The 240,720-nt window shown below is 43.2% G+C and overlaps 1 protein-coding gene across 3 annotated transcripts; it reads right to left on the minus strand.

Annotated features, from left to right (window-relative positions):
* Window positions 1–39,487: 39,487 nt before the first annotated feature.
* Window positions 39,488–214,224, minus strand: ITGA8 (integrin subunit alpha 8). 3 transcript variants are annotated; one of them, XM_006271243.4, is made up of 30 exons: window positions 213,962–214,222; window positions 213,652–213,776; window positions 196,495–196,595; window positions 193,446–193,569; window positions 191,145–191,206; window positions 189,972–190,017; window positions 188,759–188,884; window positions 185,886–185,930; window positions 182,991–183,034; window positions 182,200–182,256; window positions 181,561–181,613; window positions 173,122–173,327; window positions 170,355–170,546; window positions 152,316–152,361; window positions 148,971–149,078; window positions 129,282–129,337; window positions 128,802–128,956; window positions 126,754–126,891; window positions 125,767–125,834; window positions 125,031–125,178; window positions 116,430–116,522; window positions 109,544–109,623; window positions 104,729–104,809; window positions 97,289–97,394; window positions 91,151–91,309; window positions 72,721–72,846; window positions 69,211–69,324; window positions 52,522–52,623; window positions 44,407–44,529; window positions 39,488–42,149 (listed from the first exon to the last, which is right to left on the minus strand). In XM_006271243.4, exons 1-30 carry the CDS (start codon window positions 214,192–214,194, stop codon window positions 42,063–42,065), a joined length of 3,204 nt encoding a protein of 1,067 aa, XP_006271305.3. In that variant the 5' UTR covers window positions 214,195–214,222; the 3' UTR covers window positions 39,488–42,062. The 3 variants fall into 3 exon arrangements, with proteins under 3 accessions (XP_006271305.3, XP_019353407.2, XP_059585028.1); XM_019497862.2 differs by lacking the exon at window positions 104,729–104,809; XM_059729045.1 differs by lacking the exons at window positions 39,488–42,149; window positions 44,407–44,529; window positions 52,522–52,623 and adding an exon at window positions 67,938–68,620 and having other exon boundaries at window positions 213,962–214,224.
* Between the last annotated feature and the right edge of the window lie 26,496 nt (window positions 214,225–240,720).

The raw sequence follows: 240,720 nt of genomic DNA on the forward strand, positions 1-240,720 counted from the left end.
GCTGACTGATAACTTCATCAAATGCCCCATAATTCTTGTATCCTGACACTCAATGAATAATAGTTTCCTATTCATTTTTTCCACATCATTTATGATTTTATAGACTTTAGTCATGATCAGCCCTAGTTAGACATACTTTAGAGAGCTCCTCCTACTGGGAGCAGCAGTTCACCCCAAGAACTCCCAACCACAGCTGCTTTCTGTATAGCATTAAAAAAAAAAAAAAAACAAAACAAAAAAACAAAACAGCAATTTCTGGGAACTAAAAACCTTTGATCCCACCATTCATGGCTGGTGCCCTGCTGTTCCTGGCCCTGGGATTTCTTGAGGGATCCCAAGAAGAAAAAATCAAGGCAAAAAGCCACCATGAGCTTATTTGAATTGGACCAAAAGCAAAAAACTTTTGAAATGCCCCTTGCCATTGTATTTAAACTCACTGTTTGCATAGTATTTTAGCACTTTTAGGAACATAAGGATTGTTTTTGTTCTGATTTTTTGGCTTTCTACTTTTGCCACGAAGCCAAAATGTGCCTAGAGTGACAGCTTATCCTCCAGCTTTTAAATTTATACTGATCTTAAAGTGTGTGAGCACACCCTACATACTAAAAATAACCCCTTAGGACAATAGATTTCAGTACTCCAATAGCCCATAGCATGAAAGCACATCCAGTACTGCTTTAGAATAAAATAAAGGTGCATAAAACCCTGGAAAGCAAACCATGTATGGCAAACAAGCCCCAACAATGGCCCACAAGCTAGCATGGACCTATCCCTTATGATGCAATGAGGGGGGGAAGGGCACAATACACAAATAACACATGACAAGAGCCAACCTCCATACCTCAGCAGGCTGTGGCACTGTGCTAATGCTACTGTACCCCATGACAAGCAACACAGTGTGTTTGGTAAAGCATCCAAAACATTGTGCTCTTTCCTTAAAGTAGGAGGGCTCTCACATTAGTGTAATGCAGTTGCAACTGCGGGGTGTCAGAGATATCCAAAGAAATGTCCTTGGTTAACTTGGACTTCTGCAGCCATTACTGGCCACCTCAGGTCTGCAATACATCAGTCTATGTTTGTTTCATGAGCCCAGCAGCAGCAGTATTAAAGTGCATTTGTTCCAAGACAAGTCCCTCCTGAAGTAGCTGCTCAATCTCATTGTTCTCATCCTCATTCTTATCCTCGCTCCCATTCTCCTTGTTCAGGCAGGAAAAGAGAAGTTGTAGCTCTAGCTGCTACTGCTCCACAAAAAAGTGCCCAAACTGTTCGAGAGTATGACAGTTGGCTTGCAAAACTGCATCTGGCCTGCAGTGACTTGTCAAATATATCTCTACACAAGCCAGAAAACTGCTCCTGACTCAAGAGCACTGCAGTGGTGAGCACGGTTTCATTTGTAATGGCCTATTAATGGTTTGAAAATGGTACTGCCTAGCCAAAAAGAGGCAGATCATTACATGAATTGTGGAATCTGTAGTGTGAACCCCTCCCAGCGGAAAGCAAAATATTCACCCAGAACACCATGCACATACATTGGAGAAAGTTTCCCGCAACCTCTGCAGAAGCAACGAATCAGAGTGAAATAAAAATCATCTGGTCATTTGGACATGACTACTGCATGCCAGTTAGTATGAAGCAGTCACAATGAAGTAACCCTTTTGAAGTAACCCTGACACATACTCAAGCCCTCAGATTCAATCAGTTTAGCATAGAATCATAGAAAATTAGGGTTGGAGGTTAGAGTCCAACCCCCTGCTCAAAACCAGGACCATCCCCGACTAGATGATCCCAGCCATGGCTTTGTCTTAAAATTCTAAGGATGGAGATTCCACAACTTCTCTGGGCAGCCTGTTGGGCTGTGCGAAACAGCACCATTTCGTTTTGGCTTCCGTTTCACCATTTTGAAGGGACAGTGTTTCATTTCGACATTTCATTTAGTTTCGAAGCACTGTTCCATTTTGTTTTGTCACAACTGTTTTGACATTTTGCCCATAGGCTATAATGGGGAATTATGAAAATGCCTATAAATTTGACATTTCTTGCCCGATTCAAATGAAAACAGCAGGCATGGTAGCCCCTGCTGAGGCCATGAAGCCTGCCAAGTTTCAAGGAGGTAGGTGCAGGGGCTTCTGGGAACTGTACCTCAAACTGTTCAGAGCAAAACATGTCATTTGTAAGTGAAGGCACAGAGAAAGCTCAGTTCAAACAATGCTTTTTATGCTGTTTTTCCATCCCTCCCCCAGAGCACTAGGATTGGAAGGGACCTCAGGGAAGGATGACAGCCACTGGCCAGCTACACAGTCAGTGTCAGAGCAGTCCTTCCCTTTAGGAACTTCAGGAGATTTCTTTTAGTCCAATCCTCCGGTTTGTCTACATCTCACTGAATCCTAGCTCTAGCTTCTAGCATACTTACTACTCCCCTCCATTTGGTGTCATTGGCAAACTTGCTTAGGGTGTACTCCCTCCCATCTTCCAGGTTGTTGATGACTATAACTGGTCCCAGGACTGACCCCTTGGGCCACTCCACTTGATACCAGCTGCCAACTAGGCATTGAGCCTTTGAGTCCGATGATTCAGCCAGTTTTATGTCTACTTTACAGTCCATTTATCCAACCCAGACTTGCTTAGCATGCTTGTGAGAATATTGTGGGAAACGGGATCAAAACCTTGCTAAAGTCAAGGTATATCATATCGACTGCTCTCCCCACATCTACAGAGTTAGTCATCCCATCATAGAAGGCAATCAGGTTGGTCAGGCATGACTTACCGTTGGTGAATCCAGTAACTCTGCAATCACATAGGCCAACTTCCTCAGCACCCTCGAGTGCATCACATCTAGCTCCATGGACTTGTACATGTTCAGCTTTTCTAAATAGTTCCTAACCTGTTCTTTTATGACGGTCAGCTGTTTACCTCCTCTTCAAACTGTGCTGCCAGGTGCAGTCTGGTAGCTGACCTTGCCTGTGAAGACTGTTGAAAAAGGCATCAAGTACTTCAGCCTTTTCTGCATCTTCTGTCAGTAGGTTGCCTCCCACATTCAGTAAGGGACGTGCACTTCCTCTGATCTTCCTTCTTGTTACTCTTCACATCCTTTATTAGCTGCAACTCCAGTTGTGCTTTGGCCTTCCTGATTTCATCCCTGCATGCCTGAGCAATACTCTTATACTCCTCCCTAGTCATTTGTCCAAGCTACCACTTGTTGTAAAGCTTCCTTTTGATTCATCTTATTGAAGAGTCCCCTGCTAAGCCAAGCTGGCCTTCTGCAATACTTGCTAGTCTTCCTGCACCATTGGGATGGTTCATTCCTATGCTGTCAGTAAGGTTTCTTTAAAATACAAGCAGCTCTCCTGGATTCCTTTCTTCCTCAGACTGGCCCTGAGGGGATCCTGCCCATCAGTTGCCCGAGTGAGTTGAAGTCTGCTTTTCTGAGGTCCAGGATCTATACTTGCTGCTCTCCTTCCTTCCTTCCCTCAGGATTATGAATTCAATCATCTTGTGGATGCTGATGCCCAAGTTGCCACCCACTTCTACATTCATCACCAATACTTCCCTGTTTGTGACCAGTAGGTCAAGAAGAGCACGGCTCCTAGTTGGCCTCTTCAACACTGGCACCAGGAAGTTGTCCCTAATGCTCTCCAAAAAACTTCTGGCATTGCTCTGTGCACTTCAGTCACCCTGACATCTGTTGGGAGGGCAATACAGAAGTCCCCCATGAGGAGCAGGGCCTGTGATCTCGAAACTTCTGCTAGCTGTTTGAAGAAAGCCTCATCCACCTTGTCATCCTGGTCTGGTGGACTATAACAGACACCCACCATGACCATCACCCTTGTTGCTCTCCTCTCTGACTCTAACCCAGAGACTTTCAACAGGCTTATCTCCCGTTTCATACTGGAGCTCTGAGCAATCATACAGCTCTCTTACATAAAAGACCATGTATGCATTGATCTGCAGGATGCATCCACTCCTGCCTATGCCCTTCCCCTTGACTGGAAGGATTGAGACAAATACCACCGGAGCCCACATCCCCTTTACCCTTGCACCCAGAGCCCTGTAGTCACTTTTGATCTGCTCAGGATCACTCCTGGCAGTATCACTGGTGCCCCCATGGGGTAGTAGTCAGAGGGCCATCTGAATCTCAGTAACCCTTCGGTGACATCTTGGCTCTGGGCAAGCAGCAGGCCTCCTGAGACAACAGGTCAAGTTGGCAGATACTGCTGTCCCCCACAGAAGGGAGTCTTCAACCACCACCACCTGTCACCTCCTCTTGGTGGCAGTGATTTCGATCCTCCCAACCTTGGGGAGGCCTGGCCTGGCCTCTTCCATTGACAGAACATGCACCTTCCTCTCTGTATCTAGGGGTCCATATCTGTTTTCCAGGCAAGCCTCTGCAGATGCGGATGAAGACTTCTACTTGCTGCCAGAAGTCACAAACTTCCATCTTCCACCTTCCTGGCACTCCATGTCTGCCTCCTTCTCTAGCACTGCTTCTGGCAGTCCTTGAGGTCTCCTCCACCATCAGATTGACAAACTCCTCATGACAGAGGATGCTTTGGAGCCTCCACCTCCTTCTGCAGCTCTTTTGCCTGTTCCCTGAGGGACCCCACCAGGAGACACTGCTCACACCACAGGCACTCCCCCACCTGGCTGTCACTAGAAGGAACCTGCAAGCCACAGTCTCCACAGTGCCAAACCAGGACCTGGGTGAAAGCTTTGACAGTGAGCGGTTCTGCCTGGATGGACACCTGACAGGTGCAAGCAGAGGAAGAGCTGGCAGTGGCAGTCTCTCTGGAATCGCAAAATCCTCCAGGCATCTCTTTTGGGCTGTCTGCAGATGTTAACACCACCCCCAAAAAAATGTTTTACTGAAAAAAGCAGCACATTACTTTGACCTGGCTTTGCAGCATCTATATAGATCAGGCACTTCAGTTGGGCTTTTCATTTCTTTTAGCTAAAACTGATTCAATCAGCTATTTAATAAAAGTGTCAAAAAAGCCACACTGAAGTGCTGGATCTATACAGATGTTGGGTAAGCCGGGTCTAACTAAAGCGCTGCCTCTTCTAGGCATATGCTGGGCTCGGTGTAGGAATGCACCGAGTTTGAAGTAAAGCACTGTTTTGTGGGTTGGCATTTATTTATTTATTTATTTATTTTTAACATCTGGAAGCAGCCTGGATCTCTTAAACCCACTGCCTATCTCTTCTTGCCCCTCTCTCCAAGCAGATCTCTATCTATGCTGCCACTGAACATCTCACCAACCCACATGCCAAGCCAGGAGTTGCACTGGTGAAACTAGCAGAGACAGAGCAGCTGCCTTGAGCAACTTCTCCACCTCATTTCTGCCTCTAGCATTCCTGAGTGGTGTGGGTGGCTGTGGTATGCCCAGGAGGCACTCCTCCCCAGGAGCATTGGGGAGGCAGAGTGGGCACTTCTGGAAGAGCTGTGGCTCAGATTTCAGTGTCTTCTGCTATCACAGCCCTTGTCTCACAAAGCTTTTGCCAGCCTTCCATTGAAAAAGGGAAAGTTGGGACTATGTACTTCTAATATGAAGAAAAAAAGAATTACCTCCACCCCCAATACTTCAACCCCTCCTTCCGCACCTCCCTTTGTGAGCATCTCAATGAAGAGGGCAACAGTAGAGAGCTCGTTTTGCATGGTGCTCTGCTGCAAATGTGTTCTGGTTAACATGCAAGTAGACAGATCTTCAGCTGGTATGAAGCAGAATAGTTCTACTTTTACCTGCTAAAAATCTGGACAATTAGCACCCAGAGTCACAGTGCTGAATTTCCTAGGACTCTATTTGTTACCATTGGTACAGCTAAGTCAGAGCATTTGTTTGTAAGGAGGGAAAACTGCTCCAATCTTTCTTCTGCCTGCTTCTGTCACTATTTTATGAGAATTTGACTTGCAGCTTTTTAGAGCTTCATTTTATCATTTTTTCCCTATGGAGTTGCTACTGTGTACAACTGTTGATAATATAGCAGCATAAACACTGAAACCATCCACAGCATTATTTCACTCATGGAATTCCACTGCTTTCAAGGTCAGTTTCAGCTGAGCTGACATCTGGTATTACACAATTCTTCCATGAAATAGAGGAGCAGGTAGCTTACTAAAGGGCAGAGTTTGTCTAGCCCATGCAATGGGAATGGGTGGGCAGGAGTGGTTAAAAGGTTTTACCTGACTCAAGACCTGAATGGCTGGTATAAGGCCTGGGTAAAGTGACAGTTCTTGGCATCAGGCCCATAGATATCATGAGTGTGTGTTCACCTGATTCAATACTTTTTAAAGAGGAATAGCAGTCTGCACACTACAAGAGTCCTGGATATTTTTTCCCCACCTTGGCTATGAACAGCAGCGATGGGGAGGACTCTACACCAGCCAGTCTCATTGTAGATCTGATTCTAAAAACAACAAGCCCTGAAACAAATATGATTTAAACCAGGGGTGTCAAACTCATCCAGCCCTGTGGACCGGAGGAGCAGTGTGGGAACTGCCCATGGGTTGGATAAATAGCATAGGGTGGTCTCATGGGCCCAACTGAGCCCATGAAACTCCCACCGCATGCCAGACCCAGGACAAATCACAACCACTCCAGCTGGTCCAGGTGCTAGCAGAAAGAGGCCTGGCATCATGGGTAATTTGCTTTCACTGCGGGAGAAAACCATAGTGCTGAGCCTCTTCCTGTGGTATTGCTGGGGCTCCAGGCACTTTGTTGTTGCCATGCTAAGGTCCCACATCGTAGCCAGAGTTAGTGCAAAAGTCTATGGTCCAGATAACCCAGCTCTGTGGGCCAGATCTGGCCCTTGGGTCATATGTTTGACACCCATGATTTAAATAAAAACCTTAGTGACGCATCAGACCTGCAATTCAAGTTCACTGTATCAATGAATCGGTCAACCAGTTCTCTTTGGGAGGCCTGGGTACTGCACGGCTCCTCCAGAGCTCCAAGATGTGAACAAGAAAGAATTTAGTCTGCAATGTTCGCTTAATCCTGAGGCTGTTATTCGTTTGCACAAATGATATAAACACAGCTAGGAAATGAACAAACAGGGAAATCAGGATCAGCTGGCAGGCCATTTGTGTACAGTATGGAGGGCCTTACTAGTCAGAGCATTTATTATGAACAATTCATCCAGCTTTAGCTTTATAAACAATACACAATGCATCTTACCTGTATTTTGGTTTCACTGTGTGTTACCACAAACACAACTGAAACAGGCCTTTGATATACACGGCCTTTCATTTGGCTATGTTCCAGTAAGGGAAAGAATAAACATTAGCAAACACTTACAACTTTTTCTGAATTGTTGCCATAAAATCATCCCAAAATTTATGGTTTAATTTTTTTTAAGAGACTTTTCATTAGATGAATAAGCTCATATGTGCATGAAAGAGATCCTCAGTCAAGAATATATGTTTAAATAAGAATTCCACCCCCCTCTAATTATACCTAGACAGAGAGAGAAAGAGAGGAGACTCGTTATTTCATGAAAAAATCATGAAAAATGGTTTGAGTATGAACTGGAATTCAGACAAAAGCATAAAAGCCTGCCCTCTTCGTGTTTTATGGTATTCTGGTATCTTTTCAAAGTTCTGTTTTTGTGTCAGCACTCAGCAGATTTAAGGTGAGATGAAGCATCCATTCTTTTTTATTTTTTTTGCAGAGCATCTGGGACCTTTACAACCAAAAAAGACTTACGATTTATCAACTTTAATTGTCTCACACTGAGTTTAGGCAGCAGAGATCATTAGGACACACAGACATGATGCAGATGTTCCACCGATGATGGGTCAGCAGCAGGAGTATATTTCTCTTTTCCCTCCTCCCTATTTCTCATTTAATCCTATTCCCCTCACACATTCCGCATTTTATCAATGTCTGCAGTGACATTTGCTAGTAAGAGAGAGGTTGCAACAGTAACTGTTGGACAGCATAACAGAACCCTGCCACTGTGACCATGAGCACAGCAGAAAACATGAGTGCAATGTTATTCCTTTCCTTATCAGAAAGAAGGTCTCTGCAACGGGATTTCTGTGCAGTGTATTCTAATCATGCTCATTTACTGCCATAAGTTTAGTGCACTCCACTGGACTATTGGTACTAGGGTGTGCATAGTATATCAGATTATCCACATTCAGTTACAGCTGTGTCACAGATCACAGGAAAACAGATTTAAATGGGGTGAGGAGTTTTCCTGGTTTGACAGGGTCAAAGTGGACTGTTTTCCATGAGGCTGGAAATTTACAAGGCATCTTGATGAAAAGGACTCCTGGCATTTCAACCTCTGTAGCCTCCAATATATCACAAGTTTTTCAAAACATTATTGTAAAAGCATTCATTTCAGAAGAAGTGTCACAGTTCCCACTTTAAGAATAACAAAAAAATGCTCTGAGTTATTTTGATACGATTTCAAAATTCATTTGGGCAAGGGAATGAAGAAGAGCTTTTAGTTACCATTTTAAAAAAGCTAAAGAAAGAAAAAGAAAAAGGAGAAAGAGCCTTCAAACAGCTACGTTGATCAGAAAAAAAAAAATTACCCAAGGGAAAAATGAGTGGTTTCCACTCAAAAGAAAAATAATTTTTGCATGGTTGCATCACAAGTCATCCTCTCCTCCCCTAAAAAATTATATTGCATGTATCTTGTGTTTGACAAGGCAAATGATTCCAACCTCATATTCATCTTTAGAAGAAAAGACTTGCCTGTTTCAAGTGGAATCCATCTGCATATGTAGTTATAACACATTCAGTATGTTTACACATCAACATGATGGACAGACACTGCATTCCTGGCTGTATTTTTAACATGAGGAAGCCAGGAGTGAAGCCAGTCATACCACTCATCAATTTCCAACTTTCAATTCCCCCTTCATTAAAGAAACTGTGAAAAGCCTAAGAGCCAACAAGGACTAAAGAACTTGCAGATGGTGCTTTCCTCTTCTGGCCAAAAAAATCATGAAGAAGCAATTTTCCCTTCACCCCACAGATCCTATGGTTGCTGAAGAAAACACAGACTGATGGTAGCCCTAAGTTAGAGGTAGTAAAGGTTGTGAACTGGATTTCAGTACTGTCAGAACTTCATAGATGAGAATTACCATTTCAGTTAGTACTTACACACAAGAACTCTCCCTGTATAACTGAATACAAAGATTAAGATTAAGCTTCTGTGGAAGAGATGTTTATATGCCTTTCCTGACCCATCTGTAAAATATCACACACATATCCTTTCTTGTTAATTTCTCCAAATTATTTTTCACCCACAATTTCTTAGTAATTAAATTGTAGAGAATAAGGAGACTTATAACACCAACAGCCAGAAAGGATGGTCACAGGAGACACAGAATCCTGCCCATTCTGTATGAGATTATATAAAAAGGAGGAATGAAGCTACTTTTTCATTAAGCAAGAGTGATATGAACCACCAGAAAAAAAGCTGTTAGCAGAGGACATTATAATAATTCTTCTAGTCCTTTAACAAGGGGCTGGGTGAGATAACCCCAGCAGCACCTTTAACCCTTTGATTGCTATGATTCTGTGAATCAACCTGTGGTAACTGCTTGTTATGATAAAAATCTGAGCTGCAGAACTGAAGGTTGGGAGTTCAAAAAGCTGCTCCTGATGTATAAAAAAGGAGAGAGAATTCTTACAGCCAAGTATAGCTAGGGACCTACCAAATTCATGATTATGAGATTTTCATGGAAACTGCGAATTTGATAGGTACCCCCATGAAAAAGCCAGGCTCCCACAAAAAAGTGCAGGGACTGTGAAACAGCTGGCAAATGGCCAGCAAGTTGCGGGAGAAAGGAGAAGGCAAGGGAAGGGGAGCTGAAAACAGAGGTAGGAAAGCAGGAAGCCCTGGTATCCTGAAACACTAGGGAGGAGTGAAGGAGGGAGGGAGAAGATCTTTGCAGTGAAGTGTGGCAGCTTCCTCTCCCGCCTCTTATGGGCCGAGTGACCCTGGAAGTCCTGCCCCTCCCTGGGGATTGACAGATAGCCAGCTGTCAATTTCTGGGGAGAGGCAGGAGGGCCTCTGTGACAGGTTGTCACTCTGGGCCGCCCTCAATGTGGCCCACCCACCTGTCTCTGGGGCAACCACCCGCCTACTCTCCTGCTATGCCTTGATCTTAATTGAATTAATTAGTATTAATTAGCAGGAGGCTGCCCTTATACTGCCCCCTCCGCTAGGGGGCGCTATCTGCGGCTCCGCTTCCTCCCCTACACCGCAGTCCATACCTCACAGATGTAATCACCATTGTCTCAATTCTCTCACTGTTCAGCCCCTTACTGTTCTCCCTGGGCCTTCCTTCCTTTGATGCACGCTCCTTCTGGTGCTAGGGCTCCCTCCGGCCCCCTCTCAACCCCAGAGAAGAGGGCACAGAGTTTCTCTACAATGCTGCCCCCTATCAGGGGCTCGCTGTGCCCCGCTTGGGCTTCTCAGTCGTGCGACCCCCCCTCCTGGGGCTCACTGTGCCCTGCTTGGGCTTCTCAATAATGCGCTCCCCTCTCTGGGGCTCTCAGTGCCCCCACTTGGGCTTTCCAATGATGTGCCCCCCTTTTCTGGGGCTCTCAGTGCCCCCACTTGGGCTTCTCAAACGCCCCTCTCTGGGGCTGGGGTCTATGCATCCCGTGTGCTGCACCCACTGGCGCTGGGGTCCTCACACTCCACTGTGAGTCCCCTATGAGGCCTCCTCCTCACCCAAACCACCGGTGTAACAAACAGCAAAGCAACACAAACTTGAGCCTCCCGGCTATAACTCAAACATAAGCCGCCTGGCTACAACAACATTGCTTAACTCCAGTCAAGTTGTACCTGCAGTTAGGCATCTCCTCACATCATGGCTTAAAGAGCCCGAGCCCGAGCCCGAGCCCGAGCCTCTCTGGCTGCTGGCAGGGAACTACCTCAGGCCTCAGCTCCGGGGCTTTATAGGGCCAGGCCCTGCCCCCTCTGGTCAGCTGACCTTCCCTGGTTGCCCCGGCAACCCCCAGCTGTGCTCCTTAGTCACTGCTAGGGCTCCTTCCCTAGCAGTTTTCCCCTCTTCAGGCACAGGGCACCTCAGTGCTCTGTGACAGCCTCCCATGCCTCTTATTGACTGAGGGGCACCAGAGGTCCCGCCCCTCCCTGGTGATTGACAGATGGCCACCTGGACACATTGCACCATGCCTGCAGGACACACACAGTGAAGTTTCCTTAGCCTGATCCTGAGCCAGTTGCAGTTTACTTTAATTTAACTCTAAATGTAGATTGGATCTTTTAATATGTGCATAGAGTGCTTCACAGAACCCCCTACTGAATCTGGAGCACATTGGGGAAAAAACCTATTACATTTGCTGTTGTACATTAAAAATACACTTGCTATTATATTCAAGTGCATCTACATGTGCCGTTAAGGCAACATGATAAATGCTGGTGCAGTTCACACTGGAGTTAACTGCTCCCGGACACAATATTTACATGTGTACCTGGGACAGCAGACATTTAAACGAGGGTGGAGTAGCTCTGGGCTGGCAGCAGGCTTGGGGGGTCAGCTCCAGGCTCTGGGGGATTGTGTTGGATGGCGCAGGGGCTGGCTGGGGCACAAGAATGCACAAAAAACAGAGCCATATGGTTAGGCAGCAGGCAGGAATCTCACTCCCTACTGTCTGGACTGACTGGGCACAGTTTATGCCTGGGTCAGCATTTGCATGTGCATTTAGGTGCAGTTATTTTCACCACTGTAAGATAGTTGGGGGCAGTACTATCTTATGGCAGTGAAAATTAATTTGCTGTGGTTTAATAGCATCACACATGTAGACTGTGACACTTTACACCACTTCAAATAAATCTATTGCACAGTTAAGCACACATGTAAATGCACCCTTTGGAAAATAATTTATCATAATAGATTTTATTTCCTTATCCGTTATCTTTATTGCCTTATCCATTCCCCATTATTTCCAGAAAGGAAGGGACTGTTGATGTATTTAGGGAAAATCTATTAATGGTTCACTCCAAACATTTATAAACAGAAGAGGAGAATGTTTATTTTAAAAAAAGGGATCTTCCCAGTTCCTTGCATCTCTGCCCCCCCCCCCTCCCCCCCGCCCTTGTACTTAATTCTGCATATCACAAATGGGCTGGGACCAAGCTTGGAAAATTTTACTCCAATAGTTATAGAAAAATAAAACTCAAGATCTAAATAAGTTCATATTTTTCAAAGTCAGTTATCAACCTTTTGTTTGGGGTGTGTTTTACCACAGTCTATGAAGCCTATGTTCTGATTTTTCCTTGAAGTTGCCTTTGGAAAGCTATGCTAGTTAGCTGGACAGATTATAGACATAGATACAAGATTCCATCTCAGGACTTTTTGTCCCTGTTTGTAGAAACAGTCCTTAATTTGGCAATTAAGCCTAAAAATCTCCTGGTACCAGACCAGGTTAAAAATGACAGTGAAAAATACTGTTGCAGACCAAATTTTCAGGTGCATCATGAAATTAATTTGGGATGAAAGAGGCTGACAATGTTCAAGGCCTGCCTAATGTTAAATCCCTAATATTTCAAGTTATAACACAATATTGAACATATATTAGAAAAAGTATTTCCCACCAGCACCCTGTGCTCCCCAAAGAGATTCTTCCCCAAGAGAGACGATCTGTGTTACTGAAAGGGGTTATTTCCCCATCTGTTTTCTAGGTATGGTGAGCAAAAAACCACAGGACGTGATATTCCAATACATGGAGTATCATCTATTTATTTATTCATCTAGGCAGACAAGGTTTTTTGGGTAAATGTGATATTTTTTATTAGACCAACTTAATAGTTGGAAAAAAACCTGTTCTTTGCAAACTTTTGGGCACAAACACCCTTCTTCAGGCATATGGAGGGTCTGCTGTTGTTTTGTGTTCTCCTGGGTGGAATAGAAATCAATAGTGCCTTTGTATACATTTTATAATGTTTGGGAAGATATCTGGATGTATCTCTTTTAAGTTGTTGCAGCATGTGTTGATTTTCTTCTTGAGTAGATCTTTTTGGAGTAGATTATGTGAAGAGGATGAATTTTAAGTTTTTTTCTGAAATTCTCCTGCATACTTGTGAAGCATATTTGGAGTTGTGTGCAGTAGTCAGAGGATTGTAGATGTTCAGTCCTCTGGAAAAGATGATGTGTTTCTTGCATAGGCTTAGAAAATAGATGTTGAGTTTGGCTTCTCTCTTCTTCATGTTGTGAAGTTTCCACAGGAAGAAACTATGAGTAGGAAACACAAGGGTGTTATCAATGTTTTGGCCATTGCAAAGGCAGGAACTTTGTTAGGCAAAATCTTTTCAGGTGATCTAGGGGAACATGCCTCACCAAGTAACTTCAACTGTAGCGTTTAGTTCAGTTGTCACTGCTACTTTTAATTTGCTGTGAGCCAGGCAATCTTCCAGATTATGCAATCATCAAAACTGGGGATCTGGGTTTTCCATTTGCCATGGAAAAAACATGGTAAAATGAAGACTTTCTCATTTTAAGAAGAAAAACTCTGATTTCTCCTTTAAAGGAGGAAAACACAGGAAACTGCATTTCCCCTTGCAGGATGGCAAAGTTCTAGCCTGCAAGGGGCTGCGGGGGAGTGGGAGGAGGGCAGTCAGGCAGGGGGTGCCATGTGCAAGTGTGCATGTACACATGCACATGGCCACCAGCCAGTCTGGAGAGCGGCTCCTGCAGGTAAGTCAGCAGGGGATTGAGGCCCCCATAGTGAGGGATGGAGAGAGGGAGGGAGGGAGTTGGGAAGGGCTGGGGCTACTGCCCAGCTTGGGCGATGCTTGGGGCCTGGGGTTGGAATGTGCAGCTGCAGGGCCTGGGTGAGGAGTGGGACAGAGCCACAGCGACTCATCAGGTGTGGACCTGGCTCCCTGCCGCTGCACCCACTCCTGGGCAAGGGTATGGGGGGCATGTGTTCCCTAAACCTGTGCACAGAGTGGGTGAGGGTTGTGGGTGAGGGCTCCCCACCCTGCTGCCCTCTGCGGCCCCATGGATGGGACCTAGTGCAGCAGGGTAGAGTGGGGCTGAGTGAGGAAGCTTGGTGCTGCCACCGTGAGCCAAGCACCACCGTGGCGAGGTGTCCCTTGCCTGCTTGGGATCAGCAGGAGGCACAACTCCATGCCACCATTCCTGCTGCTGCCAGGTGGGCAGGTGGCGCTTTACCAGGGCAGCGCTTGGTTCATGGCGGTGGCACCAAGCTTCTTCACGTGACCCCACTCTGCTCTGATGTGCTGGGTGTCTCCCGCTGGGATGTGGAGGCTCCAGGGGGAGGGCAGCAGGGCAGGGAGCCCCAAGCCTGCAGCAAGGAGCATGTACCCACCTTGCCCACAGGCTCTGCTTTGGCCATGCTGCCTGGTGGGGAGGGGAAGCTGGGCTCCATGCTCTACTCTGCTGCAGCAGCTGCCATCTCCCATGAGTGCAGCCAGGGCTTGGGCACTGCTGCAGGGGAAAGGGGCTAGGGATCTGGGGTCCTGAGCCTGTAGCCCTGGCAGCTGGGGGCCCCCTCTGGTAGGATGGAGGGCAGGGAGGGGAAGACAGGGCTGTGGTTGGGGAGTGAGGGGCACTAGCAGGGGTGAGGGGGCTGTGAGTAGGGAGTGACCAATTTGGGGGTTTTTAATCAGAGAATTCATGATTTGTTTTAAATCAGAGAATTTGTGGGTTTTTTTAACAGAGAAAACCAGGATCCCTGCTTATAAACACAAGAATTAAGCTTAGCAGTGATGAAAAGGTATGCACATGAACAAACAAAGCCCAGTTTTGTGTTCTGATATCCTGTTGCAACTTCACCACTGGAATTTGCAAGGGGTGGGGGGGGGTGAAGAGAGGCTATGTACCCTGCAAATAAGATTCCTCTTACTGCCTTCTCCAAGAGAAGAACAAAATGGCTGCATAAAAGAAACTTCCGCATTACACACATTCCAGCCGTTACTTAGAGCCACAGCACTTAACTCTGTCCAGATGTAACCCTTCACATCTTTCGTTCACAAGTTTGCTTTCCTTGTAAGGAATAAAAACATGGAAAAGATATTCAGTGAAAAGTACTGAATGAAAGGAATGAAGAAGGCATTGCATGAGATCTAATGGCAGTGGTCAGTTTAATAGACTGTACTTCATAAAGATGCAAAGCACATGCAGATTCCTTCCTCTGAGCGAAATGCAAATCCTTGCACAGTATGAAAGGGAAATGAAATCTATCCTACAACTTCTTGTCAGGGCACAAGTCAGCTCTGTAGGCCCTTTACAGCCACTGCCTCAGCATCTGGGCTAGAATAGCAGTTGCAGGCTCAGCCACACCCTACTCCCACTCCAGTCACCGTGAGTATTCAGTGGAAGTGCTTTCATTTTAGGAAAGGAGCTCTCTGTCTCTGTCTCTTGGTGAACTGGAAGAAGATCAACTAGGGTACAGGGTCCCACAGTATTAGCTAGGAGGTCCCACAGTATTAGCTAGCCCCAGCGTCTAGCTCTCCCTGGTTGAAGAGCTGGGAGGAGCTAGGCAAGTATAGTTTGCCTGTTGTGGGATAGTTTAATAGATTTCATAGATTTAATAGATTTCTAGGGTTGAAAGAGACCTTGTAGATCACTGAGTCCCACCCCCTGTTCTAGGCAAGAAAGAGCACTGGGGTCAAATAACCCCAGCTAGGTACCTGTCTAATCTTTTCTTGAACCACCTCCAAGATAGGAAAAGCACCACCTCCCTTGGAAGCCTTTTCCATATTTTGGCAACCCTCACCGTAAAGAATTTCTTCCCAATATTCAGTCTAAATCTACTCTCTTCTAGTTTGTGGCCATTATTTCTAGTAACCCCGAGGGGTGCCCTGGTAAACAGAGTGTCCCCTATTCCCTGCTGACCCCCCATGATGAGTTTGTAGACTTCCACAGGATCACCTCTCAGCCTTCTCTTGCAGAGGCTGAAGAGATTCAGGTCCCTCAGTCTGTCTTCATAGGATCTTACCCACAGGCCCTCAACCATATAAGTAGCCCTTCTCTAAACGCTCTCAAGGTTATCCACATCCCACTTGAAGTGCAGTGCCCAAAACTGGACATAGTACTCCAACTGTGGCCTGACCAATGCCGCATAGACAGGAAGTATCACCTCTCTGGACCTGCTCATGATGCACCTACTAATGCAAGACTAATTTGTCTTGCAACGACGCACATGTGCAGGGGCATATGCTGTGGCAATTTGTGCTACTACCAGCACACGCCCCTGCATATCTGAATGTGGCCAGAGATTTCAAATAGGAATTAATAGCATTAAAAACACGCTGACCTGTCATGGTCTTTCTGAGTTCTTTGCAACAGAAGGATTATTTAATTATTTTTCTATAGTAAAAAACTAGTGAAAACTAAGAGCTGGCATTTTCCGAGGGGTGCCTTGAGTCTAACAAGGGGTTTAAAATAATGAGAACCACTGATCAAAAGTCATTTAAGGCACATTTTCTCATCTTTGCTGTGCATCAGGCAGGCAACAGGACTGTATGGGCACTTTTACATGTGCTCTAATGTGTTCTGATTAGAACGTGTTGGAGCAGACTCAGTTACTCAATTAATCAAGTCTGATGGAGCATTTTAATCAGAACACTCCAGTGTGCTACAGCAGCTCATGTATTCAGCAGCCCTGCATTTCAAATTCAAACGAGCTTTAGTTAAAGCACCCCACCACCATTTTGAAATGTGGGACACTGAATACAGGACATGCTGTGGGCGTTTTAATTAGAGTGGCTTCCTAGAGCCATTCTAATTAAAATGCCACTCCCTACACCATACATTTAGCTGCTCTATGTGCTCCAAATAAGAAGTTGCCAAAACCATAAGCCATGTCTTTCTGAAACTTTGTTTTGCTGGTTGCTAAGATTTTGCTGAAGGATCCCACATGCTATTGATTCTTCTTCCTGTTCAGTGTACTGACAGAAGTTAATTAATTTTGGTAAGGCTCAGAATGCAACACCTCTTGAGCACCCCAGAGCCACATTCACTATGCCTAAGTTAGGAACCTGAAGATCTGGGTCTGACTTCATGGCAAGAAACAATTCTGAAGTGCCTTTACGCAGCACCAGAAGAGCTCTCATCACTGTACCTGGATCAGGCATTCTGGCTCCCACTATAGATGTGGCATAGGCATACTATAAGAATGTCCAGTCTGCAGATGCCATCCATCATTGGGCCTGCACATTTACTATGGTTCTGCTGTGCCATGGCTCCTTTTGTAAGTAGTGAATTTATTCACTGGGTAAACTAGGGTATATATGGAGGTTCTCATGCACACATACACACACACACACACACACACATGCATAGTTACAGCTAAGAAGTAGCAAAGGAATAGACATTATGACAATCTTCACTTATCAGCTCAATGGAATTTCCCTGATGGAAAGCCTCAGGCATAAAGCTGGAGGAATACAGGTAATATCAGACAGCCCAACACTATCTGGGATTGTAATTTGAGGAAGTCTCTATATATGCCTGTATTACCAAAGCAAATATTCAGTGCATGTAGTGTTAGGTGCAGAAGCTCAGTTTCAAGGGACATTCTAAGCTATTGTGCATCAATAAGCCATATATAAAATAAAAAAACACATATACATATATGGTAATCAGTAATTGTTCTATATCTAATGTCAACATACAGTCCACATTGAGCATTGCTTTCTGTTTCACCTTGGCCTGTTTTATGCCTAGAGTCTCAACCCCCAATCCCAAAATAAGGTCTCCTACTGTGCGCATGTGACATGGCAGGAGGCATGATTGTTAGTCAGGGATCAGATTCCATGTTGCCTTTTCAATATGCCAACGTAGGGGGGATCCCAGTTCCCAGGCCCTCCCTGCACTGACAAGTTGAAAGCCAGGTGCTCACAGGTTTGGGGCCAGGGCCAACAATTGTGCGCTCTGGCCCCAGGACCACACTGAGTCTCAAACTGGCCCTGGTGTGGTCCTGGGGCCAGTTCAAGACCCCTACACAGTCCCCTGGCCAGAGACAACAATCAACTGATACTTGGCTCCAGCCCTGAACCTACCACACATTCAAGTTAAGGCACCATACACAAGTTTTACATGATATGTAGAACATTTTTATGGCTGGTTTGCCATTTTATGGCCCATTAAATTGGGTGCAGGTGTAACAGTCTTGCCATTTATGCCATGATTACCACATCAACTGTTGGATAAATGTTAGATCTGGAGGGGGGGAACACAAGTCAAATAATTACACTTGCCAAGACATAAGTTCAGAATTTCCCCAGCAGATGCTGAGAAGATAAACACTTCAACCAGAACAGGAAACTAAGGAACATGCCATTGCTCTAACTTAAGTGTTAATATTTTGTGGTGGTTTGATTGATTCTGCCTGAAAAGGAACTATAGGAGCATGAATTCAGTGCTTGGCATATAATTTGAGGAACTGCATAAGCATTTTTTGTATTGTAAACATCATTGTAAATGTTCTGAGAGGGAAAACAGTGTTTTGTAAAAGCCTCACGGTTAATGAACAATCCACATTTCACATTACAACTGTGAAACAAGCCAACAAAAACACAGACATGTAGTGTTAGCATGCACTCTTCATTCCATACTCCTCCCACTGAGTATTACTGTGATTTCTGTTGGTGATGTAAAATCTCTCTGCGCTAATTCAGAGGTTTACCTAAATGCTATATGTCCTAGCCAAGATTTTAAATATAGTTAGTAATTTTGGGTGCACAGCTTGAGACACTGTAAAGTGATCTGATTGCAATGGGTACTGATCATCACTTACTTTCTTAGAAGTAAAACTGCTGAAAAATATCCTTAACCAGTTTTATTGAATACTGTTTTGCAGAAAGAACATGGAACAGTCAGATTACTTGGCGAAACAGGTTACACAAATTATGCATTGATGGTCCTCCAAAGGAAAATGTTATTTAATATTGATATAGTGTTATACATTTGCCTAAATTTTACAGAAATAAAAGAGAAATGGTTTCTGCTTGGAAGAATTTATAATGTGTAATATAGCTATCCACCCAATGGATCCAGAACATGCCAGGGCAAGAAATGCAAAACCTGCCAACACATCTCCACCACCCCCACAATTATTACACCCCACAACAGAACCATCACCATTTCTGGATCTTACACCTGTACCTCCAGAAATGTAATATATCTCATCCAGTGCACCAAATGCCCTGATGGAAAATGTGTAGGAGAAACCAAACAACAACTGTGCACCAAAATGAACACACACTGAAAATCTATCAAAGACAAGAATGTCCTACTACCTGTACAGGCACACTTCTCACAAGACAAACACTCCCTCTCCAATCTCTCAGTTCTAATCCTTAAGGGGGACTTACAACACACCTTTTATAGACGAGCCTACAAACTTCACTTCATCAACCCACTGGATACTAAAAATCATGGACTCAATATAGACATTGGATTTATGACACATTACAGCTTGCCTCATATCTGATTCACCTGGTACCTGTCTGACCTGACCTCTCACATCTCTTTTTTTCTCCCCACCTTTTCTCTCCTTCCCTCCCCTCTTCTCTGCCCTTTTTCTTTCTGATTCCCTACCAATTCCTTTTTATTTATAGCCTCCTTTTACCCTTACTATTACCACTGTAGTGTTTTCTCTTTGGCTTTTTTTGTCCCCTGTTTTTCTTTGCCCTCCCTTCCCTGCTTTACCTTTTAGTTTCCTAATTTCTACCCTTTTATATTTTCACTGACATCCTGTCATATTTTTAGCTGCTCTCATTCCTACTTTCTTGATCTCCAACTAGTCCCCTTTTCACAGACAGCCGCTTTTCCACCTTGTATTTCATCATTGTTTTCTCCCTCTGACCTTTTTTTCTCTTTTCCCCTGCTCTCTTCCCCCTCCTCTCACCTGCTTTACTTTTTGTCTTGCTTATTTCTACCTATTTACATTTTCACTGTGACATCCTACCACACTTGTAGCTTCTGTCATTCCTTGGAGTCTCAGACCAGCAGAGACTCCCTATGCCTGACAAAAGGTGACTGTGCCTGACAGCTTGCTAAGAGTTTTTTCCAGCTACTCAGTTGGTCTAATAAAAAATAACACATCTAACCAAAGAACCTTGCCTGCCTATGTCCTTAGACCAACACGGATACAACCAAAAACTCAGTAATATAGCTACCTAAATATTCGTGTGGCCCCCATTTTAGATGAGGAACTAGGGAATTAAGTATTTGCCTGAGTTCACACAGGGAATTTGTGACCAAGCCAAGACATGAACAGCGTTCCTGAATCTCAATATAATGCCTCAAGCACAAAGCCACTCCTTCTCTCCTGGTCTGTTGCGTTAATGCAGGAAACAATGACAGCTAACAAAGGATGGTATAGGAAATAGGAATGCAGAGCAAAGGTTGTAGGAACAGAAATTACCCATACACCAGTGTAAGTGATTGGAAACCCATTCAAATCTGTAATAAAACAGAAATTCAGTGCACATAAACTGCTTTCAAAATGGCCAAAACCAGTTTAAGATAATCCTGTATGGATGTAGTATCAGATTTACTTGATTTACATTAAATTGTTTTATTAAACTTCTGTCCCAGATCCCAGTCAGATTCAAGTTACCTCACAGCCCCCCGACATTTCAGGATGCTTTGCACCTCCCCACCACCCCTTTGCACCTCCCCCACAAACCTCCTTGGGCAGGGTAGTTTTGGTCCAAGCTGTCTTTTCCAGTTGAGTAGGGAGGCTTGTTCTAGCACCCCCACCATCTGGCTTGGGCCACTGCAGGCATGCGGCTGCATTTCTGGAGTCAAAGGTGAATGTCTGTTCACTTGCTCATCAGGTCAATATATGCAGTTTTGACTAAGAGTGAATCGATTCAGCCTCAGGCTTTTTGACTGTCTGTACTTAGCCAAAGAGATTGTATTACATACTTTTCTTATAACAGTGAGGGTAGGGCTAAACATTAGCTAAATATTCTAAACATTAGGATGAGGCTCATATGAGAAGCAAGGTCTGGAGACATAGCCACTGTTTCAGGTTGTTAAGGCTGAGTACCAGACCAAAGTCAAGATCCAAAGTCATAGTCTGACTCACAGCTAGGCAACATGGAACAGACTTCTGCTGCTTTCCTGCAAGCCCCTTCAATAGCTGAGTGGCTTCATGCTTCCTGCATGATGTAAACCACTGGACACCAAGGACTGGACAGCCAATCACTCCCTTTGGCATGTGGGACAAAGAGGTAGTTAGCTGGGTTAGTCTGAAGTCAGGCAGAAGGCAGGGCAGATATTCACCTTACAGACTAAAAACGTAGAGGCCAGATCCAGACATGAAGGCACGTGTAGTTCTTAGTCACTGCAAACCTCTTTGCAGGGTCAAAATCTGCACATGTTGCATGTAAAACTGTGCATTAGGGCTGTGCTAAACGCCTGCGTTTCATTTTGGTGTCGGAGGGGCAATGTTTAATTTCAGCATTTTGAAGGGCTGTCCGAAACGGCTGTGTTTCATTTCGATTTGGATTTGGCATTTCGGAGGGACAGTGATTCATTTCAGTGTTTCAAATCACTGTCCTGTTTCACTTCGTCCAAAACTGTTTTGGAGCTGTTTTGGAATTTCGACAGTGTTTCGGCCATAGGCTATAATGGGGAATCACAAAACTGCCTATAACTTTGCCGTTTTTTGCTTGATTCAGATGAAACTTGGAGGGATGCTATCCCCTTCTGAGTCCATGAAGCCTGCCAAGATTCAAGGAGATAGGTGCAGGGGTTTCTAGGAAACTGCATCTCAGGCTGCTGACAAACAAAACTTGTGACGTGACTGTGTGTGTGTGTGTTAAGGTGTGGGGCCTCTACATGACATAGCAGTATGCCCCAATGAGGCCTCCTCCTCCCCTAGAGCCTCAGCCTGATCTACTACTTTAAATAACAACAGGTAAGTAATCAGCACAGTAGCACTAACATCTCAGGCAGCCTAATTGTGACAGAGCCTTTTTTCCTGCAGGAGCTTCTTCTCCAGCAGCTGCCAGAGAACTTTCCCTGCCAGCCCCAGCCCTGGGGCTTGGATGTACCCATGGCCCTGCCTCCTTCTGGTCAGCTGACCGGGGACAGATGCTAGGGGTGCTGGTCTAAGGACATGGCACTGGCAGACAAGGGTCTTTGGGTCAATCTGTTATCTTTTAGTAGACCAACGGACTAGTTAGAGAAATTCTTCTTTGCAATCTTTTGGGTTTAAAAACCCTTCGTCAGGCTGAGGAAGCATCTAGTTGGTGTGTGTGCTCTCTTCCTGGATGGAAGGAATAGTAAAGAAGCCAGAAGCTGGCATGCAATGCAGGCAAGCAAGCCAGTCAGTGAAAATGTAAATTGAGGCATCAGGGGTTGAAAGTCAGGTTTGGGGTAATGGGGAAGGGATGTTCTCCTCCTCCCCCATTGCCCCAGCTCATACCTCCAAGTTTGTTCTGGCAGGGGAGCGAGCTCAGCAGAGACATATTCTTCCCCTGCTGGCTGGTGATGCAGTGAGTGCCACCTCCAGCTCTGAGAGTGGGGCATTAAATGGTTTTAAGAAAAATGAAAAAAGGAAATAGGTGCCAACAGAGTGAGGAGGGTGGCACTCCATCTGTCTGCAGGTGGATCTTGGGGAACCCCAGCAGCAGGAGGTTCACCAGCTGCTCCACCAAACCAGGATCCAAGGAGGTACGGTGGGGTGTCACAACATCCCCAGCAATGCTGAACACCCTCTCACTTGGAACACTGGACGGTGGACAGCACAGGTGTTCCTGGGCAACTGTGGCCAGATTGTGCCACATCTGGCTATGGGTTGTGCAATAGGTCAAGGGGTTGCAGTCCAGTGGCTCCATGTCCTTGGTGAGATAGGTAGCCACTGAAGCCTCGGCACTACCTGCCCGACGCTGGGGTCTCGTGTCTGGACCCCACCATGGAAGCCATGCCCTTGGTCCACATTGGCAGTGGCTGGCATGGAGGAGACTGGCTGGTGATGGGAGTGCTGGCATGGGAAAGTGGATTCCCTCTTCCACATCCCCTTACCTCTGCCTCCCTGACTCTGTTCACCAGCACCTCTGTCCACTGATTAAAGTTTTGGTGTTGCCAGTGCACATGCTCCCCTTCACCCTTGGGTCACACATGTACACCAGCACGTGGACTATACTGGATTGCAACAGATCCAGCCATTTCCTGATGCCCTCCTTCAGCCGCTTCACCAGTGCCTGCACCTCTGGTAAAAGTGGCTTGCCCCAGCCAGGAACATTGATCCTTGGAACTTCTCCATTTGGCTATCAAGTTCCCTCACTATGAGGATCACCTGGCTAAGGAGGGCATCACCATTGTTGAGGGTCTCGGTGTCCTTGAGGACCAGCAAGATCTGGGGTTGAGGACGGCTTGAGGACCAGCAAGATCTGGGAGATGGCATCTGTTCTGTTAAGGGGGCCGCTGATCCCAACCTCCCTGAGCAAGGCCATCTCAAAGATAGCCTTCTGTTGCTCCACCAGCCTCTCAAGCATCAGGTATGTGGAGGTCCACTGAGTCTCCACATCCTGGATGATTTTGTGCTGCGGGACACTTAGCTCTGCTTGTTTGTCCTGCAGCATCTTGCCCCCTTGATGCTCCAGTGGAAGTAGCCCGCCACCTTCCTGCATTTTGAAATGAGCTGACTGGTGGTGCTGGTGCCATCACCAGCAGCCCTGTCCCCCTCCAACACATCCCTGACTATGAGGTGGAATTTGTGTGCCACACAACAGATGCCAACAAAATTGGCATCACGGACCGCCTTGACCACGTTGGTCCTGTTGTCAATGACCACGAACCCGCGGGAGAGCTCATCCTGCCCAACACGCCACCCCTGCACCATGCAGTTCATGGCCCCCATGATCTCCATTGCCATGTGGGACTCATCTATCACATTGGCTTGCAGTAGAGCTCACTGACGGCCTGACTGCTGGCACCAGGGCCCTGTGAGGGAGAGGTAGGCATGATCTCCACCCCGGCTGCTTCAGATGTCCAGAGGTGAAGTGCACGGTCACCTGTCTTGTGCAGCTTCTCTCTCAAATACTCCCTGCATGCCACAGGGAGGGCACCACTGTCCTGCTGAAGGTGGTGTGTGTGGGCACTTGGTAAGGTGGGGCCATGAGTGCCATGAGCCACCTGAATCCTGGCTGCTCAACTAGGGAGAAGGGCTGGCCATCCAGAGCAAGCATCTCCCCAGTGCTCTGGGTGATCTTGCTCGCCATTGCAATGCACCCCCATTTCTGTCTGCCTTTGCCCCACTGTTCCAGGGTGGCCTGCCTCCACTTCGGGGGAACAGGGACTTTGGAGCAAGAGAGGAACTTATTTTTGGGTATGCTCCCACTGGTGCAAGGGTAAAGAGGAGCAAGGGCATGGGGGTGGTGCCTGTGGAGATGCATCAGCATCTCCATGGTACTGTACTGTTTGCCCTTCTTCCCCAGCTGGTCTTACATCAGCAGTGCAGGCAGATAGCATGCTTGGGATCATCTACCACCTCAAAATGATCCCACACCACACTACCCCCTCGCTTCTGGGGTGCGGGTGCGGATCCTGCCTGTCCCCAATCCCCCTTCTCAGCAGGCAGAGGCACAACAACAGGAGGAATGGACTCAGCTAAACCACTTGCCTCCACAAGCTCTACCTCTACCTCCTCCAAACTGCCTTCCAGAGAAGGAGACCTGGCTCTAGGGAAACTTTGAGGGGTGTGGAGCACAAACTCAGATTTCCCCTCAGCCCCTAGAATTTTTTTTTGCTAGGGCGTGCAGGTCCCCTGCTTCCAGATCCAGCTCCTCCTCTGGCACTGGAAGGCTCAGGCTGGGAACTGAAACTGGGGTAGAGGAGACTGTCAATGACATGCTGGCGCTGCTTGTCATGCTGGCGGTGCTGGGGGTTATTATTATGGCTGGTGTTATTGGAGAGGGTGCAGATGCAGGCACTGGTTCCACCTCCTTGCTGCCACTAGCACCAGAAGAACCCTCATGCCTATTAGTGCTAGGGAAGAGGCTTCATCTAAGTTTGGGGGGTATGGGGAAGGAACTTACAGCTCTCCCTCTGCCCCCTCTCCCACCCTAGCCAGAAGACCTGGCACCTGCCTTTCCAGTACACTTCATATTTTATGTGCTGAAAACAAATGCATGTGTGTGTGTGAATGTGTAAAAAAATTAAATCTATGCATATTGAATGCTTTCCAGGCAAAGCACTGCTTTCTTTTTGTTTGGGGGGGGGAGGGGGGGAAAAGAACAAATAACAGGATTTTGGGGGAAGGGTAGGGAAGGGTAAATAAATCGGAAAGGATTGGCAAATGAAATGGCTACAACTTGGTAGCAAGGCACTACCAAGCTGCAAGCTTACAGAATGATGCTGCAGTGCTCTCAGTCTCTGCTGTTTCCACTGAGACAGACGCAGCTGCAAAATGGCAGGCTAAGTTTACAAATACAGCCTTTTATGCTGCTTCTCTGTCCCTCCCCCAGAGCACTGGGATTGGAAGGGACCTCAGGGACAGGTCATTGTCACTAGCCAGCTACAGATGTCAATATTAGAGCAGTCCTTCCCCCCTATCCCTCTTTCTCTGCAAGCCTGCCTCCAAAACAGCTCGAAACAGCTCCAAAACATCCAAAACATCTGAATCATTTCAGAAAATTTCTGAAATGTTTTGGATGGCCTGTTTCATTTCGGAGCTGTTTTGAAGCCCTGCGTTTCATTTCAGATTTGAAGTTTTGATCACGGAAATGTCTGAATCTGAAATGAAATGAAACAAAATGGCTGCCGAAATTTTGCACAGCCCTACTGCAGCAAATTTTGCTACAGAGATTTCCCGATAGCAAAAGAAATTCTGGAAAAAAAAGTGGCACAAAGCATGCCAAAGTGCTGTGCACCAGGACAAATGCAGAGACAGGGGATTAGGTAACCCAGGGCTACCTGCCCTCCATCTCCACGGGCAACTGGTGTCGCCTTAGCCACGGAAGGCACATGGCCCCCCTGCGACCAGTCCCACAGATGGGGCAGGGGAGGAAGCCCCCTGTGGCTGATCCTGCTGACCAGCCACTTTTGGGAGCAAGCACTGGCCGATTGCTGCAGCTGCTCCCAGAAGCAGCCACAGCCACTCCTGGAAGTGGTTGCAGTGATCACAGCAATCAGCTGGTGCTTGCAGGGTGGGCACCAGTGCTCCCGCCTGTCCTCCCTGCCCATCGCCTAAATAGTGAATGCAGCCAGTCAGGGGGTGCAGTGGCACTCTCAGCGGGTGCACGTGCACACCCTACGTGTCACCACTGCCCATCTCCATGCGCTGCAGAGCCCCCACGCTGAGGCATGTGGAACCCCTGTGCTGAGGCACCTGCACCCCAGCCAGGCACTCCCTGGCTGCCTTGCTCTCCTGTCTCAAGGCACATTGCACTCCAGCCAGCCGGGGAGTAGGTGGCTGGGGTGCAGGGTGCCTCATTGTGGGGACTATGCAGTGCATGGAGATGGGGGAGCAGGAAGCCCTGGGCTGGCTGCTCCCTTGTCTCTGTGTGCTGCTCCCTGGAGGCTGGGGCACAGGGTGCCTCAGTGTGATGGCTGCCTGTGCCCCAGTGCCTCAGTGTGATGGCTAGCTCTGCCCTGAGGCATGCTGTGCTCCAGCCAGCGCCCCCTGCAGCACATGGAGCAGTGGGACAATGCGTCTGATTGCGAACTGCATGAGCAGTGACATGCACTGCAGCACAAAGTAGCAGCACAAATTTGCGCCGCTACTATTTGTGCTACTGCAAACATGCAGTCCTGCTCATGTGGACATGGCTAGAGAGAGCCCACATATATGGATCTGCGTCATCCTGTTCCGGCTGAAGGAAGTCCTGAGAATTGAGCCCTCAGATGGAAGCTGAACACTAGTTAAGCACACCCAACAAAACGTTCAGGGGTGGAGGTCAGCAGTGAAATGCTAACTGAAAGAAGAATGTTTTAAGGAGGGATCTGCAGAACTAGCAGTTGTGCAAGGTGCTGACTCTAGATATATGGCCAGGCTGTAAAAGGAAAAATGTGAGATTGGCAAAGGAAACTGCAAACTGAGGAATTGGGAATAGCATAGATAGGGTGAGTTTTAGGAGTGGGAAAGGCTTGTTGGAACTAGAAAACAGCTTGTTGGAACCCTAGCTACTATGAAACTATATGAAAAGTAGTAGGATTTGGCAGCAGCCTTTTGAGACATTGTGGTGGGTGGATTTTTAGTTAGCACCATTCCTATTTAAGAAATATTTGGGCATCAAAGTAAACTGAAGACAATAATCATTCAAGGTTCAATGAGTTACTGGGTCAACAGTGACATATAGGATCAAAATCTGCTCTGGAATAATTTTTGTCAATACCACTTTCTACATCAGGAGTGAATTTGGCTTGTCCTTTGTGTAAGCAATTATATCTAGATCAATTCATTATACTCAGATCCAATTGACAAGGCAGTACATTTACATGACAGACACGCTTACATGCATGATAGGACAGGTGGAAATAATAGGACATAGAGAGAAGATAATTACATTTCATAATTTAAGAGAGTATTTTTTCTGATATGATGTTGAGATTCTGGCCCTAGAAATATTAACATCCTTCATAAGGCTTCTTTTGCTGTAGAAGCCAGTAATTTCAGAGAAAGGGAGAGAAGAATCTTATGGTACCCATATTTGTCTCCTGCTTCTCATAATTTTTATAAAAATTGAGGTCTGAGCCAGAGAAGGGGAAACCCCCAGGAGTATTTTAAATCTTTCTCACTCTAGGACAGTGGCCACAATCTTCAGTGGCCCACAGGCAACAATACTAAGCAAGTAATGCATGGGTGGCAGTCTCAGATTTTCCTCTTCCCATCAGCTAAGGGAAACTGGTGCCTCTAGTAAACAAAATTTCCTGTGGTCATAAACATTAGAGGGTCTTTGGGTCAACATGTTGCCTGTTGACCATGACTTAGGGACCACTACTCTGGATTTAGGAAGCTGCTGTGCATGTTGTGACATGGGCCTCTGGTACACATTCATTTAAAGGTGCACTGGGGTCTGATCCCTGATCTAAAAAAAATTGTATCTCCTGCCACACCATATGAGCCTGGCAGAAGATCTCAATCACACCCTTTCAACTTGCCTGGGATCATGATCCTGGGCTCCCTTTGCAATGGCAAGCTGAAAGATAAGTGCCCTGTGGAGTCCAACAATCAGCTGAGGCCTGACTTGAATCTAGAACTGGCCCCTGTACAATCTGGGGCACACAATCAGCTGATTGTCAGCTCTGCCTGGACAGGTCCAGGTCCAGTTTACCAGGGCTGTCTGTGCCAACAAGGTGATTGTTGCCCACAGTCTGAACAGTCCCAGGTTTGAGACCCAGGTCTTTCCAGGCAGGGTCAACAGTCTTCTGATTGTGAAAATCCTGCACTGGGCAGCTCTTGCAGGCTGCTGGGTACAGGAGATCAGAGGCTCTCAAGTAGGGCTTCCCTACGGTGGGTTAAAAGTCTCTGGCAGGAAAGGCGTTTGGTTCCCCACTCCACATGCTCTGGCTGGGGCCACTAATCAGCTGATTGTCTGTTAAGGGACCCATTTCAGATGCCCATGTGGTCCCAGCCCCAGGACCAACAATCAGCTGACTGTCAGTCCTGGCCACACATTAAATTTAAGGCACTGTAAAAAAAAGTCATAAAAATGTACTATGATCTAATTTCCCATTTTATGAAGTGCACATCTAGCAACCTTGCCATTTCTGCTATGGTTAATGCATTAATTGCAGCATAACTATAACTTGTAGAGGACAGCATAGTTTCAGAGGAATTTACCAGGATACAGCTAAGTCATGTAAGCCAGTCAGAAAGTAGAAGCCCCATGTCTTAGGAAATCTTGACATTGTCAAGTTGGTATTTGCTCTGAAGCAGAGCAAAATATTGCAATTTTGTGCAGAATGTAAATTCTGAAAAAAATATGTTTAGAAACAGGGCTTATGTCAAATGATTTTGTTTCAGTAACATCAAATCAACATACAATAATAAATCAATTTAATAACCGTAAAGGTTAAAATGTTTAAAAATGTTAGAAACATTTTGATACCAACAGACCAAAAAAAGAGATTAAAAATTGGATGTTAAAGAAGTAACTATTGTCCCCCATTACTTTTGCTGCATCTATAGAACTTTCTGATTCCACTTGTAAGGAACAAGCCAGTTGCATTTTGATTATTTAAAAATTGCGCTTGCTGCATCTTGATTATTTAGGATCTAACCCTATGGCAGTTATAAACAATAAAACTAAAGAGATAAGGGACTTGGGACACCAAGGAGGGTTTAGGCAAGAAAAGAATGGTTATCACAAAATAAGTCTCTCTACTCATTTGAAAAAATAATCCATTGGAACTAATGGGTCTAAATCTCGATTATACTCAGGCAGTCTTACAGCACCCTGGCAGCATAAAGGAACAAACCATGGATATACATGTGTAAAGAGTCTTTGATGTGATTGTGCTACTTCAACGCCTTATGACACTGTCAGAGTGATGTAAAAGCCCCTTAGGATAAAATGATTATCTGTCCCAAGAAATGAACTAGTTTAATTTTCTCCCTACAGCCAATGCAGCTTGTTGGCAAAAACATCAATGTGGGGCAATTCTGTCAGCAGAAGGCTGTTTCTAATGGCAGAACTTGTCTTTCAGGGATGCTGGTGTAACTGCAGCAGCAGAAAAAACTCCTGTTTGCAGAGAAGTGAACCTGCAGGGAAGCTGTAGTCCAGGGATTGGCAACCCCCCAGCACGCTTGCCGAGCATGGCACGTGAGGACATTTTCCAGGTCGCGCACACTGCACTCCGGAGGGCCCAGGGGAGGGCAGCTGAGTAGGGAGCACAGCATGTGTGACCCAGAGCAGCAGCAGCACAGGGGCCATACAGGGAAGCTGCCTGCTGCTACAAGCTCTGTGCTGCCTGGGTCGCACTTCCCTTGTGTGCATGGGAACAGTGTGGGCAGCACACAGGGTTGTGCCCCTCACTGCTGCCCCCGCCTACAGGGGAAGTGTGGCCGGGGCAACAGGGAGCTTGGAGTGGCAGGCAGCTTTCTGCACCCCACACTGTGCCCTGCCTTGCTGGGTTCCAACACTGCTCTGCAGAAGCAGCAGCGAGGGCAGCGCAGTGGGGAGCATTGCCGGTATCTGCTGCCTCCCCAGAGCCCAGGGCCGGGGTCGGGGCGGAAAGGCAGCAGATGTTTGCAGCTGGCCCAGGTTCTGGGTAGCTGCTCACAGCCACAGAGCCCAGGCTGGGGGGGGCAAGGGCTTTGGGTAGGGGCAGCAGGGCTGGGGGCAGGGGGTTTGGGTGGGGGCAAGGGGCAGTAGGGCTGGGGGGCAGGGGCTTTGGGTGTGGGCAAGGGGCAGCAGGGCTGGGGGGCAGGGGCTTTGGCTGGGGGGCAAGGGGCACAAGCAGGGCATCCTGCCATGTACCTCCTGCCCTCATTTTGTTTTTCTGGCATGCTGGCATTCCAGCACCTTCCAAGGTAAGTATTGTGGGGTTTTTTGGCACTCCAGCCAAAAAACGTTGTCTATCCCACTGTAGTCAAAGTGGCAGTAGTTCATATGGCAGAACTTGTCTCTCAGGGTAGCTGGTGTAAGTGCAGCAACAGACAAACTCCTGTTTGCAGAGAAGTGAACCAGCTCTGCTGCTGTAGTCAAAGTGGCAGCAGCCCCTATGATACAGATAGTTTAAGAGGGACTCACAGCTGAACACTGCGGGCACTGACAGAAGTGACATTTTGACATGCAATTGACCACTGAAAGCCCTCTCTACAGCTGTGCACTGACAGAAATGCACTGCTGCTGAGCACTTTAAAAAGTGCCTGATTGCGTGACAAATGAAGAAGGTGTTCCAAAGTGGAGCACCTTCATTAACTTGTGTTAGTGTGTGCCAGGAGCAGGGCTGGGCTGAAGCAGTCCAACCCCATCCTTGGTGCTGTCTTCAGGAGGGGAGTGGGGAAAGAGAGGGGAGGGAGTTGCATCTGGAGTTTTTCCAGCCTGCGCTGGAGGGTAGTGCAGATGGATTGGAGCCTTCCCCCCCCCCCACAACCGAGGTGAGGAACTCCAGTCTACCCCCACCCCCATTCCAGTACAGGCTGGGTAAACCCCAGAATGGACCTCCCTCCCTTCCCTTCTTCCATCCTGAGACATCACTGGAGCTGGGAGGGGCAGGAGGGGGGCAAGACTAGGTGAAGAGGCTGCGGAGATGTAGCCTCTCTTCCTGGATCAGCTCCAAAGTGAATGCTTGTTGGGTTGGGAGGGTTAGTCTAACTTATGGCACTTTCTGTGAAGCACCATGAGTTAAACTGAGAAGCTGCATATCTGTCAGTGACCTAAGTGGTACTGTTATAGCTGCAGAGATTTTATCATTCCTTTTTGGGGACCAGAGACAAGCCCTCCATCAAACCTTGTGAGCACCATCAGTTTGGGTCAAAAACCCTGTAGTAGGTAATTTCTTCTCAGGCTTCTTTCTGTTCTCAGATGCCATATCTAGGCCTTATTTCTAATACATTCATCTTGCTTGTCAGTCTTTTGTTATTCCCAATCAGCCCTCTGATAATCTCTGGATGCTTGCAGGCTGTGGGTTCTGCTTTGGCGTTTCAATTTCTGCTCAGCAATACACTCTCTATTCTCTTTGCAGAAACCTCAGTTGTCATTTCCATAATGTCCTTTATTTCCATTTTGCTCTAGTATAATGTACTGCAATCTGCTTGCATAAGAGACTCAAGTGGTCTGGCCTAAAGTTAGGGGCAATGCCTGGAACCAGAGAGAAGCCAAAGGGTGGGAGTTGAAGTTACAAACCAGGAGCCAAACTGAGGTTCCTGAGCCAAGGGAAGAGACTAGAATCCTAGCATAGGTAGCCCTTGGGTACATAGCTGCATTCTTCCCAGAGAAGAGCCACACCCTGACACTGGCAGCTAGTGTTGGGGTGAGAAGTGGCCTCTTAAAGGTCTTGTCAAATCTGTTCAATGAATGGGCCTTTGGGGAAATGAAGACAGGATCGGATCCATTACAATTGTTTTTCTCTTACCAGTGTGGTACTTGAGGGACAACAGAACTGTGAATTCAGTTGTTGGGTCATATTCTAGATATTCGTTTGCAAAAGAGGATATCTGCTTTATGATACCAAGTGCCAGGGCAGTAGGCCATGATAAAACATAAAAAGGTAATGAAAATACCACAAAACATGTCTAGGCTTCAGACCTCCATCAGTCTGGAGATCTACCAAGTTCTCGTGATCCAAGAAAATCCACACTGGAAGCTGGGTTCCCCCCCAAATAATACTGCTACCCCTCCAATACTGAATTTTACTGCCAATTATTCTGTGTCCATGATGTTATAGTTGTGCTTGGCGAGGGTCATCATTCATTAATAGTAGACTCATGGGTAAACCTGCAGCCTAGTTCAGGGGCAGGCAATTATTTTGGCTGGAGGGCTGTTTAATGAGTTTTTGCAAGCTGTCAAGGGCTGCTTGGGTAGCTCTGCCCCTTGATCGGTACCCTGCCCCTTGACAGTGGGACCAGAAGTCCTGCCCACTAACCTTTGACCTTTGCCACCTGAAGTCCCTCTCTTTGCCCCAGAAGTACTCCTTTTGGCAAGGAGGTTGCCATCTTGGAGCCAGAAAAAAAACAAATTATATTCTAAAAAATCAAACATCTACTGCAACATAAATTTAATTTCAAAAGATATTTTTGTCCTGATTTACATGTGTTTGCATAGTGTACGTAGAGGTGATTACATAATAGCTTAAAATGAAGTATTACTTTTGTATATTATGGGGGGGCATAGGGGTATGGGTACGTGTGAGTATGTGTGTATGTGGGGTGTGGGGTTTGTGCAGAGATGGATAGGTGTGGGGAGTGTGGGTAGGTATGAAGTTTAGGGGGGTGTGCATATGTGGGGTGAGGGAACATGTGGGTGTGCGTATGGCTACGTGGTATGTGGGTGGGTATGGGATTTGTGGGGACTGGGTGTCAGGAGAGGGTGGCTGAGGTGTGTGAGGGGCATCTATTGGGGTTGTGGGTATGTGACGTGCAGGGCAATTGGGTGGGGTGTACAGGGTGGGAGGATGGTGGTTGTAGTGCAGTGCTGAGTATATTGGGCACCACAAGCACTGTTCTGGCTTTCTTGAAGCCACCCTAAACTTCCCATCTGTCTCTCCCCCCCGCACCTGCCCACCTGCTGCCACTTCCCCACCACCTGCCCACCTGCTACTGCTTTTCCTCCACCCCTGCCTGCCTATCTGCTGCTCTGGCACCACCTGGTTCCTAACTGGCTCCTGCTGTGCCATGCAGTCCTGGCCATTCAGCCAGAAATTGTGTGGTGCAGAGCCAGCCTGACCTGGCTGGCACTGCATGGAGCCAGCTGGGAATTGTGGGGACCAGGCTGGCTCTTGCTGTGCCAGCAGGGAAAGGGGAAGATCTGGCTTGGGTCTATAGAATAGAGAGGGAGGAACAAGCCATCAGCCAGCCTAGGCTCCATGCTCCTGTCACCCTGCCCTGGGTCCCCACTGGAGTGGGCCCTACGCTCCAGCCCAGCTGTTGCTGCACTCCTGCCTGCCTGCTTGCTGCTACTCCCCCACACCTGCTGCCACTGACACCACCGCTGCCACTTCTCCCCTCCTCCCTGCCTCCCCACTGGCTGCTCTGGTAGGTTGCAGTAACTGGCTGTATGGCTGGGACTGCAGAACGTATCAGGAGCTAGCCCAGCCCTTGTGAACTGAGGCAATTACTGGTGGTGCTTCCCTCCCCCCTGTTCTTATTTGACTGCGTTCTCAGGCTGAAGGAAGTGGGGAACAGCCCCAGGGTCACCAGGCCAGAAGCTTCTGCTAGGCAGAGACTGCTAGGGCTGAGGGTGGGGCAAAACTGGTCAGGCCTTGCTGCTGCTGATCCTGGATCCTGCCACCACTGATGCCTTGTCAGCCTAGACTAGCAGCCATGGACAAATAATAATTTTATACATTTTTTAGGGGCCCCTAGGCCAGATAGAGTGGCCTGGTGGGCCAGATCTGGTCCATAGGCCTTATTTTGCCCACCCCAGCCTAGTTGGTTGTGCAAGAACAATCCTGAAGCATTGGTTTGCAGGGCTGGGTGTATCAGGAGTGGGGAAACAAAGTTATGGTTATTACACCTTTTAACAATTGCTCATCAACCCTTAGAATGCCTGAACTATGGTGACAAACCCATGTAATAGCTCTATTAAAGCCAGGGAAGGATGCCTCTGGCCTACAGGCCAGTATCACTCCTGTGCCATCTTTTTAAGCATTATGAATGCCTTAGTCTCAATAACCTCTCACTTCATATTGAACAACATATAATACCAGAACAAGACAGATTCAGACTAGGCAAATCCTACACTGGATAAATACTAAACATCACCCAGCATATAGAAGATGGATTTCAGGAAGGGATGACAATAGGTGGTGTGTTTGTAGATCTACCAGTGGCATATGACACAGTCAGCCACTAAAACTTGCTTGCCAAAGTATATGATATGATGCACAACTACTACCTAATGTAACTTATCCAATCTCTTTTGGAGAATAAATGTTTTTATGTAGAACCATGTGAGAAACAGACCCACTGGAAATGACAATGAAATGGCCTCTCACAGGGTAGCGTGCTATCACTGATCCTCTTTAACATATATACCATTGGTCAATCCATATAGAGCAATACGAGGAGCTTCATTTATGGCGATGATCTTTGCATCATGTCACAAGACGACTTTGCCATTGTTGAGAATAGACTGGCATCTTCACTGAGCAACATCTCAGGTTATTACAGGATGAACCAGCTTTGTGCCAAACTAACCAAGATGCAAGTTACAGCCTTTCACCTACGCCATAGAGAAGCCAAGCAGAAATTAAACATCACCTGGGATGGAATCCCACTGACTAATCACCCAAACCCTGTGTACTTGGGGGTTTCAATGGACTTACCTTCAAAGCACATGTAGAGAAGATGAAAGGGAAAGTCAGTGCCCACAACAGCACACTTCAAAAGTTGGCCACCTCAAAGTGGGGGAGCGAACCCAGCTATATTGTATACCACTGCTATTGTCTTGTGTTTCTCCATTAAAAAGTATGCATGTCCAGTATGGGAATGATCAGTTCACACCAAGAAACCAGACCCATTTCTAAATGACAGCTGTCGTGAAATAACAGGATGTCTAAAGCCAACACTAAAGGATAGCCTGTATTTACTGGCTAGCATTCATAGATTCATAGATGTTAGGGCTGGAAGGGACCTCAATAGATTATTGAGTCTGACCCCCAGCACAGGTAGGAAAGTTTGCTGGGGTCAGATGACCCCAGCCAGATGCCTATCTAAGCTCCTTTTGAAGAACCCCAGGGTAGGGGAGAGCACCACCTCCCTTGGGAGCCCATTCCAGATTTTGGCCACTAACTGTGAAGAAGTTCTTCCTAATGTCCAGTCTACATCTGTTCTCTGCTAGCTTATGGCCATTATTTCTTGTAACCCCCAGGGGCGCCTTGGTGAGTAGAGCCTCACCAATTCCCTTCTGCACTCCCATGATGAATTTATAGGCCACCACAAGGTCGCCTCTCAACCTTCTCTTGCGGAGGCTGAAGAGGTCCAGGTGCCCCAGTCTCTCCTCATAGGGCTTGGCCTGCAAGCCCTTAACCATACGAGTGGCCCTTCTCTGGACCCTCTCCAGGTTATCCACATCCCTCTTGAAGTGCAGCGCCCAAAACTGCACGCAGTATTCCATCTGTGGTCTGACCAGCGCCCAGTAGAGGGGAAGTATCACCTCCTTGGTTCTGTTTGTCATGCATCTGCTGATGCACGATAAAGTGCAGTTCGCTTTTCTGATGACTTCGTCACATTGATGACTCAAGTTCATCTTGGAGTCCACTAGGACTCCGAGATCCCTTTCCACTTTCGTGTTACCAAGCAGGTCATTTCCTAGGCAGTAGGTATGCTGAACATTTTTCCTCCCTAGGTGCAGCACTTTGCATTTCTCCTTGTTAAATTGCCTTCTATTGTTTTCTGCACATTTGTTCAACCTGTCCAGGTCTGCCTGTAGCTGTTCCCTGCCCTCCGGCATGTCCACTTCTCCCCACAGTTTTGTATTATCCGCAAACTTGGACAGAGTACACTTCACTCCCTCGTCCAAGTCACTGATGAAGACATTGAAGAGTATCGGTCCAAGGACTGAGCCCTGTGGGACCCCACTGCCCACGCCCTTCCAGATCGATACCAACCCATCCACCACCACTCTCTGAGTACGACCCTCTAGTCAATTTGCCACCCACCGGACTGTGTAATCATCCAAATCACAGACTCTTAATTTGGGGCTGTCATCAGGGAGGGTGGGGGGAGGAGGAAGGGGCAAGCCATCAGCAGTAAGCTGCTTCTTTCACAAGCTGTCAGCTTGCCCAGGCTGAACTGGGGGAAAGAGGATGGGTGGATTGGAGCCCCCTGCCTCCTAGCCCCTCACTCTCAGCCTATCTGACTGGGGCACTAGGGGGAGCCAGACCAGGCCTACCAAGTGTGTGTGTGGGGGGGGGGGAGGGGGGAGGGCTCCAATCAAGCCCCTTCTCCCCTCCAGCTCAGGCCAAGCAAGCCAGCAGCTCATGAAAGGAGCAACTTACTGCTGATGGCTTTCCCCTCCCTCCCTCACTGATAACAGCCCTGGAGCTGGGAGGGACATGTGGGTCTGGGGAGAGGGGTGGCTTCTTGGCTTGCTAGGCAGGCTCTATTCCCTGTTGGGTTGGGTGGGGGGGGTGCTCTAACTCATAGCACTTTATGTAAAGTGCTGAGTTAGACCAGGGTCCTGAATGTCTGTCAGCACCTGTGATGTTTCCTTTAACTCACCTGTAGCAGACTCCAGTCCAGGCTGCCTACTACCCCTGAGAGCTCCTGACAGTTTGAACATTTAAGGATCAAGAACAAGCGCAGTGATCAAGCGCTTTTAGTGTGCAACTGTCACGTCTCTAGACTTGTACCACTTATTGAAAATGGTATGGTTTAACAGTGGCTTTGGTTGCCTTCTTTTCCTCTGGGGAACAAACATTTATATGTGGGAGTGTTTCTACTTTAAGGCATTCTGAAGTAATAGAGCTTATCCTCGCCCCAGGGTGGATTTCCTTCCTTAGGGTATTCAACCAAAGTAGGATCTTCCTGTCATGCTATATTGGAAGGACGGTATTCTGACTTGGGCTCCTTGCACTGGCAGCATATAGGAGCAGACTGCAAAGAAGAATAGATAATGGCTTCCTTGAAAAGCATCCCTTTGCATCATATTTGTCATAACTTTCTGCAATTTTACCTGGCTCTGCTCATCAGCTATGACTAATGGAAACAACAGTTTTCTTAGGGGAAGTTTGGTCTAATACTTAATGAGTAGAACAGTGTATGAAGAGAGAGGAATGGTATTTGTATCTCTGTCATGCTCTTGCTTAAGGCAAAAGTCCTTGCTTCCTTTTCATATTTGTAAAATATCAACTGTTATTATGCCTCTACCTCACAACCACAATCCCATCATCCCAAGATGTGAGATGGGCTAAAAGAGACCTCCCATGTTTTTCTTGAAGCGAAGTTTGGAGAGTGAAAGCCAATGAACCATTAATTTTATTCTTATTTAATTATTGACAAGTATCAAGAAACAAATTAGTCCCACACTACTATAACTATTTCGCATCACCCTGAATTCTGCTGTACTCATCATCTTGAGACTGCTTCTGGAAAAGATATACTAACTAGTAAAATAAAGGTTAGTGTAATGCAGTTTAGGAAGACAGAGTTGAAATGTACCTTATTAGCTGCTGCTAAGGAGACCAAACTCGGTACATCAGCAAGGTACATGTAAAATGTTGAATGCAAGTACCTGAAAATTAGATTGAAAAGTTATTTTCTGTCTTTTCTTAGAAATCACATGTCTATCTGTACAACAAGGCAGCCTGCTAAAGAGTTAATGCCCGTCCAATACAATGCAGAGTCAAAACAAGCAACAGTCCTTAGATATTAAATACATTCCTGCTGTGTCACATCATGGTGCCAGCATAAGCTAAATTCAAGACTTTTTATTGTCAAGAGGCACTAGCATTACACTACATTTCAGCATGGATGTTTGCCAACAATCATAAATAAAGAGCTCACTCATAAACAATCCCTAAAGGCTGCATGTCAGGCAGATGGTATTTCATTAAAAGTAAAGTTGGTCACAAAGTATAGGAGTACCTTGCTGGACAGCCAGTTGGGAGTCACCTCTCTTGTGTATGTTTGACAGTTTATAAGTTGTTTGTCAGTTTCCAAATGACTTTTCAGATAACGCATGCCTTGTTGCTCGAAAATCCTTCAGGTTTCCACAAACAAGCCTAAGATGTAGGGAAAAATGTGCTATTTTCAGGAGATGTTTAAAAATGGAAACCTGGAAAGTTTCTTAACGCAGCACTTGGGGAGAACAGGAAATGTTTGTAAAATAATCCTCATAAATGTGACAACAGCCTTTTTTCATTAACAACTAGACAGTTGCTTGAAAATCATATTAGCTGTACAGCCAAGGCTTCAAATAAAAAGATGAAATCTATAAGGTGATATGATGGCAACATATCTACTTGTACCATTCACTGTTAGGTAAATTATTACATTTTCTGATTATTACAAAATGTAGGTCACTTGATACTCTTAAAAAGTTAACCATATATATATAAACACATTAGACAATCAGCTTTTCTTAAAAAGGCATCAGAAGTTTATGTCTCCTAAGTTTATCCTATCGTGGCAGAGGTCATACCAATAAGTAGTTTATAGAAACTCTTTGTTTTAATAGCTCTGGTTTTCATTCCTATGTTCTCAGTCCCTACCAGCTCTATATATGCATGTTAGAATGTTACTTACGCAGAGAATAGGCCACATTCACCAATTAATCCCTGGTCTGGCTCCATTAAAATGAATGGAGCCAAACCGTTTAGGGATATAACAAAACATAATTATACAGTATATATACTTGCATGTTGTCATTGCTTTGTCCATATACTGGATGCTGTTTCCCAAAAGGCTAACACTCTGAAGAGAAAGCTCAACACCAGCACTGACACCCAGAAGTCTCCTTCTCAAAGCTGTTTGCAATTTTCAGCTGAATTTATCCACAGATATTGGGACCCAGAATTAAAGTCTTCAACCATCCAATGTTCCAGACATTACCATAGGGGAAGTTTAATCTATAAGGATGCAGAAATATAAAACAAAGCTTTTGCTCAAAGCAACTGTTTGTCAGCTCATGTGCCTCTAATTTGGTTTTCAGTGACATTATGCAGCTGCAGCCAATGGATTCCAGCCAGGCCCAGCAGTGACTGAGGTTCTTTTAGGTTTAAATTTAGTATCTGAACATGCTATAGCCCATCATTAAAATAAAATAAAATAAAATAAAATAAAATAAAGCATAATTGCTCAAAACTGAAGCATAGAGATTATAACTGGAAAAGACTTATTAGGTCATCTAGTTCCATCCTCCAGCCAATACAGGATTGAAAACATATTGGATACATACTAACACAGCCTTGTTTTTTCCTCTTCTTTTTATTGTACTCATTAAACAGCATATTCAAAGTTTTAAAAAACAACAACAAATGCCAGTGTAAACATGCTTCAGGTACATAGGTAATATAAAGTATTGCACATACAAAAATCATATAGTCAGTATTTCCTAATGGTAATAAGTTCATCAGAGTAAGAACTGTGCAGATGATGTGAATTTACTCAGCTAGTCAATCTTAATTCTGGAACTCCTACGCACACCAATTCAATATTTACAAAAGATAAACTCTCTTCCTTTTCCTCTGTGGAGTAATTGGATCTTAAATGTCTGGGTGCATTGGTGTGGACCTTGCCAGGGCTGATTTTGCATTGGTTTTGTGAACTGAGCTCTGAGTTTTGGTTTGTAAAGGATCAGTGTAAACCGATACAGGCAGTCCTCCTGTCACCAGTTTTTGTGGTGAGAGCAGGAAATAGCCAGGTAGCCTCATCTTGAGAAAACACAATAGAAATATTTTCCTTTTCCCACCAAGTCTCATGGGCAGATAGAGCGATGCTCTAGTGATGCTAGAGAACTTGCCAGGTTTTCCATAAAAATGGTGTTAGTCCTTAAAATGGAACTTTAGCGCACAGATTTTCTGGCTATTGAGCCAGGGTTTATGAGCCTGCCCATGAGCTGGCTGTGGTAAATGAGCGGGATGTCTTGCTGTGTTATTTTCCGGTCCTTCAGCAAGTCATTAGATTGACAGCAGTGGTCTTGCTTAGTGGTTACTTCTGCTTTAACAATAATAGATGTCAAGAAAGCAGCAAGACAGAAATTTAACAAAGCTTAGGAGGCAGCAGGATGGGTTAAAAATAATCACTGGTCCCAGGTGGATGGCAAATTGGAAGCCCAGTTAGATTGGTGGGAAGGAAAGAAGGCCAGAGAACAAAATGAGTTAATTTTCTCTTCTTAAGCCCACAAAACACAGGGAATTTCAAAGTTGCTGCCATCACAAGAGGTCCTTAGTAGATAATTCACACAGATCTACAGCTGTGTGACTCAAAATTAAACTAGGGCCATTCACTGATATCCAAGTAGGAGCTACTGGAGAACTAAACTGGATTCATCCATTCTTTTGTATCTTAAAATCAGAAAATAAACAAATCAATACTGTTACTGCATTTATCACAAAATATCTTTCCTTTTGTGCATCATCTCAGATTTGGATTATCTGCTCCTACTTTTATAAATCCAAATGATTCCTTGTTATAAAAAAGAATTGTAAGTTACTTTATCCAAAAACTTGATTTTGCCAAAAATCTCTTAAACATGTTAACAATGTTTTTGAGGCTGTATTTTATAAAAATAAAATAAAAAATGAGGCATTTCTTTGAGTAAATGAAGGGTTACCATTTGTGGTACAACGGTCACAAATCCAACATGATATGCAGTAGAATTTTTAAGAGGATGTTTTAACAAAATAAGTACTCTGAAACAGAAGGGAAAATTCAGTTTTGACAGAAAAGTAGACTAAATTCCTACAAACATCAACTGCTTTTGCATCAGTTTATGCCAAAAATGGATTTGGTTAACTGAATTTAGTGCTGCCACCTAACAGTTTAAGAAGGTACAAGTGAGCTTTAAAATATTCTTTTGTCATACACCCTGAACATGTCTACACAAGATGCTACCATGCAGTGGTTATTGAACGTTTATTTAGGACTTGTATAACCAAGTCCTAAATAAATGTGCAGTAACTGGAGTTATTGTTCACTAGTGCGGGAGCATTCCTTTAGTGACGCTACTGCACAGTAGCCTAATAATACTGTGCAGCAGTGTATTAGCACTGTATTATTCAGCTACTGTTCAGTTAGTGTCTTGTGTAGACACCCCCTTCTCATAAAATTATGTATAAATTCCTCTGTTCTCCAAAATACCTTGCAACCAAGGGAAGTGTACTGAATTTATAGAAAGGGTTCTTTTTTATATTTACATGGCAAGATGATTGCCATGTTATGTTTTACTTCTTTAAAAAAATCTGAATCTATGATTAGATCAGATACTTATCCTAGAAAGGTGGAAAAATAAATAATTGTGCCTCATTTATAAAGTCCTTTAAAGACTATCTTCATTTTTCAGAAGTACTTTCACAGTACCAATATATTGCTTGTCTCCCTGAGCCGTAATTTCATAGGAGTTCTTATCCTTAGGGAGGTCAAAAATATTCTGCATGATACAGCAGTGTTTGAAAGTTTTGTCCCAGTCCATCTTTTAGAAGATACAACAATGCAAACATTTCAGCTTTGCAGATTTGGAGTTATTCTGAAAGTGTTTTAACATACCACATGTGCTCAAAAGTATCTTCTGAAATCTAGAATGAAGTATGGTATGAAAACTCTGCAGAGTGGTTGATTATGTTTTCAAGGCAGCGATAAAGCTGCTTTTTGCCATGGATGGTCGTCATGCGGTGAATGTTCATAACTTTGCATAGCTCAGATTACCAGTTCATGTCACTTGCAAGTTCAAAGGAAGACTGTGGTAGAAGAAATCCTTTGTTTAATCTTTAGCACATTTCTACTCGTGAGCAGGGCTCCAAACTGAACCTTCACTTTCTTTTCTCATGCATCAGTATTCTTGTCATTTGTCAGTTGTTCCCTGTCAGCCATGTCATCTTGAGGAGGTCTAGCTCTGTCAAAGAAACCACACTAACGAAAACAAAAACACAAATCAACAGAAGGTTACCACATGAATCTCTCTCCATTTCCAATATTCACCTTGGTAAATCTTAATTTAGGGCCTAGATTACAATCCTAGCTCTTGCAAGATGCGATGCACTTGAGTAAGGGTAGCAGAGCAAGTTTACAAGTTCTTTGGGGAAGGAACGCTGCCTCTTATCTGTTTGTAATTATAGACTTAAAACCACTGTATGTTAGGAATTTGAGGAGACTTCAAGAGTGCTCTGTCTTGTACTGACTCTTATTAAGGGATTGGTCTTACAAGTTACAAGGCTTTGAGGACCCTCAGCACTCTAAGTCAAAGGGAGATCAGGGAGATCAGCACCATGCAGGATTGCCTTAAATGCTTCAACATTTCTTTCTCTCTCTCTCTATAATTAGATATAAAAATTCCAAGTTTGATTGTATACAAAAGGCATCAACAGAACTAAAATAGCTAAGACAATGTTCTAAGCATTTTTAAAATAATAATTAGCAACATTAGGTCACAAAAAACTTCTGATTAAAATAACTACAACCCCCCCCCCCCATAAATACAAACAAATTGACAACCCTATAAGTTTTTTTCCATCATATATATGGAGTTTTCTTCCTTTCCCTTCCCATTAAATGTACTTTGTAAACACATAGTAATGAGAAAGGAAACACAAAAAGTGAATTAAAAAAACAATCAAATATGCAGATCTATTCTTTCAGAAAACACAGCACTATATTCCCACTTACGATGCTGCTGTTATTGGCATAAGAAACAAAGTGTTTTCATTCCTTGGATAGGGACCTCTTTGCCCTACTTTTCTGAAAAGCACCTTCTATACTTTCAATGGAGTTGTGAGCTCAATTTCATTGGGGAGGGTCAAGGTTTCAACTGTTTGGGTGCTAGATAGATAATACAGCATCCTCTATGGACAATAGTAGCTTGCAAACTTTAACTGTTACATTGCAATGACACCATCTTCAGAGGGGGCTGGTATACTATGTTAGACTGACTGGATTATGGATTTTTTAATGTCATTCTTTATGAAAACTAAATATAGGTGGACAAACACCATGGACCAAATCCCCAAGTTTAATGCAAACCTACATGGACAGAAGTTTCTGAGACAGACAGCATTTTGGTTGACTTGAATTTTGACATCAGCTGTGATTGTTGTGTGCTTCTGTTTACCCAGTAATGGTTACAGCCAAACATGGGTGTTGTTCAGGGGCTATTCAAATCAGTGATATTACGAGACAAAGAAATGAGTAGTTGTACTGAGCTAGGTAGCACTTTATAACCCAGTTTAAAGAACATTTGGGACATGTCTATTCTGCTTCTCTGTAAGTCTGGAACTCACCACTGAGAAAAAAACCCTGTCTACTTGTTCTACTGTGGGCATTCCAAAGCCCAGCAATTAGGCAGCATAGGTGGTTTAAAGCCCCTGAACATGCACCCAGTGCTGCTCTCAGACTATTCTGGGAAAACCTGGGAGCAGCACCAGGTGTGTGCTCAGGATCACCAGGTGTGCTTAATTGTTAGGTTTTAGTGTGTACAGAGAAGGAAAAATGGGTAGAACTTATTTTTTAGTAGTGGGCCCAGGCTCAATAGGAAGACATGACAGATGTAGCCTAAGGGACAATCCTTTTTCTGAACACTAAATGTTGATGAAGTGATGTCAGGTTCTAAGGCTGTTTCCAGAAATTTCAAGTGGGAAAGACTGTCTTTAAAAATTGTGAAAGAAAAAAGAAATCTTTACCTGTGGCTGCAAATTTTGTAAGGAAAGAAAAACCCCAGGACACAACCTCCTGATACTAAAGGAAATCAGATTTCTTTTAAAAGAAAATATCTCCCTAAAATTAGGGGGGGGGGGGAGGGGGGTTAACAATTCCTTAAGGGTTAAAGGAAAACATACTGGAGGCATTTCTTTCTACTATGCATTATGAATCTAAACATCCTGAAAAGAAGATCATAGGCCTTGGAAACAGATCAAACCATGTATGCCCATTTATAACCAGAATTTAATAATAAAAAAAGACTTTGAAAACAAGTTCCTTTCATAAAGGTCAGTGACATAAGCATGTCAGATATGCCAAAACAAAGAAGACACATGTCTACCCTGGCCTCTGCTCCAAAATGTTAAAACTACACATTCCATTTTCTTTTTCTTTATTTTTGTTAGTTTAAATCTTGCTAGCATCCCTTCCAATTTCATTAAGCTAATAATAGAAATGACAACAACTACATATTTACCTTCCACAACGCTAAGGTCAAAATAGCCAGAACCAGCAATCCAAGGAGTATTGCTAATATTATAACCCACAAAGGGATTATAAAGGAGACATTTGGAGTGGCCCAAATGACTGAAGTTTTAATCTGAAATGAAAAGATATGACATGTAAGATTTTGTAATAAATGGATCCTGAAATAGAGATACAGGGGTTATAAATATTTACGTATAAAAGTTACATTAATTTCCTGACTAGAAACATAGATTTCCCACAGTTCCTGTACGTTGACTGACTTGCTGCAATTTCTTTTCAATTTGTTGAAAATATCCCTAAAAATGAGATTTTTACATATACGGTAATACTTCTTCTACCAGGCCTAATATACAACATTTGTACTTTATGGATATTGAATGGCTTTTGTGAACTCTTCTATTGTTAATATGTTAAAACCATACAAGAAGTCAAATTTGCCCCTCATGTACATGGTGTATGTACATGTAGAATTGAACAACTGTGCAAGCATGGATTTTAGGCCAAATTCTCAATTGGAACTAAAATATGTACTATGCAAATTACATGTTTTAATACAAAAATGTGCTGACTGATCAATACAATTTTTATTATATCATTTGTTTTTCAGCTAAGCAGCCCAAGAACTAGTATCTATATATCCTTGGGATATAAATTACAGTGCCCTAAAACAACATTCTTTTTGAACTCTCACGTTACAATCTTATGGTTAAAAGCAGCTTTGTATACTTGGAGAATGACAGTAAATTACTACTCTGTGAGCACGTCTGCACAAAATGCTTTACTGTGCAGTAGCCTAGTTTACTGCACGGTATTAAGTAGGGGTGTGCAAAGCGGGCAGTATTTGATTCGGATTCAGGTTTGGCCCAATTTGGGGGACAGTGACTTGATTAGTTGATTTGGATCACTGTCCCAATTCGATTCGGCTGAATCCAATTGTGAAGATTCAATGCTGATTCAGAGAATCAGCAATTCAGTTATAGACACAGCTTTAAATGTTTTTTCTACACACCTCTAGGTACCAGGCATGGCTCGTGAATGTTGAGATGGTGGAGCATCCCCCTGGAGCATGGAGGGGCCCTGCGTGCTTGGCAGCGGACCCAGAAGTGGATTGGAAGTACTTCTAGTCCACTTTTGGGCCCCCCCCCATGCTCCCCTGGCTTGGCGATCGGCCATGGGGGGACCCTGGGTGCTCCCTCAGACCCAGGAGGCACCAGTTGCTGAGCCGGGGGATTTGTTTCTGGTCCACTTCCAGGTCCATCGCTGAGCATGCTGGGGATCTCCCCATGCTCCTGTGGGATGCTCCATCCACCCCAGCATCTTAGCATTCATGAGACACCTGGTACCTTGAGGTTTGTAGAAAAAACATTTAAAGCTATGTCTATTTCCGAATCATCGAATCTCTCTGAATCTCTCCAAATTGATTCAGAGGGTTCTGATTTGATTTGGAGAGATTAAAGGGTTCCCTGATTTGATTTGGATTTGGAGATTTGTCTGCTGAATCAGGCCAAATCTCCGCCGAATCAAATCAGTGACCAAAGCATCGCACAGCCCAGGTAGTAAGCATACATGTTTACGCATGCACGTTTACTGTGCAGTAAATTATGCTACTCGCAAGTAAATTTACTACCTGCAAATGCAAGTAGCAAATTTACTTGCAAGTAGTAACTGTGCAGTAATGCACATGTAGATGCCAACCAGGACCAAATTTGCTCCCAGTTAGGTCTGCCACTGGGGGGTCAGCCTGAAGCTAGCCCCAGGGCTCCAGGGCTGGGAGCCTCTCCTGCCCCAGGGTTGAGCTGGCTCTATGGCAGCCCGAGCCTCAGGCACTTAAAAGCCTGCAGGCAGTTTGACTCCTGGGACACATGCAGGTAGCCTGAGGCCACTTCAGGCCCCTGTATTCACCCCTGTGCAGGCCGCAGGCCAGCTGCACCAGCCTTAATTCTTAGAATTAGTCAGTTTAGTCACCAGTCTAGTCACTCAGCTTCTATGATGGGGGGAAGTGAAAAATTCATTTCATTCTTGTCTCTCTATTACTTAACCTTTTCAGTAATTCCAGCATCTTCACTAAACCTTACCGCATCCTGACCCAAGTCTCACTAATGGTTTCCCAGGAATTTGCGGACTCCCAGCTATCATTGTGTCTTTCTGTATGAGCCACTGTGGGCTAACTTCATTATGTCACTGTTTTCTGGTCTGAGGCAGTACTTTCAATAGGTCCTACCTTTTGTGAGGCTCACATCTATATTTCTAAAATACCCCTCACTGTGGTATTTGGGCTCTGGTACATGGTTCAGACCCAAAGTAAATATGTTTCTATGTTGAAAAGAGGAACAAAGTGTATGTTTAGGATAAGAATCCTGCCCCTCTCAAGGCTAAAACACCAGTCTTTCTGAAAAACTCTCTAATTCTTATGCTATTTAATACTTTAAGATTGGCCAGTGGGTTAAATACCAACATTATTGATTTGGTAAGACACATTCAGCTAACATGTTTTCCCACTGCAGCTGGGCATACTTAAAGAAGTGCGCATACTCAAACAGAAGAGGTGCAAATTTGAGCAGGGGCTTTTTGCCTCAGTGCATGTGCCCGGACATGCACTTTGGTGTGGTGCAAGTTGTTCCACTTGGGGCAAAATAACCCTGCCTGGCTCCTCCCAGATTTGTAGCCAGGGGGAGCTAGAGCCAGGGGCCAGCACTTGTGCCAGCCCCAGCAGTATAAAAAGCTGCCCTGTCCTGGTTTCATTAGTACAATAAGCTGCCCTGGCAAGTAGCTCAGGGCTACTTGCTCTCAGGAGCTTCTGAGCCCTGGCCAATTGGTATCTGAGGACACTACCCCTTGTGCCAGCTGGACTGTTGAAGCAGCCCTGAGAATTTCTGCACCCTCTACCCGCTGCAGCAGTCTGGCAGTGGGAGCTGCTGCCTGGCTGTGACCTGCTGCCACCTGTGACAACATGTGGCCCCAAGGCTGTGTGCCTGTGAGACCCGGATGGGGAATGCATAGCCAGTAGAGGCATCTGCCCCTCTGGGCAAGCTGCCAGTGGGCTGTGGCTGCAGAGGTGGCCTTTGTGCAGCACTACTGCCATGTGTACCTCTGCCCGGTCATCTGGGCAGCTATTGCCTGGAAGATGTTCCCAGTGTGGTGGCCTGCTTTGAACTGTCAATGCATGCCCTCCTGGTCCCAACTGGTCAGGAGGTCAGCCACCTCCAGGTGGGTCCCAGGTGCCAGCTCTGAGCAGGCTCCTCTGCCTGGGTACTGCCACTTGCCTCACTAGCAGGAATTCTGGTGTTCTCTATTTGAAAACTGAAAAATCCCAGATAAAAAAAATCCCAAGTCACTCTGTAAAATACCCTGAAATCCACAGCCAGTGTGTGGTCTGCTAGTTAATGCTGAGAGGTGTCCATGTAAGGCGGGGGCGGATAATCCCTGCTTAATAGGGAGAAGCCAGGCAGACGCTCTGTTCCTGCAAGTCTGTGCTGAGCAGAGGGGAGGGGCCAGCTCTGCTGTGGAGCAGAGAGCCCCGCCCAGCCCAGAGAGCATGCCGGGATGCTGGGGGTGTCTGGTTTATCTTAAACTACCAAGGGGTCTGGGACAGACATTGCACAAACCAGTTTGAGCCAGATCAGTTAAGCATGATTCAAACAGGTTAATCTCAAACCAGTTTCAGCCATTTTCAAACTGGTTTATGTGCACTGAACATCTGTTCTGTTACAGGTTTAAACCAGTTTCTGATCACTTAAACTGATTTATGTGTAATGTTTGTCCCTAGCCATGGAGGGACTCACTTGGGGTCAACAACAGTAGGGACCTTGTGATTTTCTAATATTCATATTGGTGGTGGGGGCTGCCAAAGCTAAGGATGGATCTGAGGAGTGCTGAGCGAGGGTGAAGATTTCTTGTGAGTATGGTTACTGAGGGACTAACAGTGACGGAGGCCAGGAGCAAGAACTAAAGTTGCAGGGCAGTCAGTGAGAGGGCAGCTGACAAGACAGCATGGGTGAAGCCTTTGTGTTTTCTTTAAAGAATATTAGAGATACGATCAAAGCTGAGTTTATAACGGAAACTGCTTTTCAAGTGTAACTTTGAACTTGTTACTGTGACCCCATGAGAGAGTTATGCAACATCAAAATCTGGTTAGGAAATCATCTATCCCAAGGGCTTTTCACCTTAAAAATTGCTTGCTTACAATTAAGCAAGCTAACTAAACATAAAGAAATATTAACAATCTGGGCTAAGGTCCTGAGATGCATTTTAAAAATACAAATTTATCCACAGCTTTCTAATTTGTCTGATGCTTTAAGTAGTAGCAGCTTCATATTCCCAGTAAATCAGTTACCCTAGTAATACTATTGCTACTACCATATATTATGGATGTTTAATCTGCCCTTCATCTAATCTTTAATCATCCTGTTTAAAGAGGCTGAAAGATCATAAATAACTCTCTAATACTCCTACATGTTGCTATCAAACATTTACAGCATAATGTTCTTGTATGTTTTGAAAAAATGCCCAAAGCAATATGTAAAATCTCCCTTGAGCTTTGTACCCATAATTAATATTGACATTTGTGTTTACATATTACAAATGCCTTGTATAAACTTTTTTTTATAAGGAGAACAAGCATGTTTAAAATGAATATATCCAATCATTCATACTATAATAACAGCATTTAAAGTAAAAGAGTAACATGCATATGCAAAAGAGTATATGCATATGTATTAAAACCAACCTTTTTCCCCTCTAGTAAACTAAAATAAACTATGCCAAAGACATGTATACTGGGATCCTATTACATATTTAAGATAAGATAATTTAAGCCAGCCAAAATTAGTAAAAAGATTCCTAATTGACTTAAAAAAAATGGATCAAGTGCACTTACAGGATGCTGTTACTGTGTGGGAGAAAATTGATTAACCTGCTCATCAGTGTTTTTTTTATTTAGTTAGTTATATTGTGATAGCTTTACATTTATTTGCTTGTCATATCCTTTCCAACATCTGTCCTCTTTTTCATTTATGCTTAAGATAAACAACTTATCCTATGACAACATATATCAAGGCCCCAGGCCAGTAAAGAAGGAAGTGAAGGAAAGGCAAGGATTTATGTGAGTGATATCTTTTATTGGACTAATTGCATGGTTAGGATGGACTTCAACAAGCTTTTGAATTAAATGAATTTTTCTTTAGGTCTTCAAAATACCTGAAGACCCACTCTATATTGGACATCTTCAGAAGATCTAAAAAAGAATGACTCTCATGTGAAAGCTTGTCAAAGTCTATCTCAGCCATGCTGTTGGGTGAATAAAAGATACCACCCACAGAAATCCTTATCTCTCACATATTTCCTGGACCACTGCACCTACATCACTTCAACACTACCAAAAAATGTAAGTACAATTTTCAACTACAGACGTATGAATAGTCCCACTGAATTTACAGGATTATTCACGTTTTTTAAAAACTAAGCATCTACATGAACCTAAAAGATAGTGACTTGATGCTATACAAGATATAGCAAAGTTGTGTTATGTATCTTAATGGTATGTCTATATATATGTGTGTGTGTGTGTGTGTGTGTGTGTGTGTGTGTGTGTGTGTGTGTGTGTGTGTGTGTGTCTATATATATCTATATATATAGCTATATGTAGAGAGAGAGAGAGAGAGATCAATATATATAGATCTATATATACATCTTCCACTAAACTGCCAGGTGCTGGGCATTTGTGAATTAAAATTAGTTTTCAACATGATGATAAAATATTTAAAATATTCAACCCTTCATACCATTTCATAAAGAATCATAAGCTTTCAGATAAATCTTTGGATTGATACATTCAAACCACTACTGATTTCTTTCAGAGGAGCAGAAATATAAAGCATCAAGCAACTTCAAGGAAATTCTTTCTTTTTGCAGATGAAACATCAAAAGATCTTGTGCCTATAACACATCAAGCTGTAGAATTGGCAAATATCCACTGCCATGAGTAGATATGAAAAAACATAAAAGAACTATCTTTTTCAAAAATATTTTACAGTTGTCATGACAGGAATTGTGCAGTAAATCATCTGCACAAGTATTTTAATGGAGCAACAGAATAAAAACACTTATCAGATTCTTTGAGAGATCATCTGAGAGTTGCTGAGAACAGCAGGCTATCACCTGTAGCAAAGTTCTTCTGTCCAGATGAAGGCAGCACTATCAACATTGTTCAATGGAACATGTGTTTCTGTTAGGGAACACATGCTTCAAGAAAACCAAAAGAGCCTGTATCCATCTTTCAGTTGGGAGCCTTTGATCCTTTATGGATGAACACTCTATATCAAGCATCAAAACTCGCTGGGTGAAATTCTGGCCCTATTGATGTTGATGGTGGCAGATTTGCCATTGACTTCAATGAGACCAGGATTACACCCTCTACATTTCCCAGCTAAATGCAGGTACTTGTGTAAAAAAAGAGTGGTCTACATGAAGAAAAGCTTTAGAAGCTTGAATCTGCTAAAACAGAGGTGCCAAAATCCCTTGGTCTCCTAGCCTGGATCCAGACAGCATGGTTCCTCATGGGCCAGACCTAGACCCATTTCCTGCAGTGGGATGAGTAATGGTGGCAGCATGCATTGTCACTGGTTCATGAGCCACTGTGTTGGGTCAGGAAACAACAGGAATGAATGCATATGTTGCTCATTCTTCCACCACTGACATCCCCACCAGGACTGTCTGAATGCCATATCTTTGACACCCTTTTCTAAGATATTTTATACTTGTCTAACTCCAAAAAAATTACATTAATGTCATGGTATTATAGGTGAGAAAATAACTCCTCCTTTAATAATACTTTTTTTTATAGATTAGATATAGTTGGGATTAGATATATTTGCCACAAGATTTAATTTCAAAAGATCTGTGCTGACTGTAACTTTTTTTTTCAAGGAAGGACTGACCATGATAACCCTCCATTTATGTGTAGAACTGAGGTTCAAGTTTTAGGTGAGATGAGTTTATTCTGGCCTCCCTGTTTACATCCACATGCTATTTGCCTCAGCTAAAACTGACAAAACGGAGCATTTAAAAGTGAATGCAATGTAAAATTAAATTACTATGAACAGATTCCTCTAGATTACTCTCCCATCACAGTAGTGATAAAAATTTAGATTAAACTCAAATCCCCAAAACTCCATCCCCTAGTAGTCCAGGGCCCACACAAATTTTCCTCTCTACAGGTAGGGGCATTCTTTAATATCTACCTACCCACTACGTAGGGTAATTAGATAACATGTACCTGGAAACCTGAGGATGTGTAAAGGTTTTTTCTGAAAGCCCAGATGTAAGGGTAATCTCATAGCAGGCAAGGACTGAGCTGCTACAGTTCAGGGGTTGGCAATCTTTTTCAAATGCTGGCCACAGCTTGCAACCCAGCCAGTCCAGTGGGCCACCAATTCCTTCTGCTTCAGTGACAGCAAACTGCAGTGAGGAAGAGCAGCCCCTGAATGGCCGGTAGCAGCTGGCTGGACAGGCCAGAGATGACTGGCATAACATTTGCAAAAGGCAAAACAGATTTAAAAGATGGGGAATTGGTTTGTTTTTAGTAAAATTAGTATCAGGGCAGACCTTCTTGGGTTGGATCTGGCCCGAGGGGCCACAGGTTGCCAATCTGTGCTATAGGTGGTGTCTAAAACTTTCTTCCTGTGAGGTGAACTGCGTGTGTCCTGCTAACTGAGAAGAACCACTGCATTTAAAAACAATGCATGTAACAGTATATGTAACACTAATGTTTCCTTTCAGATTATCTACTTTCAAGTAATGGCTTATCACAACAGACCTGCCAAATGTTACCATTTTTTCCTGGATGAAAAAAATCTATTAATTAAAAGAAAAGCAACCTGAAGTGCAGTAACTTCAGAACTGAGAAATTATTTTAAAGTAGAATTGACTAGTATATATCAATATTATGTAGAAGAGTAATAAAGAATTTATCTTTAAATAGTGCCCACAGAACTCTTATCAGATGAGGAGATATTGATCCTGATTGTGCATCTATAACAAAATCTTCTGAGATCAGAGTAATAAAAGTAATGGACAGATTTAAAATACCGTTTTCTGTGACACTTACTGCTATGCTTCCCTCAGGAAATTTTGCTGGCTGGACTTTATACGGCATCTTCTTAACTCCAAAGGACACGTTAGAAGAAAGGGTATAGTGGTCATTTTTTCTCTGAAAATACATTAAAAAAATGTCAAGTTAAACGGTGACATTTAAAGGGTTTATAAAAAGTACAGCCCTAGTCACCCCCACTTTACTGTACTATTGTGCCAAATGCAAGATTTTGGGGGGAAAGTGCAAGAAGGCCTGTAGTAGTCAGCCAAAGGGTAATATGTCCCCCAGAAAAAAATGCCTTCCTTATCTCATTAGAGGTTGCCTTGAGCCCTGAAGCTCAATAGCTTGTCCCTTACAAACATGGACAACTGGTGCCTTCCGAGTCTGAGGGGGGCACCAGATCATCAATGGGGAGTGGGGAGATCCCGCAGCGGCTCATTGCCAAACCTGGAAACACCAGCGGCGAAGCTGGCAAAACAGGAAGTTAATTTCTGCCCGCACTTCCAGTTTCATGGGTGGTGCTTCCAGGGGATGCATGGCCAATTTCATGGGGTACATGTGCACCCGCGTGCACATCCAATGCGTTGCCAATGCTTATAAATATATATACACATCTCACTTCCTGTGATAAAAGAAAGAAAATTAAGGAATAGTATAGAGAGAGCTTACTGGGGTCTTCTATTCTCATAACAGAAGAAAATTCAATGGAGGTGGAAGAAACCAAATTCACAATGATGTTATGAATGTTGAGCTCATTGTTGAACAAGAGCTTAGTAATATTAGAAATATATATATGTACACACACACACACAAAGTCATGGACATGTGTGTGTGTGTGTGTGTTTCTAATATTACTAAGCTCTTGATGAACAATAAGTTCAATATTCATAACAGAATTTTGAATTTAGTTTCTTCCCACTTCATTCCCACTGGCATCATGACTGAAAGAGACTTAGGGGTCATGATTGACCACAGGATGAATATGAGCCACCAGTGGGATGCTGCAGCCAGCAAAGCAAATAAAATCCTGGCTTACATCTACCTATGTATCTCAAGCAAGACCCAAGATGTCATCCTCCGGCTTTACTTAGGCCTTGGTGAGGCTGCAGCTGCAATACTGCATTCAATTCTGGGCTCCACACTTTAAAAAGGATGTGAAGAAGCTTGAAATAGTCCAGAGAAGAGCCACACGCATGATCAGAGGTCAAGAGAGCAGGCCTTATGAGGAGAGGCTGAGAGACATGGGACTCTTCAGCCCGGAGGAGTGTAGGCTCAGGGCGGAATTGGTGGCAGCCTATAAGTACATAAGGGGGGTACACCAGGAACTGGGAGAATGTCTGTTCACCAGGGCACCTCAAGGGAAGATAAGGTCAAACAGTCACAAACAGCTGGAAGACCATTTTAGACTGGACATAAGAAAAACGTCTTTACTGTCCGAAGCTCTGCTCTGGTCTGGAATAGAATCCCCCCAGAAGTGGTGCAAACACCTACTCTGGACACGTTCAAGAAGTGTTTGGATGATTATCTTTCTGGGGTCATCTGACTTCAGCTGACTTCCTGCCCTTTGGGCAGTGGGCTGGGTGGACCCAATGATCTCGTGAGGTCCCTTCCAGCCCTAATGTCTATGAAATGTCTAAAATCTATTGAATTTTCTTTTGTTATGAGAATAGAAGACCCCAGTAAGCTCTCTCTATACTATTCCTTAATTTGTTTTCTTTTACCACAGGAAGTATGGCCAAATGAGCAGAGCACTCTCCTGGGATCCAGGGGAACTAGGTTCTGTTTTCCATTCTGCAACTGATTAATTAGCTGAAATAGGGCAGGCCATGTCACTCCTTTCTCAGCCTTAGTTTTCCTCTCTATAATATGGGGAAATGCTACTGATTTTCTTTGTACATATTTTGTGCTCTACCGATGAAAAGTGTGAGACAAGAGCTAGGCATTACGATTATCATTATACCTCATTAGCCTCTACTCCCAAGAAGATAATCTCTCTTCATAAGAGAAGTTTTTCATATCCCCAAGTTACCTGACACCCAACTCCTTTTAATTCTGTCATAGAAGAAATGACCAGAATTAATAGAGGTTTACTGCTGAGCATGTAACAAGAGGGGGGCCTCATAACAAAAGCAACCCAACAATTGGGCACCAGTTCCTTGCAAACTGCACTGAGTGGCCAAGGAATGATCTGGCATGGAGTCTGAATTACCATAGTGACACGAGCCAAATATAATCGTTCCCTTACCCATATGCAAAGCTCACGTTCTTTCAAAAAATTCCCAAAACACTATGAACTCCCTAATCTCCGGGACTACTATTGCAAAATGAGAGAAAGCCATTTCTATTCTTCTCGATTCATATTTTCATTTACAAAACATTTGAAATAGTGTCTGAAGATAGGGAATATTGTGTTTCTAAGTGATCTCACTCTATATCTTATGTTTTATAATGATTCATTATCATGACATTCTGTCCATTCCATGCATACTGGAGCATTATTATTTCATTTTCTTCATCAATTAAAATCATGTTCAGTATTTCTGAAACCTCACTGTTCCCTCTGTATCTACCCAGGATATTCCTTTCTGTTTCTATCCTTCCCTACCAAAAACTGGGTCTGCTTCAATCACAAGACTCAGTTTTTATTGGCTAGCTCTTGTCCTTTCTTTTATATACGTTGATCATTACACCTTATACAGAAAACTCTAGCATCAACTTTCTTGGTCCTTTTATTTCATATATGTTTCCCTTTTCAGCTTCTTCCTAGGGCCTGGCTTGAGGTGCCAAGGACCTCAATGACCTTTTACATTTATTTTAACCTCACTAAGTAGGATTTATGCATACATCTGTTCAGTCACTAAACCTGAATCTTTGCTTCAGAATGGACACACTCAAAACTTTGTACATTTGCCAGCATATTTACCACTGAAAGTCTTCCCATCTCCTTTTTAAACAAAGACTTTTCTCTTTGAATATGTTAGAGAACTTTTTGGTGACATGAAGCCAATACACTTATTGCCTTATGGAATTCATTTGGCTGTGCCATAACTTAGCTCTTTTAAAATATTGCTAGCAATGGAATGCTTAATATTGCAACACATTCAATCTCTCTAGGCCCTTTTTAGAAATAAGCAACAGAGAGAAAACTGCTTCAAGTGACCACCAAGGGAGAGACAAATCAGCTCCTGAACATAGGTGATCTTTTATTAGATGGACACCTGATTTCAACTCACTTGTTTTTTAGATAAATAATACTTTGGGACAGGAAGCTGCTTGATAGGGATGGTTACTTACATATGCTTTATAGTATTTACATTCTGTAAAATGGAGTGGTCAGAGCAGGCATTGTATCCTTAATCTCAGTCACAGGATTCCCCCCCTCCCCCTTTAGGACTTTTTGCATTCTTATTTCACTGTATGATAATTCTCACAGGAAGTCCTATAAATACTCTGGTATTTCTTATACATTTTGCTATGATTTTAGCTATTTTCTCTCTCAAATAAACAAAGCGAATTTGTGTTAGGTTAAGTCATGGCACATCCCAATGAATTCCAAATTCATGCTAAGAAATGCAGAACTCCTTATGCCTGAAAAAATGCCTTATGAATGTCAGAGTTTTCAATGACATAGGCTATGGTCTATGATTTACAAAAAAGTGCTGTAGTGAAGAGGACAAAATGAATTGCTTTATCAAATTAAGAGACGTAAGAAGAGAAGACCCACAATTTGATTGGCTAGCGTACAGTGCAGGACATTAGTTCTCTTGAAATGCCTTATACAGAAAATGCATCATCTATAAAAAATAAATTATTTGCCTACAGTGTATGGTTTATTTCATGTTCAACTTATATTTGCAAAAGCAACCACAGAGTTGGACACTTCCTGGGGATTAAAGTCTGCCTGGGGTTAATAACCTGAGGATGTGCCTAGGATCATCAAATCCTCCCAACCAGTCATTAAGCTCCAGGAAACACTCTGCACCTCAAGTAAGAATGTAAAAGACTACAAGAGTCTTCTATATCGTTGTGGAAAATTTGTTTGTGATAAAAGGTACCAATAGAACATATGTGGTCATCCTCCACTGGAGACTGGAACCTTCTCATTGCTCAAACACCTCACAGGTTTTGGCTGCTATCTTGCACTTAACCTTGTATACAATTCCTGTGTAGATACTTATTTTTCCCCACCACACAATCATTTTATGTTACTCCTGCTTAAATATTCTATGTTTACTGAAAGCAGCAAAGCCTGAGGTTTGAAACTCATGCTAAGGGGGTTTGATTATGATTCTAAGAACACGGGGAGGCGGAGGACATACCCTGCTTGAGCAGAGGTGTCTAACAGTAGGCCTGTGCAAATAGGAAAGTATTCAATTTGGATTCATATTTGGCCGATTCAGAGGAAAATGATTCAATTTGAAGATTCGGATCACTTTCCTGAATCCAGCTGGCCAAATCAGCTTCAGAAGATTCAGTGCTGATTTGGAGAGATTCGTAGATTCAGATTGGCTGGGGAGAGGCAGGCACAGCCAGGCAGCTGCCAATTCTCTCATGGCTCCTCCAGCTGTGCCTGCCTCTCCCCAGGTTGGGGAGAAGCCCCCATAACTGCCCTCCCCGGCCCCATCCCCCTCCTGACCCCAACCTAATCCTGGCACATTTTTTTTTTTTAATATAAAATCAGCAGCGGCAATTGGGGCCTCTGAGTGCTCATGGCAGAGCCTCCCCACCATGCAGCATGGGGCAGTGGGGGGCAGAGGGCATTGCCCCCCCCCCCGCTTGGCACCCATGTGGCAGTTGCCCCATGGCATGGGTGCAGTGTGGCTCGGCAGGGCACCGTGAGCTGCCTGGAGGCTGGGGCTGAGCACTGCCAGGCTCTAGGTGACTGCTGGAGCAGCCCCAGCTCCCAGACAGCATGCGGTGCCATGCCGAGCTGTGCCGCACCCGTGCAATGTGACAGCTGCTGCACGGGTGCCAGGTGGGTGGGGGTGTGATCTGCTACAAGCACCCAGAGGCCCCAGTCACCGCTCCTGCAGCTGGTGACTGTGGAGCTTTTAAAAAAGCCCTACAGTTATCAGCTGCAGCAGTGGTGGCTGGGGCCTCTGGGTGGTTGTGGCAGAGCAGGGCTTTTTTTTTTTTTTTTTAAGTGCTGGGAGGCTGGGCTGGGTGGGGGATGGGACCAGGCAGGGCAGCCATGGGGGCTTCTCCCGTGGCTCCTTTGGCTGTACCTGCCTCTGCCCTGGCAGGGGGAGCCGTGGGGGCTATGCCCTGCCGCCACTTGCCCAGCTGGCACAATGGGGGGGGGGGGAAGGGAGGGAGTGTGATGCAAGCATGGCTCTCTCCAGGTGGCAGCAGGGAATAGCTTCCACTCCCAGTGCTGCCGTGCCTGCATCAGCACTGGGAGCGGGGGCTGTGCCCTGTTGACACTTGCCAGCCGGTGAGGAAGGATGCGGGATGCAGGCGCGGCAGTGCTGGGAGCGGGGGCTATGCCCTGATGCCATTTTCCCCCTTCTGCCTGAAGCAAGCCATGCCCACATCCCGCCCCCCCCCCCCACCCCAGCTGGGCAAGTGGCAGCAGGGCAGAACTTCCGCTTCCAGCGCTGCTGCGCCCACATCCTGTGCCTCCCCGCCCCCTCTCTGAGTAACGCATCCCCTGCCCCAGCTGGGCATCTTGTCCCAGCCCCAATCCCTCCCCCCACACAACCCTTACCCTCCCCCAACCCCAAAAGATTTACCAGCTGGGCTGCCTGTTTAGTCTATGGCCGAATCTCCAAATTGGCCAAATCTTTTCTGAATCTTTTTCCGAATTGATTTGGATGCTTTGAATCAATGTGGAGCTTTTACTTGGCCTCCCAAGTCCATTTGGATTTGTAGATTTGGTCCCCAAATGGGCCGAATATCCTCCAGATCAAATCAGTAACCGAAGCTTTGCACAGCCCTATCTAACAGCCATCAGCAGGCAGAATGGCTTCAGGGAAACTTGCCACTGGAAGTTACACTACCTGTGAAACACATACAGCATGCTCTCTCACAGCTCAGCGCTGCAGCCGCTGGTTAGTGTTTGTTGGCTGGGGAGATTTGGCAGATGGAGAGTGCAGGCAGCTCTGGGGACCAATTTAAAGGTCTGAATCGATTCAAAGATCTCCGAATCTTCGGAAAAGATTTGGAGAGCTTTGATGATTCGGGAAGTCCCTGATGGCTGCAGCAGGGAGCTGCAGCTGACTCTGAGCTGGTAAGTACTAGGGGTGGAGAAGTGGGGGGCTGGGGCAGGGGACCACTGGGGGGACCCCTGCCAGCTGCCCTGGCCCCCCCCCTCCCCCCGCTCCCGTGTGGCTGCCCTGCCCACCCCAGCTCCCGGCCCTTTAAAGAAAAGCCCTAGTGCTCACCAGGTGCTGCTGGGTGAGAAGGCAATCCCTATTGCCCCCCCACTGCATGGGGGGCTCTGCCACAAGCCCCTCAACCCCCCCCCCCTCACTCCCCTGACTCCCCCCACCAGTGCGCTGCCCAGGACAGTTCTGGCCCTCTAAGAAAAAAAAAAAAAAAGCAAGAAAAGCCCTGGGACTCACTGCTCCTGCAGTGGGCTTGGGGCTTTGGGGCTAATGCAGAGCCTGCCATTTGGTGTGGGGCAGCAGGGGGGCAGTGGGAATCACCCCCCGCCAGCAGGAGTGGTGAGTCTGGATTTTTTTGGTGGGTTTTCTTTTCTTAAAGAGCCAGAGCTGGCCTGGGCAGGGCACTCTTGGGGGGGGGGGTGGGGCTGGGGGAGCAGGGGAGGGGTCAGAGGGCTTGTGCAGACCCCCCCATGCAGCATGGGGCAGTGGGGATTGCCCCCTGCCTGGCAGCACCTGGTGATCCGGGTTTTTTTTTTAACAAGTACCAGGAGCTGGGGTGAGCGGGGGCAGCCATTAACAGGCTGGGAGAGCAGGCGGGAGATGGGCCCAGCCTGGCTGCAGATGAATCTCTGAATCAGATTTGGCTGAATTGGATCGGGACAGTGATTCGAATCACTGAATTGATCACTGACCCCCAAATTGGCTGAATCCGAGTCCAAACTGAATACTAGTTGCTTCGCACAGGCCTAATGTCTGCCACAATACAGCGGCACAAATTATTTCTAGCTTTTGTCAGGACCACTGTTGTGGCATGACAAAGGGTCTGGACATTTATTTACTTTCACTTTTTGCCTCTGTAGGATTTGGTTATGGTAGCACAAGGACAGGCAAGGCAATGTCTGTCTCTGACCTTGGAGATCACGGTCATGCCCTGCCCTACTCAAGCATTCCCTTGCTGGTGTATTTATAGCTGCTGTACCCTCCTCTGTTGCATACAGTTACATCTAGTAATTAGAACAATGAAGTACATTTTTTGCTTTGTTTAACAATTGTGAAACACATCCCAATAAACATTTAGTGTGCTATTTTTCTACCTGCTCTTGAGGCACACAGTGGTAACCTGTAAAGTGCAGGAGGCCCTTGAAGGATTTGAAATGTGTACTCTGCAGGTAAGCCAGAGATTGTAGGTGGCTAATTAGGTCCCAAAGGTGGGCAGGAGCACAGATTTGAAGTCTTACAGGAGCATTCTAAAGGAATAATCCATTCCAGGGCACTTCAGTCTGACAGCAGAGAGTAGTGTGGAAGTACAAACAGTAAATCTGACCTGCAAGGGGCACTGCTGGAGGTAGAAAGAAACGAAAGCCTTTTATGTTAATTGTACAGCCCAGTTGAATCTTGTATATCAGTGTTTCTCTTTGGCCTAAATAAATGCTCCCCTTTTTGCTCCAGCAACGTTGGAGCTCCACTTCAAAATGCCACAGCTCACTGGCTACCTTGAATGAACATTTGCTATTTGTGAGATTATTTTTCCCTTTCAGATAGCAAATAGAGAAACCTTTCTATGTGGAAGGTATAAAGTTCCCTTGTGCTGAAACAGAACTCTCCCCACTGCTGTTTTTTCTGACTGTGCTCTTGTTATATTATTCTCGCTTCATTAAAACTTATTCCATATAATTTCTACTGGAGTCTGGTACAGAGAGATGAGTATAAGCAATGGACTGTTACCATTTAAATATGTGGTTTAGGAATTCATTAACTTGTTCTGCTTGACCCACCCCACCTAGGAAATGAATAACAGCTAAGAAAGAGTGACCCTAAATAATAATAGACACTAAGGATTATATAACAATTTACTCTGATATTACATTTTTAAAATGGTATATTTATGGTGGCCAGAAGATCAATAAGTACATAGTTTATTTATTACAGGCAGGTTGTCCTGCAGACATAGCTAGGACAATCACCTAATTGGGATGCAATTCCACTGACAAACAACACACCCATTCACTTCCACTCAATTGATCTCCTGTGTTTGACATTGTGTGGATTTTGTGTTCATTTAAAGGGAATTTATTAAATTGCAATAAAAAGACTGCAGTGTTGCCAGTGGGTTCATATAATTTAAAAAACACATGGTAAGGGTTATTGAGTTATTTTATGTAGTTATGTCTTAGGATTTAATACACATAACAACACTCCCATGCTGTATTCCTGGTGTCACTTTCACAGTATATAAAATAAAACAAAATGAAAGCGAACAACAAACTGTGACAAGAGTCAGGCCCCAGGTGTAGTCATGACGTCCTCTGGTGGCCATGCAGCTCCTGCCCCACCCCGGCTGTCTGGGAACCCTCCACTTCTTTCCTGCCACGCTTTGATATACATATTTAACTTGGCAAAGGGAGGCTGACCAGCGGTCCCAAAGCAAGTCCTCACACCCTCAGAGTGTGCTCGAACATGCTAATTGCCTTAAGGGCTCATTTTGTGGCCTCTAACCTCCCCTATAGCCACGCCCCTCTCTCACAGGTGTTGCCATTCAATCAAGCTCCTTTGCTGGGGTATCAGCCTTCTCGAGCTCTGCCCCTTTTCTCTCACTGGGCCATCTAGCCCAGGTCCACTGTGCTGGACCTCACTTCTGGGCTCCAGCCCTCATCTCACCTACTCTGGCACTGGGCTCCTGGCCCTATCTCTGCCCTGCTCAGGCACTGGACCTCCTGGCCTCATCTCTGCCTGGCTGTGGGCACTGCTGGGACCTTCTTCACCCCTGATAGTCCCAACTCAAACCACCAATATAAAACTTAGATGAAAACATAAGCATACTGGCTATAACTCAAACTCTTGGCCCACTGGCTATGGAATCAAACTTCCCCCTAGCCTGGGCATATGCTTCTACAAGTCTTCAGCACCTTACTTGCACTCCACAGGCAGCTCAGAGCACTCTCCTGCAGCCTTCCAGGGCTAGGCTGCAGGCCCTGAGTTTATATGCTCCCTAAGCCCTGCTTTCTTCTACTCAGGTGACTCCATCTCCACACACAGCTGTATGTATTCTGAGCTTAAAGGCCTGCCTGCCTTCCCTTGTTTCTGCTTAGATACTGTTTGCAGCCCTTTGCCCCTGAGCAGCCTGGCTGTCTGCCCCCCTGTGCCTCTTACTACTAGTATCTAGCTACAAGTCTGCTAGCAGTTAGCTTGTTCTTTAGCTGCTAGCCCTTCCCAAGCCAGCTCACCCTGTTATAGTTTCCTCTAAGGTACCAGCAAGCCTTCTGGCTCCCTGTTACACAACCCAACTGCAAGCCTCCACCCCTAACACATCTGAGGAGCTGAGACTTTCACTACCAAACCTCCATTCCCAGTGGACAGTCAAACTTGAGTCCAATGTTTTCAGCGATAACATTTATTATTTTGCTTATTTTGTTTCCAAAATAACAACTACTTCTTATGGTTAAAGAAAGGAAAGCAAATTAACTTTACAAGTCACTTTTGTGTTATTATGGTATTGCTGCTGGGGGCAACCCAACAAATTTATGGGTTTTAGTAATTAATCTAAACAAAATCAGCTATTTAAATGCCATATGTTGTTTATGGAATCAGCAGTCTCTCTGAAATCAGACTTTTCATGTCTTCCTTGCATGAAAAGATGTTGTATAATCCAGTCTACTCTGCCAATTCATTCTTAAGGAACCTGGCTGGGTTGTGGGGTTATGTGTGGGATACACCAGACAGCCCATGGCAATACACAGGCAGGTCCATAGTCAGGCATCTAAGCTAAATGCAGACATTTGGGTTGGTTAGGTAGAAGTTATATTGTGTGAAAAATGGCTACCCAATCTAAAGTGACTTGGGCTGGGGGGAAAGGGTGGCAAGCAGTATTCACAGGAATGATTGGCAGACGCTGTGGGGGAGATAGCTGGCATCCACAGGAGGATCAAGGGTCAGGCAGGATCCATGGAGGGACTGGGGGGACAGGTGGCATCCATGGTAGTGATCAGCAGGGATCCTGGCTTTCATTGTTTAAAAATTGCAAATTCTCTGATTTAAAATATATATTCAAATTATCTGATTAAAAACCACAAATCTGCATTTTTCTGCAATACAAATGAAATGCCACTATATATATAGGTATCAGTTGAACACAATGTTTTATTGATATATTTACAATTTAAAGCAAATTGGAAGCCTACCAGTGCCTCAATCACTATAACAAAATACATTTTAAATACCTATACATTTTGGCATCTGATTTGGTTTTTTTTTTATCATGGAAAATCAGAGCTCCCCCTGTGCCCTACATTCACCAGGACACAGGTCCAGCTGCAGCTGTCACCCCCCAAGTGCTTTGTGGCACTGAGCAGTCCTGATATGCCATTGCCCCTCACTCCCAAACCACAGTCCCTCAGCCCTGCCGGTGCCCCTCACTCCCCACCCACAGCCCCCTGCCCCTCACAGCCATGCTGGAGGGGGCCCCCAACTGCCAGGGCTATGAGAGCAAGGACCCAGGTCCACAGCCCCCTGCCCTCCCAGCAGCACCCATACCCCAGCTGCTGCTCGTGGGAGATGGTGGCTGCTGTGGCCCAAGCAGAGTGTGGAGCCTGGCTCCCCCTCAGCCTGCAAGCAGCACCAGCTGGAGTGGAGCCCGGGGGGGGGGGGGGGGGGGGGGGGGGGGGGAGATGCAGGCTGCATACTGCAGGCTCAGGGCTCCCTGCTCTTCTGCCCTCCCTCCTGGGGGCCTCCGCAGCCCAGCAGGTGGGATCTGGAGCAGCAGGGCAGAGCAAGGCCAGGAGGCTCAATACCCCATCCCCTCCACACCCCCAATGCTCCTTCCCACTCCCTGCAGCTCAGCTGGGCCTCAAGCCACAGCTGAGTAGTACAGCAAGACTGGCATCTTTTGTAGCTACTGAAATCCATTGCTGCCAAATCCAGGTATGGGAAGGCTAGGGGGGACAGCAAACAGACAATAAAACATTAATTTCTATGGGGCCCTATACCCCCTCAGGTGTTTTACTTTCCTCACCAGGCACTTCCAAACTTATGTGCTTGTGGGTAAATTTAACCATTCTCGGGCACTTTCCAAATAGAGTTATACAACAGGTAAGAATGAGCTACAGTCTACTCCCCACAGCACCGGTGAACAACAAGAGAAAGAACTTGGAGTCTAGACAGATGTCACAAATCAGGCACATGGTACCAATTCACCCCTTAGGAATGCATTTTTAAAGCAGATGTTTTCACTGCCCAACTCCCAGGTACTATATTAACATTTACCAATCAAAGTTCAAAGAACATTGGGAAAGATCCCTATAGATTTCTTTCTGAAAGTTTGGAAATGCCTTGATTAGACAAATTGTATAATCCATGTGGAACACAATGTAATATAACCATGCAAAGTTATTCTGTTTTAGCGTGAATCAGACATCCAATGACTTGCCAGTTCAGCAAGTCGAAATGCAAAATTTAACTTATGTAGCGGTTCATATTTATATCCATGCTTTGAAGTAAAGCCAAAAAAATGGCTCTGCTGCTTCTTGGCCTTTGTTCAACATCTTTCACTATCTTTTCACTAGTTAGGAGACTGGAGGCTGCTTTGTTTACTAAAGTATGTCTAATCATGACACTTCTTAGAAGTGCAATTTGTGATAGAAGTTTAGATTTTAAGGTGACAGATAACAACTGTCATGAGGCAAAAGGGTCAGTTATTATCAGTTATACTAAACAGAAGAAGAAAGGGAGATAAACCATATCACTGAACTTCAATATACAATCTGACCCATACCTTCTTTTAAAAGGAAATGTGCATTCTTTAGCCCTAACATTAATCATTTTATATCAAATTTTCATCATGGTTGCAGTGAGAAGAGAAAAATAATAGAGCACATTCAGCTGTCATAGTGAATAAATAGAAGCTTTATGCATTAGAGACAACAAGCAATCCTTTCTGCTGATCTATGTACCTTCATTTTCATTACAGCACTGTGCAGGATTGTTGTGTGTTAACACCATTGGTTCTATTGACTGTGCTACTTGTACACAATATTAAATAGAATGAGTTACATGTACAAAAAATATGAGATAATGTTAACACATAAAAGTCCTTCATTTACACTACACTACACTACACATGTGGTGTAAATGAAGGCAATCAGGATGAAGAATGGTGCTTGCTTACCAATACAGAAATCTAACTGCAGACTTCAGCCTTTGTGCTGCTCCCTCCCCTCCCCCCAAGAAAGAGCCCAGATACTGACCGGTTTCCTCTGCTACAATTTAATCCTAAACATTCACTGGAGGCTAGTCCTTAGATTTCAACCTAGCTCATTTGTTCCAAGCTATAATTTGGGATGTATTTTTTCTTTACTTCTAGGAGAATCTTGGGAATTGGAAGTTTACAAGCTTTTTGGGAGCACACAATGTCCTTTTTAGGAAATTAACAATGGTCTGTAGGCTTTTATGGCTATGCCTGTATAGCTGTTAATTTTAAAAGGGGCTCTGGAAAAGGGAACTGTTTTGAGGTGGGTGGGAAGAAGGCAGCCAGACTCCTTTACACTATTTCCTTTCTACTTCCCTTATAGATAAGGGTGGCTGTAAAGAGAGGGTTATCTTCTTACGGCTTCTGGGACATGAAGTTCAGAACTGGATGTAACAACTTTCTCATATCTTTGTTTATTTTTATTAGAAAAGACTCCTGATCTCTTAAGAGAACTTTTGAGCATTTAAGTTTATATATTTAGTTACCTTTTAGAAGATGGGATGGAGGTGTAAGTAGTTCATAAATCATCACAGATCATACAAAGGTAGTGAAGGAATGAAGGAGTTAGTTTGCCGGCCTGGCAGAGCCATTCACAACAGCAGTCCCTGCATTCAGGGAAACCTGGGGAAGGTTTGCTCTGTTCCCCTTCCAAAAGGCAACCCAGGTCTGTGAGATACTTGAACCTGCCATGAACATCCGAGCTTAAAATTGCATTTGTTGAATATGCTGATGACAATTAATTCATAGTTTTATGTTCAAAATATGTTCTGTGCTTGCCAACATGGCAGCAGTCTTATCTTCACCAATTGCTCAAGCCCTTTTATTTTTGGCCAGATTCAGGTAAGTACAAGGTCTATGGCTCCACTTCTTCCCCAGTAGCTGTCAGTAGATCTCAAGCAATGCATGGTAGTACAAAGGAGGAAGAAATAATCTGCCCTCTCCTAATGCCTGGCAGATGCATTTTGACCTACAGGGGAAAGATCACTTGGACTAGACTCTACTTAGAATGTGTGTCTGGGTAGGGCAACGTGGTTTTATATTGTACTTTATAGTGAGGGTAACACACTTTCTTTTCCATTAATACTGGAGGGTATTCTATCTAAAAGATATCTGTTCCTTTTCCAGAGGTAACTTGTATCAGCAAATTATGTACTTTCTTTTCATTTTTCATAGATTCTAAGGCCAGTAGGAACCATTAGATTGCCTCACGTAAACATCTGTATAAAACATGCCACAGAATTTCATTTTGAGCCCAGTAATTTGTGTCCAACTGAAGCCTATCTTTCAGGGAGGCATTCAGCCTTGGCTTGAAGGCATGAAGGTGCTATCACTTTTCTTGGTAGTTTGTTCCAATGGTTATTCACCTGTTCTGGTAACATATTATACCTTATTTCTATTTGAATTAATTTAGCTTTAACTTCCAATGATTGGCCCTTACTACCCCCAGGGCTAGCTTCACAAAGGTATTTAGATACTTAACTTCTACCGAAAAAGGAGTTAACTACTTAGTATTTTCAGACAGGGGTCAAAGTAATTTGTTTTGGTTTTGTTTACAAGACCAAGATTTCACCCTTAAGGAAATGGATGAATTTCATTCACAGAGTTAAAAATCCAAAACCTTGGTTGGTCAGAGATGAGGTTCTCTGGCTAATTTTTTGTTTGCTCATAGATAAAGGAGAGGAAAATTCTATTGCAGTTTGGCACTGAGTGCTCAGATGTCACAGCAATAGATTCAAAATAAAAACAGTATATAGGACCTACTTACCTGTCTTTCAATCTAAAAGTTACATATGGGTAAGCTGGGTTAGCCATGATGAGGCTAAACTGCAACCACTGCCCAAAATCAAATAAAATCCTTTTTGAGTAGCATTTCCATTATATCTATCTTGTTATAGCTCTGCAATTCCAGGGACTGAACAGAAATAGAAATGTTAGTATGTAAGAAAAACTGCCTTTGTGGTATTTCCTGTGTAACATGAGCTGGAAACACCATAAATCTTACGATTTATGGTAACTTTTGATAACTACATCTCCAGTGCAGATTTCCAGATTCAGGGAGTTAAGAGAAGCATCCAGACTTTGGGGTTTATATCTGAACCAAAGCTTTCACGTTTTCTTTTTGTTTACTAGTAAATTCATCAAACGGATATACATTTATGGTCTTTGGTTCTTCCATAGTAACAAAGTTGTTCATTTCTGCAAAATATGAAGTTATTTCCAGGTACTCTATCTGAATTAAGGGAAGTGGAGGTAAGAAACTGATTAGGATCCCAAATCACTCAGAGAAGGAGAGTACACTCACAGGTCACAGACTTCACTTAAAACCAGGATATAAAATAAGATCCTTTGGGTGCTTGTACATGTGATGAGGGTTTAGTCCTCAGGGTTTTATTCTATGCCTCCTAAACTGAAACAGGGGGGTTTTAATTGAAACCTACCATTTCAATTTTTCTGTCACATTATGGTGAAGGGCCCGTTCCTTTTTTTTTTTTTTGTCAGAGCTGGAGCCCACCCACAGCCGGGGGGTGAACTGCTGGCAGGCCAAGCAGCCCCTGAGCTGCGGGGGGCCATGGTCCTTCCTTGTGATACCTGGGGCCACCCGGGTGGGCTGCTAGTGGGCCAGGCCCCAGCTTGGAGGCAGCACCTGGCCTGATCCAACTGTTCCCCAAGCCCACCCAGGGAGCAGCGCCCAGCAGCTTCCAGCAGGTGGGCTTGGGGAAGAGTTGGATCGGGCTGAGTGCTGCCTCTAAGTTGGGGCAGCACCCGGCCCACTAGCAGCCTGCCCGGGTGGCCCCAGGGGGTGCCACCACCACAGAGGGAAGGACTGGGGCCCCCTGCAGCTCAGGAGCCATGTGGTCTGCCAGCAGCTCCCCCCACCAGCTGCGGGAGAGGCAGGCAGGCTGAGCTGGAAAAAAAAAGGATCAGGCCCCTCACTGCTTCTGCCTTCAGCAGGCACTTGCTTTAGCTCCAAGAAAAACAAATCACTGTAAGTAGTGCTGTAAGGACAAGTGTCTACATTCTTACGTTTCTCTTTCATCTCAGATTTTAAATATAGGGTTTTTTTTTTCAGTTTTGAGATTCTTGTTGTCCAAAGATAAAGTTAATTTTTTTGTTTGAATGTTTACATGGAATTCTAAAACACAGCAGGAGAGGAAAACATCTGAAGAACATGCTGAAAAATGACTGCAACTCTACACACAAACTAACTGGCAGTTAGTAATGGGAAAAATGTATTGTTTGTACTGCTGTTGAGAAAATGCTGCTCTTCCTTCCTGGCCGATGCACAAGATCAGTTTGCATGGACTGTTCTGACACTTTGCTTTCCCACCACATCTGCATCCCATGCACAAGCAAGGATTCTGCTTGGGGGACAGCTCCCTCTGAACACCAACCATGCTAAAAAGAATTGGGAGAGGCAGGGAGGGGACAAGACTTCCCTTGACCTTTGACTCCTTGCTTGTGATAGTTGCAGAGAAGGAAACATTTCACCATCCCAGTGGTTGATGCAGTGTGTGTACACTTCCTTTGACTAGGGAGTGGGGGGGACCTAAAGGAGAGGAATTACAAGTTATATAACAGCTCTGCACTGATCTCTACAGTCAAAGTTATGGCTAAATGTAACAATTCAGGCCTATATAAACATGTATCGGGTTGGTCTGATGTCTTTGCCATAAGTGTGTAAACAGGAGGAAAAATCAAATCATTATAAATTGTGTACAGAAGGTAGGACATTGGCTATATGTTGTGAGTTACAACCCATGCCAGAAAAATGGAGAAACATACCCTCACAGAGCATATTAGTGAGATCTTCACACTAGTTTTAAAATAAAACCACAAGTAGCGCAAGTTGATAGACAGAGTATTCATTTGGGAAGACCAAGTCAGATTGTGAAAATTATACTAGGAAAAGGCAAATAAGGTGGGATTAAAGACCCTCTTTGAACACTCAGTGAAGACTGAGAAAGTGAAACTGAAATGGACGCTCAAGTGGAGGTAAAAATGAGCAGGATGCGTATAACTTCAGCCTGAAGTAAAGAAGATTATATACAAAAATAAATTATGTCATTTGGTACAGGTGAAATCATAATACATATATTTAACTGGATAGACAAGGAAAGAGTTTAACATTTATATTACCTGTAGGAAAGTTTGGGCCCACAACCGAGACCTGATTTTTAGTGCTGCACTTGTTCCTCTGTCTAACTGTCCCACTATACAGGAGATTATTAAACACTTCACATTTGTACAGTTCTGTACACAAAACAAAACAAGACAAAAAGTAAGATTTTTTGTAAAAGGGCTAATATCAGAATTCATGCATTAAACATTCCAAATTAGTAAAATGATCGACTGTTGAGTAAAGTTTTAAATATCACACACTTTAAATAAAGACCAATAATTTAATCTAATACAAATATATGAAATACCTGAAGTGTCTTTGTAAGAACTGAAAAACCATACAAGGGAAACCTGTAAGCTGCCTGTGATAGTTATCTACATATATTAATGAGGGCAAAGACATTCAGCCATCTGGTCTGAAGAAATCTTAGAAGCCCAGATGCTTATTATTGTTTACAGGGTTGTTCACATATCCATCTGCCATCCTGCCAATGTTTCCCTTCTCTGAGGCCAAGCTCCATTTTTGCAGATTCCTCTCTACCAATCCTAATTTTCCTATCAACATATTGTAGCAGCCAGAACATTTGGTGAACTCAGGTACCAGTACTTGCCTGCACTGAATCTTATTTTTTATGCAGTGCTTCTGCTAAGCATTAATCCTGACTAGAGAATAAGCCCATGGGAAGACAGTAGATCACAAAGACAGGAAACTGAAGACTGGTGGTCTTTTGGAGATGGGGCAGAGAATGTAACTGAGTTATTTAACTGAATGGATATAAACCCAAAAAGCAGGGTCTTAGTTAAAAGAAAAGGCTGAGATTTCAACTGGTCTATTTTCTCCACAATCTGTTACTCAAAGTGATAATGCAAAACTGTTCTGATTGTCTTAAGCAAAGATATGACCGTTTTAGACAGCACTTCATTGGTATGATACTTAGTATGGTTTCTGTAAGAACATTCTCTTTCAATAATCATGCTGAAGGAAATTATTGATGAATAAAAGTGGGTGGCTACCTTTATTAACTGGATGATAATATATTATATTACATCAGAATATATTCCACAGAGTCCTGTATAGTTATTGTGTTGCAATAATATCTGCCACAAATCTCTAACTTATTAAATAAAAAATAGAGGGTGTAGGTTTCCGCACTACTTTTCATGTCCTCAAAGGCCTTGATACTATAAACTTTGTTTAAAGTGAATATTTCAGACAAACTGTTTATTTAACTTTTTGTACTCCAAAATTCTCCAACCAGATTAGAATTCTTGTAGGAAGCAAGAGGTCTGTTTTCTCTTCTCATAATCATACCGGAGAAAACAAATATTAACAAAATAAATTATTAGGATGCTTTTGGCTGCTTTTGGCTGACATATGAAGGCATGAGTAGACACTTCAATTTTTCTTAATAATTCATATAGTCCTTCAGTTTTCACTACACTGAAACACTTGACCTAAAAAAGAATAAATCAGATGTGTAACAAACAACACAAATGGGACAGAAAAATGATCTGTCAGAAAATGGATTTTAAGTTTTTTAGACAAAAATTAAAATCCCTTTTCTAATCAAGATTTTGGGGTTTTTTAACTAAAAAAATGAAAAAGTTAAGTTTTGTTCAACAAATTTTCACTTTTGTGATGAAAAGCTTAAATTCTATGTGGAATGGACAATATTTGTATCATGGGCTACTGGTGCCTCTTGAGTGCCTGACACCAGTCAGCCACCCAGGGGGCACGATTGTGCTGACCGGGGAAGGGGTGTTCCCCGACGGGGAAGGTTGCTGGCAGGTGATCTCAGTCACCAAAAAGCGGCTGCGCCCCTTACAGAAGTCTAGCAGCCACTTCCAGAAACAGAGTGGCTGCTGTTGCTGGCAGCCCCGCTCCCCAGCTGGCGCTCGCACTGGCACTCCCACCTGCCCCATTGCCCATCGCCTAAACAGGGAGCACGCCCTGACAGGGGGTGCACAAGTGCTCTCAGGGGATGCACGTGAACACCATGCACCCCCTACATGTCACCACTGATTTGTATCGTGTCAAAGCCCAGTTTGTTGTCACAAGCTATTCTGATGGAAAAAAAATTTGACCAATAGTAGACATAGAGGTGACATGGAATTACAAAAGAAAATCAGCATCGATGAACAAAACAATGTATTGACTGACTTTTCTACACCCATTTTACCTAAATAGTGTACCATCCCTCTTCATACCTCATGTGTGATTGTTGCAAGGTTTTTAAAACCACCCTTTGACGGAGGTTGTTTAGGCCACTGTCAGATGGACTAGGTTGTCTGATCCAGTATAGCAATGTTATGTTCGTATGTACTCAGCCAAATACTGTCTGGCTGGATCCAGCTGCTCGAAACCCTTTGGTTCTTATTAAGTAACAACAGGCAGATCCTGTACATACTTATGAATTTGGTTACTCATTCACAGTTTTTGCAGTTATTTCTACCTTGGCAACATAAGACACTAATTAGTAAGAAAGATAGTTGGTGATTAAGGTATTATTGAAAATCAGAGCAACAGTTTTATGTTGCTAAACTACATGTCTTCCAAAACCTAGGGTCTTTCCCCTGTCTTGCTGGAATAAAATTCTTTCTAATGTATGAGGTCAATGAAATAATTAGGTAGGACTCAAGAACCACAACTGTTTGAAAAGTGTTAATCTGTGAGGCTATTTTTAATTAAATTATGTTATTCATTACTTTCAAATACTGGATTTTTTTCATTTTGAAAACAGTAACACATTATTTTCAGAAATACTGTAAATATATTTATTCTATTACTATACAAAACATTTATTTGAGTTAGTTCTTTCCTGATAAGTTCTGGCAATACTAAACCTTAACTCAAGCACATGCTGACAGTGAACAACTTAAGATGCTGGACAGCATGAAAGAAACTTTGTCTTAGGTCCATAAAAATAAATGGAAATGATGGTCATCACAAGAATCCCAGCTGTTGACCTCAGGGTCACTGATTTAGAAAATACAACCTCCAGGCAAGAGGAACTGGTAATTATGATGCTTGAGGACTCTGAGATGAGGCAAATGTAGGAAAAAACAGACCAAAGACACATTATAGTTCAAATGTTCATGTTCCAGAAGGCATTGAGACTGAAAATGCTCAGAAATTTTCGACTAGACTAGCTGAGACATCTTTGCTGTTGCCAATGTTTTAGACCCCTGGATTTTTTTTATCCAATAGCCCATGAAGGCTCAAAAAACCTGATTAATTATACCAGCAACATTTTTCCTTGCTTGTTATACTTCAAGGAAAATATACTCAGCATTCCTAGAAACCTGGACATGTATCAAGTATTTAGTGAAATGAACAAACATACTTGGCAGTACTTGTGGGTACAGCAGTTATTTTTACACATACTAGTTAAGAGTGGGCTACTTTAGAGTTAAAGTCTCCTGTCACTTGAAACAATACAAGGTTAAACGCCTGTGAAAATCATATAACCAAGCCAATGGTCACACTTGTGTATAGAGTCCCAGCATTAGACATTTAAATTATCTCACCAGTATTTTTGAAGAGCTCCTCCTTTGAGGTTCTGCTACTTTAATATCTCTCCTCCTGATATAATGAGGAATAGTGGAGTTGCGCAGAAAAGCAGTGAGTTCAGGGGTGTCTTCTTGAATAGCAAACTGCAAAGAGAAAAAAGGTGAATTGTAATGATGTACCATACAATGACTCTAGCAGATATGTTTTCTTCTCAAGGGTTCTGAACTTTAGAATGACTTTGTTTTTCCAATTTAACAGCACAGCCATGAAAACAGATACTGTTTTCTTCAACCAGCAGAATGATTAGTAACAGCACAGCAGGATGCTTTCCAGTGATAGAAATTGCACTACATAACATTTTTTTCACTTTTCATTCTTTACTGGAGTCAATGTCATTACTGAACTACTTTTCCCCTTTTGTGAGACTCCTGGGGCCAGATTCTGATCTGTGTTATAACGCAAATTAAAGTAATTCCATTGAAATCTGGTCATCAGATGAGATCAGAATCTTGCCCTTGGGTTTAATGATTTTACCAGTAACAAATATGCATTCTGCTATCATCACTTCTGTTGATTTCTAAATAATTAATTTCTGCAACAAAAGTCCTCCAACACACTCAAGTTCTAACTTCTAAAAACTGTATAGGAATATTTGTAAATACAGAATTAGAGATAGAAAAATCTCCGAACCAAAGCCTGTTTTTATTGCTGGTGGGCTTGTGTTTAGATTATACAGAAGACATTCATAGCTTCTTCCTTTTCCTTTCCTTAGGGAATTGAAATGTATAGGATCCTAATTTCTAAGGAAGGAAAGAGAAATTATTCTCTAAATTAGCATAGTCTTCTCACATCAACCTACAATGAAATACATGAGGAACTTGTGATATGATCTCAACAGGAATTCACCTAAATAAGCCCAATACAATTTATCAAAGTTCTCAGATTAAAAAACAAACCACACAACTTTATCCTATTATTTCCTTTAAACTAAAGGCATAGCACTAGAATTTATATTTAAATAAATTCCCTAATATAAATGTTTGTGACTGTCAGAAAATTTTTGTGTCCGTCTTGGGTGTGCTTCCAGATCTGTGCAGGGCGGGGTGGGCTCTTCCCAGCCAGGCAGATCCAGGGGCACACCTTGCATGCCCTCCTGGATGACTGTAAGCAGCAGCAGGAGCCGCCCCACCTCCCTGCCCACACGCTGCTGACAAGCTGTATCTCCGTCCCATGCCTGCCCCAGCTCCAGCCCACAGCTGCGGCCCACCTCGCACCATGCAGATCTGGGGGACACATGCCCCCCTCCCCACCGTCCAGACAAGTTGCTTGCAGCTCTGTTCCATGATCCTCCCCCCCACCCCCTTCCCCGGCTGGTTAGCCCTTGCCCCTGCCCCAGCCCCAGTCCCTCCCTCAGCACAGGGGCCTTGATTTGCTCCCCCATACCACTTCCCTCCCCTTCCACCACACCAGACTTACCAGCTGGACACAGCGCTTCAAGCTGATGAGCTGCATATCTGAATTCGGATTGGTATCAGCTGATATGCCTCCTTAAAAATCGGCTATTGGTATCAATCCCAAAAATCTCTTGGTGTACCCCTACCACATATCTGGCATTAAATGCATCTATTCTGACCCCTAGAATGCTTGAGTGACCAGCTTAGTAGCTGGTATTCTAACTTAAAAAAGATGAGATTATGGGATAAATCATGAAAAATCCGCAAGCTGCCCTTTGTTCACATGCAATAATCTTCATATATTTTTAAACACCAAATAGATTGATAAACAACAGGATGAAGCTTTGAACCCTTCACAGAGACCAAGAGAAAATGCTTCTGAAAGGCAAAATAACATTCACTATGTTATAACACCAATGTAAAATGAGAAGTTGTGAAGTGTACACCATATTTACTCAAATACAAGATGACCACCCCCCCACAATAATTAGATTCTATACCTGGAAAATTTATAAATTTGTTACCATTTTCCAGGTACAGAATCTAATTATTAGAGGTTTGCCTTGAATTTGTCCCCTTCCAACTGCTACAGCAGGGAAAATAAATCTGGGGGGGATCAGGTGGCCCCCTTCCTTCTGCCTCGCAAAATTCTTTCCTGTCAGACCCTGCTCTCCCTGGGCATGTGGAAGTGAGGGACAAATTGAAAACACTGGGCACATTTACATGTGCCGTTCATGCACATGAATAAGCTCCAGGGGTTATTGCTCCAGAGTTTTTTTGCTCCTAGGTGTGCTGTTTGAATGTGTGCCCAGAAGCAATTAACTCCACAGCAGGCAGCTCCATCATTTATTCATGATCAGCACATGGAGCCTGGTTGGAGCAGCCCTGGCTGACAGGGATAGGGTCAGCCTGCCAGCCTGCGGCTGCTCCATCCCGGCTCAACGTGCTGTGGAGGGACTGGCTGGGGCATGAGGATGTTTCAGCCCATGCACTGAAGCACCCTTGTGCCCCAGCCAGCCTGTTCAGCATCTACACATGTATTGCTATGCACAAAAAAACTCCGCAGAAGGGTAGTATGTGTAAATACAATGGGCTGTGGAGTTTATTAGTTTCCTGTGCCCTAATAGGGGCACACATATAGATGCTGAGATGTTTACTGCAGAGCTAATTTAGTCAGCTCCACAGAAAACATTGTGTGTAGATTTCATAGACATTAGGGCTGGAAGGGACCTTGGAAGATTGAGTCCAGCCCCCTGCCCGAAGGGCAGGAAGTCAGCTGGGGTCATAGGATCTTGAGTACCCTGAGGTGCAGATTGTTAGGGCTGGCTGACTGGAAGGTGTCCAGCCTCTCAAGGTGTTCCTTCACAAGGTCAGCATTGACAGAGGGCAAGGAGTCTCCCTCACTCGGGCCTCCATGTCCCATGATGGGCAGAGGTGTCTCATGGGACTGGTGAAAGGCCGACACACAGTAACCATTTAGTAGGTTGGCTTTTTCCTGGGCGTTGGGCATCAGTTGTCTCATCTGGTTTAGCAGGGGTCCAGTGTTGCCCTTGCTTTTCCTCCAGCTCCCCACATATCTAAAAAAGGACTTTTTATTTTCCCTGATCTTAGTAGCCAGTTGGAGTTCCGTCACAGCCTTGGCTTTCCTGGTTCGCTCCCTGCAGGTCCAGACCAGTGTGGAATATTCCTCCTTGGAGGTGGATCCTGTCCTCCATCCACTGTAGGTCTTTCTTTTTAGACGCAGAAGGTCTGGTAGTTCCTTGCTTAGCCAAGGGGGCTGCTGTGCCCTTTTGCTCCCTTTCCTCCGAGACAGAATAGCCTTAGCTTGTGCATCTATGATCGCTCCTTTGAGGAGCAACCACTCTTCCTGAACTCCCCTCCCCTTGGGGTCATGGTCCCTTAGGGCCTCACCAACAAGCCTCCTAAGCTTATGAAAGTCAGCTTTCCTGAAGTTGAGGACTTCTGTATGGCTGACTGACTTGCCAGTTTTATGGTGGATGGTGAAGGTGATCAGTTCATGGTTGCTGTCACCCAGCTTCCCTTCGATCATTAGGTTGCTGATTAGGTCATCCTCAGTTGCCAGTACCAGGTCGAGCAGCGCTTTACCTCTCGTTGGCCCATAGATTTTTTGTGTTAGATAGAGGTCATCCACGCATGAGAGGAAGCTTTGTGACTGCTCGGATTTGGCTGAGTGCTCTTCCCACGAGATGTCTGGGTAGTTGAAGTCTCCCATGACAACCATGGGCTGGGAGCATGCAGCCTCAGCCAATTCCCTGGCAAGCTCCTGGTCAAGCTCTTGACTTTGGGTGGAAGGTCTGTAGTAGACTCCCACCATTGTGTCCCCTGTGCCATGTTTCCCATGGATTTTAACCTAGAGAGTCTCCAGTCGTCCACCCTAGTTGCCAAAATCAGCTTGCAGGGACATGTAGCTCTCCTTAACATAGGCAGCTACATCCCCGCCCCTTTTATCCCCTCGATCTCTCCTGTACAGGGTATAGCCATCTATACCCGTGGTCCAGTCATGGGCGGAGTCCCACCAGGTCTCCATTATCCCTATGACATCATATTTCTTTGTGTTAAGCAGGAGGACAAGTTCCTCCTGTTTATTCCCCAAGCTCCTGGCATTTGTGTACAGGCAGGCAAGTGTCCCCTTGGGGGCCCTTGCCTTGCCTACAGATTGTTCCAGGGCTGGGAAAGGGGTGGGCTCCCTTAAGTGCCTTGGCCTGCTGGCTTTGCAGGGGGTGCTCAGTGGGCCAGCAGTAGCAGTAGTCCCCCTGTCCCCTGGCAGGCTTAGTTTAAAGCCCGCTGGAGCAGATCAGCCAGTCTGGCTGAGAAGAGCCTCCTCCTGAGTGGAGAGAGGTGGAGGCCGTCCCTTCCCAGCAGCTCACTGCCTCTCTCACCAAAGAGCGGACTGTGGTCATGGAAGCCAAAGCCTTCCCAATGACACCAGCACCGCAGTCTTTGGTTAACTACCTGGATCCTCCTCTCCCTCCTCGGCCCAAAACCCGAGACTGGGAGGATTGAAGAAAACACCACCTGAGCCCCCAGACCCTTAAGACCTGCTCCCAAATCCCTGTAGCGCTTCATGACCTGGCTGGGAGCACTCCGAGCTGTGTCATTGGTGCCCACATCGATAAGGAGCATAGGGTAGTGGTCAGTAGGCTACAGGATTTTAGGGATCTTCTCTGCAACATCTTGGATTTGGGCTCCCAGGAAGCAACAGACTTCTCGGGTTAAGGGGTCAGGGCAACAGATTGTCCCCTCAGTCCCCCTCAGGATGGAGTCTCCCACAACAAACACTTTGCGTTTTGTCTTTAGGAGAGCAGGGGCAGTAGTTACAGTAGAGCATGTGGTGCCTGCAGGAGCTGGCAACTTAGACAGAATAGGAGGTCCCTGAGTCCTCCCTTGTCCTGGAGGGAGACCGTGGTCTGCCTCCGCCTCCTGGGGGAGAAGGGCCTGGAAGTAGGAGTTGATCTCCTGCTCACAGTCCCTGATGGTGCGCAGTCTCTGGACTGTGGCTTGGAGCTCCTCCAGCTGGCGTGCCAGAGACCTCAAAAGGGAGCAAACCTCACAAGGGGAGTAGATGCACTCATTGACTTTGAAATAAACATGACTGTAATAATTTCAATATAGGCAAATTACTATGGTACCAATAGACTTTAGTTCATCCAGAATTGATGCAATTTACCTGTTTTGAAAATACTGCTAGCTTTGGCAAGGTGCTTCATAACCTTTTATGCAGCAGGTGGAGCAGCATTTTGTGCATACTTACAAATACTATAAATTATATTAGTCCAAAACTAAAAGGACCATGATTTACCATACAGTTCATTGGGCTGGGCCCCAGCAGAGTCAACAGCATTTCAAGCTATAGTGACTCCACAGCTCAGCACTGCTCAATATATGTGTGTGTTCCAGACATCATCTCACAAAGGACCCATGTGCTAATTAGCCCCCTCATAAGTGGAACTTTATGTTCTTGTCATGAGTCCTGTGATCCTCCAAAAATTTATATGCTGATGAGGCACAAGGCAACCTGCTTTAGCCCCACCTCAGAATGGGCGGTGCCATTCTGATGAAACAAGACAGGCTTAGTGACACAGGGATTCTGGATGAACTGTTGGGGGCCCTGGTTGGTGATGTTTTCCAGATATTTAAGGCTGGTGAAGAAACAAGAATCGTTGGAAATGGGAAAGGTACAGCTCAGCTGTGGAAGTGAAGAGGAAAGTGAAATTATGCAATGTAGTGGCTCACCATGACTTGAAAAAGAGTCAGTGCTGAGGAGGACTGTGCGCAGTAAGCTGCACTAACCTAGATTTGTGGTAGGTTCCCATCAGCATCTTAGCTTTTTAGCCAAGATCAAGTGATTATCAGAGAGCCTGATCAATACCTTAAGAGCAAAGAAAGAGATCTATAAAGCATCAGGATGGCAGGAGGAAACCCAAACCCCAAAACAATGGCAGTGTTGGCTGAAAACCAGGAAGTAGAAAGAGAAATGAAGAGTGGAAACAAAGGCCTGGAGACAGAGGAAGAGTGGATAAAGGTGGAAAAGTGGAGAGAAAAGAAAACAGAAAAAGGCGAAGGCAGTAAAAATAGCAAAGACAGCAACAGAATGTCTAAAGCTGGGGCTGCTTGAACTGAAATACTATATTACTGAGCACATGCTGCTTTTGGCAGCAGTTTAGTGATAGACAATGTGTTTAATGAGGTTTCCTTAGATGCAAATGTCAGATGAGGAGCTTTTTTCTCAATGCTGATTAGGGAAGAAAAACCCTCATCTTATATTTGAGTAAATGTGGTACTTATGCATAGGTTACAAACTTTAACATTAAAGTCTGCTTAGCCTCCAGGTCTTCATATGTCATATTGTTAATCATCTTTTTACATGTACCACAAAATGGAACCACAACCATACTTTTTTCAGGCACTGCCAGTAATATTATGGTAAATCTTGCTTCCCAGTCTCCTTTCTGTACCCATAATTTGTGTATCTTCCACTAGAAATTAAGGGTATAGACTCTGTCTGAACAGACAGAACTTCATCAGGACAGGAGAAGTAGAGACATTTTCTTGGAGGCTGTATCTCCCCACTGGCTCATGAGGTTAGTTTAGAGATACAGTTTTTCCTTCCTGTGCCAGTGAGACTGGATGTGATCCAATGTTTCTACAACACTTCATACACTTAACTCCTCATCTATGCCTCATCTAAGTTGCAACATTTATCTATCCCAAACTTTCTGCTTCCCTTAACACAGTCACCCTTGCTGGTGTGTAAATGCTTCCTCCTCTGAAGCACTGTCATCCTACACCTACACCCTTGTCATCTGAAACAGAATTTCTGAACTACAAAGCTCCCCTGCCCCTCCAGTATCCTCCTTCCCTATTTAAAACCTCATTTGAAAAGTAGACTGACTCTTTTTCTTTCCAGGCAATACTCTATGTTCTAATCTATTTTAAAATATTTCTATTCAAAACTACTGTATATTTCTTTCCCAGTTGGTTGCTTGCCCCTTTGGCGTATTTGCATGTACAGGCCCCTCAGAATCATTTTTAATCATCTGCCTTCCAGAATTGTTTTCCATGCAGAATATTCACCATAAAAAGAGAACCTGAAATGAAAAATACTAACAGCTGAACTTCTGTGCTTGTTGGAAAAAAATAAAGGTTTCTGAGAAGAGATCCACAGAATGGAAGAAATTAAATGTTACATTATGAATTAAGAATAAGATTGCTGCTTCAAGATCACACTTGAAAAGGCATTTGGATGGTAAGAGGAAATGGAGATTAAATGCTTACAATGGAATACTTTTCAGAGAGGAAGGAGGGGAAAGAAAAAGACAAAAGGGATCTCATAGATTCAAGGTCATTTAAAGCACCTTCTCTTTACAACAAAACCCACCAGAAGTAGTAAAGAAAAATGGCTGAAACTATGTGGTTTTCCAACCAATTAGAAAAAATAAAGAAAAACTTAAGAAAACCTTTGTAAAGACAAAGCAGATTCAGTGAAGCAGAAGGATACAGTGCTAGCCATAAATATTTGAAACTATCCAAGTCATATTAGGCTGGGTATTTCAAAGTAGCCTAACAGGGTTACATGCCCAAACTCATCAAAGTCAATGAAAATTTGGCATGCAAGTCAGGCACATAATGACTTTAGATTCATTTGGAAATCTTTACCTTAATTATCAGATTGCATGTATAAAGAAACTACATTATTTTCCTTTTAATACGTTCCTTCCTGTGTGCTGTAGTCAAAACCATGCAAGAATGATGTTTACTTTAACACTACTCATCATTAAATTCAAGACTCAGATATGACATCATATTCCTGGCTAGTCTCATTGATGCAACAGATATAAATATCACAGTACAAAGGGGCATGGGGAAAAGGAAATGGAAAAAAAATAAGAGTAAAAAATACACACACACATGCACACATGTATCCTCTGCAAATGCCACTAAGAGCTGTAACACTCTTCTTTCTGAGTATAGTGCTCCCAGCTTAATTTGCAAGTGAAAATTACAGTTAAGAATTCCTGTTGAACCCAGTGGCTAGGAGGGAAGAGGGATACTTCATTTCTCTTTGTATATCACATGCCAGTAGTTCTTGGGTTGGTTAGCTTAAAAAAGCAAAAGGAAGCACTTCTGCCCGATCAGCCCTTCACTCCGAATCACCTTGAAAAGTTACTTAAGAGAAGCTCTACTGCTTTTGGGGCATGCAGCATTACTGTGATGGCCTGACTGAAGCTGAAGCATAAATAGTTCTTATCCACACTGGGCATATCAGCCATTGCAGGCCAGATATCAGTTTAACTGCAGTTGGTTAAAGCACTAGTTCATACAGACAAGGTTGCTGAAAACCAGGATTTGCTCGTGGTTTGAACCAAGATTAACTGCCCACGAGTAAACCGCTAGACCAGTGGCTCTCAAACTTTTTTTTTCATGGACCACTTGAAAATTGCTGAGGGTCTCAGCAGACCACATAATAAACTTTTTGATCTACAAATCAAAGCATACAACTCATATTTTAATATCAGCAGTCTTAACTTACAAGTACAGATATTCTCGATTGTGCTGCAACCTTCCTACGGACCACCCTAATGGAGATCGTGGAGCAGTGGTGGTCCACAAACCACAGTTTGAGAACCTCTGCTCCAGACTGTGAGAGCATTTCCTCATCAACATGTGTCTCATTATGGCTTTCCTACCTACATGAACATTTTTATAGTTAAAAAAAATCGTGGCAAAATTTACTAGGCTTTGATGAAAAGCAGGAATTTCTGCAGTTATTTCTGTTTCCCCTCTACTTCCTTTCCCTTCCCCTCACTCCCTTTCTGTAAGAGGAAACAAAGAGAAAGAATACAAACCTGTAACCCAAACAATGCAATGCCAAAATTTAGTGAAAAGATGCAGCCTGTGTTGCTCAGTTCTTTAATCAGTAAAAATCTGGGTTTATAACACTTTCATCTCTCTAAACTGGAAGCTTGATGTAGCTACACTGTTGCATCTACACATTCATTAATATACCATAATTACCACACATTAACTTTAGTATCTGTAATGACACGTACTAACTTGATGCACCGTAATTGGTGCTACTGTGCATTAACACAGATAAATGTTTTTTTGGTGATGTTACTGTGCATTAAACTAAATCTATTGTGCATCAGTGCATTAGCTTGGGCTTTGTCTGCCATGCTAATGCGCAGTGGAATTAGTCTTTTATTCATTAAGCATTTCATGTAGATGCGCCCATTGATTACTAGCCCCCAGTGTAGGCTAGACCCATATATATCCATTCATTACATTATAGAGTCTCAAATCCCTATTGATCTGCAGAGGATGTACGATGCATTTAGAACTCCATTTTTTCCACAAGATGTTTAACAGACTACTGGCTAAATTCAAGAAGCGCTGTTTATTTTAAGAAGTCTCTGGAATCAGTTATGCTTAATTAATTGGATACCTTATTTCTGATGATATAAAACATAGAAATGTGGTTTGCTAAATCTTTTGACACTGAGCCAAACCCAGCTACTTTTGGGGTATCTGCCATCACAAACAAGGATATCTAAATATACGCTTCCAGAAAATGGTATAACAATGCTTTAGTGGAAAGGATGCTACTAGACCCTCATCTGTGTGAATGTTCCCTAAATTCTATTGCTGCTGTCCTATGAGGAAAGAACCAGGTCAGTAGAAAGGAAAACAGTTTAGACACAAATTAGCAACAATGAAGAATGGAAAAACAGTTAGCCTTTTCTTGTTAGTGTCACTGAGGGTAAAAATGACTGTGCCAAATGAAGCAGATCAACTGCTGGGATGTGTCCTGGGACAGCTGATTCAGTTCACTGGGTGAAACACATCACCTGATGTGAGGAAAAAGAGGGAAAGGGGCCAGGAGGATTCCTTGGCTGACCAGAGAAATCCAGGGCAGCCTGCAGACTAAAAGGGGAGCATATGAAAAGTGGAAATGGGAAAAGATTACCAAAGAGGAGTATACCTCCTATGCTCACACTTGTAGGGAGGCAGTTAGATTGGCCAAAGCTACCGTGGAGCTGAGGATGGCATCCCAAGGAAAGGATAACAAAAAATTGTTCTTTAGATATATAGGGAGTAAAAGGAAGGCCCAGGGTGGAATGACCTCTATTAAATGGGCAGAAGCAATTGGTGATGGACAGGGGGGACAAAGCTGAACTCCTCAACGAGTTCTTTGCCTCAGTGTTCCTAAGTGAGGGGCAAGACAAGGCTCTCACTGGGGTTGTAGAGAGGCAGCAGCAGGGCACCAGACTACCATGCGTAGACCCTTAGATGGTGTAGTGTCACTTGGAGGAACTGGATGCCTTTAAGTTGGCAGGATGAGCTCCATCCGAGGGTGCTGAAGGCACTGGCTGACGTCATTGCACAGCCACTGGCGGGAATATTTGAACACTCATAGCACACAGGCCAGGTCCCAGAGGACTGGAAAAGGGCCAATTTGGTCCCCATTTTCAAGAAGGGGAGGAAGGAGGACCCAGGCAACTATAGGCCAGTCAGTCTCACCTCCATCCTAGGCAAAGTCTTTGAAAAAATTATCAAGGTTCACATTTGCGAGAGCCCAGCAGGAAAAATTATGCTGAGGGGAAACCAGCACGGCTTTGTAGCAGGTAGATCATGCCTGACTAATCTAGTCTCTTTTTATGACCAGGTTACAAAACGCCTGGACGCAGGAGTAGGGGTTGATGCCATATACTTAAACTTCAGGAAGGCCTTCAATACGGTATCCCACACCATACTGGTATACAAGTTAAGAGGCTGTGACTTGGATGACTACACAGTCCGGTGGGTGGCGAATTGGCTAGAGGGTCATACCCAGAGAGTCGTAGTGGATGGGTCAGTATCGACCTGGAAGGGTGTGGGCAGTGGGGTCCCGCAGGGCTTGGTCCTTGGACTGATACTCTTCAATATCTTCATCAGCAACTTGGACGAGGGAGTGAAGTGTACTCTGTCCAAGTTTCCGGATGACACAAAAATGTGGGGAGAAGTGGACAAGCCGGAGGGCAGGGAACAGCTGCAAGCAGACCTGGACAGGTTGGACAAGTGGGCAGAAAACAACAGAATGCAGTTCAACAAGGAGAAATGCAAAGTGCTGCACCTAGGGAGGAAAAATGTGCAGCATACCTACTGCCTAGGAAATGACCTGCTTGGTGGCACAGAAGCGGAAAGGGATCTTGGAGTCCTAGTGGACTCCCAGATGAACATGAGTTGGCAGTGTGACGAAGCCATCAGAAAAGCTAATGGCACTTTATCATGCATCAGCAGATGCATGATGAACAGATCCAAGGAGGTGATACTTCCCCTCTATCGGGCGCTGGTCAGACTGCAGTTGGAGTACTGTGTGCAGTTTTGGGCACCACACTTCAAGAGGGATGTGGATAACCTGGAGAGGGTCCAGAGAAGGGCCACTCATCTGGTTAAGGGCTTGCAGGCCAAGTCCTATGAGGAGAGACTGGGGCACCTGGACCTCTTCAGCCTCCGCAAGAGAAGGTTGAGAGGCGACCTTGTGGCTGCCTATAAGTTCATCACGGAGGCACAGAAGGGAATTGGTGAGGTTTTATTCACCAAGGCGCCCCCGGGGGTTACAAGAAATAATGGCCACAAGCTAGCAGAGAGCAGATTTAGACTAGACATTAGGAAGAACTTCTTCACAGTTAAAGTGGCCAAGGTCTGGAATGGGCTCCCAAGGGAGGTGGTGCTCTCCCCTACCCTGGGGGTCTTCAAGAGGAGGTTAGATAAGCATCTAGCTGGGGTCATCTGACCCCAGCACTCTTTCCTGCCTATGCAGGGGATTGGACTCAATGATCTATTGAGGACCCTTCAGACCCTAGCATCTATGAATCTATGAATCTATGTCGTCCTGCCGGACAACAGGCAATGTGTTTTCCTGGGGCTTGAGGGACCCAGTCCTGCATACCCATGGAATTCCCCCAAGCTTTCCCAACAAGCCCTGACCGTCCCTGGTTACCTAGGCTCACCCTGGAGATCTTGAGGATGTGTCTCAGTAAGTGGGGAAATTCTGTCTTTCCCTCCTTACCAAGGTAAGCACCAGTAAGCAAGGAAAACCCAACTTTCCTTGTCTACTGAGGCACACCCAGAGATCCCAGGGTTGCATCTCTGTAAGTGGGGAAAGCTAGGTAGGTGCTCCCAGGGCTGGATGGGACTAAATTCTGCCTAGGAATTCCCAGGGTACACAATATTGGGCTCCTAAGGAGTACCTGCCTGAGGCAACTCGAGAGTGTCGGCAGCTCCAGACTGCCCACGCGCTCACATCATAAAGTAAACAGATGTCTGCTGCTAAATAGAGGCACACATTAATACCACTTCCATCACAGACACTATTTGTGGTGTGACAAGGAGTGTGGACATCTGTTTGTTTGGCCGTTGTGCCACCATAACACTTTTATGGTGGCACAAAGGTGCTTTCTGTTTCCACCCTGAGTTAATTAAAGACGCATTTCAATGTAATATGAAACCAGTGATACCAATAGGCCCATTCCTACTTCTGGTAAAGGGAAAGCTTTTATGACTTAACAACACATTGTATGAATCCTTTCATCAGGCATAATACATGAGAACTCTCATTAGTTTGTCACATTCCATCTAACACTATGCTTAGAAATTCAGTCTTGTAGGATACTCAGAAACAATGTATATTTGTTGAAATATTTAAAAAAAAAATTCTGAATCTTTCCGAAAGCTTTGTAACATAAGTAACACAGAATTGACCACTCATCTTCTACGGGCTGCAAGAATTACATTTGCAAAAAGCTGGAAGAGAAGCGGCAATCTTAAAATCACTGGCTGTTTTTTAAAAGTTTGGGAAGTTTTAGTAATGGAAAACTTGTCCTATCAAATCAGTGTTCCGTGGCAAAGAAAGGGGGAAAACTAAAAATAAAGATGCTTACTTAGAAATCTAGTAGAAGTTCTTGGAATTTAATGACAAAGAATCTTTTCCTGCCTCTAAACCAAAATGTTTGAAAAACTTCTTTGAATACTGAAGGAAAGTGCAAATTCTATGAGAAGGAACTGTAAGAGACTGCAAGGAAGAAAAGAAAAGAACACAAGACGGTTCTCTGTGGACATTGACTTGAACTAAGGGAGCACTCAAGGAATACAAAAATATGGCTTAATGGACACCCTAGGGGATTAGATGCATGTTTAAATGCTAATCTGTTACTTGATAAACTGGATTTATTAATAAAGTTTAAATGTAATTCTAAGTGCTTAAAGGCCGCTACAAAATATGGACTTCTAAAACAACTCCTATGACGTTAAAGTTTATCTTCTTAGATAATGTTGGGCTTAACATGTAATATACAATGTTAAAAAAACAACCCATTACACATGCCAGCTAAGAACAGACCATCAAAGCTGACATATAGATATTAGAACTCTGCTTTTAATGTGCATCTTTGCCTGTCCACCAGGCAGTTTTCAGTTGTTGGCACCTTGCACCTTAAATATACTAGACAATGACAATCCTAAGATTTACCCTATGTTCATTTCCTGTATTAATATAAATAATTGAAGGTGAGCATGATTCCTCCAACTCTCCCTATTCAAGAGGCCCCCCAATTCTCCTTGTTCTGCACTGGAACAAAACTGAGATCTGTAATTCCTTTTTTTTTTAAATGAGCTTAAAAAACAAATCTTCACCACACACTAACCAATAACCCACTGGTTACAACATTCACATGGGATGCGATTCAGAACAAGGATTTGAACCTGGGTATCTACATCCCTGGAGAATCCTATAATTACTAGACTATTACAGTTGTTCTGGGCGGGACTCTCTCCATCTCTCTTAAATACCCTTAAATAAAGTAAATACTCACAGGACAAGAAGCAGAAGAAGAGAGAGATAGACAGACATGCTATCTAAGGTACTTGTATGACCCCACCATCAATATGATTTGAATGCTTCACAATGCCTAAGAGTGTACTTGGTAGTCGTGTTTGGAAACAAGAGTTCTAGATTTTTGCATGTCACAATGTCTAAAGCATTTATGCTCAGAACCACCCTGCAAATTATGGAATTACTACTACCATCACCATCTTGCAGATGGAGATCAGAAGGACAAAGAGACAAAAGGGTTCATTCAAGATCACATGAAAAGTCTGTGGTGAAGCAGGGAAATAAACTCAAGTCTTTCATGCCTTAGAACCCAAAAGCCTCCACAGAATCATCATGCCTTTGTTGCATGTTATCATGATGAGGGCACTGGCCTGGTATCTGGAAGATACTACCTGTAATCCCTGCTTTGTGCGAGAGAAAAGTCTTGAACCTGGGTCTCCAACACACCAGCTGACTGTCTGAACTAACGGGTTTCAGCTACTCTAAAGGATCTGTCTCTTCTTCCCTTCCTCTAATTCATTCTGGAGTTTTTAAATCTTCCTAACGAAAGCTCTCCGCTGGACTATACCGTTTTTGACAAATTGCCATTTTGTGATAAAAAAACAAACTGTTTCACCAGAAAATCTACTAATTATGCTAAATGAAACTGATGAATGTTATAAAATGTGAAGCAATTTAATTATTTATAATGCCCCAATAATTGCTAATAACTCCAATAAAATCATATCCAATGTGTTGTGTATTATCTAGGCAGGGCATGTCCATAAACAATGTAATCCAAAAACTAAATAAATACTATGTCTATGACAGCAAACTTCTTCAAATTAAAGACTGAGAAATTTAACAAGAAAAAGAAATGATGTAACCGTTACTACATATAGTCAACAGAATAAAGCACAGAACACACCTTCTGTAATGTTTTGTGTCAGGAGACCATTATTTTTCCTTTATAGTTGCATGATGTAGAAGTTTGATTCTGTCCTGCTAAACAGTTCCAGACTTTGGGTGTGAGAAGGGAAAAATAAAGGATAATAATAAAAGACTGCAGTCTTAGAGTTTTTTCATTCCCAAGAAAGAAACTTTTGATCAAAATGTACAATGTGGGAGTAGACTGGATTTGGGCTGGTAGATGTATCTACCGCGTTTTATTTAATATAGCTGTGAAAAACAGTTAAGCACCCCAAACAAAAACAAATGCAAGGATGCTCAGGAATCTAATTGCATTAGATGGAGGGGCTTTGCAGATCATTGTTTTGGGGAGAGGCACATGAGGATGAGAGACTTCTCAACTTGAAATACACAGAAAAGCAAAACAGAGAGGAAAGGAAGTACCAGCACTACCTGAACAAGCGTAGCAAGAAAACCCAAGAGCTTTTGGGCCAGAGGGTTCAGAGAGTGATGTTAGTAAGGATAGAATATCTGATTTGTTCTTTTGAGTTCACAAAAACAAAAACAAAAAAGAATTTTGTACATTCTTTTCAAATAAACAAGAAATGACTGAATCAATTGTTAATTTGTCTTTCTAACTGGAACAACTTATAAGACTGTAAGGTTTGGATATGTATCTTCATCAAAACAGATAACACCACCAACAACCTCATTTATATGAAGTTAATACTCCACACTATCTTTCACTGGAAGATATCAAAATGTTTTAATAAACATCAAGAGTAATCAATTCAGCCTCCTAGGGTGCTGACAGAAGTGATATTTGTTATGCAACTGGCCTCCTGATACCAGATAAAGTAGCCTAAAATGCAGATTCCTCTATTACCTGCATATCCTTGTTGTTAATACCAAGAAGAGTACAGACAAGAGCTTTCAACTGGCAGCTGAATAGCATCCTGGTAACCATGTTCCCAAAGACATAGCATAGATTTTGATTACAGAAAATGTGTTGTTCAACAATTTTAGGAAGCATCCAGAGAATGAAGAAGCCATGATAGCCAGTCTGATCAATCTGATGAAAATATCAAACTACTAGTATTCATTCTAGGTATCTAAGAATGTACCCAAATGTACAGGTAATCTCACCAACATTAGGAGACAACAGGTAGCACATTTAGACAACTCGTAATGATGGCATGAAATTCTACCCATAAATTATTTCAGCGAGGGGGGGCGGGGGGTGTAGCATCACAGAAAGTTAGGGTTGGAAGAGACCTTAGGAGGTCATTTAGTGTAACTCCCTGCTCAAAGCAGAACAATCTCCAACTAGATCATTCCAGCCAGGGCATTGTCAAGCCAGACCTTAAAAACCTCAAAGGATGGAGATTCCACCACCTCTCTAGGTAACTTGTTCCAGTGCTTCACCACCTTCCTAGTGGCAATTTTTTTTTCCTAATATCCAACCTAACCTCTCTTGCTGCAGCTTGAGATCATTGCTCCTTGTTATCATCTGCCACCACTCAGAACAGTTTAGCTCCATCCTCTTTCAAACCCCCCCTTCAGGTAGTTCAAGGTTGCTATTAAGTCCCCTCTCAGTTTCCTCTTCTCTAGACTAAATAAGCCCAGTTCCCTCGGTCTTTCCTCAGAAGTCATGTCCCCCAACCCCCTCACCATTTCTGTTGCCCTCCACTGGACTCTCTCCAATTTGTCCACATCTTTTCTGTAGTGGGATGCCCCAAACTAAACACAATACTCCAAATGTAGCCTCACCAGTATTGAATAGAGGGGAATAATCACTTCCCTTGACCTGCTGGCAACACTCTTACTGATGCAGCCCAGTATACTGTTAGCCTTCTTTGCAACAAGGGCACACTGTTGGCTCATATTCAGCTTCTTGTCCTCCATAATCCCCAGGTCCTTTTCTGCAGAGCTGCTGCCCAGCTGATTAGCCCCCAGCCTGTACTGCTGCATGGGATTGTTCCGTCCTAGGTGCTGGATTTTGCACTTGTCCTTGTTGAACCTTGTGAGATTTCTTTTGGCCCAATCCTCCAATTTGTCTAGGTCACGCTGAATCCTAGCCCTGCCCTCCAGCGTATCTACTACTCTCCCCAGCTTGGTGTCATCTGCAGACTTGCCAAGGGTGAACTCTATGCCATCTTCCAGGTTGTTGATGAATACATTGAACAAAAGTGGCCCCAGGACCAACCCCTGGGGCACTCCACTTGGTATCAGCTTCCATCTAGACATCGAGCCATTGATTACTACTCTCTGAGCCCAATGCTCCAGTCAATATTTTATCCGCTGTACAGTCCATTCATCCAGCCCATACTTCCTTAGGTTGCCTGCCAGAATGTTGCGGGAGATCGTATCAAAAGCCTTGCTAAAATCAAGGTACACCACACCCTCTGATCTCCCCAGTAGTGGCGGGGGAAGAAGAGGGAGAGAAGGAACAAAAAATGGTAGTTTAGAAATATTTTTAAGAAACTAGATATAGATGTGGGAATTTTTTTCGGTGAATAATAAATTCACTGTCCCGAGCAATTTACCTTAGATGTTTTTTCCACTTTACTTAATTTTCTCTCTTTCTGCAATAAACTCTTTGAAGTAAAGATCTGATCATCCTACTTGCATATTTCTCTATGGCTAGCAAGGTTTGGTTGGGTTGCACTTATAATATACTTAGCTATGTAAGTATCAGTTACATGATGTTACATGGTCTGAAATGAGTGCAAATGAAATTAAGCTCTAGTCTCTACAATGCATTTATTCTGTATCTGCATTCAACAGCAATTTAAATTAGTTTATAGAAAAGGGGCATACAGTGGTAATTAACTGATTAACTAGACATTTTCTGATGGATCATTTTACTTGATTCTCAAATATATGCTGTTAAAAGCAAGCAAATACTTTTAGAACTAGATAAGAAAGAAGCAAGAATGAAAATGGCTTCTGAAACCAGAGAAAAGTTTCATAGAATCAAAAAAACAACACTTAGCAAATAATATAAAAATGGGGCAGAGTTATTATTCTTCTGTAGTTAACTTTGTGATAAAGTTGTAAGACCATGGACTTCAGCCACAAAAATTAGTCCAAGTGCATGTAATAAGATTTACCCAGAGTTTTATCAGAAAGTGAAATGTGCATTAGATAAACAACTACTTTGATTTTGTATTAACAATCTGTGTGAAAGAGCTGAAGTAAAGAGCTCTGGTACACGCGGACATGTGTAAGTCTTTCCCTTAGAAGTTATATTTTTAATTCTATTTATGTCACTTATGGGTGTATGGCTTACTGGTATACAGAAGGCATTTGCAAATTAAGGTATTCTTTAGGGTATATGGATTTTCAGAGTACTATGAGTGCTACAAAATCTTGCATTATCTACTTAGAGCTATAACAAAATGGCCTCTTTAAAAGAAAACAAAACTCCATTTCAGAAAGGGAATCTCATCTCCAATGCTCTGCTCTGCAACGCTACAGTAGAAACCAGATTCTTTTCATAGAAGTTTCACACACACCATAGTATGCAGCTGGTCGGATTTCACACATTGTAAACTAACTATAACATGTTTTCCCATGTTTCCCAGGAAAATTACCTGGGTATTGTTCTGAACAGTTCTGTGAAAACTGCTGATAAGTGGAAGGTGGCAGTCAAAAGAAATCTGACAACCAATATGTAGACCAACCTAGAAACAGTAGCAAGCATACTACCTTTATTTGCAATTCATTGATAGCAGAACTTGTTTGACACTGCAATGGTCCATGTGTCTGAATATGGAGAATGTAAAGAAGAAATTCCACCTGATTGGACACAGGCCAACCAACATGGAGTAGGGTGTCATTGATGGCACCAGGTCCTATATTGTGCAGCTGTCAAACAAATAAAAAACAAAATCAGTACACTATTTGTCAAGGTTGAGAAAAAAACCCACAGCTACCCAGACCTTATACATTACTTGATGTTACTTTGAGGTCTTTCCCAAAGCATCAAACCATAAAGGTAAATATTGTTCTAATTTTACAGAATGAGACTGGAGAAGTAAAATGACTTGCTTAAAGTGACAAAGTAGGCCAGCGGATATGCTAGGGCCCAGTCAATAAGTAAAACTATTTCATGGGTTTCCCACTTGTATTTTCTAATCTGAACCAAAGGTCTGAAATTACCTAGAAAATGAGCAGGTAGCAATACAGCAGTATAGTCGTTTCTCATTTAAAAGTATATAAAATGGACTTCAGTTGAGTTACTGGAAATTCAGAGTTGTTGCATCAATGCCAGAATTTAATCACATTTCAGATTTAGGTTTAGGCTAGTTTCTTGTTAATAAAATGTTAGTTTTCCTCATATCAGCTATCCCTAAAAACCAAACCCTTGTATTCCTGAAATCTCCAATCACAGCTCATTGTAGGACAGAGATTTTTTGGGGAAGTTTGGTAAAATTCAGGTAAGGAGTTTAAAAAGTATAGGCCCAGTCTCTACTACCTTGTTATTTTAACATTAGCATACGCTAAGACAAATGTTTGAGAATGATATTCTGTTTGGTCATGTGAGAGGTATGAAGAGCAGGGCAGGCCGCCAGGTGAGTTACTGCCAGTATCCATATATAGATATATATATATATTTATTTATTTTAATAAAATCATAGGGTTTTTATGAGGAAAACATAATGTTGGTTTCTGAAATATAACTGGAACCAAATGAAACAGTCTTTCAACATTAGCTCTTTCCAGTAAATTCTTTGATTATGAATAAACAGTCTATGAAGATTCTTTATTCAGTGGAACAACTCAGGTGCCCTTAAATTTGCATGTATGTAAAAATGCACTATTGGAGCAGAGCCCAAAAAGGCTGTGATGGGAATATGTTTATTATAGTTGTAGAAATCTATCAAGCTGGGTAATTGGACTGTAATGTTTTATTTTTCATAGTCTGATCACTTTTAATTCAGTTTAAGTATAATTTTGTTTAAATTTAATTGTCTAGCTTTTCCTGACTACTGGCTTGTGAATTGTAAACACATGTGAAGTACTCTGTTTCACCCCCAAGAACAACGGCCATCCATCAAATTCCAAAGATAGGCTGTATTCTCTATAATTCATTCAAAGTACTTGAGTCTAAGCTGAACTCCCTTGCTTTTAATCAGTGAATCTTCACAAGTAAAAACACATGCAGGAAAGGTGTATGCTTCAGAATATTAAACAAAATGAAATCTACTTATGAAGTTTTTATTTTTAGAAGCTACAAATCATTTAATGGGGGAGCGGACAATAGGTTGTTTCATTTCAAGTTGCTGTGATTTCTATAGTTCGATTTTAAAGGCAACTTATTTTACCATTGTTTATAGAAACGGTGTCCATTGTCCTGGGACAGTCCTGGATTTCAGAGGCTGGTCCCAGCCAGCTGTTCAGAATTATAATAGACATCCTAGAAACACAGGAGCATAAGATGCAGCCTGGCTGAGAGTTGGAATGGCGCGAAGCACCTTACAGGTGTGCAGGCAGGTTCCGCTGCCTGCCTGGCACACCACCGTGCTGCCACCAACTTGTGAGAGCATGTGCGGGGTGGGCAATGTCTTGGGCAGAGTCTACCTTTGCCCCTCAGCTTATTCTCAAATACAAGAGGGGCAATTTTCCCCATGTTGAATGGAGTGGGGATCTTGTCTTGGATATGAGTAAATATGTCAATTCCTTTCTCTCCTGTGAAAACTAAAAGGAACTGTGCCTGCTTATTCCAGGACTGATTTAGGATATTTTCATTAAGGCTAGGGATAGATATTAAAAAAGCCACATCCTGATTCAGTCTTTCCAGGTTAGGCTAACCTGCCTAGGCTGGACCAATTTGCAAGTGCATGGACATTCCCTCTGGACTGAGGAAATGCAGGCACATGCCTACAGCTGCTCAGACCAGGAGCTGGGGGGTGGGGAGGGTGGTGCTAGAGTGTGCCCTTTGCTGCAGGGAAGCTGTGCTGGGGGTACATGGACAGCCCAGGCAGTAGTTTGGACTGAACTGGCCAGGGAGCTGTTTAATTGTCCACTCCCTGTCCCACTGGCATGGACCCGGGCAAGGGTCCACCAGCCGCTCCCCCCTCGCTGATGCATAGGAATGTGCAAGGCTTTGGACAGAGCTTCAGATCTGGAGAAGCTTTGGACGCTTTGGGGTCTGAAGAAGCATGTCCGGGTCGAAGCGCTGGCCTCGATCGGCTTCCCAAAGCAGTTCGGAGCTTCTGAAGAGCATCTGAGCAGCCTCAGAGCCACCTTGGAGACCTGGGCATAGGGTATAATGGGGAAACAATAAAATAGCTATAAAACTTTGTTGTTTTTTGTCCAATATGGATGAAATTTTTAGGGGTGGTAGACTCTGAAGTGTGGATGAAGCTTGCCAAGTTTTAAGAAGATCAGTGTAGGGGTTTGGGAGGAACTGTACTCCAAGTTCTTGAAAGCAAAATTCATGTCGTCACATCAAGGTGTTACAACATAGTGGGGTGAAAACTTCAGGGGTGGTAGCTCCTACTGAGGCCACAAAGCCTACCAAATTTCAGAAAGATCAGTGCAGGGGTTTTGGGGCAACTGTACCCCAAATTGTTGAAAGCAAAACTCCTGTCACATCTAGGTGTTACAACACAGAGGGGGTCAGAACTGCAGGGCTGGTAGCTCTTATTGAGGTCACAAAGCCTGCCAAGTTTCAAGAAGATTGGTTCAGGGGTTTGGGGGGAACTGCCCCTCAAGCTGCGGACAAGCAAAATTCATGACATGGGTGCTGTGGGACTGACTATGTCTGGCTTGGGGCGGGGAGGGGAGACACTACTGTAGGCCTGGCTGCTAAGCTGCTGTGTTACCAGTTACCAATCAATCAGTCATGATTCACTCAGGGACCAGCTCAATACACAGGACCTAGCTACTACATAACAACTTAACGAGCATCAATTAGCACCTACAAAAGGAGAGGAAAGAATCAATACAGACAATAAACTGCTCCAAGACAGACACAGTCTTGGCACGAGTTTTGTCTTTCAGCAGCTAGGGGTGTAGGGCCTCAGAACCCCCCTGCACTGATCTCAACAGCTGGCAGCCGTCACAGCAGGGCCACCATCCCTGCAGCTGTCACCCTGCTGTGCCTTAAGACACGCAGGGTCACCCATGGCATGAGTTTTGCTTGTCCGCAGCTTGGGGTGCAGTTTCCTCCCAAACCCCTGCACCTAGGGATCTAGCAGACCTCCTGAGGCTAAAAAGAAAGGCCTACAAAGCATGGAGGATGGGATTCACTTTCAAGGAAGAATATTCTGCACTGGTCCGGTCCTGCAGGGAGCAAACCAGGAAAGCCAAGGCTGCAACTGAATTTCAACTAGGTTCAAGTATCAAAGACAATAAAAAGTCCTTTTTCAGATATGTGGGGAGCTGGAGGAAAAGCAAGGGCAACATTGGACCCCTGCTAAACCAGATAGGACATCTGACAACTGACACCCAGAAAAAGCCAACCTATTAAATGGGTACTTTGTGCCAGTCTTTCATCAGTCCCATGGAAGCCCATGCCCACTATGGGACAGGGAGGCCTGGGTGAGGGAGATTCCCTGCCCTCCATCAATGCTGACCTCATGAAGGAACACCTTGAGAGGGTGGACATCTTCCAGTCAGCCAGCCCTAATAATCTGCACCTCAGGGTATTCAAGGAGCTGGCGAGCATCATAGCCCAGCCCCTGGCATGGATCTTTGAGAACTCCTGGTGCTCTGGTGAAGTGCCCGATGATTGGAAGAAAGCCAATGTTGTGCCTATCTTCAAGAAAGGGAGGAAAGTGGATCCGGGAAACTACAGGCCCATCAGCCTGATTCCTATCCCAGGGAAGGTCTTAGAAAAGTTTATTAAAGAGGCCATCCTTAATGGACTGCCCAATGCCAACATCCTGAGGGATAGCTAGCATGGGTTGGTTGAGGGTAGGTCTTGCTTGACCAATCTCATTTCCTTTTATGACCAGGTGACCTATCACCTGGACAAGGGAGAGGAGATTGATGTCATATATCTTGACTTCAAAAAAGCCTTTGATCTGGTATCCCATGATCACTTCTTGGCGAAACTGGCCAACTGAGGCCTTGGGTCCACCACAATCTGCTGGCTGGGAAATTGGCTCCGTTGTCAGACCCAGAGTGTGGTAATTGACGAAAGTCAATCGTCATGGTGCCCTGTGACCAATGGGGTCCCCCAAGGCTCTGTCCTTGGACCCATATTGTTCAACATCTTCATTAATAATTGTGGACGTTAGAGTCAGAAGCGGACTGGCCAAGTTTGCCGATGACACCAAACTCTGGGGCAAAGATTCCACACCAGAATACAGGAGGGCGATCCAAGCTGACCTGGACAAGCTCAGCAAATGGGAGGATGAGAACCTGATGGTTTTTAACACTGAACAATGCAAGGTTCTCCACCTTGGGAGGAAAAACCTGCAGCATCCTTATAGGCTCGGCAGTGCTACGCTGGCTAGCACTACGGAAGAAAGAGACTTGGGGATCCTGATTGACCACAAGATGAACATGAGCCTTCAATGCGATGTTGCGGCTAGTAAAGTGAGAAAAACGCTGGCTTGCATCCATAGATGCTTCTCAAGCAAATCCCAAGACATTATTCTCCGCTTGTACTCAGCCTTGGTGAGGCTGCAGCTGGAGTACTGCGTCCAGTTTTGGGCCCCACAATTCAAAAAAGACGTGGAGAAGCTTGAGAGGGTGCAGAGAAGAGCCACACGCATGATCAGAGGTCAGGAAAACAGACCTTACGATGACAGGCTGAGAGCTATGGGACTCTTCAGCCTGGAAAAGCGCAGGCTCAGGGGTGATCTAATGGCCACCTATAAGTTTATCAGGGGTGACCACCAGTATCTGGGGGAACATTTGTTCACCAGAGCGGCCCAAGGGACGACGAGGTCGAACAGTTATAAACTCCTGCAAGACCGTTTCAGGCTTTATATAAGGAAGAATTTCTTTACTGTCCGAGCCCCCAAGGTCTGGGATAGCCTGCCATCGGACGTGGTACTTCGAACACCTTCAAGAGAAATTTTGATGCTTATCTTGCTGGGATCCTATGCCCCAGCTGACTTCCTGTCCCTTGGGTGGGGGGCTGGACTTGATGATCTTCTGAGGTCCCTTCCAGCCCTAATGTCTATAAAATCTATGAAACCTATCCCTTGAAACTTGGCAGGATTTATGGCCTCAGTAAGAGCTACCACCCCTGCAGTTTTCACCCCCCTGTGGTGTAACACATAGCCGTGACATGAGTTTGGCTTTCAAGAATTTGTGGTACAGTTTCCCCTAAACCCCTGCACCAATATTCTTGTAACTTGGCAGGTTTCATGCTCCCAGCACAGGCTACCACTCCTGCAAGTTTCATCCAAATTGGACTAGAAACAACAAAGTTCTAGGTATTTCATTGATTCCCCACTATACCCTATGGCCGGATCTCCGAGGCAGCTCTGAAGCTTCGTAGCCGCTTTGGCCAGATTGAGGCGGAAACCCGGTCCAGAGCTCCAGATTGGATCGCGGTCATCCGAAGCGGCCGGATCAGAAGCTGGATTGGATCGTTTCCAACTCGCACAGGCCTACTGTCGCAGTGGTGGGGGCACAGCCAGACACCAGCCAGCAGGGCCCCTGAGGCAGAGGGGGCAGGGATGGAGGGGTTATTCCCCCCTCCCTGCCCCCTCTGCCCCCAGGGGACCGCAGCTGGGGTCTGTCTGCCCCAACCACTGGTACTTCTCAGACTGAGGACCTGTATCTCCTCTCTGATTGAGCACCTAATTCCCAGGGATTTCAGTGGTAACAGAATCAGGTCTTGTGAAGTCTTGTGAGAATCTACATCCTTGCAATTTATACCTCATATATGTGCTCTACCAAAGGGCCAAGGTCATCTTCTTTGGTAGGTTCATCTTTAGGTTTCCAGTTGTGAAGTGGCAAAACAATTTGTGGAGGATTAGACACACTGTAATATATAGAGAGAAAGGTTAAAAGAGCCACAGTTTCACATGTATTATCTTTAGACAAAATTAAGACTAATTTATCCAATGGAAACTACAAAGAAGGTTGATTTAGACAGACTGTTTCCTGAACTGGACTCGGTAAATAGGGCAATTTTTTCAAGAAGTGCCCCAGAATTTTCAGTGGATTCAAACAGTCGCAACTTCTTTTTCAGCTTTCACTTGAAAGATAGACTGTTCTTGAGAAGGGGTTGATCACTTTTTGATTTTGATGGAAAAATATTATATGCCTAAGCATTTAAATCATATGCATCAGGGTGGTATAAGTTTTGGTTAGTGGTTTACATAAAACTTGAGGGGTTTTTGCTCAACCCAGAGCATGTAGAAATTATCTAACACTTGAATTTCCTCCTTTTGAAGCATTTAAAAAAAATCTATCCTAGGCACTTCTTTGTCTGCCTCTTGTTGTATGTATGAATGCCTTACAATCTCCTAGGTATTAAACCTTAGGGGAAGCAGCAGAGTGTTCAGTTCTTATACAAGAAGAACTGAGGCATAGGGAGACCATGGGCAAGATAGGAATCCAGGCAGATAAAATGAGATTTAGGAAGAATTTAAAATAATAGAATCATAGAAAATTAGGGTTGGAAGGGACCTCAGGAGGTCATATAGTCCAACCCCCTGCTCAAAGCAGGACTGTCCCCAAATATATCCAAGGCTTTGTCTAGCTGGGTCTTAAAAACATCCAAGGATGGAGATTCTACAACCTCTCTGGGTAACCTGTTCCAATGTTTGAGAAAGTTTTTCCTAATATCTAACCTAAACTTCACTTGCTGCAACTTGAGACCATTGCTCCTTGTTCTGTTATCTGCCACCACTGAGAACATCTAGCTCCATCCTCTTTGGAACCACCCTTCAGGTAGTTGAAGGCTGCTATTAAATCCCCCCTCAGTCTTCTCTCTAGACCAGGGGTTTTCAACCTTTTTTAATAAGTGTACCCCTGGTGGCCCCCTTTTTAATAAGTGTACGCCCCCGGAGGAGGGAGGAATGGTGAGTGGCCAGCCGTGGAGGGGGGTGGGGAAGCGGGGGGAAGAGGTGGTGAGCAGCCGGACCCAGAGCAGGGGGGTGGCACGTGGTGGCAGCACAGCCTCTGTGCGGCCCTGCTCTTGCCTTCGCTCCGCTTCTGTGAGGCAGCAGTATGGGGTGGCGGTGTCCAACCCTGCCTGCCCCTGCATACCCCCTGGGACCTTTCAAAGACAACCCCTGCTCTAAACTAAATAAGCCCAGTTCCCTCAGCCTCTCCTCGGAAGTCAAGTGCCCCAGGCCCCTAACCATTTTCGCAACCCTCCACTGGACTCTCTCCAATTTATCCACACCTTTCTGTAGTGGGTGTAGTGGGGTGTAGTGTACAGTGTAGTTCTGTAGTGGGGGCCCCAAAACTGAACACAGTACTGCAGATGTGTCCTCACCAATAGCAAATAGAGGGGAATAATCACTTTCCTTGATCTGCTGGCAATTCTTCTACTAATATAGCCCAGTATGCTGTTACCTTTCTTTGCAACAAGGGCTTGCTGTTGGCTCATATTCAGCTAATTTGGGCACCTATATATAAAGGGAGTGATTCACAGAAACACTGTTCATGCATCGGATCAAAAATTTTAAAGGAAAATGCATAAAGAGCATTGGGAACAGGGACAGGAACCCAGGACTCTCTCTTCTCAGGAAAGAGCACTCTTTATTAGTGGTCTAAGGAGTTATGTCCTTGTTTGTCTGTACTCTTTGTTTAGCCCAATAAACTTTGCATTCCTTTCTGCACCTTCATCCAGCTGTTAAAACAAAGAAGTGACCCAGTTGCCTGAACATGAAGGAATTATTTAGTTGTTTAAGGACTTTATGTTGTGAGCTGCACAAATATTAACGGCTTAGTGATTTGAAGCACTCACACCTTCAATTTGAGGGACACATCTGTGGGGAGTGGCCACACCTTAATGGAACAGGAGCTGGGTAGTCCGAATCAAGAGATAATCCTGCCCTGGAGTGGAATAACTGTGTTGCGTAATGAGTGCTTTAAGCCATATTAAGGTGTTCATGTGCGAACAATCCAAGGGTTAAGAGCTCCAGAAGTTGCCCAAAATTACCATATAACAAGGCCCTAAATCCAGGCAGGGAGTTCAGGTTTTAAAATTTCAGTCTCACCTGGTGCCTAAAACAAAAAAAGTTTTTGATCTCCTTTTGGTGTTTCCTATCAACTGGCTTAGGTGTCCCCCTGCTCAACTTACTGGACATTGTGTACCCCATTCATTCAAGTGCCTAACTCCCCAATTAAAGTATAGTGAATTGAGGCAGCTCACTTGAATTTGTGAATTTCACTCCCCGAGTGAGTCGCCTAAGTTTTAGCTGCAGAAATAGTCGACACTGACGTACCTAACTTTCTTGTGAACGTCATCCACACTGAGTTTCCTAAATTGACTAAGTTCCTAAGTTCACTGGAGCAAGGAACTGAATCTAGGGCTCCCAAAGCCCCTGGGTAGTCTCCTAAGCACTTGACAATCTTTCTTGTTTTGATTCACAAACACAGTGAAAATTTTAGAAAAATATCCAGAATATTATAGTACCCAAACAATAAAAAGACATAAAAATGATAAGGGCAAAGAACAAGAATACTGTACTGAAACTATCTTCTTGTCCCTCCAGCTCCAAAATAAATTAGAATTTCTCTTAAAAATAAATAAATAAATAAATATATATATATAAATAAATATTTCTGTTTTCTTGTTCTCTCTCTCCATCCCTTCCTCCAAAGAAAAACCATTGAGTAGTAGTCTTAAAATTCCTATCTATATTACAAACACTATTTCCTGCAGCACCTGTAAGTTCCTTCAAGGTTTCCCATTCAAATCATGAAGTTTAATCCTGTTTAGCTGTTGAGATCTTGAACAATCACAGAATAATATTTTTTTCTAGCCTGGCAGATGACTTCTGGCCAGAACATCTGGAAATAATGCTGTGTTGGAAGTAAGCCGCTTTGTTAAAATAATAATCAGATAAAGTATTATCCCTTTGTTATTGGTCAACTCTTTTTGCAATATTGCTTTAAAAAACACTCTGTACTGATTTCAAAATTATGTAGCTCTGACAAAAGGCATGGAGTTTCAATATGTTCCTGGCCAGAACTGGAAGTTAGTGTTTCAAGCCAAAAGTTAATTATTAAAAAACCTAAAATTACAAATGACTATTTCACTCAGGATAATGTTTATTTAAAAACATAACATAATGATCATGGCCTTCCAACCTTTGATGTTAAAATTAGCTTTCCCTTTAGTCTAAACATTATTGAAATTGCAGTTTTTTCCTCAAGGAATACAACTAAGACTGAATGCTGTTGGTACAAATGCTGATTTTTCAAATGTCTCTGGAAGAAAAAAAGGGTTCAGGGTCCAATTCTAATGTCATATAAAACCAAATGTTTAAGATAACTTTTCCTGCAGAATATTGGTTCCCAGATTCAGAAGATATAAAGAGATCTTGGATAAGAGCAACTGGAGGGAATCTGGAGCTGCTGGGAAAGTCTATGTTAAGCGAAGTCTTAACTATACTGCTAAAATACTTTCTTGAATTATAAAAAGGTACCAGATAGAATGAATTAAAGCCAACAAATAAGGATTATAAATAAGTATATAAAAAAAGAAAAGTAACAGCATTTTAAATTAAGTGTACGGCCTAATCTGTTAAATTTCACTGTAACTTTTCTTCCAATAAAGATCTCCATTTTAACGCTACTTTAGTGACTGGGGAACTTGTTTCGTTTTATGGGTAGGGACCTACTGAATTTGGAGTGGCTTTCCCCCGCCCCTCTCCCCCCTGCCCATTTAATAAGCAGAATGCGGAGCCAGGCAGCCATTTCATGGGCAGAGTGTGGTGGCCCTCCCCATGCCTCTGACTGGCCAAGTGGCCCTCGTGGGCTCCACACCACTGCGTGGCTGTGAAGGTTGCCTGCCTCTAATTTGTGGAGAGAGGAAGGTCCAAATGACAGGCAGGCCTTGTCACCAATCAGTGGTGAGGGGTAGGGTGCCAGCCATCTTGCCCACAGTCCCTTAAGCAGAAAGACCCTTCCCCCCACCCCCACCCCTGCTTCCCTGCCCTGGCGGGCTACCATAGCACCCTGAGGACTTCTTTTCAGTAAGTTTTCTGCTCCCCGCCCACCCCCACCTGCAGATTTCACAGGCACTGCCCAATTTTGCGGGCAATGCTGATTTCACGAAATCCACAACATCACATTTTCAGTAGGTCCCTATTTATGGAATGTTAGGAAAATCCAGACAACAGAATTTTAAGAAACTACAAAAATATTGCAAGAAACAAGGTATACATAAATTAAAAGGAATAACAATATGCTTTAAAATATGCATTTTCAATCATCTTAAAGCAGTATTTTTCTCAACAGAACTACGACATGGAAAATATAATTTTAGCATCCAGCTAATCAAGTTTACAATATATACTTAGGATTTCTGACATTTTTATAATAAATGAAGCAAATCAGGTTCACTTCAACAGTAACTCTCTACATGAATTTTAATATAATTTAGAAATCACAAATGTTTGAATGAAGAGCTACACTCCCCTCCAGGTTTACTCTTTCCTGTAAATTGGTTGAAGCCTTATTCATACAAGAACAATTCAACTTTAGGAAAGGGCAAAGAATCACTGATACCATGCTCATAAATTGGTCTGGAGAAAAGGTGGCTGAGGAGGAATTTGATAATAATCTTCAAATACCTAAAGGGTGGTTATAAAAAGGGTGGAGGCAAACTGTTCTCTGTGGCTGTAGGGCACAGGACTAGAAACAATGGTCTCAGACTTCAGGAGAGGACATTTAGGTTAGATATTAGGAAGAGTTTTCTCACTGTAAGAGAGATTAAGCACTAGAGCAGGCTATCCAGAGAGGTTGTGGAATGGACAAGCAACTATCCAGAAAATCACTGAGAAACACAAGGCACACTAATAGTCCAATAATTCCTGACCTCAAAACAGCAGTGTCTTCAGCCAGTTGTGATGTCAGAATATATCCACAATTGTTTCCGTCTCAGCAATAATTTAAAAAAAATGCCTCAGTCTCACTGACTTCCCTGGCTGACACTATTACTGGCTTTAGACTGAAGCGTTACGTCCAACCCCCATGGCACCTCTCTGCCAGGTTTCACTTGTTTGGGGGATTATAATTAGTAAGCAGTTCATAGAACTGGTTTCATTCATTATCTCTAAACTCTTGCCATTCCATGATCTGATCATCACCCAGTTCTGACAGCCCCCAACACTCATTTACTCTCTCTCTCTCTCTTTCCCCTTTCTTTTGTCTCCTTTGCTCCCTTCTTCCTCAGCCTCTAATTTCTCCTCCTGTACCTTCTTTTTCCATAATCTTTTGTTTTAGTCCTTGCCCCCACCAAAATTCTTCACAAATACTAGTTTTCTTCCCAATAATCCTTGTTCCTAACTCTCATAATGTCATGAAATTATGTAAAATTAATTATAATTCTTTACATTAAGAATACACTTTTCTTTTTATAAATTAAGCACATTTAACAGTAACTACTGTTTTGTTGTTTCTCCTTCATTTTTCCTTCAAATGTACCTGGTCTCCCTTTAATCTTCTTCATTTGGGAAACACTTAGACATAGGATCATAGGAAAGTAAAGCAAGAAGGGATCTCAAGAGTTCACTTAGTCTGGCCCCATGCTTAAGGCAGGATCATCCATGGCTAAACCAGCCCAGTCAAGTGTCTGTCTGACCTACTCTTGAAAATGTCCAGGGATGGAGATGCCACAACTTCTAGGTAGCCTGTTCCAATTCTTAACAACCCTCATAGGCAGAAAGTTCTTTCTAATTTCCAACATAAATTCTCTCTGCTGCAATTATGAGATATTACTCCTATTGCTGTCCCCTACAGCCACAGAGAAAAATCTCTCTCTATCCTCTTCATAATAATCTTTTGAGATATTTGAGGACTGTTATCAGACAGACTTCTCTTCAGACTAAACAGTCCTAGTTCTTTTAGCCTTTCCTCATCAGTCATATTCCCCAGGCCTCTAATTACTTTTGTTGCTCTCTACTGGACTCCTTCCAATCTGTCCACATTTTTCTTGAAGTGCAGAGGCCAAAATTGGACACAGTACTCCAGGTGAGGTAAAAGATGCTATAGAAACTTCTGAGATAGATATTCTTAGGTTTTATGCTTTTTAAGCAGGGTCTTTAAATCCCCTCTATGACCTATATAGCGTACTTGGAATGATTTTTGGTGCTAGGTTCATAAATGGTAATAACAGCACAACATTTATTAAATCAGGGATGCTTAACCCCCAGCCCAAGGTCCAGATCCAGTCTGGGTGTCAGGTCATCCGGCCCATTGGACTCTCCAAAGGTCTGAAAATTTGACAGCGGGGGAGCAGTGGCACATCTTGCTCCCAAACTTCCAGACCCACGGGGAGCCCTGTGGGCTGGATAGTATGCCCCTGTGCAGAGGATTGGATGTGCAGGGTGATACAGGGCCCTCTCCTTGCATGTGGGGGTGTGTGGGGCATGGTGCAAGGCTTCTGAGCCTGGTCCCAGTACGTGGGGGTGGTGAGGGGACTTCAAGCCCAATTCAGGTGCTTGGGAGTGATGTGCGGCCCAACCTCAGTGCCTGAGGGCAGTGTGGAGCCCTAGGTCCCAATCTCAATGTGCGAGGGAAGCATGGGGCCATGATCCTGGAATATGGGACTGGGCAAGAGCAGCACAGTGCCCAAGGGCCCAATCCTAATATGCAGGGCCAGCAGGCAGGAGCAATGCAGAGGCCTAGGGCCTGATCTCTGTGCATCTCTGCTTTCCTGCCTTTCTCTTTTCCCTTTATTTGAGAGAAGATAAAACACAGGAATTGTCAAACTAGGTCAGAATCAAGACCTGTTTAGTTCAAGGGTGTCAAACATACGATCCATGGATTGGATCCAGCCCATGGAGCCCTATAATCTGGCCTGTGGGTCACAGATTGACCTCTCTTGCCATGTGTGGCAGACAGAGCTGGTCTGTGTGGAATCCTATGACATTGTGCATATACATAGAGTGCCAAAAAATTCAGTGAGGCTCTACTTGAACAAAGATGTCTATCAATTTATTTTACCTGCCTGGATCCAGTTTTATAATTTCCATCCTATAAAGCTACTTGTGGTAACCACTCTGAAATCAGTTAATGTTCTGTACTTGAAAGACCTTGGTGGACTGGGCCCTAAATAACACAACATAAATAAAATAACGAACACATGTCTATACTGATTATGAATTGGAATTGAAAAGTTAAAAAGCTTACCCTCTGATCTGTACTTGAGCCACAGCACTGATGTTAATTTGAAGGTTAACCAAATTGCTGCTGGAATTAACCTTGTTAGAACTAGAACAAATTTGCACACAGGTTAAAAACAGGCATTTAACTAAACTCTGAAGTCATGGTTATTATATTAATCCCAGTGTCTACCATAAACTAATCAGGTAGGGATAGTACTAGAAATATGATATCTTTGATTTTAGAACCAAGAAAAAAACCCGATTGTAGCTAGATTGCATAGATGTGTTGATATACACAGAGCTATAATAAAATAATAAGGTATATGTACTATGTAGATATATAGATATAATCTCAAAAACCTGCTGTAACCTAAAAAAAGTATAACCTTTATTTTTATATCCTGATTTTCTATTTAGTCTAAGTTATTTTGTATTTCTTCTCGCACTGTATATTAATGGACTTCATTGAATGTGTTAATATTACAACCAAACCAGGTTTCACTTTGAAAAACTTCTTATCTTTATTTAGCTAAATTGTGAGACTATAGAAACTATTTGGCTTGACCCAGCTATCTGCCTGTGTGTGGGAATCCTAATGAAATAAGGGACAGTTTCATGCATGCAAGCATGACAAGGCTAAAAACTGTCTCTTCTTCCAGTATATTTTGTTTTAAATTTGTGACTGAAGAATAAAACAATTGCTTAGGAAGAAAGTCAGTAAATGAACTGGTTTTTGTTCCTCCATCTTTTCCTTCCTTAGTTCTTGCTCAGCATTAAAAATGGATCCCCCAATTTAAGATCAGATGGTCTTCAGCTTTTCTATCACTAAATAAGAGTCCTGTTAAAGCCACAAACCTCTAATTAGTCTAAATAGCCCTTTTCACTTTGGCAGAACTATTCATGAAGTCAAGAATCTTTCAAGTGAGAAGCATCTGTGGGCTCAAGCACATAAGCATATTCAATATAAATATTTAGAAACTTCGGATTTATTTCATCTGGGACTGATGGTGCTGAGTTTATGAGTGTTCCTAAGCAGGCCTTTCCCAGTAGAGTTGAGATCCTATTACTGTCTTAGTTTATTGTTATCACATCTGGGTAGCATCAGTTAAATAAAAACATTTTGAACAGGCCGGCATTCTCAGTGGCTAACTATTGAGGAGTAATAGGGTAATTCTGCTTCGATCCAGACTTTACTCATTCCAAATGCCTAAATTAGGGCAGCTTGAATTTATTTGTATTTCACGAAATCCACAAAATCACATTTTCAGTAGGTCCCTATTTATGGGATGTTAGGAAAATTCAGACAACACAGAATTTTAAGAAACTACAAAAATATTGCAAGAAACAAGGTGTACATAAATAAAAAGGAATAACAATATGCTTTAAAATGTGCATTTTCAATCATCTTAAAGCAGTGTTTTTCTCAACAGAACTACAACATGTAAAATATAATTTTAGCATCCACTAATCAATTTTACAATATATACTTAGGATTTCTGACATTTTTATAATAAATGAAGCAAATCAGGTTCACTTCAACAGTAAATCTCTACATGAATTTTTATATAATTTAGAAATCACAAGTGTTTGGATGAAGAGCTACACTGCCCTCCAGGTTTACTCTCGCCTGTAAATTGGTTGAAGCCTTATTCATACAAGAACAATTCAACTTTAGGAAAGGGCAAAGAATCACTGATATCATGCTCATAAATTGGTCTGGAGAAAAGATGGCTGAGGAGGAATTTGATAATCTTCAAATACTTAAAGGGTGGTTATAAAAAGGGTGGAGGTGAACTGTTCTCTGTTCAGCTTATATTTATTTGTAAATATAGGCATTTTCCCTTCCAAATATCAGCTTAAGTTTGGATTTAGTCCTCCACTGTCATTCCTTTGCAGCTGTGGAAAGCTGGTAGGAAACTAGAGTTAAAGCTTGAAATTTGTTTTTCAATAAAAAGCTGATTATAACAATAATTTGTTAGGATAAGACGTATTCCAATTCTTTGTAAGGCAGTACCTTCACAGAGTTCAGTCAGACCAATCATACAGTATCAGTACTGGTTATAAATATTTGGGGCACTCACATTTTTCTAGAGTCATGTTTCATCTCATGATATTGCATCTATTCACTAATGTTTTAAGTAAAGGGGTCTATATACTTAAATACACCACACACCTCTGTACAGAAAATGTTCCTAATAAAATTCCTCATGGCAGCTATGTGGGTGAAACCAAACAGTAACTATGCACCAGAATGGAGTCTCACAGAAAAAATACAAAGGACAGACACACATGCACCATTAGGAGCATATTCCTCACAGGACAACCAACCACTCCCTCTCTGACCTCACTATGCTCATGCTCAAAGGGAATCTACCCAAAGCCTGTAAAAGGTAAACTTGGGAACAAAGAATTATAAACTGGCTGAATAGTAAGAACCAAGGACTGAACATTGATATTGGTGTTATGGCATATTATATTTTACTCAACTTCTAAACTTCTTCCAAACATGAAAAGTGAGAATGAAACTCCGCCCTTTTGACAGACTTTGTTCTCCCAGGAATCAAGTTCTTTTCTTCTGCTAATTGCATATCAGCTACCCCTGGGGATTTCTCTAACCCCCACCCACTACTGGTTTTTACGATGCTGTGCCAGCCTCATTCTGGTCAGACCTGATAAAGAATGTCTTGCATTTGAAAACTCGCCTAAGTCTACTCAACCTACATATTTCGTCCAATAAAAGGTATCACCTGAGAAATCCTTCTCTCTCTCAAAAAAAGAACCAGACGTGACAGGCATCACTGGTTATCTCCTGCAAGAGAAACTTCCCTGTTTGCTCTGGGTGAGCTATGATTCTGAATACTGGTATGTAGAAATATTTATTGTTTACATATGGTTTTGGAGGAAATTAATGGAAGCTTCCTCTGTATAACATGCTGACATTCACAAAGTCAAACATGCTTTCTGTTTACACTTCTTTCCATACTTGATTATTTCCTCTAGGTTCAGTATGGTTTCCTGTTTCCTTATTTTTCATGAAGTAGACTTAAATTTAGAACATACATAAACTTTCCTACTTCTGTTACAGAAACACAAAAAACAATCTCCAAATACAGTGCTGGACATTTTAAATTTCAAGCCATAATCTCTACGTTTTCTTCTCCTGTACGTGCACACATCACATTCATTATTTGGAATATAATCTGTCAATTCCCTGAGAATTCATGTCTGTTTTGAAGTAGCAGCTTTCCACCAAATTCTTCCTATAACCCTACCTTGCTACATATAAAGAATTTAGAAACCTTCCCTGCCCATAAAGACTTAGAAACTCTATCCAGTATAATCATATGAAAAGAGAATCCCCACATATGTACAATGAGGATTTATGTTATATGCCTGGAATCTTATTTATTGTTATTAATTAAGTTAGAGTGCTTACAGCTTTGGATCATGTGTGTCTTATGAATTTCTGTTAGTCTTCTGTAGCAAACGACTCTCTAAATTCCTGAATATCTTTAATTACATGTGCTGTACAAGAAACATCTCGTTCTTATTACATTTTTAGTGTAATAATAGCTTGAGTCACTCCTTTGTCTTATGCTGACCACATATGTAACATATGGTTGAGTACTCTCATTGAAGCTAACCCTGCTGGGAAAGGGGTGTAGGTTAAGATGCTGCTGAATATCTCTCCTTATAGGGATCGTACAACAGTATGAGGTGCTGGGTAAGTGGGAGGGGAACGTGATCAAGACTGCAAGAAAACACATTTGTTCATCACATTCTCTGCATACTTTCTACAAGTTGGGCACTAGGATCATCATCATCAAATTAAAATTGTTCCTACACTCCATGCCAGAACCCTGGGGGAGGACTGAAACCTGCTGAGGAAGATAAAGCCCTGCATGTGGCTTTCCACCCTTTCCCAGTATTCATGACTGGTTTTGGACCTTTTCTTTGAAAAATGACATTTAAAAATAATATCTCACACATTTTAAGTGTCTGTGTTATTTATGTGATAGTTAATGTGATCAAGGTGTTTGTTAAAGGCCATGTGTTGGCCATCAAGCCACTGAGAGTGGAGCAGGGAGAGACCCCATTGAGAATTCTGAGCAGTGACTTGATAAGCATGATGAAGTAAGAGCACTGTCAGCCACTACAAAAACATGGCATGTGCTGCCACCATTGCACCAATAAGTCTAGTAGCACTACCTAGTAAACAGTAACAGATGGACCTCCATCATATACACATGATCACAACCCTTGTGGGTATGGCTAGTAGAGAAACAGAAAACATTCTTTCATTCCCAGGGATCACACTGGAAGCAGATTTTTACTTTTCTAATCAAAAAGTTTTAGAAAACTCTTCTGAAAAAAAAATGGTTTTAAAAAGTCCATTTACAGGACAAATATTTTCTTCGTTTTGTTTTAATCTGCTCTGTTGACTTCCTATTTACTTAGATTGGTGTGTTAGAAAGAAGCATGCATTTTTTTGTCTCCTACTTCTGGGTGTTTCCACAACCTGGACTACAGCCTTCAATTAAACAAATCTGATATGAAGAATCAAATCTGAATTCTGTAAAATATGAGGAGACCAATAAAAATTACTAACCAGAACTAGTTAAATTAAATTCTGATGGGACACAAACTATTCTTGGAGTTGATTTAACTAAAAAGAAATGAGGCTGTCTCGTCTGATTTTAGAAATCCAGAAGACAGCCGCAAAGTAAGTGCTATAGAATAACCAGTCCTTGTCAACTTACAATAAACCTTATAAGCACTAGTTTACATACACCTATACTTAGAGAGTTTTAATCGGTATGCTTCTGGTAAAATGTCTAACCTTTTTACTTGTAGTTCAAACTTGATGCTGAAATCTGCGTTTTCAAAATGTTGAACAGAAAATCGGATGCCTGTAGAGAACTAGGAAAAAGAACAAATGAAATAACCAGTTATTAAAAGGTGGTAGGACTTGAAGACATGACTCATAATGTGAAAACTGTGCTGTCTATAGTGCAATTTTCTGATTTGTACAGTGTTTAATTAAAGTTTAAATTATGATATGAGACATGATAAGCCTGAAATTTAGGTAATTTAAAATAAATGCCAGCCATTTTTCTCATCAGATGGGAATCTTGATTGGATAGTGAAAGACCTAGAGAAAGAAGGGAGGCTTTTTCTGGAAATGAAGGAGCAGGGCCCTTCTCATCCAGAAGCTCACAGTCTTCTACTGGCCAACTGAAAGGAAATGGTCCCTCACTTCTGTTTCCCTCCCCAAAATAATTTAAAGCTTTCTCCCTTTAGCTGCCTCAACCAACCTCCCTGAGTTTAGTTGTAGTGTAGGACCCATTTGTTTTTGGATGTTGTAGATAGGACTAATTGCTTGTTTAGAGGTCAGGAAAGTACAGCTCCATTTGAAGTCAAATTGGCAGATGCTTCATAGGGTTTGCTCACCTTCCTTACAGCACCTGGTAGACATAATTCAGTTACTAGGACTGGGACTTTGAACTCAACATAGGAATTTGTACAAGTGTTTTGTTTGTCATAAGAATATAAGAATTGCCATTTTCTGAGTCAGACCATAGGTCCATCTTGCCCAGTATCCTGGGTCACACAGTGGCAGAGAGTGGATGCTGAAACTGCCAGTTTGTTCCTTGCAGTTAAAGGCCAAGAAGCTGGAATTTCACTGCTGGCCCTTGTGCCTGTAGCAGAGAGGAAATTAAGAAGTCTTTTCAGACTGACGTCCCCTTTTGGTACACTCTCTTCCCCTCAGAAGGAAAAGACAAGAGGATTCTGAAGAGCGAGCTGTACCTTGGGCATTATCTGGAGAAGATTTATGGTGAGGTATGGTGGGAGTCTCCTAACCCCATGCTGGACCCACTTAAATGTCTGGGATACCACAATCAGGACAAAGTCAGAGCATGAGAGAGGGCTGTTAACAAAGCTGTACGTAGCATGCTAGTTACAGCCATCTCAGTTTAAATGTTGTGGTCAAAGAATATAGGCTAATGGAAATAGAATTGAGACTGGTAGATGCTTGTTCAGCTGGTAATCTTTCAAGTCCCCTGAATCCTTCTTAGACCACTTTCATACATTCACTGCCTTGCTATACATTCCCTGATTATGTACTAGGCATGCTCTGCTCTTTTCAGAATGCTTTTTGTGTTTCATTCAACGTGTAGTTTGTAAATCCTCCCAAGAATTTCAAGTGTCATTGGGAAGTCGGGCTATCAATCTTCCATTTTCAAGCAGAATTTGGGATGATTAAACTTCTTTTTCACTTTTTTTTTTTTTTTTTTTTTTTAAGATAAGCAAATTAAAGAGCAGGAGACGCTTTCTTATCCTACTTGCTTCTCCATTCTTGGGTGATCTCTTTAGTAAAGGGTAGATGATAGTCTACAAGGGTTTTTTTTTCATGAATTAGAGGAGCACATTTTCCCTTTAAGTCTTACAGTTACTCACTATTTGTCATGTTTGAGCAACTATCTTGTATTAATATCATCAGGGATACTTTCCTTTTGCTTCTATTTCTTCACTAGCAGTAATGGATCAGTGAGTTCTAATGAGTCTGGAGTTCCGTATTTCAGGTAGAGTTTCAACCATTCCCTTCATAGCCAAAGCCATATTATTAGCATAAAAAAGGCTAAAACTTCAAGTCTTTATCTTTCAGACATTTTAGCAGCCCAATTACTGGTGATTATAATCATTTGAGGAGTTTCTAAGATGGACAAATACCATTCCTGAAATAATCAGATGCTGAATAGCTACTTGAGTCCAAGAGCCACTTTTACACGTAAAGGCACTTTTACACGTGCTCCGGTGGTGAGGTGTGGCACTTTAATTACAGCAGCTCTGAAAGCCACTCTAATTTAAGCACTGCCACACCTTGCGTATCAGCATCCCCACGCTTAAAAATAGTGGCAGGGGTATTGAAGTAAAGCTTGTTCAATGAGTTTTAGATCAACGCCACCATTTTTAAGTGTGAGGAGGCTGATATGTAAGATGAAGGAGCCTGCTGGAACATGGTAATTGTCACACTCCAGCAGACTCAATTAATCATAATTATAGCACATTAGAGCAGCCTCCATGCTCGTGTACAGGCACCCTAAATTATCGTTAGCAGCAAAATGCAACTATAATAACATAACATATCATGCCTCTTCACAAACATTTAAAAACAATCCTGAAATGCTTAAATGTATGGAGCAAAATTCCTACAGAATAAAATCATGTGAAGAAATCAGAATCTGTCCTATTGTGTTCAATTAAATGCATGGTGAATTTGTTACACGAATTCTGAATTTTAATGGAACAGAGATGTAGTGAAGCAGAGATACAGTTCTTTTCTCACCTAATGAAGCAGACATGCACTGCAGTTCTGATGATCTATTGGGACCCTGTCAGCCTGTCTTAATCCGTTATTTAGGGGATTTAATCCTTGAAACAGCACTGTTCAACTCTAATGAGCTACAGATGTTGAATCTGTGTGGTCATATATCTTCCCTGTGGCTAGTAGTCCTTGACACTATTAACAATAATTGGCCAAAGATGCTCACATATGCAACTAGTGCCACAAGTTCCATTGGGGCCCAAGGATTTGTACCTGTTTACATCAGTGATGAATTTGTTGTAATAATTATTTGACCTTTTGGAGAGTTTACAGGAGATTAATCTTTACTTGCATAAGTTTAAAACAGTTTTCATTTAATTTCCAAGTGGTTTATTTTGTAATGTATTTTATTATTGTACCATGTCATATCCCCTACAGTTCTAAAACTACATTTCCTGCATTCAACCCACAAAAACTTTTATTGTTTAAAAGTGTATTATAGTACATATGGAAGGCAGCCATTCTTTAACAATGAATTCTGTATGCACAAACAGAATAGGGCAAAATCCCTATGCTCTTGGAGGAAGCTAGCTTTCTCCCCATTCATTTCTAATCTTTGTTCAATTCTGAGCCTCTCTTTCCAGTAAGTGGTAGAATTAAAAAACTGGGCATTTATAGATGTGCTCTGGGAGGTGGGGTTGGCAGGGAGAGGGCACTTTAATTAGTGTGCTGTGCAAATTAAAAGCACCCAAGCACCATGTGCATCAGTGTCCCCATGCTGAAAACAGGCGGTGAGGTGCTTTGAATTAAAGCTCATTCGACAAGCTTTAGTTCAAAGTGCACTGCCACCATTTTTCAGTGCTGGGACACTGATACACATGATGCTAGATGCTGCAGGAGTATGTTAATTTCCACACTCCAGCAGACTCAATCAAGTCTACTCCAACATGCTGGATTTACAGCACACTGGAGCAGCCTCCCTGCTTGTGTGTAAATGCCCTGTGCTCTTTAGTTAATGCGCATTAAAGTAGACTAATGTACATTAAACCTCACTTAAAAACTGTGGGCACTTTTACATGTGTTCCAGGGGTGGGGTAGGGGAGCACTTTAGAGTGGCTCTGAGAGCTGCTCTAATTAAAGCGCCGTTAGTCTTGTGTATTAGTGTTGCCGCACTTAAAAAAGATGGTGAGGGCGCTTGAACTAAAGCTCATTCAATGAGCTTTAGTTCAAGTGCCCCCGCTGCCATTTTTAAGCATGGGGCTCTGATACACAAGATGTATAAGACTGTTGGAGTGAGTCTGCTCCAATGCGCTGGAGTTCCATTATGTCGAAGCAGCCTCTGCACTCTTGTATAGATGCCCTGTGCTCTTTAGGTAATGTACATTAAGACAGGTTAATGTGCATTTTCCTAGTACGTCACAATGGAGGGCATTTACAGACGTGCCCCGGGAGTGGAGGAGGCACTTTAATTTGTGTGGCTGTTGGAGCCACACCAATTAAAGTGCCCCAAGTGTCACATGTATCAGTGTCCCCACATTGAAAAATGGCAGTGGGGGCACTTTAATTAAAGCTCATCGAATGGGCTTTAGTTAAAGTGCCTTTGCCACCAGTTTTTCAGCGCAGGGACACTGATACACGTGGCATTGGAGCCTGCTGGAGCACAGTAATTACCATGCTCCAGCAGACTCAATGCTCTGTAATTACAGTGTGTTGAAGCAGCCTTCCTGTATGTGTATAGGAGCTTGGATGTACTAGATTTAATGCACATTAACTAAAGCACATTAATGCACATGTAGATGCACCTCTGTGTACTATACAAACTGTTCAGTTAAATAATTGATCTGAACCTATCCCTGTTGCCTTATGCAATAGTGCAAATATATTTATTATGTAATAGTAATCTAATGCTATATCTACGCTCTGGGCCACACGTTTTATGGTTTTTCTTTTTTTCCCTAATGTAGTTCAGCTATCTGTATGAATAAGGCCAAGGGTATTTCATGGATAGCAAATGGCCATGGATTCACAGAGCCAGGCATCCTGCAATTCTGTTAATAAAACATTGTGAAGATATGAAACTGTAGACTGTTTTGAGTTTCACCGCAGCAATATTATGCTCTTGGGTACTTCACTGACATCTCTTGCCTAGTCCTCAGAAGTTGGTCTTGGTCTTAAAGCCAAGGAGGTTCAGGGCACTGAATAGTCTCTGTAGTGACCTAATAGTTAAGGGCTTAAGGAATGTCTGATTATGACCTGCTCCTGTTCCCTCTTCGCTGCCTTATATAACAAGTTCCACAAAAATGTCTCTTTATGAGTGAATATTTTAAGAATAACTGAACTCTTGCCAGAACAGAATTGTTTTATAAAGTTGGAGTTAGATTAGAGCAGCCATTCATGATTTATGGGATTTGTAGAAATGGCTGGTATTTCTCTGTTGGAAGTGTGTTAATATGCTAAACAAATGGTTTGGTCTAGGAATTCTAGTCCTTCCACCTTTCCTGGGCCTCCATAAGAAATAGTTCCAGAGATGAACTTACAGTCTGAAGTTCACTTGGTATTTCTAGATGTTTTGATGTCTGTCTTTTAAAGGCTTCATATCATTTAATTTTCCAAAGCTGTCTTCACTAGCTATAAGAAAATTTATACACTACACTAAAGTGTTCTTAAAGTAGTTTTATGAACTTCAATGTTCAGTTTTCTATTTCAATCCGCAGTCTATCTTAATGAGGCATTTTGCTTAGGAATGTTTGATAACAATACATATATCTCCGACTGGGACGTGATCTTGAAAGAAAACAGGGATGGGACTCAGTGTGAGAATGACTCAATTTGACATTACAGTTTAGAGTACCAGCTGCTTTAGGCGAAGTAAAGTTTATAGAAAAGCTTACATTCAGTGGAACTGGTGGGATAGATGGGGAAGAGGTACAAATGCCAAGATCTTCCCCAACCTTGGTTTGGTTAGCATTTTGAGTTCAGGAGTATATGGGAGACAAGAGCTAGAAGGAGACCTTTGAATAAACAGTAAAGGAGTAAGAGGGCAGCAGTAGCCAAAGAATCGCTCTGCTAACATTCCATAGTGTGAACGGGCAATTCCAGAGGGATGCAGGGGACCAGGCTCTTAGGGAAAGAAATGACTGCCAGGTTCACTCAAGTTTCCTCCAAACTGTTCTGCTGAAGTATTGAGAGAGTGGAATAGGCAACACTTCTGATTTCCAAACCCAAACTTAACCAAGAGCCACACATGATCTCCTCAGCACATCTTCAGTGATTGCAGCTGGAGTACTTTTCAAAATAACTGCATTACTAATTACAGTGACACTAAGTGCATGTCTTCACATGCTAATGGTGTTACGGAGCATTATGAAGGCAATGCAGTCCACTCATTTGCTCCCAGTTTATGCATGCCTAATGGCCAAAATCTAAAGCAGCAGCCTAGGCATGTGTCCAGGGTACACTTAACATCACTTGATCTCAGACACAATTATTAGAGTGGTTACATTTATTTTTTAAAGGCTGGCCAGAGTTGGTGAGCAAGGTGACTTTTTGCAACAGCATTTCCTAATACCATCCAGGGAAGCCTAGACATGCTCTCTAATATGCTAAAAATACCACGCTGGCTACTGGATAAAAATCCTCATTCCAATCAGGGAAATACAAGACAGGGAGGTTAGGGGAACAGATGAATATACAATGTCTCTGGTACCTGAAGGTATACATATCTTGTAGAACAGTATGAACAGATCAGAGTCTGTCAAGAACTTTAGATTAATGTATTTGCCAAACTATTCAGTAGAGAAAAAGTTAAAATAGTGCATCACACCATGATACTCATCTCAGTTCTTGTTTGTAGGCACTGCTATTGGTATCTCATCTATGTAAACAGAAATAAATATTTCTTCACCTTGGAAAAGTTTTAGGGCAATAATAAGGTAAATCTATAGGATAATGGGTTTGATCCATCCTAATTGCACTAGTATAAATTAGCAAGAATAATATTATGCTGCTGTAGTTCAATCAGAATCAGACCCAAGAGGCTTTCATTTACTATATAGGAATATTAAAAGGAATATGTGAACACATCTAACATATTACAGATCAGGATTTTCCTTTCCAAGCATTGCTCCAAATCCAGTCATTTTAATGGTGTTAGTCCAATTTATCCCAAAGATCAATCAGAAACAGGTTCTAAAGTCATTAGCTTTTTGAAACACCAGATTATTAGTCTTTTAGAAGCATAAAGCTATATCTTATTACATCAACAATTTCCTGTCAAGATAAAGTATTTGTTTTAGTTCCTGCTTATCAGGACATATTCCACTAATGGAATAGTTTTCCATTTGCTCCCCTTAAAATTCAATTAGATAAACATCAGCAAAAGCATCTGGTTTTCTCTTACATTTGTTCCAGCCACCATGGGGTTTCCAAGATCACAAACCACCATTCTAGTTTCATTTTCCATCTTGTAATCACAGCTTAATACATGTAGTGCCTGTAACAAAAGAACACCAGCCCAGTGGTCAAAGGTCAGAGCAAAATGTATCCTGTTGGGAAAATGATGCCTTTTTTACTGTGAAATTTCTTTTGACTTCAAACACCTGTACAGAGCTCTACATGAATATGTAACTGGTTACTGTCAGTCATGGAGGTAGTTTAACTGTGAAGAAAGGGAAAAAAGAAAGAAAAAAAAGAAAGGAAATGAACCAATATTTTAAGACACACAGAGATATCATTTTATTTCTTCTAACACATTACATAATTGCTGCAGTGAATTATGCCTATAAAGACAATAACTGAAATATTAACTGGATTGAAGAAAGCTATGCAGGTTGATGCATACTTCACACAAATGGTATTTTTCTGGCACAGGTGACTGAGAAAGTTACCATGGGACAGCTCTGGAGTTATATTTCCTAATATATGGCAAGGGTGCTTAGAGTATTAGCTATTTCTGAATATATTCACTGTGTCTAACATTTAACAGCAAAGGAACTAGATTTTTACTTACATAAAGGGTGGACCTTTCCTGTAGTCATCACAAGAGAGCACATGGAACCGTTTCTGAAATTGTACATCTCCCTGCCAAACAAACCCTCAAGTTGGATTTTTGACCACAGATTCTGTTTTGCAGTGAGCCTTAGGGTCCCCTTTCCCAGCCAGTTCATTTTAGAGAGCAATTTTGCAGAGCTATAGCACTTGTCATGCTGACATTTCAAGCAGATGTAAATATGTGAGTATCATGCTCTATGTTTTAATGCTGGAGAAAACTGAGGCAGAAAATGATTTTTGCCTAAGGTCAGACAGCAAGCTGGTGGCTAAACTAGAGAAGTAATCCAGATTGCCTGCCTCTCACGTGTGTGCCCCTTCCACTAGCTCATACTGTTCAGAACTCCCTTTACAATATTTAAGAACTATTTAAGATACTTTCTCATCTTGTTTTCTGGAGGGGAGTAAACACAAAATGTTCCTGCTGCTTTCCTGCCGAATTTTCTTTCTCAACATTTCAAGCCTTTATCTCTTGCCTCTAACTGGGTTTTCTGTATAAAGTAGAGTGCATGGAGGAAGGAACAGATCCATGATGGTAGAAGTAAAGAGGTACAGACTAAAACAAGGCAACCCCCCCCCCTCCTCCCCCCCGTCTTTTTTCGCTTTCATTTTTGGCATCTTTAATAAAAGAAACAAATTGGATAAACGAACAGAGATAACATATCTTCAGGAAAAAAAATCAGGATGCATCTGGAATTGCTGTGAGCCTCTCTAATTTTTTTCATTGCATAGTTCCCATGAATTAAGTAACACATGACAGGTCAGATTCTTTATAAGAAAAAGCTGGGAGATCTCCAGGCCACAGTCTATCAATTCAACCCATGTCCTTCCTGGCTGGTGAAGGCCAGGGTGAACAGACTAAGTCTATTGTTAGCTGAAATTAGCAGAAAAGGTGGCAGATGTTCTAAAAAGCATTAATTGTGGTGTCTGCTCACTTAACAATCTCTTCCTATTAGCAATGTTGCAACCCCCGCCTGCAGCTCTTTTCCTTCCCTTCCTGCTGAAATCCCTGGGACTGGGCTGCATCAGCCCATCCCCAATCATACCCCAAACTGACCGTTGGGAACACAAGTTCCCTAAGGCACTCTGAAGTGGAGCACCTTCATTTGATCCCTCATTTGATGAAGGTTAATTTGTGGTGTGATCAGCAACTTTAAAAGCGCTCTTCAGTCATGCACATGTGTCACGGCAAAGCTGTAGAGCATTATCAGGGGACCAATCACATGACAAACATAACTGCTGCCTGTGTCCCTAGCTGCAAGTCCCATCTATTTGCTCAGTATTTTTGACAGCAGGAAGTAAAGGAAAATTAAAGCTGGTATTCTTTGAGAGAGGGTTGGAATTATAGAGTTTACAATTACTTTCTTTTCATTTGGTTCACTTTGCTGTGAAAGTAGGTTAATCTACTCTTTTCATGCTTTTTAAAGGATTTCTCAAAAGGTGGTTGAAACTGAGAATAGACACTCTTGTATTATAGATACATTGAAGTAAATATTAATTTACTCTTAACATTGTACTAAAATTTGCTTGGAAATCTGTAGTCATAAAATATTAAGCTTAGTCTTTCTTTTGGAAAAATTAGCCACAGATGTTATATGAAAGTCTAATCTTCACTATTTTATAGGTTAAGACTGCTATATAGAGGATGTACTATCCTCCAACATAAAATATACTATCCCTTATCTCACTTCCTCCCAAAAAGTCTGAGCAAAAAGTTGTGTTTTGCAAATGAGTTCTAGTGATCCATGAAAAATTAGGGGCATCCTCCTCAGATTTAAGATGGCTGATGATACAGACAATGCCAAAACTGATTTGTGCAATGCAAGGATGGAAGGTCAGCCATGTTTTAGAGGTGGTTAAATATAGAATAAGAAAATAAAAAGCGGCAGCAGGAGGGAAACAAGGGAAATGAGAGAGATTCATACATCCAGCACTGCCAGTTCCACTAGTTTGACATGTAACTAAGAAGGTTTAATCAAAGAACCCTTTTCCTCTCCATGAGAAGCAATTCATATTTTGATAGAAATGCATGGCCTTTTGGCAACCTCAAACAGCAGCAAAACGCCACTGATTAATACATTTGCTCCTAGGGCATATTGTAACTGGAAGACACGGGCAGTCTACAAATATGAATTGCCATTACTTATCTCAGCAATGGACTACTAAATCGGTACAGGAGTAATAAAAGATTCTGGACTGCTGTACAAAAATGCGTCTTTCCTTCACCCCAGTTCCCACCTTTAAAATTTATTTAATTACCTTCCACAATAATGTGCCCTTTTACTCAGATGATGAGGCTGGATAAAGCTTTTAATTTACTGAGTGCCAGCAGCTGCTTCTCAATGTACCCATACATAAGAAAGACCTGGTCTGTGTTCTAAGAGCTTTTAATTTAATTCCAATTAAATCATATCTCATCTAGTTATCAACCTTGTATTGATTTCACCAAGAAAATTTTACAAGCAGGCCAGTGTGCGGGCCGGGAGCAATCCGGGCCCTTTTTTGCGCCGCGCGGGCTGTGGCCAGCAGCCCGGGCACGCTGGGTCAGAGAAAACAGGCGGCACGCTAGAATTAGTCATGGACTCGTAATGGTTGATTCAAGATTGTTTACTTACACCGAAGATGGTTGCGGTGTAGGCTGGACAGTTTCCCAGGCACAGCTCCGCTTAAATCCTCGTTTGAGGACTCAGACAATACTCGGCACTCCCACGGAGTTGTCGAGGCTCCGTGGATCCTTTTGCGCGCAGGGAGAGGGATACATCGAGGATTGCGAACGGCGACGGGGAGAGGCTAGAGGCTGATCAGACCTCTGTTGCCTGCTTGAAATGCGCTGGGTCCGATAGGCTCTGCAGCGCTTAGAGATCTTCACACAGCGTGAAGTCTCCTTCTCCTGGTGTTCGTGGAGTCCTCCAACTTGGGCGGAAACCACTCAAGCTTTTTATACGGCTAGCAAGCCAATCACTAGCTGCCACGTGTGAATAATTTAACACAAGCCAATAATAGGGCTCAAATTATAATACAAATGGCGGGAACTCTTTGCACCGTGCATCTCTGTGCTGCAAAGAAGAAATGCACACTGCAAAGAAAGCTACAAATTGGCGGGAAAATAATTCAGTGGTGCCAAAGCACACACAAAACAAAAATCACACCCTTGGGTTGTGACAGCCAGGAAAGCTCAGGGTTTTTCCCCACTTTTAAAGCAGGTGTATCAGTATGCTGCCCATGGAAGTGGGGGACTAATAGTTTTCTCTATTGTTTCAGGAGATTCCATAAAAGAAAACACTCTTATACATGTTGCAGTCAATACCTTCACTCTAACCTGTAGCACCACCACTATTCCCTACCTGAAGAGCCATGCCAGAATCTGCAGTGAATTTGTTATGCCTATGCCTAAGCAGGAGCTAGAAAGAAATCACATCACTTATTTCCCTCTGTCATTTCATGAGACATTGGATTCCATTCTTCTCCAGGGTGGTAGGGCTGGAGTCTTTGCTCTTTGTGCCATTCAGTATCAGTTCTCCCTTAGGGGCAGGAACTGTCTTTGTTCTGTGTATGTCCAGTATCTAGTAATGTAGTCCTGATTCATGACTGGGGTCCAGATGCTACCACAATTCAAGTTGAAAACAGCAACATTTGATTGCACTGTATTTCATTAAGTAGCTGTGAAGTCAAGAAAGAACTTTAATATCTAAGATAAATACAGGCATTAGTCTTTGCTGAAGGTCTGAATCAGCACTTTGCACCTTGTATAGCCAGCTATGCCAGTACAAAACAACATCATATGATTTGGCTACACAAACTGCAATATAAAAGCAATTGAGGCTCTGAAACAAGATGGTTACAATGCATACATATCACCTTTTCTAATCCATTTTATGCAGAGTCAGTAAGAACTACATTGAGGATTGGACCAATATTCTCTCTTTTGTCATTTTTCCTCTATAACTCAAATTTTAAACAATATCTTACAGAATCTTTCCATAGATATCAGTTTAACCCTAACGCTTCTTAGCCTCTTTAAAAGTGTACACTACATCAGGGATAAATCTAGCTTGTTATTTTTTATCTACTCTGACCTCAATCTAGCTGATATTGGATCTGATTGAGGAGAATATTATCTCTGTCTTATTATAGGAAGGCCAGTTATAAGGACAATACCGATCATAACCCAGAAACAGCTACAATCTTTACTATAGTGAGGTGCTACTGGGGACCTTGAGTGCTGAGGTCTGATGGTAACTGGCATCATCACAAACCCATTTAACTATTGGCTTAAGTGATTGTGCAACAGATCATTTCTATTACTGTGCTGCCCAGATGTCTCAAACAGGATTAGAGCTCAATTACACCACACTCATGAAGACATCATATGACATCCTGAACCTTTTGAAACCCAAGGTAAAACCCCCATTAAAATTAATTGGACCAGAATTTCACCCATGCCCCCCAACCTCAAAGAGATTACAAATCAAGAGATTTAGATTTTCTTTACATCACAAGTACACACATTGAAAGTTCTTTTGAAGCCAGACATGTTAAGAAGTAGTTCTGTGCAAACAGTCATCAGAGGGACTGTATACTACTTTAAATTATACTGAAACTCTATTTATAAATAAAAAACATAATTCCCCCTTTAATGTATGCATTGAGTACATTAATTATATCAGCATATTAACAAGGAGCAAGCAACAGAAGGACCTACATCAAACTACTGTAAGATGAATAATAACTGGTTGGATCATCATACAGAAGGTAGGGGAGATTTGCACATTATAAACTAAATATACCCTGCCTTCTGCTTGACTTTAGGCTAACATGGCTAACTACATCTCAGAACATCATGCTTAAAGAGTAGTCAAAGGCACAATGTCTAATTGGGTGGAAGTATCAAGTGAGGTTCCCCAGGGGTCTGTCCAAGTTTTGGTATGAATATCTTCATTCAAGTCCTGCACTTAAGACAGAACAATCAAATGCATGCATAAAAACTTGGGGAAAGACTGAGTATGCTGCAGTACTACAGAAAAAGACATGGGGGTTAGAGTGGATTGCAAATTGAAAGAGTTAACAGTGCTGTTGCTACAAAAAAGAAGAAGAAAAGCCAGTAGGATACCGGACTACAGTAACAGGAATATTGCCTACAAGTTAAGGGAAGTGACCTGTCAGTATAGGTGAGGCCTCACCTAGAGTACTGGTCTGTTTGGACACCACACTTCAAGAAACAGGTAGACAAATTGGAAAGAGTCCAGCAGAGAACAACACAAATGATTAGAAGTCTAGGAAGCATGATTTACAAGGAAAGGTTGGAAGAACTGGGATCATTTAATCTAGAGAATGGAAGACAGAGTAACAGTCTTGATAAGAGTCTTCAAGTACATGAAGGGCAGGCAGTTTTAAGGAGGATGTGGATAGACCATTCTCTGAAGCCCCAGGGAACAGGGCAATGCTTAGTAGACACAAGTTGCAACAATGGAAATTTAGATTGGATATAAGGAATAATGTCCTAAAAACAGCTCTTTGGAATAGATTAGTTAGATATTGTGGAATCTCCATCCTTGGAAATTTTTAAGAGCAGTTCAAACAAATGGTTAGATAAGGGTGATACTGCTTTGAATGGGGAGGCAGGCTTGGATGACCTTCTCAAATTCCTTCCAGCACCCCTTTCCTATAGTTCTACCATATGAATCTGATGTACTTGTAAGTAAGATCATTTGGGGAATATGATTAAAGTGTCTGTAAAACACTTCTTTTTAGTAAATTTCTTTCTATATTAAATCAAAGGTTGAGTTCAATGTGAAAACATAGACGAAAATGGATAAAAAAGGGTTAGGGATTTCCAGAATGTAGAAGCTATTTCTTTTCCATTCCAATTTGGCTTTTAAATATTTCAGTTTGGCAAAGATTATGTATTCATTTTTGCCATGACTTCAACAGCTTTTGATGATTGTGCTAGCACAGAAAGGCAGTTGAAGACAGGGAACAATGGGCCATTTTTTTAATTAAATGCAAGCATGCGTTTTTAGAACATGACTGAAGAATTCAATATAAATTTTTCCTGTTGCAAAGATTTTTCACTTGTATTTGAGGATTTTTTTCTTTTATTGACTTGTACTAAACTCAGTAATAAATTCTTGAACTGCATACCTTTATCAGTTCTAAAAGTGAGAGAACTAATAGCTTTTAGTACTATAGGAAATGCTTTTGGAAATTAAATGTGCAAGAATTACGTACAGTACAATAGGACTAATGTTCTGCTGTTTTAAATAAAAGACATAAATGGCGACTCCTGCATCTGACTAAGGAACATTGTTCAGGAGTTACATAAAGCAAGAACTTCTCAGTTTGCTTTTGCATGGAGAGCCTAGGACTGCAAATGCAGACAAAAATCAATGCAATCTCAAATGGCTGTTTCTGGAAGATTCTGAAGCAGAGCCAGTCAGAAAACATGTTCTACTTCGCAAAAAAATTCAAAGAAAAATTAATATTTTAAATTATTTCTGAGGGGTGTCAAATAATGGAAACCCAAAATATAATTTGCTGGTATTATCTGTAAAAAAAAAAAAGAGTCAGTTAAGAGCTAATTTAAAAAAAAATAAAACCTGTAAGATTTCCATGCCTTTTTGATAAAGAGAATTCTCCAGCTGAAAAGCTTTTTACTAGCTCTTTTCAGAAACTGTGCTCATGAGAAATCATGATGAAACCATTTGAAAGATTCTGATTAACTTCAGTGGGCTTTGTACACCTCTCCCCCTACACTTGCTACATGAAGAAAAGAACATGTGTTTTCTTAAGGGCAACAAAGTAAAAAACCCAAGTAGACACTAATAAAGACAACTTCTTTTTGACATACCAGTTGAAAAAGCCCCAGAGATTGTATAGAGAGAACAAGAAAAAAACACCCCACTTGGAATCAAGGGGTCAGGGATGATTTTCTTAAATGCTTGCGAGTGGTGGAGAGTTTTGGTTAAATTCTAAAAATATAATCTTCAATAACATTTTCATTTCCTTTCTCCTTAGTTCTTGCTAACTGAGTTTGGTCCCATTGCAGCTTTCAACCCATCAATAAACTAGATTGACAGAAGACGAATAAAGAAACACATTGTAGAATACTTTCAACTCAATTAAAAACATTTGCCACTAGAAAGGAAATTAACTTGCCCTCTTTTCCCCCACTCCCTCACCTTGGGGCCTTTCTGTGCGTCACATTCCAAACATTGCAAACAAAAAAAAAAGGAAGTTAATGTTGCAACAGCTTGTGAGATCTGCGCATAGACGAGGTGACAGACTCTTACTGTCCAGCGGGTGGTACATGAACATTCTTTCTGTTTGGGCGATACAATTTCATCTTTGCTCTTAAATTAATCTAAAATGGGACAAAGTCTAAATATGTACAGTATAATTTGATTGGATACACTTCTGCAAATAGTCTTTTTTATACATATGAATATCATATATCCTATGATTTCCTGCTTTATGTTTCTAAATATAAAATAAAGCAATTGATCTGAAATTTTAGATTTGTATTATTTCGGCCTCTGACTAAAGCCACCAACCTTTTCCATATCCTCAGCTAGAATATAACTAGGGCCTGGCTTAAATGGTGGGCCCACCTCACCGCACAGTGGCTCCTTTAATCTTGGAGTTCCCTCCACGCCCCCCACCCCCCACTGTTGCTGATTGGCAGAGGGGTCCATTAGCCCTGCCACTTGTTCCTGATGGCCAAGAGGCAAAAACTGCAATTTTCACCTCCTGGCCATCAGGAGCAAGCAGGAGCAGCAGGGCCGCCAGGTCCCTCAGCCAATCATCAACAGGGGTTGGGGGAAGCACACAGGGGGAACTCCAAGATTAAAGGAGCTGCCATGCCACAAGCTGGGACTGCAATTTAAACCAGGCCCTAGATACAACATAAGGTTAATTTTTGTTCCAATCTCTTGTGATGTAAACTTGATTTTTTTACCTTGTTGTTGCGTTCAACTCCTGTGTAATCTGCTTCAGGTGGGATCTTTATATGGAGCTCAGCTTCATAAGCTCCTTCTCCATCATTTCTTGGGTTTATTAGAAGCACAACACAGTTTTCTTCTCCAATTATTAGCTGATCTTTATCTCTATACAGAACACACCTTTTATTAGAAATTTTATAAACAGATGATTCAACTATCGATGCATATAATTCAACTATTCTCTTTGTTTGTTTCCATGGAGCCTGATTCCAAAGCACATGCATGGCCTACTACCTACCTGGCATGGGTATCACAACACACAAAGGCGGCCCCGTATCAAAGCACTACAGAAAATCCAAACTTAAATAAAAGGGAATGCACTCAAGAAAAACAGGATGGATCAGAGCAAATGCACCATGGACTATCCATGTAAGTTATAGCAGAATATGGAAAACAAGTTAACTAAGGGGTTGGCAATGTAGGTCCTGTGGGCTGGATCCAGCCTATGGAACTATTGGATCTAGTCCGTGGATGTGGAGCTGTGGGCATTCTCCCAATGGGAAGACAAGGATCAGCAATGGTAGACCCTAGCATCCACCCCTGACCAGGGGTGGGTCTTTCTGGCCCACAGCCAGAAAAAGTTGCCTACCCTTGAGTTAGTTGCATTAAACTCCAGAGGTCTGATTTTGAACTCATATTCAGATACCTATATTGTATTAGCTATAACATACATTACTATTTATTTGAACTTACGGGGTGGCTGAAAGTTTCAAGTCAGGAATGCATAGGTTGTCCTCTCCACAGTCTACCAGAATATAAGCCTGTGTTGTCAAAATTTGTACCAATGATATTAGAGTTTTTCTTTAAAAATCCATGTCATAGAATCATAGGATTGAAAATGAACTCGAGTTGTCTAGCCCAACCATGTGCACAAATGCAGATTGTGCTGTTCCTAAATCATCCCAGATAAATCCTTTTACAGTTATTCTGTCTCTTCTTTATGGCAGTCTTTCAAGTATCAAAAATTGCTCTTGTTTTCACCCCTGATTTCCTTTCTCCAAACTAAACATACTGAGCTCTAAACCTTTCCCCATATGGGTTTGCATTCCAGACCCTTTATCATCTTTGTTGCTTGTCTCTAGATTTGTTTCAGTTTCTCTACACCTTTCTTAAAAGACTAGAGCAGACAATCCTTCAGCTGAGGCCAAGCTAGCACCATGTACAGTTCTACTATCACCTCGCATGTCTTACATACAATAGTACTGATAATGCAACCCAAAATTGCATTTGCTTTTTGGGGGGGATTGTATCATATATTGCTTACTCACTTCAAGTCTGAGAACCCCCATAACATTTACAGCCTTTCCTTTCTTTTTCAATTTTCACTAGAAATGCTCTATAAGAAGGGGTAATTTCTGCAAGTCCTTTCCTACATGAGTAGTGTCAATGACTGTTTATGTAACAGTTTTTAAGATATACCCATAAGTGAACATATGCATCTTCCATATTTTTCACAGTAATTTGGCTTATAAATTCTACACTGTTATAAAAACGTTAGATAAAACATAGCTCTGGAAATGTTTTAAAAGTCACATGGTGCTTTGTTTATATGAAATATGCATTCTGAACTAATTAAACCCTAGGTACATAATTTCTGGGGACTTGATAATATATTGTTTTAGGAAAGATATTCTAGATTGCTCACATTACATTGCAAGAACATGGATGCATGGGCCTTACCTGCTCTGTAACAGTGCTCTCTTGGTAATAGTTCAGTATTGGTTTCACGGCCAGGCTATCTACAGACGTTGATTCATCCAAGCTGTAATTCAAACTAACACTGATAGGAGATAATTTATCTCGAAATTCTGTTTCGTTCTGTGGAAAGTAATTACTTAATTACAAAAACATGCTCTAAAAGCATTAATGGCAAATTATTAATTAGGTATGAAGTCTGGGATTTGTTTTTAACAAGGGAATAAAACAGTGGTTCCTGGCTTTTCTTTGATACATGTGATGTAGTTAGGACAGCGTGGTCACTCACCAATAACTGGAATTTTCAGAATACATTGCCTCCACAGATACACATTCTGGAAGTAGCTTGCTGAGCTTCATAAACTCAGAAATGTTTCAAAGCAGTAGCCATATCTAAAAAGAGACATGTAGAACCAACTCCTATCAGTTCTTGGCTCCTGGAAGGAATGGAGGGAGGGCACGTGTGGATCTGTGGAGGCAATATTGTTGGTTTGTTCCATAACCAAGTATGTGTACATAAAAATCAATCTTGGTAACACTCCATCTTTATTGCCTGTACATTTTTTATATACTGCCCAAGTGTTTCTTAACATGAGTGTTATCTATCTAGACCAGGAGCGGGCAAAGTCCAGCCCACAGGCCACATTGGGCCTGTGGCAGACTTCATTTCCCAGCAACCTCTATCCACATCACTGTGGCCAGTTTCCATGGAGGCCCCAACAGCAGTGGCACCATGACAGTGCAGGGCCAGGGTTTCCATGGAGACCAGCCCCAGCAGTGCTAGCAAAGTGCACAGCAAGGCAGGAAGCTGCTCTGGGGCCAGGATCTTGCGGTGGTGACAGCATGGTTCAGAGCCGGAGCAGAGCCATGACCCACTGCCTGCGTGGCCTGGACAGGGGCATGCAGGCAGTGGATCATGGTTCCGGACCACGCTGTCACCACTGCAAGATCCTAGCCCCAGCTCCAGAGCAACTCCCCACTCTGCTGTGTGCCCTGCCAGGGCTGCTGGGGCCAGTCTCCATGGAAACCCTGGCCCTGCACTGTCACAGCGCTGCTGCTCTTGGGGTCTCCATGAAAACCAGCCGCAGTGATGTGGGTAGGGGCTTGTGGGAAATGGAGTCTGGCCACTGGCCAGATGCACCATTTTGCCCACCCCTGATTTAGTCAGTATTAAGCAACACCAACTACAGGTGAGTAACCAGCAACCATTTTCGTTTCATAAATTTACTTCCAAAAAGAACTCCACTCTTTGAAACTGGGGAGCAGCAATCATCCCAGAGATTGTTTGACACACAGACAAAAGATAAAACATGTGCTTTACCTAATCAACAATCCCAATAAGGCAGCCACTTTGAATAAAGGTTGAAAGCAATGTTCAAAAGGCCTCCAAAATAGATCTTTAGCTAAAGAGTCTCAGTTTAAAAATGTGCATGAGTTTTCTATGAATGTTCGGAGAGTTCTCATAAATCAGAAGACAGAACCTCTCCCAACTGATTAGCTTTAATTCCACTTTCCCTTCACAGGGAATAAGCAGGCAGATCTTTACTCTTAGTTAAAGCCTGATCCGTCATATAAGAAGGGTTCACTGAAGGAAAGAGTGATGACAGTCACCATTATAACTATTATTACTTTGAATTTACATAGCATTTTTCCTTCATAGGTCTCAACATGCTTTCTTAAACGTAGCAGTTAATGTTTACATCCAATTAAAATCTTTTTTGTGTGTTCTTTGCTGACAATGCTTCTACTACTAATTTCAAAATTGAATTCTACTAATTTTATAGAAACTAATTTTTAGACTTAATCTGCTTCAAAGCTTTTCTTAAAAATAGGGATTGAAAAAACTAAATTGTCATGATATTTAATATTTCAACCTGGTGTCCTGAAGGTACAATAAGTAATTTAAATGGTAGATGCATGCATTGGGAGAGAATACTTGAGCAGAATTTCAGGAGGAATTTTTTGATGGTAAAGCTTATATGTAGAATACTCAAACTCTGAGATGGCAGCCAAGAATATTTTAAACAACTTACTCTGAGATAAACAACAAAGTCCTGGCAATGCAGCCGTTTCTGTCTTTCAATCACAATGGGGAAGAGATGATGTGATTGATGGTAATCAAAGAAAAGGGTCCTTTTAACAGCTCCTTTCTGTTTCAATGAATCTAATTGCAATTCAGCTTTTAGTGCTGGAGAACATAAGTAAATCAAACATTTATCATGAAATGAAAAATGAGTGAACAAAATCATTATGTATTATAGCTAATCACAAAAACAAACACTTCAAAGGAAAAAGAACCAGAGCTTTCATTTGAAAATGGGCTGCTTTGTGGCAGCACATTAGGCTTTGATCCAGCTTGAATTCATATTTGTAACACAACCAGCATCTAACTGTACGTAAATACTATTTCTTCCAAACCTATCTTTCCATTCCAAAATAGTCACAGGCTTGTTTTTGTTTTGCAACTGGCTACAACTTATTAAAAATATGTAAGAACATGAATAATTTCTTACCAATCTTATCTGAAATACTCTGGCCTTCAAAAGCTGCACAGACTCTTACAGTAAAACTAAAAGAAGTAACAAAGAAAAAAAATCACTATCGACAGAGTTACATACCAAGAATCACCAATTTCACAGTATCTCAGATTTCCCTTTCCCCATTCTAAAAATAGTAAAGAGTATATACATCTTTAAACCAACTTAGCGATGTGTTTAAAGAGCTTTGTTTCAGGCATCCTAGACACAATTCCTTTTCCATTCTCTCTGATGAGGTAGAAAGGTATTTGTGCTCTGGCTCCTGTATTCCCTGCACATCCAAACCTAAAAGGATTATACCCATTGACTTAAGTGGGCACCAGGACTTCACCCAAATACATGAATAGCAGTGGTTTGATGTGCAAGGTTTGGGCCAGAGTGTTTTCTACTTCATTTTTTAAATGATGTCATCTCTCCCCCAACAAGGCCTAAAGTAAAAGGGCAGAGAAATCAGACTGCTTTCTGTTGTTACTTACTACAGAAATGTACTGAAGCTGTATGCTAATAACTTTATTACTTAATTTTTTTTTCACATTCCACAGCAAATGCTTTTCTGAACTTAAGGGCTATCAGCTCCCTGTCGCTAGAAATAAACTGTCCTGCATAAAATTGTTATATATTTAAAGCTGCCCACGCAGTCTCTTCTCTCTGTATGATAGGTTACTGATCCTTAGTGATAAGGCCTTACTAGAAAAGGTCTTCTATAGCCATGTTGACTGACAGCATTTTATTTTAGCAGATGCTAAAAATTTTAATAACTGATTGCTTTATTTAATCAACATCTGTAAAAGATGAAACCATAATCATTATTAATGCATGTAGAAAGGTTTCATTTTGTAAACAGATGCTTTATGATGTCAGACAAAAGTAATATATATATTTAATGCAATTACATTCAAAAGCTTTCACAAATAACTACCGATGGTCTATTAAACCATTTCAGGAATGTTGATGCTATTACCAAGGCAGTTTTCTGCTACTAGATACCACTTGAAATCCATCTTCAGTTACACGCTCTTGGCATCAAATATTTGATGCTGCTTTCAAAAGATCCAATTCTATAAATTCTTATTCTCATAGATAGTAATGGGATTGCTCAGTAAAGGCTGCAGAATTCAGTACAAAAATTTGAAAATCTCTCTATTTACTAGTCTGCAGATTGCTTAAAAAGCAAAGCTCCTGCCTAAATGTGTAATGTCACCATGTTTCACATAAGAAAAATGACAAGTTGAAAAAAACCCAAAATGTTGTGATTTGGTCACAGTTTTTAAGTGGTAATTAAACTAATACTACAGTATATAGCAGCATACTTATGCAGTCAAATCAAAACCAGTAACATCACCTCTAAAATAACCTCTAATCAGATTATAATTATGTATCAGTTTCCTCTGACAAGCGTAATGGAAACGTGCCACATCTGTGATTTATATATCTTGCATGACCTTATTTAACATCTTATTTCAGGGTAAACAATCTGGCTCATACCTTTAAGTCTTTACCACAGACTCCAAAGGATATTAGATATGTTGATTCAACTTTTACCAAGAAATTGCAAATTCAGACGCATTACCATGGCTCTTAGAAGTCCATTACCAGTAAAAGATGAATAACTGACCATTTCTTAATGTAAAGGACAGAACTGAGTAAGCATTAAATACAGAATGTACACTTTGCTGAACTGGTATGCAGTGACTTTAGTCATCAGTCTTTATAGATCGAACTGTGGTGTGATTAACACCATGCTGTGGATACAAAGTGCTTTTGTTCTGCTACCCCAGCTACCTACATAACAGATACCTGTGTGAGAAGGGAAGTTTGTTTTCTCCCAACAGGGATGAGTTTGTGTAGGCTTGTCTTTGTTCCCACACCCCACCATGCCCTCATGGCGTAGCTGTGCTGCTGTGTCTGGTAGCAGGCTGGAGATATATCCATCAGTGTACTACTTCCCTGGACCAGCAAATGAATTCAAGAACTGATACCATACAGTTCACCTATGGAATCTGTAGGCTGCCTATATATAAGAAGGAATTTAAATAAAACATATTTGAAATATACCATGTTCTTCGTACTCTGAATAAAAATAATAAAAAAAATTATCATTTACATGGATTTCAAACAGCTTAGAGAAGTTTTCCTGTTAAATTATTTAATTGGAAAAAATCTGGAAATGTCAGATTTTGGGGGGAGGGGTTTGGGGTTTTTTGAGAAATGTCATTCCCCCCCCGCTTCTCCCCCCAAAAAACCAAAAAACCCCAAACCCCCCAAAAACCCCAACAACAAAACAAAACACATGCTCATCATAAAACCTTTGAGGGAAACATTTTGATCAGCTCTAGCATCTGCACAGTGAGGGGCAGTACTCCATACCTACCTCACCCCTATGATCAGTTTCTTCCTCCTTCCCCAAATACTGAGAGAGTCCTTTCATAATCCCTTCCACATCATGTAAGGAGAGGTATGGCTATGGCATTAAGACTAGGGACAGAAGTTACACATAAACCAGTTTAAGTGATCAGAAACTGATTTAAACCTGTAACAGAACATAAGTTCAGTGTACATAAACCAGTTGCAAAATGGCCAAAACTGATTTAAGATAAACCTGGTTGAATGTAGTATCAAACTGAACTCATTTGGGTCAAACCAGTTTATGGAACTTCTGTCTCAGACCCCTTCCTCATTTATGTTAAATCAGAGTCCCCCAACATCCTAACATGTTTTTCAGCCCCTGGGCTGGTTTGGGCTGGGCTGTCTGCTCCAGGGAGCAGGGCTGGCCCTGCCCCTCACCTTCCTAGCCGGAGCTCCGGCTGGTTGAGAAGGGGGTAGGGGACTACAGCCAGGAGACAGCAGCATCTGCCTGGCTTCCCCCTGCCCCACCCTCCCTTTGCTTGCTGCTCAAGAAGGGATCCCCCCTCTCCCATACCAGGGACCGCAGAAGCACAGACCCCACCTGGCATCTGGCCACACCACCCCCATGCTAGCTGATGCTGAGAGATGTCTGTGTGTGTGTCTCCATGTTCACTGGGACAAAGGCAGACAGATCAGTGTCCGCTTAGGGCTTTTTGCAACTAATCAGCAGGTCAGTTAGTAATGTCCCTCCATTCACTCCTTCCTGTGAAAAAGCTGTTTAAGAAGAGCTTGAACTAATGAGAAAGGCTTTGTTTTCTTGATGGGCTGATAAGTTTTGTGTTATCAGCTCCCTGCTGGCTTGCTTGCTTCAAATGCCACAATCTGTCAGTTCAACAGACAGAAACGGAGAGATGTTCTCTGTTCAACAGGGGACAGAGAGAGATGTGAGAAATGACCTGGTTTGCAATGAATAACGTACCTGTCAGTTTGCTGTAGACAGTATGAAGAAGCAAGGAGAGGGAGATTGGAAAGCTCAGTATTATCAACAGATGCATGCACTCCACACAAGCAGTCCTCCCACCCACTCCCCACTCCCACTTTGCCTCAGAGTGCTAGCTGGGGGCTGGGGCCTAGCAATACACACTGCCCATTGAGCAACGAGTGCGGAGGGGAAAAGCCTGGTGAGAGCTGCTTCCCCCTCCCACTCGAGGTACACTCTGGCTGGGGACTGTGCAGTCCAGGGTAGGGGTTTAAACCCTCCCTAATCATAGCATCCTGCCAGGGCCTGGCCATACCTATACCAGCTCAGCACTATGGAAGGGAAGGGACAGCTTGCTCTAGCACCCTCCAGCTTCTAGCCTGAGCCACTGCAGGCATGTGCCTGCATTTCCTGAATCAAAAGTGAATGTCTATCCACTTGCAAATCAGTCTAAGCTATTCAGGTTAGACTAACCTGCAAAGATTGAATCAATTCAGGTGCAGGCTTTTTGAATATCTGTACCTAAAAAACCTGGCCTTCTACGCTTTTGAAAAGTGCACTCATCTTAGGATCCTAGCAGCTTGTAGACACAGCATGGGTAGGATGAGCAAACTCCTCAATGCAAGCATTTCCTAATAATTCAATATCTTATGCACTTTAAAAGTAAAGAGAATGAAGAACTAATCTTTCAGGTCCAAATCCTTAACTGATGCAACTGATTCCAACAACAGCATGATCTTTTAAACCAGCTGAGGATCTTGGCCCATACCATACTTAGACTCAAAGCGTAGTAATCAATGGCTCGATGTCTAGTTGGCAGCCAGTATCAAGTGGAGTGCCCCAAGTGTTGGTCCTGGGTCCAGTTTTGTTCAATATATTCATCAATGATCCGGAAGATAGTTTCATAGTTGGTAGGGTCAGAAGGGACCTGAGCAGATCATTAAGTCCGACCCCCTGCCATGGCAGGAAAGAGCACTGGGGTCAAACGACCCCGGCAAGGTGTTTGTCTAGCCTCCTCTTAAAGACCCCCAGGGTAGGAGCCAGCACCACTTCGCTTGGAAGTTGGTTCCAATCCTAGCTGCCCTGACAGTGAAGTAGCATCTCCTGATGTCTAGTCTAAATCTACCCTCTGCCAGCTTGTGACCGTTATTTCTAGTCACTCCTGGCAGTGCTCGGGGAAACAGGAACTCCCCCAGTGCCTGCTGGTCCCCTCTGACTAGTTTGTAAATGGCCACTAGATCCACCCTCAGCCTGCTCTTGTGGAGGCTGAACAGGTTCAGATCCCTCAGCCTCTCCTCGTAGGGCCTGCCCTGCTGCCCCCTGATCATGCAAATGGCCCTCCTCTGGACCCTCTCCAAGCTGTCCACATCCCTCCTGAAGCGCGACGCCCAGAACTGGACACTGTACTCCAACTACGGCCTGACCAGTGTCACATAGAGGGGGAGGATCACCTCCTTGGACCTGCTTGAGATGCATCTGTGGATGCATGACAAGGTACAGTTGGCCTTCCTGACCGCGTCCCCACACTGTAGGCCCATGTTCATTTTGGCATCAATAATGACTCCAAGATCCTTCTCTGCCTCTGCACTGATGAGAACGGAGTTCCCCAGCCTGTAGGTATGCTGCTGGTTTTTCCCCCCCAGGTGCAGTGCCTTGCACTTGTCAGTGTTGAAACCCATCCTGTTCTCATCCACCCACCCCTGTAACATGTCTAGGTCTGATTGTAGCCTATTCCTCCCTTCTAGCAGCCCACTTCCCCCCACATCTTCGTGTCATCTGCAAATTTGAACAGGGTGCTTTTTACCCCCTTGTCCAAGTTGCTGATGAAGATGTTGAACAGTGCAGGCCCGAGGACCGAGCCCTGTGGAACCCCTGATGGAGTGTACTCTCAACAAGTTTGTAGATGACACCAAGATAGAGAGAGTATTAGATACATGCGAGTATTCAGAGAAACTGAGATAAATTGGAAGATTGGACTAAAAGAAATCTCGTGAAGTTCAATAAGTACAAGTGCAAAGTCTTGCACTTAGGACAGAACAATCCCATGCATAACCGTGTACAGGCTGGGGACTGACTGGCTAAGCAGCATCTCTGCAGAAAAGGACCCAAGGATAACAGTGGACAATAAACTGAATATTAAGGCTGTGGATAATTTCACCGAGTGTCTCATTTTGAAGCTGTTTCGATGCATTTTGAGCTCGAAACAGCAACATCAAAATGAAACAAAAGCCTTTGAAACAGCTTCGAAATTAAACAAGGGCACTTGAAATGTTTCAAAAGTTTCAAAACATTTCCAGTTTCGAAGCTGGGCTTACTTGGCTTTACCACCAGTCCCCACTGGCAGCAGCAGCCTCCTGTCATCTGGTGCAGATCTGGGGGGCGCCCCCCCCAGAGGATTCTGTCACTGCCCCAAGCCCTCCCAGGGGTGCGGGCCCTCAGATCTGCGCACTGGATGACAGCATGCTGTCGCTGCTGGCTGGGGCCAGTGGCAGCACCCATCTTCCCGGTACTTGGCAAGGGCTGCACCCAGTGCCAGTCCCGGCCAGAAGCAGCAGCCTCCTGTGATCCAGCAGGCAGATCAGGGGCCTGCACCCCTGGGAGGGCTGTGGGGGCTATACTGGACTCCTTCTTGGGGGTGCAGGTCCCCAATCCATCTGCTGGATCACAGGAGACTGCTTCTGCCACCTGGGATCAGCACTGGGTGCAGCCCGCACCCAGCACTGGGAAGATTGGTGCTGCCGCTGGCTCCAAGTGGCAGATCTAGCCTCCTGTCATCCGGCAGGCAGATCAGGGGCCCGCACGCCTCAGAGGAGTCTGGCACAGTCCCTGCAGCCCTCCCAGGGGTGCAGGCAGGCCCTGAATCTGCCTGCCAGATGAGAAGAGGCTGCCACAGCTGGCAAGCGACAGGAGTTTTGCTTGTCAACACCTTGAGGTGCAGTTTTTCCAGAAACCCCTGCACCTATCTCCTTGAAGCTTGGCAGACCTCATGCCCTCAGAAGGGGCTTCCATCCCTGCAAGTTTCATCCAAATCAGTCAAGCAATGACAAAGTTTTAGGCATTTTCATGTTTCCCCATTATAGCCTATGGGTGAAACATCAAAACAGTATCGAAACAGTGAAACAGTTTCAACGAAATGAAGTGGAACAGTGCTTTTGAAATGAAATGAAACTCTAAATGAAACACTGTTCTGTTGAAATGGAAGCGGAAATGGAAGGTAGTTTTGCACAGCCCTACTGAATATGAGCCAACAGCGTGCACTTATTGCAAAGAAGGCAAGCAGCAAACTGCAGGCAAACTGCATTGTTAGGAGGTTGCTAGAAGATTAAGGGAAGTGATTATTCCCCTCTATTCACCACTGGTGAGGTCACATATACAGAGTTGTGTCCAGTTTTGGGACCCCCACTACAGAAAGAATATGGACAAATTAAAGAGAGTCCACAAGAGGGAAACAAAAATGGTGAAGGGGCTGGGGAATATGACTTCTGAGGAGAGGCTGAGAGAACTGGGCTTATTTAGTCTGGAGAAGACAAGACTAAGGGAGGACTTAATAACAGCTTTCAACTGCCTGAAGGGTGGTTCCAAAGAGGATGGAGCTAGACTGTTCTCAGTGGTGGCAGATAACAGAACAAGGAGCAATGGTCTCAAGTTGCAACAAGGGAAGTTTAGGTTAGATATTAGGAAAAACTTTCTCACTAGGAGGGTAGTAAAACACTGGAATGGGCTACCCAGGGAGATTATGGAATCTCCATCCTTGGGGTTTTTTTAAACCCTGGTAGACAAAGCCTGGGCTGGGATGATATTGCTGGGGATGGTCCTGCTTGATGTTCTTTGGTGTTTTGAGGGGTTTGTCCTCCATAGGTAACCCTATGTGTATAAAGGAAGGGAAAAAGCAACACATAACAGGATGTTATATGTTATAAAACTGTGAAAGATTAAGATCAATTAAACATGGCAGAGATCAGAAAGAAGTCTACAAACTAGGGTTCTTTATAGCTTTATACAAAAATGAAAGATTGAACTACTAAAGTTCCTTGTAAAAAACAGTATGTATGTAAGCAAGAGGAAGAACAATTAAAGGAAGAGAACTGCATGAGATAAGAACACACTTGGAAATAGTACTGTTATGATGTGAAAGTATGGCCTTGCCTCTACTAGCAATCTTCCTCCCTAGAGTTAAGGAACATTGAGAGAAGAAAGCCTAAGCCTTATCCATCCTATAGAGTATGTACAGGTATTCAGGGAGATTGGGGAAGGTTAGATTGAATTTAAAAAATGGCCACCTGATCCCAGGTAAGTCAAGATGGGGAGGGCTGCTAGCAAGGGCAGAGGGGGGGGCTAATGGGTCCATGGGGGGTGGTCTGGGAGTATTTGGCAAGATCAGGGAGCCCAGAAGAGTCCACGGAAGGGTAGGGCTTGGGAGTACTGCATGGGTTGCCAGGATCTGAGAGACTCTCTGAACCCTCCAAACCCTCCAGAACACCCCATCCCCCCACTCCTAGATTAACCTAACTAGAGATCTATGTGTAAAGTCTGCGCCTGAGCAAACTAAGTTAGATTGGGTGGTCATTTTTAATGTGATCTAACCTCGCTGAAAATCTGTACCTAGCCATAGTGTCTAAAGGAGGAATCTTCACTTTTCAATCTTATGGGATAATACGAATATCAGTGTACTTTAGTTCAAAAACAAACAATCATCAGGAGAAATAAAGAGATAGGGAGACATGATACAAGCAATTATATTTCTCTAATCAAATGCTGCCTCACATTTGGGTGAAATCTAATGCACCTCTGTGTATAAAATCATTCATTTCTTTCATGCCAGATGAACGTTTGTGATTAACAGTAAATATACTAGTGCAATCTGGTAACCTTGTCAATGTCTGACCCCTGGGAAAAATTGTTTTCAAAGCCAAAGTCAATTACCAACTTATAGAGACTGGAGACGCAAAAGCTTGCTCTGATCAAAATGGGAGCATATATGATTTAAGCCTTCAAGAGACCTGCTGTGCACCAAGTTTGTATCTGGAAAATACTGGTCTGTGGAATCAGTGAAATATTTTTTGATGGATTAGTGTCCTACAAAAAGCTATAGTTAACACTGCAATGGTCTATAAGCATATGCTGAATTTGATCATTTCTTTTAACAGAGAAAGTCTAAATGAAGTACTTTGATTATTCATAACACATTGTTTCGAATGCATCTTTTAGATTAATTTCAGTTTGTTTTTTTAAATTAAATTAAAACTGTATCACACTGCATGCACTATAGTTAATAATTATATTTATTACTTTATTCTAAACAGGTGAATAACATGAATAAAATTATTGAAACAAAACAGTCAAAACTATTCAACTTGTCTTTTTTCCATCAAAAAGGAGAGGGGTAGTTAGTTGCATTAGTCTATTTTAAAGTCAGGCAAAATGTAGGGCAGGACAGGACAGCACCTTAAAAACTGACTGATTTAGAGAGGCATAAGCTTCCATAGCCTGCTGGAATAAATGGGGCTAGATGAGGTTAGATCAGGGGCATGCAAAATATGGCCTGTCGGCCAGATCTGTTCCAAAAGGCAATTTCATTGGGCCCACAGGTGCCCACCAATTAATTGTACCCTACCCAGCCCACACACCTCACTCCTGCTCTCATGCATTGAAGGGCCCTGGCCCAGCCAGCACACAGCTTCCATGCAGGACTGCTGCTGCCACTGCTGCAGTTGTCAGGGGACCTGCTTGGCTTCCCCAGTGTCCAGCAGCTCCTCCTCATCTCCCTGCTGCAGCACTTGTTCTGGGCAGCAGGTAGGGAAGCAGTGGGGGTGGGGAGAGGTGCGATGGAGACAGGAGGAGCTGCAGCTGGGTGGGGGCAGAGAGCATGGGATTGCAACTGGGGCTGGTAGGAATGTGGAGTTTGTGCCCAGGGGGTTGGCAGGAGCATGGAAATCAGGTGGACAGCGTGTGGGTATGAGGGAGGGTGGGGGGACTCCTCTACACCTTCCCCCCCATGCTGCACAGTCCCCCCACCAGCAGTAGTAGCTGCAGCAGGCAGGGGGCCCTCAGGATGCTCATGGCCTGTGCAGGTGCTGCCACCCAGCAGTGCACAGCTCTGCCCACAGCTGCACACGGCAGGAAGAATGCAGTCAGGCTGACCCACCTCGATCATGCAGTGCTCCCCATGGCACATGTGAAACTCCAAGTACCCAATGCCACTGGGGGGAGCCCCACGCTATGGAGCCAGCTGCCTTCCCCACTGTGTGCCCCTGTGTGCAGCTGCTGGGAGTCTGCTGGAAGTGGCAGGCACATTTTTCCCTGCTTCTGTGGCAGCAGGCAAAGCAACCAATTCCACTGTGTGGGGCTTTGCCCAGTGGTGCACGAGTGCTAGGACCTGCACATGCACCACGGGGAATGCAATACAGGCAGCTTAGCCTGCTGTGCTTCTTGCTGCCATGTGCAGCTCTGACTGGAGCTGTGTTGCTGGACAGCACTGCATGTGTGAGCCACAAGTGCCCCTAGGGCCCCCACCTACTGCTGCTCCTGCTGCTGCCAGTGGCGCAGGCTGTGTGCCATGAGGGGATTGTGTGGAGGGGTCCCCACACCCCTCCACCTTCCCTCATACCACACATACCCACACTGCCCCCACAACCTCCCATATATACACACATCCCTAACATACCCTACACCTAACGTACAAATACAGTCACATGCTGTCACAAAACCCTTCTCACATAGCCCCCCACATCCCACCATACACACCCCCCCGAACCACATTTCACACACAATATACACAAATAAGACTATTTTTGAATTCTTATGCAATCACCTCCACTACAAAAAACAAATCATGAGAAAAATATTTTTTGTAAATAAAATTAAAATATGTTACAGTAGCTGTTTGACTTTTCAGACATGATTTGATTTTTTTTCTGGTTCAAAGATGGCAACTTCTGGGGGTAAGGGAGGGACTGTGCGGGATCAGCTGGTAAAATAATGCTAAGGGGCAATCAGCATAGGTTCACAGCAGGCAGATCCTGCCTGACTAACCTGGTTACATTTTACGACGGGGTTATAAAATGATTGGACAAAGGTAGACCTTATTTACAGTAAAAACTTCCTTAACTGGCACCTTACAAGCTGGCATGTTCTATTAACCAGCATGCCAGCTTGTAAGGTAAAGTGAAACCAGAAGTGCCCACCGTAGCACTTCCAGTTTCTCTGAGCCGCCATGGCCCGGGGCATAGCAGGCTGCACGGGGACCACCTCCCTGTCCCGCAGGAGAGGCGGCAATGCTACGGGAGGGGCAGCAACACCCCAGACACGGTAGGAGAAGCGACGGCGCAAACAGACAAAGATGCCTGTTAGGGCTGCTCAATTAACCAGAATATTTTGTTATCCGGCACCCCCCATTCCCTGTGGGAGCTGGATAACAAAGCTTTTGCTGTACTTATATTTTAAAAAGGCCTTTGACACAGTGTCACACCCAATTCTTATAAGGAAACTAAACAGTTGCAATGTAGATTATTACACAGTCCGGTGGGTAGAAAATTGGCTTATGGGACACACCCAGAGAGTGGTGGTGGATGGGTCGGTTTCTACCTGGAGAAATCTGGGCAGCGGAGTCCCCCAAGGCTCTGTCCTGAGACCGGTACTATTCAATATCTTCATTAGTGACTTGGATGAGGGAGAAGAAAGCACCCTGTCCAAGTTTGCTGATGACACCAAACTGAGGGGAGGTACATAAACTAGACAGCAGGGAACAAATCCAGGCTGATTTGGACAGGTTGGGGAAATGGGCCGAACAGAATAGGATGCAGTTTAACAAGGGTAAGTGTCATGTGTTGCACCTGGGGAGGAAGAATCATCAACACTCCTACAGCCTGGGAGCACAACTGCAGAAAGGGATCTCGGTGTCGTAGTCAACTCCAAAATGAACATGAATCACCAGTGTGATGAAGTAATAAGTAAAGCTAACTGCACTCTTTCTTGCATAAGTAGGTGCATCAGAAACAGGTCTAGGGAAGTGAGACTTCCCCTCTACGTGACATTGGTGAGGCTGCAGCTGGAGTACTGCATCCAGTTTTGGGCACCACACTTCAGGAGGGATGTGGATGGCCTGGAGAGGGTTCAGAGGAAGACCACTTGCCTGGTTAAAGGCCTACGGAAAAAACCTTATGTGGACCAATTGGGAGACCTGAACCTCTTCAGCCTCCACAAGAGGACGCTGAGAGGTGATCTAGTGGCCACCTACAAACTCATCGGGGGGGACCAGCAAGAAATAGTGGATACGATGTTTACCAGGGCACCTGTTGGGGTAACTAGAAATAACGGCCACAAACTGAAAGAGAGCAAATTCAGATTGGACAGCAGGAAAAATTTCTTTACAGTGAGGGTTGCCAAAATATGGAATAAGCTTCCAAGGGAGGTGGTGCTGTCCCTGTCCTTGGAGGTATTTAAAAGGAGATTGGACAGACACCTGGCTGGGGCCATGTGACCCCAGCACGCTTTCCTGCCCAGGGCAGGGGGTCAGACTCAGTGATCTAATAAGGTCCCTTCCGACCCTAATACCTATGAAACTTCTGGTGGCAAAGGTAAGGGCTTCTGGTCCCAAGATAGTGACCAGGGTGCAGGGCCCCTGTCAAGGGGAAGGGCTGTCTTTGCGGTCCTTGACAGCTCACTAAAACTCATTAAGCAGTCCTCTCAGACAAAATAACTGTCTAGCCCTGGGTTAGATCATAAAACCAAAGCATTTTAGCAAAATCAAAATAAGACTGACTAACATTCAGCCACATAGACACAAAATATTTTAATGATCCCAAACTTAATTTTTTCTGAATTTTCATTCAATTCTAACTAGAACCCTATTGTATTGTAGTCTGTAATAGGAAGAGGTGGTTTTAGAGGTGTCGAGAGTGGTAAGGCATAAGGAATTTCCTTAGGGAAATATCCGTAGGAAAAAAATAAAAAGATAATCAGTTCCAAATATTACTTACCTGTAATTGTTATTGAAAATTCATTCTGCCTCCAAGAATGTGTGTGGAGAAGATGAGCAAAGAATGATTGTATAAAAGTGCAGTTTTCTCTATGTATGAATGTTGAGAAAATGAGCTGCGCTCCCAGGCTGTGCTCACTGCCGCTCCCTGGTTCTCTGGAGCAGGCATGTATACTGGCAGGTGCTCAGCACCCCTTTGTAATGACATGACATCTCTTTGACATTTGGTGTATGTACAGCAGGAGTGAAAAGGTGGGGTGTGTGTACATGGCAGTACTCCCTAGCATGGTAAGTTGCGATGTAGACATTCCAGATGAGACAATGTCTACAGCAATGTGGGAGGTAGAGAGGGCTTGGGGGGTGGTAGGAAAAAATTAGCTCAGTTCTGGTCTGCAGAGTGAGTTGTCAAGAGATGATGCATCTGGGAGACTGTCAGGTACACAGGAGGGGATCACAGGTATGGACAGTTAATTATATACATTATCTGTAGAGATGGAAGATGAATAGATGAGGTCACTAAAGGATAGGGTGCACTGAAGATATACAGGGGATTGGCCTGGACCAAATAAGATTTCTGCTCAGAACTGATTCCTTCCTTCTTTCTACAGGCTTCTAGAGAAGCAACAGAGGTAAATCGCTCTCTGGGTAACTAAATATATACATGTGCTATAAATTTCTGTTTGAAAATATAACATTTAACACCAACTTGAACCTGTCACTTTAAGATACTCCAAGGCTAGGTACAGATGTTCAAAAAGCCTGAGGCAGCTTCGCACTAGCTTTCATGGCTTTTTCTAAGTGCCCTAGATTATTTCAAGAGTGAACAGAATTTAGGTTCATACCTGGGGGGGGGGAAGAGGGCCCCCCCCCCCTCAAGTAGGAGGCAGCCTGCACTGGTTAAGGCCAGCAGGTGGGGGCACTCTTGCATGCCTCCCAGCAGGCTGTTGAAAAATTCTGAGCCCAGCTGAGCAGTCCTCATTGACCAGCATGGCCCCTCGCCTCAGCCCTGCCCCCCTGCCAGTTGTCTATCAGCAGAGGCTATGGGGAGGAGGAGGGGAAAATGGAGCCCCCTGCCCTGCTCAGGTACGAGGGAGGCTGGGCTGGGTCTGTGTGGCTGGGGGCTCTGCTCACCCCCACACTGCTGTCCCTGGCTCCCAGCACTGTGAACAGGTGTGTGGCTCTGAGCTATGACTCCTGCCTGCAGCTGTCAGGAGGGTTGGGCAGGGGGGGAACAGAGCCCCCTGCTCCATGGGGCTGGCCCCAAGCCAGCAAAGCTGGGGGGCCGATGCAGCAGGGGGCTCTATTTCCCCATCCCCAGTTCCCATCCCAGTGGACAGCTACAGCCAGGAGCTGTGGCTCAGAGCTATGCAGCTGTTAGGTGGGTTGGGCAGGGGAGGGAGTGGAGCCCTCTGCCAGGCAGCCCCTCCAGCTGTGCTGGCTTGGGACTGGCCTGCACAGTGAGGGGCTCCATTCTCACATGCCTGCAGGCAAGAGACAGAGGTTTTTCTGGCTCCTACCTATCCATGTCTGCCTGGAGCAGACAAGCACTGGCTAAGGCCAGCATGCTGCCCTGCAAGGGGCACCTGGGATGCTGGAAGACAGCAAACTAAGGTGACTTACTATATGATCTGATACAGAAGTTCAGTATACAGATTTAACCTAAACCAATTAAGTCTAATACTACATCCATCTAGGTCTATCTTAGACAAGGTTCTGCCATTTTTAAACAGGTCTATGTGCACTGAACTTCTGTTCTGTTACAGGTTTAGGTCCATTTCCAATCACTTATACCCGTTTGTGTGTAATGTCTGTACCTAACCTAATATTGGCGGGAGTTTTAGGTTTACTATACAAATCAATGTCCCCTATTCTATTAAATCACGGAAAACCCTATGCAAGTCAATTGGGTGAAAGTTTTTAGGTGCCTAAATCCACACCTGTTGGGGGTGGATCACACTGTTTTCACTGAAATCAATAGGAATAGCTAAGTACTCAGCATTACAAATGACTGAAAATTGTTTTAAAAACCCAGATCCCTGAAAAATTTCAAAATTGTTTCCATTTTGAAATTGACTGAAGAAACGTCTGGTATAAAGATTTTGTTCAGCCATCCTTCTAATTGACATTTAACATCCAAATAAAGAAACGCACGCAGGATACAACCCTAAGAATTTTGTGCTGTGTAAAACAATGGTATTGTATGTACAGATTATATTTTCCCCTTCACTCTAGTTATACAGGTTACATGATGGCTAAAATAATATTTGCCTAATACTGAAAAATTTACAAAAATCCACATTTTTTAGACCTTTACATTTCCTGAAACTTTTCTGGTAGGATGGGTTCCTTTCATTCTTCTAATTTAAAAATGTCAATCAGCAGGCATTTTATACAAGTTGCACAGCTGGCAAAGAGATACAGAAATCTATCCCATGGGATTGAGGAATGATTTGCCTGTTGAAGTTTTCCTACTAATTGTTTTCATATGTGCAATGCATGGTTATATCAACTAAAGAGAAAAATTACAGCATGGAAAATCAATGGCTGTTCTTCAATCATTTGGAAGGAAAGAATTACTTTATATTAGGAGCTAAATCCTTATGGAAGTATATTTTATAACGTAATTGAAAGAAATATAATTATACTACTATTAATTTCCCTACATAATAGGCAGAATTTTCACAAAAATGAAACAAAATTTCTTCATAACATTCTAAATCAAACACTATTGTAAAGAAAATAAATATTTTTTCCTTTTTGTCTTTTCCAAGTAATATATTGAAACAGGAACATGGCTATCACAGAGAAAATTTTACATATGTCCTGTAAAAATGTGTAGGAATTTAATACATGTTTGGAATGCATTTGTAATTTTTAAATTCCTGACAAAACAGAATTTCAGAATTTGCTGCAAACTAACATTTAGGAGAAAAAAAACAGGATTACAATTTAAAACAAAAAGTAAAACAAAGTCAGTTTAAAACAGATAACTAATAAGTTCTGTCCCCAAAACATCAAAAATACCAAAGTTATTTAAATTTTTCCTTTGTGAATTTCTGTTGAAGGACACGTGTCTGTGACATGTTTTGCTTTTGACAAAGTTATGCTTTCCAAAAAATATCCTGGCAATTTGGAACTTTGAAACTTGCAAATATCCAACGTTTCCTATCTCCATCTGCTGGTTGCTTTATTCCATAGCTAGTGCTTAACAGTGAGCAAAGATTAGTGACAAAATGAATCTTTTAAAAAATATGTCTTTATGTTACCTTTTTTTTAATCCATATTTTTAAACGAGTGCTTCAATACAAGCATCTAAGGAAAGCTGGGCACAGTTTACTACAGAACAATGTTCCCTGATTGGCCAGAAGAAAGTCTCATGGCACAAAAAATATATCGCATCCCAGGGCACTTATAGAAGTTATATTTTTTGTGTGCTGAGGCCCCCAAAAGTGCTCTACAACTGTAACAACAAATGTTTACAGCTGCACAGCAGTTGTCAAATGGCCAAACACGCGAAAATTAAACCCTCATTAAATCAGCTATCAAAGGAAGGTGCTCTAGGGCAAAATGCATTAGCAAACTTGTGCACAGGTTTGCTGCGGGGGTTAACTTTTGGATGATTCTTCCCACATCCCATGTGCCTTTGTGCTGAGTTGTACTGTAGTCTAGGGAAGGCAGAGCTTGTTTCCTCTGCCTGCCCCAGTGAGGGGGCAGCTCCGCCCCTGGACTGTCATCCCAGGCCCACCTTCTCCTTCCAGCCAGCTGAGAGCCACAGCCTGGGGGAGGGAAGGTGGAATGGTGTCACTCCCTGACTTTCCTTCTGGGAACCAGCAGCAGAGCTAGGGTGACTATATGGGACAATATGAAATCCAGGAAGCTGTCTGCCTTTCCCCCACAAATGCTTCAAGCTACAGGGAGTCAGTGGCACATTAATGACCCACTGTTCTATACTTCACCAGTTTTAACAATAACCTGTGAATCATAGACAGTTAAGGTTGGAAGGGACCTCAGGAGGTCATCTAGTCCAACCCCCTGCTCAAAGCAGGACCATCCCCAACTAGATCATCCCAGCCAAAGCTTTGTCTAGCTGGGTCTTGAAAACCTTCCAGGATGGAGTTTCCACCACCTCTCTGGGTAACTTGTTCCAGTGTTTTACTACCCTCCTAGTGACAAAATTCTTCCTAATATCTAACCTAAACTTCCCTTGCTGCAACTTGAGACCATTTCTCCTTGTTCTGCCATCTGCCACCACTGCGACCAGTCTAGCTCCATCCTCTTTCAAACACTGCTTCAGGTAGTTGAAGGCTGCTAATAAGTCCCCTATCAGTCTCCTCTTCTCTAGACCAAATACGACCAGTTCCCTCAGTCTTTCCTCAGAAGTCATGTCCCACAGCCCCCTCACCATTTTTGTTGCCTTCTCATGGACTCCCTCCAATTTGCCCACATCCTTTCTGTAGTGGGGTTGAAAACTAAACACACTACTACAGATGTGGCCTCACCAGTGCTAAATAGAGGGGAATAATCACTTCCCTTGACCTGCTGCCAACACACCTGACAATGCAGCCATTAGCCTTCTTGGCAACAAGGGCACACTGCCAGCTCATATTTAGCTTATTGTCCACTGTAACCCACAGGTCCTTTTCTGCAGAGCTGCTGCCCAGCCGGTTAGCCCCCAGCCTGTGCTGGTACTTGGGATTGTTCTGGCCTAAAAGCAGGACTTTGCACTGATTCTTGTTGAACCTCATGACATTCCTTTTGGACCTAATCCTCTAATTTGCCTAGATCACTCTGAATCCTAGCCCTACCCTCCAGACTATCTACTACTCCCCACAACTTGGTGTCATCTACAAACTTGCTGTGGGTGCATGCTATGCCATTTTCCAGGTCATTAATGAAGACACTGAACAAAACTGGCCCCACGATCGACCCCTTGGGCACTCCACTTGATACCAGCTGCCAACTAGACATCGATCCATTGATTACTACTTTCTGAGCCTGATGCTCCAACCAGTTTTCTATCCACCTTACAGTCCTTTCATCTAGCCTGTACTTCCTTAGCTTGCCTGCAAGAACGCTGTGGGAAACTATCCAAAGCCTTCCTAAAATCAAGGTACACCACATCCACTGGTCTTCCTGCATCCACAGAGGCAGTGATCTCATCATAGAAGGCAATCAGGTTGGTTATGCATGACTTGCCCCTGGTGCTTGGGCAACTGGTGCTGCCTTGTCAGGTCCCTTATGACCGGGGGGGCACAGCCAATCTTGTGCACTGGGGGCGGCAAACTGCAGCCGCTTCCAGGAGTGACTGTGGCCACTTCTGGGAGTGCAACAGTGCTCCACTCCCTGGCCAGCACTTGCAGGGTTGGGGGGCGGGGCGGGAAGGAGGGGGGGAGGTCACCAGCACTCTGGCCAGTCCCCACTGCCTATTGCCTAAGCGGCGAGTACAGTTGATCAGGGTGTGCACTGGCACTCTCAGGGGGTGCACCCCCTACGTGTCACCACTGCCCTGATGAATCCATGATGGCTGGTCCTAATCACATTTTCTCCTCCAGGTGCTTAGAAACGGATTCCTTGAGGACCTGCTCCATGATTTTTCTGGGGACTGAAGTGAAACTGATTGGTCTGTAGTTCTGTGGATCCTTTTTCCCTTTCTTAAACATGGACACTATATATTTGCCCTTTTCCAGTTATCCAGGACATCTTGTGATCTCCATGAGTTTCCAAAGATGATGGCCAATGACTGCAATCATATCAGCCAGCTCCCTCAGCACTCTTGGGTGCACCCCATCCAGCCCCAAGGACTTGTACACATCCAGCTTTTCTACATAGTCCCTAACTTGTTCTTTTTCCAGTGAGAGCTGCTCACCTCCTCCCTAAACTATACTGCCTGGTGCAGTAGTCTGTAAGCTGACCTTGCCTGTGAAGACTGAAGACAAAAAACGCATTAAGCACTTCAGCCTTTTCCGCATCCTCTGTCACAAGGCTGCCTCCCCCACTCAGTATGGGACCCAGACTTTCCCTGATCCTCCTTTTGCTACTAATATACTTGTAGAAACCCTTGTTGTTATCCTTCACATCCCTTACTAGCTCCAACTCCAATTGCACTTTGGTCTTCCCAACTGCATCCCTGCATGCCCGAGTAGTGCTCTTATATTCTTCCCTTGTTATCTGTTAGTTCCCTGCTAAGCCAAGCCGTTCTTCTGCCGTAACTGCTAGTCTTTCTGTGTATATCAGGATGGTTACTTTTCTGAAGTCCAGGGTCCTTACTCTGCTGCTCTCCATCCTTCCTTTCCTCAGGATCCTGTACTCATCCCATCTCATCTCATGGTCACTGCTGCCCAAGTTGCAACTCATATTAATAGGGCTTCCTATTTCACAGCTCCTGCCACCCTGCCTCCATGCCCCATGCTCCGCACCTGTGATGCTCATTTAATTTTCACTGGCTAGCCAAGACCAACCTCCAAAAGCTTTCATTCTCCTGCCCCAACAGCATGACCAAGCTAGCTTTCTGCCCACTTTGTCAGTTGGTTCCAGGGGGGAATGCCTGAGAGAGACACTCCTCTCCCCACTCCCCTCACTTTCCCTCTGCCAGGCTGTGGCTCTCAGCTGGACAGAATGGATGAGGTGGGGCTGGGATGAGAGGCTGTCACTGACACCTGGGGGGTGAGGCTATGGCTAGCTCCTTCTTAGCACTCTCTAGCAGCATGGGGAGCCTGCAGAGCATGCCAGAACAGCAAAACAGCTCTGACCTTGGCCAGTGCATGGAGGCTCTGAGCTTTTCCACCAAACACTGATGTCTGTTAAGTTTGATCGTGCTATAACTTCAAGTGCTTTGTGTAAAGCGCAAAAGTTACAGTGCAATTGGAAGTGCCTCCCAATCACTTGTTTAAATGCCCCCAGGCACAAGAATGAGTTCTCTCTTTCCTGTTAAAAAACCAAAAGATTAATTAAATGGCAACACTTTGAGTCACATGGGCACAAGGATATAGTATCAATTTACTATGCTCAATAAGGAACTGAATCCTGGCCAAATAAGAGGAGGGACTCAATTTTGTTTAAAAAAAATCCATTCATATTTGCTGCACTTCAGTTCAGGACCTTTTTCTCTGACGCACTGAATATCCTCAATTGCAGTGCAAAACAATGGTACTCAGCACAGCAGTTTCTTGTGCTCTACATTTCAAGTCTTTATGAAGCAAGGGAAATTGTCAAAATGGTTCTATAAGTATAAATCGAATTTACATTCCTACAATGAACTGCAGTGTCTGAACAAGGAACATAAAGATGCAAGAAGAATAAACAATAAGATGTTTGAAGCAAAAAGAGAAAGATCTGAACATTTCTAGACTTATCACTGACTTACCATGCGACCAAAATCCTAGAGCTGGGAAGCTGACAGGTTTTATTTTCTGGGTTCACAATCATTGGGTTCAGCAAAAGTTGAGCATCCACTGTTACAACAGGTCTTGCTCTGGGGGAGGGAAACAAAAGTTCACTACATAGAGTAAGAATAAATGGGAAGTCCAGAATTGCAGAAGGACTGTTTAACATTTAAACTATATAAATTAACTGAAATGAGGCTGTAAGTAGAAGGTCATTAGGTAGGCAGGGTTTTTTCTGGAGCTCTTAATTCTTTTGAAGAAAACAGGTTCCTATGGGTGGGAATAGATGCCACCTGAGCATCTCATTTGTGCCACCATAAAAATTTGCAAATGCTGAGCAAAAAGACAATGATGCCCTTTGTTGCACTACATGAAAGGGAAATCAATGGCTCAACAAAAGGTGGCAACAGACTGCAACTATTGAAGAGGACATCTACTACTGTCTGTGGCAGAGAGTACAAGCAGCCTGAGCTGCTTGCATTCTCCTGCAACCCCAGGCAGGTGCTCCAGGGGGGTTGAGGGCCCCTCAAGCCCCTGGAGCACCTGCCTGCTTTCCCTGCTTAGAGAAGGACCCCAGGAAATCTTGGGGTGCCTCTTCATATGCAGGGAAGCTGCGGTTTCCCACTCAGCCAGACCCGTTCCCTGTGATTGCAGGGGAGCCTATCTGCTGGGGTGGGAAAAACCTCACTCAGTCAGGATCAGGCCCTTTGCAGACATGAGCAGAGAGGGGATAGCTGTGGGAATTCCTCCATCCACACTCACCTGCAAATATGGAGGTGGGGCTCTGTGAAGTATTCCCTGCTTCCCAACACTGGGGTACTTCAGTAAGTGTGGGGGGGTGTTAATCACATTTTCAGTTGTACCCCAAGTTAGGGTACAGCAACCGGGGATGTCTGTAGATGTCCCTGGAGTGTAATCAGCCTGTGTTGTGGCATATTGAGGCTGATTTCACTCCACAAAGGACATCGGTTTTCAGCCCAACTGTCATGAAATGTGATTTATTTCAGTAGATTGCCCATTTTGAAGTTCTTCACAAAAATCATGATCTACCTAGACCAGGGGCTGTCAACCAAGGCTATGTGTACCCCTGGGGGTACTTTGAAAGGTCCCAGGGGATACATGGGGGCAGGTGGGGATGGAGAACCACCGCCCCGTGCTGCTGCCTCACAGGAGCAGGGCAGGGGTGGGACGAGAACAGGGCTGAACAGACACTGCACTGCCGCCACTCACCATGGCTCTGCTCCACGTCCGGCCACTTGGCACCTCTGCCCCCGCTCCCTGTCCAGCTACTCCCCACCCCCACCCCTGAGGTACACTTATTAAAAAAGGGTGAAAACCCCCGACATAGACAGATCACTAAAACACATCTTGTATTTTCAATAGACATTAATAAAGGTGCAGCACTCATTAAAAATAGATGTTACAAGAAAATCCATGAAGCAACCAGCATGTGTTCCAAAGCTGCTTGAATGATCACAAAAGAACAAATTCTTTCTTGAGGGCTCTGGAGCCTGAACTAGGTTAAGCATTTTTGGGTATGATAGAAGCTCTTTAGAACTTCTTTCATAATCCATCAATATTCTGCCATCATCCAGAAAGCCAGGCTCAGATTTCCTATCTTCTTTATTCTGTATGGGAGTTTCTTTTAAAAATTAATGTGATTTGGCTCTACTGGAAGCTTTTGGAAATCAACCATAGGGTACAGGATACAGATTAGCTGATGGATCTTGAGTCAACTGATTTTTGGGAGCCAGGGGTAATTACCAGAAGTAACAGCCTAAGATGAATGTATGTCTGTCAGGGTAAAAATTGTTTTCAATGCAGCTTTGGGGAACAGCTGATGATTAATCTACTAACCTATAATTCAGAATACTTTAAAATAACATTGAAAAAGGTCTAAATTGAGTGTTCACAGAATATTATTTTATTTTATATTAATGATTCAGATAGAAATAACTTATTACCAAGTTATTTCTCTCAAGCTTCTAACATTGAACTGAGGCTGTACAGTCAATATTTCAGTGTAACATTTGTTAAACACACAAAAACATTTCCTGCATTTTTGGTACAATATGGAAAAATAAACTCAAGCAAACTTGAATTCATATAATTAAATGCAAATAACTATGTTTTTCCAACATTCTAACTTGTACATAAAAATACAAAAGACTGCGAATGAAAATTGGAGGTTTTCATATACCACTTTACCCAAGTTTCATACAACACATTTTTGATTGCTCAATAGAATATGGATATAGACATATTGGATTTGGATTTCCAATGCCTCACACCTTGTGCCAGTACAAAGTGACTGAATATAATTCAAGGCCAGATGAGTAACTTTTTCCATTCCTTTTGAGCTAGTGTTCAGAAAAGTGGAATCTCCAGTCTATATAGAGTTTGCAAGTCTGAGTTAGTGATGCTATTTTAGTTAACTTGTGCATTTGCACAATATAAAACCTTAGGGGAGTCTTCATGCTCTGGTTTTGCAACCAGGTAGTTAATTAGTGGAAAGATGCAAAAGCCAGGAGTGCTCAGGATTACCGAGACTTTGGATGGAACAGCTAGATCATCTGCACAGCAGCATATCTTGATACACGTATGTGATAACTATAATTTCTGTCTTATGATTTACAAATAATTATGCAATACACTCTCAGAATTTTAGGCTGGTCAGTATTTTTTGTTTGTTTTTCTTTTCCTCCCATGAGAGGAGGAAGTAAAAGTTTTTGTTTCTTAAAAATATTTATAATGTCTCATAAAATATTTTTCAACAGCAGCGTAAAAGAAGGAACTTTTGTGCTTATCAGGTATGATGCATACAGCAACCCATAAACCAAGGCTACCTGAAAAATTAAAATCCTTCACAGGTGCTGCTGACTATGCTAGGGAACAACACTTCTGTCACAAGGCTTTATAAATGTCTCCTCATTAGGAATTATCAATTTTTATCTACAAAGTTTAAAGCTTCTGTTTTCTATCATCTAGGACTTTGTTTCATACAAAAATAAGTGATCATAGTTTTTTAAATGGGTTTAAATACAGTTTCTTCTCTCCCTGCTTGACTTAAAATTGTCAGAGGATTTGATCTAACTTTCCAGACATGTGTCTCTAGAAATAACAGGCAATTTCAACCAAAATGGAGATTTTTTCCTGAAAATTATGAACAGGTTAGAAAAGGATATTAACATTACACCATTCACTACTAAAAGTTTGACAATTACAATTTACTTACACACTGCACAAAGCAACATGGAAAAGTGATATAATTTTTCAATCTCCTGCTGCCACTGTAAAATAAAAATGTCATAGCATTTACAACATACCTGTAAACAACTACTTTCCCAGCTCCAAAAGCACCTACAATTAAATCTGGAAAAAGAAAACAACTTTGTAACCACTATTTGCTAAACTCCAGCACATTTTCCAGTTTAAATTGTTTTATTTGTATGAATCTGAATATTCATATTTATTTGAATTTTTATCTGTATTTATTGGGAATGTTTATATTAAAATGCAGTTAGATAAAGCAATAATTATATCACTTTGTCCTTCCCAAAGCATTCTTTGAAAACATATCCAAGGAAAAACACTTCACATGGTCAGGGTCCTCCTCAGAGAGGTCTTTGTAACTTGTCATTTAAGTGCCAGCTCTTTATAGAAATAATGAAGGATTTCAGTAAGCATCACATATTTATTTTACTCTAAACTTTTACCTGGCCATCACCCAAACAGATGACAAATAGATCCAGCACTTTTTTTTTTTAACCCTCATCAGTTGAGAATGATTTAGCTTAAGTTAGATCTCTGGGTGGGATCTCTGAACCCACCATGATTTATTTGTTGGGATATATATTTAAGATATTAAATTGTATTATCATTAATTTTATAGTTTCTTTCATAACCATATAGTTCAATTGACAAATAAGGGTATGATTGACCACATTCCTCAAGAGAATCAGCAGTGGTACACATAAGAAAGCTAAGTTAATTTACTTAACTTAATTATGTTAAATTAAAGCAGTTACAAACTATGTTTATGTTAATCCATATTTCATTGCTCCCACTTATACTCTGGCTAGTTTTACATGAACTGCAATTGGTAGGCACAATGAAAGGACATGAATTACAAGTCTTTAGCACTATATTAGCATGCTGAGTCAGAGTTAGGCCTGGTGATTTAACCCTGTTTGCTGGGTCACTGTCCCCCTTGCACATGCTGCAGAGTTTTAAAGTTCTTAAATATTTTTAAGCTCCTCCCTCTCCCCCATGCTCTCCACTGGCCAAGCCCTGCCCTGGGAGAGTACCAGCTGAGTTGCTTCCTAGCTGAGGACAAAACAGGTTCTCTGCTAGGTAATACTTCCTTGCCAGGCACTTCTGAACTGATTCACACAAGATGTAAACTGAGGTAACTCCAGTTAACTTCACTGGATCATACATTTCAGAGAAGTCTGCTTGAAACTGAAGATACATTAAGCCCTCGCTTAAGCTATTGTTGCAAGGTGTAACCAATACCATTATGTGAATAGGTCAGTAAGCCATGTGGTAAAAAAAACTTCTCATAGTAGCTTACAGCCCAGCTATGTTTCTTGTCTCTCACAGTAACCTAAGTGGACTTAATATTCATTTCTCAGGCAGAAAAATGGAAAAAATCTCAAGTTATAGATTCATAGATGTTAGGGTCGGAAGGGACCTCAATAGATCATCGAGTCCGACCCCCTGCATAGGCAGGAAAGAGTGCTGGGTTTAGATGACCCCAGCTAGATGCTCATCTAACCTCCTCTTGAAGACCCCCAGGGTAGGGGAGAGCACCACCTCCCTTGGGAGCCTGTTCCAGACCTAGGCCACGCTAACTGTGAAGAAGTTCTTCCTAATGTCCAGTCTAAATCTGCTCTCTGCTAGCTTGTGGCCATTGTTTCTTGTAACCCCCGGGTGTGCCTTGGTGAATAAAACCTCACCAATTCCCTTCTCTGCCCCTGTGATGAACTTATAGGCAGCCACAAGGTCGCCTCTCAACCTTCTCTTGCGGAGGCTGAAGAGGTCCAGGTGCCCCAGTTTCTCCTCATAGGGCTTGGCCTGCAAGCCCTTAACCATATGAGTGGCTCTTCTCTGGACCCTCTCCAGGTTATCCACATCTCTCTTGAAGTGTGGCGCCCAAAATTGAATGCAGTACTCCAACTGCGGTCTGACCAGCGCCCAACAGAGGAGAAGTATCACCTCCTTGGATCTGTTCGTCATGCATCTGCTGATACACGATAAAGTGCCATTAGCTTTTCTGATGACTTCGTTACACTGCCGATGCATGTTCATCTGGGAGTCCACTAGGACTCCAAGATCCCTTTCCGCTTCCGTGCCACCAAGCAGGTCATTTCCTAGACAGTAGGTATGCTGGACATTTTTCCTCCCTAGGTGCACCACTTTGCATTTCTCCTTGTTGAATTGCATTCTGTTGTTTTCTGCACATATGTCCAACCTGTCCAGGTCTGCTGGTAGTTGTTCCCTGCCCTCCGGCATGTCCACTTCTCCCCACAGTTCTGTGTCATCCGCAAACTTGGACAGAGTACACTTCACTCCCTTGTCCAAGTCGCCGATGAAGACATTGAAGAGTATCAATCCAAGGACCGAGCCCTGCGGGACCCCACTGCCCACACCCTTCCAGGTAGATACCGACCCATCCACTATGATTCTCTGGGTATGACCCTCTAGCCAATTTGCCACCCACCGGACTGTGCAGTCATCCAAGTCACAGCCTCTTAACTTGTTCACCAGTATGGGGTAGGATACCATATCGAAGGCCTTCCTGAAGTCTAAGTAAACGACGTCAACCCCTACTCCTGCATCCAGGTGTTTTGTAACCTGGTCATAAAAAGAGACTAGATTAGTCAGGCATGATCTGCCTGCTAAGAACCCGTGCTGGTTTCCCCTCAGCATAATTTTTCCTGCCGGGCTCTCGCAAATGTAAGCCTTGATAAATTTTTCAAAGACTTTGCCTAGGATGGAGGTGAGACTGACTGGCCTATAGTTGCCTGGGTCCTCCTTCCTCCCCTTCTTGAAAATGGGGACCACATTGGCCCTTTTCCAGTCCTCCGGGACCTGGCCTGTGCGCCATGAGCGCTCAAATATTTCCGCCAGTGGCTGTGCAATGACGTCAGCCAGTGCCTTCAGCACCCTCGGATGGAGCTCACCCGGGGCTGCCGACTTAAAGGCATCCAGTTCCTCCAAGTGACTCTGCACCATCTCAGGGTCTATGCTTGGTAGTCTGGCATCCTGCTGCTGCCTCTCTACCATCCCAGTGAGAGCCTTGTCTTGCCCCTCACTTAGGAACACTGAGGCAAAGAACTCATTGACGAGTTCAGCCTTGTCCCCCTTTCCATCACAATTACTTATGCCCATTTAGTAGAGGTCCTATTCCACCCTGGGCCTTCCTTTTACTCCCTATATATCTAAAGAACATCCCCTATATATCTTATATCACAGGCAGACAGCAAAAGACAGGTAAAAAGGATTTCTGCTATGTTTATCCTCTACCAGTCTAAGGGCACTTTTACAGCAACTATTTAAGTTATAACATGCAAGATATCACTCTACTTTATATTAGGACTAGGTAGCGCAGGTTTGAGGAAAATTATTTAACACATAGATGCAATAGGTGTATGCCCAAACCTCCAGTTTCTGGACTCACATGCTCTTATTATTTAACCTTTCATTAAAAAAAAAAAAAAGAAAGATGTCTCTCAGTCACCACAGTTACAAATAAAAACTGTAAAGCATTACCCATGTGTTTGATAAAAAGATGCCTGCCTGAATCTGCAACAAGGTCTCACGTGAACTGTTTTAGTCATCTCGGTGAGGTGTCAGTTCCAAGACCTGATGCTCGAGAGAGCCCACCCAAGTCACCGAAAGAGAGCTGTGAGGGGATTGTGTTAAAAAAGACCCCATAGAAGTAGTTGTCAAGCAGGGTTCTAGGAAAGAAAGTGGTTGTGTCTCCAGCTAGAAGCAATCAAGCCAACAGAGTACATTTGTGTGGGGGGCCTTTGTACTATTACTTCAACCAAAGGCTGAGCCATAGCCAAGGAGGAGGGCCATCCCACAGAGGCAGTGCCATACAGTCACCATTTGGGAGCATACTGGGGGCTGGGGAGTTATCTTCATCCCGTTCTGATTTGGAATCTAAACCTGGCTCCCTGACATGCAATTCAGCACCTGTGCTGTGTCAAGCTTGTCCCTGCTCCAAAAAACCTTGCTCTTTCAAGTTTGTAACTGTGAAAAGAAAAATAGTGAAATATCTTTTGATTGATGGGAGATGCATATCATCTACAATAAGGTTATAAAGAAGAGGCCACTGTTCAGTCCAATGAGATATTTACTGGAATGCTCAGCAAGGATAGCGCTATTCCTGTGTTTAGTTTATTGTAATGTAGTAGTTTCACTGCTCTGTTTCACTGTCCAATCCAACGCCTATGGTAACCCAAATGGAAAGCGCCTTTTGATTTTGATGGGAGCTGGTTTGAGGATCTCAAGAGAAGGTTCCAAATGTATGAGTTTTGAAGAGAGAGTTTTGAATGATGTACATTATTTCAGATGTACAATAAGTTATAAGCAAAGGTTAAGTTTTTTTGTGTTTTGTGAGGGAATGGCTGTTAATCATTTCTGTGAAAACTGTGCAAGATGTCCAAATTATCTAATGTCTGGCAACTTTCTTCTCCTAAAAATAGATAGGGCTTGTCTTTATTCAGTGCTTTTTTATTACTACATATGATGTGTCCCTGATGCAAGGGTTACTAGCTGAAAAATAAACATTGAACAAGGCATTTGGAATGTCCAAAGTAAAAAAAAAAAAAAAGAAAAGATCTTAACTAACCATCTGAATCTCTTCCAAATAAAGCCTGAAGAAAAACATTCATGAGCTGGAACAGAAAGCTTCATCTTTACATTTGTTGGGCTTTATTTTCTTTTTTTCACAAATTCAAGTTACTATGACCCTGATTTAAGAAAACAGCTGCCTACGACTCAGACTCCAAATGTCCTTCTCTCCTCTCCCTTTCACCGTTTCATGTTTTCAGGATGAATAGAGACCTTTCTTTTACAGAATTAAGGAAGAGCAGGGTGGTACCTTGCAGGATTAGTAAGTAGTGCCGGGTCGCCACTTTGTCTATACCAGGGGTGCTCAATCTCTGGCCCATGGGCCAAATGCGGCTCATGGAGCTACTGCATCTGGCCTGTGGGGCTCCCCAGGGATCCAAAAAATTGGCAGTGGGGAAACAGTGGCTATTAGTACATAATACTAACTGTCCCCATTCCCCTCCGCCCCCCCATCTGCAAACCCCATTCCTGCATGTTCACTCGGAGCCAAGCTATACCTCCTTCCCCTGTGGGGCTGGGTCATGCCCTCCCCCATTTCTGATTGGGGCAGGGCCATGCTCCCTTCCCTCTGTACATGGGTTGGGGCCAGTCCATTCCCCATTCCCTCCCCATGGAGTCGGGCCAAGCCCCTCTCCTTCTCTGTGAGACTTGGTTGGGGCCTGGCCTTGCCTCCTCTCCCCAGCAGGGTTGAGCCAAACCCCCTTCCTTCTCTGTGGGGCCAGGTTGGGGTCTAACCATGCCCCCTTCCTTCTCCATGGGGCTGGATCAAGCTCCTTTCTCCTGCAGGGCTGTGTTGGGGACAGCCCACCCCCTGCTCCTCTCCACAGTCAGATGGTGCCCACTGTGCCTGCCTGGGTGCTGAAGCAGGAACACTGGCTGGATCTAGCCTGCAGCTGGACCGGGATCTCCCAGTGTGGCCCACTGAGCAAAATGTTTTATCACCTCTAGTCTATACTGTTTCCAAGAGACCCTTCAGCCAGAGCAGGCATTTCCTCTCAGGCAGTAAGGAGTCTGGGAAAGGAGAAATCCTTCAGTTTTCTGCAAAGAGGATTCTGTGTCCCAACTGGCAGCAACCTGAATGGAAATAGTTCTGCCCTATTGCAGCCATGGGATGAATGCAGCCTGGTGAGAACCATGTTGCACAGGGAAAGCCCATCTGCTGAGGTACATGACGGGATCACTAGATAAACAAGCAGCAACAACACATGGTAGAGGAAGGCAAAGTGGGCTTAGAAAAATAAGCTTGCCCTTCTGCCTGACTCCTTAACCACCTGCATGCGTAGGACCTGATGGCACATGTGCAGAAAGGCAGAAACTTTTCATTGCCTGTGCAACCCTGCTGACTGACCCTTCACTCGTGCCACAGAAATAAGCACAAATCCATCTCCAACCTCCTTAGGCAATGCTCATCTTCAGATCAAGATGAACATTTTTATTACTTCCTCATGCCTTCTTTATCATATCTCCTTCTACTCTGTACAAGATCCAGCCTATCACAACTTTGACAGTTATGCATCTTGACAACACAAAGTGGCATGTGTCAAAGTGTTATGTTCTTAGAAAATCCTGCTTTGTTTGACTCTATCCAGAAGTGCCAAATAAAATGGTTGCAATCAGTTGCCTCATCTGATGCTTTGAGGGGTTAAGATGATCAAAAAATAGCAAAAAAATTAGCTATGCATTTTGGAAAAATCATATAGAATTGACACAGTCTCTGCTTAAGACATTAATGGGAGCAAGTTAACCAAAGGTTAAGTCAACCCTCAGCACAATCCTACAGATCAAGATGCAGAGGTAAAAATGTTTGCTTTAAGGCTCTGCCACTTCTGCCACTTCCTAAACCTATATGAGTATTTTGCCAAAAGTTAGGAAATACATATGTGTGTTCTGCCAGTTTAACTGCCTTGTAATGACACAGTATATAGAGCAATTGCAAAGTATTTGGGGATCTTATGAAAATATAGGTGTTAAAAAATGGAAAATATTAAGAGGGAGAAAAACTGAATAACTGAACATCCTCATCATGGATATTTACCAAAGTTCTTGTAAAGAGCCTACAAGTAGAGGCCTGGCCATAAGAAAAGCTGGAGACCTACCCTTTTCAGCCAACCACAGTTAAAAACCTGAGCCCTTATCTAGAGATAACCCTTATCTTTCTCCTGACTCACAAGAGCCTGGCGCTCTTCTCTGAGGGAAAACTTCCTTTTCCTTCCTTCAGGGGTGTAGGTTGTAGCCCCATTAGTCTAAGGACATAGGCAGACAAGGTTCTTTGGGTAAATCTGATATTTTAGTAGGTCTAATAAAATATATCAGATTTACCCAAAGAACCTTGTCTGCCTTTTCCTTCCTTCAGCCTCCTTACAGCAACCCTCTTAACAGTAACAACCACTGGATTGGGCTGATACACTGCTATTTTCTCTCTCGGTTGAAATTAACCCCCTGCCCTGACTTCCTGGTGGTCTGTTGCTGTGTTCTTTTCATTATGATACAAAACCACTCAAAGTGGATCACTAAAGTTCACCACTTTAATGATTCCCATTTTCTGAGATTACATTTATATAGTCAAAATAGGGGTGGGGGGGGTTAGTGAACATGATGAGATCATACGTTCAGTAGATGATAAATATATTTAGATATATATATTCTCCTCCTCCTTATCCTCCACTTACATACTTACACCCTGTCCCTCTTATCCTTAATTAAGCATATGACCGTATCATGTTCATTAACCCCCACACTACCCCCCCCAAAATTGGAAAAGTGTTTCTGAAGATACACTTGTACAGCAGACTTATATATTTTCTCTTTGAGAAAATTATCCAGGAGCACATCTGCAAGGGGCCAGCAGGGGAGTTTATCACAAGTTCATTAGAGGTAGGTCCTGTCAGATCAACCTGGTGGCCTTCTATGACCAGGTCACAAAAGCCTTGGACGCAGGTGTCGCGGGGGGTGTTGTCTTCCTGGACTTTAGGGAGGCCTTCGACACTGTCTCTCACTCCATCCTTATTAGAAAATTAGGCATCTGTGGTGTTGACACCTACAGAGTCAGATGGGTCACAAATTGGCTGGAGGGCCGCACCCAGAGAGTGGTGGTGGACGGGTCATTTTCGACCTTGAGAGATGTGTGCAGTGGGGTTCCCCAGGGCTCGGTCCTCGGGCCTTCACTGTTCAACATCTTCATTGGCGATTTGGATGAGGGGGTGAAAAGCACCTTGTTCAAATTCACGGATGACACTAAGATGTGGGGAGAAGTGAGCACGCTAGAAGAGACGGATAGGCTACAACTAGATCTCAACAAGTTACAGAGGTGGGCAGATGAGAATAGGATGGGTTTCAATATGGACAAGTGCAAGGTGTTGCAGCTGGGGAGGAAGAACCAGCAGCATACCTACCGGCTGGGAACTCCCTTCTCATCAGCACAGAGGCAGAGAAGGATCTTGGAATCACTATTGATTCCAAGATGAACATGGGCCACCAATGTGGGGACGTGGTCAGGAAAGCTAACCGCACCTTGTCGTGCATCATGAGCAGGTCCAAGGAGGTGATCCTCCCCCTCTATGCGACATTGATCAGGACACAGTTGGAGTACTGTGTCCAGTTCTGGGTGTCGCACTTCAGGAGGGATGTGGCCAGCATCAAGAGGGTCCAGAGGAGGGCCACTCGCATGATTAGGGGGCAGCAGGGCAAGCTCTACGAGTGGAGGCTACGGGATCTGAACCTGTTCAGCCCCCACAAGAGAAGGCTGAGAGGGGATCTGGTGGCAACCTATAAACTGGCCAAGGGGGACCAGCAGGCAATGGGAGAGTCCCTGTTCCCCCGAGCACTACTGGGACTAACAAGGAACAATGGCCATAAGTTGACTGAGAGTAGATTCAGGCTAGATATCAGGAGGCGCTACTTCAGCGTCAGGGCAGCTAGGAGCTGGAACCAACTTCTAAGGGAAGTGGTGCTTGCTCCTACCCTGGGGGCCTCCAAAAGGAGGCTAGACAGCCACCTAGCTAGGGTCATTTGACCCCAGCATCCTTTCCTGCCTGTGGCAGGGGGTCGGACTAGATGATCTGCTTAGGTCCCTTCTGACCCTACCAACTATGAAACTATAAAACATTCATTATTAAAAAAATCAGACTTCTACAAAATGATACATTTGAAAATGCAACAATAAAGCAAATGCACGATGACAAGCCAATTATCTGGTATAAACACCTTCACTTTGCTCCGCTGGTTAAGAGACTCTCTTCCCTGCTCTCACTCATACACTAAGCAATTCTCAAAGCAGATGTAGCTTTTCATGGTTTTTTTCATGTATAAATCTCCTGAACTGACTTCATAATATAATCATCACTAGGTTATGATGCAGTGCTTTTACTGGAATACTGCCTGCTGTTTTCCACTGAATGCTAAATCGTTGCTTCTAGATTTAACATTCAGAAACTTTGGAATTGTTGCCTCAAAGAAACTTGAGGTTTTTCTTCCTGCTGTTCTAGTTAACACACTTAGCAGATGGAGCTACTGCAGACCTATGATTAGACTGGATTATTGAATTCTAAGGAAAAAAATTCCTGATTATCACAGACACACCCCTCTTAAAACATTTCCAGAGACAGTTGTTTAATCATGTGTCAGTCTTTAGAGCAACCGCTGGACAAGGGAAGGCTGTAGTTACCATAAAACTGTGTTTGCTACACCTCCCCCTTCCCACCTTCGTCTCTGTGACAATCAGGTTCAACATAAATGTGCCAGCACAAATCAGCAGTAAATTTAAGCAGAATCATTGCTCAAGCTGGGGTAATTTGGAACAGAAATTTGAGCCTCCCAGGCTGCATGAGATTGTCAAGGTTAATAAGGATTACTGCCATAAGTATTCAAACACAGAAACAATATTGTGTAATTGATTTCTGCAATTATAATTTATCAGTGGAGTTTGAATAATGAATAGAAACAGGGAGCTGCTCAAAATCCATTTGCTTTGTTAGAAAAAAAAATGGTTAAATAATTCTGGATGACAAATACACTTGAAGAAATCAGTCTGCTGGAAGATAAGCCATGAAAAGGAAGGAAGCAAAACTGGCTAAATAAATTGTTCATTATAAGCTATTTGCTCAGCTATGAGGAGCAGTCAAATGACTGAGTATGCATTGTAATGTGAAGGTAGAAACCATGCAGATGCAAAATGCTCAAGTTGTACAGTGATAGATGAACCAGTTGGATGCACAGCACTACTACCCTCAATAATCCTGAGTGCTCAACAGGGATCAACCTTGAACAGCTGCCCAGAAGCAAAGGAAAACAAATTAATTTTCTGTTAAACACGCTTATGAATTTCTCTTGATTCTGTCAAAACTGAGTTACTCTTTTAAAAAAAAGAAATATACCATAATTCAGACCTAGGGTGAAACCTCATCGCTGTCCTTCCATCTTTATCACACACGAAATGTCAGAACAGATTAAGGGCGGAGGCATAAAAGCCCATTTTTAGTCAGCTCTCCCCCTGAGAACCCTCTCATACATTCTAGTACAGAGGTTGAGAGAGGGAAAAGGACCCAAGGTCAGGATGTTTGTGCTGAGGCAGGGCTCTGCATGGGGTACAGTAGGGATTCTTGGCAGTGCCACAAGTCACAGAGTACTGCTCCAAGGAGGCTGCTATAACTGACACCCCTGACACATTACAGCTATGGAGCAATTCATGTTAATTGCAACATAAATAGTAACAGTGCTACAGGTTCAGCTGATTAATGGCACTGTAAGATGGCAAACCAGCCACAAAGTTATTCCACAAAGAAGTGGAACATTTTTGTAGCTCATTTGTATTGTGCCATGTCAACATGTACCATCTCCATGCTGATGCTGGAAATCAACTAATTGTCAGTATCAGCATATGAATGAGCTGCAGGAAGCAGAGCTTCTAAATAGAAAAACACTGATTATAATGTAAAGGGTAGGGGGCAGGAAAGAAGGGTACTGCAGGGAGACCCTATACTTATAAACAAATGGCACTACTATGGGCATAAGTATGACTTCTCAATATACCAATATATTTATAGACTTTAAAGACACTGTGTGTGTGTGTGTGTGTGTGTGTGTGTGTGTGTGTGTGTGTGTGTGTGTGTAAGATCAGGTGTCAGCATCAGGGCTGGGACAGCCATAGTTCCAGTGTTGAAAATCAGCTGCTGGGAAAATGAATTGCAGGGGGAGCTGAGGGGCTCCGAACACAGGAGATCTAGCAACAGGGCCGGCCCGTCCTATCCTCCGGAACCTGTTGCCATGGGGGGCCCCACAGCCAAGGGGTTCCCTGCGGCCATGAACACTCCACGTTGCCACCGGATTCATATCCAGTTGCTTGCCCCTGCCTTCTTCATGTCAGAGGACCCCAAAATTATATCTTGCAGGGGGCCCCAAAAAATGATGGGCTGCCCTTGTTTGGCAACCTTTGAGCCTAAAAGCCTTTCTTGCCTTGTCTAAAGCCCCTGGGAGTAGGAAGAGGCTCCCCGATCCCGGGATCCCAGTTCCCCAGGACTTCTAACAGCCATGCATGCAACTGGGCTGATAATCAGCTGATTATCAGACTCAGCCCTGACAGCCCAGAGTCTTGAACCCACCTAGGATTGCTAGGGCCAGTCTGACAATCAGCTGATTGTTGGGCCTTGCCCCAGTAGTTCTTAATCTGGAATCTGAGGAGGTCTGGGGTCAGTCCTGGGTCTGGGACAGAACCAGCCCTGGCTTGATCTGCTGCATCAGGTTGGGGGAAGCTCAGCAGGGGTTCAGTTGGGATCTGAGGAATTTTATGCCAGATCCTAACATTGCATCTCCTGCCATGCCAGGAAGGATCTATTGTAGACGATGGATCTAGTGGTGTTCTTAGGGTGAAAGCTGTTGGATGGCGGTAGTGGTCGTTTGGCTTCTGATACAATCTGCTGGTGATGTGGCCGTTGCAAGTTTTCACAGTGGTGTCTAAGAAATGAATTACCAGAGTCAGTTTGACAGAGGGGTAGAATTTGTCAAAGTCACAGTAGAATTTCTCTAGAGATTCCTTCCTGTGTGTCCAAAAAATGAAGATGTCAGTATACTTTAGGTATATCAAGAGGATGAGAGGGCAGCTGTGAAGGAAGCAGACTTTAAAGTCTGTATATTGGCATATTGTCTATAAATATACAGTCTATAAATATAAAGTCTTGAAAGTCTATAAATATATTGGTATATTGAGAAGGCATACTTATGCCCATAGTAGTGCCATTTGTTTATAAGTATAGGGTCTCCCTGCAGTACCCTTCTTTCCTGCCCCCTACCCTTTACATTATAATCAGTGTTTTTCTATTTAGAAGCTCTGCTTCCTGCAGCCCATTCATAGCATCTGATGAAGTAAGTCTTCTGCATGACAGCACTTATGCATCTCTGATTGGCTAGTCTATAATGCGAAAATCTACCCTGACTTCTGCCTGACTTCAGGCGAACTATCTCTTTCTGCTCTTAAAGCTGTTTAGACTTCTAGGCTTTGAGTTTTGGGCCACACAATTTCACCCATAGTTCCTTCAGGACTCTCTTCTCTACAGTTCTCTTCTATATTTAATTTTATTTTCAATTAAACTTTTGCTGTTTTTTCTTATTTAATAGCAGATATTCCCTGATATTCCAACCCAGCCCAGCTCCATCCCCTATACCCACTCCTCAACTACACTGTTTTAAATATAGAGTAGCAATACTGAATGAAGCCAATATATACTAAGCTTAGAATTTGTCTCTACATCACCCAGACAAAAACACAGCAAAAAAAGGTGGCTAATAAGGACCATTATAAGGAAGTTTCTATCTGTTTGTTTCACCCAGTTTCAATCTGTTCTGCTTTCCCCACCTGACAGCATGGAGCTGTCCAGTCAGATCTCTCTAGCTGTGTGTAGATGAAATGAGAGGCATATGTGCACAGCACTTTAAAGCGGGCTAAATGCTTTTGCACCGCTTTAATGGTGTCAGTGTTTGCACGCCTCAGCAGTGTATTGCACATTAATTCCAGCTGCTGTAGGAAATACGGTGGCATAATACACCTTAAATGGCTTGGGGTGCATGTCTTTCTTTGTCTTTCTTCCCCTTACAAAAAAGTATCCTAAATATTTGTCCTACACAAATTTGCATGTACCAATAAATGAGTTTTTGTTTTGTTTTAAGCATATGCTTCCTTTAATCTTTGTCTTTTCTGCAAAGAAAATTAACTTTTCCTGATGTTATATGAGGAATATTTAAAAGTTATGGCTGAGATGTAATGTAGGGATTTTAACCACAAGCAGTCTTCACTAATAGATCCTGGGTGACTGAGTAGTTAAGGCATCTCAGAGTTGTTCCAGAGGCATGAGTGCAATCCTTACTCTGGATTTATTTTTCATTCCTTTACGTGTTACTGGTTAGAAGAACAGGTACTTCTTAACCACACTACACTACTGTCAACCTTTCACCTCCTCCTCCATGAATTGGCAGAACCCTCCCGTGAAGGGTTTTGCTTTAGCCAAACACCATTACCCATTACACAAAAATACTGGCAGTGCTTAAAGTGGTCTCTAAAGCAGTGTGTATATGGGAAGAGGAGGAGGAATTTTATCATCACTCCTACATCTGCCCACATTCCTTCTGGCCCCTTTACTTCCCTATTATTTAAGATAACGTGTCTGTTCCACACCTCCTCAATCTCACCCATGCTCCTCTTATAGTTCATGGGATTCTCCACTGCCCTTTTACTAAGGCATTCAAGGGGGCTGTAGCTGGGTCCTCTTTCTCTTTCCAGGCCACTGCTACAGGGATAGAGAGATAGAGAAGAGAGTCAGGAGTGCAGCAGTCTCAAGTATTAGACTTTTTCTGCTCCTCCACTCTTATCTTCCCTCCTGTGAAAGCACTGTTGATGCCTAAGCTTATGTCTACATTATGCTCCTAGTGGGTCTTCAAAGGAACACCCATGAACATACCCTGACTGGCTCTCATTTGCCAAAGCAAGAAATGTGGCAGTGACACTGCTCTAACAGCATTCTCCCACAGGTGCTCAATGCCTCAGTCTCTAGTGTGCGTGAGAGTCACCTCATCACAGGTTTTCTGGATTTGGTATGTACAGTTAGGAATGACTGGGTGGGAAACATTTGGTGGCATTGCTCCTTGAACACATAAGAAGCGTGGTGTAGACATGCTCGGAGCAGACAGATGAAACTCTATGGCAGGGCTTCTGTTCCCCAAAAGGCAGATAATTAAAAACCTCAGACAGCTAGAAGTATGACACACTCCACTCAGTGACACACCTAACTTTTCAGAAATTGTTCCCCAGGTCAGTGACTCACTGTGACCTGACATACTTTAAGCACTTCCAATTCCATCCTCTTTCCCCTTGTCCTTCTACTCCCTATCAGGACTTTTGATTACAGAGTGGAAAAGAGCTGTATGATAGAAAAAGTTGCTGACTGGGTAAGGTATTTATCCCAGCCATCTTCTTCCATTTTAGTTCCTTTCCCTCTTTCTCCCAGAAAGGTACTCCATTGCAGTGGAAAATTAGGTACATATAAAAATAGCACAGGAAGGGACCTCATGAGGTTATCTAATCCAGCTGCCCGCTCAAGGCAGGATCATTCCAGTCAAGTGTCCGTCTAACCTGGTCTTGAAAATATTCAGGGATGGAGATTCTACAACCATTCTAGGTAACCTGTTATTGTCATATATCACAACACTGTTGGTCTTTCTAAACTGAGGGGATAGCAGTTGAGCTGGTTTCTTAATTAACAATTATTTTTGCTCCATCTCTTCCTGGCTGGTGACACTATCAGTCCAGATGTCTGACTGAAGGGCCAAGGAAGACACTGGCCATGGTAAACACAGCTACTGGAAGACAATTTTCTTAAAACTGCTCACCCATATAACAAAACCAACTCAATCCCAAATAATCACATGGTAAAAACACCTTGCAAAGAGCAGGCCAGGAGGGGCACAAACCCTAAAATGACAGGAAATATCTAAAGAAATATTTTTAATGAATTGCTGTCAGCAGCTCATGCATGAGATGTCCTGGGGAAGATTCAATGTATGCTGCCTAACCTGCTTTTGAATCATCTAGGTATTTTCTATTCAATGTATATTCTTCTTGTTTCCATAGGCTGTTTAAAGAAGACCTGAAGAAATACTTGAAAGCCTTTTTTTTTTGGTTTTCTTGGGGAGTGTGCATGTGTTTTAACCCTAGAAATGGCAGGAATGTAATAGTCCCATGACATCTACATGGAGCACATCACGGGCCACTGCCAGTACGTCAACACCACCAGACCAACCACCACCGGACCGGACCCAGAGGGGACTGCCTGAACCTCCCTCTGCACTTGACGGACTTCACTTCAACAAGAATCTTCAGCAACGGACCACCCCGCTCCACCCAAAGAGGACCCCTGCAATGAGACTCCATATGGACTGAGAAATTTTTCTTCAACCTACTGCCTCTACCATTGTGAACCATTGTACGGCTTTGTGTGCATCTATCTTCTTTCTCTCTCAGCGTCATTAACCACCTTCCTCTCCTTCCCCCATCTCTCTCCCCCACCCCCAGGCTTAGTTGGCTAACATTGTATTTTCTGTAACATAGTTGCATTCCTTTCCTCACCCCCATCCCTCTTATGTTAGTCCCTCACTCGGACAATCTGTATTTCCCTACTGGCTTTGTCATCTTTTTGGATTCATACCCCTTAATACGTACTAATAAAATTTAATCTGTTCTTCCCCAATTTTGCTGGAGGGTCTCTTGGATGTTTTGGAGAATGCTCATGGTGCTGGGACTTAAATTACAACCTTATTTGTCCCCAAAGAGCTCATTAGTCACTGCAGATGAATGAGTGTTAACCAAACATAAATAAAAATTGGAACAATGACAAACTATTCTTTCCATTCTCAGTTACTCAGCTTTCCCTCACTCGAGTCATCATTTTTTAACTTAAATGACCATGAAACTTATAAAAAATTCTCAGGGAACTAATTTTGCTAGCTGATAATGAAGGCAATATAAGAAAAATAACTTTATAGCAGGTCTTCAAATGTAAACTGCTAGTACAGGCAGAAGGCAGGGCAGGGTGGCACCATAAATGTGTTAAGAGGCATGAACTTTTGTAGGCTACAGTCTACTTCAGATGTTTTTGGCTGCCTGCAGATGTGGGGAACAAAACTGAACAAAACCCCTCCAGCACTTTATTTTAAACTCAGCATGCTCCTGCACCAAGCCCACCACATGCCCAGAAGAGGCAGGGCATTAGTTGCACCTGACTTTCCCAACCTCTGTAGTAGGGTATACACCATGGGTGGTCAAAATGGAGGATCTAGCCAGCAGCCAGACTACATTTCCCAGAAGCCCCCGCCCACATCACTGTGGCCAGTTTCCATGGAGACCTCAGGAGTGGTGGGCCCATGACAGCACAGGGCCAGAGTTTCCATGGAGACCAGCCCCAGCAGTGCTGGTACACAGCTGGGTGGGGAGCTGCTCTGGGGGTGGGGCTCAGATCTAGTGGCAGTAGCAGCATGGTCTGGAGCTGGGGCAAGCTGTAATCCATGAGATAGGGGACAGACCCCAGAACAGACCTCCCTCTCCTGCCTTCTCACCTTCCCATCCTGAGACAACCTTCACTTGAACACTTATACAGTGAGGGCTAATTTGTCATACTATTGGAGCACTCTACAGCTATACTCTCCTGGTCGGGCACAGCTTTAGAGCGCTTTAAAGGGGCAGATTGCATGGCAAATTTAATTTCTATCTTCACCTTAAGGATATTGATACAAGCTGTTATGATACAACTGTTATATTTGCATGATGCTGTAGCCACGCAAATGTAGCAAAAACTGCTCTAACTTTAATCCTGCTTCCTTCAGAGTCAAAGTTAGGGTAATTTAGATAACCTGCATCACTGAAGAATCACACAGGTGTAACTGGTGCACAGTAATTGCTGATGTCCCTTCCTCAGCAGCAGCTCCCCAACCCCTGTGAGGTATTCCCTGATTTCTTCTATCACATAATTAGCAAAAGATCTTTAAGTAATTCTGTTTTGTGATTTGTCCCTTTTTAACTTTTGAAGTAGCTAAAATGTACATTTGTCCGTACCCTTTGAGAGCATTACTACAGTAAGTCACATTACCAAGACATGTATACTGAGTATGTTACAAATTTTACTGGGTTGTTCAGTCCTGACAAGGAGGGGTAATATATTTTTGCATATACCTGACCCCAGAAGAAAGAGTGAAAGGAATCTAATTAAAATGATGTTGTAAATTTAGGTTAGGGACAGAAATTATACATGAAGCAGTATAAGTGACTGGAAGCCAGTTCAAATCTGTAACACAACAGAAGCTCAGTGCACATAAACTACTTTCAAAATGGCCAAAACTGGTTTAAGATAAACCTGGATGGATATAGTATCAGACTTAGCTGATTTAAATTAAATCAGTTTACTGAACTTCTGTCCCAAATCCCCTCCAGATTCAAGTTAACTCACAGTCCCACAGCATCCCAGGAGGTTTTGCACCTCTCCCACAAGCTCCCCCTTACAGGGTGGGTGTGCTATCCTAGGCCCAAGCTGTCTGCTCCAGCTGAAAAGGGAGGCATGTTCTAGCGAGCCCGGCTTCCAGCTTGGGCCACTGCAGGCATGTGGCTGCTTTTCTGGAATTAAAAGTGAATGTCTGTTCACTTGCTTATCAGTTCAATCTATGCAGCTTAGACTAACCAGCGAAGATTGAATTGATTCAGCCTCAGGCTTTTTGATTAAGTGTACTTAGCTTTAGGCAGCATATGCTGTTGAAATGCTGCTCCAAACTGGAAAGATTCCAGTAAATAAATTAATTAAAGTATAAACAAAAATAAAAGCTTGCAAGAATTGTGCAATCTTGATAAATAAAACTAGCCTCAGTGAACTATTTATTCATTGTTAATGAAAAATTAAAAACAAACTAAAAGAGAAGTCTACAGGGATGAGTGCAAATAAGGGCATGAAAGACCTAAATTAAAATTTGTGACTCGATATGTGACTGCATTGTCTCTGCTTTTTGTAATGAAAACAAAACAATTAGGAATCTATATACTTCAGCATCTTTTCTGAAAACAATGGTTCAAGGAAATAACTAGCAATACAATCAAGTCAGTGTCATCTCTTTTAACATGACATGGTTTCAATTAAGAAAAAAAAAAGTTAGGATGAAGAAGGCCTTACAAGCTAAATAAAACCATGTATTCAGATTTTGAGTGGGCAAAAGGGTTAAGCTTTTTGTTGTAAATGTAACATGTGTTATGTTAAAGTAACAATTTAAGTCCTTCTTGCATTTCTGATGATCTCTCTTGCCAGGAAAAGGAGTATTTGTTTTGTCTGACTTTAAATTCTCAGGAAAGCAATGCTAGAACTACACAAAAAAACTGTCTATTCTTTAGTTTGACCTCTGCCTTCCAAAAGGAATAGCTTAGGCATGATGCATTTTCCAGAGAATAGAGGTATGAAATTCCCTTTCTTATGGAAAAATCTTACCTGGGTAATCATTCTTGTCTACATCTGAGTCTCCTCTTAGGGTAAAGCCAAATCCCGCAGGCATGGACTGTGAGGCCCAGAATCCACTTAGAACCTGGGAAGGCTTAGCATTTAACCCATTACTGTGTCCATTGTAGACAAGTACTTTGCCTCCCCTGTCTTCTCCAGCAAATGGTGCACCGATTGCAATGTCTGCAATTGAGAAAGAAAGCCAACTAAATACAACAAAAGGCTAAACTAATTCCTATGGAATGATACAACCCACAGGCCCATATTATGCATTAAGAGCTGAGGTTTAATTGTTTTTCTTTTTGGTACTATATCTACCAATATGTAAAAACAAAAGTGTTAGATACCTCTTTAACATTTCAAACTTTGAGACCTTTGGATTGTAAAAAGTTTATTTTCAAATGTCAAGGTGCTCACATCGCAGTAGACAGACAATCCATACCCTATTTTTTAACTCAGAGGGGCGGGGGGAAGATGGGGGAGTTCCATGTTTTCAGGGCAATTCATTAAAATGTAATAAACCGAGACCAAATTAATTGCTAATGTAACAATAATCTATTTCAGCAAGCACTGTGAGATGTTCCCTGATTTCTTCTATCACATAATTAACAGAAGAACTTTAAGTAATTCTGTTTTGTGATTTGTCCCTTTTCCAAAAAAAATAAAAATAAAAATCCATGAATGCATTGTTGAACAGCCACCACTGTAGCATGCAGAAGAAAAAACTGGTACACAGTGAAACAATACTATCAGATTGGTTTCGTTTGGTGATAAGTAAAACACCTTACAATGAAAAGGAAAATACTTCCATTGTTTCCATCACCAACAATAAAATACAAGCAGATAGAAAATAAAGCTGTTGAGGAGGATCCTGGAAAGGAGAAAAATGTAAAATAAGAGGAAGTCCCACAGGGAACACACAGCTATAATTCACTCAAAGGCTCCCTGGCTATCACAAACTATAAGAATAAGATGGAACAGTTCATGAAAATAGCAGATCTCTGAAAGTGAGTTTATACTACTAATTGCTCTGGGGCCATGTGTTGTTTATAATTTTTGCTTGTTATATATTGCAAACTCTCCCTTGCTAATGGTTAGCCACAAAAATCAACCAACAGCCAAGATAACTAAGTAAACTATCTGAATTTACCTGCCAAAAGAAAGGGGCCAAGGTTATAAAATTCTTTAGTGACTTTTGATGCCCAATTCAAATTGCTTTTAAGGGACCTTATATTCCAAATACCAGCCCTCTAACAATCAGCCTTTTTTCTATGTTTCAAGCTGGGACCCAAAAGTCAGGAATCTATTTTAAAAACCTTAGCCAGCATGTGGAGGAAATAATGTACAATAGCTGGGACAAAGGGGGAAAGGGAGGGGGGGGGGGTGTGCAAATGTTGAAGGCTTTAAGGCACCCAAAATGAAAATAGGCACCACAAAGAAATGTTTATTTTCTTCAATGTGTTTCTTCAACCTACCAAAAAAACATAAATACCCAGGCTTTTTTTGAAAAACATTTTAAGGATCATGGGGCAGAATGAGAGTGGGTGCAGGGGTAGGGATGCACCCCCCTTTCAGTCAACACAACATGGGAGCAGCAGCCTAGGACTTTTTTTGAAGTCCCTGAATTGGATAAGATTTCCCCCCTTGTTTCCCCTCCATGCTCAGTAACACCTCTCCTCCCCTCCCCTCCCCTCCCCTCCTCTACCCACCACTGCTACTATCTCCAGGTGCCCCAAGGCCATTCCTGCCCACTCCAACCAGGTACTGCAGGAAGCCCGGATCAGCTTGGAACAGGAGCAGAAGCAGACAAGTTCCCCCTGTGTGCCCAGTCCTTGTGGGTGTTCTCTGCCAGCCCAGGAGCAAGCATGGAGGAAGGGAACCTGCCTACTAATGGTGTTGCCATCTCCAGCTGAGCCTGGCTCCACATGCAGCCTGACTGGAATGGGACACAAGCAGCTTCGGAGCCTCCTTCCCTGGGTCAACCAAGAACAGTGAGGACATCAGCAGCAGTCAGGGGAGGGAGCAAATAGTAGGGAATGGGGTGGGAAATGCCACTGTTCACAAAGGGCACAAAGAGGAAGGGAGAGGGTAGGGATGATTGTTATATGACAGACTTCCACAGCCGAGTCTACTCTCAGAGGAAGGAAGGAGACAGAGCAAGGGGTGTAGTCACCCCTGTAGTGCTGGTCGCTACTCCAGTACTGAGCTCACTGCGATGAGCAGCCACTTGCAGACAGCTGAGTAGGTGGAAGGGGGCTGGGAACTGGAGCTGGAGCCCCACACAGTGGGGCAGGAGTCGCCCAGCTGCAGCTTCTCCCTGCCTGCCTGGGCACGTGATGCCCAGCATGCATCCCCACAGCCACTGCCCTTCCCCACACTATCTGCTGCCTGGAGTGACACAGCAGAGGCAGGAAGAGGAGGAAAAGGAGCTGCTGGAGGCAGGGGGAGCCAAGCAGTACCTGAGCAGCTACAGTACTGAATTCAGCTGGATGTGATTTGCAAAGGTGAACCTTTAATTTTCCTTTCATGACTGAAAGATGCTCATCACTTTCAATAGTAGATGTTTGTGTTAAGAAGTGGATGTGTTGTAGAAAAACAAACCTGTAGCTGTATATTATTTATTTGGCTTTTTCTCCAAGTAGCCTTTCTTCTGTTCTCAGAAAGGACTGTAAAAAAGGAGTCTCCGGATGCAATCTATTACTGAATTTAGTACATAGGCAATTTGTTTGCAACAATATATAATATAGAGAGAAGTTACCATTATAGCCATCCTGATTGAGATCTCCGAGATGAGCAATGGCACTGCCAAATCTACCAAACATGTCGGTGCCTGACAATATCTGTGCATCTTGGAAGTAGAAGGCACTTTCCTGCAGGTACAGGTAAACTTGCCCTACTTCCTTAGGCTTACTTTCAAATTCCCGCTCCATAAATAGAGGGGCCCCAACTAAGATGTCATCTAAACTGGAGAAATAAAACCAAAATCAATGTCAATGGAAAATTCAGAAAATGTTCAGTTATCAATACGAAGAACTACTACAGTGAGAACACTGAAAAGCCAAAAATACCAGTTAGCATTAGTACATAGTCAACAGGGATTTTACTAAATTATAGCCATAGAATTTGGCTTATTGACACTCAGACAGGTCCTAAAAACACTGCCAATGAGACAAATTACTATATTTTCTGATGTATAAATTACCTTCTCCCCAAAGATAACCTTGTGGGGAAAAAATAATATAAAGTTCATTACATTCTAAACAACTTATTACAATTATTTCAATTATTTTTCATTAGATAGCTTTATTGAAGAAGATGCCTTAATTTTAGACATGCTAGACATTTTAGACATTCTTTTTTGGGAAAATTGTTTTATCCGCTAAAAATACAGAACATTATACAATATAGCCTGCATATTTTTCAAGTACAAAGAAGCTTATGATGAATAGAACAAAAATAACAAGCTTTAGAAGCAGACTAACTTTTGTGAAGCTAGAGGAGCAACTAATGTACAATCAGTGATAGAAATCATGAAACTGGGAGACTGAGGCCTCAGTCCAGAATACATACTCTGGCACATGTTTTTTCTTTGAATGATATGCTTTTTTGGATGAAGTTCTCAGAGGAAAGAATCCAGAATCAATACAAAGGAAGATACCAACTGAAATGCCTTCCCTATCTTACTGCTCTAAATACAAAAAGTATGGCTATGATATTTTAATATAACCAACAAAAAGATTGCCTACTTAAAAATGGAAAACAAAAGTGAGTATGATTCTGGGAGAATTGAGAGCAACAGAACAAGCCTCACAATATGCAAATCAAAGATATACAACATTCATATCAAATGAGGATATGAAACCTGATCCAAAGTTCACAAAAGTGGGCTTGCCAAGGAACTTTTAGTGGATAGCAGATGAGGCTTGTGATATGAAAAATCTTGGTTACTGTAAAGGATTACTACTTGACTCTAATATACTTAATTTTGGTGAAGCTTGTATTTTCTTGTCCTAATTCAATTGACAGCAAAACTTTTTCTACCTTGAACCTGAAATGATCTCTCAAAAGCCTTAACAGCAAGCAATGAAACTGGCAAACCCATACTACATATTCTTTTTAAGTATAATGGAAAAATCCAATTGATTTTAACAGGCAATAAAACCAATAGTTGTATAGAAAGGCAATACAGATCTATAATCTCTTCTGCAGGTATAGAAGAATCCTATAGATTTGTTTAATTTTATAAACTGCTTCACAAACTGTACAGGAATGTTATTTTTTATTAAATTCTATCGCATTTTGCTGCAAGGGAAAGAATAATTTAAAATGTAAAATAATTTTAAATGTAGTTCTTCATTTTCAAAAGTCAGTTACCATCCCTTGGTGCAGACATCTTACAAAAAAGAAAAAAGCAGATGCTGAATGAGAATTTAAAATGTGTTTTTCTTTCCATGTTAAACATCAAAAAAATCTCTCTCTATTTATGGAAGATGTTAACTTTCTGAACAGAAAGTTACCCAAAGTCTTTGACATGCAACAGATGCTGTCAAAAGAGAAAATGTTATTCAGATAACATCAGTGCTTTATTTTACAAACTGATCTCATTATTTACCATTATAGCATGCTTTGCATATTAACTTTACTAGAGAATCACAGAACAGTAGGGCTGGAAGGAATCTCAGGAGGTCATCTAATATAAGTCCCTGTTCAAGACAGGATAGTCTCTGATTAAAAACCATCCCAGTCAAGTGTTTGTCTAACCTGTTCTTAAAAATGTTCAAGGATGGAGATTCCACAACTTCTGAGTTGCATGTTCCAATACTTAGCCACCCTTGTATTGAGAAAGCTCTTCTTAATATCCAATCTAAACAATTTAAAGACCACCTTCTCTTTCTGTCCTTTACAGACGTAAAGAATAATCGATGTTCACCCTCTATATAACTACTCTCCAGGCATTTGAAGACTACTATTGAATCCCTCCTCAGTTTTCTCTTCTCCAAACTAAATAGTTCTACTTCTTCGAGTCTGTCCTTAAAGTTTTAAGTCCTTGCTCCAAAAGATCTTAAAATCTGTATAGAAAAGGGAAACAAACAGGGAGGACAATTAAGTATTTTACAAATGGGAAGTCAAGGAAAAGAGGCTGAAAAACAGGCTTTTAAGGTATTTAGGAAATGAAAGCTTCAGAACCTCGCTTGTGAGATTTACAACAACACTAACAAATCAATGGGATTAGGTGGGTACCTAAAATACCTTGGAAAAACTGATTCCCAGGGACTTGCCAATTAATACACCAGAAACCAACACTGAGGTCAGGAATTAAGTTTAGATTACCTAAGTTTCAGTCTAGTGCCTTAACCGCAAGACAACCCCTTTTACACAAGTGCTTTAAGTGTAAAAGTTAGTCATCCTGTGACCCTTACTCTGTTCATGAATACCCATTGGCACTAGTAAAATCCTACCCTTACAATGTTAGTTGTTAGGGAACAGCAAACTGTTTATATGGGAAAAAAATAGAATCCTAGAAAATTACGGTTGGAAGAGACCTCAGGAGGTCATCTGGTCCAACCCCCTGCTCAAGGCAGGATCATCCCCAACGAGAACATCCTAGCTAAAGCTTCATATAGCCGGGTCTTAAGAACCTCCAAGGATGGAGATACAACAACCTCTCTGGCAACCTGTTCCAGTGTTTTACTACCCTCCAAGTGACAAAAATCTTCCTAATAGCTAACCTAATGTTCCCTTGCTGCAGCTTGAGACCATTGCTCCTTGTTCTGTCATCTGTCACCACTAAGAACAGTCTAGCTTCACCCTCCTTCGAACACCCCTTCAGGTAGTTGAAGGCTTCTATCAAGTCCCCTCTGTCTCTTCTTTTCTAGACTAAATGAGCCCAGTTCCCTCAGCCTTTCCTCAGAAGTCACATCTCCCAGGCCCCTCACCATTTTTGTTGCCCTCTGCTGGACTCTCTCCAATTTGTCCACATCCTTTCTGTAGTTGGAGGCCCAAAACTGAACACAGTACTCCAGATGTGGCCTCATCAGTGCTGAATAGAGGGAAAGAATCACTTCCCTCGACCTGCTGGCAACACTCCTACCAATGCAGCCCAGTATGCAGTTGGCCTTCTTTGCAACATGGGCACAGTGTTGGCTCATATTCAGCTTATTGTCTGCTGTAATCCCTAGGTCCTTTTCTGCAGAGCTGCTGCCCAGCCAGTCATCCCCCAGCCTGCACTGATGCATAAGATTGTTTCTTCCTAAATGCCAGACTTTGAACTTGTCTTTGTTGAACCTCATGAGATTTCTTTTAGCCCAATCCTCCAATTTGTCTAAGTCACTCTGAATCCTAGCTCTACCCTCCAGCATATTGACTACTCCCTCCAGCTTGGTGTCATCTGCAAACCTTCTGAGGGTGAACTCATTGCCATCTTCCAGATCGTTGATGAAGGCATTAAACAAAACCAGCCCCAGGAATGACCCCTGGGGCACTCCACTCGATACCAGCTGCCAACTAGACATTGATTACTATCCTCTGAGCCTGATGCTCCAGCCAGTTTTCTATCAACCTTACAATCCATTCACCCAGCCCATACTTCCTTAGCTTGCCTGCCAGAATGTTGTGGGAGATTGTATCAAATGCCTTGCTATATTCAAGGTATATCGCACCTACTGGTCTCCCTGCATCCACAGAGCCAGTCACCTTACCAAAGTTTTTAGAAATGGGTTCCTTGAGGATCTGTTCCATAATTTTTCCAGGAAATCAGGTGAGGCTGACTGGTCTGTAGTTCCCTGGATCCTCCTTTGTCTCTTTCTTAAATATGGGCACTATGTTTGCCTTTTTCCAATCAGCCAAAACCTCTCCTAATCACCATGATTTTTCAAAGGGGATGGCCAGTGGCTCTGCAATCTTATCAGCCAACTCCCTCAGCACCCTCAGGTGCATCCCATCTGGCCCCATGGACTTGCATATGTCCAGCTTTTCTAAATAGTCCCTAACCTGTTCTTTTGCCACTGTTGGCTGCTCACCTCCTCCCCAAACTGTGCTGCCTGGTGCAGTAGTCTGGGAGAAGACCTTACCTGTGAAGACTGAGGCAAAAATGGCATTAAGTACTTTAGCCTTTTCTGCATCCTCTGTCACAAGGTTGTCTCCCCCATTCAGTAAGGGACCCACACTTTCCCTGATCCTCCTTTTGCTACTGACATACTTGTAGAAACCCTTGTTACTTTTCATGTTCCTTGCTAGCTGCAACTCCAGTAGCGCTTTGGCCCTCCTGATTTCATCCCTGCATGACTGAGAATACTCTTATACTCCTCCCTATTTATTTGTCCAAGTTTTCACTCCTTATAAGCTTCCTTTTTTGTGACTTAGTTTACTGAAAATTTCCCTGCTAAGCCAAGCTGGTCTTCTGCCACACTTGTATATCTTTCTGCACATTGGGATGGTTTGTTGCTACACTCTCAGTGAGGCTACTTTAAAGTATAGCCAGCTGTCTTGGACTCTTTCTCTTCTTCAGACTGGTTTCCCATAGAATCCTGTCCATGAGTTCCCTGAAACATGTAAGGGCACTGCGTACAACATGCAGTCCATGGAAAAGGGGCTCATTGGGCTTCTTATTGTCTTTGCATTCTCCTGGGTCTGGGCTGCTAAGTGTGGGGGCAGAGCAATCACACAAATTATTGCAGCCTGTCCTTTGTTGCCCACAGTCAACAAAGCAACCTGGAATCCCCTGAGCACTCAGCTTTCCTGTCTTCATGTCCCTGACATATGTTTCCTGCCAAGACCTAGCCCCCAATTTACCTGTCATCTTTTATGATCTTTGTTTACTTTTTACTTGCATTTCTCTCAAAGTGCAAAATAAAAAGCAGTGAAACCTGGTTTGGTTTGCTTTATTATTTGGTTAATTTTCCAGGATATTGCCTTCTAATGTCTAAAGTCTAATGCATACTGTAGGTGAATCATTTATTTGGCTGTGTGATTGACATTATCCTTCTTAGTTATGGAAGCTTTTCAGTCACTGTTAGGTTTTGCACAAGTTGCAATTTTACAAACTATGGATGCCAAACTAAGTTCAAGCTGACATTATGCCTTTTAAAAGGCATCAGGAGTAAAAAAAAGCACAATGCTTACTAATAGCAGCATATACTCATATCTGTAGCTCAATATGTGGTGGTACGTTAATCAGTTTCAATTAGATTTATTTCAGCCCTACACCATCATGTTGTAGTTAACATAAATCAAAGTGTTTGTTTGTTCCATCACATAAAGGTTTCTATAGCCATTACTGCTTCCTTACTAATCAAAAAGCGGTATAAAGCACAAGCTGACCACCTGCTGGAATTTTATTCAATTCCTTTGTACCCTGCTGAGTAATAAACAGCAGGAGTATGGGAAGTGTCAACAGGTCGAAGTGTAACTATGTGGAGCTTTTGTATAGTACAAAGAAAGACTGGTAAACATTTTATTTTACTGTTTTTATTGGACACATGAGTTTTGGCTTAAAATGAAAAAACTCTTCCTTCTCCTAACTAAGAATGTTGTCCATACATTTATTACAAAATGGAAGTTGTTACTTGATCTTTTTCTAAGAGTGTTGGGCAATTTAGGGCAGACTAAAAAAAAAATACATTTTTCCTTGTTCCCTGCCATGTCTGTGAAACACTTGCAGACTTCAATATGAAAGATTTCACCCAACTGTTTAGGTTCAAAGTTGCCTTCTTAGCTTGTTTTGAAAACAAAAGGGTCTATCCTGGAAATTTAAAATAAAAGTGATGACCCTATTCATCTTTTCAGCTGGATAAAAAACTAGATTTCAGACCCTGTCAGACAATCTGCTTCTGATACCTCCACCCTTCTTTGATCCCCAGCTATTTAACAGCTTTTCTCCCTGCTTTTAAGTGGCCTTTTCTCTCAGCTTTTTTGGGTCAAACTTAGGGCATAGATAAATGAACACATATCAATATAATTTTAATCAGTTCTATATACTAGGACCAAGAATAAGTCAGATGTGCAACTATCCTTGGGTAGCTGCATGAAGTAAGCAGCTATTACACCTCCTCACCTTCAAGCAGCAGGTGAGCAGGTATTAGCTTGTTTGCCTTCAAAGTGCTCCCCAAAATGAACATGGATAGATGGCATCTAAACCAGTGTAACTTAAAACAGAGTTTTAGCTTTGACTCTCTCAGGTGTATTTATTCAGTATATGCGGCTAAATTATCCTAAATTAGGTGTCTGTGTTAACTTCCCACTGCTTTTTTCTTTTTTAATCTGTGTTTTGACAACTGCACCACCGTAAACATTTTGTCTGCTCTTGCCCTTAGTCTCACCTTTAGAGATATATTTCTATTAGTATATGTGCAATTCATCTTACTGGCCTGCAAGCAGGCATATTTTCAAGTGGCACGCCTTTATGTTTTGCTTTCTGTTGAATCATTAGATCTTGGAGAGTCACTAGATTTCCTTTCAGATATAGGAAGAGAGACCACACAAGCCTCCAAAGCAGTTTGATTATATTGTTGACACTGGAATTGAAGGCACAAAGAAGAGCTTGAAAAGATTTGAGAGATCTCCCATGCAGAAAGATTTGCAGAAAATAACCTGTGCAGGAAGTAGTTTGGTTCAGTAAGGGAAGCTCCATAAAGCACTTCTTATGATTTAGTATAGTGGTTTTCAATTCTTTCAAAGTTGAAGACCTTTTATTCAAGGACAAAAAAGTGTTATTACTTTTTACAAGGTCATATTTACTCTGAAAGGTAGAAAAAATGTATACTATAGTTGCTACATTTAACCTCATACTTTGAAATTTTTAATTATCCCAAACTTACACTGGAAATGTTATTTTCTTATTTTAGAAGTTACAATGACTCTTTCAATGCCTCATGACCTCCTGCCTCTCCTTTTATTACATCTGTAATCCTTTTGAGGGTCATTCCCTGTATGGAGAATACTGAATATCTTTTGGTGTTTAAACACCAAATGAAAAGTAGAAAAGTCAGATATTCTGCAATAGCCAAATAATTACAGACCTAATTATAACCCTGAAATAACACCAGAGCACAGGAAAACTCCAGCGCTCTAGACAGTAGCAATCTTCACATCCTTCAGAAGCAACTAATGCTAATATTCACTCAATAAGGCCCCAATAATAACACTTAATAGTACTATTCACAAAATTATTGTCGACATTGCTAAAGTGCTTTGCTGGACTAAGGCCTAAAATTCCTGTCATGAAGGCATTCTCTTGCGCTCAAGAGGCATTGCTCTTCAGGTTGTCCTCTTAAAACAGCCATGGAACATTGCCCCTTTGTACAGAGCTTTCAGGGGCCAACAAGCTGTGGACCTTTTGAAGGGAGTGCCACCCGAGTAACTGAGGTTGCTGGTGTGGTTCTGGCTGATCTGTTTGATGCAAAGCAGACTTCTGCTTTTCAGAAGGGCAGAATACACAGTACTGCTTTTAACTTTTACCCATCTCTTTCTAATAATAGCTTTGCCTTTTTGAATCCTAGGAGATTGTATTGCCCTTACTGTCCCAAGCACATCTTCTCAGTGATCAATAAGAAAGTCTCTAGAAAGGACATGGCCATGCAAATGACTTACTACACAGGAGAAGGGGTAAAGGCCTTTATCAAAGTTTAGCAGCAACGACTTGTGTGTATTCTCCTACCCTGGGCTAAGTAGCCAAACAGAAGATAAATCATGGTAACGTACTCCTCTTTCGCTGAAGGCAAAGCTACAGCAATTTAATTTCCATTTATTACAAGGTAAATACATGCATGTAAGTGGTTACTGTGAGGCAGCTGGCATTCAGTAAAAGCTCTAACATTTTTTACCTTGCAGTAAACTGTTTTTACATTTTTTCTCTAAAACTTATTCAGTCAACACTGTAGGCCAATTTAAAAAAATGAGAAGGAGAGAGAGAGACAAAGCTGAGAGGAAAACAACACTTCCAACTAGAGGAGCAGAGAAGTTCAATGCAGAAGTGACAGACATTTTGGCAGAGAAGGTGCTTAAAAACTTGAGCTCAATAGATATTACATTTCTGTTTTGGCTTTCAGGCCCTCAAAGAATTATCATGATTTTTGAATTTTTTTTCCCCCCCGTCACCCAAAATATTAAAAAATATTGTCTTTTTTGAAAATTCAGGTAAAATGTTAAACACTCAATTATATTGAATTTCAGTGGGTTTGGGGTGCACTGGGTAACCTACCCGTCATTGTTAACATCAGATACTGCAACAGTATACCCAAAGTAAGATGCCATCTGTAAGCAAAAAGCAACATGAAAGTTAAGATCTTCTACTCAATAAAAACTTTTTTTTTTTAATCTGACAAACTTCTGGATAATAATTCTGGAAGGTAGAAAATATTTTGTAACATACACTTTACACTGTACCATATTTACCCAAATCCAAAATGAATTTGAATGTAAGACAACCCCTCAATAATTAGATTCTATACATAGAAAATTATAAATTTGTTATAATTTTTCATGTATAAAACTTAATTATTGAAGGGTCATCTTAAATTCATCCCTCCCAGTGCTATGGCAGGGAGGGAGGTGGCTGGAGGGGCAGGCAGGCTGCCCCTTGCTCCCTGCACCTCTCCTTCACTACTTGCTTCCCCCATGCCTGCACTCCCCAGGCTGGAGCTAGGGTCAGGCCAGGGGACCAGAGCCACTGCAGCTCTCTGCTTGGACCATACTCAACTCTAAGATGGTTTCTTTTTTCTCCCCATGTTGAATGGGGAAAGAAACCTCATCTCAAATTTGAGTAAATATAATAATACTGTGGGTATAATTACATTATTTAGAGAGGGAATATTTTATTATTTAGGTTTTTTTACTTTACCTGTTCACCAGTAAAATTCTGAATGAATGTCAAGTCTGTAGAATTAATAATTGAAACCTGGTAAGAGAAAAAAAAATACAAGATTTCAATCACATCATGATAAACTACAATGTAGCAACAGGCATCTTTAGAGGAAGTTGAAGAGTGGTCCAATTATTAGGATGATAGACTAGGATTTGGGATGTCTGAAGTCATTTCTGTGCTCCACAGATTACGTAAGTGGCGTTGGGCAATCTTCTACACTTTTTGTGCCTCAGTGCCCTGTATGCAAAATAGGGAGTGGGGTACTTCCCTGCATTACAGAGGTGCTCCATGCATCTGTACACTGAAGATTTTGAGGCACTTGGACGCTACAATGATATGGGAGCCACATATAATAAACCTATATGTAAGTTATCTGAATTCAGATAATATATATATACACAGAGGAAGAGCGGCATGCACAGCAAGTTTTAATAGGAGGCTAAAGTTTGGCGTTCTTTTTACATTCAGAAGTTCTACTGGCATACAAGGGATACAAATCAGGCTTATCAATTTACCAGGCAAACTGCTCATGAAATTTTAAGGGAAGCATATTCTTCTCTTCAAAATGCTTTTCATGACTTCTCACGTCTGATATTCAAATTATACCACTAAAGACAGCTTCTTTATAGTAAATAAATAGAGAGCGCGAGCATTAAACTATGACACCAAATCTGAATAACCATGGACTATACACTTGGGCTTCATCTTCAAAGCAATCTAGCTCACACATTTCGTATGAATAGATGAAATATCAGCTCAATACATACATATCCAAAGTTCTGTGCTCCCCTTGGAACTCCAACAACCAATTCTGAAGAGAAAAAATGATTAATTGCTCAGTTATTTTATACGATTAAAACATCAAACAGAGTCCCAGTCACTGGAATCTTCCTAATATATAGGCCCTATCATTTAAGGGTATGCTGCTAGCTTTACCAAAATCTTCAGTACTTCATGTCAAGACTTCAGCAAATTTTTTACATTTATAAAATGTGTCTATTGGCATCTCTAGGCATATGCAGTATTAAACCATTACACACTAAACTAGTCTACACCTGGACAGAGTCCTTTCCCTCCTAGTGCCCACTAGGATATTTACACTGTGGGTCAACTTTCTGACTATTCAGTTGACTCCTGTGGCCATGATACAGCCAAGATTAATTTCTACAGCTGCTACAGCAAAGCAACCTCTAACCGAAATTAAATGCACTTATACTGAAAACACTGTTTTCCATAGTTGTATGCTGTCTTTTCTGACTAGTCTTGTGTATCACCCTTCTGTATCATACCTTCAAAGCGTCTGCCTGGATCGTTTGTGAAAAATGGCAATCATAACATTCTGCTTACCTAGAATCAGGGTTAAAAACTCTTCCTTGTTGTTTTTCCCAAATTTACAGCACATGTTACTCTACTGTTATGTTGCTAATGCATTTTCTCTTACCAAGTGGGTGTACTTTGATGTTGATACAAATATGTATTGTTTGCAAATATTGCTAGTGATTTTGTAATGTGCTTTCAGATTCCTGTAGATGAAAGCTCCTATTCTAAATGTAAATAGTTGTAAAAATACCTCCATGTAGAATGTATTAGTCCATGAAAAAGCCTTTGCTTCTACATGAATCTTGTTCGTTATTGTTTTACGCATTTTTGTTCATGTACAGTTAATCCGTTCCTTCTTTACATGATTAATTCCACATTTCACTTTCTTATATAATATTTTCTCTCTTTATAAATGTAGATTTTAATCTTGCCCTTGAATTTTATGTTTTAGCTGGGAAAGAGAGGATACGGAAACTTCTTACTGTGTCACGGAACATAATGCATTAGGATGATGGCGGCAAATACTCTATACCAGGCACTGTATTCTTAAAGAATATGGACTACAGGTTAGGGAATGGCCTAAGCAAGTAGCCCTGCTCTCAGCAACAAAAGGTAGCTATCAGGTACACAAGCTGCCAGGTTTCAAGGTGGAAAGAAGTAAACAGCGAGGCCCCCCAGGGAATCTGTGTTGGGACCGGTGCTGTTTAACATATTCATAAATTACCTGAAAAGCGGGTGAGTAGTTAGGTGGACAAATTTGTGGATGACACACAGTTATTCAAAGTGGTAAAGACCAAGGCAAACTGTGAGGAACTACAGAAGATCTGACATGATTGGGAGAATTGGCCACCAAATGGTAAATGAAATTCAGTGTAGATAAGTGTGACCACAGGAGTTTGGGATAGAGTCTCTAAATCAAAATGGCCTATACCTTAAATGTGGGAAGCTGCACGTGGCAGAGGAACAGTGGACAAAACCCTGGTCATATCCAGGTGGACAGGTTGTAGCTATGTTGGTCTAAGGACATAGGTAGAGAAGGTTCTTTGGGTAAATATGATATATTTTATTAGACCAACTCAAACAGTTGGAAAAATTCTTCTTAACAAGCTTTTGGGTATAAATACCCTTCGTCAGGCTGAGGAAGCATCTACAATTGGTGTGTGCTCTTCCTGTATGGAACGAATAGTAAAGAAGCCAGAGGCTGATATGCATACAAGAAAGGCAGTCAGTGAAGATGTAAATTAAGGAGTCAGTGGATGAGAGACAGGCAGGGGGGCCGAGTGGAAGGGGAATGAATGTAGCCGGTAAACAGTGGAGAGGTACTTGGGGAGTCAGATATTAGGCAGGTTATAATGTGTCAGAAATCCAATGTCTATATTTAGTCCATGCTTTTTTGTATCCACTTCATTGTTGATGAAGTGAATTTCATAGGCTCGTCTGTGAAAAGTCTTTTGTAAATTCCCTTTGAAGATTAGAACTGAGTGAGTGGTTTTCTTGTGAGAAGTGTGCCCCCACAGGTAACTGGGTATTCTTGTCTTTGATAGATTTCCAGTGTGAGTTCATTCTGGTGCGCAGTTGTTTGGTTTTTTACATATTTTCTATCACGGCATTTGGTGCATTGGATGATATATATTACGTTTCTGGTCATACCCAGCTCACTCCCTTTCAGCATCCACTCTGACATTGCTTGACACAGGATAAGGGCAAGATGGACTTATGTTCAGGTGCAGTAAATGGCAATTCTTATCTTCTTCTGTACGTTTATTGCTTTTGCTCACAGTAACAGTCATGTGGTGCATGCTACTTGCCATCCTCTAATTCTACATCTGTAACTTTTCAAAGAGATTGCCTACATTGTAGTTGGAAGTGTAATTGCAGCATATGAAGACATATCCAAGTTAATTGTAGTACCATGGCAGTTTAACTGGAGCAACCCAGGCTTTAGCACTGATCAGACACCTGAATACATACCAACGGGCCATGACAGACTTTTGAACAACCTGCTATCAATCCTGCCCTGCTCTGGATACCTGAGCTAAGTAGACAAAAGCGAGTTTTGCAGCTATCTTCACTGTGGAGGATATTCCTATCTTCCAATGTGGAGGAAACACAGCTAAGCAAAAGGATGTAGAGATTTGGTTGATGAAGCTCCAATTTCTCTGGGTATAGCAGCCAAGGTAAGATTTCCATCTAAGCATATTAAGTATAGACAATGCTATTCCTTTTCAGGAATTCCTCTGAACTATTCCTTACCTTTATAATATGTAAAAGCCATTATATTGTTCAGTAAGCAGACAAGTGCCCAGTCAGATGGTTTGCAGTCAGGAACATAGGGTTCTTACCTTGTTCAGAGTCGCCAGTAAATTCCCCAGCAGCCACTGAGTATCCTGTTTAAAAATAAATTACAAGAACAGAATCTGACAAATCATTTAGTTCCAAAGAAAGACATTTCTGGAAGAATAATCAGATTTGTTTTCTGGTCCAATAATCTCTATAAAATGTTACAAACTAGTATATCCAAAACTAGATTAAAAAGAAAAGTTATTTGTTATGACCAACTTCATTGCAAGTCTCAAAAGCTCACTAAGTCTGCAGGCCTACATCATTGGGAACAGTTCGGCAATTTAACTATATCCCAAGTCTAACCTTCAAAGCATTAATATTTTATAATTCACATAAAAATAATGTGTAAATGATATGTTTTTTAGTTAATACATATTTATTGTCCATTTGTTTCACACTCAGGTTTTAACTATTAATGTAATTCAAAGCTAGATTTCCAAAGGTATTTAGACACATAGAGATGCAGATTAGTCCTACTGGGATTTAGAATTTACAAAAGACTGTATGGGTATGTCTACAAGTGCATTAATGTGCTTTTCCTAATGCGCATTAAATTTAGTACCTCCAATATGAGGTACTAAATAAATGTGCATTAGGCTGCACAAATGCACAATAGCACAAGTGCACACTTTTTAGGTAATGCTTAATGCACAGTAGCCTATTCTACTGCGCATTAGCATATTAGCCCAGTTTTTTACACACCGCTTTAATACACAGTAGAATAGGCTACTGCATATTAAAGCACATGTGTAAACACATCTATTGTGAATTAGATGCTTAATTCCCAGGCTAAGTACAGCCTGTCAAAAAGCCTGAGGCTGAATCGATTCAATCTTTGCAGGTTGAACTATGATGCATAGATTGAACTGATAAGCAAGTGAACAGACATTCACTTTTGATTCCAGAAAAGCAGCCACATGCCTGCAGTGGCCCAGACCAGAAGCCAGACGGTACTAGAGCACACCTCCTTGGCTTGGCTGGAGCAGAGAGCTTGGATTAGGGCAGGGGTGGGCAAAATGTGGCCTGGGGGCTGGATATGGCCTGCCAGGCCATTCTATCTGGTCCACAGGGCCCCTAAAAATTTAGAAAATTAATATTTATCTGCCCTGGGCTGCCTGTCATACGGCCCTCAATGGCTTGCCAAAACTCAGTAAGCGGCCCTCTGCCCAAAATAATTGCCCGCCCCTGGGATAGGGCTAGCCCACCTACCCTGTGTGGGGTGGGTAGGAGTTGTGGGGGAGGTGCAAAGCATCCTGAAGTGCTGGAGGACTGCAAGTTAACTTGAACCTGGAGGGGATCTGGGACAGAAGTTCAATTAACCAATTTAATTGAAGTCAGTTAAGTCTGATACTACATCTACCCAAGCTTATCTTAAACTGGTTTCAACCCTTTTGCAAGTAGTTTATGTGCACTGAACTGTTTGACAATACAGCATTTCTACAATCATGGAAAAGAAAGCAACATTTCTTACAAGCAGATATATGTATACATTATACAAAGTTCTCATGGGGCAGGCTGCCAGCTTTCTTTTAAAGCATGTAGTCAAGGAGATATTGTATTTGTTTTTTATGTATTCGAACATACTTCTGCTGTCAGTAAAGTCAATTATAGGTTTTTTTTTAAACTTCAGTAAGAGCAGAATTACTGTACAAAGCATTACAAAAATATTTCTTTTCATTCAGCAATTTACCAGTAAATAGTTTCTAATTATCATAAACTCAATCAATTTTCTGTGACTAGAATGATGTATATTTTAAAAGTTAATGTATAATTAACTATATTAAAGACAAAACAAGAATAGCAAATAACTGTAGAAAAATATGGCTGGGAGGGGCACTGAGAAGTCTAGTTCAAGGCAGGATCATCCTTGCTTAGTTATTCCCAACACACAGTTATCTAAACTCTTCTTTTAAAGACTTCCAGAAATGAAGAGTCCATAGCCTCTCTAAGGAGGATTGGATACACAACACTTAGAATGCTTTAAATATGGTTTAAATCTAAAGCAAACAGATATACAAGCCTCTTAAAAACTAGTTAAATTCACCCTTGCTGTTGGAGCCACAGCATTTTACACAATTGCTAACAGGTACCCCATCAGTGACATTTTGGAAAGGTTCAGCTGTAATGTGTGTCCAGGCCCTAAGTAATCTGTTCCAGCTCTTAACCACATTCATGGTTAGAAAATTATTTCTAATATGTGAATTAAATCACCTTTGTTGCAATTATTTCTCCTATCCCCGATGAGCATAGAGAGCAGATAATTACTATCTTCTTTATACCAGACTTTTTTTTGTATTTAAAGATTTATCAACTGCTCTCCAGTCTTTTTCTCTCTAGGACAAATAATTCCAGTTGATCCAATCTGCCCCCATATGAGTTTAAAAAGCTAGGATCTGTTGTTGCAAAGATGTATAACTGTGCTTAAGGCCAAACACAAGTGGTCTTAGTGAAGTTATTAGCAAACTAACGGATTGCTCCTGTGCTTGGGAAGCATGTTCCAAGTATTCACAAACTGGGGCATAAATAATTCAAGATTTGCTTTCTCGTTAAGATCATTCTATTGGGCACTTTTGCACAAGCTCTGATGCATTCCAATTAGAACTTGATGAATCTAGCCGGCTGGAGTGTTCTAATAAGACCACTCCAGCATCTTGTGTATTCAACGTTCCCGCATTTCAAATTGATGCCTGGGGCACATTAACTATAAAGTTAAAGTACCAAGCCACCACTTTGAAACACAGGACGCTGAATACATGAGACACTGCAAGCTTTTTAATTAGACCAGCTCCTGAATGCCACTCTAATTAAAATAACACCCCACCTTGGAGCACATGAATAGGTAGCCACTGATTTTAGGGCATATATATCTTACCAAGGTAATTATCGTCATATGATGGTGGGGCCACTCCAGTTTGCTTTTCTCGTATCAGTTTCCTTAAAATATCTTTGAATGAATAATCGGTGATAATATCCGCAATATTGGCAGTAATTACCTGACCTGCATTCAAACAACATTGCAAATTAAAAGGATTTAAAGAACAGCCAACTCCTAAAATGAAAGGTTATCTACAGTTTAAAATTAACTATAAGTTAAGACATGGTTTTCATACACCACTTACTATCTCATGTCCAACACAATTTATCTTTGTAACATTGTCCTTATAAAGAGCAGCCACTTCTGTTGGAGCAGCCTTTTCCTACTACCAGTCTGGGAGTCTGATGATGATACTTAAGCCAATCTCTCTCCTCATCTTTCAAAAGGAGGGGAACAATATGGAGCATGATACATTATTAACCATAACTGTAATTCTAGGTATATTTCAAAGTCCTACATATGTCTAAATCAAACTTTGACAGGCAAAGCCTCTCCATACAGATCAATAAGACATGGGAAGCTAAGGGCAGTGCTCTTTCATTGGAAGGGACAAAGCTATAGATTTTTTGGCATCAAGTCATGATGAACCAGAATCTTCCTCTTTTAATGACAGCAAAAATGCAGGTATAACACAACAAGTGGCCTCACACATGATTAACAAAATCTCCCTGCTCAACAGAAATGATGTACGAACTTTATCACAAGTAGTCAAATCAAGGGAGGAGGAGAAAAGATTTGCCATTACCAAAATGAAAGTAAACAGCATCTATAAAATGCAATGTTAAAATACTAACTTCACAGTTGCATTACAGATACATACAACATAATGCATAATGTGATGCAATACTCCCATCATTAATAAACAGTAACTTATACTGTGAACAAGTTGTACATATTACCACATGAATGACACTTTCTTCCAGATGAAAATACAGTTCAGCTTGTTACTTAAAAGACCAATGCTCAAAAATATCAACATAAATATATTAAATACCTATTTGTTTCATGTCTTGTAGAATCCATTATTTGATTCTGATCTCTCTTGCACTGATTTCTTAACACGTCATTGAATTCAGAGCAGTTATTCCTTATTTATACTTGTGTGAGTGAGACGAGAATGCTTGTGACCTTACACTGAGAAACTAGAACAAACTTTTCCTCTTATACTTTGCACTTTACTTTTTAGTGTAAGTTAACCAAATGAACATACCTTGCCAATAAAAACTACCAGGTCCTCCTACTATAAGGTCCCCGTTCTACAAAAAAACAGAAAGGAACAATATTAAGCTATGACTGATACCTTTTTCAGAGCTTAAAAACATAAATATGAGGAACAATTAAAACAATTATATCTAGACAAATAGCACTTTGTCAGGGCTATAACATAGGACAGAGCTCCCAGTTCAGGAAATCACTAAAATAGTTAACTGTAAAGTTAAATACAAGCATAAGGGCAGACTTAGATGTTATCTCCTCAATCATGGAGATAACTTGTCCTCTGGCTGCTACACAACAGTTCTAAAAGAAAGCCATTTCTTTCTAAGCATAAATAAAGGTTGACACTGGCAATGGTACTGCTTAACATATTCATACCAGTGCTAAATATGATGGGCTCTACCCACTTCTTAGCCTGTCGACAAAGGGAAGTGTGCCAAAAGAATTGTGCCAAAAGAACAATGTGCATGTAAAGTGGAAACAATGAGACACCAAAACAGGAAACAGTTGACATGATTAGAGACATATGTGAGGTTCTGGTGATCTAGCAGTGGCACAGATGATTCATTAGCTGCCAAGATATTCCTAGTGCTTATTCTTACTGCCTGTTACTTAACCATGTTGGTCACAACATATTTTCTCTGCCCCAACTCCAGACAAAGCACAGGTTGCTTGAGCAGCTTTGCCTTCTTTCTAAAGAAGTCCAATATCATTTATTTTAATTGAAAACATGCTAGAGAGCTGTTGTTCTTCACTTTCTGAAAGAATGGCCCCTGGAAAAGAACACAAAGTAAGCACACCAAAAGCTGAGGTAGCCAAAATCATTGCTCTTTCTGAAGGTTTGGGTGATTAGTGCAACACAGTGTTGCTATAAGCACAGGCTAAAAGGGAAACCAGACAAATCAAAAAGTTAGATGGTGTACATGCAACCAACAAAAATATATTGATAAACATATTTTATCTGTTCTTTAAATTAAATGGTTAAGTTTCAAACACACACATTTTGCGAAACTGCAACAACTTTCTAAAGAAATTAGCTTGAAACAAAATCTGAATAAACTGCCAGTCACCAGGATGGCAGACAGCTTTGGATGCAGTGAAGGAAGAAGTCCTTTGGGACAACACTAGAATAAAATCTGGTCTAAGACATTCAAAAGCAGAAGCTCACCTTGTAAAAATCCAAACTGAAGCCTGCTTGACAGAAACCTTGTCCTTCAGGATCTGCATTGCCTGCAGTTATTAAAAGATGAATCTTTTATTATCTCATGTTGCTCAAGTAGACCCTACTTAGAACCTTACTGCTATTACTCCAATATTTCCCAAGGACTGATATTAGTGCAGAGATTTACAGTGATAGCAAAAAAAATCCCAACCTCCCCCCCCCAAAAAATAAAACCCCTCCAGAAACCCCCAAAGCAACAATGTATTGTTTCAAACTGTTGTATGACAGGTATACACTGAGGATGATTAGACTAAATACTTTAGCTTTGGTTTATCTCTATGATTCAAAGTGATTATGTACATCCAGTTTCTGGATCAATCTTTAGGTTACTATGGAAGGCAGGGAAAGAAGATGAAGCAGAACTGAAAGCATTTATGCAATATCATTAATTTTAACTTGGAGAATAGGTTTTAATGTATCTACATGTAGCAGAATAATACAAGCACTCTAAAGAGCTATTCTTGCTCTTTAAATGAGATACAATACATATTGCACAAATCCTGAGCTCCAGGATTTCATCCTGGATGCAGATGTATGAGCATGTGCAATTATTTTCTTATGAATATATATTTGTTTTGAACATTTACATGTGACAGATTCCTAGATTTCTTGGAAAATATATGAATACAATATAAAAACAATCTACAACCTTGAAGCTAACTGGAAAGCTAAATTAACCCTGAAAGCCTGGACCTCTAAGCAGATGCCCCAGACATGTTTGTGTACACTGAGGTCTCAGGATCTTCTTGCAAATCTTAGAAAGATTCACTGGGCTATTTTGTCCCAACATATGTTCCCAGAGGCAAACCTCACTACATGACAAGATGTTATCTCTAGAACTCCAACAGAAAAATACTTCAGGGAGAATGCAAGAATACATCTGTCTGTGAAGTGACCAGCACTGTTCTAGCAATCAGCATACAGTTAGGGCACATGGTACAGGCTACAGGAGAGAAGAATTTGGAGGAGGTATTAGCAAGTCAGTCTGCACATAATTAAAATGCTAGAGGCAATTTGCAGTATGACTATTTTACGGTCCTCTTAACAAATAGCCAGTCTAAGTTACAATCATGGAGATCTTCGGTTATTACCCAGAATTAACTGGTACCGTACACCAATACATGGAAGAGCTGGCACTATACAACTAAACTAAACAACAGCTTACCGCTTCTGTGAGCATTTCCACAGGAAGACATATTTGCTACCTTATAGACGATAGCTATGGACAATTCCATGTAGCAAGTAACCGTGACAGAGCAATTATTCCTAGTCTGTGAACGAGCTATCTTCTGCACACTCCAGCTGTTCAGTAGGGGCCTGATCCAAAGTTCATTAAAGCCGACGGACACTTCACTTTGGTGTTAATGCCCTTGGAGTATAGGAACCTGACATGACGTGGCAGTAGAAATCTTTACAAAAAATATCACTGAGCTCATGTATACAGCCAAGGAAACTATCCAAATTTACAGTAGCAAACATACAATTCCTACTACTTCTTATACCTCCCTTCAAAAATCCAGGTCTTTATCTACTTTCTGAACTTCTGAAGGTTAGGAGGAAGCTCCTTTGGGGATTGCTGAAGGGTTTTTTGCTTCTACCTCTGAACAATTTAGTAATGGAAACAGTCAGTCAGAGGCAGGGTACTGAATTAAATGAATCTCTGATCTAATCTGTATATAGCACTTCATGCATTCCTAGGTATACTTGGGCTTGGCTCATGATCCTCTTTTTCTCCATTCTTCTACAGGCAGTAATGCACAGAGGGTGTTTTGAAAGTACACAGGAATCCATTGTTCCAACACAATGCAATGAAGCATGTTAGGTAACACTAACACCATGCATCTGTACTTTGCCTGTGCCCCAGAAATACCATGCAAGCAAACTATCCGTACAGGATCTGGTCCTAGGATGGCAATTCTGCAATAAATATAAGCAACTGTACTAAATGCTGTTATGCATTTTTTAAGGATCTATTTACTGCATTTTAAACCCTGGTAAATTAAGTCAATTATATCTCATCACTATAATTACACAAACCTAATTTACTTAATCTCTCCTCTTTTAATTATATGATAAAGCATCCATCTGGAGACACATCATTTGAAGTTTATTTTTCTTCATACTCTCTTTGAGCATGATGGTGTCAGTCAGTAATTTTCATTTAGCCAAGGCTTCACTATAATTGAAAGTCTGAAACCAGTAATCACAGTTTCAGTTCTATGGAAAGTCATTTATCTTAAAGCTTACTGTTGCGACAAGGAGAGTACTCAGCATAGGCGCTGAAGTTCTGAATTGCTACATAGCAGGTGCCAACCGGATCCTTTTCAGGGGTAGCTTTGAGAGTCCTCCAGTGATACAAAGGAGCACAAGCCTATCAAAAGAGAAATCATATATTGCCAAGCACTTGATATACAAAATTGTTTTTTGTGTTATGTTTCTGTCATATGGATAGATACTATCATATTGCATTGATTAAATGCTCCCTGAGACTTCATAACCTGCAACTTTGATTCCATCAATTCATGTAATTAATCACACAATTATAAAAGCAGATCCTGTCTTACTCCTGTCCCTCAACAAGTAAAATTTAACAGATAGCATAGCCCACTTTTTAAGTTCCTTAGAAATGCTTCTCTGTACCTAATGCACAGAGGATAGGAGTTTAAAGCTCTCAGCTAGGGAACTTGGTCCTCTGCTTCACGCTGTAGAGATCATGCTGTTAGTTATGCAGTCCCCTGGTTCAATGTTTGGTGTTTCTCATGATAACCATTGTTGTTGTAGTAGAAATGTTACAATTCTGTAGGTTGAGACTTAACACCTCTGGCAGGACTAGGCTCTTTCTCTTGTAATTCAGGGGCTTACTGTCTGCTATAATATGGATACCTCACTCAAATCCATAAAGAAATGAGAGAAGACAACTCCAGCTGAGGAGTAGCTCTGCCAGTGTTCCTGAGGTTAGAATCTGTGCTTCTTTTCTTGCATGGGGTAAGATTTGGCCCAGAGCATAATTTTTCCAAGTAAACTTGATGGTAAGCTATTTAATAGAATACAGTACATTCTATAATAAAAGTTAGAGAGAGAGAGAGAGAGAGAGAGATCTGCTAAGGAGACCTCTTTGCCTTGCCTTCTGTTTTCAGTTTCAATAGATCTGAGTCTCTCCCTAGCAGTGTATTATTGTCATTGTCACATCACTATGAATGGCCTGTTCTGCAGTGGAGTTCCACTTGGATAGATCCCTGTGCCCATACAGAACTTATGGCAATTTCAGGGCTTGTATGTCTGTAAAGTAATGTTCAAGACAGGTCTCTGCTTTAAGAAGCTTACAGTCTAAATAGCATACAGAAGAAGGAAAATAGAGCACAACAGAAATTAATTCATTTCTTGTCATAAGGACTTCAGATGCATTTCAGAACATTTGGCAAAATCAGCTGCAGTACAGATTATTTACACAACAATAAAGTATTGGACTCATTTTTATTGTTATTGTTATATAGAAAAAAAATGTCAAGGAAGTAGTTGTGTTTTCTCTCCCTCTTTAATAAAGATTAAATTTATAGTTTTCTTACTTAGAATTAGTGTCATATGAAAAACAATGAGTTTAGCAACACTTACAAAGTTTGGCAAAACTGTTTTGAAGATAGCCAGTGGGAGAAAAGAAAACTTATCTTATAATGATCTCAAATGGTAAGCTTTATTCACCCTTCATTTGATTCAGATTGAGGCATTCTAAGATTAGTGAGTATATAAGAAGGTATTACATTTTGGCTTATAAAGCCATTCCAAATTATTCTTGTACTAAATAATTTTTTAATAAAGATTTAAATTAACATTATTCATTTTCAGAATTATTTTCTATGTGTAACCAACTTCTAAGTGAAGTAAGTATACATACAAAAAGAAGGCAAATGAAGGTACTGAACATGAGAATTGAGATCTATGATAACTCAGATGAAAACTACAGGGAATTAACTGTACATGCTAGTTCTGTAACAGAAGAACATGTTGTTTTATTCATCACCTGTTTTACGTCAAAATTCTTTTCTGTTGTTAACCACAAAACGGACTATTTAGAAGTAAGGCATTTCCTTACTCCCATTAAATAATAATTGAAACAGCTTTCAGCACATCCCAAGAGAAAAGGTGTTGCTTCCTACTTATAAGAAAAGTAAAGTATGACCAGCTAAAAGATTTGCATCACTAAGCTTTAAGCCTCCTTTCCACTGTTAAAATTCTAGGAAATAACCTCACTGTACTTCGCAATAAAACTGCTCAGCATAAGAATAAACCCAAATGTATCATGTAAATAACCAATATGGATTTAGAAAAAAAACATTAAGGCTGTGTCCAGACAAGCGCAGCCATGTAGTAGGTGGTGCCGCAGCAGACATCTGTGGTGCCACATGTGGCTCATTCAGCTGTTCCCTGTGAAGGGGGGGGATGTTAACCTGGGGAGATCCTGGGGTCAAAAAAACCTGTGCAAAAAAAAAAAAAAGTGGAGCAGTGCACAGTTGGTGATACAAGCAGTGTGCACCACCTGAAACCAGAGCCTGGCTGGCTGGAGACACTCTAGCCGCCACCTAGGCTTCAAGCAGCAGGTTTGCCTCTGCTGCAGCCCCAGAAGGCCCCCAGAACCCCAGGTAAGGCTGCTGGAGCCAGCACAGTCACTACGCCACCCAGGGTAACCAGCTGCATGCCAGAGGGCACGTGGCACAGATGTTTCCTGGGGACAAGTAGCAGTGACACAAGCTTCCTGTCCCTGGGGAAACAAACATCCAGCTCACGTAGACACAGCTTAAGTGTCTTTAAAAGCAATCCTCTTATTTAAAACTGCAGCATTATTACCATGGCTACAACACAGCAATTAAATACAATAAATAGCATATAAAATAATTAATACTGGCATAAGCAGTCAAAATGTGTATTGATATCCATTGATCTCCAGCTGTAATTCTTGAATTTGTTTAAGTACTTCTGTATTTAACACTCCTCATAGACCCTTGCAATCAGATTTTTAAATATATGCCTATCATTCACTAAATATCTTCAAAAGTTTCACCATCTTATTCCTCGAAATCACTAATTTGCTCCCATAACAAGTAAAGCATCACTCTTCATTTTTAACACTCAAATCAGGTCATTGTAAAGTGCTTAATTCTATCTGATTTATATCTATTTTAGAATAGATGTATATTCTGAAACATAGGGTTATCTATAGCATACACACACGCATGCAAAATACACAGCTGACAAAAGGTTAAAATAATCTGAAAATAAATACCAAATTCATGAGACTTACCACAACTTTGCTTTTATGAGCTTTGATTGTTGCCCCAAACCACTGATTTGACTTAAACTCAATAGGTTCCCTGGTGCCATTGACTTTGATTTTTCTATTGTCTGAGAAAAAAAGAAGCAGGATGTTGACAAGTCATTTAAACATATATTTCTCTATTCATTAGAGATGCATGAGAACATATTAATGGATATATGAATTATGTTACATCCATTGTCATCTTCATTCATTTTAATGTGGAAATGATATTTTAATATTGCTTAATTACATATCATTAGTCAATTAAAAAAATTCTTCTCTAAACTTCACATGCAATCATTCCAGATGTTTTTTTTAACTGCAATGAAAAACTTAAGAAACTAAGGAAATGTCCAGCCCTACATCAACACCAAGAAGCCTACTTATTTGGGAATTTCTGATTTAAACTTCCCCCCTCTCCCCCTCCAAAAAAACCCCCAAAAACCCAAAACAACCCAACAACAAAACCTCTTCTTAATGGTCACATAGCTTTATTCTTTTATAGCTGTTATGTAATAATTTTGGGTCCAGCAAATGACATTTCTCAGCATGCATCATTCAAGAACCAGCATTAAAGAGAGGAATAGATGTAGTTCTTAACTGCATTACATGTGTACTCACTGCCACAAGAGACAGCTCCTTAACCCTGCTTTATATACACTTTGGCAGATGTCACCATTAGAGGAGCCATCTGGGTAAAGATGGTAGAATTATAATACATTAGTAAAGATGGTACAATTATAATACATTTCAGGTTTTAATAAAAAGCAGACATGCAGTCCTTTCAGCCCCAGTTTTCTGAAGTAAACTGATTTTCCATATGTTCCCAAGCTATACTCTTCCCTCACAAGTCACTCCTAGTGAACCTCTCAATTAATACATGAGGCAATTATGGGAGCAATTACCCATATCCCCTCACATCTGCATTCTCTTACATTTTTTCTGGTTCATACCAAGGAGTACGAACAAATTTTTTAATTAATTTTAAGAGAAAATAAAAATGTGTATATTGTCAAATCTGGAACATAGAGAATTCTTTATTGTCATATTATATTATTTGGATTTATGTGAAAAAATAAAAATGTAATGAATATAGTGGTCACCATTAAAAAGCCAGGATTTCCATGCGTTTATCATGCAGTAGTAGATGAGACACTCGTCTTAATTCCTTGAATGTTGTGGTACTGGGGACTTTGGTGTACGGTAACTTCTGGTAAATGTTGGTGATATAAGCTGAATTAGAAGATATACATAAAATTTTCTGAAACTTTCAGATTCATTCTTTTTTTTCTAATCCTGTAATCATAAACCTAAAGACTGTTTAAAAAGTACAAATAAAAGTGTACAGATGAAAGTGCATCCTGCCTATTTCCCACACACACACCCACACACACACATGCACACACAGGAAGTAAGTGGGATGCACTTTTTAAGCAGTCTTTAGGTATATGATTACAGGATTAGAAAAAAAAAATCTGTGAAAGTTTCAGAAAATTCATTATGTGAACCAATACAATTTTTAAATGTTTGTGTTCTACCGATAATAACCAGAGTATTGAAATCACTACTAATGAAAGAGCCAGAAATCATGATGCAAAATGTGGTCAACACAAATTGTGACAAACAATTTAAGAAAAATAAATGGATAGAGCATTTTAACCTAGAATCTAGTTAAGTTTAAGTGGGTGCATCTACACAAGATGCTTTACTACGCAGTAGACTTATCTACTGCACAGCAAAGTGTCACTGTCTACATGTGCATGCATGGCATTTACTGCCAGTAAATTAGTGTACTGCGCAGTTAGCTAGTACCTGTAAATACAGGTATTAAATTAACTGGGCAGTAGTTACTGTGCAGTAGCGCTTGTAGATGCTGACTGGGAGCAAATTTGCTCCCGGTCAGTCACACAGCAGTGGCCACAGGGGACATGAGAATTCTCTGGCCCCAGTCCTAGTGCTGCCCAACTCCCCCCAGGAGCCAGGAGTTGGTCAGCACCAGGACAGAGCAGCTCTCTGCTCCCTCCTACCCTGTGCCCCGTCTCAGCACTGTGTGGCTCCTGACTCCCCAAAGAAGCCAGGAACCAAGCAACACCGGGACTATGGAGCTCTCTGCTTCCTTGTTCAGCCAGGGGGCTCACCAGGAGCTGTCCTACTTGTGGGGTGTCTGCCAGTGAGCCCCCTGCCAGGTGGGGATTCTCCACCCAGAAGGAGGCTGGCTGAGACCTTTCCCATTACTGGGCCAGCTGCTGGTGAGCCCTGTGCCCAGCAGGGATTCTCTGCCCAGCAGGGGGCTGGCTGGGACCTGTCCCAGCTGCAGAGCTGTCCTGCTGGGGAGGTACTAGATTAACTGGGCAGTAGTTACTGCACAGTAGCACTTGGGTAGATGCTGATTGGGAGCAAATTTGCTCCTGGTCAGTCACACAGCAGGGGACCACAGGGGACAGCAGAGTCCACAGGGGACAGCTCCCTCCAGGAGCGAGGAGCTGATCAGTACCAGGACAGGGCCACTCTCTGCTCCTCCCCCTTCCTCCCCTGCCCCAGTCCCAGTGCTGTGAAGCTCCTGGCTCCCCACAGGAGCTGGAAGCCAAGCAGCACTGGGACTGGGGAGCTCTCTGCTTCCTTGCACAGATGGGAGTTCACCAGGAGTTGTTCCACTTACGGGGCAGCTGCCAGTGAGCCCTGTGCCCTGCAGGGATTCCCCACCCAGAAGGGGACTGGCCAAGACCTGTTGGCAGCTGCCAGCAAGCCCCTGGCTGAGCAGGGAAGCCCTGCTGGGCAAGGGGCTCGTTGGCACCTGTGTGTCCTGACGTGCACAGGGGCCCTGTGCACATCAAAACCCTTCCAAATGTGTACAGGGCCAGGAGACAGCTGCTGCAGAAGCCAGCACAGGTCTCTTGACCCCGTACACATCAGAACCGGTCCCTGTGCCCCCTGCCAGCCTCTGAGCTAGCATGCTAGGAGAGCCCAGAGCTCCCCCTGGCTGCTGCAGGGAGGCAGAGGATAGGCACAGCTATACAGGGCTGCTCCCATTGGGAGCAGACTTGTTCCCAACAGGGTGCACATGTAGACATGCTTCAGGGGAAGACTTATTGGACTGTAAGTCTGTATCGCATTAATGGCATGTGTAGATGTGTGTAATGTGGTTTAAATGGTAACTTTGCCACTGCACAGAATTGTAGAAGCGGCAAACTCAAACTTCTCCTTTAATCCATCACTTTTGCTTTGCTCTCCTAATGGAGCCCAATGTCTAAATGCTTTCAACGATTAAAAACTACCTTTTAAAATTAAACCAGCAGATTTGAACACAGGCAATGTTCAAGAATCCAGTTTTGACTGAAAATAAAGCTTTTAGGCCAGGGGTGGGTAAACTATGGCCCACAGACTGGATCAGGCCTACGGAAGGGCTTTGTCCAGTCCGCGGTGGATCCCTTGGTTCTGCCTGGCCGAGGGACTGCCCAGTCATGGAACATCCTGCTGCCCCCTGGGCATGCAGTGGGGCTGGAGTGGTTCCACAGCTGGACTGCCTTTCTAGACAGCCCAGGCAGTGGTGGCTCCTTCTGGCTGTCGCCACCACTAGCCCCAGTCCTGCAGTAGCAGCAGGGACCAACGCACATGCAGCCCTGACCCCATGCACCCCGCGCCTGCTCCCGGCTCTCCCATCTGAGCTGAGCAGCGGTGGTGTGGGAGAGAAGCTGCTGCTCAGTGTGAGGTAAAAGCAGCCCGCTGATTGCCTTGTGCGCCAAACCCCAGAAGTTCATGACTCAGCATCCCAAGCAAAGGCAGTTATATCCCAAGCCTGCAAGGACAGGCACTGCTTTCTGGTACAAACTCCCCACGCTTCTCTGCATTTCATTCCTGGCTAGCTTAGGTGGCTGATTACTCCAATAGTTTCTAACCCTTTGCTTCTTTAGCACCTAACTCTACCTATAGATTGTACGATGGCTGTAGGCACCTAACTTGAGGATGAAGATTCATAGATTCATAGATGTTAGGGTTGCAAAGGACCTCAATAGATCATCGAGTCTGACCCCCTGCATAAGCAGGAAAGAGTGCCGGGTCTAGATGACCCCAGCTAGATACTCATCTAACCTCCTCTTGAAGACCCCCAGGGTAGGGGAGAGCACCACCTCCCTTGGGAGCCCATTGCAGACCTTGGCCACTCTAACTGTGAAGAAGTTCTTCCTAATGTCCAATCTAAATCTGCTCTCTGCTAGCTTGTGGCCATTATTTCTTGTAACCCCCGGGGGCGCGTTGGTGAATAAAACCTCACCAATTCCCTTCTGTGCCCCCGTGATGAACTTATAGGCAGCCACAAGGTCGCCTCTCAACCTTCTCTTGTGGAGGCTGAAAAGATCCAGTTTCTCTAGTCTCTCCTCATAGGGCTTGGTCTGTAGGCCCTTAACCATACGAGTGGCCCTTCTCTGGACCCTCTCCAGGTTATCCGCATCCTTCTTGAAGTGTGGCGCCCAGAATTGCACGCAGTACTCCAACTGCGGTCTGACCAGCGCCCGATAGAGGGGAAGTATCACCTCCTTGGATCTATTCGTCATGCATCTGCTGATGCACGATAAAGTGCCATTGGCTTTTTTGATGGCTTCGTCACACTGCCAACTCATGTTCATCTGGGAGTCCACTAGGACTCCAAGATCCCTTTCCACTGCCGTGCCACCCAGCAGGTCATTCCCTAGGCTGTAGGTGTGCTGGACATTTTTCCTCCCTAGGTGCAGCACTTTGCATTTCTCCTTGTTGAATTGCATTCTGTTGTTTTCTGCCCACTTGTCCAACCTGTCCAGATCTGCTTGCAGCTGTTCCCTGCCCTCCGGCGTGTCCACTTCTCCCCATAGCTTTGTGTCATCTGCAAACTTGGACAGAGTACATTTCACTCCCTCGTCCAAGTCACTGATGAAGACATTAAAGAGTATCGGTCCAAGGACCGAACCCTGCGGGACCCCACTGCCCACACCCTTCCAGGTCGAAACCGACCCATCCACCACGACTCTCTGGGTGCGACCCTCCAGCCAATTCGCCACCCACCGGACTGTGTAGTCATCCAAGTCACAGCCTCTTAACTTGTTCACCAGTATGGGGTGGGATACCGTATCGAAGGCCTTCCTGAAGTCTAAGTATACGACATCCACCCCTCCTCCTGTGTCCAGGCGTTTTGTAACCTGGTCATAAAAAGAAACTAGATTGGTCAGGCACAATCTGCCTGCCACGAACCCGTGCTGGTTTCCCCTCAGCATAATTTGTCCTGCCGGGCTCTCACAAATGTGAGCCTTGATAATTTTTTCAAAGACTTTGCCAAGGATGGAGGTGAAACTGACTGGCCTATAGTTGCCCGGGTCCTCCTTCCTCCCCTTTTTGAAAATGGGGACCATGTTGGCCCTTTTCCAGTCCTCCGGGACTTGGCCCATGCACCACGAGCTTTCAAATACTCCCGCCTGTGGCTGTGCAATGATGTCGGCCAGTGCCTTCAGCACCCTCGGATGGAGCTCATCCGGGCCTGCCGACTTAAAGGCATCCAGTTCTTCCAAATGACTCTGCACCATCTCAGGGTCTACGCATGGTAGTCTGGCGCCTTGCTGCTGCCTCTCTACAACCCCAGTGAGAGACTTATCGTGCCCCTCACTTAGGAGCACTGAGGCAAAGAACTCGTTGAGGAGTTCAGCCTTGTCCCCTCTGTCTGTCACCAATTGTTTCTGCCCATTTAGCAGCGGTCCTATTCCTCCCTGGGCCTTCCTTTTGCTCCCTATATATCTAAAAAACAATTTCTTGTTGTCTTTTACTTGGGTTGCCATCCTCAGCTCCATGGTAGCTTTGGCCTGTCTAACTGCCTCCCTACAAGCACGAGCAGAGGAGATATATTCATCTTTGGTGATCTCTCCGTTTCCACTTTTTTGTGCTCCCCTTTTGTCCCTTAGGCTGCCCTGGATTTCTCTGGTCAGCCAGGGAAGCCTCCTGGCCCCTTTCCCTCTTTTGCCTCGCTCGGGGATCATCTTGCTTTGTGCCCGAAGGATCGTTTCCTTAAGGCACAGCCACCCTTCTTGGGCTCCCATCACTTCAAAACTCCTACTCTGCAGTGCGTCCTTGACTACTCGCCTGAGTTCATTGAAATCAGCTTTCCTAAAGTCTAGCACTTTCACCCTACTAGTTACCTTACCCACTCGATGTCTTATGAAAAATTCTATTATTAGGTGATCACTGTCCCCCAGATGGCTACCGATCTGGAGGTCCCCTACCATGTCAGGCTACCGATCTGGAGGTCCCCTACCATGTCAAGATGTTATTAGGTGTCATGGTGCCAAGATATTGCACCATCTAACTCTTAAACACCACTATGCACCTGTACACCTCAACTTGACCACAATCACACAGAAGTCAGTGACAGAGCAAAGAAGGAAACCTAGGTTTCCCTAAATCTTACTTAGCATTGTAACTACTTCCTGTCTCTAATGTTTGAGGTCTATACACAGGCTAAAGCTTCTCCAGTTTGGCTCTAATCCTGTAGTCCTTACCTCAGGTCGAACGCATTTCTTCCATTGGGAGTTTGGCCTGAAGGAGAACAGAGTTACACAATAGCAAGAGACATATATACAGTTTCTAAAACTACAGAGAAAGGCAAATGAATGCCCTTCCTACCTAGCTACAGAGGACAAAGCTTACACAGAACACATGTGGCTTAACCATTGTGCTACACCTGAGGACTCTGTTTGCATGTGTTGAAAGAGTCATGGATGTAGGGCAGGAAAAGGCCAAAAGATCCACAAACCAGTTCCCTGATGGAGAATGGGAATAACAAGAGTCTGGAGGGAGCTCTCTGTTGCTTTTTCATTGGCTGAGCAGAGTTGATTCCTTGCCCAGAACATCATCTCCCAGCCTTGTTGAGGCTGTAATCTGTGTAAGAAAGACATTGTGATCCAAGTTTTAATATCATATACTTCAATGGGAATCCTGTCTGGGCAGTGACCTCAGAATTTGGCTTATGAACAAATGAAAATTAACATTACTAGTCATCCATGAATGGAGCCAGCATTGTAGTGTTTCTAAATCAGTCACTCAGCATCATCATGTCTTGAGATATTCTCATTACCATGGGGCTGATCTTTTTTTTATTATAGCCTGCACAGGGACAGCAGTACATCCATAATAGCAAGTACAGCTTTCTGAGCAGAAGCATTGTTTTCCATTGGGTCAAAAAAAAAAAAAAAACCCAACAGAAAACGCTGCACACGTTCTCAATTTGTTTGGTGAATCATACCATATGGCACCTACTTGAAGCATGACCTAACAAACAACTTAAACAAAGCCACGGAGAGAGCCAGATACTCAAGTCAGTAGCATCCCAGACTGCCTAGGGAAACTGTGGACTCTCTATCACTGGACATGTTAAAGATGTTGGACAGCCACTTGCTGGGGATGATCTAGGCATAGTTATGTCTATATTCTATGGTGGGTATTTCCCATGTTTCTAGGCTTTGCTGGTTGCCCCTGCCCCCCATGCCCTACTCCCTTCTGCTACATGTGTGAACTCTCTACACGTTTTTAAGACTTCCGCGAAGGCATAAGGTGTTGGCTACAGCCAAGGCTATGGACTTTGATTGGGGTGTGCTAATGCTCCTGCTTGGACCAAAACTGGAGGTTCCTGGCCAGAGGATCTTTCCTCTCTGTTCAGTCAGACTGATCGCCATATTTGGGATTAGGAAGGAATTTCACCCCATGGTCAGGGATTGGTACAGACTGTGAGGGTTTCTGCCTTCCTCTGTAGCAAGAGGTGTGACCCTCTACCGGTGATCTCTTGAGCATATATCAACGCTCATATAGAGAAGCAGGATGCTGGCTGCCATGGTTCCCCAGCTTTACCTGTGTCAGGTTAGAATGTTAGGTCTGTGTTGTGCCAGGGTCGATGGTAGTCTTATGCAGAGTTTAGATTATGGATTGTATAGGATGGTCTGGATAAGTATGACCCTGCCTCATGCAGACGGTTAGACTAGGTGACCTCTGGAAGACCCTTCCAGTTCTACTTCTCTATGATTCAGTGATCAATAAAACTCAACTGAAATCACATTGGAGGTTATTCTAATAGGAATTATAGTGGTGTCTCTGAAAAGAGTGTTTGGATAACCACATTTCCTAGATGATTAATGATAAAGAATCATGAGTAGGAGGCAGCAGTAGTGTTCAGAAAAGATCTAGCATGCTGCATAAAGTATAAGTCTTGTGGGGAACATTGTAGAAGTAAATCCATAGAGCAGTGAAACTAGAAAAATTTGAATCCATAAAGTAAAAACTAAAACTATGTTAGAACACGATATAGGTCACAGTTTTGCACTTCGGGCTCCTCTATACATGGAGGCAAAGGTACAATGGGATCTAATGTATGATCCACACAATCATGCCTCCTGCCAAGCCACATGTGCCTGGCAGGAGGCACAACTGTGGGAACATGCAATAGATCTCACTGCACCTTACTATCAGCGCAGAGGGAGCCCAGCTCTATGCACCCCCATGGCTGGGAGATACAGTTGCCACAATCTCCCAGCCCCAAGGGTTTGTGAAACCCACAAAACTGGGAGATTGCAGTTGATGTCATTTTCCAGTCCTGGGGTTTCACATACCACCAAGGCTGGAATATCATAACAGCTGCGATCTTCCTGACCCAGTGGGACCTGAACCTGCAAGGTGCTGCTGGGACCCAGCATCAACAGCTGCTGGGGCTGGGAGTTCCCTTAGTTTCGGGTCTCCCAGCCCCAGCTGGGCACGGTGCACCCCTGCAGCTGGGAGTCCCATCAGCTGACAGGGCTCCCAGCTGCAGGGGAGACCCTGCTACACATACAAATTAAAGATGGATAGCAACCAGCTATGAAGTTAGCACATATTTTCAAGGTCTAACTTTATAGCTGGTTAGAGCTTTCTATGCCGTGATAAGTACCTAGTCTCAGGGCAATTGTGCAATTAACCAGTTAATTGTGTGATACCTGTAACATGTAGAGGGGGCATTAAAGTATGCATGTAAATAACAGATGCACGTGTAATGTAGGACTTGTATACCTTACACCAAGCCTTGCAGAAGTAGGCACAACTCTTATTTTCACTTACCAAATGAGAAAGGGCTCAAATGAATGGCCAAGGACACTGCTACATGATTTGTACCTGGAAATTTCTTTGTATGAATCTGACTAAATGGATGCATATGGAGAAATATTGAAGAGTAGTTCAGTAGAGCAGTAAATAGGTTTATTTAGTAGAAAAAAGTTAGTAGAAAAAATAATTGAAACACCCCTTAGTGAATGTCCAACATCTACTAGAACTGTAAAATAACTTTAATCCACCTCACATGCACAAACAGTTAACAATTAATTAACAATTTTCTCAAATGAAGAAAGGGATTAAAAATGCTCCCCATAATACCACTGATCTAAACTATGCTACATACTTCTACATGAGTTCACCCCTCCATCCTCAAAAAATCTGGAAAAAGAAATATAATGTACATACACACACACACACACACACGTATCCCAGCCCTAGTGACACTGCACAAGAGGTACTGCATTTGCAAGAGGCAGTATTTCTCTACAACGTTTAAATACAAATATGTACATACTGTATTTATCTGAATTCAAGAAGACTCTGAAGTTAAGATGACCCCCAGTAATTGCTATACTTGGAAAATTTATAAATTTGTTTTAATTTTCCATGAATTAAATCTAATTATTAGAGGGCCATCTTAAATTAATCCTCCCACCACTACAATGAGGCAAGCAGTGGCAGGGGAGCAAGCAGTCGGGGAGTTAAGCTGCTTGACCTCTGCCCCTTGCCTGCTCACAACTCCCCCCATCACTTATCTCCACCAACACCTGTACTCTCTCGTGCTTGTGCACCCCAGCACCTGCACCCCTGCATTACTTGACCTCCCCATGTCCACATCCCCTAGCAACTGCCCCTGGGTGCCTGCCGCCCCTTGCTGCCTGCCACTTCCCTCAGCCTCTGCCTCCCCTGCTGCTGCTGCCTTGGCAGCCCCCCTACCATTTACCCTTTGGCTCCAGCAGGGCTCTGTCCCTGTTCCAGGCTAGCATGTCATTGATCTGGATCCAGCCCAACCCAGTAGCAGTGGCAGCTCCAGTTTGGCCCCACAGCTGGAGCCTGAGCCAGAGCTGCTGCCATTGCTGCTACCAGGCCAGGCTGGGGCTAGAGCAACTATGTGATCCCTCTCCCATGCTGTAGGAGGGATGGAGCCCTGCAGGAGCCAGAGCTGGAGGGGCAGAGACTACAGCAGGAGAAGTAAGCATAGGGGGGCAGAGTTTGTAGGGGGCACATGCAGCAGTTGTGGCTGTGACCCTGATCCTAGGCACCTGAAACTTGCCCACTCCCAGAAAGTGCCTATTTCTAGTCATCTCTCTGTCGAGTTGCAGGGTAGAGACAACTTACCCATTCCAAGCCTGTATTTCACCCAAGCAGTGAGTCTCTCATTTTTTTCCCTGCTTTTCACAGTGACACTAATTCTGAGTCTTCCTAAGGTGTTTAGAGGCAAAGCACAGACATGAGGCAGGAACTTGAATCTAGGGAACCAGCAAGCCTAGCTCAGAGTGGACCCCTGGTAACCTGATGGGGCTTACAGGAGAAGACCGTGGATATTAGTGCTATGAACTAGCTAAACATTTTGGGCTTATGAAGAGGAGTCTATTTTTAAACTAAACAAAATTTGTATAAACAAATAAGGTTTTTGTTGTACTAATTTATTGAGATATTTTTATAACAACAATATTCAATTAAAAATTGGACCAAATCAAAAAGTTTTTAGTTTTAATTTCCCTGAGTTAGGAAAAAGGAAGATTCATAGAAGATTCACCCAATTAAAACTTGGACAAATGCATCCATGCAACCACCAAACAACATGTGAATAAAGACATCAGGTTTGGGCCAGTTCAGCTAAGGTACTTTTCTCTCTTTTACTTCTCAGAATAAGTTTGGACAATTGGTAAAATGAACCACATATCTGACATAAATCAGAACTCTCCATGTGAATCATTAAGGCCACAGTAAGACAAAACTGGTGTTGCTGAATGAATGGTGTCAGAATTTGAAGGTGGGGTGAATGTTTTCTCCCTTCATATTTTCTCTCCAGATACAAATCTTTCTTTCTAAGAGGATTCTAAATTTCCCACAAGATCTCACCATCTTTACAGTTAATAGTTTTTTTCATGTAACTAAATCTCTAGAGTCTCACAATACATCCTTTACTTATACAGTACCTGGATTTTGTTACAATCAGCTCAACTCCTGGCCAAACTGGCTCATGCTTTTTCTCAACTGCACGCTTGGCCAGAGCTGACCTAGATTTCCCCCTCCCCCTCTTAATTCTTGACAGGATGTTCATATTTTCTTTGGTTAGTTTGAAAACTGTTTGACCACTGTAAGATAAAGTACACTCATAGGACAGAATGCATACACCAAATCCTGGAAGATTAGCAAGTTAATGTTCCATCTGTACTGGCTTTTTTAAAATAGGGTTATACACAAAAAAAGCATAAAGTTGTTCCTATCACGTGCCACGTTTTAAAACTGGTATTACAATTTTTTTTTACAATGCATATTATTAGTTTTCCAACAGATCTGATGCATAGATATTTAGTTAGGGAGGGGATTCAAGTTTGGTCCTGGCTGCAAGATGTTCTGAGTCTTTTAAAAGTAATGCATTTAATTAGGGGGAAAGATTTCTCTGTGTTGCTCTCCTGCTACCCCTTCTGGCCTACAGAAGGAACAGCAATCACATTAGTACTGGAAGACCAAATGTCATCCAGGAGACTCTAATAGTTAAAACTTCAAAGCTACCACAGAAGTAGATATTACGAGCTCCACTTTAGACAAGAGAAAATAAAGCAAAGAAGTGACCTGGGAAGAAGGAACCTGTATCAGAACTAGGATCAGAACTTAGTCTAGTGCTCTGGAAAATTACTGGACCAGCTCTTTGGAAAAAAACAGAGTCCATGAGCAAAGTGGTTATTTGTGCGGTACAGCACAGGGATCTGAACATTTTGATTTCTTAATATTGAAGTCAAACATTAAAAAAAAATCTGCAGTACCTACTACTTTGGCTAGTTTTATCAGCTGTGAAGGACAGTAATCATGAACTGATGGGCTTCTGATTTATGACCATTTGGAATAATCCACTGTTGAAGAGTTTAGGAAGCCTGTATCACAACAAATAATCCAAGCACATATGAATGTATTATTGGTATTCTTGCAAAGCAGTGTGCATATATCTAAGCAAGCTCCCTTTTGTGCATGGTAAAGTAGTCCATATGGAACTTCATCCTAACACTGCTTTACTGCTAATGTAGAGCTAGCTCATGTAGCTTTTCATTACAGTATAATGTAGACATATACTTCATTTCAGTTAGGATGATATTTGGTTTAACTGAACATGTTCTGATATACAAAAAACAGTAACAGGAACATAATGCACACTTCAATCTCACCCCCCACCACAACCACCTTCCCCCCCTCTCCCAGATCTTAGTACATCTTTGTAAGGGATTTTAAAGATTCAAAGCAACTTAGGGAAACACCACAATTTGAGTCAAATGTCCGCCTGCCTGTTATGATACTCAGCTGCCAAATATTGATGTAAATAGCATTTACAATAGCAGAAGTAACACAAAACTCTTCTAGTGGTTGGCTGGATATCTGTTCAGGAGAGTCTGGGGAGATATTGGATCAAACAAAATAAGAATTAGTAGAATAATAAGGAACCCGTTTTGCACTTGGTAGTTAGAACACAATGCTCTGAAGCAATGAAAACATTTAAAACTTGCTTCATAGTTGTCACTAGACATCAGTTAAACCCTGGCTACATGTTTGATGATATTTTCATGATGGCATTTACATCATGCCATCATGAAAATAGTGGTAGCGCCTTCCACTATCAGATCTGCAAGCATATGATCTTAGCTTCTGAAAGGAAGCCCAACATGTAGCAAGAAAGCTGCACAACCCAGAAAGGTTTTTTGCCTTTTGACATTTGCCATATGGAACAAAGCATAGTGTATGGCTGTTAATGTCATAGTTACAAAGCAGTCATTTTGCATTCATTCACACTGGTTTTAGATCTCCAATAAAAAAATACAAAAATCCCACCCTGGACTGGTGCTATAGTATCCAATGTGTCAATCATGTTCACCTAGCAGTCTCAGCTGGGGTTGGCACCTGTGGTTCTCCACTTCAGGAATCAACAAGCAGCAGTTTATAGGATGGCTTCCTTAATACTAAATTATTGTTTATTTTAAAACAGCAAAAGATAGCTATCTTCCCTAAAAGTGGCACCTTAAGCAGACTTATGTTCTTCAGACACCTGAGGAACCTCTTGTTTCTCCGTCTGGTTTCCCTGAACCCCTTCCTGAACAACTACTCTCTTCTGTTGAGAGTGTAGCACCTTTCAAACCAGTCACATTTCTTTTGATTTTCTGATTCCTTGGCTTTTTCCTGAACAGAATTCTCTTATAAGAACCCTCAGATGCTCGCAGAGAAATGGTCTCTTTCCTGTTTGGGTTACTGTATTCCCTTTTAAAATAAACTTATGTATTCATACAATAAATGGACCAGTAACTAGCTGTATACTAAGTAGTATATAGTATCCATGAATTATTTCAGAGCAGCTTCATGTACATCTTATGATATCACCACGTGGTACAAGACTTCTTAGGTCCTGATAGGTTTTTTTATTAGACTTGCCGGCTTCCCCTCTTCTACATTTGAGAGGATGGTGGATAGTAATAGAATGTTTGAAATCAGGTTTATTTACCTTGGGTTGATAATAAAATGCAATTACATGCAAGCCCCACTTATCCAAGTAGGGTTGGCCAGTGATACAATGTCTTTCCAAAAGCAAAGCATAACCATTACAAGAGTTTAAACAATGGCTTGTATGGACCACACACAACAAGAGTAAAACACATATTGAGATACTTCTTGTGGAGGAATTCCAAATTGCTTAAAAAAGAAGCATTGTTATTGTTCTTTGGGAAGAGTGCTCTCTTCCACGGAACATTCTCTTGTTGCTCCATGTAAATCTTATGATTAATGTTGGCAGCAGAAGTGAGAAAAACATCCATATATGCGATACAGTCTCCCCTCATTGGGAAAATGTAAGTGTAAGCATAATGCAAGCAAGTTACTCATGTATGTCAAGGGGATACTATACCTCCAGAATATGAAAACATGTCAAATACCTACTGCATTTATAATTTAGGGAAACTCTTGATACTGCTGCCGTTTACATGACATGCAATACATTATTTCTCTCTATCCACCACCCTAGATTACATTCTGGTCTTGAAGTAGATTATTAGTTGTTCAGCAGTTTGTTTTCCTTTCACTGTGCTTAGCAAATACAACTCCTTAAGCAGCTAATACTGGGTTAGGGCCGAGCTAAAACTACTTACTTTGTAAGTGCTGTATAAAAATGCATCAAAATTCAAGCTCTTGGCTTAGAGACAGTGTAACAATTTTCTCTTTTCTGTTTTCGGAAGGTCATTTCCAAAACAGCAAAGTAATTAGTTACAAAACCTTTCAAAAACTGCTGTTACATATGGAGTACTCCCCTTTAAAATCAGCTCCTCTTCCTCTAATTTTTAGTGCAAGTTCCTAATATGAGAGAGAGGATGATTTTGTGGTTAAGGCCACACACTGGAATGAATTGATCCAGATTTAATTTCCAGATATACCACAAGCTTCCTGTATAATCTTAGATAATCTTAACTACTGGTTTTGTGACTCAGTTTTTCCATCTGTGCACTGGGAATAATCATACCTCTCAGGGTATTGGAGGAATAAATGCGTTAGTGTGCAAGGGATTTGTACAGCAAGTACCTAGACAGGTGGAATAGGCTGAAGATATCTATCAGAAGATTTGGATTGCTAAAATCCCCAAGATGGGAAATATATTAAAAGAGATTATTTAAAACAACATCCTTCAGACTAAAGGTTACATTGCCTGTTCTGCTTCAGGGTACAAATGAAATGAAAGGAGCAGAAAAAAATGCTAATATAGCTGAAATATTTTGGAGGGTGAGGAATCTGGACCTGGGGAAGGCACATGAAACCTAGCTTGAAGCTTACTAGGCAAGGGTGCCAGCAACAGCAAAACCATGGCAGCGCAAGCACTGGTGCATGCTGGGCAAGTCTACCCTGGGCTTGCGTTTCTTACACCAATCACCACATCTAAATTGGCACTGGCACTGAGGCAAGCCATAACAAAGCTGACCAATTATGCCTAGCAATGGTGCATTCATACCTCCAACTGCAGCATTACCATATCCTTAGTTTTGTCTTCCTTGGGCAAGAGAATTGGTGTAAGGCCACAAATGTTTGACTAAATCAATGCTACCTGAATAAGTGGTGGCATATGCAGATCACTGCACACACACATTATCCTAACTCCAGCCTACTGCTGCATTCAAGTGCTCTGCGCTGCCAGATCACACAAAAGAGATTCTCCACTAATATATGGCACATGCCCTGGTACCCAACCCTTTCTCTTCTCTCCATCCCTTGCAGGCACACAGATTTGCTTTGCCTCTGTGGAGTTCTTGAGAACATTTTGTGCTTCACCTTAGAGTTCTGGACTGCCTACCATGATAATAAAAAATTCTCTTGTTGGGATGCAAAGTAACATTGGCACGACACCACAGCCCAAAGACTTGGTTACATCCATGTAGTCAACATCTTGCAGCCATGCCCCCTGCCTGCTTCACAGATCTGAACCCCTTCCTCCAAACAGTGGCATAGTCTCTCAGAGTCAATAGGAATGAAAATTTGTGGAGATTTCTTGAGTCTCTTCAGCAACCCCTTTGCGGGTTTTCCTCAGGATGACCTGATCTGACCCTACATTTCCACTGTATTCTTTTTTCAAAACAACATTTTAAAATGAAAAGGATTATTCCTTTGGAATTGGAAGCTTCAGATTTAAAACTGGTAAATACCTAATACTTAACATATTTTACACTTGTAACATTGTAAAGAAGTTATTTCCCCATATGATGTAAACATTAGGTGCAAGAGGATTTTTTCGCTATATATGAGCACATAAGCACATATGCAAACACAGTGGACATGCCCTGTACATGTGTGTTCATATAAATCTACATGCATATATAAATTGACACGATACATAAGTAATATAGATATATCTCTGTTCAGTATACATGCTCTTTGGGACTGGAGTTGCTCTTGCCCTGCATTGATAAAATATCTTATGAGAAACTAAGCCTGATTGAGGATAATCACAGTAACAGTATGGGTAAGTGAGGAAGCATGCAATTGACCTGTTGGCTGTATGGAAGTGGCATGAATGAACTGTCACGTTTATATCAATACGCTTTGGTGTATCATATTCATATCTGCATGAATAAAGAGGACTAATGAGAAATAACACAGAAAATCGTAACTTTTTCTTTAATGATTAAATTACAAAATCTGAAATTAAATTATTCAATGTTAATTTTTTGGAACACTACGTTCAAAATATTTTCAAGTGCTATAAAGAGAAAGCACCAAAAAGCATAAACAGCCTGAACTGTTTAAAATGTGTGTTCCCTTTAATTAAATAAGAAACATCTGTCTTGGGATTTTGAAAGTGGATGTAATCCATTCACATTATGCCTACATCAGTTTGCATCCAACATCTATTATTTTGAAAGAAAATTCTTCCTCTCTGTGAAGAATTAAATAAGCGTGCAACGCAGGGTACTTCCTCCGTTGGAACGGACAGAACATCCCTTGTTGAGAATAACCCCGTAGATTAACAGCAGATTTCCACTTTTCGGAGAGAGGCACGTGAAACACGGGCTGAACGTCCAGGAGACAAAACAAATAGACGGCTCCTTCTAAGACAACTGAAACCCCTTTCCTCTGAGCCTCGGGGAACATGAGCCACAAAGCGGACCCGTGCACTGATCCTGAAGGTCACAGGACTCCAATTTCCCCAGGGAACATTCAACTCTTCCCCACAACAGACACACACAAACTTCTCTAGAAAACTACAGGCACCAAGGGAGGCCACAGCAACCTGCATGGAGGCGACCTGCCGGACGGGACGACTGGGGCAAGACCACGCCAAGCATCAGGGGCAGAAAATGTACTCACTAGTGGTGTCAAAGGGGATCTGCTTGCACTGTGCGGCTGGCCAAGGACAGTAGTACACGGCCCCTCCCTCCTGGATCTCTGGCTGTGTGGTGTTGGCTTTGGGAGCTCCGACCAGGACGCTCACCCTGCAAAACAGGGAGAAGTCACTGCTGGGGAACGGAGGGCAGAAGCGAGACGAGGGGCTGAGGGCACCTGGAGAGCAGGGCAGTGGCGCCGGCAGCCCCCTCCTCTACGCCACCAGCGACCTCCCGATGGGGAGAGGGCCGTCCGGTTGGGAAGGGGGCTCGAGCGGGGGCGCTGGGGCACTTACGTGCCGGGCTCCGGGATGTAGAAGTCCACGGCGTAGCCGAAGTAGCTGCCCTGAGGCCCGCTGTACACGCTGCGCTGCTCCTCGTCCAGGTTGAACGCCAGGAGCCCGCGCGGCCACAGCATCCCCGGCAGCAGTAGCGTTAGCAGCATCCGCATCCTCCTGCTCCTGCTCCTGCTCCTCGCGGCGGCGCTCGGGCTGCGCTGGGGCGGGGAGTGATGCCTGCGCTCCCGCATCCCTTGCGCGGCCGCCGGCCGGGCAGCGCCGCCAGCCCCGCTCGGCGCCGCCCCCTGCCGCCCGCCGCAGCAGCGCGCCGGCCGAGGCGGCGCCGCCCGGACCCGCTGGCGCTCGCTCCGCCAGGCCGGCCGCGCCCGCGCCCGCGCCCAGGCTCCCCGGGGTGCTCGCCCCTCCTGCCACCGCAACTGGGCCCTTCCGCGCCGAGCCGGAGAGTGCCGAGCTCGGAGAAACCTGGGGAACATCAGGGCTGCCCGCCCGCCCCGAGCAGGAGCCCAGGGCAGGCCAGGATCTTTGGGTAGATGCGGTGTCTTTTCTTAGACCCGCTAGTAATTGGGGAAAGTTCTTAGCAAGCTTTCGGGCACAGGCCCCCTTCCTCAGGCATAGGGAGTACGTGCTGTTCTGGGACTCCACGGAAAGAGAGAAGCAAAAAGCGTGGCAGGATGTCTGCGAGATGGAAATAGGTAGAAATTAGGGAAATGAAAGGTAAAGCCGGGGAGCGGAGCGGGGGAAACAAGCCAAGGTGAGTCAGGGAGACTCTACAGTCATTGGCGACGTGGAGGAAGTGCACGCGCACCCCCTGCAAGAAGTGCCGCTGCCAACGGCATGTTCGGCCAGTTGCTGCTCAGCGTCCCCCCCATCCTTGGCACCAACACCACCCGTAGCTTCTACAGGTGGTCACCAATCACCACTGGCTGCCACTGTGAATGGTTGCTGACTGCCAGTTGGCGCTCGCCACCCCCACTACTGCTGACACCACTATGGCCACCTGTGGGAGCTCCCCACTCGCTGCCACCATGGCCCTGCCACCAGCACCTGTGGGCAGTCACTGTGCCTCCCCAGCCCCCAGGGACATGTGTTGTTCATGTCTACAGTGGTAGTAATTCAAGATGGAAAGGAGGCTGCCTGTGAAGAAGGAAAAAGCTGGAAATTGGGAAGAGAAAGGGCAGACAAGTAGGGAAGGGGAGGGGAGGGGAGAAAAGGGTGGGGGGGGGAAGGAAAGTGTAAGAGGTCAGGTCTGGCAGGTACCTGGCAAGTCAGAGGTCAGACAGGTTGTAATGTGTCATAAATGCAATATCTATATGGAGTCCATGATTTTTTGTATCCAGTAGATCTATGAAGTGAAGTTTGTAGGCTCATTTACGAAAGGTGTTTTGTAAATTCCCTTTGAGGATTAGAACTGAGAGATCAGAGGGGGAGTGATTGTCCTGTGAGAAGCATGCCTCTACAGGTAGATTTTGATATATTTCCAGTGTGCTGAGGAGAGCAGACAGGCAGTACCTTCCCTTTCCAGGCTGAGTGCCCCCACTTTTAGGCTTCATGGAAAAGCTGGGTCTGGACCCATTCTCGCAAGCTGTTTGAGGTGTGAATGAACCACCTTACCCCGTACACACCCATACTTACTTCAGGTTTACTTTAAAAACCAGCTTGTTGGCAGACTTGGCCCATGGCTGTTGCTCAAGGAGAGAGAAGGCCATGAACCTTCTATCCAACACATTTTTCAACTATTTAATTGGTCTAATAAAAGATATCGCATTTACCCAAGCAACCTTGTCCACCTTCCACCCAACACACACGCACTTACATTAGGTTACCCTTAAGTAAATAGATCCTGTTTAGCTGATTTGTCCCCTGGCTGGTGCTCAGGGAGAGGGAGGGCCATGGGCTGATCTAGAAGTTTGAAATGGTAGTGGTGAAGTGTATCATCACATATTAAAAAAAACATATTTTTTTCTCCAGTTAAAAATAAATTAGAAGCTTCACCAATAGGCTAGAGGCCTGGGACTGCATTATTCAGTTTAAAATTGAAGCAAAACCAAATATAACTTAATTGGAATGAGTTAAAAGCAATCACCAGAGCTGTAAAATAGGAGCTTCATAAACAGGAGCACACAGAGAGCAGAATGGCAGAACAAAGGAGAGCTAGACTGGCAGAACATCAAGACTATTAAAAAGAGGAGAGGGTCATCGACACCTGCGGAATGAACCATTTAGAAGGGATCAGGTAGATAGATGAGGGAGCCATGAAGTCAGTTGGCTCACTCAGCACAGCCTGACTAGAAATGCTGCTGCCACTGCCAGGTGGTTGGTTTTAAACTCTGGGTGGAACAGGTGTGTGTGCATGTGTGTTGGGAGGGTGGGAGAGAGCAAGTGCCTGGATCCACCTGGGAGAGGGCTCAGTTACATTGGAAAAAATAAAAAGTTAATGCCTTAATTATTTTCTTCGTGAGGATTGACATTGAATATAGATGCGCTGCTACCCCAGGCTTACAGAAAACTTTCTGGCTGAACAAAAACTACAAGTGCCATCTCATTTGTCTCCTCACCCTATATGGCTGAAGTTAAAGCCATCAAGGTAATTGATTCTTCATCAGTGTCTTATACTGGAGGACTTAACTTACTGCACACAACATGGTATACAGCAAAGCTCTAATGGTATGGGTTCTTGTGGGTACTTCTAGTGGGAGTGTGAGAAGGAATAGGAAAGCAGAAGGGAATGGGGAAAATATAAATGGAAGCAAAGAGAAAATGAAGGTAACTACAATATTATCTCAGGGTGTAGAAGAGGTTAGAGTGTTGTTGTAGTGAGGGAGAGAGTGTTACTTTTTATTATTCATAACAGAATAACACAGCATGTAGCAGTATAACACATTTTAAAACAATTGTTAAAAGTTTGAGAAGCATTACTCTATCGTGATGTCCAAAGTATAGGCACTCAAGTCAGTGGGTTACAGATTGGCATTACTACTTTAACTGAAATCAGAAGATGGTTCCCCAGGGAGGCTATAATACAGAACAGTGGCTATCACTCCACAACTGAGGCTTCAGTCTTGCAAATGCATCTTTGGCCTGGGAACTCTGTGCCTGTAAAAAGCCTCATTGACTTTGATGGAGGTTTGAGTGACCCATTTGTTGAACCTGTCTTTATTTTAAGTCTGGGTTGGATTTTTGTTGTCCTCCTTCCAATCAAGATAGAGAGACATTACCATGGGTGCATGGTCTGCTGCTGAGGTAAAAATACTGAACTGAAGTCAATTGGACAAGAGAGTCAAAAACTATAAAACTTTAAAATATATGGTGTGTACCAGAGGCCAGAACCCCTCCTCCCACCCCTTTTTCTGAGGTCTGGGGAAAGAATATTGCAGAGGTAGAGGTAGAGGCAGAGGAGGGAGGGAAGAGGGAGCAGCATGGAGCTGCTAGCTGGGCTTTGCCTGGCCAGAGGTGAGGGCAGGAGGCAGGGTAGAATGGAGCCCTTGCCTTGTGGGCCCCACCCAGGTACCCTGGCTGGGGCACTGGGGGGAGCCAGGCCAGGCCTATGAGGTAGGGAGTGGGGGGGCTTCCTTCCTCCACCTCCACCCAGGCCTCTTGACAGCAACAGCAATAGCTGCCATGGACAGAGCTGGAGGTGGAGTAGGGGAGTGGAATGGAGCCCCCTTGCTTCGCAAGTGTGACCCAGCTTGCCCCAATACCCCAGCTGGGGTAGCTGGGGGGGGGGTGCTCCACCCCACTGCCTCCTCTCCAGCTCTAGCCAACCAAAGCCAAAGTTGGCAGGTGGGTGGTTCACCAGCCTCCTTGGAGGCTGCTGGAGTGCTCCCACCTCCTGGCTAGGGCCAGTGCAGACAGGCTCTAACCAGTGTAGGTCAGAGGGAGGGGCTCTAACTCATGGCACTTTGTATAAAGCACCATAAGTTAGAATGCAGCCCCTGAACATCTGTGGGTACCCTAAGTGGGTTGGCACTCCATCCCTGCTGTAGTTCTTTCCAGTGTGCCTCCTGAAAACAAATGTATGGGGCACATTCACCCCATGGCAACCTGGAAATTGATACTGCTGCCACCAGGTAGAACTGCCCTGTGCACCTCTGTTTCCAGGAGACACCCTGCAGGATCAGACCAGGACAGGCTGTAACAAGAGCCCATGCTCTTGTCATAGCCTCTCCCTGATCTAGCTTTGAAGAGGGTGCATGGCACAGTGCCACCTCTCCATGGCAGCAGTGGCAGTAGGATGAATATAATAGAACTTAATTATCTAATCAATAATGTGTTGATTAGTAATAGAATTGTGTCCTTGGTATTTTGTAGCACCCTTGGTCTCTACTGTAATTCACTCACTGAAGGGGCAGAGTTAAGGTTGTAATCTCAAAACAGCTCTGAATATCTGGACTCTTATTACATTCTTAGCCTTAAAGCCAAACTAACAGGGTTTTTGTTTTTTTGTATTTAATATTTAGAAAGGAGTATTCATAAACCCCAGACACCCACTGTGGGCACACTGGAACATGAGAAGCCCATATCTATACTTGGGGTAAGATTTCAGTGGCTTCTAGATGAACCCTTCCTCCCCTCAACCCCCGTGAAATCTTGAATGGTTTTTCTTCTGAAGATTCTTACATTCTAAAAGAGCCTTTTATGAAATTAAAGTGCCTGGAAAAGCCACTCCTAAAAATTGGACATTCAGCAGCTCATTATAATGACCACTAAAGATGGCTATCATTGCAAGTAGCATGAATGGAAATAAGAGGTCTTTTCTTGTTTTCAAAAGAGTCTTTAACCACAGGAAAGATGTAAATTCAAATGCCTGGTTCAGAACAGATTAGATGGCCTATTGCTCTGTAAATTTCACTGTTAGCGCACCACTAACTATGTAAACTTTAACTACACTGAAGGCATTAACTTAAATTCACATGAAAAGAAAAATCAATATATGCAGTCACCACAATTCTTGTACAAGAGCAGGTGTCAAATCTCTTCCCTAATGGAAACACACAGACTAGTCCAGGTTCTTCACTGAATGGGGTTATCAAGTGAGAAAGAGGAGAAATATAAAAAACAAATGCACTTCATTCTCTTACAGAATTCTTCCCACCCCATGACTACATTCTAGATGTTTTCTTAAGAATATATTAAAATAAATTTTCCCCTTTTCTGCAAAGCTAAATGGGACATTACAACAATACTCCCTGAGGAGACAGCATATTTAACTTTTAAATTATCCTTTTTTCTGGCCAAGCCAGAAATAAACAAAAAGGAATTTTTAAAAATAAGCACTTAATCATCTAAAAGGCAGTTCATCTGAGTGACTCTAACTACCACTTAAAGTACAAATGTTTATAAAGGAAAAGAAAGATTTGAGGAAGAAAGAGCATTCAGAATGAAGGCATGCTGAAAATCCTACCTGGTACATTTGAGTTTCCACATAACAGCAGTGCTGATTTTTTAAGAGCTGTGTGATAAAAATTATTTTGATACCCTGGATCTTTATAACTTTCTATATTATTTCTAGCATTAAGTATCCTGCCCTTACCTTGCACTATTAGTTTGTATTCTTGTGTGTAGGGATTATGAAAGTTTCTCTTCTGTTGTTCCTATTTGAATGAGACATAAATATAGCAATAATTTAGAAGATTTCTCAGAATGAACAAGTACTTATAGTGGTAAGGACCAAAAGTGCAATTAAAAATGTCTCAGTGTTTTAGGACAAGAAGTTTTAATTTCAAAAGTGACCTAGAGCCTGGGCAGACAACAGATTGACATTGGTGTAATTCATATCAGTTTTGTGCACAGATGTACTTCTCATTAGGACCCAGAGTAGACAGTTGCACTGCTATTCTGGGGGTAGTTTTCTCTCAGTAGGTAGCTGGGAGTATTTCATAGCTTGTTTGTATTATGCAAATAGACCCTATTACATATGTGGAATTTGCATTATGCAAATTAATTCCCTAAATGATGCCTCCACCAGCATAACGTATTTGTTTACTTTCCGTCCTGATTTTTCCTGGAGCAATTTGAGTAAATGATATTTGAATAAATGGAGTAAATTGCAAATTGGCATAGGGGTTTATGTTGTGTGTCTGAACCTTGTCTACACCAGCATAAAAAATGGTTACATAGCTATAACCATGTCATCGGTCCAAGCTCTTAGACTTCAAAAGTACTTAGAGATTTTGAAAAGTTTATACTGAATTCCAATATAATATAAATTCAGCCCTTTATGAGTGAGCTGTTCTACATAATAACAATATTTAACTTTTTTTCGTATAGAATCATAGAATTGTATTGGAAGAGACCTCAAGAGGTCATGTAGCCTAACCCCCTGCTCAAGGTGATATCACCCCTTACTAAACCATCCCAGAGAGATGAAGTTAGCAGTGTTAGTCTGATGTCAAATAGAAGACAGAGTAGATTTGCACCTTATAGACTAACCAAAGTAGATATATCAATATATCTATCATAAGCTTTTGTGGGCTGAAGCTCACTTCAAACTTCAGCCCATGAAAGCTTGTAATTATATATATCATCTAGTTTGATTAGTTTATAAGGTGCAAATCCACTCTGCCTTCTACTAAACCATCTCAGTAAAGCTCCTAAAATGTCCAAGGATGTAGATTCCACAGTGTCTCTGGATGTAGCCTGTTCCAGTGCCTAACCACCCACATAGTGAAAGCGTTCTTCTTAATATCTAACCTAAATTTCCCTTGCTGCTATTTAACACCATAGCTCCTTTTTCTTGTTCCTTGCAGCCACAGAACGCAGTCTATCTCCATCCTCCATATAACTACCCTTCAGATATTTGAAGACTTATCAGATTCATCCTCCTTTCCAGACTAAATAAATCCCAATTATTTTAGCCTATCCTCATAAGCTGTTTCCCAGGCTTTTAATCATTGTTGTCAGCTTCCACCAGACAATTTATTTACATCTTTCTTGAAATGAGGAGCGCAAAACTGGGCACAGTACTCCAGGTGAGGCCTCACCACTGCCAAGTATAGCGGGAGAACTCTTCCTTTGATTTGCAAGGGACACTTCTAGTAATACAGCCTGATATGGTGTTTGCCTTTCCTGTAATACGAGCACACTGTTGGTTCATATTCAGTCTGTGGTCTGCTGTGACCCCTAGATCATTTTCTGCAGTACTGCATCCTAGGCAGTCATTCCTCAGTTTGTATTTATACATGCAATTGTTTGGTCCCAAGTGCAGGACCTCGCATTTTTCCCTTTTGAATTTAATCTGATGGATTTTGAACCATTTATCCAGTCTATCCAGGTCATTCTGGATCCCAGCCGTACCCTCGAGAATGTCTGAAACACCAACCAATTTGGTGCCATGTGCAAATTTGATAAGTGTGCATTCAGTCCCAATTGTCCATATCATAAATGAAGATGTTAAACAATGCCAGACCAAGGACAGACAACTCCAGTAGGTATCTTCTCCCAGCTAGATGCTGGGCCGTTGATAACTATTTGTTGAGACTGATGTTCCAGCCAATTATGTATCCATCTTTTGTCTGGTCTGTAATTCCTTAGCTTACTGAGTGTCACGAGAGACGGTATCACAAGACTTGCTAAATACAAACTATATCACATCCACTGCTCTCCGCCCATCCACAAAGCCTGCCATCTTATTGGAAATCAAGTTCTATTATGCAGTTGATCTCAAAGCACTTTACAAAAGTAAATATCAAAATCCCTATTTTCCAAATGGGGACACTGAGGAACACAGGAGGAAGTGATTTGTCAAAGGTCACCCAACAAGCCAATGACAGAGCTGTTAACAAACCTGTCCCCTGAATCCCTGCCCGGGAATAAAATGAGCAAGAAGCCTGATAGAGCCACAAAATCAGTTGTAGCATGGTACTGAGAGCAAGCCTAGAAACAGAGAGCCCTTTTGGTTTGGGTCCAGCTAAAAAAGCTTCGAGTGAACAAGGGAACTGTCGCTTGTTGTTTGTTTAATCATGTATTCAGACCCCTCCTTCCCCTCTGCCCACCCCTCCACCCCCCACCAGGGTTTTGCACATTCTTTGTAAAGAAACAGGATTACATTAGCTATACCTGAATCCATACTTAGTTTTTCCTCCTAACTAGACACTTAATTTGGGGGAGACAGTCTGGTCAATCTGCTAAACCATAATGCCTCACATGCACTAATTTACAGAAGGTCTAGAAATTCTGAAATTACTACAACTGCTCACATTCCCATGCATGAGGTGGTAAGGGTAGAAGAAGAGGCACCACAAGAAGAGAAGTTGTTCCATACACCTCTTGTTCCCCCAAATGCTGGTATACTACACCTCACCTCCCCCTACACTTGCTACTTTTCTTTCACATAAATTAGCAACGAGGTATAGCACACAACCGACATCTGATCTTAAATTCAAACATGAATTATCCCATTAGCAGAGCTATTTGTTGCATTTCAAAATCAGATGAACAATGTTAACACCACTTTTTCCTTAAAATCAAACCCATTACCAACATTTGAGCACTCTTATTTCAATGAAGACAGTAGTAGCAGTAGCAGGGGCCATGCAGGTTGGGGGAAACTCTGCAGGAGACACACAACTACCAACAGAATGTACTCTGGTGGTCCATGTTTCTTGTCCATTATGAATAAACACCAAACCAAAACACTGAACACTGTTTGTGCTCACATTCTCTTCATATATCTTAAGTTCTTAAACTCAAGCTGTGTCTAAAAATGTCTAAAAACACGAGCTAGACCACATTTTTTGCTTGGTTTTTTTTCTTCCTTTTTCTACTTCTAATGATACCACTTCTTTCTTCCCAGAGCCCTACACAACCCCTTCAGAGCGAAGATCAGTTATACTCGATTATTCCCTTCTCAGAGAGCCACGCTGAGTTGGGAGTCTGTAAGGCTCTGCTTGAATTTAACTCTTGTAAGTCCCACACCTGTGTCTGGCCCATCCGTTCCATTCCCTAGGTGCACTGACTGAATCAAAACAGAGTGAAGCTATGAGGTTTAATCTATAGGACCTTTGTATCCCTGTCCCTACAGACCTTTTACAAGTTTAAATGTGGTAGTGGTGTACCTGTTGGATACAATCAGTGGTAGGCCTGAATCTTAACACGTAATAACTCTTTAAATCCAGGAAGTTGTATCAAACTCTAGTTAGTGACTGGGACTGGCTGAGAAAGTTGGATCTAAATCTAGATTAAAACACCTCCAAATCGGGAATCTTCCAAGAGGGTGTTTTGTTCAGGCCCATGATATTAATGTGTTGTTGACACAGCTTTTCACAACTGAGCTTTGATTCAAGTGAGCACAGGAGATGCGTTGGGGGGGGGGGGGGAATGGGGAAGCCCCCTGAGAGTGCTGGTGCCCCCGTGACAGCAAGCACTCTGGCTGGTAGGGGGGAATGGAGAGCACTAGTGCCTACCCTGAAATTGGCTTAGCCGGCACTTCCGCTACTGCTGTGCCTCCGGCTGGGCACTGGGGGACCTCCCTTCCCAGTCACCAGCTGGCCATTGGGGGACCCTCTCCCCCCTGGTCATGCCCCATTGATGTCCCCTCCAGACTCGGGAGGCACCAGTCGCCCATGCAAGTGACTGAGCACAAAAAGAATCAAACCCTGCTGATTCAAGCAGTTTAAGTCAACACAGGGAGATCTAGGAGTAGTTATGCCTATGCTCTCCTATAGGTATTTCCCATTCTTCTGTGCTTTGCTGGTTGCTACATGGGGCAGGAAAGGATGTTTTCCACCTTCCTGCTGCTACATGTGTTGGGGTGGGGGGGGAGGTGAGGAGGATGGGAAAGGTGGGAGAGCTTGCCTTCCTCAGAAGCTTTGGGTATTGGCTGCAGAAACCTAGAGGTTATTGGATCTAAATCCTTTTTGCATGGAGGAAATAGTCTATTATAGCTTAAGCAGGAAGATGTCTGAAGTCATCCAAAAATTCAGCTACTCACACATTACATAATCAAAATCTGAGGTCACAGTCATGGATCTTAATTACTGTGCGGGAAATGCACTTGGCACATAACAGTACCCAAAAGCATGTTTTATGTTTCATGCACTAAAGCTTTTCAACTATAAGGTCCTGAAACGGGATGTGTTAGAGAAGAGGGATTAGCCAGGGGTGGGCAAAATACGACCCGCAGGCTAGATCCAGCCCACAAGGCCATTCTATCTGGCCTGCAGGGCCCCTAAAAAATGTAGAAGATTAATATTTTTCTGCCCTTGGTTCCTGTCAAAAATGACAGGAACCAAGGGCAATAGGACCCAGGGGAAGCCTGACGGGCTCCCACATCAGTGGGGCCCGCCCGGCCCCACTGGAAGCCCCATTTGGGGTTTCTGGGCTGGGAGCATGTGTCTACCCTGGTGTGGGAAGCTCAGGTAAGTGGGGGTGGGGGGAGCCCGGGCAGGGAAGGAGTGTGGGGGGGAAGCGGCCCCACCCCACCCATGCCCGGTGCCCCACGCTACAGCTGCTCACAGCCCGCGTGGGGCTGCCTGTGCCTGCTCCAGACAGCCCAGCGTGGGCTGCAAGCAGCTGCAGCAGGCAGTGCCAGCCACGGGGTGGACGAGGGGCCGCTTTTCCCCATGCTCAGCACCAGCTTCTTCCCTGCTGGTGAGCAGGGGGTCGAGGCTGAGCGCTGCCCCCTGCCTGTACCACAGGGCTGCAGGGCACTGGGTGTGAGTGGGCAGGGAACCAGTGGGAGCACAGAGCCCGCACGAGTTTCCTGGGGCCAGTGCCAATGGGGCCCAGAGCAGGATGGCAGGAGCGCGGGGTCCCAGCTGGCAGGGGGTCTATGGAGCCAGGCCAGCTCCCCCCTCCCTGCTGGTGCAGCCCAGCCCAGCTCCACAGACCCCTCTCTGGGCCCCACTGGTGCTGGCCCTTGGATGTCGGTCCCAAGACATTGGGACGTTGGTCTCAAGATGCTGACCAGGGGGCGGGGCACCTGTCAAGGGGTGGGGCTACCCATGCGGCCCTCAACAGCCTGCCAACCTGGGTAAGCAGCCCGCAGCCCAAAATAATTGCCCATGGCTGGATTAGACAGAGAATATTGACTGAAGACTATTTTAAGCATAACATATGGCACAGAAGCAAGAGCTATGTGTGAGTAGGTAAAGACAAACTTCCAACATGGAGTTTTACACCCTCCTGAGTGAGGACTGGCACAATACCAAGTGGATTCAAATCATTCTAACGATGCTACCTCTGGAGCCCCAGGAGAAGATTAATGTTTCCACCTCTCAGGAATCAAAGGAATAAAAACCTTTACTTCTTTTTCAAGATCCATAAACCTTGCAACTCAGAACACCTTATTGTCTTTGGCATTGACACCATCAGGGAGGAAGTTACTGGCTGTATTGACTCTCTCCTATTCCCATATGCCACTGGAGCTCCCAGGTATTTGAAAGACGCTACAGATTCTGAAGTATATTGGGCTCATTGATAAGCTTCCAGCATACCAAGGATGTTATATTTCTGTGTACCAACATCCCACATGATGATGATGATGTTCATGTGTCCATTGCGTTTTCCCACTTTATCCTCACGCACAACTATTTCAGGTTTGGGTACTCCCTATAACTACAAACAAACATGACTGTCATGAGCACGCATAACTCCCAAAATGCCAATATATTTATGAGAAACACTGAAGTCCACTTCCTCCAGACCTACCCTCTTATCCCCCAATGTAGCTAAGGTAAATCAATGACATCTTCATCGTACACACACATTGGAAGGGAGCTCCTGAGAAATTTCACCAGGACTCTAACAACTTCAAACTGACTCTGGAGTACTCCACCCAGCAAATTCATTTCCTAGGGCACTTGAATACATCACGGTGGTTTCATCCCTTAAATTGAAATGGTGGGTTTTTAATTGCGATGATTGAAAGCTCACTGTTTCAATTTAGGGGCTTCCATCACTGTTACAGTGAGGGGCTCGATCCTTTTTTTTTTTTTTTTCTCTTTCATGGAGCCTGCCCATGTCTCCCATGGCTGGGGGCAAGTGTTGGTGGGCCCAGCAGCCCCAGAGCTGCAGGGGATCCTGGTCACTCTCTCCACTGTGGCAGTGGCACCCCCTGGGGCTGCCCAGGCAGGCTGCTAGTTGGTTGGATTCTGCCCTAGCTTGGGCTTGGGAAAGAATTAGATTGGGCTGGGTGCTGCCTCTGAGCTGAGGCAGCATCTGTTTGCTAGCCACCCACTTAGGTGGCCCCAGGGGGCACCAGAAACTCACTCCCCAGCCATGGGAGATGCAGGCAGGTCCACAAAAAAAAAAAAAAAGGAGTGAGCCTCTTTGTGCTCCCCCACCCCAAGCACAGCCTGCCCATGAGAGCTGCTGCTGGACTGTGCAGCCCCTGAGCTGTGGGGGGCCCAGTCCTTCCCTCTGCAGTGGGGGTGCCACTGCAGTAGAGGGAAGGAGCACGGCCCCTGCAGCTCAGGGGCTGCTCAGCCTGCCAGCAGCTCGACCCCTGTCTGCGGAAGATGTGGGCAGGCTCTGCAAAAAAAAAAAAAAAAAAAGGACCAGGCCCCTTGTTGCTTTTGCCTTCAGCCCAACTCTCCTGTGGTGGTGGGGAGGCGGGGGGACAAACTGTCAAAAGGCTACAGTGTTATAAATAGCTACCTTGCAAACTTAACTATATGTGGATGTGGTTTAGTTTGCAATGTAACAAACTAATTTAAATAATAAAAAACCCTGCATGTATACAGTGTGACAATTTAACTGCAAAAATGGGCAATTCTTTTTCACATGTACAAGTGCCCCTAGATACCACAGCAGTTTTGCAATGGCTATATCACCAGCACATTATGTCAGAAACCCAGTAACTGCCACAGCTGCCACCAGCTTTCATCCTAAGCATGCTACTTGATACATTGTCTACAGCCAAGCTCTATGTTACAACCATATCTGATCTTATCCCACTAACTGAGATGCACACCTTAAGGATCTGGAGCAGGGATTCCTACAATTACAACAGAATCCCAAAACTATAGCCATTCAAATGAAAAAAGCCAAACTCAGAACTCATTTCAAACTACTACAATATCAACTCTGAGACAAGAACATCAAAATCCCTCTGGTTGTCACCTACAACCCCGTTTGAACACCCTGCACACTCTGGACCATTAATGACTTCCGACCCCTCCTGGAAAAGGGCAACTGTCTCAAGGTAGCCAATGGGAGACAAACCTGTACTGTCTTAGTCTCCCAACCTCAAACGGGGTCTCTCAAGCAACAGGCTACCTAATTCCCATTCTCACTGAGGCACCAGTGAGACCCAGATGTCATGTGCCCCCTCCATAAAAACCACATCCTCACTTGACCAAATAGTATGAATTGTAACATCTGAGGTTCATTCATCTGTACCTCTACCAACATCATACATGATCTGCTTACAGTTCCCCTCTGCCTCCTATATTGGATAGATGAGGCAATCCCTACATGTAAGAATGAACGAACACAAATTTGACATCAGTTCCAGAAAGATACACAAGCTTGTGGCAGAACACCTGAGCCGCCTCAGATATCCCATTGCTGACCTCAGTGTAGCTGTTCTTAGAAAGCAGATCTTTAAAAATGAACTTGAATGCAAAATTCTGAAACAAAAAATCATCCACAGACTGGATTGTTAAATATGGTCTAAACAGGAGCTACAGGTTCTTATTACCTCGATTAGCTTTTGTGACCCTTTGTCCCTGTAGGTTTATTATTTGCCTCTCCCAAAACTGCCCCGCCTCGCCCACCTCCTTCCCTCCCTCCCCTGTCTTTTGTATTCATATCACTCTCCATTTGATACACTGTTCTCTGCATGTCCTTTCACAGCATCTGATGAACTGAACCCAGTCTCATGAAAGTTCATGATATACATCTCTTATTTAATTAATATACTACATGCAAATCTACCCTGCTTTCTAAAGACAACAAAAATATAGCCGAGAGAGAAGTCTGGGCAGAGAGGTAGGAAAGTTTTGGAATATGATGCAAGTGACCTCATGAGCCCATGGTTGACAATCACTGCTTTAGGTCAATGAATCACATTTTCCAGCTGAATATCAGTATCTACAGGTGCAGACAGAAGTGACAATTTTCTCTCATTCTGTGACCAAACACAAATGCATGACTGCAGACAGCTTAAAAAATGTCCGATTGAGTGGAAATCTAACCCCTCATTGCATGAGGTATCAGATAAAGACAGTTCAAAATGTAGCATCTTTTGTAACTTGTTTTTGTGGATCTCCCAGCCTGTCTGGTTTCAGAACAGGAGTGGGGGAGGGAATTCAGTCTGAGGGATTCTTAGCACCTTTCCCCTCCAAGGGTGAGGTGGGTGTATTGGAGCTCCAATTCACCCATCCCCGCCTTCAGTACTAGCTAGGGAGCCCCAAGGATGAGCTCCCTTCACCGCTTTTACCCTTCCCATTCTGCAAACAGTAGCGCTGGCAGAGAGCCCTGGCTGTTGCTATGGGAACCTGACTGTAGGTTCCCAGCCCCAGCTACATTCCCTTCCCCCCCCTTGAACCAACCATGAACTTCTGTTTGGTCCGGGGTAATGTTGTAACTCAGGATGCTTTGTAAAAATACATTTCAGTTATAACTGGGAGATGCACTTCTGTCTGCTATTTGTTTGAAGGCTGGGACACATTTTAAGGCAGAAATACCTTTACACTATTGAACTGAAGGGAAAAAATATTGTACATAAAAAAATTTCTTTGAATCAAAGGCAGATTCTTAAAGGTATTTACAGTGCCTAAATTGATTTCAATAGGCACCTGAATTTGGGCCCACAATTGACAGAGATGGGCCCACAATTTAGGTAGATCGGGTGAGGGAACACCTCGAGAAGCTAGACATCCATAAACCTGGATTCAGGCATCAGATGCAGAATGGCAAAGTTCATGGATGACACTAAACTGTGGGGGAAGGCGGTCACACTGGAAGACAGGCTGGGGATACAGGCTGGCCTGGACACACTCGCAAGGTGGGCAGACCAAAACCTGATGGTGTTCAATGTATAGAAGTGCAGGGTGCTTCACCATGGGAGGAAGAAACAGCAGCATACTCATAGGCTTGGCAGTGCTATGCTCGCTAACAACATGACCTAAAGAGACTTGGGGGTCTTGATCAACTACAAGATGAACGTAAGCCACCAATGCGATGCCACGGCCAGCAAAACAAACCGAACACTGGTATGCATCCACTGATGCATCTCAAACAAAGCCAGGGATGTCATCCTTCCACTTTACTCGGCCTTAGTGAGGCCACAACTAGAGTACTTTGTCCAGTTTTGGGCCCCCCACTTCAGGAGGGACATGGATAAGCTCGAGAGAGTCCAAAGGAAAGCTACCCATATAATCAAAGGCCAAGAGGGCAAGCATAATGAGGAGAGGCTGAGGGACTTGGGACTCTTCAGCCTGGAGAAGAAAAGGCTCAGAGGGGACTTGGTGGCAGCCTACAAGTATATAAAGGGGGTGCATCAGGACCTGGGAGAACAGTTGTTCACCAGGGCTCCCCAAGAAATAACAAGGTCCAACAGCCACAAACTCCTAGAAGGCCGATTTAGACTGGCCATAAGAAAAAACCTCTGCATATTTGATACTATTTCATTTTTTTCATTCAACTTTTTTTTTTCTTGTTTTTTTTTTTAAACAGGATTGTCTTGACTGAGCCACAATTGTTATACATGAGGACTGTATGTTTAAGCTTCCTCTGGGAGTTTCAGAATGTGTTGCCACAAGATTTGACTCATTTCAATCTGGATATTGTAATCTACATCAACCCTGAGGAGTGCAGCTGTCTTTGTGGGTTGAAACATTAAAAACCAAAGTGTAAGTCTATCTGGAGCTAGGTCAATTAACTGATTTGAAAATTAGAATAAAAGCCTAAACTGACATTAGAAACTGACCTGGAGCCACAGTAAGAGAGTCTAATGTGTCTTGATGTGAATCTATACACCAGGGCATCAAACTGCATTTAAAGAGTCAGTCTGTGTCTCTTTACACTAATCAATAAACTATTTGGAAGCCTGGATGCTGAACTGAATCCTGCTTGCCTCACAGGTAAAACAGAGAAATTACTGGATAAAGTTCTTTGTCTTACATTATGCAGATGAGACCAGACTATTATAGGGGAACCTCTGACATTAAATTCAATGAATCAGAACTTCCGTTGGGGTTTTTGTCTCAGTATTAAGAACAAAAGCAGTGATTCTCAACTGGTGTACTGCAGTACTGTAGTTGCTGTGCAATCCTTTTAAAGCTGCTACGCTGTGCTACACAACATTAGCACATTTAAGGAGGTGAACACCTACACGTGATTCACAAGATAAACTGAGTAGCCATGTCCAGTTGAGCATGGACTTTAGGTATGCGGCACTGCAGACCTGTTTGCAGCGCCACACACACACATGCAGGCATTGTCCATGCTGCTGCTTTGCAGCGTAGGGGCGTTTCTTGACTCCAGGAGATCCCAAGGTAAAAAAAACAACCCACGGTAAAAAAAGAAAAAAGGTAGTGGCATATGTGGCAGGAGTACGTGCTGCCCAAAACCAGAGTTTGGCCAGTCAGAGCCACAATCCAGCTGTCAGCCAGGCTCCCTGGTGCAGGAATGCTGCAGCTGCAGCTCCTAGAGGCCCAAAGGACCCCAGATAAGGCTCCTGGGGCCAGCTCTGGAGCATGCGTGGCACAGGCACAAGTAGCAGTAGCACAATGTGTGCTGTTGCTACTTGTCCCCAGAGAAAACTCAAGTTCCTGCTTGTGGGGATGTGGCCAGTGGGTATGTCCCCACAAATACACACTTGTGGTTTGTGGCACATTGGAGCAGTACGAGGCACCACAAACTGCAGGTGGTGCACCTGTAACTGTTTGCTACACAGCTAATTAGTAGCACAGTGGTCTTTTTTGACACTAGGAGATCCCTGTGTCAAAAACAGCTGCCTCTGAAAAAAGCAGTGTGGTACATGCACTGCCATAAGGGAAGCCTGGCTGGCCATAGCTATGCTCTGGCTGCCGGCCAGGCTCCAAGCAGCTGGAAAGCTGCCACTGGTGCTCCAGTAAGCCCCTAATACCCTAGGTAATGCTGCTGGACCCAGCCGAAGTGCTGGCCCCAGCCTCCACTATCCCACCCAGGAAAATTTGCCCCGCACCAACCCCATGTGCAGGGGCACAGTGGCAAAAAGTAGCGACACAAATTTGTGCCACTTGTATTTTTGCTGCAGCAGCCACACATCCTTGCATGTGGGGATGCACCCAGTGATTTCAACCAGTGTCAAAACCTTTGACCTATTAAGGTCTTTCAGAGATTTTTGCACCTGAAAAAGTCCTGTATTTAGTCAAATAGAAAAGAAAAGAAAAGAAAAGAAAAGAAAAGAAAAAGAAAAAGAAAAAGAAAAAGAAAAAGAATGAAGGTTAAAAGGGAGCATTTCCTGCTTCTGAGTGAAGGCAGTGGCACTAGTAAAGTGCTCGTACATCTTCAGACAAGCCATTCAGTACTGGTCAGTTAAGTTCAGCTGTTTTTGCACTGTGATATCACACTGACATTTTATATTAGTGCTGAGCATCCACTCATGTGAGTTGTTTTGCTTGTTGTGATTAGCAAGGGTTAACTTTTAAATTAATATACTACAACTGACATAAATAAGTTCATTATAAAAACAAAAAGCTGATGATCTATTTAGTGCAACTGTAATGAATATCTCTGCATTCAGAAACAGATGACTCTGAAGCAAGCATAGGTTCCATTTTTTTTCCATTTTGTTTAAAAATGTTGCGTTTCTAGTCATATTGCTTCTTTCATGCACTGTAATAAATATCTTTTTTAAGGTACTGTACTAAATAGTTTTTGAAAGGGTGTATTACTAAATTCAGAAAAGTTACTGAGTGGTGGAAATCACTGTACTAGAGACTAATCAATTTTATATAAATGGGGTCTTTTTACAGTAGCTTTAATCTCATTTATACCATTAATTGCATAATCTAGCTTTTAACATTAGAAGAATATTATCTCAAAGGACTGTGCAGGATTTTAGCAGCATAACTTCTTTTAAGGTTAATGGAAATTTTACTGGTAAAAGCCTTCGAACTGAAATTGCAGCCCAGATGTTCAGTCTGCTATGATAAATTTTTCTATTTCCTTCAATTATTTGCTGGTAAGATTTCTGTGGTAATTAAGGTTTTCTGGATACTATAACTGGAGCCACTAAAAGTCAATATGTTGTTCTGGGAAGCCAACATGATCAGGAGGTAATGGGATAGGGGGAGAAAATTAAGAGGAACATACATTACTTACTGGCCATAGTGCTGTTAGCGATGCATGCGCCAGGTTTCCTTTATTTCTGATCTCCACAAAAAAGAACACTTGGCTGTATAGCCTGATTCAACATGGCACAAGGCTTGGGATGTTGTAGAAGTGAAGCAGCCTGAATCTACTTATCTGAAAGAACACTCTTACTGGTATATTGAGCTCTACCTAAATTATGATTCCTTTCTACCAGCTTAGCCCGCTGCATATCTGCATCTCTAGCACTTGCTCTACCGTAAGAAATAGTGATGGCTGCTTTAGACATAGGGGGCGTATCCAGATGAGCAAGGATGTGCAATACGTGACACTGCAGACCCATGTTTGCTAGCACATACTGCACATGCTGCATATGCAGGCATTCTCCGCACAGTTACTTTGCAATGCGGAGGTGTTGGGGAGGAGGGGGGGTTGACACCAGGAGATCCCAGGGTCACGCCTAAAAAAAACAGGGCGGCACACATGGCATGCTGCCCAAAACTGGAGACTGGCCAGGTTCCTTGCTGCCAGATCCTGCAGGCCCCCAGGACATGGGTAAAGCTGCTCATACCAGCAGAGTTGTTGGCCCCAGCCTCCCCTACCCCACCCAGGGCAACGTGCTATATGCCAGAGCATGTGTGGCACAGACATTCCCCGGGGACAAGTAGCAGCAGCCCAAGGTGTGCCACTGCTACTTGTCTCTGGGGAAACACACGTTCCTGCTCATGGGGATATGCCCAGGTTGGCCAAGGACACCTGAATTGAGGCCAAAGCATTCTGAAATATTTTCTCCATACTAGTTCCATTAAGAATGGCAAACTCGTTGTGTATTGAACTTGTTCTCATTCCTATCAACTCTACCTTATTAATCTTGCTGTATAAAAAAGCCTGCAGCCCTTTCTCCTCAGACCCTAGCTGCAATTCTGCAAGAACATGATTCTGCTTGGAAACGACATTAGGATGACAAGCCAACAGAACATGTCCAATGTTCAGTTTTCCTATTTACACTTATGGCTCCATAACAATGTCGTCTATATTAAAAATTCTTTACAGAAGATAGGCGCGAGTGAAAAGTATGAAGACATGCTTGACAAGCAGATTAAGTTTTTCAGTAACTTAAGCTTGCAGGCTCCGGGAAGTGTTGTTTTTAACGGGATCTCTCAGGCAAAAACTATTTCCATATATAAATACTGAATACAGTTTCATCAAACAAATAAGGTCAATACCAAACCCAAAAGTGCATTCTCATATAAACAGAGGATATGATTAGCAGTCTTGCATTAAGAGGCCCCAAGGCCTGGGAATAGCAGAGATGTTTCAGGTCAGGATTAAAATGCAATCACTTACAGTATGTACAGACGTTAAACTTGGATTGACCTAACTAGGGGTAGATCAATCTAAAGGCCAATCTGTACAGATGTTTACAGAGGTTAGATCAGGCAAAAAAGGCCTGTCTGATCTAACTGAGAAGATGAACTAAGTTAGATTGGAAATGGGTTAGCTTGACCTGTGAAACATCTGCACATTTTTGGAGTGAAGTCCTGGAGCTGGAAAAGCCCCACTGCTCACTTTTCCTGCCCCTGTCACCCTGACCAGGGTATATTTAGCCCTGCTGGATCCCCCACCCCTGCAGACAGACAACCTTCACCCCTCCCCACATGCACCAATTCCCCTGCTGCAGACCCGCCAATGCTCCCAGACCTGCCAACTCCCCCCGTGGACCCACTAGCCCCTACAATCCTATCCACCCCCCCGCCCCGACTTACTTAGATCAGGTTCTTCTGGCACTGACGAATGTGTGCACAAGTTGCACCCAATCTACAATCACACAGCTTAAAACAAGCGCGTGATTGTAGATCAGGTATGGCAAACACTTGCATAAATCCCATAGTAGCTTAGAAGGACTTTACTTTTTTATTCCTATTCTGTCCTATTGCTCAACCCCATAATCATTTTCATATATATCCCATATTCACTTCACAAGTAAAAGATGTAGAAGTGAGTGGTTAAAAGTTAAAAAGAGCTGTCAAAAGGGCAGAACTTAAAGGTTGCTTGAAATTTAAGTTTCAGTGAGATCATTAGGAATACTCAAGCCAAACTGTCCAATTAGATTTTAAAAATATTTTACTTTACATGAAAGCACAATCTACCTACACATAGGTTAAAAGAGACATATTTACAGATGTGGGAGAGGTTGAGAGCTATATTGGATACTTACCCAACAAGTTTAAGATCCTAAGAAGGCAAAATAGAGCAAGAGGATTTTTCCTCTAAATTTTTCAGAACAATGTTAAGCCTAGCATCTCAATAGCAAAGATCAGACTAAATAAGTTTAGTCCCTTCCCTTCTCCTCCCACTAATTCTGGCATCTAACTGCCAATTACTTTCAAAACAAACATCAAATACAGGTTTCCCTCAATTTATGTGGGTTCTTTGTATGCGAATTTGCTTTTATGCAATGAGCATAATTAGACCCATAATTCGTTATATAAAAGGTAAATTCGCTCTTATGCAATGAGCATAGATGCCCCTGCCCCCAAGCAGGTAAGTCTGTGGAGGGAGGGAAAAGGGCCGTGGCCCCACTCACCCCAGCCCCAGCTGCTGCGGCCCCAGAAGTGGCCGGTGCCAGCTGCCTGCAGCCACAGAACTGCACCATGCTCTGCCTGTTGCCCTGTGCCTGGGCTCACCCCAGTGCAGGCAGCGGGTGTCGGCTGCTTCTAGGGCTGCTCCAGCACAGGCTAGGGTGAATGTGGATGAGCAGAGGCCTGGGCGGCGTGGAGCGCAGCACTCACCCCAGCCCCAGTTGCAGCAGCCCTGGGAGCAACCAACACCAGCTACCTGCACCAGGGCATGGCACAGCCCAGGAGTAGAGGTGAGTGGGGACAGAGCATGGTGCAGCCTAGTGGCTGCAAGCAGCTGGCACCGGCTACTACCAGGGCCGCTGCAGCCAGAACTGGGGGGAGTGTTGCTCTGTTCCCTCTGCTTTGCTGCCTTGTGCAGCTCCAGGTGTGGCACCCCTCCTCCCCTAGTCCCAGCCCCTTCCCTAGTCTCAGCCTGTCTCTCTCCCTCACTGCCATGGGAGCCTATCACTATTTGTTACATTGTAAAGTAGGTTTGCTTTATGCAAATTCAATTTATGCACCGTTCTCCAGAAACACATGTACAGCATAAATTGAGGGAAACATGTATTTGTATTCCAATACTGTCCTTCTGAGGTACAGGCCTTATTGTGTTTAGCGCTAAAAGAAAACTAGTAAAACAGTCCTATGCCTTAAGGAAGTTGCAGGGCAGATCAGCGGTGCTCAACCTTTGGTCCATGGAGTTGTCCATGGGACCAGAAATTTGGAGGCATGGGAGTGGTAGCAGTGGTAATTGTTCCCAGAGCTGCAGCAATTAACACTGCCACCGCTCCAACCCAGGGAACGGATGACTCCTCAACCCAGGGAATGGATGATATGGCCCTGCATGCCAGATTGTGCCAGAGTGTGGGGTTGTGCTATGTCTCGATCTGGCGCACAAAGTTGTGCCAGTGCATGGGGTCACACTGTGGCTGGATTCAGTGTGCAGGATTGTGCCACTGTGCTGGATCATACCCTGGACCTACCTGGTGTCCATCATCTGACTTGTGGAGCTAGAAGGCTGAGCACTAGTGTAGCTAGACAAGAGGGTACAGCAGACTTCAGTGAGGAACCAGCAGAGCCTTGAAAGAGCTCTCTGGCATCCAGAGCACAGCTGTGGGTAAGGGGCTCATTCTGTCTTATAGTACGTGGGGTAAAATCCTCAGATCTGATACAGACAACAGATCCTAATTCCAAAATTGTCCGTGCTGCAGAAACTCAGGATTAACAGAACTGAGTCTGGTCTTCCCTTGCAGACCACCTGTAGGACCAAATCTGTGGGGAGGGAAGGGCATGCAGGAGGCCCTTCCCATGACAGAATCAGGAAGGCATCTGAGAGAGGGCTGGGGCTTGAGGCCTTCCTTGGAACAGGAATAACATTTCTTGCTGACTTTTGTTGCAAAGATCTGCCTGAATGGCTCTAATCTGCAAAATGAAGTTGAAGGATTTAGTCTTGATCTACCATTCTACCCCACTATGATATTTTAGAGAACCAGGAGATGCACATGATGACAAATACACCGGCACCACTCTATTATTACCTCTTTTGGCAATCAGAGCTCCTGTGTGCCAGGATATCTCCCCACCCAAAGAGGTATCTATCAAGGTTATAGAGTAGGGAAATAAATAGAAAGGGCACACCCCTAAGCAAACTGCCTGAATCCTTCCATTGAATAACAGAAATCAACACAATGCTGGGGATTATCACTGTCATCCCCAGTGAATGATCCATAACCAAGAGGTGAAGTCTGACATGCAGCACCACAATGGCATAGGAAGCTATGTGGGTGAGTATGAAAAGGCAAATCCATACTGTTGTTGTAAGGTATCCTTTGATCAGCAGGATAAGTACCCTGGGAGACTGTGGGATGTCAGTAGGAGCATGCAGAAACAGTTCAACCAATTCTTTAAAGACAGTTGAAGGGTCTTAGCGACACATTGGAAAGATCCTGAAATTCCTTAACCTTTTCAGATGCATGGATGGAAGGAGCAAGTCTCAGGGAAGAAGAAAAGTTTTCTGTTAACAGCATAGTCTTTAGCAGTCCTTTAAGAGGCATGGACAGTAGGGCTGTGCAAAACAGCTACATGTCGTTTCGGTTTCAGATTTGACTGTTTTGGAGGACAGTGATTCAGTGTTTTGGATCACTGTTCCGCTGAATCTGTTTCGGAGTTGACGCTGTTTCAGAGATTCGGATTGGCTGGGGAGTGACAGGCACAGCTGGGCGGCTGCAGGTTCTCCTATGGCTCCTCCAGCTGTGCCTGCCTCTGCCCCAGCAGGGAGAGCCACAGGAGAAGCCCCCATCCATGACTGCCTTTCCTAGCCCCATCCCCAACCCAGCACTTTAATAGGAGAGCTGGGCTGTGCAGGATTATTCCCAGGGGCCGCCTCCGAAACATTTCCAAAATATTTCAGATGGTTTGGTTTTGTTTTGGAGATGTTTCCGAGCTTCCATTTTGTTTTGGATTCGGTGTTTCGGGTGCTGAAATGAGCCAAAACACCTCCGAAATGAAATGGCTGCTGAAATTTCGCATAGCCCTAATGGGCAGTCTAGGGGTTGGGAAAGAAAGCTAACTCAAGGCAGCCTGCTCAAGAGAAGAAAAGACAGACCAGGATCCCCGAATAACAGGTTTGCTGTCCATGGGCAGGTGACCCAAAAGCTAAAATAGCTAAGCTGGCAACTAAGGAAAGGATGACCCAAGGTCACTGAGTGATGTCCTGTGGACACAGGAATAACCCATACCGGGGCAAGAATGCCTGGAGCCAGAAGACAGAACCAATGTTGCTCTGCCTGATTATCTACAAACATCCATGGAGTCCCTGCAGGCCTAGGAAATCTTGGAGCTCAATATGCGGGTGGCCTTAGTCCTTTGAAAGCTTGAAAACATTCCTGGATAGACCATGAAGTCCCAGGGATGGGAGGTGGTCTCACGTGGGGTTTACAAGGAAAGAGGAGTTGAATGATGTGGAGAGGGAAGGAGTCCTACTCTGAGACCATGACTGATGACCTGATTCCAATCTGTGTGATGCCAGACATGGTGTTACCAGTCCAAGAACATTTCTTTTTACTGACAATCTGCAAACATTTTATGGACAACTAACCTTTTACTGACACATTTTTCTGTGTGTAGTACATAGACACAAGAGCACTTTAATACCCTCCCCATACCCCCAGAAGCCAGGGACTTTTTAAAATTCCCAGTATCACTAAGTGCAGCAATTCACAGCTTTTCTTGTCATACCTGCATTCTTGGAAAGCAAAACCCTTCCTCCAGCAGTGACAGCTAAAGCTTCCCTGGGCACAGGAGAGTGGGAGCAGGAAAATCCAATGCTGAACCCACAGATACAACTTTCTCACCTACCTCAGCTGATAATTGACTTTTTGCCTATGTCCTTCAGAAACCATTCCAGGCACCAGTTGCTCTCCTGCAAATAAACTCTCCCCCTCAGTACAAGGGGTAAGAAAGGCAGGAGTGTCTCTCTCCCCAACCCCCGGCAAATCGCTTTACACTCCCCCAACAGGAGGGCTGAGGTGCAAAAGGTCTCCCCAACTGCTGCTCCCTTTGCAGGAAATGGGAGAGAGAAGCCTGCTGCTGTGAGCAGCAATTCTTTGCTGCAGCTGCTGCAACAGGTCAGGGAGCAAAGAGCCTGATCCTCCTCCCCCTGCTGCAGCTGTGAACCACAAGGTGGACAGGAGGGAAGAGAGAACTTGAATGCAGTACAGTGACACTCCAAGCCCCGCTCCCTGTGCTCAGGGGACACGCCCTTCCAGCCAGACTCATCCCCAAGCAGGTGAAGAGGAATCCTCTGTCCCACACATACAATATCCAAAGCACTTCCAAAAACACCCAAAGGTCCCAGTAGGCAGCAGTAGGAAAGCAGGGTTGCCACCAACCCTCCATACATTTTATGGACAAGTGTTTTAGCCTCTTTTTTTCCTATAAACTTATGGATGGTCGGTAGCTCTGGCCAGAGGAAAAGGGTCTCCAGGAAGAGGTGATATCAAGAGCCTGATGGGACCGAGTGGAACACTTGGTGCTGAGAACTATGTTGAACCCAGGGGTCTGCAATGAGGGATATTCATAATCGTCTCTTCTTCTCCTTCTTGGTTGAAATGAACAACGGATACTTGTTCAGGGTGGCTGAGTCACCCTGACAGTAGAGATGTTGGGTATGATCGTCTGATACCAAAATAAGCCCTTCGCAAGAGAGGCAGTTATAAAAGATAACAAGCTTTAGGAAGCGACATCATAATTCTTGTGAGGAAACTTTCAGGTTGACAGCAATTATGCAGATCTTAAATGGTAGTGCCTAATGGCACAATAGAAAGAAACAAGGGTGGGGGAAGGGAGAGAGAGGAGGGAAGTACTAAAAGGTGCCAGTCTTCAAACCCAATGGCTGAAAGTGGATCTGTGGTGCCTTTCAAGGTTGGCACTACAAGGAGGAAAGGACAATGAAATAAGGAAAAGCAGCAGTAAATAAGGCGTACCAGGATACTCATGCTGTCACAACCCAAGGGTGCGATTTTGTGTGCGCGCGCTTCGGCACTGCTAAATTATTTCCCGCCACGAGGAGCTTTCTTTGCAAGGTGCATTTCTCAGTTGCAAAGAGAAAACCCCGGTGCAAAGGAGTTCCCGCCACCTGCATGCAAATTTGTGTCCCACTATTGGCCAGTTCTAAATTATTCCCACGTGGCAGCTAGCGATTGGCTTGCTAGCCGTATAAGAGGCTTGAGCGGTTTCCGCCCAAGTTGGAGGACTCTACAACCATCTGGAGGAGGAGGACTTCACGTCTCGTGAAGAACTCTAAGCGATGCGGAGCCTAACGGACCCAGCATGTGCCTTAAGAAGGCTATAGGGGTCTGATCAACCTCTGGCCTCTCCCCATCGCCGAGCGCGATCCCTCGACGAACCCCTTCCCTGCGTGCAAGTTCCACGAAGCCTAGCAAACTTCGTGTGAATGTATCCAGAGCTCTTCTCCGAGTTGTTTTCTTCGGTTGACACGACGGGCTCGTGGTTTTAGAGCCTTCAGCCGGATTGGGCTAGAGTTCGTGAGATTAGAACTCTTGTCCGCTCTTCTTTCCTATCTGTAACTGCAACTCAAGCAAGTTTTCCTGCCTGCACCGCAACCATCTACGGTGTAAGTAAAATAATCTTTAATCAACCGCTACGCGTCCGTGCCTAATTCTAGTCTGCCGGCCTGCATTCCCCGACCCGCGTGCCAGGGCTGCTGGCCACAGCCCGCTGCGCGCCCCCGAGGGCCTCGGACCGCTCCCGGCCCACACACTGACCAACAGTAATGATCTGTCCTCACCATCAAGTCAAGAGGAAAGGAGAGGGAGAGTGGGGATAAGTGTAAATCTCCACTTACCACCCCCCAGATGAAGGGGTACCAGGGGTGCGGCTGAAACAATCTAAATATTGCAAAGACAAATAAAGTTGTGGGCTGAACACACCCCAGTAGAGTGAGAATGTGTATAGGGACAACTGACTTAAAGGAAAGCATGGAGATTTTTACGGTATTCGAACTGTTACTGCCCATGATGGGATCATTATTCAGGAAAATAAAATTAGGCCTTAAATACTCACTTTCCTTTTTATATTGTGCGATACATTCAGTGTTGTCACTTTTGCATTTAGCAAAGGTGGTGTTAATTCCAGAGCTCAGTATCTGGAATAAGCATCTGCATGAAGCCAGTACTGGAATTACATCAATCTTGTTTTCCTGAAGTAAATCTAATAATTAGTTTGAAGTTTATGCAGATGTAATTTCTGCAACTGCCATCCAGAGAAAACCTGTCTCTCTTTGCCAATAATACCTAATTTACATTTCAAATTCTATAACAAAGCATTTTTTGTTGCATGGTTTTTGTTTCGACAATTCAAGCTCAGCTTGTTTCT

Source organism: Alligator mississippiensis, chromosome 5, assembly GCF_030867095.1.
Source record: "Alligator mississippiensis isolate rAllMis1 chromosome 5, rAllMis1, whole genome shotgun sequence".
NCBI classification, from domain to species: domain Eukaryota; kingdom Metazoa; phylum Chordata; order Crocodylia; family Alligatoridae; genus Alligator; species Alligator mississippiensis.

What these genes read in the sequence shown, in the direction of transcription:
- ITGA8 (XM_006271243.4), bottom strand. Translation starts at nt 214,194, where the DNA reads ATGCGGGAGCGCAGGCATCACTCCCCGCCCCAGCGCAGCCCGAGCGCC. An exon ending in GATCCCCTTTGACACCACTA is followed by an intron (nt 196,596 to 213,651) that starts GTGAGTACATTT and finishes TTTTTTTCTCAG; the next exon opens with ACAATAGAAAAATCAAAGTC. An exon ending in GCTCAAGTACAGATCAGAGG is followed by an intron (nt 97,395 to 104,728) that starts GTAAGCTTTTTA and finishes TATATATTACAG; the next exon opens with TGTGTCTAATCCTCCACAAA.